Here is a 283,841-nt window from a genome sequence, read left to right as displayed (position 1 = left end):
ACATCAAATTCAAGATAAACATAAAAAAAAAACAGAATCATTGATTTTTTAAATGTTTCTAATTTGCATCATATATAATAAATATCATAATGAAAATTGAAACAAAACTCTTCAATTTGAAACCACAAGCAATTCAATTCCATTTCTTCTTTACTGAGTTGTCACAATTATCAGCACTATAAACCAGTGTGCACAAATGAAAAAATATAAAGAAATGTATTTACTCGTTCAGTTTGTGCATGATGTCTTCCATGTGCGTGCTTTTAAATTGCTTGAATCCTATTTTCTATGATTTCTCTGCAACATGTATTAAACATTGGCTATGATTGTTTTTCAGTACAGGGTTTCCACTTATTAAAAGCACTGTCACTCATATTTGTTTAAATCTTTATTGCTAAACCTTTTTATCCCAAAGCCATCTTTAAAGTTCAAAATGTATATATATTTTATCAACACAATGGGATTTAATTTTAAATATAATTGTTTTTTAACAGATTAAGCTAATTCAAATGATTGCTTTCTTCTGGTGACTATACTAGGTTACCAAAGACCAAGTTACAAACGGCCCCGAGAAAGAAGGATGAAGTTTCAGGATTGATCTACCAAGTTTTGTGTCATGAATGTGATTTAATATACAGTACATTGGACAAACTAAACGTAATCTTAAATCAACGAGCACCAAAGAGCTATGTCTATAACTTTAGATCATAAAATTATTTATACCAACGCTACTAAGTTCTTCAAATTGAAAAGGATTATACCGAAAGATTGTTTTCAGAAAGTTGGTACATTAACCAAAAGGCACGTGTTCTCAATCAGAAGGATGGCCAAAGCTTTCCCACTTGTTTTCAAAAAGTAACATTGAGTCATAAAGAGATAGATGAGTTTACGCTGTCGCATAGTAGCCTACTGTTTTGGGCATCACTGCGTGTCTATTGAATTGAGTGGAAATCTTGTTGCGTTTTTTAACTCTGGTTCTTGCTACTTTATGCTTTTGTGTTGTGCAATTTGCTGCTGAACAGATAGCTTAGTGTTTATCTGTTTCAACCCCCTTGATAAAGTCAGTCGTCCTGAATGACGAAACGTCGGAAATAAAAGCTGGACATCAATATTAACATCAGATGGCAACCCAGTATGGTCACCCGAAGAACGCAAGTCATTTTATTTATCAAATGCCTGGTGAACAGTCTCTCTGTATTTTAAGATTAAGCTAAATGTACAACTGCGCATGTTCAATCTGAGTAGTGGCATACACACCCAAAAAGTGCAGATTGAGGAGCGAAACCTCACCATGCTGCAATAAGTCATCCTAAAGTTGTATCATGATAAACTTACAAACAAGTGATGAAAAAAACGCAGATCAGCCAAAAATGTAAAGCAATGCAAATAATAATCGATGGTGATCTAACTGACAACTTAATGTTTCACTTTGCTATGATCCCTTTTGTGCAGAAATACAAGTAGCTAGACATTTAAAAGTTTTTATTTTTTTGTAACAATCAACAAAAGCAGCATCACTTACCTCAAATGTAATTTCCGTAAAAAGTAGATGAAATTTTGAAGTCTTTCGGTAAATAGATGTGGTTGCAAGAAAATCAACGTCTTTTGAAACTTACAATTAGCTTACTTCTAAATATCCTGTAAAGGCTAAATTCTTTAAATCGAATTGATTCGCTTGTGAACATCATATAACCTAGCAATGCAAAATATTTTGGACTACTGGTGTTGCATTGTTGGATATCTAAAATTTTAATGTTAATTATAAACAGAAACATGCTAAGTGAAAAATCCCATTTTAGATAGTTCTTTGAGTTTTCGTAGGCATGCTGCTTTTTTGTCTTCCACATATGTTCCTAATTGATACAATGCGAATCAATAAGCCCGTACAAGGTGTGGTTTGCCTTTTTCAAGTTGCGGCTCTCCGCTCATTGGAGCATTTAGTTCTGGCCGTTTGCGCAATAAAACTTGATCTTCGTTCAGCTTCTTGCTGACATAACCAGGATTAGATCAATTGCTTTAAAAAAAGGGATCAAAAATTACTCACTTACAAAAAGTAAGCCATGATTCCGGTAAACTCATGATGGTTGCTTAATTGGTGTAGGTCGGAAAGATCTATTTGTCTTTTTCACACATTTTAATGGCATTTTGTATTCGCCTATATTGAACTGGTTTGAATGAAAATTTAAATTTTCGTTTACTAGAGGTCTTGGAATATTACCTAGTCTACTGTTGTATCTTAAAACCAGGGCTAAAGTTGGATTTGATAAAAAATCCATACAACCCATTCCCTAATAAGATTTCTGTTCAATAAATCTACACAACATTACTGTGTTGGTAATTTAAACTGTGTTGACACTTCAGGTCCCAGTTATTAATTGACAAATTAGCAGTTGATCCTTTTAATGTTGCCGGAAAAGCGGAGCTGCGCAAGTGCGCATCTCGTAATGCAATGTCCCTATTAGCTTACTCAATACCAGAAAAAAGGTCAATGATAATAAAATATGTCTATAATTCTGTGAATATCTCACACTTTTGTTGATGCCTTGACCATGGATGTCACATCATGTAGGATAACAAAGATAATTTTTATATTATTATAGCGCTAATTTGAGGAAACATTGACACATCGACTTGAAAGCATACAACTTCAAACAACTGAAAACTAAACTAAGTTGGACCGTGTTGTTCTACAAGTTTGTGATATTTTCTTAAAAAAAAGTTAATTTATTTTGATGAAATGTGATCAAATCTAAATAAAATAAAGATACTTTACCCAAATCAGTGGAAGACATTTTTTTTACCACTGTAACAAACTTGACATAAAAGGAATTGGCCAGATATATGAGTGGCGAGAGCCTTAGTTTGATGTTCGATAAGGGGGCCTATTCGACACCACTCAAGATCATGTGGCTGTGTCTTTGGCAAGACACTTAAATCCATGCCATCGATTGCGGAATGGCAACTCTTCGAATATATCCCTTGATTTCTGTCATGATTATGAACAGTAGTACACTGCTCTAGAAAGACAAATGGGATGTCTACAGCCTTCTTAGGGCTATGATCTGCTGAACTGAACTGAACACAAAAAAAAGTTTTGAAATACATTGAATGACGTATAAACACTTTTAAGAGAAATTTGATAAAAGTTGACCAAGCAGTTTGTAAGCAAGGCCGCACATTTTGTACTTCAAGACATTTTTTGCATTCTAATATTCTCATGCATTTTACTTCTATTTGGAACCCATAAAAAAAATTTTTACAATTTCGAAATGAAAGAGGATCAGAGAATTAAATGTTGAATTGAAGCAAAATATTGTTTTGAAAGCTACGGCATTCAATATAGCCCACAACTAACTCAAAAATGAAATTTCATAAGCCACTGACTGGAGGGAACATAATAACTTTCAGTTAACTGCAGCTACCTACCAAAGTACCAATTATCTGCAAACAACTTATCATAGCAAAAAATATTCAAAAAATATTCACACAAAATGTTTCCTTTGCAATTAGAGCTGCTCGAAACAACAAAATGTTGTAATGAAGTTTTGTTAAGCCCAAGTCGTTTAGAACAATGCTGGTGCGAATTCGCGACAGCCTTTTTCTGTCACAAGTTTTCTTGGCAGCGCTTATAAGTTTGATAACTGGAAGTCAATATTATTTTACAATGCTTCAAGTTGCTGCAATGCGAGAATAGCGCGGCACCAAACAAAGTAACCAAGTTGATCACGCGCAAACCAAGCCAACATAAACCATGACACCACAAACATATTTCAAATCTATTCAACCGTTAATAGACTTGAACAAACCATGTTTGGTTGCAAACGCTCAGCAACAACATTTTTACATACTTCAAATCCATTCAACCATTAATAAACTTGAACAAACCCTGTTTGGTTGCTATCGCTTAGTAACAACATTGTACAACTCAAATGTAACTTTACCATGGATGCAAACTACTTTTATTAACTGAAATCATTTGGCAACTTCATGTCACCGTGATAGAATAAAACTAAAACGACTCAGTGAAGCGTTGGCAACGTCATTTTATATTCGTCCTGATTATCAGCTTTTGTTAAGATAAATGAAAACTTTCGTTCAAGAAAAATGCAAATCATCTATGCAACGAACAACGATTCGAAGGCTGGTGCAAGACAGAACGAAGTATGCTTAGTCGTGAACTCGTACACCATAAATCAACCTGTTTAATGAGGTTGCCAATTTAACCATCCTCATGAGAGTGCAAGCTGCCACTTGCCCCAATACTGCCAACATGTGAATCAAATTGCTTTGGTTGTGATCAGAGTAAAAGTCGTTTTCGAAAGTCCTTGTTTTGTTGCACTACAGTTCACCACAATTAAAGTTTGTGATTTATCAACAAAGAGCACTTTGCTTTTATTGCTGATTGTATCATTAAATACATATCTTTTTTGTCTTTTTTTATAATATTTATCTTTTTGTAGTAAGTTTTTTGGATGCGTGGTGTTAGATTTGAAAAAAAAACAGGAATTTTTAGTAATCGAAATTCTGAAAATACGTTTTGCAAATCTGGCGGTTACTGGTGTTGAAGTTACTGTGAAGTGAAAGCTGCAACTGACAACATTTACACTGCATTTTTCATGAACTGGGAAACAGTGGGGAACATTTAAAAGGCCACTCAAACATTGTGGTGCCACGTTCAAAAATATGATGACACATTTTCATTCACTTTCCAAAGTAACATGTCACAAAAGATAAAGAAAATTTGCATCCTCGATCGAAACCAAACGAAATATTTTACAATTTCAAAATATGTTTGTTTTAATTGATTCTACTTCCTATTCAGTTGTCATTTTTACATCATTATAGCATCTCGTAACATTAAAACGACGTAAATATGACAGCTGTTGCTTGTTGTGATGTTGCAATGTACGCACGGAAATTTTTAGTTGACAAACAAACCTATAGTGTAGTGATACTGTAGACCAGGGGTGGGCAAACTTTTTGTACTGAGGGCCACATTTTAAAAAATGTTGCAGCCGGGGGACCGCACACTCTCATTACAAAGTAGGAAAATTTACCCTGGTAAATAAACGCATATTCATAAACACAATTTTTGTATTTCATACTCAGTTACGTTTAAAGCTATGCAATCATCATCACAAAAGTTAATGAGACTTGTGCAAGTGTTCACAGTTTTTTACAATCTTCTGGTTTGGTTGTGTCTTTTTAAATTGTAGGCTACTCCTTGAAAACAGCCACGGACTCACGGCACAACAAGCAAACTGCTTTATTCTCAATTTCGATAAAATAGTTTTTAACAGTCCATTCCTTATTGAAAACACGACTTTCGTCTTCAATCTTTCGCTTCTCACCACTCATTATTTCAACAGAGTAAAAATATAAATCTTTTATTTTTTAACAAAAATCCTGTCGAAGTAGAAAACATTAAACTGTGCGTCTAAAATAACAATGAAAAGTTATTTGGAGGAAAGTAGAAGTACTGGTAGGCCTACGGTAGCTGCTACCGTATTTGTATTGTATGATCAAACAATTGAATCAAACAATGCGTTAGAGCATGTTGCAATACATGCGCGACTGACGTGTGTGCGTTTACGCACTGAAAGTGGAGAAAAACACACTCGTAAAGGGAATAATATTTTGTCATGTAATCTGTTTAATTAAAACAATAAGTGATGATTAGTAGTTTCTGCAAGTGCCGGCAAGCCGAATAAAATGGTCTTGCGGGCCGCATGCGGCCCGCGGGCCGTAGTTCGCCCACCCCTGCTGTAGACCTACCTTGCAATGCAATACAATGAGGTAAACGTAACATTGATACTTATCAATGATATGTCATTCGCAAATTATCACTGCAATGGTCTGGTCGAAAAGTGTGGTGCTCTAGGCCAGTGATTATCAAATTGGATCACATTGCCCTCTTGGGCTTTGCAGTAAAAACATACAATAGAGGGGAGAAAACCCAGAAAGGTCGACACGCGAAGGACAGCGCATTCTCAAAAAGTTAGAATGATCACGAAACTTGTTAAATACCATGTCGCCCATATGTAACGAGGTAAGGTCATTGAATCTTTCATTTCCGATGTCTTATTTGGACAAGAGTGTTTTCAGGTTTGACGTTATTGCTATCATCCACCAGCCAACAGTGCAAGTTACGATTATGCTTGACCAAAATGTTTCCCAGTATTGAAAAGCTCATTGAAAATTACCAAACTCATCCATCTCGTTCAAGAAAGACCACTTGCTGAGACTCGTGTTCTTCCCAAACAACCACTTTATCCGGTGCAGATCGGGTGCGGTTCTATTCATTTAAGTGACTGTTTGGGTTGTTTAATATATTTGTAATAAATTTGCAACGTTTTTATGAGTTTCTGTGGGCCGATGATAATGTAGACTTCTGTAAGGGGGGAACAGTAGGCCTACACAAAGATTGAAAACCACTGCTCCAGAGTCTAAGCTTCATTCGGGTAATATACGAAGACTTAAAAGTTACACCCAGGATCTCGTAAAACTTTCATTGAGTAGATGAAAATAACCTAACTTGCAGGTAACTATAGTTCAACAAGCTTAAACTTCAAGTAACAAATACTATACCAATTTTTCGATGAAAAAAATATTTTGAAACGAAGAAAAAAACAAGGAATTTTGAGTCAAAACAAAATTTTCAAAATCTGTTTGTTTTGAACAGCTCGAGCTGTAGCATAGTTTTCCAGTATTATTTATAATAGCCTACTTCAAAAACCCCATCAAAACAAAATAAATCCAAAGCAACAGATCGGCCACGTTCAGGCCCGTAACTAGCTTGGAGCACCAGGAGAGGCAAAAAGTATTCTAGAGGGGGCCCAACTTTTACCTTCCGTGTCATGTACGAAAACGACGTTTGTACACAATGTGGTATTACGCAAAAACATTAATCGCATTACAGCGTTTATATTAGCATAGATTATCGTAGAAACAGCAGCGGGAACTGGCATTATAGAGTCAATAATTACATGCTTTGGCTTAAACAGTATAATGACGACAGCATAGAAATTGAGAAGCAAAAGCATTTTTAAAACATCCGACCATCAACTAGTGATAAAATGGTTAAATAATTGGCATAGAAACCGCAGTAAAATTTATGATTTTGTAGTTGATTCTTTTGTTAGTTAATCCATTGCTTTTCATGGACTTCGAGTTTGTTTTGGTTTATTCTAATGCGTTGCATAAATCACATAAAATATACCGACGATACTATAGCCTACAAATAGAAAATAGGCGTTTAACTATGATCAAAGAGGGGTGCAGTCGCTGCATCTATCACTGATCGTTTTGTAAACAATTGTAGGCTACACTCTACAGTGTGTACATCGCACCTTATTTTCTCTAGTGCAGAATCAACAATCATCTCTTCAAGATCAATCCTTTAATGATAATAGTGAGAATGTATTTCACATCACCAGTGAAATGTAGCCTATCCTCGCCATAGATAGGTTAGGTCCTATCCTATCTTAACAGAAGGCGTGTATGGACTTCACTGAATCTATTAACAAAAATGTCCAGGTCTATTTTCTCGATCATTTCCTTTTCAAACACCAACAAAACCAAGTTCGACTGTCTCATCTGGAACATAGACCTGCCAGTAAGCTTGTCTCTGGGACTTAGTAAAGTCCCGAGCTTGTCTATCCGAGATAAGACCGAGAAGCCACTCTCACAAACGTATTACTGGACAGAATGATTCCACAGTATAGCGGCAAGCTTATATGCATTCGGGAATGCCAGTCATTGATTGTACAGTTCTTTCAGTAGCCTACTATATTGGAATCCCGGTGTTCTGCAACTTCCACATGGTCATGTAGGAACTGTTTTGAGACTTGCAATTCCGCTTCTGATGGAATATGTATCTTCAGTTGCATATATAGAGATAGTGATATGAGCGATTCACGATCCAAGAAATTTTTATTTCTTCTAGAAAGGGCACGAACAGATGTGTAAAACCATGAATTGTATGCAAAGCTGAGCATCTCCAAACCTATTTTGTCTATCACAGCATAAGTAACTTTCTCAGATCCCTTTCCTCCTCCATTCCTGCAGCAACTAGTAACTCTTCTATCACCAAGAAACCAGTAAGGCGTGTACTTAGATTGCGCTTACGTCGTAGCAGTGCTTCACCAGTTTCATGATAATGTTCTTCTTAGTTATCTAATCATGTAATTTGTTGCATTCCTGTAGAAGCGCATCATATCCATCATCACTATTCGTAGTAACTGAATTATGTTGGTTAAAGTGTCTATCAACTTTAACGATTCATTTATGTCTGTTTCGCGCATCTGGTGGCAGGTATCGGCTGGCTTCAAAATTCCGAGTATTTTTTTCATCGACAGAGCGCAGAACTCGCTTTTAGGAGTTTTTAAAGATTTCTTTGACAATTTGTGATAACTTGGAATCTTTTTTCATGGTGTAATTAAACAAGTTTATGAGCAGGCCTCGCTCTTCAAGCACAATTTTATCATAAGTACCTCGAAAACTCAGTTTATTTACTGCCAGAAACTGCACTATTTCTCTATCTACTGCACTGTAGGCCTACTCTGGATCTAATAACCAATAAATCTCGAGTCTGTCTGTTTAACACAACATTCGACCACACATTTATTCTTATTAAACACACAATGTTTACAATAAAACAACCCATTCGGTATAGAACTGAAAAGTCAGCAAAAAGAGGTAATTAATATAATTCTTCCCAGGGGGGCTAACATTTTTGTAGGGGGGGCTTCGCCCCCCCTGTGCCCCCCTAGTTACGGGCCTGGCCACGTTCACAAGTATTTTATCAAAACGACTACCAAGCAATTTTTTGAAACCTTGTTTTTTTAAGAATTGTGCTGGGCAGTTGACGGTTTTGTCCGAAGCTCTCCAAACCAGTGACGCAAATTTGATTATGCGGCAAAGTGCAATTTGTCGGGTCAAATGATCGCATATCACTCAATACAATTGCTCAAGAACAAGGTAGGCTAGTAAATACAGTACATTTGCAATAAGTTTACGTGGATTTTCGCAAAATATTTTTATCACACCACGTTATGATCAAAACTTCCACTTGTATTTACGCTGTTGGTCGTAAACATCAATGGACCAAGTCTTCAGAGGCTACCATTGCAATCTCTAGAAATGGTTGCTGAGTAATTGAAAGACACTGGATACCCAGGTTATGCTTTTAAAGTTGACCGCATTGAGTGAACTCATCCTTGTGCAGAAATTCTTCACCGGTCAAACCTCAAGAGCACTATTGGTTACCCGAAATATAAACTAGTTGAATAGTTGATATAAAATAGTTGATATCCAAGAATCATGCAAATATTCGTCTTCCAGGCCGGATAGCGACTGTCAAAACAGCGACTGTCATAATGGCGACTTCATAATAGCGACGTAATGAAGTGAGCGACATTCCAAACAGCGATTGTATAAATGCCGACTGCATTAAAACAGCGACTGTTATGATAGCGACTTAACACTTTAAGTGCCAAGTGCGGCTAAATCTTAATTGTTTTAAAGTCCCTTTTGGTTTCAATCTTTTTCTAGACCCTGAATTTTATTGCGAGGCTTGACGACTTTCTGTTGTTTGGCTTGACTAGCCTATTTCTTTTTAAATCATGTGACTTCTATGGATAGTCCAAATAAAATGTTGTTTTAAAGTCCCTTTTGGTTTCAATCTTTCACTACGCAGTGTTTGCCTATTTGTGCGTGCATACGTGTGTAGAGAGGTGTGGGGAATGGAAGGTATGTGTGGAGGGGGTGAAAGAGTGCGTGTGCGCGTAAGCCTTGGATTTAATAAAAGAAGTGAGGTCGCTGTTGTGGCAGTCGCTGTTTTTGATGAATCGCTGTCGTGTAGTCGCTCTATTGACAGTCGCTGTTTTAAATGAATCGCTGTCGTGTGGTCGCTCTATTGACAGTCGCTGTTCTGACAGTCGCTATTTGGAACCCGAGCCAAATATTCTGGTAACCTTAATTGGCTCTTATATTCAATGCAAACGTGTTCTATTGCAAGGTTTACATAAAACACTCATCTTAAAGTTAATCACCAAACAAAAAGCAAATAAACCAAATTAAAAGTGTAATAGTGACTTGATTGTTATTTTTGAAACTTTGATTATTCTGATGAGGACATGATGGAGTTATATCATTGAACGAAAGAAGAGCAGAAATATCAGTTACAAATTTCGATTATTACGTACACTTCTATAAGGGAATCAAGGAAAGAAAAATTCAATTTGATTTGCAGCAAGCACTACGGATTTAAGCAGGCGAACATTATTCTGCAGCATATATATTGCTGGTATAAGGTGACAACTCTACTACCACAGTTAGAGCCAACCATATTATCTTAGCAAAGCTTTATGAGATGGATCTTATCATGCAGTGTTTCCTTGTCTTAACGGTGGGTAAGCAACCTGTCAGCAACTATCAATAGATATTTAGATTTTGAGTAAAAGTTTAGCGCTATTTATTATAGAGCTATGAACGACAAACACTAGAGTTCAAATCGAACTGTTTTGCGGCAATCTCTCCATGATTTCAAGTATTTTGAGAAACATAACACAACAAAATGCAGCACAGCAAAAAAATTACGTAATTTATGAGTTCGTTTTCATGGGCACTCTAGCTAAGCTTAGTAAAATGATGGAAATGGGATAAAAATACTAAGAAATGACAATTCAATCAACAGTTTGGTCACATCACTTGCACAGGCCAATCAAATAATATGTCACTTTTTGTCTCGGGAGACTTTGAGCTAATACGAGTTGGTTGAGCATGTTAGAACTATGGTTAGAACAGAAAATCGCTCGCATGTTCTCTCATCGCCAGGGCTGATCAGAGGTTAACAACAAAACAATGCGTGATGAGATCAACGAAAATGACGACTACTTCTGGCTTACTCTACATTGATATAAAACAACGTTGAAAACACAAAAAAACATCGTTCTTTATTCACAGCTTTGAAAACTGAAAAAAAGGATTTTCTGAAAAATTAGTTTAATTTCCACATATTAGCCTACGCTCTTTTATCGTTTTGAAACGATGATTCAACAACAAAATACAATACAAAATAAGTTGTTTGCTGTTTTAAACACAAGAAAATGCGACAAACATAAAGCGAGACAAACAAATCTGCTTTTATAAAAAGGAAGGTAAAAGATTTTGAATTTTAAAATGCAACAAAACATTGAAAAGTCATCGATGTGATGACGCGACCAGTTAATGACAATTATATCGCCACAATGAATTTTGTATCTTCAATTTCTTCAACATTTCCAACTACTTCCCACGTATTCTTCGCTGCATCGTAAGTTTCTATTGCGTCGGTTTCTCTGTAAATTATGATCGAATAAAAAATTACAACACGAAGCAATAATATTAAAAGACAAAACAGTGTTCAAAACTGATTGAATTAATTCAGTCAAATCAACGCTGTCGTTTGCAAAAGTTGAATATCGCAAATTTAAAATATTAAAAACAACATGGACTAAAACTTGAAATTTTACATCAGCGATGGACAGATTCAACCAAACTATGTTTCAATAAATTGTAATGATCTCATATTAAGTTATTAGAATCTCGTGTGTTTCTATTCACAGGTTGGTAGACTCCATTAATTCAACTTATTCATGCTTTCTATGCATTGATGACGTCGACAAACAACCACTCACCCTCCAGCGACATGCACCATCCCGTCTATGACACATGAACCGTGGTTATATCTTGCAACGTTCATATCAGCAACATCGGACCATGCTTGCTTCCGTGGATCGAATCGTTCAACTGAAGACAGATCGGACCAATTGTCGTCACATCCTCCTGTTGGAACAAGGCTTCGAAGTTAATATTCATATTCACGAATTGTATGAATATTCTGGTAACCTCAGCTGCCTCGTTAAAGCAGTGCAGACTTGTTATACTGCAAGGTTTACACCAAATAATCAATTCAAGTGAGACTAAATGGACGCAAAGTGTACCAGCCAAGATGATGAACAAACTGTCATAGCATCTACATTGGCTTATTGAGTGAACGATTTCGAATGAGTTGCAAAAATAGCAAAATTTTGCTTCAACTTACAAGGACGAATATTCATAGCAATTTGTAGCAAAATAAGCAAAAATATTATTTTAAAAACACATTATTAGATTTTATGCAAAGGCTCAATAAGTGACGTCATGCAATGGAAACATTTAGAAATCATAAGTGGTGAGACATCGCAATCATCTTGAATCTGCGTTATAATGACACCCAGGGTTGAGATTTGTTCAGCTGGGGATGCCGCGAGTTTTACCTGAATTTTGTGTTTATGTAGATTGCGCTAAATATCAATCCACTTTTTTGCTTCAGCACCTTCGATATCATGCACCGTGATTGCATTTATTGCCTTATTTTGGTTATTTATTATTGTGTTATAACGATTATTTGGCATCGCATTTTCAAAATTTTCCGTTTTATTTTAACATAAATATAACATTTAAGTTATTTTGGCAGCCGATTGTAGCATCGAATAGACAGCGATAGACACGTGTTTCGCCCATGAGGCTGGGCTCATCAGTATCGCACCGTATTCTTGCCACTTGAGTAATCGACCGCCGCTTTACCAGTCAGTTTAACTCTTATCTTTGTGGAAAGAAAGAGCCAACAAAACCAGCAGGTGCCAGGGGTAGGTCAATGTGAAGAAAGACATTTATTTCTGTCATCAGTCATCTCAGTTTTACATCCAAAGAATGCCAGGCTATTAAAAACTAGTTTTCTACATTGTTTTGTAGTGGTTCCACGAACAAAAATGCTTATGTTACGAATGAACAACTTGGAGCTGAAACAGAGGATAAAATAAGTGACTCTTCATCATTTTGTAATGCAAGATGACAGTGACAACAAGTGGTTTTCTAAAAATCAACATATTATATATTAGCAATGTCGATGATATTTGCAATTCAAAGACTGATACCAAAGTCATGAAAAAACTAAATGATGATGCTAAGGAATGCTATGCCATTAAGTTTCGTCGGATTCCACAAACATATTTTGCAGTCAGATTTTTACAGTTTGACTCGGTCAAAAAAATGAAATAAAAATTCCACAGAAAATAATTTCAAATCACGTGTTGAGAAAGAACAGCTGCAGTGAATGGTCACATTTGATAGCTTGTCACGCGTAGCAGAATATAAAATAAAAGATGCTGATCTAAACTTCGATTTTGAAATACTAAATTACATGAGTCTCTCTGATTCCGTTCATCACTTCTTTCTGAAATCTTTAAGGTTTTCCACAAAGACACTGTTTTGACAGAAATATAAACGTTTTTGCTGCATACATTTGTGTGCCACTGTGCAGCGATAACGTACAACAGAGAGTGCTGGTGATTTCTGGTTCTTGTTTTATTGATTTGTTACAATCTGCACAATTCTGCTGATTTTTTCGAATGTTGATAAATAAACAACTTCTGTCAAACAGTCTCCAAGATGAAAACTTGAAGCAACTTCAATTTGCCAACATTCCGTTTCCCGAAGTGAAGCTTACAAACCAGTTGAATATTCAAAACGTGGCAAGATCGATTATGCCGGAAACGTTTCCTGTAATAGCGACCTTCTAGTAAATCATGTATTGGTGGTGAAAGTCGATGTTTTATTTTTGGACCGAAACATTTAAGTATTTATCCAGTTAGAAATGAAAAAATCAGATTCACTCGTAAATGTAGAAAGTGATCTTAGAAGCTTCGAGCTGTTCATAATGGTGGACGCTCAACAATTTCCTGTGTACTTGGCAACGACAAAGCCAATATTTCCGTTTGCATTAAGTTGAAAATTTAAGTTAGCTACTGGAATTTAATGTCAGTTTTTATTTTTAAAGAATTACTGCATGTTCTTATTAAAGTTACCACCAATTATTTATAAATTCAAGGATTTTTTTTCAAATAATGATTTGACAATATCTCCTCTGTCATTAGGTGCCGCAATGTAAATCACTAAACTGGAAGTTTGAAGCTAAAAACTTATATTTAGCTGTTCACGATTTTTTGTGTCAAGCAGGTTTATAAGAAAATACTTAACAGTTGCAGCCTAATCAAAAACTAACGAAACATGGAAGGCCAACCCGTGTAGCCTTGTGACGTCACAATGACAATCGTCATACTGGCAATGGTTTGTTTCGAAACTTTTCAAAGCAGAGGAAAAGTTAATGCAATGCAACAGGTTTACTCACGATAAATAGAACTTCTTAAACTATTGCAAAACTAAACAGCAAAACTTGCAAAGTTTCGAATTTTTGGGACTTTGTGAGATTTTTGTCAAATTGATCAATGTTAAATAAAGTAAACAATATCACACCAAATCAGAAGAATCGGTTTATTCTAGGGCTACCATATGTCCTCTTTTAAGAGGATTTGTCCTCTTTTTTGAAGAAAAATAAATTGTTCTCCGAGGACACCCAAAAATGCTCAAATGTCCTCTTTTTTTACATTTTCAGTTTTCTTGCTCATATTTTCAACAGGATTTCATTGTTATGTGACTTTTTCGCAATTTCCAATCATTTCTGTACCAATGCAACATTCTGATTTATAGATTTTCAAAAAAACATCGACATACTATTTGATCTGCTGTTCTAAACAATCTTAGACGTTCATTGAAACATACTACACTGCTTTGCGATTGTCTTAAAAGCCAAATAATGGTCAGCGATGAGTGAGAGTGGAACTGCAAATCCACTTGTGAAGAAATTTCCTCATTTGAGGAGATCTGATCAACCAATTTTTGAAAATGATAAATTGGACAAATTGAAAAAAATAAGAAAATTAAAAAAATGGAGTAAATCACAAAGAAATGAAACATTGAAAAACGCAAAAACTTGCAAAAGAGTTTAACATATTTATATTTTAAGATTCTCACACTTTTACAATAAACTATTTTTTTACTCTGATCTATTTTGTATTGATTCAGCGCTTGTAAACGTTGTTGATTACCAACTTAATGGTTTGGCTAATTTGTCAAATGAAGCAAATCGAAAAATGATTCAAAGTGCACTATGCATGACATACAGCCTTTAATCTATGATGCAGCCACAATGGTACAAGGAAAGAAACAGCCTTTTAGTTGAGTCTGTCCTTAGTATCTCATTAACAGCTGTAGCCTATTTCAATTATATTTCGTGCGAGTAATTTTTTGATTTTGTTAAAGGTGCACTGCAACGAAAATACATGGCTTTTGTATTTGTAGATCTTTCTGAAATAAAACGTTTTTCAACAATTTTTTTGTTTTTTGTGTTACCATTAATTAAAAAACCTAAAAAAAACTTTTTTGAATTGAATGATTCTGATTGGTCAAAATTTTTGATGACGTCATTGGCTGGCAAAGCCGCATCCAAGGTCTACTGTTTTGCGTGCAAACACAAGGAACAAATCGCGTAGGCTACCGAAACAGCGAACAATTTTGTGCTAAGGGAGTTTTTACGCCCTTAAAATGGTGGCTTTTTGTGTGGCTCCCGGTTGTACTAACCGGGGAATCGTCAAAGGGGTATCCTTTCATCGTTTACCTCTGAATAATGACGACAAGCTGAAGAAATGGATCTCAGTGATGAAACTCAAAAACCCACATGTAAACAAGCACTGCCGTGTGTGCAGCAATCATTTTCTGGCCAGCGATTACCAACGTGATCTACAGGCAGAGCTACAAGGCACCAAGTCCAGACACCTGCTCATTAGGGTGGATCGTTTTTCAACTTTTTTTCTTGATCGCTTATTAAAAGTGCGGAAAAGTTGTGCACTCACATTATAAGCACTACACAAAAAAAAAAATTTCAAAAATTTTAATATCTTGGGTTGCCCCAAAGAAGTTGAAATATTAGAAAAAGTGGAATATTTCCAAAAATTTTACTTTTTGTTTTAGCTTTTAATCGCTTGTTAAGAGCGTGGAAAAGTTGTGCACTGACATTGTAAGCACAACACAAAAAAAAATTTCAAAAATTTTAATATCTTGGGTTGCCCCAAAGAAGTTGAAATATTAGAAAAAGTAGAAAATTTCCAAAAGTTTTATTTTTTGTTTTAGTTTTTAAACGCTTCAGAAAATTTCCGAAAATCAATATTTACTTCGCATTGCTGATCTCATGGTTGTCTGTATCCTGTTTAATAACGTGAACATTCACCAACGTTTGCTGCCTTTCCCTTAGTGCGGGCCTTAGTAGACGATCATGGGGTGTCTTCCCCTTAGAAGACGATCATAGGGTGTCTCACAGAAGATCTGTTGTTGAAGAGCATGTGTGTATTATCGCCGAACCTGGATCTCAGTATTTTGGCCAGGTAAGTCCAACCGCGGGAACAGCCAGAAGCATTGCTGACTCCATAATATCAGCAGTTCATGATAGAGGAACAGACACTAGCTAACAGCTGTGGGGTGTGATGGTACTGTGATAAATACGGGTCATGCAGGCAGTGTTATCCGACTGTTGGAATTAGAGTTTTGAAAACCGCTGCAATGGTTGGTATGTCAACTCCACGCAAATGAATTACCCCCGCGGCGTCTTTTTGAGTTTTTGGATGGCAGTACAACTGGTCCTCGTGGGTATTCCGAACAGATTGGAAAGGCTTTACTTAGGCTATATGTGATAAAATGCCTATCCGACGATTTGAATCAATACCAAGTAATTTTCCTCATATGGGTGTGACCGAGGCACGGACCAAATATTCCTCCGGGACATTTGTCATTGCGTTTGTACAGGAAAAATTCCAAGTTTACTCGCCACAAGAAGCCCAGGTAAGCTTAATCACTCATGCTGGCTAACTGCGGTGAATCGCATTCTGCGGTTGTATATAGGGACCACAGAACCCTCTGATAATTTAAAAACGCTGGCTACCTTTGTCATGAAGGTACATGCTCCTATGTGGTTCGAAATAAAGTGCAATCCACTCTGTATCAGCGGTGCTGTTCATCTATGGCAAACCATCAGCAAATCTCGCTACCTGTCGGATAAATTAAAGGCCATTGTCGACCCTGTTATTCAAAGAAATGGATTTTTTGGCCACAGCGAAAACATACTTTTATCAATGCTGTTTGACAAAGAATCGCATGTGCGTGAGCTGGGAATAAGGCGTATACTGCTTGCACGAGAAACTCCCGTTTGCATTGAAATCCCGCGTTCAAACTGCCAAAATTAAATTTTAATGCTGTCAGTTATATTGATATGATATGCTGGCAAACCGATAACGACAAAACCGAATCTCCAATAACCATGAAAATGACAACAGAAGAACTTTGGTCGTTCAAAAACATCAACACAAGCCAACATTCTCTCAATTTTCCCTGCCACACGCAAGCAGTCGAGCGAGGTGTCAAGGTTGTCACGGAGGCCTCTGTTGCAGTATGTGGTGCCGCTAACCGCGTTGGATTCATCAGAAGTCGGTTACAATCCAGGAAAGACATGCGCGTCTCAATACAAAACAAGATTTTAGATTATGTTCTTAAAAGGTTTGCGTATCCTACATGTACTTGTAATTCTACTTGTAAATATTGATTTTCTGTGTAATTTACAATGATTCGCGGGATGTAGTGCAGTTACAAATGTGTAAAAATTTGCGATTCTTTTTCGAATTTTAAACTTTGTTGGGGCACCCCAAGATATTAATTTTTTTGGAAATTTATTTTTTCATTGTGCTTACAATGCCAGTGCACAACATTTCCGCGCTCATAATAAGCGATTAAGAATTAAAACAAGACATAAAATTTTTGGAAATTTTCCATTTTTCTAATATTTCAACTTCATAGGGGCAACCCAACCTTCAGTAGGGCAACCCAAGATATTAAAATTTTTGAATTTTTTTTTTTGTGCTTACAATGTCAGTGCACAATTTTTCCACGCTCTTAACAAGCGATTAAAAACTAAAACAAAAAATAAAATTTTTGGAAATTTTCCACTTTTTCCAATATTTCAACTTCATTGGGGCAATCCAAGATATTAAAATTTTTGAAATTTTTTTTTTGTGTTGTGCTTACAATGTGAGTGCACAACTTTACCGCACTATTAATAAGCGATCAAGAAAAAAAGTTGAAAAACGATCCACCCTACTGCTCATCCCTGAAGCTGTTTCTTCTGTCTTTGATTTTTCAACATATGTGAAAGCCACTGTCAATACAGTACCCACAAAACTCGATCGACCTAGGTGCAGGTCTGTGAGTACGATCGGGCGTTTGGATCGAATAGCAAAGCGAGAAAACAACAAGACTTTGAAACAGGTCAGTAGGACAGTAAAACATTGGCAGGGTAGGCATATCAGGCAACTCTGAAAACATAAGGCTACTTTTAGTTGATATAAACCACTTGGTTAAAGCAAATTATTTTCCTGCATTTTTTTCAATGCAAATTTTCCATCCGACTGCTGTCCGAACTGGTGTTGTCAGAGCACGAATCAGAATGATGTTCTTCACTGTCAAGTCGCCGTCTTTTTGGTTCAAAGAAAAATCCTTGTCTTGTTTCAGACATCTTGTTTATGCTGATCTTCTATTACTCAATATACAATGACCTATGCGACGTTTCTAAGGCAAATGCATGAAGCTGTTTACTTGGTTGCCCGCCGATGACGTCACAAGACACATAGCGCCATCAGGTGGCCGATTTTCATTTGGTTATATCTCCCAAACAAAAAGGCATATCAAAAAATTTTTTCGAAAAATATAATACTTAAACACTAAAGAATCACCAAAAAATTTTTAATTTTTCATTTCAGGTCCCCTTTAAAGTTGATCCTTTTTTTCTGAAAAAAAGTTAAGTCATGCCTACCTGCAGATATTGCCTGATTTGTCACATTTTTATGACATTATCACATCACATTTTCATTTTGTCACACAAATCAAACAAATCGGCTTTCGAGAAACAAACAAACTTGTCTTTTTTTGGCTGTAACTTTTGCTGCATACATACGTCTATAATAATTATCCAAAAGGATGTAAAAAATTCTTCATACGAAACATTCTACTTGTGTTTTACTCGCTGGCGAAACTTGTCCTCTTTTTAGGCGATGAAAATATGGTAGGCCTAGTTTATTCAAATACAGAGCTTTCACCACACAAGTGTGGCTTCATCAGTATAAACTTATTCAAATAGAATCAAGGATCAATGTTAGTTTGACCATTGACATTCAAGAACCATCCACATATAGGTCGCAACCCAGTGGTTGAGTAGCACTGAGTCAAGTTACAGTTGTTCCCATGCCTGGTTAGGCGTAGGGTGGAGGCAATCTATGCTTTGTCATCCTTTGTTCACATAGCTTTTCAAAGCGCTGCACAGTGCACACGTCACACACAAAGCGCTGGACTGGCCTTGTGACGTAATCGTGTGTCAACTTACTCCAAACTGAGCTGTTCTGAACGCCACGAAGAAGGATTGTGAGTACCGGATTTGATTTGTTTTAATACTGTTGATAATTATTTTGCTTGTCATGGAACCCAAGCCTGTATAAACAAACGATCCAGATACCACGCCAACGAAATGGTTAATAAAGTCAAATCTCAAAAATTGAGAAAAAAAGCTCGTTAAATATTTTCTAATTTTACATTAACTTTTTTATTTATCAACTTTGAAAGATTTTCTCATGCTCACCTGGTACTTAATAGTTGAGTATGTTCTATTAATTATATTGAGCTTCTCAGCAAAACTTCATATTTTAGATGCCCTAGTTGTTACAAACATATCAATATAAACATGGCAACAAACGTTGATATCATAATAATACAACCGATCCTACCTATTGCATAGACTTGATCGTTCAAAACAACTGCAGGGAAGCCCCATCTTTTAACTTTCATCGACGGAATTCCTCTCCACCGACCTTCTCGTGGATCCATGCATTCCCCTATGTTCAACACCCCTCTGTTAAGACCACCGACAGCGTATATCAACCCTGTTGGAGGTTGATGGTTTGTTAATAATAATATTCCAATTTCATCCCCATATTTCTTTATAAATCAATGTTTTAAATAAAAAAATGCAACACAAAGTGATTGTTGCAACTGTATCAAAAATAATAATGATGGAAGGTGCGACGACTACAGGAGTACTGCACACCAGCAACTACATCCCGTTCATTTCGCAAACTCAGAAATTGAACATTAAATATTTACTTTTCAAAAGTTCTTACATTTGAAATAATATTTTCTCTTCTCAAAATAAAGTGCATCAAACTATTTAGTTTTGCTGAAAGTTATGTAAAACATTGTTACGCTGTTACGGTAGTATTTCAACTTCAACATCTTTTGATAAGCAACAAGTGTGATTGTACATTCACAAATAAGTAATAAAGAATTTGTAACACATCCTTATAGGCTATTGTTTTAAAAGCAGTATGGCGCCATATTTCATGACGACGCAAATGTGGCAATCTAGCGAAAATGTCAAACTCGGCAACTATCAGTGACAGCATCTGCATGCGTATGTCACCGTTCCCAGGATGAAACCTGGCGAACATCATTTCATGCATTAAAGAGCAAAAATAGCTCAATGAGTCAATCTAGGATTGAGTTATTTTTGCATAAAAATCGATTTGATGAAAATCAAACTGTGAAGTCGAACGAAAATTAACGAATTCTCAATTTCTAACTGTGCAGCTAAGTCCAATATAACGAACAAAACTGGCACTTTTTTTAATTCAAAGCTAAGTTTTTTGAGTGATCGGTTTAATGATGTTTTTGGTATTTCGTCACTTAACTACCAGAAATAATTATTTAATTTTATACAAAAGATACATAAAACTTGTAAGAGAGTGGCTACATATATTTAAGCATAAAAGTGTCACACACGAAAACATTTCAAAAATTCTTCACTTACTTTGATTTGACGCAAAAGATTTGTCTTGATTTCGTTTCAAATTAAATTGCCACAAGTTCAGTTTTCATTGTAAAAAAAGCGTCATTTCGAGCAAACATAAGCTACTGTATTGACCACTAAGGCAAAAGAACAATCATTGAGATAAAGAACTGAACTTAAAACAGAAAACTGAAACAATCGGTGACACAAAAATAACACAACCAACAAACGCGCTATTGTTCCTCGTTTTATATCAAGCCAGAGTCGGAATCGTGCTTTTTCCACCGATTCCAACTCCAGATACATCACAAACCTTCCGACTCCACACAACCCTGATAAGCTCAAATAATTCGATAAAATTTAGAAATAACAATATTGCTGCATGCGATATTATTATAAGACATGGATTTTACAAAATATTCACGATTTGCTTGGGACGCTTAGCTCACAAATTATTTTAATTTTATTGAAAAATGAAATTAAATAAGAACAGACCCAGTATTTGTTGCCAATATTTTGCATCTATTTTTTTCTCGGGTTTTGCTCTAACGATTTTTTTCACTACAAACAGTGTGTTGCAATGGAAGACTATCATTTTGCTAAGGTGCGGTAGTTTCTATGATATCGTTAATGAGACATGAGATAGAAGTTCTAACTCATGTCTCATTACGTGTAGTGAGTTGGATACACAGAATGTAAGATGCATTGTATAAACTGAACAGTTTTGTGTTGGTTTCAACGTTTTGTGTGTTTCTTCATGTTGTTCATTAGGCTATTCTTCATATGCATGCACTGGGACTGCTTGAAACAAACTTTGTCGGGTCAAAACGAATCGAATTCCTTCACAAAAAGGTTTAATTCAAAACAGAGTTAAGATACATACTTTTGATTCCCAATTGGTTGCACTGAAGAACTCATGAGAACATTGCAAATGCATAGAAACAGTAGCAAAACCAAGGGACTGGGGCGGTCGCAGCGTCTTACTTAAAGGGGTATTAAAGGAAAAACCTGACTTGGCGATTTTCCACGTTCTTTGTGTTTAACATGCTACCATAAAACGATTTTCAATAAAATTTTGCCCCATTGCGGTCTGACCACCATTGTGCGCGTGCTTTTGTCAGAGCTTTCAAAACGAGATTGGCCTGAGCAACGAAGCGTGCGACTGTAAAGAACGTCATAAAGTCTAGCAATCAACCGATCACGCAATAATTGTTACTGCGGGCGATTTGACTGTAGGCTATGTATGTATTTACATCAAAACAGCACATTTTAACATCAAAACAGCAGACAGTTTGCTCAAAACATCAGATTGGTAACGTGGCTTTTGTTATTGCTGGACTTTATGACGTATTCTTGAGCTGTGTTTGCACGTTTTGGTCATTTTAAAAAAGATGAAAATAAATGAAACACTGGACTTTGGGCCTTGCCAGCGCCATTGAAAACAAATTTTTTTGGGTAATTGTTTTTGAAATGTATTCTTGAATGTTCAGTTTACTCATTTTAATGCTTAATTCCGGTTTGAAATTTTCCTTTAGTATGCCTTTAAGGCATGTATGACGTGAAAACAATTGGTTTCAACCATAAAAGTGACAGATTAAGAGTAAATTGAGCAAATGCATGCAAAATACGCATGCATTTTATTTCTCACAACCCATACATTTAATGAACACTTTCACAGTTTGCTTCAATAACAAAGAATAATGAAACTCACTTTGGAACAATATTGATTAAAATTACCATTGAAGCTAAAATATATTTAAAAAAAATGCAAACTGAGTGACGACTTCAAAAATCGTAAGGTATAAAGGTTTAGTTTTCAGGAAATGATTTTCATAAGCAATTCAATATCTCAAAAACATAAGCCAATATTTGATTGGCCGTTCAGAAGGCATTAAAATCGTTCAAGTATTATGATGTCATGTACAAATTATGTTCGAAAATATGATATGAGTTCTTAATTGTTATTATCGTTGTCCCGAATAAAGATCTTATACCGATAGAATAATGTGTAATCTAACCTCTTCTTCCTGCTTATAGAAGGCTACAACCCACAACACTTCACACAATGAGATTTTTCTTTTGAAGTCTACAAAAACTTTTGAGACTCAGGACAATATCAAAATCAATATTTGATTCAATGGACATTAGTTTGTACATATCCATTGGGTTTCCAAAAATGTTGCAGTTCCTTCTGAACATTTCCAGCTGGTGCTGTTTTCGACTATTTGTTTCTTTATATTTTCTTCAAATCCAAGTGAGCAGTTTTGTCATATCCAGACGTATGCTCTGTCATTGAATATTTAGATTAAGTGGACGTAAAGACAAGGAAGCCAACCTTTGTGTCCACCTTCAAGCATGTCATTATGTGTGCCAAGGCACAATGGATAAGTGTCGAACAGACGTCACCAGCATCGTGCAAGCGCTCTCACCTCTCAGGCACGTAGTTGATAACCAATAAGATGATTATAATGAACAAAGAAAGGAGCACAGGGTAGTTATCAATTATTTCATTTTCTTCGTCGTATGAGCTGTTCTTCCGGACTATATGTTTGGACATGATGTCATCAGCCACTCGACAGTCTCGTCATCCAGGGCCTTCAGTCCAAGCGTTCCATGTGGTGGTTGATGGATTGGGCAGTCATGGACGACATGATCTACTGTTTGGTCTGTGGCGCCACACTCGCATCCCCCCGAGGGAGCCAGACCCCATCTGCACATGTCTGAACGAAAGCGACCGACGCCGGTTCGTAGGCGGTTAAGCCGGACCCACGCAAGTCTTGCGAGGGACATTCCCGGAGGGTGGGGATCGACGTCGGGTAGGAAATCACGGAGTCGGGAGGTGTTGTTTTGCCACTCCATGTTCCATGTGTAGTTCGTCCAGTGTGCCGCACTTATTCCAAGATCTTCAACGTTGTTCAGAAGCTGTCGTGCGGCGGGCACAAATGGGCGTCTTGATTTCAGTCGCTGCTGTCCTCCAGGTAGGCGCTGGAGTGTACTGTGGAGGAGGTGGTCGGGGTCCCGTGCGCGACGAGCAAGGGAAATCATGGCTCCTTTACGGCGAAGCTCAGCAGGTTGGATGCCTGCAAGGATGGGAAGGCAGTCCGTTGGAGTGGGACGCAGGCATCCAGTCACAGTGCGTAGTGCGTCATTGATGGCGGTGTCAATGTGGCGGGTGTGAGAGCTGCGGCACCACACTGGTGCGCAGTACTCAGCGGTAGAATGGACGAGGGCCAAGGTAGCTGTGCGAAGGGTTTTCGCATCAGCTCCCCAGCCGGAACCCGCCAGCCGCCTCAAAAGTGCAACGCGCGCAGATAGTTTTTTGCGCAGTGACTCCAGGTGTCGTCGGTACGTGAGTGACCTGTCTAGGGTTACGCCGAGGTAGGTAGGTTCGGCGCAGTAGGGGAGGTGTTCGTCATCGGTGGTAACGTTGATCTCACGTTTTGCTTCCTTGTTGTTTAAATGGAAGGCCGCCGACACTGTCTTTGCCTTGCTGAGCTGTAGCTTCCATTTCTGGAGATATGTTGATATAGTTGACATGTCCTGGCTTAGGTTCCTCTCCATTGACTGCCAATCTCCGGCTGGATGCAGGAGAGCCAGATCGTCTGCATAAGCATACTTCCTGGAGATGGTGTCAGGCAGGTCGTAGATGTAAGTGTTAAAGAGGAGGGGAGCCAGGACAGAGCCCTGTGGGACGCCGTTCCTGAGTCGACGAAGTCTACTTCGTCGGCCGCTACCGGTGGAAAGGGTAAAACTGCGGTTTTGCACAAGTTCCATAATCATATGGACCATGTGCCTGTCAGGAAGGAGACGGAGTAGTTTGCAGGTAATTATTTTATGGTAATTTGTGGTAATTATTTAATGTTTAATGAAATGGCGATAAATCATTCAAAGCATGTTAATTTTTGGAGCGTTTAGCGTTCAGAGATTCTTGTGCGTATGGTTTCAAACGCATAGAAAACATCGGACATAATTTTTTAATATCAAGATTTTAAAATTATCTCTTAAACCTAATTTCTGCAAAGTCCATTTAAACTTGTTAAGCAGTATAATTTGCTTCTAAGAACGAAATAAAAAGGATTATTTGGCGAAAATTGATGACGACAATAATTACGTTTTCTTGTTTTTTTTTAACTATAACTGATCTATCTTCTTGAACGTAATTATGTCGATGCAAAAGGTGAAACGACGAAAGGACTTGAGCACTGTGCACTGTGCAGTATTGGTGGAGCGACACAACAGCCAAGTAACTGTGCAATAGTTACAATCGGAAAACATTCGATTTGATGAGATTGATCAATCCCACCGTGAATCGAATGAGATTGTGATCATGTTGTTGTTCTCAGTAGAATAAAAAAATTGTTTATTAAATCAATGAAATTATAATGTAATGAATTACTGTAAGATCGTAATATTTACTTATAAATTTAATGAATGAGTTTTACTGTATAACAGTATCACAACACATTGATTACACTTGTTTAATTTTTCAACAAAGTTCAAACCTCCAGTGGAAGCCAAAGCATGTGCACAACGACCTTCATTCATATCAACGCTGTTGCACCATTTGTCTTCAACAATGTTGTAACTTTCACATGAAGTCAAACCAGTGTCATAATCTTCTGTGCCACCAACAGTGAAGATGGAATCTGTTCATGTATAAACAATGATTCTCTTCAATGGTAATTTTGTTCAAAATAATTAGATTAAATAAATAACAGAAACTTAAATAAATAGATTTAATCATTTTCTTAAGTATTGCCAAAAGGAATACAAATTTTATATTAAACAATGCGAACAAATTTTGTTATGTATAAACGCTGGAATCAAATCATGATTAAAATCCTCTTATTTTGTATTACTTAACAATCAGAAACAAACCTGTAATTTATGTTGCTCTCTTATTGATTCAAAAAATTAAAATTAAAAGAATCTTGATGATTTTCTGGAAGAAGGCAGGAACGAAAAACTCACTGAGTTAAGTGGACACCTCGTTACCAGAAAGTTTCATTATTCATTCATTTATCCAACACTACGTGTGAGTATATGTAGATTATGCTGCTACTTCTCTATAAAAGACTTCCTGATAGAGGAAAATGAGGGATGGCACAAGGTTTTTCAAAAATAAAAATAGACGACGAGAAAAAAACTAGATATTAATAACTTGATATTAATTAATAATTATTAATCTAAATTATAGATTATGCTTATTACTTCTCTAACAAAAGATATTTAGCGGAGAAAAATCAGGGATGGAAATAAATTTTTTGTAAAAAAAAATAAACAAAAACTTAAATTTAAATAAACTACGTCGCCCTCTATGACAGGGGCAAGCAACATTTTCAACACGTGGGCTACTTATATTGGATCTAAATTTTTTTGCAGCAGACTAAAAGTTAACCTCTACAACAAGTATTCAAACCACCCTTTTGCTATGAACATTAGATGGAATTTCAATGCAAGTCCCATGAAAATATTGTTTTCGTGCTCCACAGTGAAGACCAACCAAACACCGCGTGCGATATTTGTTGAAAGCAGATTGCATCCATTGAATACATTGCGCTTCCCGCTAAACCAATATATTTACAAATTTTAAACCAAAAACCGTAATGTTGGCGAAGCTGGCTCGACATCTTGGAGCCTTGATGATCAGTACAATTACAGAACTACCTTTCGTGACATATCACAGACCTACTTTTGTTTCTGCTGGGTAAAAATAGGTTAGCATACTTTCACTTAGACTCAGGAAAAACTTTCTCCGTGCTCCACTAAACATATAAAATATCTTTTTAACGATACAGACATGTGAATGCTCAAATAAAAGTTAGTGAGAAGTGCACAGAATGTTATTGTGTTTAAACAGATAATTGAGCTAACAAACGTTCCTAAATAATGAACCATATTTGGGGAAAATGACTGGAAAAAGAAGAAATATTCCACAAAAACTTAAAAAACATCTTGTTCATCCGCGAGGTGCAAGTTGCCTATTCCAGCTCTACACAATGTGACTTCTGCTCACGTTAATTTTACCACAGAATGATGGGCTTTCAATGTTACATCTGACATTTACATCCATTCTAATACGTCGCCATTAAAGGAAGACAAAACCTATAATAGGAGGCAAGATAGAGACGACCACGATGATGATACTCGCTACAATCGTTCAGATAATTTTTACGTCACTAAGCTGGATATCGAGTTTATTGATTTGCAGAGTGTTTTACAATCTATTTTCTTTTTTTGGGCTTATTATCACTTATTAACATGAAGTGACATAGACATATGAAGAGCTTGTTTCCAAAACCGCTTACATCCACTTTCGGTGATTTTGAGAAAACCACGAAAAACGTTTATGACAGTTTCGCTTGGTAAATGTAATGCGCTTTTGATTTCTAACGATGTATAACTACCTACTGAATTGAGCCATGACGTTTGTCCAGATCTAAGGAATATTAGAAGGCTTAGAATCGCCTTTTTATAAAATTAGAAATGTGGATATAAGCGGATTTGGAAATAAACTGGAGAATAAAACCCATTTTTGAAACCATTTTTCCAAGCTGAGAACCATTAATTCATCACCACAATCCAAATCCACCTTAAACAAAGCAAAAAAACACAGTTATAAAGCTCAAGTAGGCTACTAAGCAGTCTAAGCACCGTTGGTAGCTGCAACAATAGGCTGCAAGCCTATAACAGTGCTTATCAGTGTTGCCAGATAGTAGATGCTTCAAACTACCAAACACATTTCAAATTTTGCCAAACTGACCAGAGACTGACTGTCAACTCACCAAAAATGTTTGCCAAAATTCTGCCAACTCAAAATTTTACTGCCAAACAACGTAAAATTCTGCCAAATCTCGAATTTGGTAGTGAAATATGCCAAATGGTAACACTGCTGCTTATCACGAAATGATGACGAAAACGGTTTAACAATCAGCGATATGTCACGTGATACAATGGCTTAATATGATTGGTTAATTGTGGATACAAGTGGTTTTGGAAACAAAGTGTGATGGCGCGTAAGCGGTTTTGGAAGAAAACGCAATTTTTAGTGTCGAATTTGAAGCAGAAAGAGAAGGTTTTGGAAAAAAAGGAATTGATAGTAGGTACTTATAGTAATACTCTACCTAATGACACTCTAAACTCAATTTTGGTAAAAGTGGCGCCTAAGCGGTTTTGGAAACAAGCTCTTCATATAAAACTCTGTACTTTATTGTGGATACATTAATATGCGTATTGGATCCAATGCGTTGTGTTCAGCGCTTTGTGATCGCAGCCGTACGGGCGGGTGCATTGTTACACCGAATCCATTTCTTCAATGTTTAGTGCTAAGCAAGAACACAATTTAGTGCTAATTTTACTGTATAACGTCTCAGACACGACCCGACAAGGTATAGAACTCACGTCTACCGATCAAGAGGTGGGCGTTCTATTCACTACGTCACCAAGCCAGCGTTGCTAGCACATATAACATTGTTCTGAAGGCTAAATAACCTACAATGTCAATTTATGTTATTACAGAGTTTACCAGGTCGTGACGTCATAATTTGATTAGCATATCTGCAAAAAATAAAATAGGTTGGTGAAAACCATTGAGAAAGTCAGCGCCCTTCATTACTTTAGTTTTTCATGATACCACTCAGCCCTGTTTTCTGTTATTAGGTGAAGACATTCGCAATCACTACTTCAAATAGATTTTGATGAATCTTTTGTGACATTAATATATAATAAAAGTGATGATTTTGATGTAGAGAAACTTTAAGCACAAAGGGGGAGGGAAGCGACGTAGTAAGTTGCGTAAGAATAAACTTAACCACGCTCAGAGAACTTCCAATCACATCATCTTCATATGTAACTAATAATTTTCAATATCAGCCTGTTGAGCCCAATGAGCATAATTAAACTGACTCGTGCAAGTGTAAACCATTTTATATCGCAACATGTTGCTAGGTTGTTTTTCATCGAACGCTATTGTAGATATAATTTCTGTCAGAAGAAAATTCTTTCCCGCATTTTTACTGTGTGCTGAAACGTATTTTAGACATCAATTTAATTAAATACAAGAGCATTGCAATGCTTATTTTCAGCATTATTCAATGCAAAGTTCAACAAATTTTTAAAACCATTTTAAAACTTTGTTTGAAAGCATGTTATTCAAAAAGTGCGCAAAAATAATAACTTTTAAAGTTGTGCTAATTTCGTAAAATCAAATTTAGGCCTAACTTGTTTAAAAAATAAGATCGAACGAGGTATGAAAAAGTGGCTATCGCGCTAATGTCGTTATCAATGAAAAAAATCATCAAACATCAAACTTGAAAAATTAAATCAACGATAGTGAAATTGTTGAGTGAGTAAAATTAAACGCAAACATTGGCGAGCATGTGGCATTCCGGACCAAACTTCCAAACAAACCAAAGTAATCTCATCAAACATCAACTTATAAAACATAAACGCTCGATAGTAAAATTTGCGTAAAAAATTGTTGATCGAGTGAAATGAAGGTGAAACATTAGCGAGGATGTGGCACTCCAGAACAAACTTGTGTGGTGCGCGTCACATGCGCACTCGGCGCTCATCGTTGTTAATATTCATCACTTTGGTCACAAACATGAGTTTGTCTGCATGTTGTGCAACAAACTTAATTTGAGTTTAAACTCAAGTGGATTCTTACCATTGCAAACCACAGAAGCAGCGTCAATTCTCACAGCATTTGTCGAAGCAAGTTGAGTCCAACCAGATTTTTCACCATTTAAATTGAATCTTTCAACCACTTTAGTATCCTCTCCACTGATAACAAAAACCTCACTTTTATGACAAACAGCTGACCCACACCCATGTTCAAAGTTTGTGTTCTGAAGAAACATAAATTGTTAAGAATGTGTAAGATCAACAACGTCACGATTTCACAAGACTTGCTTGAATGTTCGACATAATTTCACATCAATTGTGAAACGTCGAGTGCAATCATTGCAACTGCATGTGATGCATTTGCTGAAGAGCAAGATATCACAAACACAAGAACATTTAAATATTAACAACTTGGGGCCTGGCTCCCTCACCGGGATGCGAGTGTGGTGCCACAGACCAGACAGTAGACCATGTCGTCCATGACTGCCCAATCCACCAACCACAACATGGAACGCTTGGACTGAAGGCCCTGGATGATGAGACTGTCGAGTGGCTGATGACCTCATGCCCAAACATATAGTCCGGAAGAAGACAGCTCAAACAACGAAGCAGAACTTGGAGCTCACAACTCATAGTACAAGAATAGTTTTTGTTTAGAGCGCACACCATCAAATAACAAATGCACTCATCCTAGTAACAATAAACCGAAAAGCTTTAATGTTTTACCAGAAAGTCAGTTGCTTCTTTCTTTCTTACGTCATACTTCCACACATTCTTTTCATGAAACGCAAGAAATTGATTCCTCGATTCTGAAACAAAAAAAAAAATACGTTTAAAATATTTAACAATATAAAATTTAATAACAATCAGCGTGAGTATATGATTTTTACAGCAGGTGCACTGCAAGAACCTGCAAGTTTGAACGGAGATGGAAAATTAAAGAATTTCATTCACACATTATCAACTGGTGGTATACGAATTCTCATTACATGCGAGATTGCAAGTCCGTTCTTGCATACCGAATTCTAACGAATTTTTATCATTGCACATTTTCTAAGAAAACAGTTACATAATAGGCTACCATGTGGCATGAAAACTACAAAATTGCAAGCTCAAGCAAAAGCGGCTTTTCCGTTTACCTCGCTCTTGGTTTTGCTTGTTATGTATCACAGCTTCATTTAGGCCAGGAGTGTGCAACGTGCGGCCCGCGGGCCAAATGCGGCCCGCGAAGAAAATCTGTGCGGCCCACGAAGATGTGCCAATTTTGAATTGTGCGCGGCCCGCGAAACGTGTTTATAATTTAGTTTAGTCTGATAGGCCGACGTGTTAACAATTCATTATGAAGTGGATTATTGTATTGCAAATTTAGCACCTTCTGTTAGCCCAGCCATTTTAAAAATTTTCCACCGGTGACCGCAAATTCATTGTATTTAATCATTTGGTACGTAAAAATGTATGGTCACATAAAAGGCTTTATGAACAAATTACGACTTTGAAAAGCTCACATACAGACTGAAAAATTTTCCACTTTCCAACTTTGAAAGACTATGGAATGCATCCTGGTAAGAAAACTGAATTTGCAGACCAACTTGATAAATTTTTGTATGAATTTTTGGCTCGTTTCAAGGACTTCAAATCTCATGAACATTTGTTTGATATATTCTTTTCGCCATTCAAGACAGACATTCACAAAGCACCAGCTGATATCCAACTTGAACTGATTGATCTTCAAGATAAAACGGATTTGAAAGCAAAGTATTCATATCTTGGCGATTTTTACCGAAAACGTCTTAAACAGGGTGACTTTCCACTTTTGAAAAAACTCATGGCTTCAAAAATGGCTCTTTTTGGCTCAACGTATTTGTGCTAACAATTTTTTTCTAAAATGGTTGTCATAAAATTTCTCTATCGATCGGTTCTGACAGACGAACATTTGGAAAATGGACTTCGAATTGCGAGCACTTCATTAAAGTTAATTGAGAAAAAGCAGTCGGAAAAAAAACCAGCTGCCAATTTCTCACTGAACTGAAAATAAAGTCGGTGTGACAATAAATTTAAATAGCAGTTTTCTTTCGAAAATTATGCGTCTTGACTTATTATATCTGCAAAGAGATAACCCCTAATAGTGCCATGAGAATAACATAAACAACAAAAAAATACATTTTTGTTCCTGCAACTACTAGAAACCATATGTTAAATAAACGTGCGGCCCGCGGTTTCACCCAGTTATTTATATATGGCCCTCCTGTAATAAAGGTTGCACACGCCTGATTTAGGCTACTGTGCAAAATCCAAGCTTTTTTGGGGAAAATTGAAGAGAAGCCAATAATAACCAATCAAGTTGCATTTTGATAAGTAAAAGTTGAACAGATGAAAAATATTAAAAAATACTTAAATTTTTTTTAAATCAGTCAAAGCGCTTCATTGGTTTAATTAAAACCGCTTTTGATGTGATGTCACAATAAGAACAACTTTGAAAAACATAAAAGAGGTTTGTGGCAAGACAACTATAGGTTAGTTATCAATAGACCGATGTCATGTCAATGTACATTGTATATTATGTTATGCAGGAATGAGGAAATTAACTTTCTCAAAATTAGCGTTGAATTGTTTTTGTTTCCTCTGAAAGCGCACTTTTGTCATTGTTATAATAGTAATAATTAAAAATGTTTGCAAACCACTCTTGCTTCCCTGCTTTTGGCGTCTTTTACTTTGCGATTTTTATCGTCAATCGACCTCAAAATAGCAGATCTTGTGTTGTATTCAGAGATCGATGGTATATTCATGTTGATGTACGAGCAGTCGCTGATAGTTTGACGTACTAGCGGTTGCCTGCAAGTGGTCTCATGTCTTACTGTGAATATTCATGTTCACTGCAAGTGGCGTACGCTGAAGGCGCCATTGGGCTGAAGTACCACCTTTCTTCAAAAATGTTGATTGATCACCTACCACCTACTAATCTTACACAATATGACTTAGTGGCTGTTATTAGCAAGTGGACGTTTTTTAATTCGTTTTCATTCAAAAAAAAATTGAATGGCCCTCCACTTTCAGAAAATCCTGTGTACGCCACTGTCACTGCTTAAATGACCTGATAAACGCCCAGACTGACATTATTACGTCATAGATTAGACAACTTCAAACGAACTTTATTTTACACTGATTGGTTTTTTGAAAACAATGAAACTGCCAACATAATAAAAATCTGCTTTGTGGTTTGTATGCGTTGCTTATTATTTGTCCAAAACACGATTATTTTGTCACTGCGCATTTTTCAGTATATCGCTGCACAATTCTGGTTTATCACTGCGCCTTAGAAACGCCGCTGAGACAACTTGATCAGTCACTCTGATAATAGCATAGTAACATTGTGTTATGTGATGTGTCAATTACATACAAAAAGCAATATGCAGGTTGCAGGTTTAAGTATTTTATAAAAGTTACATATCACCGGATGTGGTGAGTTAAAATGTCAGTTATCTGCTTTTCCGTTATAAATTGAAACGTGGACGTCGCTACAATAGCATAGCGTCGTCCACGATTGAAATGTCCAGAGTTTTTGTAAAACACAGCGATGTTAATGTGAAAGACGAAACTGACGTCTTGATTTCAAAACCCAGATCAAATTTGGTTCAAGGCTATTGGTAAACAAGCATGGTTCTCTTGGCAAACGTTCGCATTTCTGGAAATTTGTTATTATTCAGCAGCTTTCCTCAATTTGCACTGGATCAATGTTCGAAGTTGTTAATAAAAAGTAGAAAAAATTACTCCTCGTATATTTTCCTAACAAAACCTTTGATTAGTGACGTCAATAAACAAACGATCTGAATCGTTTGACTCCGCTATGAATAACTTTCATCAATAATGCGACACAAACTTTGGTCATAAACGCTGTGGGACATTGTGACTCAATGAACAACTCTTACATGCAGTACAAAAATTTTAAACTAAAATATTGTCCAAACCTTCCTTTGTTGAAGGAGCGGGAAGAACTTCAGTTGCAGCAGCACGTGGAATTGCAGATTGAAGTAAAATATTTGTACATTCCAATGAAGTCGTAATCAATTCCTGATGAATTGAAAGGAACTTTAGCAAATTTAAACGCAAGTTTACTGTCAATATTTCATTATTTATCAGATAGTTGTTGTTTGTTGTAACATCGGTTTCATAAATTCAAATCAAACTATTTTTGAATTGAATTTCGGCACAAAAGTTAACAAAAGATTGATAAGATAGATGTTTATTGGCGGCTGAAAAAAAAAGATTTACGATATATCAAAACACATTGTATATAAATTAAAACTGTTGGAAAGATCACAATTAAAAAAAGAAAAGAATAATAGCATCAAAGCAACGGAATGCTGCGAAGTTTCCATTCAATGTCTTCAAGTCAAGCTTCAAGTCTCACCCACCCTTAAACTCATCAATGATAAGTATAATTGGCTAATTGAAACAAATAAATAAATAATGGTGAAGCTGTCCAAGATGATAAGAAATTAAAACTTTAGGTAGTCCAACATAAACTATCTTACAATTGCAAGTCTGATTAGTAATTAGGCGTTTTCCTAATAATGTACGTGTTAAAAGTTGCGAAGGAGGGTTTGCGAATTTCAACTGGTATATTATTCCGAATTTCTGGGCCAGAGTATTTTATAGACCGTTACAATTTAGTGGTTATGTATCAATAATGAATAGTAATCTAGGTTGGTGGAGTTTCCAGTAGTAAGATTCTAAATTTCGTTGCATTTTTAAGGCAGTTTTGAAAAGTGCCGGGCAATGAATTAAAACTAAACTGAGCCATAAATTTAGCAATTTCAAAGTTGTACAGATGTTTTAACTTTAGGATATTGATTGCAGATCAAAATACTCGAGTCCTTCTCCACAACAGAAGCCGTATGCTGGAGTGGAACTACTTTTGCTTAGTTTATATTGATTACATCACTACGTTAGTTTATTGTTTTGTGACGTTGTATTCAAACTTCTTGTTATTGTTATAACTCGTGTTATGTTTCCCATCGCTATGGTGAGCTGAATGTAATACTTCTCGTAATTCTTCTCACTTATTGTTGAAGAATCTTATTTAGACGTAATGTTTGCACAGGTATTATATAGTACATTATGCTATCTCCTACATACTTTCAAAATAATCACATATGTGACAATAGTGAATGGGCATTGGGCAGCACTGTTTTGATGATATTCATTTCATCGTTTTTCCTAGCACAACCATGCCAGTTAGTGATTCCTAAATTGTATAATATTTGTCAGATTTACCTCTTTCAATGCAACATTTTGCAAGAAATTCCAGGATAATTTTCCAAGTTTAACAAAACTGAAAAGTTTAACCATGAGCTTCTTACGTGTGGTGACGTCATGTTTGACCCAACTTATGAGCGCATGAAAAACATTTTCTTCCGAAGATACCTGAATGACGACATCAATTTATTATTATTGCACTTCATCAGAAGTGAGTATTACGTCACAGAACAAGATATCAAATGTCGACTCCAAATTCTCCCGCTCAGTTCATGGAATAGGAAGCAAATAATGGCCAAACAAATAATTTACCAGAATGTTAGGTCCAGTACTTGTTAACATTTTTTACACTGTTGAATATGAATGGCAGTCACAAATTTTCACTTTCCTGTAAGTGTCAGCATTACTAGCTTAAAAGTTGCTGTGCTGCGCAGGTTTAAATCGACTTATCATTAACTAGAATTCACTTATTGGCGCTTTTATTAATTTTGTGTACGTTAACATTCAATCTCTTGCATTAAGTATCAGGAATCAGGATACCGCCAAATTAGCCATTGTTTAATGTGTTCAATATGAAGGATAGGCATCTGATGTCATGGACTGGTTTGAGTAATGAACATGCCATGTTTATGTGACCTGCAGAAGACCATTATGACTTACAATCTTGCAACTTAAATGCCTCGACGAGTAGTCTGGTTCGTTTTTGTTGTGGAATTTGTGATTATCAAAATCTGTTTGGAGTTATGATTAAAATTCAAACCTTTTTATCTTCCACTTGCATCACTTCAAACATCACATCTGGTGTTAGCTCTTTGAACTCTTTTCCATCAATGACTGATTCAAAGTTCTCAGCAATGACAATGTTTGCTTTTGCCACAACTTGGTCCAAATTATACATTTTCGAATATGCTTGAATTGTTAAGCAATTCGTCACATCAATTTCATCAAGAAGAAATTCGATGCAATATTGCTTGAGATCTAAACAACAACCGACACCATTGAATAATCTTTTGTATCACGAAAATTGCTTCAAAACTATCCATCAACAAGTTAAAAATCATAACTTCTGTTGTTGTACTGATATCTTCGTCTAAAAACAAAAAAAGTGTTCAAAAAACTGGTTGTTTTCAAATTTAAATGATTAAAGTTATCATAAGCTGTTGTGAAAAATGTTTCCTCACATTTGTAGAACACAAAAAAAGATGAATTTATTCTTTTAAAGTAAACAATCGTCAACAGCACCTACTTGGAATTTGCAAATAATTTGCAGCTTCAAGCAAATTGTATACGTTTTCACTTGTGACCACCACTTCACAAGTATACATGAAGTTTAAAACAGCTTCCATGGTATCCTCTTTCACTCCGTGGATATTCGCTTTACTTTCATACTTTTCCTTCATCTAACAATTCACAAAATGAACAAAGCTGAGTCATAACATTACGCATTTACCAAGATTATGATGTTGATGATGTGACTAATAAATGAGCTTGTAGGCTACAAATAAACAATCGAGTGCTGAACAAAGATGAAAATACCTTTCAATTTAACTAATAATATCATCTCTGTTCAAATTTCAAGTGAAAACAATTTTAATTTACGTTATTACGTTTAATCTGGTGAATTCTGTTTTTCTAAAAATGCTCTCAAATCTACATCTACGTTTATTGCAATGAGGAGACTTAAAAGTCGAAACAGTGGCGTGTCTGTCTGCAGTCAATGTATATACTTGTTATATAAAGTAGCTTACACAACAAAATGTCCAGAAGCGTTTTATTTTTTCTATGCCAGGCCTAGCCCTAGACCCTAATATACAATTGCTATATATTTTGTGATTGAATAGTTTTGAAAAAGTAATAACCGCAATGTTCAATTCTCTATAATTCAGTAAATCTTCATAAAACCTTTTTTCTTTCTAAATCATTTCATGAATTGTTTTTTTTGATAGCAGTCCTATGTGTTCAGAGTTAAAGTATGCTACTATTTAGCTACAATATGAAAAACTACTTTTTTAGCCTATTATATATGAAAACATCAATACTTTGTGTTGCGAAAACAAACGATGACAGATTAAAATTCTAAATTATCTACAAAATATTAAAGGGTTGATTACCGAATTCGGTTCAAATGATAACCAAAAAATGCTTTTGCACTTTTTCGCAAAACTTTAACATTTTAAGTAAAGAACCGAACAAACTTTCTGTTGTAGTTAGAGGTTTATGTGTAACCAGTTTCCCTCCTCACCATCAACAAAGAAACAAATAAGGTCTTAACAAAATTCACCTCTGAAGAGAAAAGCTTTCGATAAAAAGAGGAAAATACTCCAAGGATACATTTGTGGCTGGAAAATTCATCATCTCCCACAGTCAAAGTGACGTCACAATAACCATTTCCAGATTTCCTTTCTCTATTTTCAACAAATTCAAATATTAATCTTTTTTTTCAAGGTTTGTAGGCTAGATTCAAGTCAAGAAATATCCATCAAAACAACTTTATTACAATTTAGACAACTGCTGTGAAAATTCATAGAAACCAAAGTATTTTGGAAATTGATGAGTTGAAAAATTTTAAATACGTCAATATAAGATTTTATTTCAATGCAACATTTATTTGTCTCCATTTTAATCTCCAACTGCCTTAAATCTTTTAGAGTTTTATTTGGCCCAAACAGAAAGTTGTTTTAAACACTTTTAGAAACAAGTACGAATATTTAAGTAAAAACAAACTCCCGATGCATATAGGATTACGTTCAAAGCACACAACTTATTTGAAATATAAGTAGTCAAATCCAGCATCAGCAAGGTTAAGTGTGTCGAATATGAAAACACTGAAACCAGAGCAAACAGCTTTTGCTATTTGATTTACCATTATATATGATAAAGCTTTGGTAGAGAGTTTGCTTTGTTGAACCATAGAGAAATAAAACATAGTAACTTTAGCGGGTTTAGCATACTTTATTTCACACAAAATATAACATAATTAAATAAAATAAACTCAAACGTTTTCGACACGTACGTGTGTCCTCATCAGGAATTAAATCTGCAATACATAAAATGAAAAATCGTAAGATAAATTTGACTATGCACTGTAACTGTAACGACACTCTGGACTGAAAGCACAAACTGAACAAATGATACGAGAATGATTGCGAGTAAATTATGCGGTGGGAAACAGATCACGTGAGGTGTAGACTACAAGCATTGGACAAAACAATTAGAACACACACAAAAGGAACGATGAGCCACAGGCGAATAACTGCCGGTTGAGAGATGGATTGTTACGTTTGATTCTTAAGGCTTCCATGATCTTATGATTTTAAATGATGATTTTAAATTGGTTTAAAATCGATTTAAAATCATCTCTCGAGGCAGATTTGATTTTCAGACAAAGATCATGGAAGCCTTAAGAATCAAACGTAACAATCCATCTCTCAACCGGCAGTTATTCGCCTGTGGCTCATCGTTCCTTTTGTGTGTGTTCTAATTGTTTTGTCCAATGCTTGTAGTCTACACCTCACGTGATCTGTTTCCCACCGCATAATTTACTCGCGATCATTCTCGTATCATTTGTTCAGTTTGTGCTTTCAGTCCAGAGTGTCGTTACAGTTACAGTGCATAGTCAAATTTATCATACGATTTTTCATTTTATGTATTGCAGATTTAATTCCTGATGAGGACACACGTACGTGTCGAAAACGTTTGAGTTTATTTTATTTAATTATGTTATATTTTGTATTGCGAAATAAAGTATGCTAAACCCGCTAAAGTTACTATGTTTTATTTCTCCATTATATATGAGATTGGTGAAGTGTAAGTTTTATGCCTACAATTTCTTGTACAGTGTCAACGTTATGATATACATCAAATTCAAGATAAACATAAAAAAAAAACAGAATCATTGATTTTTTAAATGTTTCTAATTTGCATCATATATAATAAATATCATAATGAAAATTGAAACAAAACTCTTCAATTTGAAACCACAAGCAATTCAATTCCATTTCTTCTTTACTGAGTTGTCACAATTATCAGCACTATAAACCAGTGTGCACAAATGCAAAAATATAAAGAAATGTATTTACTCGTTCAGTTTGTGCATGATGTCTTCCATGTGCGTGCTTTTAAATTGCTTGAATCCCATTTTCTATGATTTCTCTGCAACATGTATTAAACATTGGCTATGATTGTTTTTCAGTACAGGGTTTCCACTTATTAAAAGCACTGTCACTCATATTTGTTTAAATCTTTATTGCTAAACCTTTTTATCCCAAAGCCATCTTTAAAGTTCAAAATGTATATATATTTTATCAACACAATGGGATTTAATTTTAAATATAATTGTTTTTTAACAGATTAAGCTAATTCAAATGATTGCTTTCTTCTGGTGACTATACTAGGTTACCAAAGACCAAGTTACAAACGGCCCCGAGAAAGAAGGATGAAGTTTCAGGATTGATCTACCAAGTTTTGTGTCATGAATGTGATTTAATATACAGTACATTGGACAAACTAAACGTAATCTTAAATCAACGAGCACCAAAGAGCTATGTCTATAACTTTAGATCATAAAATTATTTATACCAACGCTACTAAGTTCTTCAAATTGAAAAGGATTATACCGAAAGATTGTTTTCAGAAAGTTGGTACATTAACCAAAAGGCACGTGTTCTCAATCAGAAGGATGGCCAAAGCTTTCCCACTTGTTTTCAAAAAGTAACATTGAGTCATAAAGAGATAGATGAGTTTACGCTGTCGCATAGTAGCCTACTGTTTTGGGCATCACTGCGTGTCTATTGAATTGAGTGGAAATCTTGTTGCGTTTTTTAACTCTGGTTCTTGCTACTTTATGCTTTTGTGTTGTGCAATTTGCTGCTGAACAGATAGCTTAGTGTTTATCTGTTTCAACCCCCTTGATAAAGTCAGTCGTCCTGAATGACGAAACGTCGGAAATAAAAGCTGGACATCAATATTAACATCAGATGGCAACCCAGTATGGTCACCCGAAGAACGCAAGTCATTTTATTTATCAAATGCCTGGTGAACAGTCTCTCTGTATTTTAAGATTAAGCTAAATGTACAACTGCGCATGTTCAATCTGAGTAGTGGCATACACACCCAAAAAGTGCAGATTGAGGAGCGAAACCTCACCATGCTGCAATAAGTCATCCTAAAGTTGTATCATGATAAACTTACAAACAAGTGATGAAAAAAACGCAGATCAGCCAAAAATGTAAAGCAATGCAAATAATAATCGATGGTGATCTAACTGACAACTTAATGTTTCACTTTGCTATGATCCCTTTTGTGCAGAAATACAAGTAGCTAGACATTTAAAAGTTTTTATTTTTTTGTAACAATCAACAAAAGCAGCATCACTTACCTCAAATGTAATTTCCGTAAAAAGTAGATGAAATTTTGAAGTCTTTCGGTAAATAGATGTGGTTGCAAGAAAATCAACGTCTTTTGAAACTTACAATTAGCTTACTTCTAAATATCCTGTAAAGGCTAAATTCTTTAAATCGAATTGATTCGCTTGTGAACATCATATAACCTAGCAATGCAAAATATTTTGGACTACTGGTGTTGCATTGTTGGATATCTAAAATTTTAATGTTAATTATAAACAGAAACATGCTAAGTGAAAAATCCCATTTTAGATAGTTCTTTGAGTTTTCGTAGGCATGCTGCTTTTTTGTCTTCCACATATGTTCCTAATTGATACAATGCGAATCAATAAGCCCGTACAAGGTGTGGTTTGCCTTTTTCAAGTTGCGGCTCTCCGCTCATTGGAGCATTTAGTTCTGGCCGTTTGCGCAATAAAACTTGATCTTCGTTCAGCTTCTTGCTGACATAACCAGGATTAGATCAATTGCTTTAAAAAAAGGGATCAAAAATTACTCACTTACAAAAAGTAAGCCATGATTCCGGTAAACTCATGATGGTTGCTTAATTGGTGTAGGTCGGAAAGATCTATTTGTCTTTTTCACACATTTTAATGGCATTTTGTATTCGCCTATATTGAACTGGTTTGAATGAAAATTTAAATTTTCGTTTACTAGAGGTCTTGGAATATTACCTAGTCTACTGTTGTATCTTAAAACCAGGGCTAAAGTTGGATTTGATAAAAAATCCATACAACCCATTCCCTAATAAGATTTCTGTTCAATAAATCTACACAACATTACTGTGTTGGTAATTTAAACTGTGTTGACACTTCAGGTCCCAGTTATTAATTGACAAATTAGCAGTTGATCCTTTTAATGTTGCCGGAAAAGCGGAGCTGCGCAAGTGCGCATCTCGTAATGCAATGTCCCTATTAGCTTACTCAATACCAGAAAAAAGGTCAATGATAATAAAATATGTCTATAATTCTGTGAATATCTCACACTTTTGTTGATGCCTTGACCATGGATGTCACATCATGTAGGATAACAAAGATAATTTTTATATTATTATAGCGCTAATTTGAGGAAACATTGACACATCGACTTGAAAGCATACAACTTCAAACAACTGAAAACTAAACTAAGTTGGACCGTGTTGTTCTACAAGTTTGTGATATTTTCTTAAAAAAAAGTTAATTTATTTTGATGAAATGTGATCAAATCTAAATAAAATAAAGATACTTTACCCAAATCAGTGGAAGACATTTTTTTTACCACTGTAACAAACTTGACATAAAAGGAATTGGCCAGATATATGAGTGGCGAGAGCCTTAGTTTGATGTTCGATAAGGGGGCCTATTCGACACCACTCAAGATCATGTGGCTGTGTCTTTGGCAAGACACTTAAATCCATGCCATCGATTGCGGAATGGCAACTCTTCGAATATATCCCTTGATTTCTGTCATGATTATGAACAGTAGTACACTGCTCTAGAAAGACAAATGGGATGTCTACAGCCTTCTTAGGGCTATGATCTGCTGAACTGAACTGAACACAAAAAAAAGTTTTGAAATACATTGAATGACGTATAAACACTTTTAAGAGAAATTTGATAAAAGTTGACCAAGCAGTTTGTAAGCAAGGCCGCACATTTTGTACTTCAAGACATTTTTTGCATTCTAATATTCTCATGCATTTTACTTCTATTTGGAACCCATAAAAAAAATTTTTACAATTTCGAAATGAAAGAGGATCAGAGAATTAAATGTTGAATTGAAGCAAAATATTGTTTTGAAAGCTACGGCATTCAATATAGCCCACAACTAACTCAAAAATGAAATTTCATAAGCCACTGACTGGAGGGAACATAATAACTTTCAGTTAACTGCAGCTACCTACCAAAGTACCAATTATCTGCAAACAACTTATCATAGCAAAAAATATTCACACAAAATGTTTCCTTTGCAATTAGAGCTGCTCGAAACAACAAAATGTTGTAATGAAGTTTTGTTAAGCCCAAGTCGTTTAGAACAATGCTGGTGCGAATTCGCGACAGCCTTTTTCTGTCACAAGTTGTCTTGGCAGCGCTTATAAGTTTGATAACTGGAAGTCAATATTATTTTACAATGCTTCAAGTTGCTGCAATGCGAGAATAGCGCGGCACCAAACAAAGTAACCAAGTTGATCACGCGCAAACCAAGCCAACATAAACCATGACACCACAAACATATTTCAAATCTATTCAACCGTTAATAGACTTGAACAAACCATGTTTGGTTGCAAACGCTCAGCAACAACATTTTTACATACTTCAAATCCATTCAACCATTACTAAACTTGAACAAACCCTGTTTGGTTGCTATCGCTTAGTAACAACATTGTACAACTCAAATGTAACTTTACCATGGATGCAAACTACTTTTATTAACTGAAATCATTTGGCAACTTCATGTCACCGTGATAGAATAAAACTAAAACGACTCAGTGAAGCGTTGGCAACGTCATTTTATATTCGTCCTGATTATCAGCTTTTGTTAAGATAAATCAAAACTTTCGTTCAAGAAAAATGCAAATCATCTATGCAACGAACAACGATTCGAAGGCTGGTGCAAGACAGAACGAAGTATGCTTAGTCGTCAACTCGTACACCATAAATCAACCTGTTTAATGAGGTTGCCAATTTAACCATCCTCATGAGAGTGCAAGCTGCCACTTGCCCCAATACTGCCAACATGTGAATCAAATTGCTTTGGTTGTGATCAGAGTAAAAGTCGCTTTCGAAAGTTCTTGTTTTGTTGCACTACAGTTTACAACAATTAAAGTCCGTGATTTATCTACAAAGAGCACTGTGCTTTTATTGCTGATTGTATCATTAAATACATATCTTTTTTGTCTTTTTTTATAATATTTATCTTTTTGTAGTAAGTTTTTTGGATGCGTGGTGTTAGATTTGAAAAAAAAACAGGAATTTTTAGTAATCGAAATTCTGAAAATACGTTTTGCAAATCTGGCGGTTACTGGTGTTGAAGTTACTGTGAAGTGAAAGCTGCAACTGACAACATTTACACTGCATTTTTCATGTACTGGGAAACAGTGGGGAACATTTAAAAGGCCACTCAAACATTGTGGTGCCACGTTCAAAAATATGATGACACATTTTCATTCACTTTCCAAAGTAACATGTCACAAAAGATAAAGAAAATTTGCATCCTCGATCGAAACCAAACGAAATATTTTACAATTTCAAAATATGTTTGTTTTAATTGATTCTACTTCCTATTCAGTTGTCATTTTTACATCATTATAGCATCTCGTAACATTAAAACGACGTAAATATGACAGCTGTTGCTTGTTGTGATGTTGCAATGTACGCACGGAAATTTTTAGTTGACAAACAAACCTATAGTGTAGTGATACTGTAGACCAGGGGTGGGCAAACTTTTTGTACTGAGGGCCACATTTTAAAAAATGTTGCAGCCGGGGGACCGCACACTCTCATTACAAAGTAGGAAAATTTACCCTGGTAAATAAACGCATATTCATAAACACAATTTTTGTATTTCATACTCAGTTACGTTTAAAGCTATGCAATCATCATCACAAAAGTTAATGAGACTTGTGCAAGTGTTCACAGTTTTTTACAATCTTCTGGTTTGGTTGTGTCTTTTTAAATTGTAGGCTACTCCTTGAAAACAGCCACGGACTCACGGCACAACAAGCAAACTGCTTTATTCTCAATTTCGATAAAATAGTTTTTAACAGTCCATTCCTTATTGAAAACACGACTTTCGTCTTCAATCTTTCGCTTCTCACCACTCATTATTTCAACAGAGTAAAAATATAAATCTTTTATTTTTTAACAAAAATCCTGTCGAAGTAGAAAACATTAAACTGTGCGTCTAAAATAACAATGAAAAGTTATTTGGAGGAAAGTAGAAGTACTGGTAGGCCTACGGTAGCTGCTACCGTATTTGTATTGTATGATCAAACAATTGAATCAAACAATGCGTTAGAGCATGTTGCAATACATGCGCGACTGACGTGTGTGCGTTTACGCACTGAAAGTGGAGAAAAACACACTCGTAAAGGGAATAATATTTTGTCATGTAATCTGTTTAATTAAAACAATAAGTGATGATTAGTAGTTTCTGCAAGTGCCGGCAAGCCGAATAAAATGGTCTTGCGGGCCGCATGCGGCCCGCGGGCCGTAGTTCGCCCACCCCTGCTGTAGACCTACCTTGCAATGCAATACAATGAGGTAAACGTAACATTGATACTTATCAATGATATGTCATTCGCAAATTATCACTGCAATGGTCTGGTCGAAAAGTGTGGTGCTCTAGGCCAGTGATTATCAAATTGGATCACATTGCCCTCTTGGGCTTTGCAGTAAAAACATACAATAGAGGGGAGAAAACCCAGAAAGGTCGACACGCGAAGGACAGCGCATTCTCAAAAAGTTAGAATGATCACGAAACTTGTTAAATACCATGTCGCCCATATGTAACGAGGTAAGGTCATTGAATCTTTCATTTCCGATGTCTTATTTGGACAAGAGTGTTTTCAGGTTTGACGTTATTGCTATCATCCACCAGCCAACAGTGCAAGTTACGATTATGCTTGACCAAAATGTTTCCCAGTATTGAAAAGCTCATTGAAAATTACCAAACTCATCCATCTCGTTCAAGAAAGACCATTTGCTGAGACTCGTGTTCTTCCCAAACAACCACTTTATCCGGTGCAGATCGGGTGCGGTTCTATTCATTTAAGTGACTGTTTGGGTTGTTTAATATATTTGTAATAAATTTGCAACGTTTTTATGAGTTTCTGTGGGCCGATGATAATGTAGACTTCTGTAAGGGGGGAACAGTAGGCCTACACAAAGATTGAAAACCACTGCTCCAGAGTCTAAGCTTCATTCGGGTAATATACGAAGACTTAAAAGTTACACCCAGGATCTCGTAAAACTTTCATTGAGTAGATGAAAATAACCTAACTTGCAGGTAACTATAGTTCAACAAGCTTAAACTTCAAGTAACAAATACTATACCAATTTTTCGATGAAAAAAATATTTTGAAACGAAGAAAAAAACAAGGAATTTTGAGTCAAAACAAAATTTTCAAAATCTGTTTGTTTTGAACAGCTCGAGCTGTAGCATAGTTTTCCAGTATTATTTATAATAGCCTACTTCAAAAACCCCATCAAAACAAAATAAATCCAAAGCAACAGATCGGCCACGTTCAGGCCCGTAACTAGCTTGGAGCACCAGGAGGGGCAAAAAGTATTCTAGAGGGGGCCCAACTTTTACCTTCCGTGTCATGTACGAAAACGACGTTTGTACACAATGTGGTATTACGCAAAAACATTAATCGCATTACAGCGTTTATATTAGCATAGATTATCGTAGAAACAGCAGCGGGAACTGGCATTATAGAGTCAATAATTACATGCTTTGGCTTAAACAGTATAATGACGACAGCATAGAAATTGAGAAGCAAAAGCATTTTTAAAACATCCGACCATCAACTAGTGATAAAATGGTTAAGTAATTGGCATAGAAACCGCAGTAAAATTTATGATTTTGTAGTTGATTCTTTTGTTAGTTAATCCATTGCTTTTCATGGACTTCGAGTTTGTTTTGGTTTATTCTAATGCGTTGCATAAATCACATAAAATATACCGACGATACTATAGCCTACAAATAGAAAATAGGCGTTTAACTATGATCAAAGAGGGGTGCAGTCGCTGCATCTATCACTGATCGTTTTGTAAACAATTGTAGGCTACACTCTACAGTGTGTACATCGCACCTTATTTTCTCTAGTGCAGAATCAACAATCATCTCTTCAAGATCAATCCTTTAATGATAATAGTGAGAATGTATTTCACATCACCAGTGAAATGTAGCCTATCCTCGCCATAGATAGGTTAGGTCCTATCCTATCTTAACAGAAGGCGTGTATGGACTTCACTGAATCTATTAACAAAAATGTCCAGGTCTATTTTCTCGATCATTTCCTTTTCAAACACCAACAAAACCAAGTTCGACTGTCTCATCTGGAACATAGACCTGCCAGTAAGCTTGTCTCCGGGACTTAGTAAAGTCCCGAGCTTGTCTATCCGAGATAAGACCGAGAAGCCACTCTCACAAACGTATTACTGGACAGAATGATTCCACAGTATAGCGGCAAGCTTATATGCATTCGGGAATGCCAGTCATTGATTGTACAGTTCTTTCAGTAGCCTACTATATTGGAATCCCGGTGTTCTGCAACTTCCACATGGTCATGTAGGAACTGTTTTGAGACTTGCAATTCCGCTTCTGATGGAATATGTATCTTCAGTTGCATATATAGAGATAGTGATATGAGCGATTCACGATCCAAGAAATTTTTATTTCTTCTAGAAAGGGCACGAACAGATGTGTAAAACCATGAATTGTATGCAAAGCTGAGCATCTCCAAACCTATTTTGTCTATCACAGCATAAGTAACTTTCTCAGATCCCTTTCCTCCTCCATTCCTGCAGCAACTAGTAACTCTTCTATCACCAAGAAACCAGTAAGGCGTGTACTTAGATTGCGCTTACGTCGTAGCAGTGCTTCACCAGTTTCATGATAATGTTCTTCTTAGTTATCTAATCATGTAATTTGTTGCATTCCTGTAGAAGCGCATCATATCCATCATCACTATTCGTAGTAACTGAATTATGTTGGTTAAAGTGTCTATCAACTTTAACGATTCATTTATGTCTGTTTCGCGCATCTGGTGGCAGGTATCGGCTGGCTTCAAAATTCCGAGTATTTTTTTCATCGACAGAGCGCAGAACTCGCTTTTAGGAGTTTTTAAAGATTTCTTTGACAATTTGTGATAACTTGGAATCTTTTTTCATGGTGTAATTAAACAAGTTTATGAGCAGGCCTCGCTCTTCAAGCACAATTTTATCATAAGTACCTCGAAAACTCAGTTTATTTACTGCCAGAAACTGCACTATTTCTCTATCTACTGCACTGTAGGCCTACTCTGGATCTAATAACCAATAAATCTCGAGTCTGTCTGTTTAACACAACATTCGACCACACATTTATTCTTATTAAACACACAATGTTTACAATAAAACAACCCATTCGGTATAGAACTGAAAAGTCAGCAAAAAGAGGTAATTAATATAATTCTTCCCAGGGGGGCTAACATTTTTGTAGGGGGGGCTTCGCCCCCCCTGTGCCCCCCTAGTTACGGGCCTGGCCACGTTCACAAGTATTTTATCAAAACGACTACCAAGCAATTTTTTGAAACCTTGTTTTTTTAAGAATTGTGCTGGGCAGTTGACGGTTTTGTCCGAAGCTCTCCAAACCAGTGACGCAAATTTGATTATGCGGCAAAGTGCAATTTGTCGGGTCAAATGATCGCATATCACTCAATACAATTGCTCAAGAACAAGGTAGGCTAGTAAATACAGTACATTTGCAATAAGTTTACGTGGATTTTCGCAAAATATTTTTATCACACCACGTTATGATCAAAACTTCCACTTGTATTTACGCTGTTGGTCGTAAACATCAATGGACCAAGTCTTCAGAGGCTACCATTGCAATCTCTAGAAATGGTTGCTGAGTAATTGAAAGACACTGGATACCCAGGTTATGCTTTTAAAGTTGACCGCATTGAGTGAACTCATCCTTGTGCAGAAATTCTTCACCGGTCAAACCTCAAGAGCACTATTGGTTACCCGAAATATAAACTAGTTGAATAGTTGATATAAAATAGTTGATATCCAAGAATCATGCAAATATTCGTCTTCCAGGCCGGATAGCGACTGTCAAAACAGCGACTGTCATAATGGCGACTTCATAATAGCGACGTAATGAAGTGAGCGACATTCCAAACAGCGATTGTATAAATGCCGACTGCATTAAAACAGCGACTGTTATGATAGCGACTTAACACTTTAAGTGCCAAGTGCGGCTAAATCTTAATTGTTTTAAAGTCCCTTTTGGTTTCAATCTTTTTCTAGACCCTGAATTTTATTGCGAGGCTTGACGACTTTCTGTTGTTTGGCTTGACTAGCCTATTTCTTTTTAAATCATGTGACTTCTATGGATAGTCCAAATAAAATGTTGTTTTAAAGTCCCTTTTGGTTTCAATCTTTCACTACGCAGTGTTTGCCTATTTGTGCGTGCATACGTGTGTAGAGAGGTGTGGGGAATGGAAGGTATGTGTGGAGGGGGTGAAAGAGTGCGTGTGCGCGTAAGCCTTGGATTTAATAAAAGAAGTGAGGTCGCTGTTGTGGCAGTCGCTGTTTTTGATGAATCGCTGTCGTGTAGTCGCTCTATTGACAGTCGCTGTTTTAAATGAATCGCTGTCGTGTGGTCGCTCTATTGACAGTCGCTGTTCTGACAGTCGCTATTTGGAACCCGAGCCAAATATTCTGGTAACCTTAATTGGCTCTTATATTCAATGCAAACGTGTTCTATTGCAAGGTTTACATAAAACACTCATCTTAAAGTTAATCACCAAACAAAAAGCAAATAAACCAAATTAAAAGTGTAATAGTGACTTGATTGTTATTTTTGAAACTTTGATTATTCTGATGAGGACATGATGGAGTTATATCATTGAACGAAAGAAGAGCAGAAATATCAGTTACAAATTTCGATTATTACGTACACTTCTATAAGGGAATCAAGGAAAGAAAAATTCAATTTGATTTGCAGCAAGCACTACGGATTTAAGCAGGCGAACATTATTCTGCAGCATATATATTGCTGGTATAAGGTGACAACTCTACTACCACAGTTAGAGCCAACCATATTATCTTAGCAAAGCTTTATGAGATGGATCTTATCATGCAGTGTTTCCTTGTCTTAACGGTGGGTAAGCAACCTGTCAGCAACTATCAATAGATATTTAGATTTTGAGTAAAAGTTTAGCGCTATTTATTATAGAGCTATGAACGACAAGCACTAGAGTTCAAATCGAACTGTTTTGCGGCAATCTCTCCATGATTTCAAGTATTTTGAGAAACATAACACAACAAAATGCAGCACAGCAAAAAAATTACGTAATTTATGAGTTCGTTTTCATGGGCACTCTAGCTAAGCTTAGTAAAATGATGGAAATGGGATAAAAATACTAAGAAATGACAATTCAATCAACAGTTTGGTCACATCACTTGCACAGGCCAATCAAATAATATGTCACTTATTGTCTCGGGAGACTTTGAGCTAATAAGAGTTGGTTGAGCATGTTAGAACTATGGTTAGCACAGAAAATCGCTCGCATGTTCTCTCTTCGCCAGGGCTGGTCAGAGGTTAACAACAAAACAATGCCTGATGAGATCAACGAAAATGACGACTACTTCTGGCTTACTCTGCATTGATATAAAACAACGTTGAAAACACAAAAAAACATCGTTCTTTGTTCACAGCTCTGAAAACTGAAAAAAAGAATTTTCTGAAAAATTAGTTTAATTTCAACATATTAGCCTACGCTCTTTTATCGTTTTGAAACGATGATTCAACAACAAAATACAATACAAAATAAGTTGTTTGCTGTTTTAACACAAGAAAATGCGACAAACATAAAGCGAGACAAACAAATCTGCTTTTATAAAATGGAAAGTAAAAGATTTTGAATTTTAAAATGCAACAAAACAAAACATTGAAAAGTCATCGATGTGATGACGCGACCAGTTAATGACAATTATATCGCCACAATGAATTTTGTATCTTCAATTTCTTCAACATTTCCAACTACTTCCCACGTATTCTTCGCTGCATCATAAGTTTCTATTGCGTCGGTTTCTCTGTAAATTATGATCGAATAAAAAATTAGAACACGAAGCAATAATATTAAAAGACAAAACAGTGTTCAAAACTGATTGAATTAATTCAGTCAAATCAACTCTGTCGTTTGCAAAAGTTGAATAGCGCAAATTTAAAATATTAAAAACAACATGGACTAAAACTTGAAATTTTACATCAGCGATGGACAGATTCAGTCAAACTATGTTTCAATAAATTGTAATGATCTCATATTAAGGTATTAGCATCTCGTATGTTTCTATTCACATGTTGGTAGACTCCATTAATTCAACTTATTCATGCTTTCTATGCATTGATGACGTCGACAAACAACCACTCACCCTCCAGCGACATGCACCATCCCGTCTATGACGCATGAACCGTGGTTATATCTTGCAACGTTCATATCAGCAACATCGGACCATGCTTGCTTCCGTGGATCGAATCGTTCAACTGAAGACAGGACGGACAAATTGTCATCACATCCTCCTGTTGGAACAAGGCTTCGAAGTTAATATTCATATTCACGAATTGTATGAATATTCTGGTAACCTCAGCTGCCTCGTTAAAGCAGTGCAGACTTGTTATACTGCAAGGTTTACACCAAAGAATCAATTCAAGTGAGACTAAATGGACGCAAAGTGTACCAGCCAAGGTGATGAACAAACTGTCATAGCATCTACATTGGCTTATTGAGTGAACGATTTCGAATGAGTTGCAAAAATAGCAAAATTTTGCTTCAACTTACAAGGACGAATATTCATAGCAATTCGTAGCAAAATAAGCAAAAATATTATTTTAAAAACACATTATTAGATTTTATGCAAAGGCTCAATAAGTGACGTCATGCAATGGAAACATTTAGAAATCATAAGTGGTGAGACATCGCAATCATCTTGAATCTGCGTTATAATGACACCTAGGGTTGAGATTTGTTCAGCTAGGGATGCCGCGAGCGTGTTTCACCTGAATTTTGTGTTTATGTAGATTGCGCTAAATATCAATCCACTATTTTGCTTCAGCACCTTCGATATCATGCACCGTGATTGCATTTATTGCCTTATTTTGGTTATTTATTATAGTGTTATAACGATTATTTGGCACCGCATTTTCAAATTTTTCCGTTTTATTTTAACATAAATATAACATTTCTTTCTGTCGTCAGTCATCTCAGTTTTACATCCAAAGAATGCCAGGCTATTAAAAACTAGTTTTCTACATTGTTTTGTAGTGGTTCCACGAACAAAAATGCTTATGTTACGAATGAACAACTTGGAGCTGAAACAGAGGATAAAATAAGTGACTCTTCATCATTTTGTAATGCAAGATGACAGTGACAACAAGTGGTTTTCTAAAAATCAACATATTATATATTAGCAATGTCGATGATATTTGCAATTCAAAGACTGATACCAAAGTCATGAAAAAACTAAATGATGATGCTAAGGAATGCTATGCTATTAAGTTTCGTCAGATTCCACAAACATGTTTTGCAGTCAGATTTTTACAGTTTGACTCGGTCAAAAAAATGGAATAAAAATTCCACAGAAAATAGTTTCAAATCACGTGTTGAGAAAGAACAGCTGCAGTGAATGGTCACATTTGATAGCTTGTCACGCGTAGCAGAATATAAAATAAAAGATGCTGATCTAAACTTCGATTTTGAAATACTAAATTACATGAGTCTCTCTGATTCGGTTCATCACTTCATTCTGAAATCTTTAAGGTTTTCCACAAAGACACTGTTTTGACAGAAATATAAACGTTTTTGCTGCATACATTTGTGTGCCACTGTGCAGCGATAACGTACAACAGAGAGTGCTGCTGATTTCTGGTTCACTTGTTTTATTGATTTGTTACAATCGGCAGAATTCTGCTGATTTTTCCGAATGTTGATAAATAAACAACTTCTGTCAAACAGTCTCTAAAATGAAAACTTGAAGCAACTTCAATTTGCCAACATTCCGTTTCCCGAAGTGAAGCTTACAAACCAGTTGAATATTCAAAACGTGGCAAGATCGATTATGATGGGAACGTTTCCTGTAATAGCGACCTTCTAGTAAATCATGTATTGGTGGTGAAAGTCGATGTTTTATTTTTGGACCGAAACATTCAAGTATTTATCCAGTTGGAAATAAAAAAATCAGATTCACTCGTAAATGTAGAAAGTGATCTTAGAAGCTTCGAGCTGTTCATAATAGTGGACGCTCAACAATTTCCTGTGTACTTGGCAACGACAAAGTCAATATTTCCGTTTGCATTAAGTTAAAAATTTAAATTAGCTACTGGAATTTAATGTCAGTTTTTATTTTTAAAGAATTACTGCATGTTCTTATTAAAGTTACCACCAATTCTTTATAAATTCAAGGATTTTTTTTCAAATAATGATTTGACAATATCTCCTCTGTCATTAGGTGCCGCAATGTAAATCACTAAACTGGAAGTTTGAAGCAAAAAAAATTATATTTAGCTGTTCACGACTTTTTGTGTCAAGCAGGTTTATAAGAAAATACTTAACAGTTGCAGCCTAATCAAAAACTAACGAAACATGGAAGGCCACGTACCCGTGTAGCCTTGTAACGTCACAATGACAATCGTCATACTGGCAATGGTTTGTTTCGAAACTTTTCAAAGCAGAGGAAAAGTTAGTGCAATGCAACAGGTTTACTCACGATAAATAGAACTTGTTAAACTATTGCAAAACTAAACAGAAAAACTTGCAAAGTTTCGAATTTTTGGGACTTTGTGAGATTTTTGTCAAATTGATCAATGTTAAATAAAGTAAACAATATCACACCAAATCAGAAGAATCGGTTTATTCTAGGGCTACCATATGTCCTCTTTTAAGAGGATTTGTCCTCTTTTTTGAAGAAAAATAAATTGTCCTCCGAGGACACCCAAAAATGCTCAAATGTCCTCTTTTTTTACATTTTCAGTTTTCTTGCTCATATTTTCAACAGGATTTCATTGTTATGTGACTTTTTCGCAATTTCCAATCATTTCTGTACCAATGCAACATTCTGATTTATAGATTTTCAAAAAAACATCGACATACTATTTGATCTGCTGTTCCAAACAATCTTAGACGTTCATTGAAACATACTACACTGCTTTGCGATTGTCTTAAAAGCCAAATAATGGTCAGCGATGAGTGAGAGTGGAACTGCAAATCCACTTGTGAAGAAATTTCCTCATTTGAGGAGATCTGATCAACCAATTTTTGAAAATGATAAATTGGACAAATTGAAAAAAATAAGAAAATTAAAAAAATGGAGTAAATCACAATAAATTGAAACATTGAAAAACGCAAAAACTTGCAAAAGAGTTTAACATATTTATATTTTAAGATTCTCACACTTTTACAATAAACTACTTTTTTACTCTGATCTATTTTGTATTGATTCAGCGCTTGTAAACGTTGTTGATTACCAACTTAATGGTTTGGCTAATTTGTCAAATGAAGCAAATCGAAAAATGATTCAAAGTGCACTATGCATGACAATGACATACAGCCTATTTTAAAATAAATCGTGGCATGGATAGCCTACTTACAACTTATGTGAGTGCAAATGTAGAATGACTTTAATCTATGATGCAGCCACAATGGTACAAGGAAAGAAACAGCCTTTAATTGAGTCTGTCCTTAGTATCTCATTAACAGCTGTAGTCTATTTCAATTATATTTCGTGCGAGTAATTTTATAATTTCGTTAAAGGTGCACTGCAACGAAAATACATGGCTTTTGTATTTGTAGATCTTTCTGAAATAAAACGTTTTTGAACAATTTTTTTGTTTTTTGTGTTACCAATAATTAAAAAACCTAAAAAAACTTTTTTGAATTGAATGATTCTGATTGGTCAAAATTTTTGATGACGTCATTGGCTGGCAAAGCCGCATCCAAGGTCTACTGTTTTGCGTGCAAACACAAGGAACAAATCGCGTAGGCTACCGAAACAGCGAACAATTTTGTGCTAAGGGAGTTTTTACGCCCTTAAAATGGTGGCTTCTTGTGTGGCTCCCGGTTGTACTAACCGGGGAATCGTCAAAGGGGTAAATAATGACGACAAGCTGAAGAAATGGATCTCAGTGATGAAACTCAAAAACCCACATGTAAACAAGCACTGCCGTGTGTGCAGCAATCATTTTCTGGCCAGCGATTACCAACGTGATCTACAGGCAGAGCTACAAGGCACCAAGTCCAGACACCTGCTCATCCCTGAAGCTGTTTCTTCTGTCTTTGATTTTTCAACATATGTGAAAGCCACTGTCAATACAGTACCCACAAAACTCGATCGACCTAGGTGCAGGTCTGTGAGTACGATCGGGCGTTTGGATCGAATAGCAAAGCGAGAAAACAACAAGACTTTGAAACAGGTCAGTAGGACAGTAAAACATTGGCAGGGTAGGCATATCAGGCAACTCTGAAAACATAAGGCTACTTTTAGTTGATATAAACCACTTGGTTAAAGCAAATTATTTTCCTGCATTTTTTTCAATGCAAATTTTCCATCCGACTGCTGTCCGAACTGGTGTTGTCAGAGCACGAATCAGAATGATGTTCTTCACTGTCAAGTCGCCGTCTTTTTGGTTCAAAGAAAAATCCTTGTCTTGTTTCAGACATCTTGTTTATGCTGATCTTCTATTACTCAATATACAATGACCTATGCGACGTTTCTAAGGCAAATGCATGAAGCTGTTTACTTGGTTGCCCGCCGATGACGTCACAAGACACATAGCGCCATCAGGTGGCCGATTTTCATTTGGTTATATCTCCCAAACAAAAAGGCATATCAAAAAATTTTTTCGAAAAATATAATACTTAAACACTAAAGAATCACCAAAAAATTTTTAATTTTTCATTTCAGGTCCCCTTTAAAGTTGATCCTTTTTTTCTGAAAAAAAGTTAAGTCATGCCTACCTGCAGATATTGCCTGATTTGTCACATTTTTATGACATTATCACATCACATTTTCATTTTGTCACACAAATCAAACAAATCGGCTTTCGAGAAACAAACAAACTTGTCTGTTTTTTGCTGTAACTTTTGCTGCATACATACGTCTATAATAATTATCCAAAAGGATGTAAAAAATTCTTCATACGTAACATTCTACTTGTATTTTACTCGCTGGCGAAACTTGTCCTCTTTTTAGGCGATGAAAATATGGTAGGCCTAGTTTATTCAAATACAGAGCTTTCACCACACAAGTGTGGCTTCATCAGTATAAACTTATTCAAATAGAATCAAGGATCACTGTTAGTTTGACCATTGACATTCAAGGACCATCCACATATAGGTCGCAACCCAGTGGTTGAGTAGCACTGAGTCAAGTTACAGTTGTTCTCGTGTCTGGTTAGGCGTAGGGTGGAGGCAATCTATGCTTTGTCATCCTTTGTTCACATAGCTTTTCAAAGCGCTGCACAGTGCACACGTCACACACAAAGCGCTGGACTGGCCTTGTGACGTAATCGTGTGTCAACTTACTCCAAACTGCGCTGTTCTGAACGCCACGAAGAAGGATTGTGAGTACTGGATTTGATTTGTTTTAATACTGTTGATAATTATTTCGCTTGTCATGGAACCCAAGCCTGTATAAACAAACGATCCAGATACCACGCCAACGAAATGGTTAATAAAGTCAAATTTCAAAAATTGAGAAAAAAAGCTCGTTAAATATTTTCTAATTTAACATTAACTTTTTTATTTATCAACTTTGAAAGATTTTCTCATGCTCGCCTGGTACTTAGTTGAGTATGTTCTAATAATTATATTGAGCTTCTCAGCAAAACTTCATATTTTAGATGCCCTAGTTGTTACAAACATATCAATATAAACATGGCAACAAACGTTGATATCATAATAATACAACCGATCCTACCTATTGCATAGACTTGATCGTTCAAAACAACTGCAGGGAAGCCCCATCTTTTAACTTTCATCGACGGAATTCCTCTCCACCGACCTTCTCGTGGATCCATGCATTCCCCTATGTTCAACACCCCTCTGTTAAGACCACCGACAGCGTATATCAACCCTGTTGGAGGTTGATGGTTTGTTAATAATAATATTCCAATTTCATCCACATTTCTTTATAAATCAATGTTTTAAATAAAAAAATACAACACAAAGTGATTGTTGCGATTGTATCAAAAATAATAATGATGGAAGGTGCGACGACTACAGGAGTACTGCACACCAGCAACTACATCCTGTTCATTTCGCAAACTCAGAAATTGGACATTAAATATTTACTTTTCAAAAGTTCTTACATTTGAAATAATATTTTCTCTTCTTTAACATAAATATAAATCAAAATAAAGTGCATCAAACTATTTAGTTTTGCTGAAAGTTATGTAAAACATTGTTACGCTGTTACGGTAGTATTGCAACTTCAACATCTTTTGATAAGCAACAAGTGTGATTGTACATTCACAAATAACAATAAGTAATAAAGAATTTGTAACGCATCCTTATAGGCTACTGTTTTAAAAGCAGTTAAGCGCCATATTTCATGACGACACAAATATGGCAATCTAGCGAAAATGTCAAACTCGACAATTATCAGTGACAGTATCTGCATGCGTATGTCACCATTCCCAGGATGAAACCTGGCGAACATCATTTCATGCATTAAAGAGCAAAAATAGCTCAATGAGTCAATCTAGGATTGAGTTATTTTTGCATAAAAATCGATTTGATGAAAATCAAACTGTGAAGTCGAACGAAAATTAACGAATTCTCAATTTCTAACTGTGCGGCTAAGTCCAATATAACGAACAAAACTGGCACTTTTTTAAATTCAAAGCTAAGTTTTTTGAGTGATCAGTTTAATGATGTTTTTGGTATTTCGTCACTTAACTACCAGAAATAATTATTTAATTTTATACAAAAGATACATAAAACTTGTAAGAGAGTGGCTACATATATTTAAGCATAAAAGTGTCACACACGAAAACATTTCAAAAATTCTTCACTTACTTTGATTTGACGCAAAAGATTTGTCTTGATTTCGTTTCAAATTAAATTGCCACAAATTTAGTTTTCATTGTAAAAAAAAGCGTCATTTCGAGCAAACATAAGCTACTGTACTGACCACTAAGGCAAAAGAACAATCATTGAGATAAAGAACTGAACTTAAACAGAAAACTGAAACAATCAGTGACACAAAAATAACACAACCAACAAACGCGCTATTGTTCCTTGTTTTATATCAAGCCAGAGTCGGAATCGTGCTTTTTCCACCGATTCCAACTCCAGATACATCACAAACCTTCCGACTCCACACAACCCTGATAAGCTCAAATAATTCGACAAAATTTAGAAATAACAATATTGCTGCATGCGATATTATTATAAGACATGGATTTTACAAAATATTCGCGATTTGCTTGGAACAATTAGCTCACAAATTATTTTAATTTTATTGAAAAAGGAAATTAAATAAGAACAGACCCAGTATTTGTTGCCAATATTTTGCATCTATTTTTTTCTCGGGTTTTGCTCTAACGATTTTTTTCACTACAAACAGTGTGTTGCAATGGAAGACTATCATTTTGCTAAGGTACGGTAGTTTCTATGATATCGTTAATGAGACATGAGATAGAAGTTCTAACTCATGTCTCATTACGTGTAGTGAGTTGGATACTAGGGTGGGCCGTTTTTGACTTTTTTTCGAAATTCAAAAACGGCTAGTCATAAAAAGTGGCACATACATGAAAAAATTACGTGTGCAAAATTTCATCAGTTTGGGGGTACATCTTCTGCCCCCGCAGGGGGGTCAAACTTTCAATTTTTTGAAAAAAAAAGGAAAATTTCACTTTCCGTTTTAACATAATTTTTTTTATAATTTTTCTACTGGCTAGTTATAAGTTGTAAGTGGGATGTTATCAGAACTTTCCTATGTAAAGACATGTTCGAAGCTTAAGGTTTACTGCCCCCGCATCGACGACCAAAATGCTGAATTTTCACCAATTTGAGATGCTATTTTGTCATTGCTCAATAAACAAACTTGTCGCAAAAGGACGAGATGGTGTTAACACTGTACGCTCATTTATGTTCGGTCCATTAACTTTGCAGGATGACACGAATGAGGTACGAACATCAGTACATATTTATGATAAAGAGTTACAAAAAAAATGAATAACCTTTTGAAGTCAATTTCTAGAGGTGGGCCTGAATTTTCTGCAAAATTTGGACCAAATGAAAGAATCTGAAAAGTAAAAATATTTGAAATCGGTTGTTGTAGCCAAAGTGTTCCAATTTTCTGCAATGTACTTGTCCGCAGGAAAATCGTGTCCCTGTTACAGAACAACAGTTCCTTCTTGATCAAAGAACAACTCGCATAATGGTGATTGATAAACATGATAAATCGGCCACAAAATCTAATTTTAAATGTTTTCCGAGGAGAGTCGCAAGATCAGAACAATTCCGTTCTTTACGTGAAGACCCAGGAGCAGGCACAAGTAGCGCTTTGGTTAAAACACCTTTAACTTCTTATTCAAGCTCAGAAACTTTTTCATCCAATGAAGAACGCTGCGAAGATATTGATTATCAACCCAGTTTTGCCTCGGAAAACCACAGAAAAAGCAAGGTTACTTCCAGTTTAGTAGTATTTGCTGAATCATGCGATCGTACTGGTATTTCAGATAGGTCTGCAGCACTTATTGCTTCATCATTTCTACAAGATGTGGGAGTTGTAACGGATAGCGAATCTCAATCAGTCATAGCTAAAAGCAAAGTGAGAAGAGCGAGAAAAGAAATGAGGTTTACAACTCAAATGGAAAGTAGGCCTATCATGTGCACAAATTTGCAAAGCATATATTTTGATGGCCGAAAAGATTAAACCATCAAACAAAATGAAATTGCTGGGCGACTTCGAAAACATTTCGCAGTTGAAGAACACATTACTTTACTTGAGAAGACAAGTTATCATTTCGTTGGTCATTTTACTGCAGCCAACTGATCTAATGTGTCAATAGCTACCGCGATTCTTGAATATCTTGGATCCAATAAAATTAGCTACGATAATGTAATGGCAATTGGATGCGATGGAACCGCAATAAACACAGGTCAAAAAGGCGTCGTGATAAAGCTCCTGGAAGATCATTTCCAAAGCCACTTCAATGGTTAATATGCCTACTCCATAGTAATGAGTTGCCTCTTAGGCATCTTATAAAAGATATGGCAAGACCTGATAGCTTCACTGGGCTCATTATAAAGCAGCTAGCCACTGTCACACAACTAGATGTTGTAAAATATAAAGCAGTTCCTGCACCAGAGATTGAAATTGATGAAAATGACCTCAGCACTGACCAAAAATATCTTCTACACATGCACAGAGCAGTGAAAATTGTAGATATATCAATTCATTTCGCATATAGGAGTCCAGGTATGATGAACCACTCAAGATGGTTGAACACAGCCAATAGAATTCTACGTTTATATGTTGCATCTAACGCGTCAGCTGTATTGGTGGAATGTGTGGACTATAGGCTATTATGAATGTTTATATTCCAGTATGGTTTGCCATTATAAAGGAAAGCAATTTCACTAATGGCCAAAAACATTTCTTTAAAAGTCTACACTCTGCTCAGAAGCTATCGAATAAACCCCCAATATCCTCAACAAAGTAATATAGAGGAATGCGTTTTATGCCCATCCTGAAAACATTTGTAAATGTTTGTAAATGACAAATTTGTGTAAACAAAATCATGATAACAATTCACGTGGAACTGTACAGTGCATTCCATTTACGGAACCTGCAGATCATATTGCTTTTATTCTGAAGTAAATTATAGGTTGCGTTTTATAGTTGCAACTGATCAAACGTAGGCTACTATTGCTTTTAGTTTAAGCAAGACTACGTCTTATAGTTTGTCAGTTCGTATCATCCTGCAAAGTTAATGGACAGAACATAAATGAGCGTACAGCGTTAACACCATCTCGCCCTTTTGCGACAAGTTTGTTAATTGAGCAATGACAAAATAGCATCTCAAATTGGTGAAAATTCAGCATTTTGGTCGTCGATGCGGGGGCAGTAAACCTTAAGCTTCGAACATGTCTTTACATAGGAAAGTTCTGATAACATCCCACTTACAACTTATAACTAGCCAGTAGAAAAATTATAAAAAAAATTATGTTAAAACGGAAAGTGAAATTTTCCTTTTTTATTCAAAAAATTGAAAGTTTGACCCCCCTGCGGGGGCAGAAGATGCACCCCCAAACTGATGAAATTTTGCACACGTAATTTTTTCATGCATGTGCCACTTTTTATGACTAGCCGTTTTTGAATTTCGAAAAAAAGTCAAAAACGGCCCACACTATTGGATACACAGAATGTAAGATGCATGGTATAAACTGAAAAGTTTTTTCTCAGTTTCAACTTTTTGTGTGTTTCATGTTGTTCATTAGGCTATTCTTCATATGCATGCACTGGGACTGCGTGAAACAAACTTTGTCGGGTCAAAACGAATCGAATTCCTTCACAAAAAGGTTTAATTCAAAACAAAGTTAAGATACATACTTTTGATTCCCAATTGGTTGCACTGAAGAACTCATGAGAACATTGCAAATGCATAGAAACAGTAGCAAAACCAAGGGACTGGGGCGGTCGCAGCGTCTTACTTAAGGCATGTATGACGTGAAAACAATTGGTTTCAACCATAAAAGTGACAGATTAAGAGTAAATTGAGCAAATGCATGCAAAATACGCATGCATTTTATTTCTCACAACCCATACATTTAATGAACACTTTCACAGTTTGCTTCAATAACAAAGAATAATGAAACTCACTTTGGAACAATATTGATTAAAATTACCATTAAAGCTAAAATATATTTAAAAAAAATGCAAACTGAGTGACGACTTCAAAAATCGTAAGGTATAAAGGTTTAGTTTTCAGGAAATGATTTTCATAAGCAATTCAATATCTCAAAAACATAAGCTAATATTTGATTGGCTGTTCAGAAGGCATTAAAATCGTTCAAGTATTATGATGTCATGTACAAATTATGTTCGAAAATATGATATGAGTTCTTAATTGTTATTATCGTTGTCCCCAATAAAGATCTTATACCGATATAATAATGTGTAATCTAACCTCTTCTTCCTGCTTATAGAAGGCTACAACCCACAACACTTCACACAATGAGATTTTTCTTTTGAAGTCCACAATAACTTTAGAGAATCAGGACAACATCAAAATCAATATTTGATTCAATGGACATTAGTTTGTACATATCCATTGGGTTTCCAAAAATGTTGCAGTTCCTTCTGAACATTTCCAGCTGGTGCTGTTTTCGACTATTTGTTTCTTTATATTTTCTTCAAATCCAAGTGAGCAGTTTTGTCATATCCAGACGTATGCTCTGTCATTGAATATTTAGATTAAGTGGACGTAAAGACAAGGAAGCCAACCTTTGTGTCCACCTTCAAGCATGTCATTATGTGTGCCAAGGCACAATGGATAAGTGTCGAACAGACGTCACCAGCATCGTGCAAGCGCTCTCACCTCTCAGGCACGTAGGGGAAGGGAAGGTAATTTGATACATTTTTAACATTTTTGCCTGTTAACTGAAAATTATCTGACACAAACTATTGATTTTAAGCTGAAATGAAAGTCTGATCCCTTACACACTTTTTAAAAACACTTTCACTTTTTTATTTTTGTTACTTTTTTTTTAATTGAAATTTTAAAAACGTCACTCAAATGTATCAAATTACCTTCCACGGAAGGTAAATTGATACACCCGGAAGGTAATTTGATACAGTAAAACTAATACAGAAATCCCCTTTGACAGCAAAGCAATAAATGAAAATTTAATATGTGGTTGGCGTGCTTGGGTGCAAAGATGACTGTTGAGGCCCATGTGTGCGGCGAAGCTTCTGCAGCGGGATGATCATGGGAAGGATCATTGGCTGGAGTTCTTATTCAAGGGGGGTGCTTTGCGCTGTTCTCATATTTTGACAGCAGATAGCGAGTAGGCCTACGAAAGCCTATATAATAGTTGTTTCCCAAAGTAGCGAGTCTTGTTAATAAAGAATAACTTATTTAAATCAAGTAGAGCAATGTCAACATTTATTACAGTCACAAAAAAGAATGTAATATACTGTAGCCTATCAATTTACCTTCTCCACATGTATCAATTTACCTTTTTCAAAAAAAGTTATAAAATACTGATTTTTGTATGCTTGGATGCACATTGCAGAAAAAACGTGACGTGCCCTTGAAGCCTTATCAATGAACTGTCAAATGAGTTTGGTTTCATCTTTCAGGAACTTTTCTTTAATTTTCCAGACGAAAATAATCATGAGTTAAAATTTTTACGAAAATACTCAAAAAACACACTTTCACAATTTTATGCCATGAAAGCACGAGTTAGCTGCATGGTGCAATTTTTGTAGGCATTATTTTCACAGATCTTCCACCTAATGACAATATTTTTGACCAATATTTTTTGTACATTTCTGTAGGGGGGGTGTATCAAATTACCTTCCGTATCAAATTACCTTCCCTTCCCCTAGTTGATAACCAATAAGATGATTATAATGAACAAAGAAAGGAGCACAGGGTAGTTATCAATTATTTCATTTTCTTCGTCGTATGAGCTGTTCTTCCGGACTATATGTTTGGACATGATGTCATCAGCCACTCGACAGTCTCGTCATCCAGGGCCTTCAGTCCAAGCGTTCCATGTGGTGGTTGATGGATTGGGCAGTCATGGACGACATGATCTACTGTTTGGTCTGTGGCGCCACACTCGCATCCCGGTGAGGGAGCCAGACCCCATCTGCACATGTCTGAACGAAAGCGACCGACGCCGGTTCGTAGGCGGTTAAGCCGGACCCACGCAAGTCTTGCGAGGGACATTCCCGGAGGGTGGGGATCGACGTCGGGTAGGAAATCACGGAGTCGGGAGGTGTTGTTTTGCCACTCCATGTTCCATGTGTAGTTCGTCCAGTGTGCCGCACTTATTCCAAGATCTTCAACGTTGTTCAGAAGCTGTCGTGCGGCGGGCACAAATGGGCGTCTTGATTTCAGTCGCTGCTGTCCTCCAGGTAGGCGCTGGAGTGTACTGTGGAGGAGGTGGTCGGGGTCCCGTGCGCGACGAGCAAGGGAAATCATGGCTCCTTTACGGCGAAGCTCAGCAGGTTGGATGCCTGCAAGGATGGGAAGGCAGTCCGTTGGAGTGGGACGCAGGCATCCAGTCACAGTGCGTAGTGCGTCATTGATGGCGGTGTCAATGTGGCGGGTGTGAGAGCTGCGGCACCACACTGGTGCGCAGTACTCAGCGGTAGAATGGACGAGAGCCAAGGTAGCTGTGCGAAGGGTTTTCGCATCAGCTCCCCAGCCGGAACCCGCCAGCCGCCTCAAAAGTGCAACGCGCGCAGATAGTTTTTTGCGCAGTGACTCCAGGTGTCGTCGGTACGTGAGTGACCTGTCTAGGGTTACGCCGAGGTAGGTAGGTTCGGCGCAGTAGGGGAGGTGTTCGTCATCGGTGGTAACGTTGATCTCACGTTTTGCTTCCTTGTTGTTTAAATGGAAGGCCGCCGACACTGTCTTTGCCTTGCTGAGCTGTAGCTTCCATTTCTGGAGATATGTTGATATAGTTGACATGTCCTGGCTTAGGTTCCTCTCCATTGACTGCCTATCTCCGGCTGGATGCAGGAGAGCCAGATCGTCTGCATAAGCATACTTCCTGGAGATGGTGTCAGGCAGGTCGTAGATGTAAGTGTTAAAGAGGAGGGGAGCCAGGACAGAGCCCTGTGGGACGCCGTTCCTGAGTCGACGAAGTCTACTTCGTCGGCCGCTACCGGTGGAAAGGGTAAAACTGCGGTTTTGCACAAGTTCCATAATCATATGGACCATGTGCCTGTCAGGAAGGAGACGGAGTAGTTTGCAGGTAAATATTTTATGGTAATTTGTGGTAATTATTTAATGTTTAATGAAATGGCGATAAATCATTCAAAGCATGTTAATTTTTGGAGCGTTTAGCGTTCAGAGATTCTTGTGCGTATGGTTTCAAACGCATAGAAAACATCGGACATAATTTTTTAATATCAAGATTTTAAAATTATCTCTTAAACCTAATTTCTGCAAAGTCCATTTAAACTTGTTAAGCAGTATAATTTGCTTCTAAGAACGAAATAAAAAGGATTATTTGGCGAAAATTGATGACGACAATAATTACGTTTTCTTGTTTTTTTTTAACTATAACTGATCTATCTTCTTGAACGTAATTATGTCGATGCAAAAGGTGAAACGACGAAAGGACTTGAGCACTGTGCAGTATTGGTGGAGCGACACAACAGCCAAGTAACTGTGCAATAGTTACAATCGGAAAACATTCGATTTGATGAGATTGATCAATCCCACCATGAATCGAATGGGATTCTGATCATGTTGTTGTTCTCAGTAGAATAAAAAAATTGTTTGTTAAATCAATGAAATTATAATGTAATGAATTACTGTAAGATCGTAATATTTACTTATAAATTTAATGAATGAGTTTTACTGTATAACAGTATCACAACACATTGATTACACTTGTTTAATTTTTCAACAAAGTTCAAACCTCCAGTGGAAGCCAAAGCATGTGCACAACGACCTTCATTCATATCAACGCTGTTGCACCATTTGTCTTCAACAATGTTGTAACTTTCACATGAAGTCAAACCAGTGTCATAATCTTCTGTGCCACCAACAGTGAAGATGGAATCTGTTCATGTATAAACAATGATTCTCTTCAATGGTAATTTTGTTCAAAATAATTAGATTAAATAAATAACAGAAACTTAAATAAATAGATTTAATCATTTTCTTAAGTATTGCCAAAAGGAATACAAATTTTATATTAAACAATGCGAACAAATTTTGTTATGTATAAACGCTGGAATCAAATCATGATTAAAATCCTCTTATTTTGTATTACTTAACAATCAGAAACAAACCTGTAATTTATGTTGCTATTCTTATTGATGCAAAAAATTAAAATAAAAAGAATCTTTATGATTTTCTGGAAGAAGGCAGGAACGAAAAACTCACTGAGTTAAGTGGACACCTCGTTACCAGAAAGTTTCATTATTCATTCATTTATTCAACACTACGTGTGAGTATATGTAGATTATGCTGCTACTTCTCTATAAAAGACTTCCTGATAGAGGAAAATGAGGGATGGCACAAGGTTTTTCAAAAATAAAAATAGACGACGAGAAAAAAACTAGATATTAATAACTTGATATTAATTAATAATTATTAATCTAAATTATAGATTATGCTTATTACTTCTCCAACAAAAGATATTTAGCGGAGGAAAATCAGGGATGGAAATAAATTTTTTGTAAAAAAAGATAAACAAAAACTTAAATTCAAATAAACTACGTCGCCCTCTATGACAGGGGCAAGCAACATTTTCAACACGTGGGCTACTTATATTGGATCTAAATTTTTTTGCAGCAGACTAAAAGTTAACCTCTACAACAAGTATTCAAACCACCCTTTTGCTATGAACATTAGATGGAATTTCAATGCAAGTCCCATGAAAATATTGTTTTCGTGCTCCACAGTGAAGACCAACCAAACACCGCGTGCGATATTTGTTGAAAGCAGATTGCATCCGTGGAATACATTGCGCTTCCCACTAAACCAATATATTTACAAATTTTAAACCAAAAACCGTAATGTTGGCGAAGCTGGCTCGACATCTTGGAGCCTTGATGATCAGTACAATTACAGAACTACCTTTCGTGACCTATCACAGACCTAGTTTTGTTTCTGCTGGGTAAAAATAGGTTAGCATACTTTCACTTAGACTCAGGAAAAACTTTCTCCGTGCTCCACTAAACACATAAAATATCATTTTAACGATACAGACATGTGAATGCTCAAATAAAAGTTAGTGAGAAGTGCATAGAATGTTATTGTGTTTAAACAGATAATTGAGCTAACAAACGTTCCAAAATAATGAACCATATTTGGGGAAAATGACTGGAAAAAGAGGAAATATTCCACAAAAACTTAAAAAACATCTTGTTCATCCGCGAGGTGCAAGTTGCCTATTCTAGCTCTACACAATGTGACTTCTGGTTACGTTAATTTTACCACAGAATGATGGGCTTTCAATGTTACATCTGACATCCACATCCATTCTAATACGTCGCCATTAAAGGAAGACAAAACCTATAATAGAAGGCAAGATAGAGACGACCACGATGATGATACTCGTTACAATCGTTCAGATAATTTTTACGTCACTAACCTGGATATCGAGTTTATTGATTTGCAGAGTGGTTTACAAATCTATTTTCTCTTTTTGGGCTTATTATCACTTATTAACATGAAGTGACATAGACATATAAAACTCTGTACTTTATTGTTGATACATTAATATGCGTATTGGATCCAATGCGTTGTGTTCAGCGCTTTGTGATCGCAGCCGTACGGGCGGGTGCATTGTTACACCGAATCCATTTCTTCAATGTTTAGTGCTAAGCAAGAACAAAGTTTAGTGCTAATTTTATAACGTCTCAGACACGACCCGACAAGGTATAGAACTCACGTCTACCGATCAAGAGGTGGGCGTTCTATTCACTACGTCACCAAGCCAGCGTTGCTAGCACATATAACATTGTTCTGAAGGCTAAATAACCTACAATGTCAATTTATGTTATTACAGAGTTTACCAAGTCGTGACGTCATAATTTGATTAGCATATCTGCAAAAAATAAAATAGGTTGATGAAAACCGGTGAGAAAGTCAGCGCCCTTCATTAGTTTAGTTTGTCATGATACCACTCAGCCCTCTTTTCTGTTATTAGGTGAAGACATTCGCAATCACTACTTCAAATAGATTTTGATGAATCTTTGTTTAAAAAATAAGATCGAACGAGGTATGAAAAAGTGGCTATCGCGCTAATGTCGTTATCAATGAAAAAAATCATCAAACATCAAACTTGAAAAATTAAATCAACGATAGTGAAATTGTTGAGTGAGTAAAATTAAACGGAAACATTGGCGAGCATGTGGCATTCCGGTAGCCACTTTAACAAGTCGAAATTCTGCCACTGAAATTGACTACAATGCAACCGCCAACCAATCAGAACGTGTTATAAGAGGCTACCGTCCAATTGTGACCCTTCTAGCACTCATCCAGAGAGTTAATGCTTGTTTTGAACTTTATTTGGTAATTACAGAAGAAAAAGAGCAATAGCAGTGGTGAGAATCGAACACGCGTCAATGAAATGACTACTTTCTAGCCCTAACCCTAACCCTTAAGCCAACCAGCTGACAAAAAATCCATCACTTAATTTGCTTTCTATGATCTTCTTTTCGCCATTTGTTACGTCACTTTAACCGTAGCTTATGATTGGTTGGCGGTTGCATTCTAGTCAATTTCAGTGGCATAATTTCGACTTGTTAAAGTGGCTACCTGGCATTCCGGACCAAACTTCCAAACCAACCAAAGTAATCTCATCAAACATCAACCTATAAAACATAAACGCTCGATAGTGAAATTTGTGTAAAAAGTTGTTGACCGAGTGAAATGAAGGTGAAACATTAGCGACGATGTGGCACTCCAGACCAAACTTGTGTGATGCGCGTCACATGCGCACTCGGCGCTCATCGTTGTTAATATTCATCACTTTTGTCACAAACATGAGTTTTTCTGCATGTTGTGCAACAAACTTAATTTGAGTTTAAACTCAAGTGGATTCTTACCATTGCAAACCACAGAAGCAGCGTCAATTCTCACAGCATTTGTCGAAGCAAGTTGAGTCCAACCAGATTTTTCATCATTTAAATTGAATCTTTCAACCACTTTAGTATCCTCTCCACTGATAACAAAAACCTCACTTTTATGACAAACAGCTGACCCACACCCATGTTCAAAGTTTGTGTTCTGAAGAAACATAAATTGTTAAGAATGTGTAAGATCAACAACGTCACGATTTCACAAGACTTGCTTGAATGTTCGACATAATTTCACATCAATTGTGAAACGTCGAGTGCAATCATTGCAACTGCATGTGATGCATTTGCTGAAGAGCAAGATATCACAAACACAAGAACATTTAAATATTAACAACTTGGGGCCTGGCTCCCTTACCGGGATGCGAGTGTGGTGCCACAGACCAGACAGTAGACCATGTCGTCTATGACTGCCCAATCCACCAACCACAACATGGAACGCTTGGACTGAAGGCCCTGGATGATGAGACTGTCGAGTGGCTGATTACCTCATGCCCAAACATATAGTCCGGAAGAAGACAGCTCAAACAACGAAGCAGAACTTGGAGCTCACAACTCATAGTACAAGAATAGTTTTTGTTTAGAGCGCACACCATCAAATAACAAATGCACTCATCCTAGTAACAATAAACCGAAAAGCTTTAATGTTTTACCAGAAAGTCAGTTGCTTCTTTCTTTCTTACGTCATACTTCCACACATTCTTTTCATGAAACGCAAGAAATTGATTCCTCGATTCTGAAACAAACAAAAAAAAAATACGTTTAAAATATTTAACAATATAAAATTTAATAACAATCAGCGTGAGTATATGATTTTTACAGCAGGTGCACTGCAAGAACCTGCAAGTTTGAACGGAGATGGAAAATTAAAGAATTTCATTCACACATTATCAACTGGTGGTATACGAATTCTCATTACATGCGAGATTGCAAGTCCGTTCTTGCATACCGAATTCTAACGAATTTTTATCATTGCACATTTTCTAAGAAAACAGTTACATAATAGGCTACCATGTGGCATGAAAACTACAAAATTGCAAGCTCAAGCAAAAGCGGCTTTTCCGTTTACCTCGCTCTTGGTTTTGCTTGTTATGTATCACAGCTTCATTTAGGCCAGGAGTGTGCAACGTGCGGCCCGCGGGCCAAATGCGGCCCGCGAAGAAAATCTGTGCGGCCCACGAAGATGTGCCAATTTTGAATTGTGCGCGGCCCGCGAAACGTGTTTATAATTTAGTTTAGTCTGATAGGCCGACGTGTTAACAATTCATTATGGAGTGGATTATTGTATTGCAAATTTAGCACCTTCTGTTAGCCCAGCCATTTTAAAAATTTTCCACCGGTGACCGCAAATTCATTGTATTTAATCATTTGGTACGTAAAAATGTATGGTCATATAAAAGGCTTTATGAACAAATTACGACTTTGGAAAGCTCACATACAAACTGAAAAATTTTCCACTTTCCAACTTTGAAAGACTATGGAATGCATCCTGGTAAGAAAACTGAATTTGCAGACCAACTTGAAAAATTTTTGTATGAATTTTTGGCTCGTTTCAAGGACTTCAAATCTCATGAACATTTGTTTGATATATTCTTTTCGCCATTCAAGACAGACATTCACAAAGCACCAGCTGATATCCAACTTGAACTGATTGATCTTCAAGATAAAACGGATTTAAAAGCAAAGTATTCATATCTTGGCGATTTTTACCGAAAACGTCTTAAACAGGGTGACTTTCCACTTTTGAAAAAACTCATGGCTTCAAAAATGGCTCTTTTTGGCTCAACGTATTTGTGCTAACAATTTTTTTCTAAAATGGTTGTCATAAAATTTCTCTATCGATCGGTTCTGACAGACGAACATTTGGAAAATGGACTTCGAATTGCGAGCACTTCACTAAAGTTAATTGAGAAAAAGCAGTCGGAAAAAAAAACAGCTGCCAATTTCTCACTGAACTGAAAATAAAGTCGGTGTGACAATAAATTTGAATAGCAGTTTTCTTTCGAAAATTATGCGTCTTGACTTATTATATCTGCAAAGAGATAACCCCTAATAATGCCATGAGAATAACATGAACAACAAAAAAAATACATTTTTGTTCCTGCAACTACTAGAAACCATATGTTAAATAAACGTGCGGCCCGCGGTTTCACCCAGTTATTTATATATGGCCCTCCTGTAATAAAGGTTGCACACCCCTGATTTAGGCTACTGTGCAAAATCCAAGTTTTTTTGGGGAAAATTGAAGAGAAGCCATTAATAACCAATCAAGTTGCATTTTGATAAGTAAAAGTTGAACAGATGAAAAATATTAAAAAATACTTAAATTTTTTTTTAAGTCAGTCAAAGCGCTTCATTGGTTTAATTAAAACCGCTTTTGATGTGATGTCACAATAAGAACAACTTTGAAAAACATAAAAGAGGTTTGTGGCAAGACAACTGTAGGTTAGTTATCAAGAAACCGATGTCATGTCAATGTACATTGTATATTATGTTATGCAGGAATGAGGAAATTAACTTTCTAAAAATTTGCGTTGAATTATTTTTGTTTCCTCTGAAAGCGCACTTTTGTCATTGTTATAATAGTAATAATTAAAAATGTTTGCAAACCACTCTTGCTTCCCTGCTTTTGGCGTTTTTTACTTTGCGATTTTTATCGCCAATCGACCTTAAAATAGCAGATCTTGTGCTGTATTCAGAGATCGATGGCATATTCATGTTGATGTACGAGCAGTCACTGATACTTTGACGTACTAGCGGTTACCTGCAAGTGGGCTCATGTCTTACTGCGAATTCTCATGTTTGCTGCCAGTGGGGTACGCTGAGGGCGGCCATTGGGCAGTACCACCTTTCTTCCAAAATGTTGATTGATTACCTACCACCTACTAATCTCACACAATATGACTTAGTGGCAGTTATTAGCAAGTGGACGTTTTTTAATTCGTTTTCATTCAAAAAAAAATTGAATGGCCCTCCACTTTCAGAAAATCCTGCGTACGCCACTGTCACTGCTTAAATGACCTGATAAACACCCAGACTGACATTATTACGTCATAGATCAGACAACTTCAAACGAACTTTATTTTACACTGATTGGTTTTTTAAAAGAAAAATGAAAGTGCCAACATAATAAAAATCTGCTTTGTGGTTTTAGTGCGTTGCTTATTATTCGTCCAAAACACGATTATTTTATCACTGCGCATTTTTCAGTATATCGCTGCACAATTCTGGTTTATCACTATGCCTTAGAAACGCCGCTGAGACAACTTGATCAGTCACTCTGATAATAGCATAGTAACATTGTGTTATGTGATGTGTCAATTACATACAAAAAGCAATATGCAGGTTGCAGGTTTAAGTATTTTATAAAAGTTACATATCACCGGATGTGGTGAGTTAAAATGTCAGTTATCTGCTTTTCCGTTATAAATTGAAACGTGGACGTCGCTACAATAGCATAGCGTCGTCCACGATTGAAATGTCCAGAGTTTTTGTAAAACACAGCGATGTTAATGTGAAAGACGAAACTGACGTCTTGATTTCAAAACCCAGATCAAATTTGGTTCAAGACTATTGGTAAACAAGCATGGTTCTGTTGGCAAACGTTCGCATTTCTGGAAATTTGTTATTATTCAGCAGCTTTCCTCAATTTGCGCTGGATCAATGTTTGAAGTTGTTAATAAAAAGTAGAAAAAATTACTCCTCGTATATTTTCCTAACAAAACCTTTGATTAGTGACGTCAATAAACAAACGATCTGGATCGTTTGACTCCGCTATGAATAACTTTCATCAATAATGCGACACAAACTTTGGTCATAAACGCTGTGGGACATTGTGACTCAATGAACAACTCTTACATGCAGTACAAAAATTTTAAACTAAAAAATTGTCCAAACCTTCTTTTGTTGAAGGAGCGGGAAGAACTTCAGTTGCAGCAGCACGTGGAATTGCAGATTGAAGTAAAATATTTGTACATTCCAATGAAGTCGTAATCAATTCCTGATGAATTGAAAGGAACTTTAGCAAATTTAAACGCAAGTTTACTGTCAATATTTCATTATTTATCAGATAGTTGTTGTTTGTTGTAACATCGGTTTCATAAATTCAAATCAAACTATTTTTGAATTGAATTTCGGCACAAAAGTTAACAAAAGATTGATAAGATAGATGTTTATTGGCGGCTGAAAAAAAAAGATTTACGATATATCAAAACACATTGTATATAAATTAAAACTGTTGGAAAGATCACAATTAAAAAAAGAAAAGAATAATAACATCAAAGCAACGGAATGCTGCGAAGTTTCCATTCAATGTCTTCAAGTCAAGCTTCAAGTCTCACCCACCCTTAAACTCATCAATGATAAGTATAATTGGCTAATTGAAACAAATAAATAAATAATGGTGAAGCTGTCCAAGATGATAAGAAATTAAAAATTTAGGTAGCCCAACATAGACTATCTTACAATTGCAAGTCTGATTAGTAATTAGGCGTTTGCCTAATACTGTACGTGTTAAAAGTTGCGAAGGAGGATTTGCGAATTTCAACTGGTATATTATTCCGAATTTCTGGGCCAGAGTATTTTATAGACCGTTACAATTTAGTGGTTATGTATCAATAATAAATAATAATCTAGGTTGGTGGAGTTTCCAGTAGTAAGATTCTAAATTTCGTTGCATTTTTAAGGCAGTTTTGAAAAGTGCCGGGCAATGAATTAAAACTAAACTGAGCCATAAATTTAGCAATTTCAAAGTTGTACAGATGTTTTAACTTTAGGATATTGATTGCAGATAAAAATACTCGAGTCCTTCTCCACAACAGAAGCCATATGCTGGAGTGGAACCACTTTTGCTTAGTTTATATTGATTACATCACTACGTTAGTTTATTGTTTTGTGACGTTGTATTCAAACTTCTTGTTATTGCAATAACTCGTGTTATGTTTCTCATCGCTATGGTGAGCTGAATGTAATACTTCTTGTAATTCTTCTCACTTATTGTTGAAGAATCTTATTTAGACGTAATGTTTGCACAGGTATATAGTACATTATGCTATCTCCTACATACTTTCAAAATAATCACATATGTGACAATAGTGAATGGGCTTTGGGCAGCACTGTTTTGATGATATTTACTTTATCGTTTTTACTAGCACAACCATGCCAGTTTAGTGATTCCTAAATTGTATAATATTTGTCAGATTTACCTCTTTCAATGCAACATTTTGCAAGAAATTCCAGGATAATTTTCCAAGTTTAACAAAACTGAAAAGTTTAACCATGAGCTTCTTACGTGTGGCGACGTCATGTTTGACCCAACTTATGAGCGCATGAAAAACATTTTCTTCCGAAGATACCTGAATGACGACATCAATTTATTATTATTGCACTTCATCAGAAGTGAGTATTACGTCACAGAACAAGATATCAAATGTCGACTCCAAATTCGTCTGCTCAGTTCATGGAATAGGAAGCAAATAATGGCCAAGCAAATAATTTACCAGAATGTTAGGTCCAGTACTTGTTAACATTTTTTACACTGTTGAATATGAATGGCAGTCACAAATTTTCACTTTCCTGTAAGTGTCAGCATTACTAGCTTAAAAGTTGCTGTGCTGCGCAGGTTTAAATCGACTTATCATTAACTAGAATTCACTTATTGGCGCTTTTATTAATTTTGTGTACGTTAACATTCAATCTCTTGCATTAAGTATCAGGAATCAGGATACCGCCAAATTAGCCATTGTTTAATGTGTTCAATATGAAGGATAGGCATCTGATGTCATGGACTGGTTTGAGTAATGAACATGCCATGTTTATGTGACCTGCAGAAGACCATTATGACTTACAATCTTGCAACTTAAATGCCTCGACCAGTAGTCTGGTTCATTTTTGTTGTGGAATTTGTGATTATCAAAATCTGTTTGGAGTCATGATTAAAATTCAAACCTTTTTATCTTCCACTTGCATCACTTCAAACATCACATCTGGTGTTAGCTCTTTGAACTCTTTTCCATCAATGACTGATTCAAAGTTCTCAGCAATGACAATGTTTGCTTTTGCCACAACTTGGTCCAAATTATACATTTTCGAATATGCTTGAATTGTTAAGCAATTCGTCACATCAATTTCATCAAGAAGAAATTCGATGCAATATTGCTTGAGATCTAAACAACAACCGACACCATTAAATAATCTTTTAGTATCACGAAAATTGCTTCAAAACTATCCATCAACAAGTTAAAAATCATAACTTCTGTGGTTGTACTGATATCTTCGTCTAAAAACTAAAAAAGGGTTCAAAAAACTGGTTGTTTTAAAATTTAAATGATTAAAGTTATCATAAGCTGTTGTGAAAAATGTTTCCTCACATTCGTAGAACACAAAAAAAGATTAATTTATTGTTTTAAAGTAAACAATCGTCAACAGCACTTACTTGGAATTTGCAAATAATTTGCAGCTTCAAGCAAATTGTATACGTTTTCACTTGTGACCACCACTTCACAAGTATACATGAAGTTTAAAACAGCTTCCATGGTATCCTCTTTCACTCCGTGGATATTCGCTTTACTTTCATATTTTTCCTTCATCTAACAATTCACAAAATAAACAAAGCTGAGTCATAACATTACGCATTTACCAAGATTATGATGTTGATGATGTGCTGACTAATAAATGAGCTTGTAGGCTACAAATAAACAATCGAGTGCTGAACAAAGATGAAAATACCTTTTAGTTTAACTAATAATATCATCTCTGTTCAAATTTCAAGTGAAAACAATTTTAATTTACGTTATTACGTTTAATCTGGTGAATTCTGTTTTTCTAAAAATGCTCTCAAATCTACATCTACGTTTATTGCAATGAGGAGACTTAAAAGTCGAAACAGTGGCGTGTCTGTCTGCAGTCAATGTATATACTTGTTATATAAAGTAGCTTACACAACAAAATGTCCAGAAGCGTTTTATTTTTTCTATGCCAGGCCTAGCCCTAGACCCTAATATACAATTGCTATATATTTTGTGATTGAATAGTTTTGAAAAAGTAATAATTCAATTCTTTATAATTCAGTAAATCTTCATAAAACCTTTTTTCTTTCTAAATCATTTCATGAATTGTTTTTTTTTGATAGCAGTCCTATGTGTTCAGAGTTAAAGTATGCTACTATTTAGCTACAATATGAAAAACTACTTTTTTAGCCTATTATATATGAAACCATCAATACTTTGTGTTGCGAAAACAAACGATGACAGATTAAAATTCTAAATTATCTACAAAATATTAAAGGGTTGATTACCAAATTCGGTTCAAATGATAACCAAAAAATGCTTTTGCACTTTTTCGCAAAACTTTAACATTTTAAGTAAAGAACCGAACAAACTTTGTGTTGTAGTTAGAGATTTATGTGTAACCAGTTTCCCTTCTCCATCAACAAAGAAACAAATAAGGTCTTAACAAAATTCACCTCTGAAGAGAAAAGCTTTCGATAAAAAGAAGAAAATGCTCCAAGGATACATTTGTGGCTGGAAAATTCATCATCTCCCACAGTCAAAGTGACGTCACAATAACCATTTCCAGATTTCCTTTCTCTATTTTCAACAAATTCAAATATTAATCTTTTTTTTCAAGGTTTGTAGGCTAGATTCAAGTCAAGAAATATCCATCAAAACAACTTTATTACAATTTAGACAACTGCTGTGAAAATTCATAGAAACCAAAGTATTTTGGAAATTGATGAGTTGAAAAATTTTAAATAAGTCAATATAAGATTTTATTTCAATGCAACATTTATTTGTCTCCATTTTAATCTCCAACTGCCTTAAATCTTTTAGAGTTTTATTTGGCCCAAACAAAAAGTTGTTTTAAACACTTTTAGAAACAAGTACGAATATTTAAGTAAAAACAAACTCCCGATGCATATAGGATTATGTTCAAAGCACACAACTTATTTGAAATATAAGTAGTCAAATCCAGCATCAGCAAGGTTAAGTGTGACGAATATGAAAACACTGAAACCAGAGCAAACAGCTTTTGCTATTTGATTTACCATTATATATGATAAAGCTTTGGTAGAGAGTTTGCTTTGTTGAACCATAGAGAAATAAAACATAGTAACTTTAGCGGGTTTAGCATACTTTATTTCACACAAAATATAACATAATTAAATAAAATAAACTCAAACGTTTTCGACACGTACGTGTGTCCTCATCAGGAATTAAATCTGCAATACATAAAATGAAAAATCGTAAGATAAATTTGACTATGCACTGTAACTGTAACGACACTCTGGACTGAAAGCACAAACTGAACAAATGATACGAGAATGATCGCGAGTAAATTATGCAGTGGGAAACAGATCACGTGAGGTGTAGACTACAAGCATTGGACAAAACAATTAGAACACACACAAAAGGAACGATGAGCCACAGGCGAATAACTGCCGGTTGAGAGATGGATTGTTACGTTTGATTCTTAAACCACAGACATATACAACCAAGCAACCACACGGCATTTAACATAATCGATTAAAATTGAACAAAACTATAAGCTACAAACGTTTGCTTCAGGTGCTTCTTATTTACTCAACGTCTTTTCTTGATACGTCATATGATGCGTCTTTGCCTGGTGTAATTTAAACGCCATGTGATGTGCCTTTCTCCTATGTTCTGCCGTTTCATTTTGCATTTCGTTTTTCAATTCAGTGTTTAGATCAGTTATTCATTTTCATTGTAGATATGATAAGCAGTTATTTTTTGTTACTTGATAAGGGCTAACGTGTGTATGGCCGAAAACGTTTGTAGCTTATAGTTTTGTTCAATTTTAATCGATTATGTTAAATGCCGTGTGGTTGCTTGGTTGTATATGTCTGTGGTTGAAGAAAGTGACCTCTTTACCAAAATTGTATTTGATTCTTAAGGCTTCCATGATCTTATGATTTTAAATGATGATTTTAAATTGGTTTAAAATCGATTTAAAATCATCTCTCGAGGCAGATTTGATTTTCAGACTAAGATCATGGAAGCTTTAAGAATCAAACGTAACAATCCATCTCTCAACCGGCAGTTATTCGCCTGTGGCTCATCGTTCCTTTTGTGTGTGTTCTAATTGTTTTGTCCAATGCTTGTAGTCTACACCTCACGTGATCTGTTTCCCACCGCATAATTTACTCGCGATCATTCTCGTATCATTTGTTCAGTTTGTGCTTTCAGTCCAGAGTGTCATTACAGTTACAGTGCATAGTCAAATTTATCTTACGATTTTTCATTTTATGTATTGCAGATTTAATTCCTGATGAGGACACACGTACGTGTCGAAAACGTTTGAGTTTATTTTATTTAATTATGTTATAGTTTGTATTGCAAAATAAAGTATGCTAAACCCGCTAAAGTTCCTATGTTTTATTTCTCCATTATATATGAGATTGGTGAAGTGTAAGTTTTATGCCTACAATTTCTTGTACAGTTTCAACGTTATGATATACATCAAATTCAAGATAAACATAAAAAAAAACAGAATCATTGATTTTTTAAATGTTTCTAATTTGCATCATATATAATAAATATCATAATGAAAATTGAAACAAAACTCTTCAATTTGAAACCACAAGCAATTCAATTCCATTTCTTCTTTACTGAGTTGTCACAATTATCAGCACTATAAACCAGTGTGCACAAATGCAAAAATATAAAGAAATGTATTTACTCGTTCAGTTTGTGCATGATGTCTTCCATGTGCGTGCTTTTAAATTGCTTGAATCCCATTTTCTATGATTTCTCTGCAACATGTAATAAACATTGGCTATGATTGTTTTTCAGTACAGGGTTTCCACTTATTAAAAGCACTGTCACTCATATTTGTTTAAATCTTCATTGCTAAACCTTTTTATCCCAAAGCCATCTTTAAAGTTCAAAATGTATATATATTTTATCAACACAATGGGATTTAAGTTTAAATATAATTGTTTTTTAACAGATTAAGCTAATTCAAATGATTGCTTTCTTCTGGTGACTATACTAATAGGTTACCAAAGACCAAGTTACAAACGGCCCCGAGAAAGAAGGATGAAGTTTCAGGATTGATCTACCAAGTTTTGTGTCATGAATGTGATTTAATATACAGTACATTGGACAAACTAAACGTAATCTTAAATCAACGAGCGCTAAAGAGCTATGTCTATAACTTTAGATCATAAAATTATTTAGACCAACGCTACTAAGTTCTTCAAATTGAAAAGGATTATACCAAAAGATTGTTTTCAGAAAGTTGGTACATTAACCAAAAGGCACGTGTTCTCAATCAGAAGGATGGCCAAAGCTTTCCCACTTGTTTTCAAAAAGTAACATTGAGTCATAAAGAGATAGATGAGTTTACGCTGTCGCACAGTAGCCTACTGTTTTCGGCATCACTGCGTGTCTATTGAATTGAGTGGAAATCTTGTTGCGTTTTTTAACTCTAGTTCTTGCTACTTTATGTTTTTGTGTTGTGCAATTTGCTGCTAAAGAGGTAGCTTAGTGTTTATCTGTTTCAACCCCCTTGATAAAGTCAGTCGTCCTGAATGACGAAACGTCGGAAATAAAAGCTGGACATCAATATTAACATCAGATGGCAACCCAGTATGGTCACCCGAAGAACGCAAGTCATTTTATTTATCAAATGCCTGGTGAACAGTCTCTCTGTATTTTAAGATTAAGCTAAGTGTACAACTGCGCATGTTCAATCTGAGTAGTGGCATACACACCCAAAAAGTGCAGATTGAGGAGCGAAACCTCACCATGCTGCAATAAGTCATCCTAAAGTTGTATCATGATAAACTTACAAACAAGTGACGAAAAAAACGCAGATCAGCCAAAAATGTAAAGCAATGCAAATAATAATCGATGGTGATCTAACTGACAACTCAATGTTTCACTTTGCTATGATCCCTTTTGTGCAGAAATACAAGTCGCTAGACATTTAAAAGTTTTTATTTTTTTGTAACAATCAACAAAAGCAGCATCACTTACCTCAAATGTAATTTCCGTAAAAAGTAGATGAAATTTTGAAGTCTTTCGGTAAATAGATGTGGTTGCAAGAAAATCAACGTCTTTTGAAACTTACAATTAGCTTACTTCTAAATATCCTGTAAAGGCTAAATTCTTTAAATCGAATTGATTCGCTTGTGAACATCATATAACCTAGCAATGCAAAATATTTTGGACTACTGGTGTTGCATTGTTGGATATCTAAAATTTTAATGTTAATTATAAACAGAAACATGCTAAGTGAAAAATCCCATTTTAGATAGTTCTTTGAGTTTTCGTAGGCATGCTGCTTTTTTCTCTTCCACATATGTTCCTAATTGATACAATGCGAATCAATAAGCCCGTACAAGGTGTGGTTTGCCTTTTTCAAGTTGCGGCTCTCCGCTCACTGGAGCATTTAGTTCTGGCCGTTTGCGCAATAAAACTTGATCTTCGTTCAGCTTCTTGCTGACATAACCAGGATTAGATCAATTGCTTTAAAAAAAGGGATCAAAAATTACTCACTTACAAAAAGTAAGCCATGATTCCTGTAAACTCATGATGGTTGCTTAATTGGTGGAGGTCGGAAAGATCTATTTGTCTTTTTCACACATTTTAATGGCATTTTGTATTCGCCTATATTGAACTGGTTTGAATGAAAATTTAAATTTTCGTTTACTAGAGGTCTTGGAATATTACCTAGTCTACTGTTGTATCTTAAAACCAGGGCTAAAGTTGGATTTGATAAAAAAGCCATACAACCCATTCCCTAATAAGATTTCTGTTCAATAAATCTACACAACATTACTGTGTTGGTAATTTAACCTGTGTTGACACTTCAGGTCCCAGTTATGAATTGACAAATAATCCTTTTAATGTTGCCGGAAAAGTGGAGCTGTCCATCGCGCAATGCAATGTCCCGATTAGCTTTCTCAAAACCAAAAAAATGATCAATGATAATAAAATATGTCTATAATTCTGTTAATATCTCACACTTTTGTTGATGCCTTGACAATGGATGTCACATCATACAGGATAACAAAGAATTTATTATATTAATACAGCGCTAATTTGAGGAACCATCGACACATCGACTTGAAAGCATGCAACTTAAAACTACTGAAAACTAAACTAAGTCGGTCCGTGTTGTTCTACAAGTTTGTGATATTTTCCTAAAAGAAAGTTAAATTATGTTGATAAAATGTGATCTAATCTAAATAAAATAGAGATACTTTAAACAAATCAGTGGAAGACATTTTTTTAACACTGTAACAAACTTAACCTAAAAGGAATTGGCCAGATATCTGAGTGGCGAGAGCCTTAGTTTGATGTTCGATAGAGCGCCGGTTCGACACCACTCGAGCAGGTGGCTGTGTCTTTGGCAAGACACTTAAATCCATGCCATCGATTGCAGAATGGCAACTCTTCGAATATATTCCTTGATTTCTTTCATGATTGTGAACAGTACACTGTTATAGAACAAAATGTCTACAGCCCTTCTTAGGGCTATGATCTGTTGAACTGAACACAAAAAAGGTTTTGTAATACATTGGATGACGTGCAAAACACTTTTTAGAGAAATTTAATAAAAGTTGACCAAGCAGTTTATAAGCAAGGCCGCACATTGTGTACTTCAAGACATTTTTTGCATTCTAATATTCTCATGCATTTTACTTCTATTTGAAACCCATAAAAAAAAAGAAATGTTACAATTTCGAAATGAAAGAGGATCAAGAAATTAAATGTTGAATTGAAGCAAAATATTGTTTTGAAAGCTATTCAATATATAACTAACTCAAACAATGAAATTTCATAAGCCACTGACTAAAGGAAACATAATAACTTTCCGTTAACTGCAACTATACTTACCAAAATACCAATACCTGCAAATAACTTATCATAGCAAAAAATATTCACACAAAATGTTTCGTTTGCAATAATTAGAGTTGCTCGAAACAACAAAATGTTGAAATGAAATTTTGTTTTGCCCAAGTCGTTTAGAACAATGCTGGTGCGAATTCGCGCCTTTACTGTCAGAAATTTTCTTGACAGCGCGTGAGTTTGACTTGAAGTCAATATTATTTTACAACTCTTCAAGTTGCTGCAATACGAGAATAGCGCGGCACCAAACAAAGAAACCAAGTTGATCACACGCAAACCAAGCCAACATAAACCATGACATCACAAACATATTTCAAATCTATTCAACCGTTAGCCTTGAACAAACCATGTTTAGTTGCAAACGCTCAGCAACAACATTTTTACATACTTCAAATCCATTCAACCATTAATAGACTTGAACAAACCCTGTTTGGTTGCTATCGCTTAGTAACAACTCAAATGTAACTTTACGATGAATGCAAACTCCTTTTATTAACTAAAATCATTTGACAACTTCATGTCACAATGATAGAATAAAACTAAAACGACTCAGTGAACGTTGGCAACGTCATTTTATATTCGTCCTGATTACCAGCTTTTGTTTTCTCAAAAGATAAATGACAACTTTTATTCAAGAAACATGCAAATCATCTATGCAACGAACAACGATTCGAAGGCTGGTGCAAAACAGAACGAAGTATGCTTAGTCGTCAACTCGTACACCATAAATCAACCTGTTTAATGGGATTGCCAATTTAACCATCCTCATGAGAGTGCAAGCTGCCACTTGCCCCAATACTGTCAACATGTGAATCAAATTGCTTTGGTTGTGATCAGAGTAAAAGTCGCTTTCGAAAGTCCTTGTTTTGTTGCACTACAGTTCACCACAATTAAAGTTTGTGATTTATCAACAAAGAGCACTTTGCTTATTGCTGATTGTATCATTAAATACATATCTTTTTTGTCTTTTTTTATAATATTTATCCTTTTGTCGTAATTTTTTTGGATGCCTGGTCTTAGATTTGGAAAAAAAGAAAACAGGAATTTTTAGTAATCGAAATTCTGAAAATACGTTTTGCAAATCTGGCGGTTACTGGTGTTGAAGTTACTGTGAAGTGAAAGCTGCAACTGACAACATTTACACTGCATTTCTCATGTACTGGGAAACAGTGGGGAACATTTAAAAGGCCACTCAAACATTGTGGTGCCACGTTCAAAAATATGATGACACATTTTCATTCGCTTCCAAAAGTAACACGTCACATAAGATAAAGAAAATTTGCATCGAAACCAAACGAAATATTTTACAATTTCATAATATGTTTGTTTTAACCCTTTAAGGGACAATGGTACATATGTGTACCATAAAAGTTTTGGGCTTCCGCAACTAAAATAAACATTTTTTTGTTAATTTTACATTTTTATAGTATTCTGCTACATTGATTGTTCAATATAAAATTAGAATTTCGAAACTCTGGATCATTTTTCACACATTTCAAAGGTTGGTTTTTGAGCAGTTAACGCAGTACCACGGTGACGTCTGTTCACGGTATGTTTGTGGAAACAGCAAGCAGCAGTTTGTTCTATTTCATTCAGAAACATAAAGGATAGTTGTTGTATTGTAATATATAAACGTTTTTACCTTTGTTGAAAGTATTTTAGTATTGAAAAAAATCATATAAATTTTATGGTACATATGTGTACCATTGTCCCTTAGGGGAAATATCAGATAACTTTTCAAATCTTATTGAGGTGCCTGCTGTAGGCAGTGTGTTTTCGTGTTGTTGCATATTCGTAGCTCTTTAATATCATCAAATGTTAATAGCCTATGTACATATATGCAAACATTGCACCAGAAAAACACTCCAAAACAGAACAAGCAATATATGTATTGAGTGTAATGTCCACTTGTGCTATGTAAATGGTAGAAATTGCTTCTCATTGTACCATGAGTGTGGCTAACTTTACTGAACTGTCACTATTATACTTGGAAGATGTTTCTGTATGAATGTGGAAATTTCTGACTTCCATCATCAAGTTATTTTGCATGAAAACAACACTTTCATAATAAAAGTGGTGAATATGGGGCTGAGTTGACCCCCTATATGTGTTGAGTGCAATGTCCACTTGTGCTTTGTAAATGGTAGAAGTCGCTCCTCATTGTACCATGAATGTGGCTAACTTTACTGAACTGTCACCATTACACTTGGAAGTTGTTTCTGTATGATTGTGGTAATTTCTGATTTCCATCATCAAATTATATTGCGTGGAAACAACATTTTCATAATAAAAGGGGTGAATATGGGGCTGGGTTGACCCCCTAAATACCTAACATTGAATAGTCGTGTAGGTAAAATTTTTAAAATCACAAGACTGTAAAGCGAAAGTGCTTATGAAAAACAATAGGGCTCCTCATATGAAGCAACTATAATCAAAAGAGTTGTCAATAAAATTTCCCCTAAGGGACAATGGTACACATATGTACCATACCGTTTTATAATAAACAAACAAACAAATTTAAAAAAAAATTCTTAAATTCAATTTAAGTTGCCATTTTAAACTACAAAACATATTTATTTTGAAAAAAACTTTCTTAGAAATATTATATCCCTTAAAGGGTTAATTGATTCTATTCCTATTCAGTTGTCATTTTTACATCATAACATCTCGTAACATTAAAACGACGTAAATATGACAGCTGTTGCTTGTTGTGATGTTGCAATGTACGCACGGAACTTTTTAGTTGACAAACAAACCTATGGTGTAGTGATACTGTAGACCTACCTTGCAATGCTATACAATGAGGTAAACGTAACATTGATACTTATCAATGATACGTCATTCGCAAGTTATCACTGCAATGGTCTGGTCGAAAAGTGTGGTGCTCTAGGCCAGTGATTATCAAATTGGATCACATTGCCCTCTTGGGCTTTGCAGTAAAAACATACAATAGAGGGGAGAAAACCCAGAAAGGTCGACAAGCGAGGGCAGCGTATTCTCAAAAAGTTAGAATGATCACGAAACTTTTTAAATACCATGCAGCTCATATGAAACGAGGTAAGGTCATTGAATCTTTCATTTCCGACTTAATATTTGGACAAAAGTGTTTTCAGGTTTGACGTTATTGCTATCATCCACCAGCAAACAGTGCGATTTACGATTATGCTTGACCAAAATGTTTCCCAATATTGAAAAGCTCGATGAAAATTACCAAACTCATCCATCTCGTTCAAGAAATACCATTTGCTGGGACTCGTGTTCTTCCCAAACAACCACTTTATCTGGTCCAGATCGGGTGCGGGTTAAGTGACTGTTTGGGTTGTTTAATATATTTGTAATAAATTTGCAACGTGTTTATGTGTTTCTGGGGGCCGATGATAATGTAGACTTCTGTAAGGGGGGAATAGTAGGCCTACACAAAGATTGAAAACCACTGCTCCAGAGTCTAAGCTTCATTCGGGTAATATACGAAGACTGCAAAGTTACATTCTGGATCTCGTAGTAAAACTTTCATTGAGTAGATGAAATAACCTAACTTGCAGGTAACTATAGTTTAACAAGCTTAAACTTCAAGTAACATACTATACAAATTTTTCGATGAAAAAAATATTTTGAAACGAAGACAAAACAAGGAATTTTGAGTCACAACAAAATTTTCAAAATGTGTGTTGTTTTGAACAGCTCGAGCTGTAGCATAGTTTCCCAGTATTATTCATAATAGCCTACTTCAAAAACCTACCAAAACAAAATAAATCCAAAGCAGCAGACCGGCCACGTTCACAAGTATTTTATCAAAACGACTACCAAGCAATTATTCGAAACCTTGTTTTTTTTTTAAGAATTGTGCTTGGCAGTTGACGGTTTTGTCCGAAGCTCTCCAAACCAGCGACGTAACTTTGATTATGCGCCAAAGTGCAATTTGTCGGGTCAAATGATCGCATATCAGTCAATACAATTGCTCAAGAACAAGGTAGGCTAATAAATACATTTGTAATAAATTTACGTGGATTTAGAAAAATATTTGATCACACCACGCTATGATCAAAGCTACCACTTGTATTTACGCTGTTGGCCGTAAACATCAATGGACCAAGTCTCCAGAGGCTACCATTGCAATCTCTAGAAATGGTTGCTGAGTAATTGAAAGACACTGGATACCCATTACCCAGGTTATGCTTTTAAAGTTGACCACATTGAGTGAACTTATCCTTGTGCAGAAATTCTTCACCGGCAAACCTCAAGAGCACTATACTATAGGTTACCCGACATATTATAAACTAGTTGAATAGTTGATATAAAATAGTTAATATCCAAGAATCATACAAATATTCTGGTAACCTTAGTTGGCTCTTAGTCTATATTCAATACAGACTTGTTCTATTGCAAGGTTTACATAAAACACTCATCTTAAAGTTAATCACCAAACAAAAAGCAAATAAACCAAATTAAAAGTGTAATAGTGATTTGATTGTTATTTTTGAAACTTTGATTATTCTGATGAGGACATAATGGAGTTATATCATTGAACGAAAGAAGAGCAGAAATATCAGTTACAAATTTTGATTATTACGTACACTTCTATAAGGGAATCAAGGAAAGAACAACTCAATTTGATTGGCAGCGAGCACTACGGATTTAAGCAGGCGAACATTCTCCTGCAGCATATTGCTGATATAGCGCTGAGATAGCTATGCGCCAAGGTGACCACTCTAATGCCCCAGTTAGAGCCAACCAAGTTATCTTAGCAAAGCTTTATGAGATGGATTGTATCATGCAGTGGTCTTCATCTTAACGGTGGGTAAGCAACCTATCCGCAACTATCAATAGATATTTAGATTTTGAGTAGAAGTTTAGCGCTATACATTATAGAGCTATGAACGACAAACATTAGAGTTCAAATCGAACTGTTTTGCGACAATCTCTCCCTGGATTCAAGTGTTTTTAGAAACATAACACAACAAAATGCAGCACAGCAAAGAAATTACGTAATTTATGAGTTAGTTTTCAGGGGCACTCTAGCTAAGCTAAGTAAAATGATGGAAATGGGATTAAAATACTAAGAAATGACAATTCGATCAAAGTTTTGGTTACAACACTTGCACAGGCCAATCAAATAATATGTCACTTATTGTCTCAGGAGACTTTGAGCTAATACGAGTTGGTTGAGCATGTTAGAACAGAAAATCGCTCGCATGTTATCTCTTCGCCAGGGCTAGTCAGAGGTTAACAACAAAACAATGCCTGATGAGATCAATGAAATTGACGACTACTTCTGGCTTACTCTGCATTGATATAAAACAACGTTGAAAACACAAAAAACATCGTTCTTTGTTCACAGCTCTGAAAACTGAAAAAAAGATATTCTGAAAAATAAGTTTAATTTCCACATATTAGCCTACGCTCTTTTATCGTTTTGAAACGATGATTCAACAACAAAATAAAATACAAATAATTTGTTTAATATTCTCAAAACAAGAAAATGTGCCAAACGCAAAGCGATACAAACAAATCTGCTTCTATAAAAAGGAAAGTAAAAGATTTTGAATTTCGAAAATGCAACGAATCAAGACATATCAAGATGATTCATGTTCAACATCGTAAGAATCGTCATTGATGTAATGACGCGGCCAGTTAATGACAACTATATCCCTACAATAAACATTTCTTCATTGAAAGCTTTAACATTTCCAACTACTTCCCACGTATTCTTCGCTGCATCATAAGTTTCTATTGCGTCGGTTCTTCTGTAAATTATGATCGAATAAAAAATTACAACACGAAGCAAAAATATTAAAAGACAAAACATTGTTCAAAGCTGATTGAATTAATTCAATCAAATCAACTCTGTCGTTTGCAAAAGTTGAATATCGCAAATTTGAAATATTAAAAACAAAATGGACCAAAACTTGAAATTTTACATCAGCGATGGACAGATTCAACCAAACTATGTCTCAATAAATTGTAATCCTCTCATATTAAGTTATTAGAATCTCGTATGTTTCTATTCACAGGTTGGTAGACTCCATTAATTCAACTTATTCATGCTTTCTATGCATTGATGACGTTCACAAACAACCACTCACCCTCCAGCGACATACACCATCACGTCTATGACGCATGAACCGTGGAAACATCTTGCAACGTTCATATCAGCAACATCGGACCATGCTTGCTTCCGTGGATCGAATCGTTCAACTGAAGACAGATCGGAAGACCGTCGGGACCAATTGTCATCAAATCCTCCTGTCGGAACAAGGTTTCCAAGTTAATATTCACCAATTGTATAAATATTCTGGTAACCTTAGCTGCCTCGTTGAAGCAGTGCAGACTTGTTATATTGCAAGGTTTACACCAAATAATCAACTCAAGTGAGACTAAATGGACGCAAAGTGTACCAGCCAAGATGATGAACAAACTGTCATAGCATCTGCATTGGCTTATTGAGTGAACGATTTCGAATGAGTTGCAAAATAGTTAAAATTTTGTTTCATCTTACAAGGACGAACATTCATAGCAATTTGTAGCAAAATAAGCAAATAAATATCATTTAAAAAAACACATTATTACATTTTATGCAAAGGCTCAATAAGTGACGTCATGCAATGGAAACATTTAGAAATCATAAGTGGTGAGATATCGCAATCATCTTGAATCTGCGTTATAATGACACCCAGGGTTGAGATTTGTTCTGTTCATCACTTCTTTCTGAAATCTTTAAGGTTTTCCACACAGACACTGTTTTGACAGAAATATAAACGTTTTTGCTGCATACATTTGTGTGCAGCGAAAACGTACAACAGAGTATGCTGCTGAATTCTGGTTCACTTGTTTTATTGATTTGTTACAATCGGCAGAATTCTGCTGAGGTTATTCCACTGTTGATGAATAAACAACTTCTTTCAAACAGCCTCCAAGATGAAAACTTGAAGCAACTTCAATTTGTCAACATTCCGTTTCCCGAAGTGAAGCTTACAAACCAGTTGAATATTCAAATCGTGGCAAGATCGATTATGCCGGAAACGTTTTCTGTAATAGCAACCTTCTAGCAAATCATGTATTGGTGGTGAAAGTCGATGTTTTATTTTTGGACCGAAACATTCTTTAAGTATTTATCCAGTTGGAAATGAAAAAATCAGATACACTCGCAAATGTAGAAAGTGATCTTAGAAGCTTCGAGCTGTTCATAATGGTGGACGCACAACAATTTCCTGTGTAGGCCTACTTGGCAACGACAAAGCGAATATTTCCGTTCGCAATAAGTTGAAAATTTAAGTTAGCTACTGGAATTTAATGTCAGATTTTATTTTTAAAGAATTACTGTATGTTCTTATTGAAGTTACCACCAATTCTTTATAAATTCAAGGATTTTTTTTTTCAAATAATGATTTGACAATATCTCCTCTGTCATTAGGTGCCGCAATGTAAATCACTAAACTGGAAGTTTGAAGCAAAAAACTTATATTTAGCTGTTCACGACTTTTTGTATCAAGCAGGTTTATAAGAAAATACTTAACAGTTGCAGCCTAATCATAAACTAACGAAATATGAAAGGCCACGTACCCGTGTAGTGACGTCACAATGACAGTCGTCATACTGGCAATGGTTTGTTTCAAAACTTTTCAAAGCAGAGGAAAAGTTAATGCAATGCAGCAGATGTACACATGATCAATAGAACTTGTTGAAACTATTGCAAAACTAAACAGCGAAACTTGTAAAGTTTTGATTTATTGGGATTATTTTTAGGACTTTGTGAGATTCCTGTCAAATTGATCCATGTTAGTTTGACCATTGACATCCAAGGACCATCCACATATAAACTAATAAAACTTTTCTGTTTTTTGAGAACCACCCAGCAAACTGTCCACTAGAAGCGGTTGACTGTCTCTTATTGTTAGTCTCGTCCTGTTGCTCAACACAACAAACAGTGTACCAGCCTCATTTTCGTGATCAAATATCGATTTCGCTTTTAAAGCATCTTCAGTTTGATATCGTCAAGAGCCAAACTGTCCACTAGGTTATGAAATTTAAATCGTCAAGAGCCAAACTGTCCAAGAGCAAACTGTCCACTAGGCTCATGACGATATCAAACTGAAGATGCTTTAAAAGCGAAATCGATATTTGATTACAAAAATGAGGCTGGTACACTGTTTGTTATGTTGAGCAGCAGGACGAGACATCCACATATAGGTCGCAATCCAGTGGTTGAGTAGCACTGAGTCAAGTTACAGTTGTTCTTGTGCCTGGTTAGACGTAGGGTGTCGCTAATCTATGTTTTGTCATCCTTTGTTCAAATAGCTTCTCAAAGCGCTGCACAAGCCACACTCAAAGCGCTGCACAGGCCTTGTGACGTAATCGTGTGTCAACTTACTCCAAACTGAGCTGTTCTGAATGCCACGAAGAAGGATTGTGAGTACCGGATTTGGTTTGTTTTAATACTTTTGATAATTATTTCGCTTGTCATGGAACGCAAGCCTGTATAAGCAAAAGATCCAGATACCACGCCAACGAAATGGTTAATAAAGTCAAATCTCAAACATTGAGAAAAAAGATTCTAGATGTCCTAGTTGTTACAAACAGATCAATATAAACATGGTAACAAACGTTGATATCATAATAATACAACCGATCCTACCTATTGCATAGACTTGATCGTTCAAAACAACTGCAGGGAAGCCAAATCTTTTAACTTTCATCGACGGAATTCCTCTCCACCGACCTTCTCGTGGATCCATGCGTTCCACTGTGTTCAACATCCCTCTGTTACAACCACCGACAGCGTATATCAACCCTGTTGGAGATTGATGGTTTGTTAATAATAATATTCCAATTTCATCCCCACATTTCTTTATAAATCAATGCTTAAATGAAAAAATGCAACAAAAGTGATTGTTGCGGCTGTGTCAATAATAATAATGATGAAAGGTGCGACGACTACAGGAGTGCTGCACACCAGCAACTACATCCCGTTCATTTCGCGAGCTCAAATATTTGACATTAAATATTTAATTTCCGAAAGTTTTTAAATTTGAAAAAATTATTTTCTCTTCTTTAACATAAATATAAATCAAAATAAAGTGCAACAAAGAATTTAGTTTTGCTGGAAGTTATGTAAAACATTGTCACGCTACTATGGTAGTATTGTAACTTCAACATCTTTTGATGAGCAACAAGTGTGATTGTACATACACAAATAAGTAATAAAGAATTGTAACACATCCTTATAGGCTACTGTTTCAAAAGCAGTATGGCGCCATATTTCATGACGACACAAATATGGCAATCTAGCGAAAATGTCAAACTCGGCAAGTATCAGTGACAGCATCTGCATGCGTATGTCGCCGTTCTCATGATGAAACCTGGCGAACATCATTACATACATTAAGCAGCAAAAAGAACTCAATGAGTCAATCTAGGATTGAGTTATTTTTGCATAAAAATCGATTTGATGAAAATCAAACTGTGAAGTCGAACGAAAATGTACAAATTCTCAATTTCTAACTGTGCGGCTAACTCCAATATAACGTACAAAACTGGCACTTTTTCAAATCCAAAGCTAAACTTTTAGAGTGATTAGTTTAATGATGTTTTTGGTATTTCGTCGCTTAACTACCAGAAATCGTTATTTAATTTTATACAAAAGAAACATAAAACTTGTAAGAGAGTGGCTACATATGTTTAAGCATAAAAGTGTCACATACGAAAACATCTCAAAAATAATTCACTTACTTTAATTTGACGCAAAAGATTTTGTCTTGATTTTGTTTCAAATTAAATTGCCACACATTTCGTTTTCATTGTAAATAAACGTCATTTCGAGCAAACCTAAGCTATTGTACTTCCCACTAAGTCAAAAGAACAATCATTGAGACAAAGAAATTAACTTAAACACAAAAATAACACAACCAACAAACGTGCTATTGTTCTTCGTGTTATATCAAGTAAGTCGGAATCGTGCTTTTTCCAACGATTCCGACTCCAGATACCTCACAAACCTTCCGACTCCACACAGCCCTGATAAGCTCAAATAATTCGATACAAAATTTAGACATAACAATTACTGCATGCGATATTATTTTAAGACATGGATTTTACAGAATATTCACGATTTGCTTGGAACGCTTAGCTCACAAATTATTTTAATTTTATTGAAAAAGGAAATCAAATAAGAACAGACCCAGTATTTGTTGCAAAGTGGATGATGTTAACAAAAGCATTGAAAAGTTAACTTCCGGATGAACAAACGTGCAAACATTTTGTATCTATTTCTTTTCTCGTGCTTTACTCTAACGATTTTTTTTTCACTACAAACAGTGTGTTGCACTGGAAGACTATCATTTTGCTAAGGTAGCTTCTATCTCATGTCTCCTTACGTGTAGTGAGTTGGATACACAGAATGTAAGATGCATGGTATAAATTGAACTGTTTTGTGTTGGTTTCAACTTTTGTGTGTTTCATGTTGTTCATTAAGCTATTCTTCATGTATGCAGTAGGACTGCTTGAAACAAACTTTGTCGGTCAAAACGAATCGAATTCCTTCACAAAAAGTTTTAATCCAAAACAAAGTTAAGATACATACTTTTGATTCCCAATTGGTTGCACTGAAAAACTCATGAGAACAATGCAAATGCATAGAAACAGTAGCAAAACCAAGGGACTGGGACGGTCGCAACGTCTTACTTAAGGCATGTATGACGTGAAAACAATTGGTTTCAACGTATAAAAGTGACAGATTAAGAGTAAATTGAGCAAATGCATGCAAATTGCGCATGCATTCTATTTCTCACAACACATACATTAATATACACTTTCACAGTTTGCTTCAACAACAAAGAATAATGAAACTCACTTTGGAACAATATTGATTAAAAGTATCATTGAAGCTAAAATATATTTAAAAAAATGCAAACTGAGTGACGACTTCAAAAAATCGTAAGGTATAAAGGTTTAGTTTTCAGGAAATGATTTTCATAAGCAATTCAATATCTCAAAAACATAAGCTAATATTTGATTGGCCGTTCAGAAGGCATTAAAATCGTTCAAGTATTATGGTGTCATGTACAAATTACGTTTGAAAATATGAGTTCTTATTTGTTATTATCGTTGTCCCCAATAAAGGCTTCATACCGATATAATAATGTGTAATCTAACCTCTTCTTTCTGCTTATAGAAGGCTACAACCCACAACACTTCACACAATGAGATTTTTCTTTTGAAGTCTACAAAAACTTTTGAGACTCAGGACAATATGAAAATCAATATTTGATTCAATGGACATTAGTTTGTATGTATCCATTGGGTTTCCAAAACTGTTGCAGTTCATTCTGAACATTTCCAGCTGGTGCTTTTTCAGACTATTTGTTTCTTTATATATTCTTGAAACCCAAGTGAGCAGTTTTGTCATATCCACACTTATGCTCTGTCATTGAAGACTTAGATTAAGTGAACGTGAAGACAAGGAAGCCAATCTCCGTGTCCACCTTCAAACATGTCATTGTGTGTGCCAAGGCACAATGGATACTGGATAGGTGTCGAACCGACGTCACCAGCATCGTGCAAGCGCTTTCACCTCTCAGGCACGTAGTCGATAACCAATAAGATGATTATAATGAAGAAATAAAGGAGCACAGGGTAGTTATCAATTATTTCATTTTGTGTTAATATTATTTAATGTTTAATGAAATGGCGATAAATCATTTAAAGCATGTTAATTTTTGGAGCGTTGAGCGTTCAGAGATTGTTGTGCGTATAAACATCGGACATAATTTTTTAATATCAAAATGCTAAAACTATCTCTTAAACCTAACTTCTGCAAAGTCCATTTAAACATGTTAAGCGGTATAATTTGCTTCTAAGAACGAAATTAAAAGGATTATTCGGCGAAAATTGATGACGACGATAATTACGTTTTCTTGTTTTTTAAACTATAACTGATCTATATTCTTGAACGTAATTATGTCGAGGCAAAAGGTTAAACGACGAAAGGACTTGAGCATTGTGCAGTAATGGTTGGGGCGAAACAACAGCCAAGTAACTGTGCAATAATTACAATTTATTGGAAACATTCGATTAAATGAGATTGATCAATCCCACCATGAATCGAATGGGATTGTGATCATGTTGTTGTTCTCAATAGAATAAAGAATGGTTCGTAAAACCAATGAAATTATAATGTAATGAATTACTGTAAGATCATAATATTTAATTATAAATTTGATGAATGAGTTTTACTGCATAACAGTTGTTACCGCCGCTGCTCGCCTACTTAATTTTAGTGGATAGTCTGGTAGATCAGTCGTCAACCTGTACCTAATTATTCCTGACTTGACACCCACACTGTCTAAAATACCACACTCAGTTAAACCACCAAGGGAGATGGGTAACACAGTATAATTGTGGCTCAAGCCTATGATGTAAACACTTAAAGGAATAACAGTGACCAACTTAATTCGAGTGATGAGGTTGATGAATAGATTACCAATTATTGAAACAACCACTGTCTAGTAATTAGGAGACAGCAAAATACGTCCTGACTCTAGCGATGTCAGTATCTAAAAGACAGTTCCAAAGCGACCGTGAGATGACGTCACGAGATTAATTGATCGACAATCGATAAAAAAATTAACAGTCGCAAGAACGCTCAGATTTGAAGGGGATCCGTAACAACAGTGTTGGCACCAACTATGAATGACTTCATCACAACACATTGATTACACTTATTTAATTTTTCAACAAAGTTCAAACCTCCAATGGAAGCCAAAGCATGAGCACAACGACCTTCATTCATATCAACGCTGTTGTACCATTTGTCTTCAACAAAGTTGTAACTTTCACATGAAGTCAAACCAGTGTCATCACCTTCCAAGCCACCAACAGTGAAGATCGAATCTGTTCATGTATAAACAATGATTCTCTTCAATTGTAATTTTGTTTAGAATAATTAGATTAAATAAATAACAGAAACTTAAATAAATAGATTTAATCATTTTCATAATTATTGCCAAAAGGAATACAAATTTTATATTGAACAATGCGAACAAATTTTGTTATGTATAAACGCTGGAATTAAAGCATATTGAAAATTGATTCAAAAAATTAAAATAAAAAGAATCTTGATGATTTTCTGGAAGTAGGCAGGAACGAAAAACTCACTGAGTTAAGTGGACACCTCATTACCAGAAAGTTTCATTATTCATTCAACACTAGGTGTGAGTATATGTAGATTATGCTCGCTACTTCTCTAGAAAAGATTTCCTGAAAGAGGAAAATGAGGGATGGCACAAGGTTTTTCAAAAATAAAAATAGACGACGAGAAAAAAACTAGATATTATTAATCTATATTATAGGTTATGCTTATTACATCTCTAACAAAAGATATTTAGGGGAGGAAAATCAGGGATGGAAAGAAGTTTTTCGTAAAAAAAGATAAACAAAAATTTAAATTTAAATATACTACGTCGCCCTCTATGACAGGGGCAAGCAACATTTTCAACAAGTGGGCTACTTATATTGGGCCTAAATTTATCTCCAGCAGACTAAAAGTTAACCTCTACAACAAGTATTCAAACTACCCTTTTGCTATGAACATTAGATGGAATTTCATAGCAAGTCCCATGAAAATATTGTTTTCCTACTCCACAGTGAAGACCAACCAAACACCGAGTGCGATATTTGTTGAAAGCAGATTGCATCCGTGGAGTACATTGCGCTTCCCACTAAACCAATATATTTACAAATTTTAAACCAAAAATTGTAATGTTGGTGAAGTTGACGACATCTTGGAGCCTTGATGATCAGTACAATTACAGAACTGCCTTTCGTGACCTATCACAGACCTACTTTTGTTTCTGCTAGGTAAAAGTAGGTTAGCATATATTCACAGCCTCAGGAAAAACTTTTTTTTTCAAACTGATTCCTATGACAACTTTCTCCGTACTCCATTAAACATATAAAATATCATTTTAATTATACAGACATGTGAATGCTCAAATAAAAGTTAGTGAGAAGTGCATAGAATGTTATTGTGTTTAAACAAATAATTGAGCAAACAAACGTTCCTAAATAATGAATCATATTTGGGGGAAAATGGCTGGAAAAAGAAGAAAGATTCCACAAAAACTTAAAAAACAACTTGTTCATCCGCGAGGTGCAAGTTGCCTATTCCAGCTCTACACAATGTGACTTCTGCTCACGTTAATTTTACCACAGAATGATGGGCTTTCAATGTTACATCTGACATCCACATCCATTCAAATACGTCGCCATTAAAGGAAGACAAAACCTATAATAGGAGGCAAGATAGAGGCGACCACGATGATGATACTCGTTACAATCGTTCAGATAATTTTTACGTCACTAACCTAGATATCGAGTTTATTGATTTGCAGAGTGTTTTACAAATCTATTTTATCTTTTTGGGCTTAATATCACTTATTAACATGACGTGACATAGACATATAAAACTCTATACTTTATTGTTGATACATTAATATGCGTATTGAATCCTATGCGTTGTGCTCAGCGCTTTGTGATCGCAGCCGCACGGGCGGGTGCATTGTTACACCGAATCCATTTCTTCAATGTTTAGTGCTAAGCAAGAACAAAGTTTAGTGCTAATTTTATAACGTCTCAGACACGATCCGACAAGGTATAGAACTCACGTCTACCGATCAAGAGGTGGGCATTCTATTCACTGCGCCACCAAGCCAGCGTTGCTAGCACATATAACATTGTTCTGAAAGCTAAATGGCCATCAATGTCAATTTATGTTATTGCAGAGTTTACCAGGTCGTGACGTCATAATTTGATTAGCATCTCTGCAAAAATAAAACAGGTTGGTGAAAACCGTTGGGAAAGTCAGCGCCCTTCATTACTTTAGTTTGTCATGATACCACTCAGCACTCTTTTCTGTTATTAGGTGAAAAGATTCGCAATCACTACTTCAAATAGATTTTGATGAACTTTATGTGACATTCGTTAAAATGAAATTGGTGATTTTGATGTGCAATAACTTTCAGCAGAAAGAGGAAAGGAAGCGACGTAGTAAGTTCCCTAAGAACAAACGTAACCACGCTCAGAGGACTTCCAATCATATCATCTTCATATGTAACTAATAATTTTCAATGTCCGTTTGTTGAGCTCAGTGAACATAATTGAACTGACTCGTGCAAGTGTAAGTGATTTTATATCGCAAGATGTCGCCAAGTCGTTTTTATCAAACATCAAACTTGAAAAATTAAATCAACGATAGTGAAATTGTTGAGTGAGCGAAAATAAACGCAAACATTGGCGAGCATGTGGCATTCCGGACCAAACTTCCAAACAAACCAAAGTAATTTCATCAAACATCAACCTATAAAACATAAACGCTCGATAGTGAAATTTGCGTAAAAAATTGTTGATCGAGTGAAATGAAGGTGAAACATTAGCGAGGATGTGGCACTCCAGAACAAGCTTGTGTGATGCGCGTCACATGCGCACTCGGCACTCATCGTTGTTAATATTCATCACTTTTGTCACAAACATGAGTTTATCTGCATGTTGTGCAACAAACTTAATTTGAATCTAAACTCAAGTGGATTCTTACCATTGCAAACGACAGAAGCAGCTTCATCTCTGACAAAATTTGTCGAAGCAAGTTGAGTCCAACCAGATTCTTCATCATTTAACTTGAATCTTTCAACCACTTTAGTTTTCTCTCCACCGATAACAAAAACCTCACTTTTATGACAAACAGCTGATCCGTCCAAGCGTTCAAAGTTTGTGTTCTGAAGAAACATAAATTGTTAAAAATGCATAAGATCAACAACGTCACAATTTCATCAGACTTGCTTGAATGTCCGACATAATTTCACATCAATTGTGAAACGTCGAGTGCAATCATTGCAACTGCATGTGATGTGTTTGCTGAAGAGCAAGATATCACAAACACAAAAACATTTAAATATCAACAACTTGGAGCTCACCACTCATAGTACAAGAATAGTTTTTGTTTAGAGCGCACACCATCAAATAATAAATGCACTCATCCTAGTAACAATAAACCGAAAAGCTTTAATGTTTTACCAAGAAGTCAGTTGCTTCTTTCTTTCTTACGTCATACTTCCACACATTCTCTATATAAAACGCAAGAAATTGATTCCTCGATTCTGAAACAAACAAAAAAGAAACACGTTTAAAATATTTAACAATATAAAATATTTAATAACAATCAGCGTGTCTATATGATTTTTGCAGCAAGTACAGTGCAAGAACTCCCAAGCTTGAACGGAGATGGAAAATTAAAGACTTTCATTCACACATTATCAACTTGTGGTATACGACTTCTCATTACATGCGAGATTGCAAGTCCGCTCTTGCATACCGAATTCTAACGAATTTTTATCATTGCACATTTTCTAAGAAAACAGTTACATAATACCATGTGGCATGAAAACTACAAAATTGCAAGCTCAAGCAAAAGCGGCTTTTCCGGTTACCTCGCTCTTGGTTTTTTCTTGTTATGTATCACAGCTTCATTTAGGCTACTGTGCAAAATCCAAGTTTTTTGGGAAAACTGAAGAGAGGCCAATAACAACCAATCAAGTTGCATTTTGATAAGTAAAAGTTGAATAGATGAAAAATATTAAAAAATACTTAAAAATTTTTTTTGAAGTCAGTCAAAGCGCTTGATTGGTTTAATTAAAACCGCTTTTGATGTGATGTCACATTAAGAACAACTTTGAAAAACATAAAAGAGGTTTGTGGCAAGACAACTGTAGGTTAGTTATCAATAGACCGATGTCATGTCAATGTACATTGTTATTATGTTATGCAGGAATGAGGAAATTAACTTTCTCAAAATTAGCGTTGAATTGGTTTTGTTTCCTCTGAAAGCGCACTTTTGTCATTGTTATAATAGTAATAATTAAAAATGTTTGCAAACCACTCTTGCTTCCCTGCTTTTGGCGTTTTTTACTTTGCGATCTTTATCGTCAATCGACCTCAAAATAGCAGATCTTGTGTTGTATTCAGAGATCGATGGCATATTCATGTTGATGTACGAGCAGTCGCTGATAGTTTGACGTACTAGCGTACTAGCGGTTGCCTGCAAGTGGTCTCATGTCTTACTGCGAATTCTCATGTTCACTGCAAGTGGCGTACGCTGAGGGCGACCATTGGGCAGTACACGTTTCTTCAAAAATCTTGCTTGTTCACCTACCACCTACTAATCTTGCACAATATGACTTAGTGGCTGTTATTAGCAAGTGGACGTTTTTTAGATCGTTTTCATTCGAAAATGATTTTGAATGGCCCTCCAGCACTTTCAGAAAATCCTGCGTACGCCACTGTCATTGTTTAAATGACCTGATAAACGCCCAGACTGACATTATTACGTCATAGATCAGACAACTTCAAACGAACTTTATTTTACACTGATTGTTTTTTAAAAAAAAAAATGAAACTGCCAACATAATAAAAATCTGCTTTGTGGTTTGTATGCGTTGCTTATTATTCGTCCAAAACACGATTATTTTATAGGCTATCACTGCGCATTTTGCAGTTTATCGCTGCACAACTCCTTGTTTATCACTGCGCCATAGACATGCCGCTGAGACAACTTGATTAGTCACTCTGATAATAGCATAGTAACATTGTGTTGTGTGATGTGTCATTTTCATACAAAAAGCAATATGTAGGTTGCAGGTTTAAGTATTTTATAAAAGTCACATATCACCGGATGTGATGAGTTAGAATGTCAGTTATCTGCTTTTCCATTATTAATTGAGCGTCGCTACAATAGCATAGCGTCGTCCACGATTGAAATGTCCAGAATTTTTGTAAAACACAACTATGTTAATGTGAAAGACGAAACTGACGTCTTGATTTCAAAACCCAGATCAAATTTGGTTCAAGGCTATTGGTAAACAAGCATGGTCATTTCGGCAAACGTTCGCACTTCTGAAAATTTGTTATTATTCAGCAGCTTCCTCAATTTGCGCTGGATCAATGTTTGAATGTGTTAATAAAAAGTAGAAAAAATTACTCCTCGTATATTTTCCTAACAAAACCTTTGACTAGTGACGTCAATAAACAAACGATTTGAATCATTCGACTCTGCTTTGAATAACTTCATCAATAATAATGCGACACAAACATTGTGGGTCATAAAAGTTGTTGGACATTGTGACTCAATGAACAACTCTTACATGCAGTACTGAAATTTTAAACTAAAAAGTTGTTCAAACCTTCCTTTGCTGGAGGAGCGGGAAGGACTTCAGTTGCAGCAGCACGTGGAATTGCAGATAGAAGTAAAATATTTGTACATTCCAATGAAGTCATAATCAAGTCCTGAAGAATTGAAAGGAACTTTAGCAAATTTACATGCAAGTTTAGTGTTAATATTTCATTATTTATCAGATAGTTGTTGTTTGTTGTAACATCGGTTTCATGAATTCACATCAAACTATTTTTGAATTGAATTTCGGCACAAAAATTAACGAACGATTGATAAGATAGATGTTTATTGGCGGCTGAGAAAAAAAGATGTACGATAAATCAAAACACATTGTATATAAATTAACACTGTTGACAAGATCACAATCAAAAAAAGAGAAGAATAATAGCATCACAGCAACGGGATGCTGCGAAGTTTCCATTCAAGGTCTTCAAGCTTTAAGTCTAACCCACCCTTAAACTCATCAATGATAAGTATAATTGACTAATTGAAACAAACAAATAAATAACAGTGAAGCTGTCCAAGATGATAAGAAATTAAAAATTTAGGTAGCCCAACGTAGTCTATCTTAAAAATTTGCAAGTCTGATTAGTAATTACTCATTAGGCGTTAGCCTAATACGTGTCAATATTTATTTTTTTGTACATTCTTTTAAAAGTTGCGAAGAGGATTTGCAAATTTCAACTAGTATATTATTCCAAATTTCTGCACAAGAGTATTTTATAGACCGTTGCAGTTTAGTGGTTGTGTATCAATAATAAATAGTAATCTAGGTTGGTCGAGTTTCCAGTAGTAAGGTTCTAAATTTCGTTTTATTTTTTACAGCAGTTTTGAAAAGTGCCGGGCAATGAATTAAAACTAAACTGGGCCATAAATTTAGCAATTTCAAAGTTGTGCAGATGTTTTCACTTTAGGATATTGATTGCAGATAAAAATACTCAAGTCCTTCTCCACAACAGAAGCCGTATGCTGGAGTGGAGCCATTTTTACTTAGTTTATATTGATTACATCAGTAGCCTACGTTAGTTTATCGTTTTGTAACGTTGTATTCAAACTTCTTGTTATTGTAATAACTTGTGTTATGTTTCCCATCTCTATCGTGAGCTGAATGTAACACTTCTCATAATTCTTCTCACTTATTGTTGAAGAATCTTATTTAGACGTAATGTTTGTACAGGTATATAGCACATTATACTACCTCCTACATACTTTCAAAATAATCACATATGTGACAATAGTGAATGGGCATTGGGCAGCACTGTTTTGATGATATTCATTTCATCGTTTTTCCTAGCACAACCATGCCAGTTAGTGATTCCTAAATTGTATAATATTTGTCAGATTTACCTCTTTCAATGCAACATTTTGCAAGAAATTCCACGATAGTTTTCCAAGTTTAACAAAACTGAAAAGTTTAACCATGTGCTTCTTACGTGTGGTGACGTCATGTTTGACCCAACTTATGAGCGCATGAAAAACATTTTCTTCCGAAGATACCTGAATGACGACATCAATTAATTATTACTGCACTTCATCTGAAATGAGTATTTCGTAGGAGAACAACAAGATATGAAATGTCGACTCCAAATTCTTCTATTCAGTTCATAGAATGAGAAGCAGATAATGGCCAAGCAAACAATTTACCAGAATGTTAAGTCCAGTACTTGCTAACATTTTTTACACTTTTGAATATGAACGGCAGTCACAAATTTAAACTTTTGTGTAAGTGTCAGCAATACTAGTCTAAAAAGTTACTGTTCTGCACTGGTTAAAATCGACTTACATTGAAGTACAATTCACTTATTGAAGCTTTCATAAATCATGTAAACATCGATATTTTGTCGCATATTAACTATTTAGGCACGCCCCAATTATAGACCGAGAGCCTACGACAGAAGATTTCACCCCATAAGGTACAAAAGGTTTGACCCCTTGAAGTTACTGGGGTCAACCATGTCACTCACAAAAAGTATGGAAGATTGACCGCACCGGGTGGGTCTGGACCCTAGAGCCCCCTAAAAAGCCCAAAAAGGGGGTTAATTTCACCCCATAAGGTACATGGACCAAACTTGGTGAAAACGAAGTTCTATGTCAGGACATCACAAAAATATCAAATCTAACAATATTTTCGAGTGGAAAGGTGATGTAAGACTCCCCCGGAAGTGATCCCCCAAGGGGTTAATTTCACCCCATAAGATACATGGACCAAAGTTGGTCAAAACGAAGTCTTATGTCAGGACATCACAAAAATATCAAATCGAACAATATTTTCGGGTGGAAAGGTGATGTAAGATGACTTCAAAGTGACTTCCCTTAATGTGACCCCCTCGGAAAGTGTATTTCACCCCATAAAGTACATAGACCAAACTTGGTCAAAACGAAGTCTTATGTTAGGACATCACAAATATATCAAATCTAACAATAGTTTTGGGAGGAAAGATGATGTAAGACTTCCCCAAAGTGACCCCCCAGGGGATTAATTGCACCCGATAAGGTAGGCTACATGGACTAAAGTAGGTTAAATCGAAGTTGCTTACTATGTGTTTACCATGGAGAACAAGCATTTGATATCACGGATGGTTTGCATAATAAACGAGCAATGATTGCTTGTATGAGACTTGCCCCTACATTTCTTCGCACCGACAAGTAGCACTTGCCTTGATTACGTGACTGGCCCAAGAACATGTACAATGCTCAGAAATTAAATAACTGGTGAAGAGTCTGGTTTCATTTTGTTTGTGGACTTTGTGATTGCCAAATCTGTTTGGAGTCATGCTTAAAATACAAACCTTTTTCTCTTTCACTTGCATCACTTCAAACATCACGTCTGGTGTTAGCTCTTTGAACTCTTTTCCATCGATGACTGATTCAAAGTTTTCGGCAATGACAATGTTTGCTTTTGCCACAACTTGGTCCAGATCATACATTTTCGAATATGCTTGAATTGTTAAGCAATTCGTCACATCAATTTCATCAAGAAGAAATTCGATGCAATATTGCTTGAGATCTAAACAACAACCAACATCAGTGAAAAACTTATTGTGCAATGAAATCTGTTGAAAAAATTAATAAATAAAACTGCCAACTCCTGCCATGGTATCTTTGCTATGAAATATAAAAATGCAAAACAATGATTGGTTGTTAATGTTTCGAGTTAACCTAGCCGACTGTGTCCAAAAATGAGCTCAGGAAAGGAGCCAATATTAACAAGTATATAAGTACAATAAAAATTGCTGCAAAATTATTCATCAACAACTTAAAAATTATAACTTTTGCCGTTGTATTGATATCTTCGCCACAATCTAAAATCAAAAAATATTTAAAAAAACTGATTGTTTTAAAATAATGATTAGATTATCATAAGCTGTTGTGAAAAACGTTTCCTCACATTTGTAAAACACTTAAAAGATTAATTTATTCTTAAGCAGTCGTTGTAACATCCATTTATTAAGTTTTAAAAAACTAAGAAATGAAGTACATCTGTAAAACACAAACCATAAATATAAAGCGAACAAAGTAGATCTGTTTCACACAATCAGAACTTAAAGTAACCAAAAGTCCCTATAACTGAACCAGGTGGCCATAATAATAATGTTATGGTTTTATTTATTGTCGCTCTACAACAGCTAAGGTCTTTTAGCGACAGGGCTCATTTTTAATTTGTATCAGGTTTACGATGTTATCACATTATTACCCGACTCATTCTCACTGCGTTATGCAGGATAGAACACAATCGGTACCGTTTTTAAAGTCTTCGGTTTGACCAGACCTGGAATCGATCTCAGATCTACCAGCACCAGAGCCGAAGGCGAAACCACTCGGTCACTGAGCTGGTTACCAGGTGGCCATGATCGAACATTGTAACAAAAGCTCTTACGACAACTAGACTGAGTGAGCTGAGAACGCGAACTGAGAAAACAATCAACGTAAAGCGCTTCAAGCAAAGAAACCAGAACGTAGGAACATATGTAGATTAAACGTAATTTTACAACATTCTTCCCTCCTAAAACGTAACGGAATCGCCATATCGAAGTGGTGGGACGCCTTTGTTAGTTCGATTACCAGCTCAGTGGCCGAGTGGTTTCGCCTTCGGCTCTGGTGCTGGTAGATCTGAGATCGATTCCAGGTCGGGTCAAACCGAAGACTTTAAAAACGGTACCGATTGTGTTCTATCCTGCATAGCGCAGTGAGAATGAGTCGGGTAATAATGTGATAACATCGTAAACCTGATATAAATTAAAAATGAGCCCTGTCGCTAAAAGACCTTAGCTGTTGTAGACCGACAATAAATAAAACCATAACATTATTATTATTGTTAGTTCGATTGAAATGTCTGATGTTTGGGTTTACGTCGTCACAGTCTAAATCGAAGCTTCTTGCGCTATCATCAGAAGTATCGAGTCCAATGTTATTCGGGTCATTGCCAACATCCAAAACTGATTTAGAAAACTCATCAGCTTCCAGTCGGGAATTCTCCGTGACGAATGGTTCAGGGCAATGAGATTGATTGGGAGAGTCGTCCGGGCACGATGCTAGGTCTCTTAGCGATACATTTGATTCTCTTCCATCTGAAGATCTTACAGTTGCATACATAGGATTGGCATCGGTTAGTTCGACCCGCCGAACCAGATCACCGTTCTTCGTACCCACAAAATTGCGCAGTCACACGGGCCCGGGTTTCAGTAGCCAAGACGGAAGTGATAACCCAGTTGGAGATCGCCGGTCGAAACGAAAGAATAACTCATGCGGTGTAGCATTAGTTGCAGTACACAACAACGTCTGAACAAAATGAAGTACAACGGGTAGCACCGTTTCCCAACGACTAGGAGGTACATTACGAGATTTCAATGCCAAATGTATCGCTTTCCAAATAATGCCATTGTAGCGCTCGACTTGCGAGTTCTCGATGGGATGATAAATGGAAGAGCGACTGGTGGCAATGCCTCTGCTAGTTAAGTAACTTTTGAATTCTCTAGACACGAAGCTTCCCCCGTTATCAGTGTGTACACAACTACGGAAACCACACAAAGAAAAAAAATTGTCAAGACACTTAATCACCGTTTCGGTGCACATGTTTGAACACGGATAACAGAACGGAAAAAGAGAAAATTCATCCACTATTACGAGGGAATACACATTGCGACTACTGGATGGTAATGGTCCTTTAAAGTCAATCGATATGCGTTCGAAGGGGCGAGTAGCTTTAACAGGAGTGCCTTGTTGCTGTGTAAAAAATCTTGGTTTTTTAATTCTGCGCATATTCTACAGCTACTACACACTCTCTTCATGTCGTCCATTGAGAATGGCAAGTTTTTGGACCGTACGAAGTGGGAAAAGTCTCCTCACACCAGGGTGGCAAAGGTTCTGATGAATTTCGTTTAAATTGTAGCTGGCGATAGACGCGCAATACGCTCTAGTTAATGTATCAGGTCCGGCATTGTCCTTTCCGGGTCTATATCGCACTGTATACGAAAATGATACGAGTTCGAGACGCCAACACTGTATTTTATTATTTTTAACTTTCGATTGTGTATTTTGATTGTGTGAAACAGATCTACATTGTTCGCTGTATATTTATGGTTTGTGTTTTACAGATGTACTTCGTTTCTTAGTTTTTTAAAACTCAATAAATGCATGTAACAATTTAAAAAACTAAGAAACGAAGTACATCTGTAAAACACACACCATAAATATAAAGCGAACAAAGTAGATCTGTTTCACACAATCAGAACTTAAAGTAACAAAAAGTCCCTATAACCGAACATTGCAAGTAAAGCTCTTATGGCAACTAGACTGAATGAGCTGGGAACGCGAACTGAGAAAACAATCAACGCAAAGCGCTCCAAGCAAAGAAACCAGAACATAGGAACATATGTAGACTAAACGTAATCTTACAACATAATTTTACAACAGTCGTTAGTACTTACTTGGAATTTGCAAATAATTTGCAGCTTCAAGCAAATTGCATACGTTTTCACTTGTGACCACCACTTCACAAGTATACATGAAGTTTAAAACAGTTTCCATGGTATCCTCTTTCACTCCGTGGATATTCGCTTTACTTTCATACTTTTCCTTTATCTAACAATTCACAAAATCAACAAAAGCTGGGTCAGTGGATCATTAGCATTACGCGTTTACCAAGATTATGATGTTGATGACTAATAAATGAGTTTGTACAAATAAACAATTGGGAGCTGAACAGAGATGAAAATACCTTTCGGCTTAACTAATAATATCATCTCTGGTCAAATTTAAAATAAAAACAATTTTAATTTACGTTATTACATTTAATCTGGTTAATTTTGTTTTTCTAACAATGTTGTCAGATTTACATCTACGTTTACTGCAATGAGAAGAGTTTCAGGTCTAAACAGTGGCGTCTCTGTCTGCAGTCAATGTACTTGTTATATAAAGTAGCTTACAAAACAAAATGTCAAGAAGCATGTCAATAAAATATCTTTTTTATGCCAGACCTAGACCCTAATATACAATTGCTATGTATTTTGTGATTGAATAGTTTAGAAAAAATAATAACCGCATTGTTCAGGGTGGCTCATTTTTGAACTTTTTTTTTAATTCTCTCGGGATAGTGGGGAAATGGTGCCAATGAGTGAGAAAACGCTCATGACAAAATTTGAGATTCGTAAAAAATTGTCTTCAGCCTCCTCATGGGGCCCAGAAATCGAAAAATGGGGTCAAAAACGCATTTTTTTTCAAAAATATTTTTAGTTTGGGTAGATACAATATTGTTTAGATATATCTAATTAGCCTAAGAAAAAAAATTGGAGTCATTTGAACTATTCTTTTAGCTTCCTCACAGCTTCTGAAAATTTCCATTTTGCTGAAAATTTCGCATTTTTGTGGGTGGTTACATGATACATAATTGCGTTAGAAATTTTGCCAGCTATAAAACGTCATTGTATTTCTCTTTATAGACCTGCCCTGAGCTGTTGCGTCATTTTTTAATGAAATTGAGTTAATTTGGTGGGAAAAAGTGACGTCTTTTATTTGAATTTACGTCACTGACGAAGTTTGTAGTTCTGTAACCACAAACAAAAATGCAAAATTTTCAGCAAAATGAAAATTTTGAAAAGCTGTGAGAAAGCTGAAAGAATACTTCAAATGACTTCAATTTTTTTTTTAGGTTATTTAAATATATCTAAACAATATTGTATCTACCCAAACTAAAAATATTTTTGAAAAAAAATTGCGTTTTGACCCCATTTTTCGATTTTTGGGCCCCATGAGGAGGCTGAAGACATTATGCTACGAATCTCAAATTTTGTCATGAGCGTTTTCTCACTCATTGGCACCATTTCTCCACTACCCCGTGAGAATTAAAAAAAAAAGTTCAAAAACGAGCCACCCTATTGTTCAATTCTCTATAATTCATTAAATCTTCATAAAACCTTTTCTTTCTGCATTGTTTAATTCTTTATGACTAAGTAAATTTTCATTCAACCTTTTTTTTCTATATCATTTCATGAAATGTTTTTTTTCTTGTTTAGAGTTAGAGTTGCATTGTCAGTACTAGGACTGGCGCTGTCGAGTAAGAAAATCTTCTGTACAAATACTCTAAAATTATAATTTTACACTTTAAATAAATTAACAAAGTATGTAGTAGCCCTGTGTGTTTAAAGTTAAGAAATTCCAATATTTAGCCACAATATGGAAAAACAACTTCTTCAGGCTACATAAAAATTCCATACATTTTATTAGGAAAAGAACTGATGACAGATTAAATTTCTGAATTATCTACGAAATATAAAAGCGTTGCTTCTCAAATTTGGTTGAAGTGATAACCAAAAATGAATTACCACTTTTCTGTAAAACTTTTACATTTTAAGTAAAATGCAAACAAATTTTAAGCTGTAATTAAAAATTCATGCGTAACCAGTTTCCTTCCTCACCATCAACAAAGAAACATATAATACACAAAATTCACCTCTGTAGAGAAAAGCTTTCGATAGAAGGTCGAAAATGCTCCAAGGATACATTTGTGACTGGAAAATTCATGGTCTCCAGCAGTCAAAGTGACGTCACAATAACCATTTCCAGATTTTCTTTCTCTATTTTTAACAAATTCAAATATAATTCAAATACTTTGTTTAAAATGTCAGTAGATTCACTCCAAGAAACATCCATTATAGCAACTAATTATAATTTAAACAACTGCTGTAAAAATTCATAGAAACCAAAGTATTTTTGAATTTGAAAAACTAAAAAAAAATTAAATAAGATATTGTTTCAATGAAACAATTTTCTGAGGCCATTTTATTTGCAACTACTTTGAATCCATTGAAGCTTTGTTTTGCTGAAGCAAAATGCTGATTTGAAACACTTCAGTAAAAACTATGAAGAATAAAAAGAAAACTCCAGAACCATATAGGCTTATGCTCAATACAGACAACTTATTTGGAACACAAGTAGCCAATTCCAGCATCAGGAAAAAGTGTTGGAAATAAGAAAAAAGGCCTAAACACCAGAGAAAATAGCTTTGTGATATATATAATTTACCATTACAAGATCAGTGCATTATGCATAGCCTACAGTTTCCTGTACTCTATCAACGTTGTGTATAAAATTCAAGATATACTGTACAGTGTACATAAAAAGCAGAAGCATTGAATTTACAAATGTTTTCAGCTTTCCAAAAAATAATATTATAGTGAAAATGAAAAAAAGCTTCCATCTGGAACCAGAAGCAATTTTAAGTCCATATCTGCTTTACTGAGTTGTCACAATTATCACCACACACAACCAGTGTGCATAAACGCAATGGTAAAATATATAAAGATGCATTTACTCGTTCAGCTTGTGCATGATGTCTTCCATGTGCGTGCTTTTAAATTGCTTGAATCCCATTTTCTATGATTTTTCTGCAACATAAAATAAACATTGGCTTTGATTATTTTTCAGTACATGGTTTCCACTTAACAAAAGCACTTTCATTCACATTTGTTTTAATTTTCATCGCCAAACCATTTTATCCCAAAGTCATGTTTAAGTTTCAAAATGTATGTTATCAATACAATGTGGATTAGTTTTACAATAAAATTTAGTTTAAAATGCAACCGGTCTATTTCAAATGAATTAAGCTGCGTCTGCAATTACGCATGCTCAATCAGAATAGGGGCGTGTACAGAAAAAAAATTAAAAGGTATGATCGAAAATTCAACATGCTGCAATAAATCATCGTAGAATTGTGTCATGATAAACTTACAAATAAGGGATGAACAAATGCGTATTAACAAAATATGTAGCAATGCAATGTATCGATAGTTATTCAAATGCCAACTCTATGTTTCGTTATAATCCCTTCTGTGCAGAATTACTCACCTTAGATGTAATTGCAGTAAAAAGTAGAGGAGATTTTGCAGTATTTGATAAACAGGTGTGGTTGAAAAGAATCAAAGTCTTTTGAAATTTACACTTAGATTACTTTCAAGAATATCCTGTAAAAGCTGAATTCATTAAATCAAAGAAATTCGCTTGCAAACATTATATAACCACAACTATTGTATTTAAATTGAATGCGATTCTCAATGTTTTTTTGTCCCCGGTCTTCGAACAACTATCATTTCTCAACCTGCGTAAACTTCCTCCAGGGTTACATCCAGCAAGTAGGTTTATGGAGAGCAGTTTCAACAAAAACACAATGATGTGCAGATCTACAATACCGTACATTAATCCAACCTTGCAAATACATCATGAATGATGCTTTTTGTGTATACTGCAATCACCTCTCCCACCCGTTCCGTCTCCTGAAACCGCCACTGACTTTCCCATCCTCACACCAAAATGTTTCGTTTGCACTTTTTTGACAGCACTTATGAGTTTGACTTCAAGTCAAGTTTACTTGACAACTTTTCAAGTTAGTGCGATACGAGAATACTTCAGCACCAAACAAACAAACCAAGTTGATCACGCGCAAAGCAAAGTCAACATACACCCTGACCAGGGATGGAGGAACCATTTTAAATGTACTGTATTTTAATTTTTAAAGTCAACATAATAATACGCCCTGGCACGACAAACATATTTCCAATCCATTCAATCATTAATTTCAATCATTCAATCATTAATTTTATTTGCAACTACTTTGAATCCATTGAAGCTTTGTTTTGCTGAAGCAAAATGCTGATTTGAAACACTTCAGTAAAAACTATGAAGAATAAAAAGAAATATCAAATTTCTTTTTATTACAAAAATATCAAATCGAACAATATTTTCGGGTGGAAAGGTGATGTAAGATGACTTCAAAGTGACTTCCCTTAATGTGACCCCCTCGGAAAGTGTATTTCACCCCATAAAGTACATAGACCAAACTTGGTCAAAACGAAGTCTTATGTTAGGACATCACAAATATATCAAATCTAACAATAGTTTTGGGAGGAAAGATGATGTAAGACTTCCCCAAAGTGACCCCCCAGGGGATTAATTGCACCCGATAAGGTAGGCTACATGGACTAAAGTAGGTTAAATCGAAGTTGCTTACTATGTGTTTACCATGGAGAACAAGCATTTGATATCACGGATGGTTTGCATAATAAACGAGCAATGATTGCTTGTATGAGACTTGCCCCTACATTTCTTCGCACCGACAAGTAGCACTTGCCTTGATTACGTGACTGGCCCAAGAACATGTACAATGCTCAGAAATTAAATAACTGGTGAAGAGTCTGGTTTCATTTTGTTTGTGGACTTTGTGATTGCCAAATCTGTTTGGAGTCATGCTTAAAATACAAACCTTTTTCTCTTTCACTTGCATCACTTCAAACATCACGTCTGGTGTTAGCTCTTTGAACTCTTTTCCATCGATGACTGATTCAAAGTTTTCGGCAATGACAATGTTTGCTTTTGCCACAACTTGGTCCAGATCATACATTTTCGAATATGCTTGAATTGTTAAGCAATTCGTCACATCAATTTCATCAAGAAGAAATTCGATGCAATATTGCTTGAGATCTAAACAACAACCAACATCAGTGAAAAACTTATTGTGCAATGAAATCTGTTGAAAAAATTAATAAATAAAACTGCCAACTCCTGCCATGGTATCTTTGCTATGAAATATAAAAATGCAAAACAATGATTGGTTGTTAATGTTTCGAGTTAACCTAGCCGACTGTGTCCAAAAATGAGCTCAGGAAAGGAGCCAATATTAACAAGTATATAAGTACAATAAAAATTGCTGCAAAATTATTCATCAACAACTTAAAAATTATAACTTTTGCCGTTGTATTGATATCTTCGCCACAATCTAAAATCAAAAAATATTTAAAAAAACTGATTGTTTTAAAATAATGATTAGATTATCATAAGCTGTTGTGAAAAACGTTTCCTCACATTTGTAAAACACTTAAAAGATTAATTTATTCTTAAGCAGTCGTTGTAACATCCATTTATTAAGTTTTAAAAAACTAAGAAATGAAGTACATCTGTAAAACACAAACCATAAATATAAAGCGAACAAAGTAGATCTGTTTCACACAATCAGAACTTAAAGTAACCAAAAGTCCCTATAACTGAACCAGGTGGCCATAATAATAATGTTATGGTTTTATTTATTGTCGCTCTACAACAGCTAAGGTCTTTTAGCGACAGGGCTCATTTTTAATTTGTATCTGGTTTACGATGTTATCACATTATTACCCGACTCATTCTCACTGCGTTATGCAGGATAGAACACAATCGGTACCGTTTTTAAAGTCTTCGGTTTGACCAGACCTGGAATCGATCTCAGATCTACCAGCACCAGAGCCGAAGGCGAAACCACTCGGTCACTGAGCTGGTTACCAGGTGGCCATGATCGAACATTGTAACAAAAGCTCTTACGACAACTAGACTGAGTGAGCTGAGAACGCGAACTGAGAAAACAATCAACGTAAAGCGCTTCAAGCAAAGAAACCAGAACGTAGGAACATATGTAGATTAAACGTAATTTTACAACATTCTTCCCTCCTAAAACGTAACGGAATCGCCATATCGAAGTGGTGGGACGCCTTTGTTAGTTCGATTACCAGCTCAGTGGCCGAGTGGTTTCGCCTTCGGCTCTGGTGCTGGTAGATCTGAGATCGATTCCAGGTCGGGTCAAACCGAAGACTTTAAAAACGGTACCGATTGTGTTCTATCCTGCATAGCGCAGTGAGAATGAGTCGGGTAATAATGTGATAACATCGTAAACCTGATATAAATTAAAAATGAGCCCTGTCGCTAAAAGACCTTAGCTGTTGTAGACCGACAATAAATAAAACCATAACATTATTATTATTGTTAGTTCGATTGAAATGTCTGATGTTTGGGTTTACGTCGTCACAGTCTAAATCGAAGCTTCTTGCGCTATCATCAGAAGTATCGAGTCCAATGTTATTCGGGTCATTGCCAACATCCAAAACTGATTTAGAAAACTCATCAGCTTCCAGTCGGGAATTCTCCGTGACGAATGGTTCAGGGCAATGAGATTGATTGGGAGAGTCGTCCGGGCACGATGCTAGGTCTCTTAGCGATACATTTGATTCTCTTCCATCTGAAGATCTTACAGTTGCATACATAGGATTGGCATCGGTTAGTTCGACCCGCCGAACCAGATCACCGTTCTTCGTACCCACAAAATTGCGCAGTCACACGGGCCCGGGTTTCAGTAGCCAAGACGGAAGTGATAACCCAGTTGGAGATCGCCGGTCGAAACGAAAGAATAACTCATGCGGTGTAGCATTAGTTGCAGTACACAACAACGTCTGAACAAAATGAAGTACAACGGGTAGCACCGTTTCCCAACGACTAGGAGGTACATTACGAGATTTCAATGCCAAATGTATCGCTTTCCAAATAATGCCATTGTAGCGCTCGACTTGCGAGTTCTCGATGGGATGATAAATGGAAGAGCGACTGGTGGCAATGCCTCTGCTAGTTAAGTAACTTTTGAATTCTCTAGACACGAAGCTTCCCCCGTTATCAGTGTGTACACAACTACGGAAACCACACAAAGAAAAAAAATTGTCAAGACACTTAATCACCGTTTCGGTGCACATGTTTGAACACGGATAACAGAACGGAAAAAGAGAAAATTCATCCACTATTACGAGGGAATACACATTGCGACTACTGGATGGTAATGGTCCTTTAAAGTCAATCGATATGCGTTCGAAGGGGCGAGTAGCTTTAACAGGAGTGCCTTGTTGCTGTGTAAAAAATCTTGGTTTTTTAATTCTGCGCATATTCTACAGCTACTACACACTCTCTTCATGTCGTCCATTGAGAATGGCAAGTTTTTGGACCGTACGAAGTGGGAAAAGTCTCCTCACACCAGGGTGGCAAAGGTTCTGATGAATTTCGTTTAAATTGTAGCTGGCGATAGACGCGCAATACGCTCTAGTTAATGTATCAGGTCCGGCATTGTCCTTTCCGGGTCTATATCGCACTGTATACGAAAATGATACGAGTTCGAGACGCCAACACTGTATTTTATTATTTTTAACTTTCGATTGTGTATTTTGATTGTGTGAAACAGATCTACATTGTTCGCTGTATATTTATGGTTTGTGTTTTACAGATGTACTTCGTTTCTTAGTTTTTTAAAACTCAATAAATGCATGTAACAATCTAAAAAACTAAGAAACGAAGTACATCTGTAAAACACACACCATAAATATAAAGCGAACAAAGTAGATCTGTTTCACACAATCAGAACTTAAAGTAACAAAAAGTCCCTATAACCGAACATTGCAAGTAAAGCTCTTATGGCAACTAGACTGAATGAGCTGGGAACGCGAACTGAGAAAACAATCAACGCAAAGCGCTCCAAGCAAAGAAACCAGAACATAGGAACATATGTAGACTAAACGTAATCTTACAACATAATTTTACAACAGTCGTTAGTACTTACTTGGAATTTGCAAATAATTTGCAGCTTCAAGCAAATTGCATACGTTTTCACTTGTGACCACCACTTCACAAGTATACATGAAGTTTAAAACAGTTTCCATGGTATCCTCTTTCACTCCGTGGATATTCGCTTTACTTTCATACTTTTCCTTTATCTAACAATTCACAAAATCAACAAAAGCTGGGTCAGTGGATCATTAGCATTACGCGTTTACCAAGATTATGATGTTGATGACTAATAAATGAGTTTGTACAAATAAACAATTGGGAGCTGAACAGAGATGAAAATACCTTTCGGCTTAACTAATAATATCATCTCTGGTCAAATTTAAAATAAAAACAATTTTAATTTACGTTATTACATTTAATCTGGTTAATTTTGTTTTTCTAACAATGTTGTCAGATTTACATCTACGTTTACTGCAATGAGAAGAGTTTCAGGTCTAAACAGTGGCGTCTCTGTCTGCAGTCAATGTACTTGTTATATAAAGTAGCTTACAAAACAAAATGTCAAGAAGCATGTCAATAAAATATCTTTTTTATGCCAGACCTAGACCCTAATATACAATTGCTATGTATTTTGTGATTGAATAGTTTAGAAAAAATAATAACCGCATTGTTCAGGGTGGCTCATTTTTGAACTTTTTTTTTAATTCTCTCGGGATAGTGGGGAAATGGTGCCAATGAGTGAGAAAACGCTCATGACAAAATTTGAGATTCGTAAAAAATTGTCTTCAGCCTCCTCATGGGGCCCAGAAATCGAAAAATGGGGTCAAAAACGCATTTTTTTTCAAAAATATTTTTAGTTTGGGTAGATACAATATTGTTTAGATATATCTAATTAGCCTAAGAAAAAAAATTGGAGTCATTTGAACTATTCTTTTAGCTTCCTCACAGCTTCTGAAAATTTCCATTTTGCTGAAAATTTCGCATTTTTGTGGGTGGTTACATGATACATAATTGCGTTAGAAATTTTGCCAGCTATAAAACGTCATTGTATTTCTCTTTATAGACCTGCCCTGAGCTGTTGCGTCATTTTTTAATGAAATTGAGTTAATTTGGTGGGAAAAAGTGACGTCTTTTATTTGAATTTACGTCACTGACGAAGTTTGTAGTTCTGTAACCACAAACAAAAATGCAAAATTTTCAGCAAAATGAAAATTTTGAAAAGCTGTGAGAAAGCTGAAAGAATACTTCAAATGACTTCAATTTTTTTTTTAGGTTATTTAAATATATCTAAACAATATTGTATCTACCCAAACTAAAAATATTTTTGAAAAAAAATTGCGTTTTGACCCCATTTTTCGATTTTTGGGCCCCATGAGGAGGCTGAAGACATTATGCTACGAATCTCAAATTTTGTCATGATTGTTTTCTCACTCATTGGCACCATTTCTCCACTACCCCGTGAGAATTAAAAAAAAAAGTTCAAAAACGAGCCACCCTATTGTTCAATTCTCTATAATTCATTAAATCTTCATAAAACCTTTTCTTTCTGCATTGTTTAATTCTTTATGACTAAGTAAATTTTCATTCAACCTTTTTTTTCTATATCATTTCATGAAATGTTTTTTTTCTTGTTTAGAGTTAGAGTTGCATTGTCAGTACTAGGACTGGCGCTGTCGAGTAAGAAAATCTTCTGTACAAATACTCTAAAATTATAATTTTACACTTTAAATAAATTAACAAAGTATGTAGTAGCCCTGTGTGTTTAAAGTTAAGAAATTCCAATATTTAGCCACAATATGGAAAAACAACTTCTTCAGGCTACATAAAAATTCCATACATTTTATTAGGAAAAGAACTGATGACAGATTAAATTTCTGAATTATCTACGAAATATAAAAGCGTTGCTTCTCAAATTTGGTTGAAGTGATAACCAAAAATGAATTACCACTTTTCTGTAAAACTTTTACATTTTAAGTAAAATGCAAACAAATTTTAAGCTGTAATTAAAAATTCATGCGTAACCAGTTTCCTTCCTCACCATCAACAAAGAAACATATAATACACAAAATTCACCTCTGTAGAGAAAAGCTTTCGATAGAAGGTCGAAAATGCTCCAAGGATACATTTGTGACTGGAAAATTCATGGTCTCCAGCAGTCAAAGTGACGTCACAATAACCATTTCCAGATTTTCTTTCTCTATTTTTAACAAATTCAAATATAATTCAAATACTTTGTTTAAAATGTCAGTAGATTCACTCCAAGAAACATCCATTATAGCAACTAATTATAATTTAAACAACTGCTGTAAAAATTCATAGAAACCAAAGTATTTTTGAATTTGAAAAACTAAAAAAAAATTAAATAAGATATTGTTTCAATGAAACAATTTTCTGAGGCCATTTTATTTGCAACTACTTTGAATCCATTGAAGCTTTGTTTTGCTGAAGCAAAATGCTGATTTGAAACACTTCAGTAAAAACTATGAAGAATAAAAAGAAAACTCCAGAACCATATAGGCTTATGCTCAATACAGACAACTTATTTGGAACACAAGTAGCCAATTCCAGCATCAGGAAAAAGTGTTGGAAATAAGAAAAAAGGCCTAAACACCAGAGAAAATAGCTTTGTGATATATATAATTTACCATTACAAGATCAGTGCATTATGCATAGCCTACAGTTTCCTGTACTCTATCAACGTTGTGTATAAAATTCAAGATATACTGTACAGTGTACATAAAAAGCAGAAGCATTGAATTTACAAATGTTTTCAGCTTTCCAAAAAATAATATTATAGTGAAAATGAAAAAAAGCTTCCATCTGGAACCAGAAGCAATTTTAAGTCCATATCTGCTTTACTGAGTTGTCACAATTATCACCACACACAACCAGTGTGCATAAACGCAATGGTAAAATATATAAAGATGCATTTACTCGTTCAGCTTGTGCATGATGTCTTCCATGTGCGTGCTTTTAAATTGCTTGAATCCCATTTTCTATGATTTTTCTGCAACATAAAATAAACATTGGCTTTGATTATTTTTCAGTACATGGTTTCCACTTAACAAAAGCACTTTCATTCACATTTGTTTTAATTTTCATCGCCAAACCATTTTATCCCAAAGTCATGTTTAAGTTTCAAAATGTATGTTATCAATACAATGTGGATTAGTTTTACAATAAAATTTAGTTTAAAATGCAACCGGTCTATTTCAAATGAATTAAGCTGCGTCTGCAATTACGCATGCTCAATCAGAATAGGGGCGTGTACAGAAAAAAAATTAAAAGGTATGATCGAAAATTCAACATGCTGCAATAAATCATCGTAGAATTGTGTCATGATAAACTTACAAATAAGGGATGAACAAATGCGTATTAACAAAATATGTAGCAATGCAATGTATCGATAGTTATTCAAATGCCAACTCTATGTTTCGTTATAATCCCTTCTGTGCAGAATTACTCACCTTAGATGTAATTGCAGTAAAAAGTAGAGGAGATTTTGCAGTATTTGATAAACAGGTGTGGTTGAAAAGAATCAAAGTCTTTTGAAATTTACACTTAGATTACTTTCAAGAATATCCTGTAAAAGCTGAATTCATTAAATCAAAGAAATTCGCTTGCAAACATTATATAACCACAACTATTGTATTTAAATTGAATGCGATTCTCAATGTTTTTTTGTCCCCGGTCTTCGAACAACTATCATTTCTCAACCTGCGTAAACTTCCTCCAGGGTTACATCCAGCAAGTAGGTTTATGGAGAGCAGTTTCAACAAAAACACAATGATGTGCAGATCTACAATACCGTACATTAATCCAACCTTGCAAATACATCATGAATGATGCTTTTTGTGTATACTGCAATCACCTCTCCCACCCGTTCCGTCTCCTGAAACCGCCACTGACTTTCCCATCCTCACACCAAAATGTTTCGTTTGCACTTTTTTGACAGCACTTATGAGTTTGACTTCAAGTCAAGTTTACTTGACAACTTTTCAAGTTAGTGCGATACGAGAATACTTCAGCACCAAACAAACAAACCAAGTTGATCACGCGCAAAGCAAAGTCAACATACACCCTGACCAGGGATGGAGGAACCATTTTAAATGTACTGTATTTTAATTTTTAAAGTCAACATAATAATACGCCCTGGCACGACAAACATATTTCCAATCCATTCAATCATTAATTGAGGTGAACAAACCCTCTTTGGTTGCAGTTGCTCAGCAACAACTCTTTTACAAATAAGATTGAATTTTAGGATGGACGCAAACTATTTTAATTGACGAAATCATTTGGCAATTTTATGGCACAGTGATATAAAAATGACGTAATGAACCTTGGCAACATCATTTTATATTTGTTCTGATTACCAGTTTTTGTTTTTTCAGACAGCTCTTAAGCGGGATTCACAGCATTGACAAGCATACTAGATGACTTGACGAAAAGTTGGCTCCAAGTCCTTCCATTCGGCTGACCACAAACTTTCTGCTTCATACGAACGACGACGACGACAAGCATAAAGGTTGTTCCAGACGGTTGTTCGCCTGGTCAAACGTCATGTAGAAACCGTTCGGGTCTACTGAATATTACGTCATGGAAATTCCTAAAACATGAGCCAAAATTGCACCATCGTCCGTAAGACTCGTGTCAAACCTGTTTAAACCGGTTTAAACCTGTTTCAGTTTGAAACCTGTTTGGACATGTTGTTGCGTCGCGCTACTGCTGGCGTGCCTTTGAGTTATCACAAATTTTTCTGATTCATTCTTGAAGTTGTTTGTTGGAAGTCGGTCGCACATTTAACTGGTTTATTTGGTGCTTGCTAGCTGGACAAACTCTCCGTCTTTTATCCAAGTAATCTGTATCGTAGTGACAGTTTTTAGAGGTGCAAGGCGTTGCATTTCGATTTCGATAGCCGCGGGCTAATTTTACAGGAATACACTTTTGAAAAGACGTTCCGAAAGAGTGTTTATTTTTCGGTCACCTACATGCAGACGAACGGATTTGGGAATCTTATGTTACAATTTTCCCACGAAGAGATTATGGTTTACCGCTGTGACCATAAAAAATAAAAGACGAGTTCTTGTCAGTTGGTAGGTCAAGAAGAAATTAAAGCAAGAAAAATAACAAACGAATTTGTTAGCTGGTAGGCCAAGAAGCACTTGAAGGCATAAAAATAAACGACGTGTTTGTTGTCAGTTAGTGCAGAAGAACTACTTAGAAGTACAAGAAATAATAAAAGAAGATTTGTTGGTTGGTAGTCTACACTTTTACAGAAGCAAAGAAAAGTAAAGACAATTCTTCTCAGTTTGGTACAGAAGAAAAATAACTTTGACATTCATTGGCAAGAAAGAAGATTAAAAGACAATCCATCTGTGCTTGTAGATTTAAGTGGAAGAATCCAAGCAAGTTTTGTGGACTTTAGGACTTCATACCCGTACAGCTACGGTATCGTGCATTTAAATTCTTTTTTGTATTTTTACGGTCTTGGCAGTTAAGTTTTTTATAACTACTGTAGCCTAATAATTTTGTGTGTTTGTGTAACTTAATTCTTTTAATTGTTAAATTTAGCCCCAACATTTAATATGTCTACACTCGGTGGCGACAAGGACTCGACCGCCGTAGACTCGACTGAGTTTAAGCCTGATGATGTTCTTTGCGGTCGGGCAGGCCATTCTGGGGAGGGACCCAATAACGATGAGGCTAAGTCAGTTCGAGAGGCCCGGCATCTTAGACGGGATATTTTGACTCAAATTGGGGAACTTTCTGTAGCCCTAGGTTCTTTGAGTGATAAGCAGGAACTGTTAATTTTTCGATCTAACTTATCTACTTTAGAAGAGGAATTACGGCATTTCCATGCTCTTTTGACTAAAATCTTTAACTCTGCAATCTTGGCAGAACTTCGTGATAGGGTAGATCCCGAATTTAACTCGTTAAAAAATAACTTTGAACAAAAAGAAAGTGAGTACTCCGAAATGTTGGATGCTGACATACATCCTGAGGATAGCGCCTCAAATGTAAGCACTAGGATGTCTAAGAGTTCGTCTCGGATAGTTGCACAAATTAACCTACAGCTAAGACGAGAGGAGCTCCAGATCCAAGCTGAGGCCGAAGCAAGAGCTGCTGAGGCCATCGCGAGAGCTGAGGCCATACGAGCTGAGGCTGCCGTGAGAGCTGCTGAGGCTGCCGCGAGAGCTGAGGCCGAAGCGAGAGCTGCTGAGGCCATTCGAGCTGAGGCTGCCGCGAGAGCTGAGGCCGAAGCGAGAGCAGCTGAGGCCGCCGCGAGAGCCGAAGCTAGAGCTGCTGAGTTCGCACTCAAAGACGCTCAGTTGAGGGCTGAACAACGTAAAGAAGTAGTTTTAGCTGAATATCGATCAGAGGCGGGCTCCCGGCGTAGCTCTAGGAAGAGCTCTTCTAGGCAGTCCAGAAATGAACATCAATCGCAGTTTAATTTACATAACCTTTTCCAAACGCCCGTTCAACTTGTGAGTGGACCAGGGCAATCCACACGTTTTCCAGCTGTTTCAGGAGGTCTCGGGGCCGCGGCTAAGGGTCTTCCGAATGCTGTAGAGCCAAGGTCTGCGAATTACAACCGAACTCCTCCCCCAGAGCGTACAGGTCACGGGGCCGCCATTAGCAGTAATGCTTTGCCCCCTTCAAAGTTTTCTGCGCCGCTAGTTGTGGATCGCCCAGCTACACGTAATTTGGGTGGTTGTGAGAGGCGTATCGCGTCTCCTGATTTTAACGTGTGTGAGGATCGTGATCGGGCTGTGCATGTGACTGAGCCCCCTCAGCCCCTTAAGAGATATAGCTTGTCTTCTCCCGCTAAATCGAGTTCTCAACAGCAGGATTGCTTTTTTGAATACCAAAATAGTAGGACGTTTTTCGATAAGGCGGCCTTGATTGGTTACGATGGTAATAATATGCCATTTATCTTCTTTAAAAATCGTGTTACGGCCTTAATGGCAGCTTCGCCCTTTAAGGGGACTCGTTTGACTTTGTTACAAGCAGCTTGTATTAGGACAGCTGCGCAAACGATTGCTAATTTGATTTCTGACACCCCTGGCTTGTCAGAGGAAGACAGGATAGAAATGTCGTTAGCTCGCTTGTCCCAGCGTTTTGGGGTTCGTGGAGGTCTTTTCGCAGAACCAGAAATTAGAAAGTATCGCTATGGTAGCAAATTGACTTCGACCTCTTCCAGTGATCTGAAAGAGTTTAAAGATGAATTATCGCAGTGTTTGCTTTACGCGCAAGCTTATGGTCAGCGTGACAAATTGGAAGGACGTTTTGTTTTGGATTTGGCTAAGCGACTCCCGTTTGACGCTAAGCAGCGTTATCTTGACTTTTTAGGTGATCAGTATGGTGGCACTGATAAGCCTACTTTTCAGAGTTTGTTTGAATTTGTAGTACGGGAGGAAGCGCGTAAGTCGACTGATTTTAGCATTATGCTAATGGGCGATTCTGGTGAGTCGCAGCAATTTAAAAAGTTTGGCAAAGGAAAATTGCCTTCATGTCCGGTTAGGCAGACGTCCGTAAAACCCCATGATGATGTGATGTCAGGGAGTTCGCAGTACTCGACTGTTGTTGGCGCACCGCGCGATGGTGAGGCTAGACGTAAAGACCTGCCGGCATGCATTTGCTGTTCGTCACGTGGTCAAGTTGAACATCATTTTTTGTCTAATTGTAAAGAATTTTTGCGCTTGACACCTAAAGATCGGAGAGATGTCATTGTGAAAGCTGGCAAATGCTTGAATTGTTTGCGCCAGCATATGGTTAGGGATTGCGTTCATGCAAATAACTGTCGTAAGTGTGTGCCTAACAACGATAGGAAACACTATTTTCTTCTGCATGATTTTTATGTGACGTCACGTGATTCTCTGGATTCGGTTGGGAAAGATGATGCTCGTGCCAGAGTTCCTGTGCGTAATGTTAAGATTGGAAATGTTAAAGCAGCCTTTAACCGCGTTACTGCTGCTCGTGTTTTGAATCCAATGACTGGCAAATCGAAGTTGGTGTATTGTCAGCATGATCCTGGTTCGCAGTTGACGTTTGTTTCGAGTGATTTGGTGTGTGAACTTGATCTTAAACCGTACGATAAAGCGTCGTTTAAAATGGATACCCTGGCTGGTCAGAAAGCTACTTGTGCTGACCTTGTCAAACTCAACATCCAGTCGTTAGAGACAGATGAACTGTTTTGTGATATAACTTCGGTGGTTAACCCAGCTTGGGCTGACGAGGTTAAAACTTTACCGCATAAACAAGATTTAAATGGTTTCCGTCATTTTCATGACGTGAATATGTTTCATTTGAATGATTGTAGTACTGTAGATGTACTGATTGGCAACGACAACGCTTATTTGATGTGTGCAAAAAAGAGCGTGTTGGAGAAAATCGTAGTGAACCACATGCTTTGCTCACTCCTCTCGGCTGGTTGGCTTGTGGTGGTAAGTCACCCTTAGATGAAAGCGTTGCTAAAGTGTGCAGAGTGCAGACGTCTTCAGAGTCGGATGTCATCTCTGGCTTTCAGCGTAAAATTGAGTCTCGTGATATGGAAATAGCAGACCTGAATAAAGTCATTCAGGATTTGACGTTGCAAAATGAAACCTGTGAATTGTCTCGCAATGATAATTTGGCTAGAGAACTTGTCGAACCGAATATTGAGTTGAAAGATGGTCGATTTGAGATACCTGTTCCGTTGAAGGAAGATATTGATCTACCTAACAATTTTGTGTTGGCGTCAGATAGAGTTGCTGCTTTAAGGAAGAAGGCTTTAAAACAACCTGAACTTCGTGATTTCCTTACTGACACCATGAAAGATCTTAAATCAAATGGCTATATTGAGCGTACTGGTGAAGCAGGAAATGTCAAGGGATTTGAATGGTATTTACCATACTTTGTTACGTCACAATTAAAAAAGCGCATTGTTTACGATGGCAAGTCTGAATTTCGAGGAACTTGTGTTAATGATGTAATGTTTTCGGGTCCTGACTTGTTAAACCCTCTGGTAGATGTCTTGGCTAGATTTCGGCTTGGTAGATTTGGTCTCATGGCTGATGTGACTAAATGCTTCTTTCAAATAAAGTTACCTGAGTCGCAAAGGGATTTGTTTCGTATATTGTGGTTTGAAGATGATGACCTTGAAAATGGTAGGATGGTACCATTTCGTTTTTGTGTACACCCTTGGGAAATAAAGAGTAGCCCGTATATCGCTTGCTTGGCTATAAAGAAAATGATCGAGCAGAATCCCAGCAGTGCTGGTGAATTGACTCTCTGCAATATTGCAAATAATATGTACATGGATGATTTTATATTTTCGGCTGATAGCTTAGAGGAAGCTCAGCAAATCACTCATGAATCAATTGCTTTGTTTGATAGCCGTGGGTTTAAACTTAGTAAGTGGAGTGCTAACAAGGAGGCTATGATTGTCTTGTCAAATTTGGATAATGAGATGCTTTCACCTTTGATTCGTGACATTGACTTTCAGACTGAAAATATGACTTTGCCATCAGCGAAGACATTGGGTTGTGTGTGGCACACCGAGTCTGACGAGATGCGTATCGCATGTTCCTTAACCCATTCATGGCCGGTGTCCTTTTAAAAGGACATCGTCTTGAATGCATCAGTATTGCATCATCTTATTTTGATTGAATCATTTTGGACTTGCTAGTAGTTGTTTAGGGTCTGTTTTGGAAGGTGTTGATAAATATTTGCAAACAACGTACTTTTTCTGAATTTTGTGAAAGTTTGAAAATTGTTGAAAAATGAGAAGAGCCCGATAAAGTGAAGTGAGGAGGAACATGTATGTTTTATTGCCTATTGGTAATAGATATGAATTATGTTTCTTCATAGTTTGACACTCTGTAATATTGTGCTTCCTACTACACTCTAATTTGTGTAAGGTTTTGCTTCTTTTATTTGTTTATTTTGCTTTATATTTATTGTTGCCTTTTAAAAGGACACCGGCCACATGGCCACATTTTTTTGGTTGTTTATAACACTGTCAAAGAATATTGAACATCGTGTAAAAGCAGCACATTATGCCTATGGAAGACTTAACCATCGTGTTTTCAACAACCATGCTATATTTATCCGCACAAAAATTATGGTCCTCCGGGCAGTCGTTCTATCCACTCTTCTCTATGCTTGTGAAACCTGGACATTATACCGCCGTTACATCAAAAGTCTTGAAAATTTTCAGCAGAGGAAACTGGGTCAAATGCTAGGCACTCGTTGGGAAGATTGTCTCACCAAAGATGCAATCCTTGATCGCGCTAGGTTACCCAGTTCAGAAGTCACCATATTGCAACACTGCCTTCGCTGGACAGGACATGTCATGAGAAGGAACAACGAGGAGGGACAACTAGAGACAGGAAACCCCCCTCCAGAAGACCAAAAATGAGATACAAAGATTAGCTGAAAGTCTCCCTCAACCATGCAAACATTGATCTGGATTCATGGGAAAACCTTGCTAGTGACAGATTACTCTGCAGAAAAAGATCTAAGGAAGGCACGGAAATTTTCGAAAAAAAGGATACAAAAAGCCCAAGAAAAACGAACACTAGAAAAGTTAAAACTACCACGTCCCTCCCTCCATACAATCCTTACCCCTCATACAATGTGACTTTTGCCCACGTCTTTTCCATCATACACTGGCCTCCAAAGCCATATATGACATCACCATCCAAAGCCAAATTCGATTTGATGACGAAACCAATGCTCAGACACGAGCTGGAGCCGACGACTGTCAGTGGCGTATCGCTATGGTTTGTGCCGCCCGCGGTGGACCATGATTTTACACCCCTGAACGCGTGAAGTAGGAACCAGCAATTAGAATACGAGCCAAATCCATTTCAAAAAAGATTTTGACTATGCTTTTTCGTTTACGTTTAAAAATATTCTACTGCCACAAGCTTACGACCGAGGGGGAGACTGCCCACTGGGGGGGACACCCCCCCACTAGCTACGCCGATGGTTACCGTGAATATAATATGTTCATACAATAACTTTGAAACGTCCTTCAAGTAAGATCTGACAAATTTCTACCGAAACAAACACCTTCTTATGTTAAGGTATCGCGAGATTTACATTTGACTATGTGGCCGGTGTCCTTTTAAAAGGCAAACAAAAAAATGCATCAAAAAAGTAAAAATCATCAAATTTTTTTAAACTAATTCAAAAGTTATGACAATACAACTTTGTGGCTGAAATATTTCCTAAAAAGAGCAACGGGAACTCGTGGCGGCTTTTAATGGGTTAAAGCCCTTAGCTAAACACACGCGCCGAAGTATGCTCAGTCAACTTGGACAAAATTTTGATCCGCTAGGCTTTGGAGCGCCATTTTTTCTAAAAGCACGCCTTATACTTCAGCAATTGGCGATAGACAAGTTTGATTGGGACACCGAGGTCCCTGATAGCTTTGTTAAAGAGTGGGAGTCGTGGCTTCGCTCTTTGGACCTGCTTAAGGATTTTTCGTTACCGAGATGGTATTTTGCAAACTCTGGTGTGTGCAGTCCGGATGATATTGTTTCATATCAATTGCATGGGTTTAGTGATGCTTCGAATCAAGCTTTCTCTTCTGTTGTTTACTTACGTAGACTGGTTAACGGAGTTCCGAGTGTGTCTTTCGTTCTGGGTAAATCTACCATTGTTGTAAAAAATCAGTTTTCTTGGCCGATAGCTAGGAAAGAGCTTGTTGCCGCTTTGAATACAGCAAGACTCGTGAAGCAGGCCTACGAGGCATTGAAGATGCCCGACTGCCTTAAGTATTTTTGGTGTGATTCTCATACTGTGTTGCAGTGGGTTAAAAACCCTGATTTACGTTTGAATAAGTTTATTACGCGTCGAGTTGAGCATATTTTATTGTTGTCTGGAGCCCAGGATTGGCGTTTTTGCCCTACCGATATGAACCCAGCTGATGTTGGCACAAGGCCAAATCTTATTACAAAGAAAGAATTTCGAGAGTTGTGGTTAAATGGTTCTAGTCTTCTCTACCAGTGTGAGGAAATTCCATCTGTAGAAAATGCCACTCCAGTACCTGTCCATAGCCTATATCTTCGTGACGAAGAGGAGTCGCTTGACGTTGGACAGGGTGGTCTTCACAGATTGATCGAGGCCGCACCTTCTTTGTATGTTATGAAAAAGAGAATCGCTTATTTGGTTGCTTTTGTTGAATTTTTGTGCTGTAAAACGAGAAAGCGTAGCTTTGTGAAGCCAAAACTGGATGCATCTTATCTTAACAGTGCTTCAGAGTTGGCTGTGAAGTTTGTTCAGAAGAGCGTGTATGGCGATGTGGTACATTTAATGACCAAACGATCGCCGGATGCCCTTGAGGAAGTGATAAAGCGAGGTAGTGTTGGCGCTTCGCAACGTGAGAAGGAACGGTTGAAAGAATTACGTTCACTTAAAAAGTACAGACCTTGTGTAGATGACGCTGGTGTAATCCGCATTGAAGGGCGCTTAAGTAATTCTCCCGAGATCTCTCTTGAAGCAAAGCATCCGATTGTTTTGCCTTCGAAGCACCCCTTCACTAGGCTTGTTGTACTGTCGCATCATAATGAAAATGCGCACTGTGGAGTACAGCACACTTTGTTGTCTACGCGACAGAAGTTTTGGATCGCTAATGGTAATGCCTCCGTGAAGAGGTATCTTAATGACTGTGGTGTATGCGCGATTGAGAAAGCTCGACCTATAAGGCAGCTCATGTCTGATTTACCTTTGTCTCGCACAACTGCGCATAGGAAACCCTTTTTTGATTGCGGCTTAGACTATCTTGGACCTTTAACTTTCGTTGAAGGTAGAAGTCACAAAAAAGCTTGGGGACTCTTGTTCACATGTATGGCATCTCGCGCTATTCATGTTGAGCTGGTTACGTCATTGTCGCTGAGTGATTTTTTACTTGCCTTTACAAGGTTTACAGATTTACGTGGGCAGGTTAATGCTATCTATTCCGACAATGGAAGTACCTTTCAGGCAGCATCTAAGAAGTTACCCGAGTTGATAGGATCAGCTGAATTTCACAACGCCCTGAGACAGAGAGAGATAAACTGGGAATTTATACCTCTGTATGCTCCGGCGCAAGGTGGCGCCTGGGAGGCAATGGTTAAACAATTTAAAATTGCATTTTTTCACATTTTGGACTCTTCAATTCGTAAGCCCAATTTTATTGAACTGCTTACGTACACAGGCAGTGCCGTTCGGATCGTGAACGAACGCCCTTTGGTACCTTTGAGTGACGACCCTAGGGATTTTACTGTCATCACCCCTGCCTCACTTTTGACCCCATACTTAGACCCATACTGTGCTGTTGGGCAACCACATGATCGTGACCAATTAAGAAGGGATTATCGGTTCAATTTGTCATTTTCTCAGCAGTTTTGGAGTAAATGGATCGATTTTTACTTGCCAGGTCTTCAGGGCCGGAAAAAATGCCTAAAAATGGCCGACAATTTGGAGCCTGGTCAACTTGTAGTGGTAGGTTCTCTCCAGGACATTGGTAAACGTGGGAAGTATCAACTTGGGAGGGTGCATGAGGTAGTTCCACAAATTAGGAAAGGGAAGCCTGTGGTTCGTAGAGCTAAAGTTGCCGTCTGCAACTATGATGAGAGTACGGGGAAAGTGAAAGTAGACTATGTGTTGAGGGATATTTCGTACCTCGCCCCCGTAAAGAACACCTAAGTGTTAGGGTTTGAGCCTGGTTTTGTCTGCGGTGGCCGACACTTGTCTGAGCCCAGAACAGTTGGTTATTATCGCAACCATTGTATACAGCGTCTTTTTTTGCGTGTACCTAATACCTATGGTACCAATTTCATGTATCGTCGTGTTTATTCTTATTGCTGTTCATTCTTTGCATGCCCTTTGTATTTGCATATTAACTTAAACGTGAGTGATTCAAACAATTTGTGTATCATGTGTCTTTATTCATTGGCTCACAATTGTCGTCAATTCTTTTTTAGTTATGCCATGTCAGACTGTCATAACTAGGGGCCGCTATGTTCCAGACGGTTGTTCGCCTGGTCAAACGTCATGTAGAAACCGTTCGGGTCTACTGAATATTACGTCATGGAAATTCCTAAAACATGAGCCAAAATTGCACCATCGTCCGTAAGACTCGTGTCAAACCTGTTTAAACCGGTTTAAACCTGTTTCAGTTTGAAACCTGTTTGGACATGTTGTTGCGTCGCGCTACTGCTGGCGTGCCTTTGAGTTATCACAAATTTTTCTGATTCATTCTTGAAGTTGTTTGTTGGAAGTCGGTCGCACATTTAACTGGTTTATTTGGTGCTTGCTAGCTGGACAAACTCTCCGTCTTTTATCCAAGTAATCTGTATCGTAGTGACAGTTTTTAGAGGTGCAAGGCGTTGCATTTCGATTTCGATAGCCGCGGGCTAATTTTACAGGAATACACTTTTGAAAAGACGTTCCGAAAGAGTGTTTATTTTTCGGTCACCTACATGCAGACGAACGGATTTGGGACTCTTATGTTACAATTTTCCCACGAAGAGATTATGGTTTACCGCTGTGACCATAAAAAATAAAAGACGAGTTCTTGTCAGTTGGTAGGTCAAGAAGAAATTAAAGCAAGAAAAATAAAAAACGAATTTGTTAGCTGGTAGGCCAAGAAGCACTTGAAGGCATAAAAATAAACGACGTGTTTGTTGTCAGCTAGTGCAGAAGAACTACTTAGAAGTACAAGAAATAATAAAAGAAGATTTGTTGGTTGGTAGTCTACACTTTTACAGAAGCAAAGAAAAGTAAAGACAATTCTTCTCAGTTTGGTACAGAAGAAAAATAACTTTGACATTCATTGGCAAGAAAGAAGATTAAAAGACAATCCATCTGTGCTTGTAGATTTAAGTGGAAGAATCCAAGCAAGTTTTGTGGACTTTAGGACTTCATACCCGTACAGCTACGGTATCGTGCATTTAAATTCTTTTTTGTATTTTTACGGTCTTGGCAGTTAAGTTTTTTATAACTACTGTAGCCTAATAATTTTGTGTGTTTGTGTAACTTAATTTTTTTAATTGTTAAATTTAGCCCCAACATTTAATATGTCTACACTCGGTGGCGACAAGGACTCGACCGCCGTAGACTCGACTGAGTTTAAGCCTGATGATGTTCTTTGCGGTCGGGCAGGCCATTCTGGGGAGGGACCCATTAACGATGAGGCTAAGTCAGTTCGAGAGGCCCGGCATCTTAGACGGGATATTTTGACTCAAATTGGGGAACTTTCTGTAGCCCTAGGTTCTTTGAGTGATAAGCAGGAACTGTTAATTTTTCGATCTAACTTATCTACTTTAGAAGAGGAATTACGGCATTTCCATGCTCTTTTGACTAAAATCTTTAACTCTGCAATCTTGGCAGAACTTCGTGATAGGGTAGATCCCGAATTTAACTCGTTAAAAAATAACTTTGAACAAAAAGAAAGTGAGTACTCCGAAATGTTGGATGCTGACATACATCCTGAGGATAGCGCCTCAAATGTAAGCACTAGGATGTCTAAGAGTTCGTCTCGGATAGTTGCACAAATTAACCTACAGCTAAGACGAGAGGAGCTCCAGATCCAAGCTGAGGCCGAAGCAAGAGCTGCTGAGGCCATCGCGAGAGCTGAGGCCATACGAGCTGAGGCTGCCGTGAGAGCTGCTGAGGCTGCCGCGAGAGCTGAGGCCGAAGCGAGAGCTGCTGAGGCCATTCGAGCTGAGGCTGCCGCGAGAGCTGAGGCCGAAGCGAGAGCAGCTGAGGCCGCCGCGAGAGCCGAAGCTAGAGCTGCTGAGTTCGCACTCAAAGACAGTCCACAGCTTGGCGTAGACCAGCGGTTCTCAATCGGGTCCGCAAAGCCATTTCAAGGAGTCTGTGAAAGTTTCCGAGTTTACATCATGGATGATAAATTAAGACATTTAAAATTTGGTTGTGCTTTATTTGTGTTGTCTTGCCTGCCAGTTACGCATTGGACTTTTTAGTCGTAGAAAGGCTTGCAAATTACGCTACACAATTTTTAAACTACTATCTTCGTACAGAAGTAAAGTACTAGGCTACCATATATATACAGTGATTTTCAAACTGTGCGTCCTTTCAAATTTCAAATAATATTGCACGAGGGTTCGGTTTCCTAACTAAAAAATGCCATCTAAAATTAGTGGGTCTCTAGAAAGCGATGGTCTCCTTGGCCTGGAAGTATAGAGGCCAGTTATCATGGCCGTGTAGACATTGGCATAGCACTGCGATGGCTACGCTCAAAGCGGCTATTCCAGCAACCCAGTCAGAGCTAAAGTCAATAGTCATGTTAGCACAGGTTTTTGTAAGAAGGATCGTTTCAATCAGTGTTTCTTTATGGCAAGGGAAGGTAAGCAGCCTATCCAGAACTACCTCTAGATATTTAAGTTCGGGATAGAAGCTTAAAGGCTTTAATTATAAAACTAACCTAAGTAGACGATAAACAATGGATTTCGAATGGAACTTCTTTATAGTTTGTTTGTTTGTTTGTTTGTTTATCTTTATCCTGCATTGCGGGAAAGCGGACTTGAGCGCTATGCATCGGTGTACGCCTTCCGACATACACCTGACCCACGCTGCAGCCGACGGCAATGTCTGTTTCCGGTTGTCTACTTTACTTATGACTTAAATTTGGTACTACCCATTACTCGAAATCGATCATTAGGTAGAGGCAATTATCGTTAAGTTTCTTGCCCAGAGAAACAACAGCAAGTGCGGGTGGATGGAGTCGAACATGCAGGCTCTCGACTGCGAGCCCAACGCGCTAACCACTCGGCCACGGCTGCCGATCTCTTGCTGGATTCATCTGTTTTGAAAAACACTTCACAAAATAATGCAGCAGAGCGACTGAATAACATGAGTTATTCCTTTGGACTTGAATCAGCAAAGTACTTCGCTAAATAAAACCTTGAAAATTCGACTGAAACACAAAGCAATGACAATTCAATCAATGTATTGGTTACAACACTTACAAAAGACAGTCGAACGATATGTCACTTATTGATAGGGTAGTTAGAAGATATGTTTGTTGAGACTTTGAACTTTCACGAGTTGGTTGATCATTGTTATAACAGAGAATCGATTGCACGCTATCTCTCCACCAAAGTTGGTCAAAGGTTAACAACAAAATAATGCGTGATGAGATCGACGAATACGTGGACTGCTTCTGGCTTACTCTGCATTAATATGAAAAAACGTTGAAAAAAAAACACCACTCTTTGTTCACAGCGCTGAAAAATTAAGCAAACGATTTTCTATAGAATGTTTAATTTCATTCTCACATGTTACGATCTTTCATCATTTTGAAACGATGATTTAACAATAAAATGAAATTTGAAAGTAATTTGTTGTTTCAAACAAAAGAAAATACAACAACCATAAAGCGAAACAAACAAATCTGCTCCGATAACATGGAAAATAAATATTTTGAATTTCCAAAATGCAACGAAACAAGAAGATTCAAGGCTCAACATTGCACGATGCCAATCATGCCATTGACATCGTAACAATCGTCATTGATGTAATGACTCGATTGGCTTGTCGCAATTAAGTCGCTACAATGAATTCTGGGCCTTTAATTTCTTCTGCATTTCCAACTACTTCCCTTGTATTCTTTGCTGCATCAAAAGTTTTTATTGCGTCGTTTTTTCTGTAAATTGTGATGCAATAAAGATTAGAATACAAAGCGATAATATTGAATGACAAAACAATGCTGTAAGCTGATGATATTGTAAGTTTAAAATATTAAAAACCAAACCGATTAAACCTTGAAATTCGACATCAGCGATGGACAGATTCAATCAAAGTTTGTTTCAATAAACTATAATGATCTCAGATTAATGCATCTCGGCAATCGATTGCAGCAAAAATTGATAGCGATAGACACAGTGCTTCGCCCATGAGGCTTGGCTCGCTGTACGAGTGAGTACTCAGCCTTGTGCTGATAGTCAGGAAGAACGCTCCTTCTTCACTATCTGAGATTAAGTTATTAGAATCTCGTATGTTTCTATTCACAGGTTGGTAGACTCCATTAATTCAACTTATTCATACTTTCTATGCATTGATGACGTCGACAAACAACCACTCACCCTCCAGCGACATGCACCATCCCGTCTATGACGCATGGCCGTATGAAGATCTTGCGACGTTCATATCAGCAACATCGGACCATGCTTGCTTCCGTTGATCGAATCGTTTAACTGAAGACAGATCTTCGTCATGGTCAGAGAGAGACAGAAAGAAAAAATAGGGAAACCTTTTATTTCGTCTGTTGCGAGAATAGTACGGTACAATAATACACAATACAAATAATAGTTATTCTGACTTAATGTTCGAACAATGTTTCCAAGTTAATATTCTAGTCACTTTAACTGCCTCTTTTGTTCATTACAGGCTTGTTCTGATGTAATGTTAACACTCAACAATAAACTCAAAGAAAACAACATGCACGTAAAGTGTAAAGTAAAAGTTTATCATCAGCTATAATGAGTGAACGATTTTGATCTGGTTTCATAAACAAAAAAACCAGGAATATCTAGAGAAGGGGGTGCGAAGGCTCACAGCGATTGCCTTATTCTTATGACACTACCAGGGCGGTATTTTGTAGCGCGTTAAACAAGCAGTTCTTCTCAAAATTTCAGAAAGTTTTATAGTGTAGCTGGTTCAGTCAGCTACAGAAGACAGTTAGTAAATATTACATAGAGCATGTTCAAAGAATACTTCTTTGAAAAGCCAGTTCAAAAGTTACCAGTAGGCTAAGCTGTTTTTCTTAACAAAGTCTTTGCAGTAGGCTAGATGCAAAGCAAGTATACGGGTAGTGGAAATAACAAGTAACCATGAGCATGCAATTAGTATCAATGACTGATGCTAATAGCGCGATGCAGGTTATCATAAATAAGATTTATTAAACTACTATCGGTGCCTATTGTCATTTTACGGTAAACAGAGATTATTTACGATAAACAGAAGCCCTTCTATTGTCAGACTATTAAAAGCCTTTATATCCCCTTCTTTAGATATCCCTGAACAAAACCTTGCTTCTTCTCACGAATAAGAAAATTGATGACAATTTGTAACAAAATAAGCGAATAAATGTAATTCAAAAAATAAACATGTTGTTCACTTTATGCAAAGACCATCTTTATAATTACAATGACTGAATATTTCACTTTTTTAATTGATAAATTGCCTCTCTTGAGGCCCAATATCTCTGGCTACAGCAATCACAGAATCTCCCTTCTCTAACAAAGTCAAGGCACTAGATTTTTCTTGTATTTGCTTCTTCTTTCGACCCATTTTAGTTTTTGAAAATCTTTTTGCAAGACCTCGAAATTTTGAGAAAATGAAAAATATTGTGCGATTTCACCTACCCTACTATTCATGAAGCTGCAAAGCAACACTATGCACGCAGAGCAATGACTTTGCGGTGAAGTGTAGCCAGAGAGTAGCTAATGATGCGACTATATGCGTTTTTGTGACGCTATTAGCGGGAACAGTAAGCTAAGAACTTGTGCAGATTTTACATGTAAAGTTTTTTTTTACCGACTGAATGTAAAATTTTTTTTTTTTGCCGGCACTGTAGTTTTATGAAACCGTTAAATTATGCACGACCATAACTCAATTAAAATAACGGTTTCAAGCTTTTCCGTTGACAAGATAAACCCCTTGGCTGTTTCTTCAGTCTGTGATTGTTCGTCATTGTCATTAGACATTGTTTTCAAAACTTGAAAAACTGCTTGATGCACGCTAGGTTTCGCGCCCCTTGGAAATTAGCTGACGCCCCTCTGGGGAGGCGTGCCGTCTGGTTAAGAACCACTGGTTTACATAGTTAGCATTCGTTCTATAATTTTTGGCCTTTATTCTTTCGATCCTGATAATAAGCATGTCATTTGCTCTTAGTAAGTTGTTATCGGTGGGCCTATTTTTTTAGTGGGCCTTGGGCTGCAGCCCCGTCCTTGATCCGGCCATGGTGCAGTGGACCTCGTTAAAAGATTTATATATGCTACACCATCACAGCACGCTTGGAACATTGATACCTTTCCGAGTAAACGTTTTCAAGGCTTGTTTTTGAAATACGACCAATACACACCAATACCATCCAGCGCTGCTGTAGAACGCATGTTTTCACTTGGAAAGGACATTATGAGTCTCAAACGCAGCAGATTGTCAGACAAACGTTTTTAAATGCTTGTGTTTCTACAAGAAAATAACTAATAGGCTAAGCAGCCAATTACAATAGGCTATAGTCTAAAAACATAATACCTGCTCTTTATGTATAGCTATTGTTATCCTAAACTTAGCTGAAATACTTCTGTTTTGTGAGACCCAGGCTAAAATAGCGCTAGAAATTAGCACTGACGCTGACAATTTCTTTAAGAACTGACGCAGTATTTTACGCCGTGAAGTTTTTAGGTTATTCGCGATGACGGTGACGCCGTCAATTCATTTCATTGACGCGTACAACACTGCTAAATAGGTTCTCAACATCACACCGTAAATGTTTACACCATGAATGTAAACTGTAAAACATGTTTTACATTCTTCCAATCTGCGCTTTGTCAGGTATGTTTAGTTTCCACTCTATCGTTGACGATTTAGTCAATTGCTCGCACACGTCAAAACACATTTTCGCACATGGAAAAGTTTCGACACATTTGATCTCTTGTTTTGACAAACCCATATAAGACAAACCATGTACTTCTATACTACCTGTACTGGACACTGGTGACGTATTCATCACGTGACCATACCACAGTGGACCCAAAGGAATTGCGCTTTTTCAAATCAGTTTTCAAAAACCAGACAGAACGAAGACAGAGAATTCAGTTCGTATAAGATTTCTTATGAAAAAAATATATAGTTTAGTTTTAAACTTTGAAGGAAATTGTGTGCTTTGCAGAAAGGTAGCAGTGCCGGTCTTAGGGTATTTCGGGCCCTGTGCGGAATATGCTTTGCGGGCCCCAATGACAATAATCCAATTCAGTAGCGTAGCTAGGTACTTTAAAAGGGGAAGGGTGGTAGCGGCGGCGTGATCGCCGAAGGCAACAACCAGCGGATGAGGGTCTGGGGGGCCTCCCCCAGAAAATTTTGAAAAATTACTTTAAATTTGGGGCATTCTGAGAGCATGTTCAACAAAAATTTAGGTATGAATATTACTGTAAAATGGTGCTGTCCGGTGGCATAGCAAAAGGATAAGATCATGCTTTCTTTGGCATTTTTCGGAAATAAAGCTATGTCTCTATGTTGAGTCTGGATGCAACCTATTTCGTCCCCTGAAAAATTTGTACCCTGAAATCGTGTAACAAAATTAAATTTCGACCTATTTCGTCTCCTGAAAAGATCGAGAAATTTTGAAATGTTTGCGGCAACTCTGAGTAGCGACTTCGGCTATGTCGTTTTTTTTTCTCGATCTTTTCAGGGTACGAAATGTTCAGGTGACAAAATAGGTTGAATTCGTTGAGTCTCTATGTTTTCTTGTTGCTAATTCCTTTGTTGAATTCACTTGTTGAATTTTTCCATTGAAAATGACAAAATTACTGCATTTTCTGAGTAAATTGCGGGCCCCCTAATTTGCAGGCCCTGTGCGATCGCATGGTTTGCACATCCCAAAGACCGGCACTGAAGGTAGGCTACCTTTTTTTAATGTTTGGTGTGCCTGAATGTGATGTTAGCACACCAGTAGATATGGGAAAGCTTACAGTGAGAATGGAATCTATGGTTGGCTACTGCTCAGTACAAAAGTAGCCTAAGTACAACTTTACAAAGCATAAAACATTATCAAGAAATACCACGTTTTTGATTGTTGACAGTGAATATAAGAAGGCTTGCATTGAGTGACATTGATAGCCTAACAGCACAGCAGTAAGGTATGCAAGAAGTCAAGTTTTGGAAATAGCCTAGGCTAGGCTACATAGTATAATACATAATAGTAGTAGGCTACTGTAAGCAGTTAGCTATGGTATTTTGTAATTTCCGCAAAACTAAAGCATACAGAGTTGAAATCAGTTAGAAAGTGTTGTTTCCAATTCATCTCTCTTATCACAGCAGTTACATGTTAGACTAATTTAGTCATTCAATTTACAAATAAAGACACCTGATGAATTGTTGCAGGTTGCGTAGCTTGGTAAAAATTTCGAATTATGGGACGTTGCTCTGCTTATGGCTGTAAAAGTGGCTATGATAGGCATAAAACACCAAAAGGTGTGTCAATGCACAGTTTTCCTTTTCAAAATGATGAACTGTTAGAAAAATGGATCTGCAAACTTTCTCGAAAAGATTTTGTTCCAAGCAAAAGTTCTAAGGTGTGTTCTTTGCATTTTACTGATGATTGCTTTGTGAGTTTATCGGAAGATTCTAATGCAAGTCGAATTAAGAAGAAAGGAACTTCAGATCTCAAAAGAAAGTGAGCCTCAGATTGTATATACAGAAAAAAGCTAATGGTCTTTTTGTACTTTAAGATGTCCGTATTGAACATGGACGGCTTAAAGTACACAAGACCCAAAGCTTAGTTCAGTTCTGTTTATTGGTTTTGTTGATGAGAGAGAGGAAAAAAAACAAAACATAATTATTCAAAACACAAATAAATTCGAACAAATAAATAAATTCTAGTTAATTGTCTTTTAAGATTTATGTTGCTGTGCTACCTCATATCTTATTTTCTCCATATAGGCCTAGTAGGCTGTTAAAAGTAGTGTTAATCATGTTGGGCCTACCAATTATATGCAGCCCTAGGCTTATTGATTATGAAATTGAGACTTTCCATTGAATGTTTTGACTCATAGAGTATACCGGTATGTGTTGTTTATCATGAAACTCTAATCTTAAAAGAGATGCATAGCTTTTGTATTGTCACTTTTACAGAAAACTAAGGAGTGAATCATTGCCAACATTATTTCCCAACTGCCCAACTTCATGTCCAGTGAGCCACCACCCAAACGATCCAAAAATATTTCTGCTAGTGCCAGACACAAACAAGATACTGAAAATGTAGAGAAAATGAGCAAACTATTTTTAGAAAAAGACCAGGTGAGATCAATTGAAGACATATATATATGAGCGAATACAGACAGAACAAGCCATGCCATCTGAAATTACTGCGTTGTTGAAAGATGACATTTTATTTCTTCGTTTTGTTGACATGACTGCTGAAATTCCATCTTTAAGCATGGGGTTGCGGATTTTTGTTGATTTGTCATACGAGTCCTTTTTGAGTAGTAAAAAAAGAAAGAACAATGTTAATATTGCAAATGGCATGTCAATAAGTCGTTTCAGTGAAGTTACAAACCCGCTTGCTGACCTAAAATGTCAATTACCGTCTTGTCACACAACTAGCTTTGATGATGTTCTTGATGATACGAATGAAATTAATCGAGGTGGATTTATTCCACCTAATGATATATCGTTTTCCTTGTGTCAACATTGCTACTGTATCTTCAATTCAATTCGCTCTGAACCTATCCTGGAGCAAAAATTCTTAGCAATTGAAGAAAAAAAAACATTTTTTTGTGGGACTTGTCACAGTTTCATTGACTGATCTTTGGCAAAATTATAAAGATATTTCAAAGTGCACCATGGGCCATGATATCATCAACAATATGATCTACAAGTTTTTTAATTGTTTTATGTCCAATTATGTTCGTGATCTATCACAAAGCGGTAGATCAACGTCGTGCCGTAAAATTACGAAGTTGCGTGGTGGATACTAACAACAACCGGAGATGTGACTTTATATTTTCGCTTAACTGCTTACAAATGTGCTATTGAATTGGTTCGATATTGGTAGTCTATGTCTATTATCCTTTTATCCTTCACGTGCTCCTCTGCTATATCTATGTAAATCTGAAATTGTGTTCGCAGACTCTGTAAAATACCTGGGTGTATTTATTGAGAGTTCTCTCTCAGATGAAAATGATATTTCAAGGCAAGTACGCTCTCAGGACTGTGCTGCAAACAATGCAAAATTTCATTTTGCTAAATGCTCACCCACCTAAAAAACAATTTATTTCGCACTTATTGTATGTCGTTTTACGCATCCCAGTTGTGGAACAAGTTTAGATCTTCTAGAATAAAACGATTACGTGTTGCTTACAATGATTCTTTCAAAATATTGCTCAATTTGCCTCGTTATGTCAGTGCCCGTGAATATCAAGTAATGTAAAATATAACAACGTTTGATGCTTTATTGAGGAAAAGCATGTTTTCGTTTATCAACTGTTGTCTACACTCCTCAAATCGCTTTATATCAGACCTGATGTCATCTGATTGTTTTTATCGTTCTGAATACTTTCAATTCTTCCAACGCTCATTGTAGCCTATGTAAATTTGTAATAGTAGATATTTAGTGAACTCTTAAACCGACGGCATCCAAAGTGGCTCTCTGTGACCTTTGCAGTTTGTGTATTATCTCGTTATTTTGGATATGGACAGCTTTGTCTGACGCAAATAAATAGTAATAATTAATGGACAACCGATATTTTGGCGTCGTCGTCAGTGGAATCGTACCTCAAACATTGAGAAATTAATTAAAGCTATACCAGCACAAAGTTTCAGCCAAGAATGCGATGAAAATAATTCAGTGGTAACTTTCTTGATAAAAAAAAAAAAAAAAAAAAAACTTTCTTGGACATTGTCCCGCGTAGCATACCTTGTTGTTTGTGTTGCATTAATGTCACACCTCTCCTTAAATTCACGTTGCATTACAACCTTCTGTGCTGCTTAATGTACTAGAATTAATAAATAAACATTTGCAGCTAACTCTTTGCTATATTCCACATAACTCACACCTAAAACAGTACTGCGGTGTTGTTTGTTCGGTAATTACGGTTTTCGTCGCATGGGGCCACTAGCGTATTCAATAAAAACCTGTGTCCAGTACAGGTAGTCTAGAAGTACATGGACAAACGTTGCGTTTTCGCAACAGACAAGTAGCCTAGGTCGCGCTTTTTTCTATTTCTAGGTCGAACTGCTTGAGATTTTGCGGTCAGTCCAGTTTCATTAGTTAGTTTAGTGCTATAAGAGTCAGAAACAAGTTGGCTTATCTGTTTATTAGCCATACTGAAGTTTTAACATACCTCTGAATTTCAACAATTTTTTGGAGTACGATGGCTGCAAGGAATATTAGGTATGTTGCATTTTTATATGACGAATTTACAATTTTTTTTTAGTCTGTATCTTGATTTAATGTATTAGGTATTGCTTGGTTCACTTATATAAAATCTAGCTGTATTCTAAGTAGAAGTGTTTTCGTGTTCAAAATGCATGGCAATTTTTTGTTGCGTTTTTGCAACGCCTGTCATCACAATGCGCTGAACGATGCGTTTTCGCAACGTTTGTCATACTGTGAGCTTTCGATGTGCGACCGCTTTGCATTTTATTATTGATTGATTGCTGTTGATAATGAAATATGATAATCTGTAAATAAAGTTTTCTTTACAAACTATAATCTGACCCAACTCAATCCATCTGCTATCTGTCTTTGAATGTTTTATAACATATTACATTAGTTTTGTACATAATTACAGTATAACGAAAACCTCATGCAAAAATATTTAACCGCTATCCAAGTTATGCGGGGTTCACACTGACAAGCATAAGCGCAAATCATAAAGCGTGTCAAAAAAACGAGTGTTCACACTGAAAAAAAAGTGTTCACACTGAGAGCGTGAAGCGTGACCGAATCGCGCCATCGGCTTGGAGATCTCGATTTCAAGCGTGAAAACAGAAGTTGAATTATTTCAACTTTTCCCTTTCGCGCTTGATATGAGAGCTCGATCGGTTCGAGTCGAGGTTCTGAAGAGGTCGGCTGATTGTACTCGCTTAGGCTATAGTTTGTCAGCAGTTTTGGCTCTGTAGATATTTTGATTTTGTAACACATTATGAGCAGTCAGTTCAAATTCTAGCCAGCAGCAAGATGTACTTGATTTAACATACTGGTAGTGAAAGATCAAAGCCTAGGAAAAAAATACTAGGCCTATTGCTGAAACATAAGCCAGGGTCAGATCATCAGATGTCACTAGAATACTTAAGTGAGTTCAGTTCAGTTCTTTTTTCAGTTCAGTTCATTTATTTGTCACAAACATGAAAAGAATACAAAGTATACAATAATAATCGGCTGTGTGTCATATGACGAGGAGACTGCGAAAAGACCAAACGGTCATCTAGTCAGCAGCCACCTCAAGCTTGGTGATGTAGGCCTAAATAACATATATATATACAGTAAATACACAAACACACATACAAAAAAAGAAAATCAAGCATTTGGTGATACAGATACACATGTTTTCATTATGCAAAAGAGAAAAAAAAAAGCAAACAAACTAAACAGGTTTACCGTGCTACTGAATGAATTAATTGTGAGTGGAGTTTAAGAGATATCAATCGACAATTTTAATCAGTAAAAAAGATAAAAAAAGCAACGTATACCAAAGAGATGAGCAAATAGAATAATGTAATTATATAGACAAAACAGTTATTATTAATATTAAGTTATTATTAAGAGGCCTAAATAGTTGACAAATAATTCCAAATTTACAGAAAAACCAAATGTTTTTTGTTAATCAAAGATAAGTTAACCTTTTATTTTCAAACAACCTTATTGCAAAAAGATCAACAAGGCTAAGCTAATACAGTTTACAACTTTATATATAATTGGCAAATAAATGAAAGCGTACGTAGTTCAGGTTTAGATGTATTATACTGAATTGGAATATGTAGACTACAGTATCGTAGGCTATGCTGTTTTATTAGCCCTGGATCTATTGAGGCTGAGTGGGTACATTTTACTTGGCCTGCTACAATACAGGGCAGTACCGGTATAACACAATGTTCCGGTATTTGGTATCTATAGGCTAGATCTGTGATTTAAAAGTAAAATTTAGCACGGTACTTTATAAAGCAAACAGACAAACAAACCGAAGTCATGACATAGAGTAGACTATATCAATCAAGTGGTATTAATTTTTTTATATTGCAGTTAACATTGCTTCAATTAGAAAATAAAATATCCATTATATAAAAAACTAGTAAGTTATAACTTAAAATGTTCCTGCTCTGTACGATGAAAAGCATAATGGGTACAAAGACAGGAAGTTAAAGAAAAAGTTACGAAAAGAAATGAAAAAAGATTTAAGCCATCCAGGTAATTATGAATTTATATTCTGACTTAAAAAATATTAAATAGGTTAATGATTGATAACAAAACAACTTAGTCGGAAAACGTTGCTGAAACGGTAAAAAAAACATTACTGCTGTTGCTGATGTCAGTGAGCTGAAAAGAAATCTAGTTCGAGTGTGACAACATTTGTTGTTCATATTTTTGTAAACTCTACTGTTTTGGTTTTTCATTGCGTGTTTTACTGCTTTTGTGTCACCATACTAATCTTAAGTGTATGACTGTACATAATGCTTATTTGCAAGGTAGCAACTGAGCTATCTAAACAAACTTTATTTACGTATTTGATGAACAGGGATGTTGATGATGAATAAACACATGGATTAAATTAGCAATTTGAAGTAAAGGCGTGGCTATATTTACAGCACTAGTGTTACCAGATAAGAAAATTTTCCATAATTTGAGTAAAGTTTAAAATAGTTAAAGACAAAACCTTGTGATTTAGGAGATTTTGAAATCCTGGGCAAAACTCTTAGTTTAACCCTATCCTTGGCAACACTTGTTACATAACAATGCTTTTTGATTGCATCCATGGTTAATATAACCACTTCGAATAAGTACTGTTACTGTAAGCTGACAAATACTACTACTACTATGTTGTGAGTGAGGATTTTAGTTTCTAAAATGATGATATGGGAGAAAATAATTAATACCACACCTAAAATTACAGATATCGAAAAGTTGTTTGTGTAAGTCCTGTGCAGATAGGTCTTTTAAATGGATATTTTCCACAAAACTTGCATAAGAAAAATAACGTAACAGCTTTGTTGGAAATGCTTTCAATTTCTTGCTTTTAGTGGTAGAATCTTTACAAAGTATAAAGAAGAGACAGAGAGTATGGTTATACTTAGTGAGTGACTTTTTATGGTATTGTCTCAACAATGTCACTGTGAATCTGAATAAATGTATTGCAATGACAATTACTCTTAAGCGTATTATACATGTTACCAAATATATTAATTATTGTGGAGATTCATCTGCTAAAATTATGAAATTTCATGCTTAAAATTAGTAAAAGTTAATTGCAAATGCTTATTTTATGTGCAGCTGTAGAACTGAAAGACCCGGATTACAACAGTGAGAGAATTTGTAATGACTTTCTGTTTCAAAGCATAAATTCCTTTGAAGACTTCACTGACTGGATAATTACTACCTAGAATCACAAAATGCAAGGTGATGATGTGACAGTCCTGTTGGGAGTATTTTAGAAAGACTAAAAAGTTTACACGAAAATAAAATACAATTATGAAAAAGAAAACTTTTGTCTTGTCTGATGATATGCGGATAGTGCAAGTAACATCAGGACATGAAAAAGCATTGCATTGTATGAACTATAGCAGACGTCGAGCTAATTGTGTCCCTTGTCCTTGATATTAAAAATATTAACTATCTCCAAATTAGGTATGTAAGATGTATGCTTGCTTTTCATTATATATTGTAGGCCTACAAACTTTTACATCCACCTCTTACATCCAAGGTCGACCAAGCATGTTATTTAAATATTGTTACTTAAGCGTTGAAGGTTTTTGTTTTTGACATAAATCAAGGAACTTTAGTACGTTTTGTAGTTCTTTTTTATACGGCCTGCATCATAACTTAATTATTTTTTCAGGAATGTTTGCTCTCCATGTTAAAAGAAAACTCGTCAGCAATACAGACAGCACTGTCTACTGCTACATACAGTACAGATGAAGAAGCATTGTTTAGTCAATTGATTAACCGCGCCAAACTTTGAAGCATAGACAAACACACCTCTGATATGTGCATGCCACACAGTGTTTAGTATGTATGCACCATTCAACAGAAAAGCACATAAACTTGTGTGATTTAACTTATCTGATTTTTTAATATTTGTGTTAATCACATAAAGTTTGCAGATGATATTTGTTACTTTTCCCCCAGTTTACATGGTCTCAAACAAATATCTTCTAATCTAAACTGCTGTAACGGTTAATCGGTTATGCCTCCAAATATGACATTGTTTGGAATTGTATAAAAATCTTTTGGTTTGTTATTTTCTCCTCAACATTTTAAACTTTCTTGAATTCCACTTGCTTGAGCCTGAGAAATTTCCCTTTGTTGGGTCGGTTAAGTGTTATACATGTAACTGTTTGTCTAATGAACTGGATATTTTGCGGCAAATGCGCTCACTTTGCTACACTGCCAACAACTGAAAATCGCTATTTTATAAATGTTCAACGACTGAACCCTTTATCCTGTGACGTATTTTGGCCAGTTGACTTGCGGACGGGGGGGTCGGTTCGACACTATCACTTTGAGCTCGTGTAACTCAAAAACTACGCAAGATAGATCAATCAAATTTTCACATGGTGTAGATAATTTATCTGACAACATAACATCGAAACTCTTTTGCAATTTGTTCAACAGCGCAACTTGAAAAATCAAATAATTTGATGGTTGGTCATATTTTTTTATTTGACTTGAGAAATTGTTTCTTAATTAACTTATAATTGAGTGTGACGGGTTAATTCCATTGTGTAGATTTTAATCTCTTACGCGGAGACGTCGTCCACGCTTCAATGAAATCGTAATTGGCGTCCGACTCGCGTTTGCTTGTTGTTTTGCCGGAGGCATTGTAAACAAAAATTTGCTTTGTTTCAACATTTGCAGAGAATGAGACAAAATCACCGCAAAAAAACTATTTCAAGTTCTTTTTGAGCCACATGTTTATAGTCTACACTTTTTCAAACGTACTGTCATTACTTGATATTGGAACTAAATCAAGCAAATTTTTTTTCACATTCACACTGTCGAATTTGGTTATGTATGATCAAGAAACACTTTGCATTTCACAGCACATCTCAGGAAGTTATTTATTCGTTTTTAACATTATTTCAACGTCTAAAGACGTTGAATCGATGTAAAAAGTGTCTGATTTGCTGTCTGGGTAGCGATTGAATACAGAAAAGTAAGGTAGCCTAATGGTGTCACGTGGTATTTGAACAACAACCTATCCAAAGGTAGTGACTTCCTTCGATAGGAGCTTGTTCCATTTTAGGCCATCATGCACTCCAAAAACAAAGAGCGTCTAAAACTCCTGACTGATAAACTATGTCACGATGCATTCCAAAGTGATATGTTTCAATACTTACCAACAATGATCACTTTGAATGAAACAATTTTGCAAACAGTTGTGACAAAATGTAGTGATAATAATCGTTTAGTCAAATCGTGTTGGTAGGTTATAGAAGAGGTCGTTTGCTAAATGGAACTCCGTTCTGCGTAACAAACTCAAAGTCGTGACATAACGATACAAAAAATAGAAAAAAAAAATCTTTTTCAGGCCAAGTGCTATTGTCGTAAAAAAACAAAAAATCACTAAAGTGTTGACTTTTTCCTTGGGCAAAATTGAAGGTTGTTGATATTTTAAAAATGCACGTTTGTGTCAAAATGATTGAAGTGTTTTTTTTTTTCATGTTGTTAACTAGATTTGCAAAATAACGTTTTCTACATTTTTTGTCTATTTTGTTGGACATGCATTTTGTGTCAAGTTATTTATTACGCATGAGAAGATTTCTTTCTGTTGAAATTTTGAAATAGCATTTTAGATGCAGTTTGCAGTTGATGGCGTTACTGCAAAAACCATCTTTTGTAATTGACACACATCCAAAAACAAAAGACGCATAAACTACTGCTGGCTGATAGACCACGTCACAATACATCATAATGATGTTTTTCCGAACCGAAGACCCAGAAAACCAATTTTGTCGTATATTAGTTTAGACGTCTGCAGACGTTGAACCAATGACAAAAAGTAATTTGCTGATTTGAAACAAAGTGATTGCTGTTTCCAATGTGCAAACATTTTGATAAAAAGTAATCAAGTTTTGGCCACCGCTTTCTGGTCCATTTAGGCTACTCTGGTCAATCGACTCACGTTGCAAATAACTTGTTTTGTGTAAGGTCTTGCTTGTGAAAAAATCGAAGTAAAAACACAAAAATGAAGTAAGCTATATTTACAAAGTGTTATATTCTTGAATGAACCATAGTTTTAAAAAAAAATAGTTTGAGCAGGTTTCATCTGATAGAAACTATAGTTGATATCATCGCGAAGGATCAAATAGCTGCGAAAATCACTTCAAGCAATTCTTTGGGGTGATTTTCATTATGCAAACCAAGGTGAACCTCAATACACATATTTTTATGCCAAACGATAAAAATCGTTCTTTCTTTTTTTCAAGGATAAGGAAAACGATCCGTATAAAATATAATTCAATTCAACATATTTTCCTTATTTTGTCAGATATGCATTTTGTGTAACAATGCTTCAGAAAAATTGCTGAGTATGGTATAGCGTTTGAGATGCAGTCAGAGAATACAACTCTATGGTTGGTGGCGTTATTACAAAAGCCAATCTTTTGTCAGGGAAATGTATTCGAAAACAAAAAGGCACAAAAGCGTTGACTGATAGATTACGTTACGATACGTTACAAAAACGAGGCATTGATTTCAGATTCTTTCAACCCAACAAACAACTTTGCTCCAAATGACACAAACGTCCAAATTTATGGAGAAAAAGATATAGGCCTACACCGTTTTGTGAAAATAAGTTTTTGTAGACCAACATTTGAATGAAAAGTTTGAAATTATTGAGTTGGTCCTAATAGTGTTTCTGCTGAGATATATCAAAACTTTTCAATCCTCGTATAAAAAAATAACTTTGTAATCTCTCAAGCAACTGCAAAATTACCATTTAGGTAAAGATTCAGTGATGATACAATATGCACAATGCTTGTCAAAGCACAATAATTTAGCTGCGTGTGTTTTTCCACAAAAGCCAGGCAGTTTAGATAGTCTGTGTCAAGTTCTTTTCAGTATCCTTCAATCTCTCGTTTTCATAAAACATTTTCACAACATCCATAAATATTCATGTGAATATAAGTGTACAGGTACATGCAAAAGTTTATTGGCGGGTCAAGAACGCACTCCTTGCTTTCCGACAAGAAATCAAGAAACTTACCACATCAGTATGTTTGTTTTATGAGATAAACAGAGTTTTCTCAAGAACTTTCCTACTGCTTTTTGTTATAAGTTAGAAACAAAATGTATTCGCCATAGAAAACAACGTAAAATTACATTTTTTTCAACATAGCTTATCGGATGCTCTCTGATAATTTCAAAGCAACTCAGATGTAATTAAAAGATTAATCAAAGCAACTCAAAACTCGAGTTTGCAAACAAAAGGCGGAATCATTACGGTTGAATGCTTTACAACAAAACCAAATCATGAGATATCTGCGTCGCAGTTCCACGCACGGCGGCGCTCAGTAATCCTATTAATCCGTATAATTTGAAAACAAAAGGGCTAGCTAGTAGCTAGCTAAAATATCAGAGTATGTTATAAAAATCATGCCATATCTCTAAAACTATAGACAATAGCAACGTCATTTAAAGCGGAATAAATACTTGAATATTTTTTAGGAAAAGTCAAGAAATTTCAAAGCTGTGGATCGCGTAGTTCTTTAATGATATTGCTTTGAAAAGTACCAAGTCCCAACCGACCCCCCCCCCCACAGGAAATAGGGTTAAGAATACTCTGTTTCGCTCATACTGCACATCTTTTTATGCTTTGTAACTGTTGCATAAAATCGTCTTTTTTGTTTTAATCGTTTACTAGTTTAGAATGCTACATAATCTGCCGCGATATGTGAGCGCACGTGAACATCAAATTAGTTGAGTTTTTCTTGATCACCTGCTTGCCATCAGTTTGTTGCAAATTGCAATGTGACTGGTTTGAAAAGTGATAAAGGATTGGAGGGGAGTTTGGCACTAAAATTATATGTATTGTAGTGATTTGAAGTTTGCCTCAGACAATGTGGTTTGCACTGGCGTTATTCCATTCATTTGAGTTTATTTGAACACCGTAAATATGCAACCCAGACAGCCACTCTATCTGGTCAAAACCGTACCCGATCTGGTAAAGATTTGGACCAGATAAAGTGGCTGTCTGAGAGGGCTGTGGTTTGTGAAGTCGGGCGAAAAATATGCGACTCCTCGTTTTACAACTAGCCGACTCCGGCTTCAGGATTTCCGTTTTCTTTAATGATTTTTATCGTTTTCCATTTTTGTAAAATTCAATTTCATCGAAGTTATGATCGAAATTGATACAGCGACTTTTACAAAATTAACAAAAACAAGCACTTCTATTTTCAGGTGAAGTTTTAGACCCAAATACGGCGAACAAGAAATTATATTCTTTTGAAAAGAGTCTAAACAAAAATTTTGTTTTTTATTATTTTGTATCAATCCGGAGTAAGCCTTTTAAATGACTCCATTCCGGACACGCCAAAATTCCTCCGACTCCACAGCCTTGGTTACAGTATACAGTATATGTTGTTCTGTATAATGTTGGCAATTATTTGAATTTGTAACTTATATCTAGTTTACTTTAATATGTGTGGCTGATAAAAGTGCTTATTGTCTGCTAATATGTGGGCTGTGCAATGTGCATTCACAATGATCTGTGGACTTATATACGTATATGCACTGTACCGTCATTTTCACGCTGATGCCAGATTAGCTTGTTACTGGCTATAGTAATCATTCGTTGTGTTACTTGGTTCAATCAGTGTTTAGAGCGTTTACTGCCACTGGTATGATTGATAATCACTTATCATATGAATCTTTCTGGTCGTTAGAGCAGACTGAGTTTAAGTGATGATTGGTGTAGGTTTTTTTCAAAGGATTCAATATTGCAGTGTATGTTCAGGTCTTGGTTTCATCATGTGCCTATAAGCTTTATGCTAGGCCTATTTGCCCAGTGTAGATACGAATGTAGCTACGCTATCTGCGGCTTGACTCATACTACATATTTTTCGTTTGTTACGTTGTAGTTATCGTCAATTTTTGTTTTCCTTAACTTCGAAGCCTTACAATATACTGGTACCCCGTAGTTGCTTGCTTCGGTACATCCGTGCTTGGTTTGGTAGTTTTTAGAGCAAAGAAGTACCCGACGCGTGTAGCTGTAGCCTATATTGCCAGTCTTATATGATGACTGTTGATGTTTGCACTTTGCAGAGCATCTGATGTCAGCCACAGCCAATACTATTTGGACAGTTGTGATGCGGAGATATGTTAAGGCAAGACCGTCTTGGTTAAGGGCAAACCATAAAACTTGTAAGAGAAGCGGGGAAGTTAACACAAGATTCCAAATGAAATTTCACAAATGGGCCACTTAAATTCATGACCAATTGTATTTCCCAACATCGCTGAAACAAAAGTAACCTGAAACAAAAATAAAAGTAACCTGCGCTTGCAGTTTGTTTATATTCTGACCATCACAACGAAAAATAATATATGGCAAACATAGCAGAGGTTTAAAAAAGGGTAGAAGCGACAAAGCGGATCTGTCACGTTTTGTCAAGAAAACAGATCATCTACAGTAAGGTAGACCTACTAGCCTACTACTCATTCTAAACTAACGATGGAAGCATTCCTCAATTACGGTATGTCACAAGATTTTGTTCTCCCAGGTCATCTCTTCTTTGAAATCTGGTCCGCACCAACCATATAAATGTTTTGTAAAAAATTATTAAAAATACCGTAGGCTACCGTCTTCAGTTTGTTTTGTTGGTTAATCAGCCACGAAGTGGAGTAGGCTTAGACTAGGCCTACTTGTAAAGAACAATAAACAAACTTTTTTTAAAGTAGCCTAGGTCTATGCCAGAAGAAAAACTTCATTGTTATTTGCAAGTAATCTTCTTGCATAGGCTACTTTTAAAAAAAATACTAAGTTTTCTTGTTGACGAAGCATCAGAGTGGATATAAATGCAATGTCGGGTTTTGTTATAACTTTGAAAGTTTGTCAACGGATATATGAACAAGCTTACTCAGTCAATGGCTTCCACACGCTTAACGTCTTGTTTCTATGGAAACCAGTGTGAACATGTCAGCGCAAATCATAAAGCCGAAACACGCCAGACATGAAAACACGCACACCCGCTATATGCTAAATGCTAGGCAAGCTCAGTGTGAACCCCGCATTAGAATTCGTTTGTAAATTAAGAATTATATATTAATTATTAAAATTCTACAATGTGCTTCAAAGATCTGTTGAAGGTTTTCAAGTAATACCCCACAAGCCCGACTTATCTTCCATATCATAACAATTTTTCAGTGTTACAGGAAATCTTTTGTGCATACTGTTGGCCTAATTTAGTGATTGTTGTCGAAAGCCAATTAGGCTACATTGTTGTTCCACTTTTCTAACTCTAGTTTTCCCACACGTGTGGTTAATTATTTTTGTCTCCATTGTTAGGAAAAAGAGATTGGATGAAGTGTTGGAAGAACTTGAAAGATTCTCTGACAAAGAAAGTTCTGAAGAAGAAAATGATGATAACATCACTGTCGTTCAAACGTCTGAAGAAATTAGAGTGTTTATCACTCCACAGGATAATGGAAATATCACTGATGAAGATTCAGGTGACGAAGAAAATGTGCAGCTGGGCCATTTATCTCGTAATCAGCTTACGGCTGAAGCTATAGTGGCAAGGCCCGCCCCTTCAGTCTCACAATAGGCTACAGGATAAATATTCGAGGCAAGAAATAGTACTTTTCAATCCTCCCCTACATGTTGAATGTATGTGTGAACAACGCTTGGCTGTTAGCGAGTGAAGGTGGTTGCAGCCAAGACATGCTGACCTTTACCAGATCACTGGTAAAAACCTGGCTTAAAAAATATGGAGTCCCTCTGCAAAAAACAGGAAGACAACGATCGCTAACAAATGCGATCAATGCAGAGATGCAGTTTGATCAAATTGCTCATGATATCGTTCCAAGTGAATCCAAAAGCTGTCGAAGATGCAGACAATGCCAGAGCCAAACAGTATACGTCTGCAAGAAATGCGATGTTCCTTTACATTTGAAATGCTCTCAACATTACCACAAAGAGTGAATACGTTTTTACGTGTGAGTACATGATAATGTAACCGTTTTTCCAGCAATAAATCTTGCAAACTGCCAAGCTGACTTAGTGTACTAAATATTACAATATTTTAGAAACAAAACACTGCAGACATATCACAAACTGATATGCATACAACTAAACAGATGAAGATAATAGCTAGGAAGATCAAGAGATTAGACAGACATAGCCTACACATAAGTTTTAAGTCTGTACGAATCAATTGCGACTACAGCAATAGCATGCGTGGTGACAAACGTTGCGTTTTCGCAACATTCGATTTTTGCAAATATTTCAATAAATCAAAAAAACTTAAAAAAAAAATTTGGCAATTATCATCCCTTTACACACTATTAAAAATGATATGTGACTTTCACAAATTTTTAAGCATCTTTATTTTTCATGTCTTGTATGGGTTAAATTGGTCATACTTTAACAACAAACTTTGTATTTTCAAAATTGCTGGCATTTTGCATTAATTCACTTATACTAAGGAAACTGTAGTGCGTTGTTTGGGATCAATTATTATCTTCTAACGACTTGTAGCACAGACAATTAGTCTCTCTTGTCATAAAGCTACAAGCGGATATTTAAATCCGCTTTCGAAAGTCCTTGTTTTGTTGGACTAGAATGCATTAACGCTCAGTTTAAAACGCCACTTTATTTTTATTGCTGATTGTACAATTACATAAATAAATATCTTTTTTTGTCATAAGTTTTATGGTTTTAAAAATTTAAATGATACCTGGTGCTAGATTTGAAAACAAAACAACAATTTTTAGTTGGCCTAATGGAAATACTGAAAATAGGTTTTGCAAATCTGGCTGTTGCTGGTGTTGAAGTTACTGTGATGTGACAGCTGCAACTGACAACATTTACACTGCATATTTATGCATTAGGAAACAGTGGAGGACTTTTATAAAGCCTCACAAACATTGTGATGCCACGTTCAAAAGTATGACACATTTTCATTCACTTCCCAAAGTAACAAGTCACAAGATGAAGAATTTTAGATCATGACTAAACAAAGCATTTTACAATTTCAAAATATGTTTATTTCAATTGACTTTACTTCCTATTCAGTTGTCATTTTTACATCATCATACCATCCCGTAACATTAAAACGATGTAAAAATGACAGTTGTTGCTTGTTGTGATGTTGCAATTATACGCACGGAATCTTTAAGTTGACAAACAAACCTGCAGTGTAGTGATATTGTAGACCTACCTTGCAATGCTATACAATGAGGTAAACGTAACATTGATACTTATCAATGATGTGTCATTCGCAAGTTATCACTGCAATGATCTGGTCGAAAAGTGAAATGCTCGGTACAAGACTTGGCCGAGTTCAAAAATAGAGCAAGAGCTTATGTGGTGCTCTAGGCCAGTGATTATCAAATTGGATCACATTGCCCTATTGGGCTTTGCAGTAAAAACATACAATAAAGGGGAGAAAACCCAGAAAGGGCGATAAGCGAGGGACAGCGCATTCTCAATAAGTTACAATGATCACGAAACTTTTTAAATAACATGCAACTCATATGTAACGAGGTAAGGTCATTGAATCTTTCATATCCGATGTCTTATTTGGACAAAAGTGTTTTCAGGTTTGACATTATTGCTATCATCAACCAGCAAACAGTGCGATTTACGATTATACTTGACCAAAACGTTTCCCAATATTGAAAAGCTCGATGAAAATTACCAAACTCATCCAACTCGTTCAAGAAATACCATTTGCTGGGACTCGTGTTTTCCCAAACAACCACTTTATCTGGTCCAGATCGGGTGCAGGTCTATTCAGTTAAGTGACTGTTTGGGTTGTTTAATATATTTGTAATAAATTTGCAAAGTTTTTATGAGTTTCTGGGGGCCGATGATAATGTAGACTTCTGTAAGGGGGGAACAGTAGGCCTACATAAAGATTGAAAGGCCACTGCTCCAGAGTCTAAGCTTCATTCGTAATATACGAAGACTGCAAAGTTACACCCTGGATCTCGTTGTAAAACTTTGATTGAGTAGATGAAATAACCTAACTTGCAGGTAACTATAGTTCAACAAGCTTAAACTTCAAGTAACAAATACTATACAAATTTTTCGCTGAGAAAAATATCTTAAAACGAAGACAAAACAAGGAATTTTGAGTCAAAACAAAATTTTCAAAATGTGTGTTGTTTTGAACAGCTCGAGCTGCAGCATCATCTTCCAGCATTATTCATAATAGCCTACTTCAAAAACCCTACCAAAACAAAATAAATCCAAAGCAACAGATCGGCCACGTTCAAAAGTATTTTATCAAAATCACTACCACGCAATTTTTGAAACCTTGTTTTTTTTAAGAATTGTGCTTGGCAGTTGACGGTTTTGTCCTAAGCTCTCCAAACCAGTGACGTAAATTTGATTATGCGGCAAAGTGCAATTTGTCGGGTCAAATGATCGCATATCAGTCAATACAATTGCTCAAGAACAAGGTAGGCTAGTAAATACATTTGAAATAAGTTAACGTGGATTTTCGCAAAATATTTTGATCACACCACGCTATGATCAAAGCTACCACTTGTATTTACGCTGTTGGCCGTAAACATCAATATCAATAGACCAAGTCTTCAGAGGCTACCATTGCAATATCTAGAAATGGTTGCTGAGTAATTGAAAGACACTGGATACCCAGGTTATGCTTTTAAAGTTGACCACATTGAGTGAACTCAGCCTTGTGCAGAAATTCTTCACCGGTCAAACCTCAAGAGCACTATAGGTTACCCGAAATATAAACTAGTTGAATAGTGATATAAAATAGTTGATATTCAAGAATCATACAAATATTCTGGTAACCTTAGTTGGCTCTTAGTCTATATTCAATACAGACTTGTTCTATTGCAAGGTTTACATAAAACACTCATCGTAAAGTTAATCACCAAACAAAAAGCAAATAAACCAAATTAAAAGTGTAATAGTGACTTGATTGTTATTTTGAAACTTTGATTATTCTGATGAGGACATGATGGAGTTATATCATTAAAGGAAAGAAGAGCAGAAATATCAGTTACAAATTTCGATTATTACGTACACTTCTATAAGGGAATCAAGGCAAGAACAATTCAATTTAATTTGCAGCGAGCACTACGGATTTAAGCAGGCGAACATTATCCTGCAGCATATTGCTGATATAGCGCTGAGATAGCTATGCAAGGTGACCACTTTAATGCCCTAGTTAGAGCCAACCAAATTATCTTAGCAAAGCTTTATGAGATGGATCTTATCATGCAGTGTTCCCTTATCTTAACGGTGGGTAAGCAACCTATCCGCAACTATCAATAGATATTTAGATTTTGAGTAGAAGTTTAGCGCTATTTATTATAGAGCTATGAACGACAAACATTAGAGTTCAATCGAACTGTTTTGCGGCAATCTCTCCCTGGACTCAGTGTTTTGAGAAACATAACACAACAAAATGTAGCACAGCAAAGAAATTACGTAATTTATGAGTTAGTTTTCAGGGGCACTCTAGCTAAGCTTAGTATAATAATGGAAATTGGATTAAAATACTAAGCAATAAAAATTCGATAAAAGTTTTGATTACATCACTTGCACAGGCCAATCAAATAATATGTCACTTATTGTCTCGGGAGACTTTGAGCTAATACGAGTTGGTTGAGCATGTTAGAACAGAAAATCGCTCGCATTTTATCTCTTCGCCAGGGCTGGTCAGAGGTTAACAACAAAACAATGCGTGATGAGATCAACGAAAATGACGACTACTTCTGGCTTACTCTACATTGATATAAAACAACGTTGAAGACACAAAAAAACATCGTTCTTTGTTCACAGCTCTGAAAACTGAAAAAAAAGGATTTTCTGAAAAATTAGTTTAATTTCCACACATTAGCCTACGCTCTTTTATCGTTTTGAAACGATGATTCAACAACAAAATAAAGTACAAAATAAGTTGTTTGCTGTTTTAAACACAAGAAAATGCGACAAACACAAAGCGAGACAAACAAATCTGACTTTATAAAAAGGAAAGTAAAAGATTTTGAATTTTAAAATGCAACAAAACAAAACATTGAAAAGTCATCGATGTGATGACGCGACCAGTTAATGACAATTATATCGCCACAATGAATTTTGTATCTTCAATTTCTTCAACATTTCCAACTACTTTCCACGTATTCTTCGCTGCATCATAAGTTTCTATTGCGTCGGTTTCTCTGTAAATTATGATCGAATAAAAAATTAGAACACGAAGCAATAATATTAAAAGACAAAACAGTGTTCAAAACTGATTGAATTAATTCAGTCAAATCAACTCTGTCGTTTGCAAAAGTTGAATAGCGCAAATTTGAAATATTAAAAACAAAATGGACTAAAACTTGAAATTTTACATCAGCGATGGACAGATTCAGTCAAACTATGTTTCAATAAATTGTAATGATCTCATATTAAGTTATTAGCATCTCGTGTGTTTCTATTCACATGTTGGTAGACTCCATTAATTCAACTTATTCATGCTTTCTATGCATTGATGACGTCGACAAACAACCACTCACCCTCCAGCGACATGCACCATCCCGTCTATGACGCATGAACCGTGGTTATATCTTGCAACGTTCATATCAGCAACATCGGACCATGCTTGCTTCCGTGGATCGAATCGTTCAACTGAAGACAGGACGGACAAATTGTCATCACATCCTCCTGTTGGAACAAGGCTTCGAAGTTAATATTCACGAATTGTATGAATGTTCTGGTAACCTCAGCTGCCTCGTTAAAGCAGTGCAGACTTGTTATACTGCAAGGTTTACACCAAATAATCAATTCAAGTGAGACTAAATGGATGCAAAGTGTACCAGTCAAGGTGATGAACAAACTGTCATAGCATCTACATTGGCTTATTGAGTGAACGATTTCGAATGAGTTGCAAAAATAGCAAAATTTTGCTTCAACTTACAAGGACGAACATTCATAGCAATTTGTAGCAAAATAAGCAAAAATATTATTTTAAAAACACATTATTAGATTTTATGCAAAGGCTCAATAAGTGACGTCATGCAATGGAAACATTTTGAAACCATAAGTGGTGAGACATCGCAATCATCTTGAATCTGCGTTATAATGACACCTAGGGTTGAGATTTGTTCAGCTGGGGATGCCGCGAGTTTTACCTGAATTTTGTGTTTATGTAGATTGCGCTAAATATCAATCCACTTTTTTGCTTCAGCACCTTCGATATCATGCACCGTGATTGCATTTATTGCCTTATTTGGTTATTTATTATTGTGTTATAACGATTATTTGGTACCGCATTTTCAAATTTTTCCGTTTTATTTTAACATAAATATAACATTTCTTTCTGTCGTCAGTCATCTCAGTTTTACATCCAAAGAATGCCAGGCTATTAAAAACTAGTTTTCTACATTGTTTTGTAGTGGTTCCACGAACAAAAATGCTTATGTTACGAATGAACAACTTGGAGCTGAAACAGAGGATAAAATAAGTGACTCTTCATCATTTTGTAACGCAAGATGACAGTGACAACAAGTGGTTTTCTAAAAATCAACATATTATATATTAGCAATGTCGATGATATTTGCAATTCAAAGACTGATACCAAAGTCATGAAAAAACTAAATGATGATGCTAAGGAATGCTATGCCATTAAGTTTCGTCGGATTCCACAAACATGTTTTGCAGTCAGATTTTTACAGTTTGACTCGGTCAAAAAAATGGAATAAAAATTCCACAGAAAATAGTTTCAAATCACGTGTTGAGAAAGAACAGCTGCAGTGAATGGTCACATTTGATAGCTTGTCACGCGTAGCAGAATATAAAATAAAAGATGCTGATCTAAACTTCGATTTTGAAATACTAAATTACATGAGTCTCTCTGATTCCGTTCATCACTTCTTTCTGAAATCTTTAAGGTATTCCACAAAGACACTGTTTTGACAGAAATATAAACGTTTTTGCTGCATACATTTGTGTGCAGCGAAAACGTACAACAGAGTATGCTGCTGAATTCTGATTCACTTGTTTTATTGATTTGTTACAATCTGCAGAATTCTGTTGAGGTTATTCCACTGTTGACAAATAAACAACTTTGCTAAACGTTTTTGCTGCATACAATTGTGTGCCACTGTGCAGCGATAACGTACAACAGAGAGTGCTGGTGATTTCTGGTTCACTTATTTTATTGATTTGTTACAATCTGCAGAATTCTGCTGATTTTTCCGAATGTTGATAAATAAACAACTTTTGTCAAACAGTCTCTAAAATGAAAACTTGAAGCAACTTCAATTTGCCAACATTCCGTTTCCCGAAGTGAAGCTTACAAACCAGTTGAATATTCAAAACGTGGCAAGATCGATTATGCTGGAAACGTTTCCTGTAATAGCGACCTTCTAGTAAATCATGTATTGGTGGTGAAAGTCGATGTTTTATTTTTGGACCGAAACATTCAAGTATTTATCCAGTTGGAAATGAAAAAATCAGATTCACTCGTAAATGTAGAAAGTGATCTTAGAAGCTTCGAGCTGTTCATAATGGTGGACGCTCAACAATTTCCTGTGTACTTGGCAACGACAAAGCCAATATTTCCGTTTGCATTAAGTTGAAAATTTAAGTTAGCTACTGGAATTTAATGTCAGTTTTTATTTTTAAAGAATTACTGCATGTTCTTATTAAAGTTACCACCAATTCTTTATAAATTCAAGGATTTTTTTTCAAATAATGATTTGACAATATCTCCTCTGTCATTAGGTGCCGCAATGTAAATCACTAAACTGGAAGTTTGAAGCAAAAACCTTTAGCTGTTCACGATTTTTTGTGTCAAGCAGGTTTATAAGAAAATACTTAACAGTTGCAGCCTAATCAAAAACTAACGAAACATGGAAGGCCAACCCGTGTAGCCTTGTAACGTCACAATGACAATCGTCATACTGGCAATGGTTTGTTTCGAAACTTTTCAAAGCAGAGGAAAAGTTAATGCAATGCAACAGGTTTACTCACGATAAATAGAACTTGTTAAACTATTGCAAAACTAAACAGAAAAACTTGCAAAGTTTCGAATTTTTGGGACTTTGTGAGATTTTTGTCAAATTGATCAATGTTAAATAAAGTAAACAATATCACACCAAATCAGAAGAATCGGTTTATTCTAGGGCTACCATATGTCCTCTTTTAAGAGGATTTGTCCTCTTTTTTGAAGAAAAATAAATTGTCCTCCGAGGACACCCAAAAATGCTCAAATGTCCTCTTTTTTTACATTTTCAGTTTTCTTGCTCATATTTTCAACAGGATTTCATTGTTATGTGACTTTTTCGCAATTTCCAATCATTTCTGTACCAATGCAACATTCTGATTTATAGATTTTCAAAAAAACATCGACATACTATTTGATCTGCTGTTCCAAACAATCTTAGACGTTCATTGAAACATACTACACTGCTTTGCGATTGTCTTAAAAGCCAAATAATGGTCAGCGATGAGTGAGAGTGGAACTGCAAATCCACTTGTGAAGAAATTTCCTCATTTGAGGAGATCTGATCAACCAATTTTTGAAAATGATAAATTGGACAAATTAAAAAAAATAAGAAAATTAAAAAAATGGAGTAAATCACAATAAATTGAAACATTGAAAAACGCAAAAACTTGCAAAAGAGTTTAACATATTTATATTTAGAGCTTCGGTAGAGAGTTTGTCTTGTTGAACCATAGGCATACGAAGCCGAGCAACGTGATCAAGTTTAGCATCTTCAAGTTTATTACATTTACATAAACATAAAACTACGCAACAAATTAAGTATCGAACGTTTTCGACATCACAAGATGTCCTCTTCAGGAATAACATACATACAAATTAACTACATCTGAAAAAAATACAATGGTTAACTAAATCTATAAACAGAAAAAGACAAAAAACTGCACAGTACTTCTGACTAGCTCAAACTCAACGATATAGGCTCCACGAGAATCAAAGGTAACTGCATCAAAAGGTGTTAAACAGGTCACATGATATGGTAAAAAGGCAAGGTGCGAAAAAACTAATTTTAAAATACAGAGAGCAAGAAAGACGAGCCGCAAGCATACAATTGTCTGTTTAAAAGTGGATTGTGACGTTTTATGTACAGGGCTTCCAAGATCTTAGTTTGATACTCAGACCTGCCTCTAGACATGATCTCAAACTGCTTGATAGAAACGTTATTTTGGCATTCTGTACATGAAAAAATGTGATCTTTAATTGCGCTTTTCTGTATAGAATTCAAATTCAGGTGTTCCCCAGCTCTAGTCGATAAATGTCTTGTTGACATACCGATGTATGTCAGGCTTGCATCACGCAAACAACTGAATTTATAAACGACATTAGAACATAAAGCAAAGGGCGTAGGCGACTTCAACTGAAAATATCTGCCTACTTTGAACGTTCTATAAACAGGGTAAATGTCACAATCAAATTTCTTTTTGACAATTTTAGCTAGATTTTTTGAAAATCTTACCGAATCTTTTCCCAAGAATGGTATATCAAAAAAGTTGCTAAAATCGTCTTCTTCGGGTTTATCTTTCGGTTTCTTATCCAAAAAGTTTTTAATATTTTATCAAAAAAGTATGACGGGTATCCATTTAAATGTAGCATATTTTTCAACTTTTTAGTTTCATTGTGGAACAACAAGTCCGTCGAGCAAACCAAACGGGCACGAGATAAAAGACACAAGATTAATCCAGATTTCCACTTATTTGGGCAAAAAGCATTGTAATTTAAAAGTAGGCCAGTGTTGGTGGGTTTTCTCCAGATTTGTGTGTCAAACGAGTCATGATTTATTTTTACTAGTAAAAAGTTGAAAAATATGCTACATTTAAATGGATACCCGTCATACTTTTTTGATAAAATATTAAAAACTTTTTTGGATAAGAAACCGAAAGATAAACCCGAAGAAGAGGATTTTAGCAACTTTTTTGATATACCATTCTTGGGAAAAGATTCGGTAAGATTTTCAAAAAATCTAGCTAAAATTGTCAAAAAGAAATTTGATTGTGACATTTACCCTGTTTATAGAACGTTCAAAGTAGGCAGATATTTTCAGTTGAAGTCGCCTACGCCCTTTGCTTTATGTTCTAATGTCGTTTATAAATTCAGTTGTTTGCGTGATGCAAGCCTGACATACATCGGTATGTCAACAAGACATTTATCGACTAGAGCTGGGGAACACCTGAATTTGAATTCTATACAGAAAAGCGCAATTAAAGATCACATTTTTTCATGTACAGAATGCCAAAATAACGTTTCTATCAAGCAGTTTGAGATCATGTCTAGAGGCAGGTCTGAGTATCAAACTAAGATCTTGGAAGCCCTGTACATAAAACGTCACAATCCACTTTTAAACAGACAATTGTATGCTTGCGGCTCGTCTTTCTTGCTCTCTGTATTTTAAAATTAGTTTTTTCGCACCTTGCCTTTTTACCATATCATGTGACCTGTTTAACACCTTTTGATGCAGTTACCTTTGATTCTCGTGGAGCCTATATCGTTGAGTTTGAGCTAGTCAGAAGTACTGTGCAGTTTTTTGTCTTTTTCTGTTTATAGATTTAGTTAATCATTGTATTTTTTTCAGATGTAGTTAATTTGTATGTATGTTATTCCTGAAGAGGACATCTTGTGATGTCGAAAACGTTCGATACTTAATTTGTTGCGTAGTTTTATGTTTATGTAAATGTAATAAACTTGAAGATGCTAAACTTGATCACGTTGCTCGGCTTCGTATGCCTATGGTTCAATATTTATATTTTAAGATTCTCACACTTTTACAATAAACTAATTTTTTACTCTGATCTATTTTGTATTGATTCAGCGCTTGTAAACGTTGTTGATTACCAACTTAATGGTTTGGCTAATTTGTCAAATGAAGCAAATCGAAAAATGATTCAAAGTGCACTATGCATGACAATGACATACAGCCTATTTTAAAATAAATTGTGGCATGGATAGCCTACTTACAACTTATGTGAGTGCAAATGTAGAATGACTTTAATCTATGATGCAGCCACAATGGTACAAGGAAAGAAACAGCCTTTAATTGAGTCTGTCCTTAGTATCTCATTAACAGCTGTAGCCTATTTCAATTATATTTCTTGCGAGTAATTTTATGATTTCGTTAAAGGTGCACTGCAACGAAAATACATGGCTTTTGTATTTGTAGATCTTTCTGAAATAAAACGTTTTTCAACAATTTTTTTGTTTTTTGTGTTACCATTAATTAAAAAACCTAAAAAAACTTTTTTGAATTGAATGATTCTGATTGGTCAAAATTTTTGATGACGTCATTGGCTGGCAAAGCCGCATCCAAGGTCTACTGTTTTGCGTGCAAACACAAGGAACAAATCGCGTAGGCTACCGAAACAGCGAACAATTTTGTGCTAAGGGAGTTTTTACGCCCTTAAAATGGTGGCTTCTTGTGTGGCTCCCGGTTGTACTAACCGGGGAATCGTCAAAGGGGTATCCTTTCATCGTTTACCTCTGAATAATGACGACAAGCTGAAGAAATGGATCTCAGTGATGAAACTCAAAAACCCACATGTAAACAAGCACTGCCGTGTGTGCAGCAATCATTTTCTGGCCAGCGATTACCAACGTGATCTACAGGCAGAGCTACAAGGCACCAAGTCCAGACACCTGCTCATCCCTGAAGCTGTTTCTTCTGTCTTTGATTTTTCAACATATGTGAAAGCCACTGTCAATACAGTACCCACAAAACTCGATCGACCTAGGTGCAGGTCTGTGAGTACGATCGGGCGTTTGGATCGAATAGCAAAGCGAGAAAACAACAAGACTTTGAAACAGGTCAGTAGGACAGTAAAACATTGGCAGGGTAGGCATATCAGGCAACTCTGAAAACATAAGGCTACTTTTAGTTGATATAAACCACTTGGTTAAAGCAAATTATTTTCCTGCATTTTTTTCAATGCAAATTTTCCATCCGACTGCTGTCCGAACTGGTGTTGTCAGAGCACGCATCAGAATGATGTTCTTCACTGTCAAGTCGCCGTCTTTTTGGTTCAAAGAAAAATCCTTGTCTTGTTTCAGACATCTTGTTTATGCTGATCTTCTATTACTCAATATACAATGACCTATGCGACGTTTCTAAGGCAAATGCATGAAGCTGTTTACTTGGTTGCCCGCCGATGACGTCACAAGACACATAGCGCCATCAGGTGGCCGATTTTCATTTGGTTATATCTCCCAAACAAAAACGCATATCAAAAAATTTTTTCGAAAAATATAATACTTAAACACTAAAGAATCACCAAAAAATTTTTAATTTTTCATTTCAGGTCCCCTTTAAAGTTGATCCTTTTTTTTCTGAAAAAAAGTTAAGTCATGCCTACCTGCAGATATTGCCTGATTTGTCACATTTTTATGACATTATCACATCACATTTTCATTTTGTCACACAAATCAAATAAATCGGCTTTCGAGAAACAAACAAACTTGTCTGTTTTTTGCTGTAACTTTTGCTGCATACATACGTCTATAATAATTATCCAAAAGGATGTAAAAAATTCTTCATACGTAGCCTAACATTCTACTTGTATTTTACTCGCTGGCGAAACTTGTCCTCTTTTTAGGCGATGAAAATATGGTAGGCCTAGTTTATTCAAATACAGAGCTTTCACCACACAAGTGTGGCTTCATCAGTATAAACTTATTCAAATAGAATCAAGGATCAATGTTAGTTTGACCATTGACATTCAAGGACCATCCACATATAGGTCGCAACCCAGTGGTTGAGTAGCACTGAGTCAAGTTACAGTTGTTCCCATGCCTGGTTAGGCGTAGGGTGGAGGCAATCTATGCTTTGTCATCCTTTGTTCACATAGCTTTTCAAAGCGCTGCACAGTGCACACGTCACACACAAAGCGCTGGACTGGCCTTGTGACGTAATCGTGTGTCAACTTACTCCAAACTGCGCTGTTCTGAACGCCACGAAGAAGGATTGTGAGTACTGGATTTGATTTGTTTTAATACTGTTGATAATTATTTCGCTTGTTATGGAACCCAAGCCTGTATAAACAAACGATCCAGATACCACGCCAACGAAATGGTTAATAAAGTCAAATCTCAAAAATTGAGAAAAAAAGCTCGTTAAATATTTTCTAATTTAACATTAACTTTTTTATTTATCAACTTTGAAAGATTTTCTCATGCTCGCCTGGTAGGGCAAGGGCAGGTTAGTTGATACAGAAGGTTAGTTGATACAACACTAAAAACGGATTTCAGAAAACGGATTTTGTACAAATACCGCCACCAACTGGTGAAGAATAATGATTGAGTGGTGACATGATGATTTCGCTGTTATCCAATTTCAAGTTTGTAAAATAATGCGAAATGTTCAAAAATTGATTTTTTTTGTAAATTTTTTCAAATTTACAATTCAGTTAATTCTTGAGTGTTTGAAAAACGGTAAAAGATTAACTTATTGGCGACAGGCAGTATATAGGTGTATAGTATCATTGCATAAATCAAATCATTTTTAACCGACGTCGTTTGATTGATGGCAGACACATTTTTGATAAAAGTAAGGAAAGGTTAGTTGATACATTTTAGCCCAGGCTAGTTGATACACTGTATCAACTAACCTGCATTTATACATTTAGTAACCTGCAATATTTCAACCATATTTTCAGGTAAAATAAGCCTACATGTGAAACTCTGTAAATTGGTTTGGAATTAGTTGTTGAAGTTTTGAGCTGTGTGTAAATGAAGCTGCAGAACCTGTGAACTTGACAACATCACAGAATTAATAAGGTCTTTTTGACAACATGCCCCAGTTTTATAAAAGAAAAACTGATCGATGCAGTGGCGTAGCCAGAAATTTTGAAAAGAGGGGTTTTTGACGGCTGGCGGGCGAAGCCCGAAGGCATCTTCGCCAAAGGCGACACCCAGCGGCGGGGGTCTGGGGGCCTCCCCCAGAAAATTTGAAAAAATTACTTTGAATTTTGTTGCATTTTGAGAGCATTTTCAACAAAGATGTGGGTAAAAATATTCCTGTAAAATGGTGCTGTCCGGTGGCGTAGCGAAAAGATAAGATCATGTTTTCTTGGGCATTTTTTGGTAATAAAAGCTGTCTCTATGTTTTCTTGTTAATTCCTGACTGAGATATTTGAATGTTTGGTATTGGCAAAACTCACTCTTTTGATGCAGTTTCGTTTAAATTTAGGCAAACTTTGTTTTAGAGACATGGAGACTGAAAGCATCATTCTCAATATCGTGACGTCACACGAGTGCCAAAGTGGGTTGTAACCCCCCAAACCTCCCCCCCCCTTGGCTACGCCACTGGATGCTACAGATCAACTTAAAACTCTCTTACTGTACGTTGTAGGCCTACGTAAACCCTGGCTGTCATAAGAATTGACAATTATGTCAATTTCCAAATCTGTAGAACAGGTTGGCGTTAGGAAAAACATCCGGATGTAAAATATCTTTATCACATTTTACACTAGATAACACTATAAGACTGCAGCACTGTCATTGCACTGACCTGGCAATATGGTTCTACTATCTACATTACAGTAGTTTGAGTATAAATTTCAAAAGTAGCCTATAAAGTATATTATATTCTCAGTATAATTGAGGCGTATTTTGATCGTATCAACTAGAAGTTCCATGTATCAACTAACCTCATAGGTGTATCAACTAACCTTCATGGAAGGTTAGTTGATACAAACCGGAGGTGTATGTTTGAATGAGTCTGAACTGATAACCAGTGACATCAAACAGACTAAACTTGGGGGAAAGTCAGCCCAACAAACGAACTTTCTTTAGCACCATAAATGGTGTTTCTGTTTCCAACAGTTTTAGTAAAATCTCACTAAATGTGAAAATTGTATCAACTAACCTGCCTTTGCCCTACTTAGTTGAGTATGTTCTATTAATTATATTGAGCTTCTCAGCAAAACTTCATATTTTAGATGCCCTAGTTGTTACAAACATATCAATATAAACATGGCAACAAACGTTGATATCATAATAATACAACCGATCCTACCTATTGCATAGACTTGATCGTTCAAAACAACTGCAGGGAAGCCCCATCTTTTAACTTTCATCGACGGAATTCCTCTCCACCGACCTTCTCGTGGATCCATGCATTCCCCTATGTTCAACACCCCTCTGTTAAGACCACCGACAGCGTATATCAACCCTGTTGGAGGTTGATGGTTTGTTAATAATAATATTCCAATTTCATCCCCATAATTCTTTATAAATCAATGTTTTAAATAAAAAAATACAACACAAAGTGATTGTTGCGATTGTATCAAAAATAATAATGATGGAAGGTGCGACGACTACAGGAGTGCTGCACACCAGCAACTACATCCCGTTCATTTCGCAAACTCAGAAATTGGACATTAAATATTTACTTTTCAAAAGTTCTTACATTTGAAATAATATTTTCTCTTCTTTAACATAAATATAAATCAAAATAAAGTGCATCAAACTATTTAGTTTTGCTGAAAGTTGTGTAAAACATTGTTACGCTGTTACGGTAGTATTGCAACTTCAACATCTTTTGATAAGCAACAAGTGTGATTGTACATTCACAAATAAGTAATAAAGAATTTGTAACGCATCCTTATAGGCTACTGTTTTAAAAGCAGTTAAGCGCCATATTTCATGACGACACAAATATGGCAATCTAGCGAAAATGTCAAACTCGGCATCTATCAGTGACAGCATCTGCATGCGTATGTCACCATTCCCAGGATGAAACCTGGCAAACATCATTTCATGCATTAAAGAGCAAAAATATCTCAATGAGTCAATCTAGGATTGAGTTATTTTTGCATAAAAATCGATTTGATGAAAATCAAACTGTGAAGTCGAACGAAAATTAACGAATTCTCAATTTCTAACTGTGCGACTAAGTCCAATATAACGAACAAAACTGGCACTTTTTTAAATTCAAAGCTAAGTTTTTTGAGTGATCGGTTTAATGATGTTTTTGGTATTTCGTCACTTAACTACCAGAAATAATTATTTAATTTTATACAAAAGATACATAAAACTTGTAAGAGAGTGGCTACATATATTTAAGCATAAAAGTGTCACACACGAAAACATTTCAAAAATTCTTCACTTACTTTGATTTGACGCAAAAGATTTGTCTTGATTTCGTTTCAAATTAAATTGCCACAAATTTAGTTTTCATTGTAAAAAAAAGCGTCATTTCGAGCAAACATAAGCTACTGTACTGACCACTAAGGCAAAAGAACAATCATTGAGATAAAAAACTGAACTTAAAACAGAAAACTGAAACAATCGGTGACACAAAAATAACACAACCAACAAACGCGCTATTGTTCCTCGTTTTATATCAAGCCAGAGTCGGAATCGTGCTTTTTCCACCGATTCCGACTCCAGATACATCACAAACCTTCCGACTCCACACAACCCTGATAAGCTCAAATAATTCGACAAAATTTAGAAATAACAATATTGCTGCATGCGATATTATTATAAGACATGGATTTTACAAAATATTCACGATTTGCTTGGAACGCTTAGCTCACAAATTATTTTAATTTTATTGAAAAATGAAATTAAATAAGAACAGACCCAGTATTTGTTGCCAATATTTTGCATCTATTTTTTTCTCGGGTTTTGCTCTAACGATTTTTTTCACTACAAACAGTGTGTTGCAATGGAAGACTATCATTTTGCTAAGGTACGGTAGTTTCTATGATATCGTTAATGAGACATGAGATAGAAGTTCTAACTCATGTCTCATTACGTGTAGTGAGTTGGATACACAGAATGTAAGATGCATTGTATAAACTGAACAGTTTTGTGTTGGTTTCAACGTTTTGACTGTTTCTTCATGTTGTTCATTAGGCTATTCTTCATATGCATGCACTGGGACTGCTTGAAACAAACTTTGTCGGGTCAAAACGAATCGAATTCCTTCACAAAAAGGTTTAATTCAAAACAGAGTTAAGATACATACTTTTGATTCCCAATTGGTTGCACTGAAGAACTCATGAGAACATTGCAAATGCATAGAAACAGTAGCAAAACCAAGGGACTGGGGCGGTCGCAGCGTCTTACTTAAAGGGGTATTAAAGGAAAAACCTGACTTGGCGATTTTCCACGTTCTTTGTGTTTAACATGCTACCATAAAACGATTTTCAATAAAATTTTGCCCCATTGCGGTCTGACCACCATTGTGCGCGTGCTTTTTTCAGAGCTTTCAAAACGAGATTGGCCCGAGCAACGAAGCGTGCGACTGTAAAGAACGTCATAAAGTCTAGCAATCAACCGATCACGCAATAATTGTTACTGCGGGCGATTTGACTGTAGGCTATGTATGTATTTACATCAAAACAGCACATTTTAACATCAAAACAGCAGACAGTTTGCTCAAAACATCAGATTGGTAACGTGGCTTTTGTTATTGCTGGACTTTATGACGTATTCTTGAGCTGTGTTTGCACGTTTTGGTCATTTTGAAAAAAATGAAAATAAATGAAACACTGGACTTTGGGCCTTGCCAGCGCCATTGAAAACAAATTTTTTTGGGTAATTGTTTTTGAAATGTATTCTTGAATGTTCAGTTTACTCATTTTAATGCTTAATTCCGGTTTGAAATTTTCCTTTAGTATGCCTTTAAGGCATGTATGACGTGAAAACAATTGGTTTCAACCATAAAAGTGACAGATTAAGAGTAAATTGAGCAAATGCATGCAAAATACGCATGCATTTTATTTCTCACAACCCATACATTTAATGAACACTTTCACAGTTTGCTTCAACAACAAAGAATAATGAAACTCACTTTGGAACAATATTGATTAAAATTACCATTGAAGCTAAAATATATTTTAAAAAAATGCAAACTGAGTGACGACTTCAAAAATCGTAAGGTATAAAGGTTTATTTTTCAGGAAATGATTTTCATAAGCAATTCAATATCTCAAAAACATAAGCCAATATTTGATTGGCCGTTCAGAAGGCATTAAAATCGTTCAAGTATTATGATGTCATGTACAAATTATGTTCGAAAATATGATATGAGTTGTTAATTGTTATTATCGTTGTCCCCAATAAAGATCTTATACCGATAGAATAATGTGTAATCTAACCTCTTCTTCCTGCTTATAGAAGGCTACAACCCACAACACTTCACACAATGAGATTTTTCTTTTGAAGTCCACAAAAACTTTTGAGACTCAGGACAATATCAAAATCAATATTTGATTCAATGGACATTAGTTTGTACATATCCATTGGGTTTCCAAAAATGTTGCAGTTCCTTCTGAACATTTCCAGCTGGTGCTGTTTTCGACTATTTGTTTCTTTATATTTTCTTCAAATCCAAGTGAGCAGTTTTGTCATATCCAGACGTATGCTCTGTCATTGAATATTTAGATTAAGTGGACGTAAAGACAAGGAAGCCAACCTTTGTGTCCACCTTCAAGCATGTCATTATGTGTGCCAAGGCACAATGGATAAGTGTTGAACAGACGTCACCAGCATCGTGCAAGCGCTCTCACCTCTCAGGCACGTAGTTGATAACCAATAAGATGATTATAATGAACAAAGAAAGGAGCACAGGGTAGTTATCAATTATTTCATTTTCTTCGTCGTATGAGCTGTTCTTCCGGACTATATGTTTGGACATGATGTCATCAGCCACTCGACAGTCTCGTCATCCAGGGCCTTCAGTCCAAGCGTTCCATGTGGTGGTTGATGGATTGGGCAGTCATGGAAGACATGATCTACTGTTTGGTCTGTGTCGCCACACTCGCATCCCGGTGAGGGAGCCAGACCCCATCTGCACATGTCTGAACGAAAGCGACCGACGCCGGTTCGTAGGCGGTTAAGCCGGACCCACGCAAGTCTTGCGAGGGACATTCCCGGAGGGTGGGGATCGACGTCGGGTAGGAAATCACGGAGTCGGGAGGTGTTGTTTTGCCACTCCATGTTCCATGTGTAGTTCGTCCAGTGTGCTGCACTTATTCCAAGATCTTCAACGTTGTTCAGAAGCTGTCGTGCGGCGGGCACAAATGGGCGTCTTGATTTCAGTCGCTGCTGTCCTCCAGGTAGGCGCTGGAGTGTACTGTGGAGGAGGTGGTCGGGGTCCCGTGCGCGACGAGCAAGGGAAATCATGGCTCCTTTACGGCGAAGCTCAGCAGGTTGGATGCCTGCAAGGATGGGAAGGCAGTCCGTTGGAGTGGGACGCAGGCATCCAGTCACAGTGCGTAGTGCGTCATTGATGGCGGTGTCAATGTGGCGGGTGTGAGAGCTGCGGCACCACACTGGTGCGCAGTACTCAGCGGTAGAATGGACGAGGGCCAAGGTAGCTGTGCGAAGGGTTTTCGCATCAGCTCCCCAGCCGGAACCCGCCAGCCGCCTCAAAAGTGCAACGCGCGCAGATAGTTTTTTGCGCAGTGACTCCAGGTGTCGTCGGTACGTGAGTGACCTGTCCAGGGTTACGCCGAGGTAGGTGGGTTCGGCGCAGTAGGGGAGGTGTTCGTCATCGGTGGTAACGTTGATCTCACGTTTTGCTTCCTTGTTGTTTAAATGGAAGGCCGCCGACACTGTCTTTGCCTTGCTGAGCTGTAGCTTCCATTTCTGGAGATATGTTGATATAGTTGACATGTCCTGGCTTAGGTTCCTCTCCATTGACTGCCAATCTCCGGCTGGATGCAGGAGAGCCAGATCGTCTGCATAAGCATACTTCCTGGAGATGGTGTCAGGCAGGTCGTAGATGTAAGTGTTAAAGAGGAGGGGAGCCAGGACAGAGCCCTGTGGGACGCCGTTCCTGAGTCGACGAAGTCTACTTCGTCGGCCGCTACCGGTGGAAAGGGTAAAACTGCGGTTTTGCACAAGTTCCATAATCATATGGACCATGTGCCTGTCAGGAAGGAGACGGAGTAGTTTGCAGGTAATTATTTTATGGTAATTTGTGGTAATTATTTAATGTTTAATGAAATGGCGATAAATCATTCAAAGCATGTTAATTTTTGGAGCGTTTAGCGTTCAGAGATTCTTGTGCGTATGGTTTCAAACGCATAGAAAACATCGGACATAATTTTTTAATATCAAGATTTTAAAATTATCTCTTAAACCTAATTTCTGCAAAGTCCATTTAAACTTGTTAAGCAGTATAATTTGCTTCTAAGAACGAAATAAAAAGGATTATTTGGCGAAAATTGATGACGACGATAATCACGTTTTCTTGTTTTTTGTACTACAACTGATCTATCTTCTTGAACGTAATTATGTCGAGGCAAAAGGTTAAACGACGAAAGGACTTGAGCATTGTGCAATAATCGTTGGGGCGAAACAACAGTCAATTAACTGTGCAATAATTACAATTGGAAAACATTCGATTTGATGAGATTGATCAATCTCACCATGAATCGAATGGGATTGTGGTCATGTTGTTGTTCTCAATAGAATAAAAAATTGTTAGTAAAGCCAATGAAATTATAATGTAATGAATTACTGTAAGATAGTAATATTTACTTATAAATTTGATGAATTAGTTTTACTGTATAACAGTGTTGACACCATCTTTGAATTACTTCATCACAACACATTGATTACACTTATTTAATTTTTCAACAAAGTTCAAACCTCCAGTGGAAGCCAAAGCATGACCACAACGACCTTCATTCATATGAACGCTGTTGTACCATTTGTCTTCAACAATGTTATAACTTTCACATGAAGTCAAACCACGTCCACCACCTTCCCTGCCACCAACAGTGAAGATGGAATCTGTTCATGTATAAACAATGGTTCTCTTCAATTGTAATTTTGTTCAAAATAATTAGATTAAATGAATAACAGAAACTTAAATAAATAGATTTAATCATTTTCTTAAGTATTGCCAAAAAGAATACAAATTGTATACTGAACAATGCGAACAAATTTTGTTATGTATCAACGCTGGAATTAAACCATGATTAAAATCCTCTTATTTTGTATTACATAACATTCTGAAACAAACCTATATATAATTATGTTGCTATTCTTATTGATTCAAAGATTTAAAAAAAAGAATCTTGATGATTTTCTGGAAGTAGGCAGGAACGAAAAACTCACTGAGTTAAGTGGACACCTCGTTACCAGAAAATTTCATTATTCATTCATTTATTAAACACTACGTCTGAGTATATGTAGATTATGCTTGCTACTTCTCTAGAAAAGATTTCCTGATAGAGGAAAATGAGGGATGGCACAAGGTTTTTCAAAAATAAAAATAGATGACGAGAAAAAACTAGATATTATTAATCTATATTATAGATTATGCTTATTACTTCTCTAACAGAAGATATTTGGAGGAGGAAAATCAGGAATAGAAAAGAGTTTTTCGTAAAAAAGATAAACAAAAATTTAAATTTAAATATACTACATCGCCCTCTATGATAGGGGCAAGCAACATTTTCAACAAGTGGGCTAGTTATATTGGACCTAAATTTTTCTCTAGCAGACTAAAAGTTAACCTCTACAACAAGTATTCAAACCACCCTGTTGTTATGAACATTAGATGGAATTTCATTGCAAGTCCCATGAAAATATTGTTCTCGTACTCCACAGTAAAGACCAACCAAACACCGCGTGCGATTTTGTTGAAAGCAGATTGCATCCGTGGAATACATTGCGCTTCCCACTAAACCAATATATTTACAAATTTTAAATCAAAAATCGTAATGTTGGTGAGGATGACTCGACATCTTGGAGCCTTGATGATCAGTACAATTACATAACTACCTTTTGTGACCTATCACAGACTTACTGTTGTTTCTGCTGGGTAAAAGTAGGTTAGCATACTTTCACTTAGCCTCAGGAAAAATTTTTTTTTTCAAACTGATTCCTATGACAACTTTCTCCCTACTCCACTAAAAATATAAAATATCATTTTAAATATACAGACATGTGAATGCTCAAATAAAAGTTAGTGAGAAGTGCATAGAATATTATTGTGTTTAAACAGATAATTGAGCAAATAAACGTTCCTTAATAATGAAACATCTTTGGGGAAAAATGGCTGGAAAAAGAAGAAAGATTCCACAAAAACTTAAAAAACAACTTGTTCCTCCACGAGTTGCAAGTTGCCTATTCCAGCTCTACACAATGTGACTTCTGCTCACGTTAATTTTACCACAGAATGATGGGCTTTCAATGTTACATCTGACATCCACATCCATTCTAACACGTCGCAATTAAAAGAAGACAAAACCTATAATAGGAGGCAAGATAGAGACGACCACGATGATGATACTCGTTACAATCGTTCAGATAATTTTTACGTCACTAACCTGGATATCGAGCTTATTGATTTGCAGAGTGTTTTACAAATCTATTTTATCTTTTTGGGTTTATTAACATGACGTGACATAGACAAATTAAACTCTGCACTTTATTGTTGATACATTAATATGCGTATTGGATCCTATGCGTTGTGCTAAGCGCTTTGTGATCGCAGCCGTACGGGCGCTTGCATTGTTACACCGAATTCATTTCTTCAATGTTTAGTCCTAAGCAAGAACAAAATTTAGTGCTTATTTTATAAAGTCTCAGACACCCGACAAGGTATAGAACTCATGTCTACCGATCAAGAGGAGGGCGGGTTCTATTCACTGCACCACCAAACCAGCGTTGCTAACACATATAAGATTGTTCTGAAGGCTAAATAGCCTGCAATGTCAATTTATGTTATTACAGAGTTTACCATGTCGTGACGTCGTAATTTGATTAGCATCTCTGCAAAAATTAAAATAGGTTTGTGAAAACCGTTGAGAAATTCAGCATCCTACAATAGTTAGTTTATCATGATACCACTCAGCCCTTTTTTCTGTTATTGGGTGAAATGATTGGGTGAAATGATTCGCAATCATTACTTCAAATAGATTTTGATGAACTGTTTGTGACATTAATATATAATAAAAGTGATGATTTTGATGTAGAGAAACTTTAAGCAGAAAGGTGGATCGAAGCGACCTAGTAAGTTCCTTAAGAACAAACGTAACCACGCTCAGAGGACTTCCAATCATATCATCTTCATATGTAACTCATAATTTTCAATGTCAGCTTGTTGAGCTCAATGAACATAATTGAACTGACTCGTCCAAGTGTAAGTCATTTTATATCGCAATATGTTGTCAGGTTGTTTTTCATCGTGAGCTATTGTAGATATGATTTCTGTCAGAAGAAAATTCTTTCCCGCATTTTTACTGCGTGCTGAAACGTATTTTATAGATGAATTTAATTAAATACAAGAGTATTACAATTGCAATGCTTATTTTCAGTATTATTCAGTATTATTCTGGGAATACTACAGATTCCTCACAAACGAAGCTACGCAGTACCTCCCATCCCCACACACCATCAAAGTGGATGAAGCCTACCAGGACTTCTGTGATGCAATCATATCTGCGGCAAAAGACTCCATCCCGCGAGGTCGACGGAAAAACTACATACCTTGCTGGGATGTGGAGTGCGACAGGCTTTACCGCGACTTCCTCCGTTCCCCCCAGGGTACCGCCACCACCAACTCAGCAACAGCCCTGCTGGCAAGATTGGATTCAAAGAGGAAGAAGCGCTGGACAGAAGCCATAGACTCAATCGACTTCACGCACTCCAGCCGCACAGCTTGGAGTACACTCAACAACCTCACTGGCAGATCACGTGCCTCTCGTCGCCAATGCCCCATTTCAGCAAATGCCATCGCCTCACAACTTGTGAAAAATGGAGTGCACAGAACGAGAGACCGTGAATCAGACAAGTCCGTCCTCAAGGAAATGACGGACCTCTGGAAGGTCCCAACACCTGTCGAGGGCAACATCTCTGGTGAGTTTACCCCAGAAGAATTTGCCTCCGCCCTCCAGCACCTAAAGCCAGGCAAATCCCCGGGCCTTGACCACCTATGCCCGGAACTAATACTCCAAGCTGCCCCCTCTATGAGGTCCTGGTTAAAAGAATTCCTTTCCTGCTGCTTGCGTCACCTGCGCATCCCAAGAATCTGGAGAAGAGCCCTAGTGGTTGCAGTCCCAAAGCCGAAGAAGCCCCCAGGGGATCCGAAGAGCTACCGCCCCATCTCTCTGCTCTGTATCCCCTTCAAGATACTCGAAAGACTTATCTACGCCCGTGTCGAACCGATAATAGACTCTCAGCTCCCTCGGGAACAAGCCGGCTTTCGCCACGGAAGATCAACTGTAGACCAGGTCACCCTGATGACCCAAGACATCGAGGACAGCTTCTCGGCAAAAAAGAAGGCTGGCGCCGTGTTTGTCGATCTCACGGCTGCCTACGACACTGTATGGCACAGCGGCCTTACCTGCAAACTACTCCGTCTCCTTCCTGACAGGCACATGGTCCATATGATTATGGAACTTGTGCAAAACCGCAGCTTTACCCTTTCCACCGGTAGCGGCCGACGAAGTAGACTACGTCGACTCAGGAACGGCGTCCCACAGGGCTCTGTCCTGGCTCCCCTCCTCTTTAACACTTACATCTATGACCTGCCTGACACCATCTCCAGGAAGTATGCTTATGCAGACGATCTGGCTCTCCTGCATCCAGCCGGAGATTGGCAGTCAATGGAGAGGAACCTAAGCCAGGACATGTCAACTATATCAACATATCTCCAGAAATGGAAGCTACAGCTCAGCAAGGCAAAGACAGTGTCGGCGGCCTTCCACCTAAACAACAAGGAAGCAAAACGTGAGATCAACATTACCACCGATGACGAACACCTCCCCTACTGCGCCGAACCCACCTACCTCGGCGTAACCCTGGACAGGTCACTCACGTACCGACGACACCTGGAGTCACTGCGCAAAAAACTATCTGCGCGCGTTGCACTTTTGAGGCGGCTGGCGGGTTCCGGCTGGGGAGCTGATGCGAAAACCCTTCGCACAGCTACCTTGGCCCTTGTCCATTCTACCGCTGAGTACTGCGCACCAGTGTGGTGCCGCAGCTCTCACACCCGCCACATTGACACCGCCATCAATGACGCACTACGCACTGTGACTGGATGCCTGCGTCCCACTCCAACGGACTGCCTTCCCATCCTTGCAGGCATCCAACCTGCTGAGCTTCGCCGTAAAGGAGCCATGATTTCCCTTGCTCGTCGCGCACTGGACCCCGACCACCTCCTCCACAGTACATTCCAGCGCCTACCTGGAGGACAGCAGCGACTGAAATCAAGACGCCCATTTGTGCCCGCCGCACGACAGCTTCTGAACAACGTTGAAGATCTTGGAATAAGTGCGGCACACTGGACGAACTACACATGGAACATGGAGTGGCAAAACAACACCTCCCGACTCCGTGATTTCCTACCCGACGTCGATCCCCACCCTCCGGGAATGTCCCTTGCAAGACTTGCGTGGGTCCGGCTTAACCGCCTACGAACCGGCGTCGGTCGCTTTCGTTCAGACATGTGCAAATGGGGCCTGGCTCCCTCACCGGGATGCGAGTGTGGCGCCACAGACCAGACAGTAGATCATGTCGTCCATGACTGCCCAATCCATCAACCACCACATGGAGCGCTTGGACTGAAGGCCCTGGATGACGAAACTGTCGAGTGGCTGATGACATCATGCCCAAACATATAGTCCAGAAGAACAGCTCATACGACGAAGAAGAAGTATTATTCAATGTGAAAGACAACAAATTTTTAAAACCACTTTAAAACTTTATTTGAAAGCATGTTATTCAAAAAGTGCTCAAAAATAATAATATTTAAAATTGTGCAAATTTCGTAAAGTCAAATTTAGGCCTAACTTGTTCAAAAAATAAGATCGAACGAGATATGAAAAAGTGGCTATCACGCTAATGTCGTTATCAGTGAAAAAAAATAATCAAATATCAAACTTGAAAAATTAAATCAACGATAGTGAAATTGTTGAGTGAGTAAAAATAAACGCAAACATTGGCGAGCATGTGGCATTCCGGACCAAACTTCCAAACAAATCAAAATATTCTCATCAAATATCAACCTATAAAACATAAACGCTTGATAATAAAATTTGCGTAAAAAATTGTTCATCGAGTGAAATGAAGATGAAATATTAGCGAGGATGTGTCACTCCAAACCAAACTTGTGCGGTGCGCGTCACATGCGCACTCGGCGCTCATCGTTGTTAATATTCATCACTTTTGTCACAAACATGAGTTCATCTGCTTGTTGTGGAACCAACTTAATTTGAATCTAAACCCAAGAAGATTCTTACCATTGCAAACCACAGAAGCAGCTCCCAATCTAAAACCATTTGTCGAAGCAAGTTGAGTCCAACCAGATTCTTCATCATTTAACTTGAATCTTTCAACCACTTTAGTTTTGCTTCCACCGATAACAAAAACCTCACTTTTATGACAAACAGCTGATCCCCACTCGTGTTCAAAGTTTGTGTTCTGAAGAAACATAAATTGTTAAGAATGTGCAAGATCAACAACGTCACGATTTCACAAGACTTGCTTGAATGTTCGACATAATTTCACATCAATTGTGAAACGTCGAGTGCAATCATTGCAGCTGCATGTGATGCATATGCTGAAGAGCAAGATATCACAAACACAAAAACATTTAAATATTAACAACTTGGAGCTCACCACTCATAGTACAAGAATAGTTTTTGTTTAGAGCGCACACCATCAAATAATAAATGCACTCATCCTAGTAACAGTAAACCGAAAAGCTTTAATGTTTTACCAAGAAGTCAGTTGCTTCTTTCTTTCTTACGTCATACTTCCACATATTCTTTCCATGAAACGCAAGAAAATGATTCCTCGATTCTGAAAAAAAAAAAAAAAAATACGTTTAAAATATTTAACAATATAAAATATTTGATATCAGCGTGTCTATATGATTTTTACAGCAAGTACACTGCAAGAACCCGCAAGCTTGAACGGAGATGGAACGTTAAAGACTTTCATTCACACATTATCAACTAGTGGTATACGACTTCTCATTACATGCAAGATTGCAAGTCCGCGCTTGCATACCGAATTCTAACAAATTTTTATCACTGCACATTTTGTAAGAAAACAGTTACATAATACCATGTGGCATGAAAAGTACAAAATTGCAAGCTCAAGCAAAAGCGGCTTTTACGGTTATCTCGCTCTTGGCTTTGCTTGTTATGCATCACAGCTTCATTTAGGATACTGTGCAAAATCAAAGTTTTTTGGGGAAAACTGAAGAGAGGCAATAATAACCAATCAAGTTGCATTTTGATAAGTAAAAGTTGAACAGATGAAAAATATTAAAAGATATTTAAAAAAAAATTTTAATCAGTCAAAGCGCTTGATTGGTTTAATTAAAACCGCTTTTGATGTGATGTCACAATAAGAACAACTTTGAAAAACATAAAAGAGGTTTGTGGCAAGACAACTGTAGGTTAATTATCAATAGACCGATGTCATGTCAATGTACATTGTATAATGTATATTATGTTATGCATGAATGAGGTGTTGCGACCGTGCCAAATTTCTTTCAAAAATAACTTACTTCGGTCACAAGCACGTTTTAACGTTCGCGTTTTGTCGCTTCTACTTTTTTCTCGACCTTTGCTATGTTGAAGAGTATAGTTTTTGATATGATGGTCAGAAATAAAAACAACTGAACTGAGGAAATTAACTTTCTCAAAATTTGCGTTGAATTGTTTTTGTTTCCTCTGAAAGCGCACTTTTGTCATTGTTATAATAGTAATAATTAAAAATGTTTGCAAACCACTCTTGCTTCCATGCTTTTGGCGTTTTTTACTTTGCAATCTTTATCGTCAATCGACCTCAAAATAGCCGATCTTGTGTTGTATTCAGAGATCGATGGCATATTTACGTTGATGTACGAGCAGTCGCTGATAGTTTGACGTACTAGCGGTTGCCTGCAAGTGGTCTTATGTCTTACTGCGAATACTCATGTTCACTGCAAGTGGCGTACGCTGAGGGCGGCCATTGGGCAGTACCCCTTACTTCAAAAATGTTGATTGATGACCTACCACCTACTAATCTTACACAATATGACTTAGTGGCTGTTATTAGCAAGTGGACGTTTTCATTGGAAAAAAATTTGAATGGCCCTCCACTTTCAGAAAATCCTGCGTACGCCACTGTTCACTGCTTAAATGACCTGATAAACGCCCAGACTGACATTATTACATCATAGATCAGACATCTTCAAACGAACTTTATTTTACACTGATTGGTTTTTTGAAAAATAAAATAAAAAGGAACTGCCAACATAATAAAAATCTACTTTGTGGTGTGTATGCGTTGCTTAAAACACGCTTATTTTATATCACTGCGCATTTTGCAGTTTATCGCTGCACAATTCAGGTTTATCACTGCGCCTTAGAAATGCCACTGAGGCAACTTGATTAGTCACTCTGATAATAGCATAGTAACATTGTGTTATGTGATGTGTCATTTACATACAAAAAAGCAATATGCAGGTTGCAGGGTATTTTATAAAAGTTACATATCACCGGATGTGATGAGTTAAGAATGTCAGTTATCTGCTTTTCCATTATAAATTGAGCGTCGCTACAACAGCATAGCGTCGTCCAGGATTGAAATGTCCAGAATTTTTGTAAAACACAGCGATGTTAATGTGAAAGACGAAACTGACGCCTTGATTTCAAAACCCAGATCAAATTTGGTTCAAGACTATTGGTAAACAAGCATGCTTCTCTTGGCAAACGTTCGCATTTCTGGAAATTTGTTATTATTCAGCAGCTTCCCTCAATTTACGCTGGATCAGTGTTTGAAGTTGTTAATAAAAAGCAGAAAAAATTACTCCTCGTATATTTTCCTAACAAAACCTTTGATTATAGTGACGTCAATAAACAAACGATCTGAATCATTCGACTTCGCTTTGAACAACTTTCATCAATAATGCGACACAAACTTTGTGGGTCATAACAGCTGTTGGACATTGTGACTCAATGAACAACTCTTACATGCTGTACTAAAATTTTAAACTAACAAAGTTGTCCAAACCTTCCTTTGCTGAAGGAGCGGGAAGAACTTCAGTGGCAGCAGCACGTGGAATTGTAGATAGAAGTAAAATATTTGTACATTCCACTGAAGTCATAATCAATTCCTGAAGAATTAAAATGAACTTTAGCAAATTTAAACGCAAGATTACAGTCAATATTTCATTATTTTTCAGATAGTTGTTATTTGTTGTAACATCGATTTCATAAATTCACATCAAGCTATTTGTGAATTGAATTTCGGCACAAAAATTAACCAATGATTGATAAGATAGATGTTTATTGGCGGCTGAGAATAAAAGATGTACGATGAATCAAAACACATTGTATATAAATTAAAACTGTTGAAAATATCACAATTAAAAAAATAATAATAGCATCAAAGCAACGGAATGCTGCGAAGTTTCCATTCAAGGTCTTCAAGTCAAGCTTCAAGTCTCACCCACCCTTAAACTCATCAATGATAATTGTAATTGGCTAATTGAAACAAATAAATAAATAACAGTGAAGCTGTCCAAGATGATAGAAATTAAAAATTTAGGTAGTCCAACGTAGACTATCTTACAATTGCAAGTCTGATTAGTAATTTGGCGTTTGCCTAATACGTGTCAATAATTATCTTTTTGTACATTCTTTTAAAAGTTGGGAAGGAGGATTTGCGAATTTCAACTGGTATATTATTCCGAATTTCTGCGCTAAAGTATTTTATAGACCGTTACATTTTAGTGATTGTGTATCAATAATAAATAGTAATCTAGGTTGGTCGAGTTTCCAGTAGTAAGATTCTTAATTTTGTTGCATTTTTAAGACAGTTTTGAAAAGTGCCAAGCAATGAATTAAAACTAAACTGGTCCATAAATTTAGCAATTTCAAAGTTGTACAGATATTTGTTCTTTAGGATATTGATTGCAGATAAAAATACTCGAGTCCTTCTTCACGACAGAAGCCTTATGCTGGAGTGGAGCGATTTTTGCTTAGTTTATATTGATTACATCACTACATCATTACGTTAGCTTATCGTTTTGTAACGTTGTATTCAAACTTCTTGTTATTGTAATAACTTGTGTTATGTTTCCCATCTCTATGGTAAGTTGAATGTAATACTTCTCGTAATTCTTCTTACTTATTGTTGAAGAAACTTATTTAGACGTAATGTTTGTACAGGTATATAGTACATTATGCTATCTCCTGCATACTTTCAAAATAATCACATATGTGACAATAGTGAATGGACATTGGGCAGCACTGTTTTGATGATATTCATTTCATCGTTTATCCTAGCACAACCATGCCGGTTAGTGATTCCTAAATTGTATAATATATGTCAGATTTACCTCTTTCAATGCAACATTTTGCAAGAAATTCCAGGATAGTTTTCCAAGTTTAACAAAACTGAAAAGTTTAACCATGTGCTTCTTACGTGTGGCGACGTCATGTTTGACCCAACCTATGAGCGCATGAAAAACATTTTCTTCCGAAGATACCTGAATGACGACATCAATTAATTATTATTACACTTCATCAGAAGTGAGTATTACGTCACAGAACAAGATATGAAATGTCGACTCCAAATTTTCCTGCTCAGTTCATGGAATAGGAAGCAGATAATGGCCAAGCAAATATTTTCCAGAATGTTAGGTCCAGTACTTTCTAACATTTTTTACATTTTTGAATATGAACGGCAGTCACAAATTTTAACTGTTGTGTAAGTGTCAGCATTGCTGGTCTAAAAAGTTGCTGTTCTGCACTGGTTCAAATCGACTTACATTGAAGTACAATTCACTTATTGAAGCTTTTATAAATCATGTAAACAGCGATATTTTGTTGCGTATTAACTATTTAGGCACTCCCCAATTAGTTATTGCTTACTGTGTGTTTACCATGGAGAACAAGCATTTGATATCACGGATGGTTTGCATAATAAACGAGCAATGATTGCTTGTATGTGACTTGCCGCCTACATTTCTTCACACCCACAGGTCGCACTTGCCTTGATTATGTGACCGGTGCAAGAACATGTACAATGCTCAGAAATTAAATAACTGGTGAAGAGTCTGGTTTCATCTTGTTTGTGGACTTTATGATTGCCACATCTGTTTGGACTCATGATTAAAATACAAACCTTTTTATCTTTCACTTGCATCACTTCAAACATCACGTCTGGTGTTAGCTCTTTGAACTCTTTTCCATCGATGACTGATTCAAAGTTTTCAGTAATGACAATGTTTGCTTTTGCTACAACTTCGTCCAGATCATACATTTTCGAATATGCTTGAATTGTTAAGCAATTCGTCACATCAATTTCATCAAGAAGAAATTCGATGCAATATTGCTTGAGATCTAAACAACAACCAACATCAGTGAAAAACCTTATTGTGCAATGAAACCTGTTAAAAAAAATTAATTAATAAATAAATAAAACTACCAACTCCTGCCATGGTATCTTTGCTATGAAATATAAAAATGCAAAACAATGATTGTTTTGTAATGTTTTGAGTTAACCTAGCCGACTGTGTCCAAAAATGAGCTCAGGAAAGGAGCCAACACTAACAAGTATATAAGTATAATACAATAAAAATTGCTGCAAAATTATTCATCAACAAGTTAAAAATTATAACTTTTGCCGTTTTATTGATATTTTCGCCACAATCTAAAAACAAAAATGTTTAAAAAAACTGATTGTATTAAAATAATGATTAGGTTATCATAAGTTGCTGTGAAAAACGTTTCCTCACATTCGTAAAACACTAAAAAGGTTAATTTATTCCTAAACAGTCGTTGCAACATCCATTTATTGAGTATTAAAAAACTAAGAAGCGAAGTAGCCTACATCTGTAAAACACAAGCCATGAATATAAAGCGAACAAAGTAGATCTGTTTCACACAATCAGAACTTAAAGTAACAAAAAGTCCATTGCAAGAAGCTCTTATGACAACTAGACTGAGTGAGCTGGGAACGCGAACTGAGAAAACAATCAACGTAAAGCGCTCCAAGCAAAGAAACCAGAACGTAGGAACATATGTAGACTAAACGTAGTTTTACAACATTCTTCCCTCTTAAAACGTAACGGAATCGCCATATCGTAGTGGTGGGACGCCTTTGTTAGTTCGATTGAAATGTCTGATGTTTGGGTTTACGTCGTCACAGTCTAAATCGAAGCTTCTTGCGCTATCATCAGAAGTATCGAGTCCAATGTTATTCGGGTCATTGCCAACATCCAAAACTGATTTAGAAAACTCATCAGCTTCCAGTCGGGAATTCTCCGTGACGAATGGTTCAGGGCAATGAGATTGATTGGGAGAGTCGTCCGGGCACCTCGCTAGGTCTCTTAACGATACATTTGATTCTCTTCCATCTGAAGTTCTTACAGTTGCATACATAGGATTGGCATCGGTTAGTTCGACGCGCCGAACCAGATCACCGTTCTTCAAACCCACAAAATTGCGCAGTAACATGGGCCCGGGTTTCAGTAGCCAAGACGGCAGTGATAGCCCAGTTGGAGATCGCCGGTCGAAACGAAAGAATAACTCGTGCGGTGTAGCATTAGTTGCAGTACACAACAACGTCCGAACAGAATGCAGTACAACGGGTAGCACCGTTTCCCAACGACTAGGAGGTAGACTACGAGATTTCAATGCCAAACGTATCGCTTTCCAAATAATACCATTGTAGCGCTCGACTTGCAAGTTCCCGATGGGATGATAAATGGAAGAGCGACTGGTGGCAATGCCTCTGCTAGTTATCCTAAGTAACTTTTGAATTCTCTAGATACGAAGCTTCCCCCGTTATCAGCGTGTACACAACTAGGGAAACCACACAAAGAAAATAGATTATCAAGACACTTAATCACCGTTTCGGTGCACATGTTTGAACACGGATAACAGAACGGAAAACGAGAAAATTCATCCACTATTACGAGCGAATACACAGTGCGACTACTGGATGGTAATGGTCCTTTAAAGTCAATCGATATGCGTTCGAAGGGGCGAGCAGCTTTAACAAGAGTGCCTTGTTGCTGCGTAAAAAAATCTTGGTTTTTTAATTCTGCGCATATTCTGCAGTTACTACACACTCTCTTTATGTCGTCCATTGAGAATGGCAAGTTTTTGGACCGTACGAAGTGGGAAAGTCTCCTCACTACAGGGTGGCAAAGGTACTGATCAATTTCGTTTAGATTGTAACTGGCGGTAGACGCGCAATACGCTCTAGTTAATGTATCATGTCCGGCATTGTCCTTTCCGGGTCTACAGTATATTGCACTGTATACGAAAATGATGCGAGTTTGAGACGCCAACACTCTATTTTATTACTTTTAACTTTCGATTGTGTGTTCTGATTGTGTGAAACAGATCTACTTTGTTCGCTTTATGTATATGGTTAGTGTTTTACAGATGTACTTCGTTTTTTAGTTTTTTAAAACTCAATCAATGGATGTTGCAATTTAAAAAACTAAGAGTGAGCTGGAAACACGAACTGAGAAAACAATCAACGTAAAGCGCTCCAAGCAAAGAAACCAGAACGTAGGAACATATTTTGTAGACTAAACGTAATTTTACAACATAACTTTACAACAGTCGTTAGTACTTACTGGGAATTTGCAAATAATTTGCAGCTTCAAGCAAATTGTAGACGTTTTCACTTGTGACTACCACTTCACAAGTATACATGAAGTTTAAAACAGCTTCCATGGTATCCTCTTTCACTCCGTGGATATTCGCTTTACTTTCATATTTTTCCTTCATCTAACAATTCACAAAATTAACAAAGCTGGGTCAGTGGATCATAGCATTACGCGTTTACCAAGATTATGATGTTGATGGCTAATAAATGAGTTTGTACAAAAAAACAATCGAGAGCTGAACAGAGACGAAAATACCTTTCGGCTTAACTAATAATATCATCTCTGGTCAAATTTAAAGAAAAAAAAATTTTAATTTACGTTGTTACATTTAATCTGGTTAATTTTGTTTTTCTAACAATGTTGTCAGATCTACATCTACGTTTACTGCAATAAGAAGACTTTCAGGTCGAAACAGTGGCGTCTCTGTCTGCAGTCAATGTACTTGTTATATAAAGTAGCTTACAAAACAAAATGTCAAGAAGCATGTCAATAAAATATCTTTTTTATGCCAGACCTAGACCCCAATATACAATTGCTATGTATTTTGTGATTGAATAGTTTTGAAAAAAGTAATAACCGCATTGTTTAATTCTTTATGACTAAGTAAATTTTCATAAAACCTTTTTTTTCTATATCATTTCATGAAATGTTTTTTTCTTGTTTAGAGTTAGAGTTGCATTCATTGTCAATACTAGGACTGGCGCTGTTGAGTAAGAAAATCTTCTGTACAAATGCTCTAAAATTATAATTTTACACTTTAAATAAATTACAAAGTATGCAGTAGCCCTGTGTGTTTAAAGTTAAGAAATTCCAATATTTAGCCACAGTATGGAAAAACAACTTCTTCAGGCTACCTAAAAATTCCATACATTGTATTAGGAAAATAACTGATGACAGATTAAATTTCTGAATTATCTACGAAATATAAAAGCGTTGATTCTCAAATTTGGTTCAAGTGATAACCAAAAATGGGTAACCACTTTTCCGTAAAACTTTCACATTGTAAGTAAAAAAGCAAACAAATTTTAAGCTGTAGTTAAAAATTTATGCGTAACCAGTTTCCCTCTTCACCATCAACAAAGAAACATATAATTCACAAAATTCACCTCTGCAGAGAAAAGCTTTTGATAAAACGTCGAAAATGCTCCAAGAATACATTTGTGACTGGAAAATTCATCGTCTCCAGCAGTGAAAGTGACGTCACAATAACCATTTCCAGATTTCCTTTCTCTATTTTGAACAAATTCAAATATAAATCAAATACTTTTTAAAAAATGTCAGTAGATTCACTCCAAGAAACATCCATCAAAGCAACTAAATTACAATTTAAACAACTGCTGTAAAAATTCATAGAAACCAAGGTATTTTTGAATTTGAAAAACTAAAAAAAACTTAAATAAGATATCGTTTCAATGAAACAATTTTCTGAGGCCATTTTATTTGCAACTACTTTGAGTAAAAACTGTATTTGCAACTACTTTGAGTAGTGTTTACACTTCAGTAAAAACTATAAAGAATAAAAAAAACTCCAGATCCATATAGGTTTATGTTCAATACAGACAACTTATTTGGAACAAAAGTAGCCAATTCCAGCATCAGGAAAAAGTGTTGGAAATAAGAAAAAAGACCTGACACCAGAGAAAACAGCGTTGTGATATATATAATTTACCATTACAAGATTAATGCATTATGCATAGCCTACAGTTTCCTGTACTGTATCAACGTTATATATAAAATTCAAGATATATATACTGTACAGTGTACATAAAAAGCAGAAGCATTGAATTTACAAATGTTTTTAGCTTTCCAAAAAATAATATTAGGCTATAGTGAAAATGAAAAAAAGCTTCCATCTGAAACCACAAGCAATTTTAATTCCATATCTGCTTTACTGAGTTGTCACAATTATCACCACAAACAACCAGTGTGCATAAATGCAATGGTAAAATATATAAAGATGCATTTACTCGTTCAGCTTGTGCATGATGTCTTCCATGTGCGTGCTTTTAAATTGCTTGAATCCCATTTTCTATGATTTCTCTGCAACATATAATAAACATTGGCTTTGATTGTTTTTGAGTACACGGCTTCCACTTAACAAAAGCACTTTCACTCACATTTGTTTTAATTTTCATTGCCAAACCTTTTTATCCCAAAGCCATGTTTAAGTTTCAAAATGTATGTTATCAATACAATGTGGATTAGTTTTACAATAAAATTTAGTTTAAAATGCAACCGGTCTGTTTCAAATGAATTAAGCTACGTCTGCAATTACGCATGCTCAATCAGAATAGAGCCGAGTATAGACAAAATTTGAAAGGTATGGACGAAAATTCAACATGCTGCAATAAATCATCACAGAATTGTGTCATGATAAACTTACAAATAAGGGATGAAAAAACGTATATTAACAAAATATGTAGCAATGCAATGTATCGATAGTGATTCAAATGCCAACTCTATGTTTCGTTTTAATCCCTTCTGTGCAGAATTACTCACCTTAGATGTAATTGCAGTAAAAAGTAGATGAGATTTTGCAGTATTTGGTAAACAGGTATGGTTGAAAAGACTCAAAGTCTTTTGAAATTTACGCTTAAGTTACTTTCAAGAATATCCTGTAAAAGCTGAATTCATTAACTCAAAGAAATTTGCTTGTGAACATTATATAACCACAACTATTGTATTTAAATTGAATGCGATTCTCAAAGTTTGATCTTAAAACTTTATAAAACAAAAATTACGTTTTTTTGTTCCCGGTCTTCGAACAACTATCACTTCTCAACCTGAGTAAACTTCCTCCAGGGTTAGATCCAGCCAGTAGTTTTATGGAGAGCAGTTTTAACGAAACACAATGATGTGCAGATCTACGATACCGTACATTAATCCGACCTTGCATGTAGATAATGAAGATGCTTTTTTGTGTTTTAAGGAGGCTCGATTACCTCAATCACCTCCCCTACCCGTCCTGTCTCCTAAATCTGCCACTAACTTCTTATCCTCACTCAAAAATGTTTCGTTTGCATTTTTGACAGCGCTTATGAGTTTGACTTCAAGTCAGTATTACTTTACAACTCTTCAAGTTAGTACAATATATAAGGGAATACTGCGGCACCAAACAAACAAACTAAGTTGATCACACACAAAGCAAAGTCAACATATACGCCCTGACACGACAAACATGTTTCCAATCCATTCAATCATTAATTGAGGTGAACAAACCCTCTTTGGTTGCAGTTGCTCAGCAACAACTCTTTTACAAATAAGATTAAATTTAAGGATGGACGCGAACTATTTTAATTGACGAAATCATTTGGCAATTTTATGGCACAGTGATATAATAAAAGTTGAAGTGACGTAGTGAACCTTGGCAATATCACTAACATTTGTTCTGATTACCAGCTTTTGTTTTTTCAGACAACTCTTAAGCGAGGTTCACATTGACAAGCATAAACGTAAATCATAAAGCATGTCAAAAAACGAGTGTTCACACTGAAACAAATGTAGGCACTTAAACATAATTTTTTCTAAAGCCAATGAAACATTGAACTAATCAGAAGTTACTGGAACAGCGTTTCAACCAATCAAAATTTGCAGAGAAGACAGAGAAAAAACCCCAAAATTTCTGATAAAAGGAAATTAAGTCAACGTCTTGTTGTCCACAGCTTGGCGTAGACCAGCGGTTCTCAATCGGGGTCTGCGGCCCCAAGGGGTCAGCAAAGCGATTTCATGGAGTCTGTGAAAGTTTCCGAGTTTACATCATGGTTGATAAATTACTGATTTAAAATTCTGTCGTGCTTTATTTGTGTGGCCTCGCCTGCCAGTCACGCATTGGACTTTTTAGTCGTAGAAAGGCTTGCAAATTAGGCTACGTAATTTTTAAACTACTATCTTCGTTCAGAAGTAAAGTAGGCCTACTAGGCTACCATATATATACAGTGATTTTCAAACTGTGCGTACTTTAAAATTTCAAATAATATCGCACGAGGGTTCGGTTTCCTAACTAAAAAATGCCATCTAAAATAAGTGGGTCTCTAGAAAGCGATGGTCTCCTTGGCCTGGAAGTATAGAGGCCAGTTAACATGGTCATGTAAACATTAGCATAGCACTGTGATAGCTATGCTCAGAGCGGCTATTCCAGCAACCCAGTCAGAGCTAACTAGTCAATAGTCATGTTAGCACAGGTTTGTAAGAAGAATCGTTTCAATCAGTGTTTCTTTATGGCAAGGGACGGTAAGCACTAAACAGCCTATCTAGAACTGCCTCTAGATATTTAAGTTCGGGATAGAAGCTTAAAGGCTTTAATTATAAAACTAACCTAAGTAGACGATAAACAATGGATTTCGCATGGAACTTGTTTGTAGTTTAAAATCTCTTGCTGGATTCATCTGTTTTGAAAAACACTTCACAAAATAATGCAGCACGGCAATCAAATTACATGAGTTATTCCTTTGGACTTGAATCAGCAAGGAAAGTAATTCGCTAAATAAAACCTTGAAAATTGGACTAAAACACAAAGCAATGACAATTCAATCAATGTATTGGTTACAACACTTGCAAAAGACAATCGAACGATATGTCCCTGATTGATAAAGTACAAGATATGTTTGTGGAGACTTTGAACTTTCATGAGTTGGTTGATCATCGTTAGAACAGAGAATCGTTTGCACGTTATCTCTCCATCAAAATTGGTCAAAGGTTAACAACAAAATAATGTGTGATGAGATCAACGAATACGTGGACTACTTCTGGCTTACTCTGCATTAATATGAAAAAACGTTGAAAAAAAACACCACTCTTTGTTCACAGTGCTGAAAAATTAAGCAAACGATTTTCTAAAACGTTTAATTTCATTCTCACATGTTACGATCTTTCATCATTTTGAAACAATGATTCAACAATAAAATGAAATTTGAAAGTAAGTTGTTGTTTTAAACAAAAGAAAATACAACAACCATAAAGCGAAACAAACAAATCTGCTCCGATAACATGGAAAGTAAAATATTTTGAATTTGTAAAATGCAACGAAACAAGAAGATTCATGGCTCAACATTGCACGATGCCATTGACATCGTAAAAATCGTCATCGATATAATGACCCGATTGGCTTGTCGCAATTAAATCGCTACAATGAATTCTGGGCCTTTGATTTCTTCTGCATTTCCAACTACTTCCCTTGTATTCTTTGCTGCATCAAAAGTTTCTATTGCGTCGTTTTTTCTGTAGATTGTGATGCAATAAAGATTTGAATACAAAGCAATAATATTGAATGACAAAACAATGTTGTAAGCTGATGATATTGTAAGTTTAAAATATTAAAACCAAACGGATTAAACCTTGAAATTCGACATCAGCGATTGACAGATTCAATCAAACTATGTTTCAATAAATTATAATGATTTCAGATTAATGCATCTCGGCAGTCGATTGCAGCAAAAATGGATAGCGATAGACACAGTGCTTCGCCCATGAGGCTTGGCTCGCTGTACGATTGAGTACTCAGCCTTGTGCTGATAGTCAGGAAGAACGCTCCTTCTTCACTATCTGAGATTAAGTTATTAGAATCTTGTATGTTTCTATTCACAGGTTGGTAGACTTCATTAATTCAACTTATTCATGCTTTGTATTCATTGATGACGTCCACAAACAACCACTCACCCTCCAGCGACATGCACCATCCCGTCTATGACGCATGACTGTATGAAGATCTTGCAACGTTCATATCAACAACATCGGACCATGCTTGCTTCCGTGGACCGTGGATCGAATCGTAACTGAAGACAGATCTTCGTCATGGTCAGAGAGAGACAGAAAGAAAAAAAAACGGAAAACTTTTATTTCGTCTGTTGCGAGAATAGTACGGTACAATTATACACAATATGAATAATAGTTATTCTGACTTAATGTGCAAACAATGTTTCTAAGTTAATATTCTGGTCACTTTAACTGCCTCTTTTGTGCATTAGAAAGTTGTTCTGATGCAATGTTTAAACCAAACAATAAACTCAAAGAAAACCACATGCACGTAAAGTGTAAAGTATAAGTTTATCATCAGCCATGATGAGTGAACGATTTTGATCTGGTTTCATAAACAACAAAACCTTGCTTCTTCTCACGAACAAGAAAATCGATGACAATTTGGAACAAAATAAGCAAATAAATCTAATTCAAAAAATAAATATGTTGTTCACTTTATGCAAAGACCATCTTTACAATTACAATGACTAAATATTTCACTTTTTTGATTGATGAATTGCCTCTCTTGAGGCCCAATATCTCTGGCTACAGCAATCACAGAATCTTCCTTTTCTAACAAAGTCAAGGCACTAGATTTTTCTTCTATTTGTTTCTTCTTTCGACTCATTTTAGTTTTTGAAAAATGTTTTGCAAGACCTCGAAATGTTAAGGAAATGAAAAATATTGTGCGATTTCACCTACCCCACTATTCATGAAGCTGCAAAGCAACACTATGCAGGCGGAGCAATGACTTTGCGGTGAAGTGTAGCCAGAGAGTAGCTAATGATGTGACTATAAGCGTTTTTGTGACGTAATGCTATTAGCGGGAACAGTAAGCTAAGAACTTGTGCAGATTTTTCATGTAAAGTTTTTTTTTGCCGACTGAATGTAAAAATTTTTTTGCCGGCACTGTAGTTTTATGAAACCGTTAAATCATGCACGACCATAACTCAACTAAAATAACGGTTTCAAGCTTTTCCATTGACAAGATAAACCCCTTGGCTGTTTCTTTAGTCTGTGATTGTTCGTCATTGTCACTAGACATTGTTTTCAAAACTTGAAGAACTGCTTGATGCACGCTACGTTTCGCGCCCCCTTGGAAATGAGCTGACGCCCCTCCGGGGAGGCGTGCCGTCTGGTTAAAAACCAGTGGTTTACATAGTTAGTATTCGTTCTATATTTTTTGTCCTTTATTCTTTCGATCCTGATAATAAGCATGTCATTTGTTCTTAGTAAGTAGTTATCGGTGGGCCTACTTTTTTAGTGGGTCTGGGGCTGCAGCCCCGTCAGCCCCCGCCTTAATCCGGCCTTGGTGCAGTGGACCTCTTTAAAAGATTTATATAACACCATCACAGCACGCTTGGAACATTGATACCTTTCCGAGTAAACGTTTTCAAGGCTTGTTTTTGAAATACAACACACCAATACCATCCAGCGCTGCTGTAGAACGCATGTTTTCACTTGGAAAAGACATTATGCGTCCCAAACGCAGCAGATTGTCAGACAAACGTTTTTAAATGCTTGTGTTTCTATAAGAAAATTACTAGCGTAGTAAAAGGGGGTGAATTGGCCAGGGGGTGATTTGGCCAAATTCGTTTCACCTGTTGCTTTGCCATTATAATAAACATTTGTGATAAAAGTAATAACTTTATTTTTTCTTCTAAAGGAGTAGGCTAAGGTTTTATATGTGATTTTCTTGTAACAGATTGGGTTTGTTAAATCAAATAGTGTATGTTGCTTTTTAGTGTGCTAATTCAAAAACAAAATTGAAAAAGCTTAATATTTGCCAAGTCTTTATTAATTTTCGATATATACACCATCTCCAGAAACATAGAAGATTTTCCTTTGATCATTAGTGGACAAACAGATAAGAAGTAGTGCTAATCGTTAATTTGAGCGTGTTTGTTTTAAATAACTGAATAAGGAGGCAGAACGACTAGAGGGTGAATTGGCCAACAACTTGTAAAATTTTGAAACTGCTCAAATCTCGGCACAAAACAGTCAGACAAGTTGATCAGTCTAGCATCAGCTGCAATTCACTGTTTTTAACACCACTTCATTTCAAAGTCGACAATTAACCTTCTATTCATATACTGGCCAATTCACCCTCTTTACCGCAAAATTAGCGTTGACAGTTTATACTGATTGTGGAAGTAGTTAGTCATCAAATAACTTGGTGATCTTGTGATTTGTATAACACATAAATAGCATTTTTTTGTAATTTTAGACATGCCGCGCACCTACAAATCGAAAAAATATGGTAACTACGATTCAAGTGCTCTTGAAGCTGCTATTTTGGCCATTCAATGTGGAGATCAAACTCCAAGTTCTGCATCATATGGAATTCCAAGAAAAACGCTATCTAATCATTTCCAAAATCCTGGAACATCACGACCTCCTGGTGGAGCAACTATTTTCTCAGCTATGCAAGAAGACGAGATGGCACTACGGTTGCAGTACATGGAAAATAGAGGCTTCCCTTTAAGTATTGAAAGGTTTCTGCAGCTGTCTTATAACTATGCTTGCAAACTGAATCGACGCGGATTACTACAGGGAAAAGTACCGAACAACTGGCAAACTAACAAAATGTTCTCTAGAGATTGGTGATTTTCATTCAAAAAAATGCACACATTTGTTTCAATTCGCAGACCAGAAGGTTTAAGCATTTCACGTGCACATGCTTTCAACAAAAAGAGAGTGACAGAATTTTACAGTGACCTGGATGACATTTACACCAGCAACAGCATTAAAGAATACCCTCAGGTAATTTATAACATTGATGAAACAGGTTTATCTTCTGTACCAAACAATTCTAATCGAGTCATTGCTACGAAAGGATCACGAGCTGTGCATTCCATCCAAGTAGAGCGAGGGAGTTTAACAACAGTCATTCCAGCAGTTAGTGCCTCGGGAGAATGCTTGCCTCCTTTCTTAATTTTTAAGGGAGAGGCACCATCAGAAGAAGTCCGAGATCTTTTGAAAGATCAAGGCATTTCTTGTACTTCAACGAAATCAGGTTACATAGACTCCGATGTGTTCCTGAATTTCTTAGTCCATTTCCAAAGTAAACGAATTAAGATTCCAGGAAAAAATGCATTTTTCTATGGATGGGCACAGCTCTCATTTCTCAATGGAGGCTATCGAATACTGTATTGATAATGGTATAGACATGGTTTGCTTGCCTCCACATACTTCCCATCGATTGCAACTGCTGGATACTTACTTCAACAAAACGTTGAAGAATCTTTGGGCAAAAGCGGTGGCAGAATTTCTGAGGACCAGCAACAGCTCAGCTCTTGCAAGGACCGATTTTGTCCAGTTGTTCTTTTTTGTGTGGAAAGACATGGTAATTAAAAGAGGACTTATTGTCGACTCTTTTGCCTACTCTGGATTGTATCCACTGAATAAAGATGCTGTCGCAGATGAGGAATATTTCAAATCTCACGTGTTTTTTTCAGCACAAGATACATCACCTGAAGCTGCTGGATCAAAAAGAGTTAATTCATCATCACCAGCTGGATCAAGCAAAGATAATTCGTCATCACCATCATGCAGTACAACACCATCCTCTATTCGTAGTGTGCTCAAAAGTCATAGAAAATCTATTAATTTGACGCACATTAAGCCTCACCAAGCAACTGCAGTCAAACTTCTTCATGCTAAAAAGCAAAAGCTAAAAGTGCAATTGAGTTTTACATCTCCTAGAGACCTAGACCATCCACACAATCAATGCCATCAACATCTAGAGATGCAAAGAAAACAAAGCTAGCAGCATCTCTAGCAACTCCAAAATGATCTAAAAAAGGTTCTGACATTTGTGACAAACCAAAGCAGTGGGCTTGCTGCACGTGTGGGACCGACTATTACACATCGGATAAAGGTGAAGATTGGTTACAGTGTCCGGATTGCAGTTCCTGGTCATGTGAAAGCTGTTTTGGAGTCGATCATTGTTATAACTGTGAATAATTGGATTAGACTTTGATGAAAATTGTGACTTGCTTAGAAAGACCTTCCCAGGCCTTGTTTTAGCATTTATTTGCTTCGTTTGAATTGAACATACGTTGCTTTGTTAGTACACAAAATTATGCGTTTTTTTGTACAGTTGCAAGTTTTTTTAGTCACAAAACAGGAAGATGGCCAATTCACCCCCAATAGAATTTGCTTTAAAACGACGACTATCAAACTTTATAAGGGAAAGATTTCATCAAAAAATGTGCGAAATCATAAACCAACGTTTTTAAGATAAGGCCTCTTGTGCATAGGCTACTACTGAAAAACTCTGCATGAAGTCAAATACTTCTGTTTTGTGAGACCCTGGCTAAAATAGCGCTAGAAATTAGCACTGGCGCTTGTTGTAAAATTACGTTTAGTCTACATTATGTTCCTACGTTCTGGTTTCCTTGCCTAGAGCGCTTCACGTTGATTGTTTTCTCAGTTTGCGTTCAGTTCTCAGTTCAGCGCTCAGTTTTCTCATTGTGTGACTTTGTTCGCTTTATATTTATGGTTTGTGTTTTGTAGGTACACTTCGTTTCTTAGTTTTTTAAAACTCAATAAATGGATGTTACAATTTAAAAAACTAAGATGAGCAAGTTAATGAAGCCGGAACGCCTTGCTTTAAATTCAAACGCAAGCACAGCGGCAAAAGAATGGAAGCACTGGAGGAAGACGTTTGAAAATTACTTGGCTTCTCTCCCAGTCCAAGACGAAGGAGAAAACCGGCGGGATGACCTGAGAATACTCACGAATTGTGTGAATTTTGAAGTCTACGAATTCATCGAAGACTGTCAAGATTACAACGGTGCATTGAACGTTCTTCAAAACTTATATGTGAAGCCTACGAACATTTTATTTGCGAGGCATCGTCTAGCCACAACCAAGCAACACCCAAGACAATCCTTAGACGAATTTCTTCAAAATTTAAAGCTTCTCAGCAAAGAATGTGGCTTTCAAGCGGTCGACTCGGCTCAATATCAGCAGGAAATGGTACGCAACGCATTCATCAACAGCATTTCTTCCGATACAATTCGACAACGCCTGTTGGAAAACCAAGAGCTCAGTCTATCTGACGCATACACTCAAGCAAGCACTCTTGATCGAGCGGCAAGAGACACTCGGCTATTTCATGCTTCAAGAGACCAACTACAGGTATCGGCCGTCTCATCGAACTCAAATATCCATAGCGACGAAGTTGTTGAAGGTAAGAGCAAAAACAATTCTACTATCAGTGCTGTAAGCAACGTCGCAAGATATTGCTTCTTTTGTGGGGATCCCTATCATGAGAGGAAGAGATGTCCTGCCGAAATGCAACTTGTTATCCTTTTAATAAAGTTGGACATTTCGCTAAAGTTTGCAAAAATAAGTTTTCTCGAGGAAAAGTTACCGCTTGCGTTAATTCCGACTATATGTGCGCAATTCACCCCGCACCGCGCTGTTTGTCTCATGCTACTATGAAATCCTTCGTGAAAAACCAACCAACATCACGTCGCTGCACATTCTGTGTGGAATTGCTCCCCCCAACATCAGAAGAAGCGTGACCAGCAGAAAGGAAAGATCTTGTCAGGACATAGATTTGAGACACCCACTGTATTGCCAAACTCCAGCACACAGGCGTCTGAAGTCAAGAAAAAGTTTCCTTGCTTCGGTTGTCCCATTAGGTCAAGACGATGTCGCCGCCAATATGCGGGTTCAACTATGGCAGGAGAGACTGGCAGCCGGACCGACATTGGCCAATATGGAGCTCACACCCATGGAGAGCCTTCCTCCCGAAAACGTAAACCGTGGAAGTATTGGCGATACCTCAACTGCTTAAGAACTGGTATTGGCAGGTGTAAAACCTTGATGAGACACTGGGGGTATTCCATGGGGAGCACAAGTTGCAAATGCGGACAAGAGCAAACGATGCAACATCTACTCGAATGCCCTGACCTATAAGCAAGGTGCTCTGCACAGGATTTGGCCGAGTTCAACGATAGAGCAAGAGCCTGCGTGATGCTCTGGGCTACGGCCGTGTGACACACGATGAAGAAGAGAAGAATGGCATCGAGCTGTCATCACTCATCGACTCTGGTAGTTCTGTTAGTTTCATCAACCAAGACACTGCTTACAAGTTAAAACTTAAAATTGAACGCTGCGATTCCAAAGTCTCTATGGCTACGCACAACTCAAAAGAAAAAGTCGTAGGTAACTGTTTCATCGATATCACTGTCGGCGGAAAATTCTACAGCAATGTAAAAGTTGGCGTTTTACAAAACTTGTGCTGCGACATCTTATTGGGAGCAGACTTCCAAAGAAATCATCGTCGAGTAATTTTTGAATACCAAGGAGGTGAACCCGATTTTGTAGTTAATCAACAGAAAGACCATTGCTCGGTGATCGCTGCAATACCTGATAAAGCGTCTCTTTTCACAAATTTGACGAAAGACTGTAAGCCGATAGCTGTTAAGTCAAGACGGTACAACGAGTCGGACAGAAAGTTTATAGACGCAGAAATTGAAAAACTTTCTTCCAACGGTATCATCCGCCCCAGCAATTCGCCTTGGCGGGCCCAAGTTCTGGTCGTTAACAACAAAGAAACAAATGTGTCGATTATTCACAAACAATAAATTTGTTCACAAATTTGGACGCGTATCCGCTGCCACGCATAGACGATCTAGTTCATCGGTTGTCTGTTCATAAGTTTTTCTCAACATTCGATCTCAAAAGCGCCTATCACCAAATCCCTATCGTTAAAAAGGACAAAATTTATACCGGGTTTGAGGCTTCTGGAAGACTTTGGGAATTCAACAGAATCTCTTTCGGAGTAACAAATGGCGTTCCCCAGTTTCAAAGGAAAATGGATGAAATGGTGAAAATTAATAAATTGAAAAATACTTACCCTTACCTAGATAACGTTACGGTATGTGGGCGTGACAAAAGTGAACACGGTGAAAATGTCTCGCACTTTCTTCATTCAATTCAGAAAAGAAATTTTACGTTAAATGAAGACAAAACAATCTCGTCGGTCAAAGAAATCTGCATTCTCGGGTATTGCGTCGGCAATGGCAAAATAAAACCGGATCCGGAACGACTACGGCCACTGCTTGAATTACCTGCGCCCCAAAGTACCAAATCTCTCAAAAGAGCTCTAGGATTAAATGCCTGTTATGCACGATGGGTCGTGAACTTTTCTGACAAAGTTCAGTGTCTGAAAAACACTACGTCGTTTCCATTGAATCCAGAAGCGTTGAAAGACTTTGTTTCTATTAAACAAGAAATCTCCGAATCCGCATTGGCGGCCATCGACGAGACGTTACCATTTGTTGTCGAATGCGACGCGTCGGAGGTTGCAGTTTCTGCTACTCTTAACCAAGCAGGAAGACCAGTTGCTTTTATGTCAAGGACTTTTCAAGGGAGCGAACGGCATTATCCTGCCGTAGAAAATAAAGCTACTGCAATCATAGAGGCCGTTCGCAAATGGGAGCATTTTATGGCGAGACAACATTTCACCTTGGTCACAGACCAAAAGTCGGTAGCATTTATGTTCGACAACAGGAGACGCACGAAAGTTGAAAACAATAAAATACAGTGTTGGCGTCTCGAACTCGCATCTTTTTCGTATACAGTGCAATATAGACCCGGAAAGGACAATGCCGGACATGATACATTAACTAGAGCGTATTGCGCGTCTACCGCCAGTTACAATCTAAACGAAATTCATCAAAACCTTTGCCACCCTGGTGTGAGGAGACTTTCCCATTTCGTACGGTCCAAAAACTTGCCATTCTCAATGGATGACATAAAGAAAGTGTGTAGTAACTGCAGAATATGCGCAGAATTAAAACCAAGATTTTTTACGCAGCAACAAGGCACTCTTGTTAAAGCTACTCGCCCCTTCGAATGCATATCGATTGACTTTAAAGGACCATTACCATCCAGGCATCCAGTAGTCGCAATGTGTATTTGCTCGTAATAGTGGATGAATTTTCTCGTTTTTCGTTCTGTTATCCGTGTTCAAACATGTGCACCGAAACGGTGATTAAGTGTCTTGATAATCTTTTTTCTTTGTGTGGTTTCTCTAGTTGTGTACACACTGATAATGGGGGAAGCTTCGTGTCTAAAGAATTCAAAAGTTACTTAACTAGCAGAGGCATTGCCACCAGTCGCTCTTTCATTTATCATCCCATCGGGAACTCGCAAGTCGAGCGCTACAATGGCATTATTTGGAAAGCGATGCGATTGGCATTGAAATCTCGTAATCTACCTCCTAGTCGTTGGGAAACGGTGCTACCTGTTGTGCTGCATTCTGTTCGGACGTTGTTGTGTACTGCAACTAATGCTACACCGCACGAGTTATTCTTTCGTTTCGACCGGCGATCTCCAACTGGGTTATCACTGCCGTCTTGGCTACTGAAACCCGGGCCCGTGTTACTGCGCAATTTTGTGGGTTCGAAGAACGATGATCTGGTTCGGCGGGTCGAACTAGCCGATGCCAATCCTATGTATGCAACTGTAAAATCTCCAGATGGAAGAGAATCAAATGTATCGCTAAGAGACCTAGCGCCGTGCCCGGACGACTCTCCTGATCAATCTCATCGCCCTGAACCATTCGCCACGGATAATTCCCGATTGGAAGCTGATGAGTTCTCTAAATCAGTTTTGGATGTTGGCAATGACCCGAATAACATTGGACTCGATACTTCTGATGATAGCACAAGAAGTTTCGATTTAGATTGTGACGACGTAAACCCAAACATCAGACGTTCCAAGCGAACTAACAAAGGCGTCCCACCACTACGATATGGCGATTCCGTTACGTTTTAGGAGGGAAGAATGTTGTGACATTACGTTTAGTCTACATTATGTTCCTACGTTCTGGTTTCCTTGCCTAGAGCGCTTCACGTTGATTGTTTTCTCAGTTCGCGTTTAGTTCTCATTTCAGCGCTCAGTTCTCAGTTTTCTCATTGTGTGAAACAGATCTACTTTGTTCGCTTTATATTTATGGTTTGTTTTTTGTAGGTACACTTTGTTTCTTAGTTTTTTAAAACTCAATAAATAGATGTTACAATTTAAAAAACTAAGGTGAGCAAGTTAATGAAGCCGGAACGCCTTGCTTTAAATCCAATCGCAAGCACAGCGGCAAAAGAATGGAAGCACTGGAGGAAGACGTTTGAAAATTACTTGGCTTCTCTCCCAGTCCAAGACGAAGGAGAAAACCGGCGGGATGACCAGCGAATACTCACAAATTGTGTGAATTTTGAAGTCTACGAATTCATCGAAGACTGTCAAGATTACAACGGTGCATTGAACGTTCTTCAAAACTTATATGTAAAGTCTACGAATATTTTATTTGCGAGGCATTGTCTAGCCACTACCTTATTTGTTTTGTAACATTTTTTATTTTTATTTTCCCTTTATACCTTAAATTTTTCTGAAGGTGTTGCGACCGTGCCAAATTTTTTTCAACTCAATAACTTACTTCGATCACAAGCACGTTTTAACGTTCGCGTTTTGTCGCTTCTACCTTTTTCTTGACCTTTGCTATGTTGACGTGTATTGTTTTGATATGATGGTCAAAAATAAAAAAACAACTGAACTGAAGCAACACCCAGGACAATCTTTAGACGAATTTCTTCAAAATTTAAAGCTTCTAAGCAAAGAATGTGGCTTTCAAGCGGTCGACTCGGCTCAATATCAGCAGAAAATGGTACGCGACGCATTCATCAACGGCATTTCTTCCGATACAATTCGACAACGCCCATTAGAAAACCAAGAGCTCAGTCTATCTGACGCATACACTCAAGCAAGCACTTTTGATCGAGCGGCAAGAGACACTCGGCTATTTCATGCTTCAAGAGACCAACTACAGGTATCGGCCGTCTCATCGAACTCAAATATCCATAGCGACGAAGTTGTTGAAGGTAAGAGCAAAAACAATTCTACTATCAGTGCTGTAAGCAACGTCGCAAGATATTGCTTCTTTTGTGGGGATCCCTATCATGAGAGGAAGAGATGTCCTGCCCGAAATGTTGGACATTTCGCTGTTGGACGCCGTCAGTTTCTTTAAGAACTGACACAGTATTTTACGCTGTGAAGTTTTTAGGTTATTCGCGATGACGCCGTCAATTTATTTCATTGACGCGTACAACACTGCTAAATATGTTCTCAACATCACACCGTAAATGTTTACACCATGAATGTAAAACATGTTTTGCATTCTTCCAACCTGCGCTTTGTTAGGTATGTTTAGTTTCCACTCTATCGTTGACGATTTAGTCAATTGCTCGCACACGTCAAAACACATTTTCGCACATGGAAAAGTTTCGACACATTTGATCTCTTGTTTTGACATTAAATTGGTCATACTTTAACAGCAAACTTTGTATTTTCAAAATTGCTGGCATTTTGAATTAATTCACTTATACTAACGAAACTGTAGTACGTTGTTTGGGATCAATTATTATCTTCCTACGACTTGTAGCGCAGACAATTAGTCTCTTGTCATATAAAGCTACAAGCGGATATTTAAATCCGCTTTCGAAAGTCCTTGTTTTGTTGCACTAGAATGCATTAACGCTCAGTTTAAAACGCCACTTTATGTTTATTGCTGATTGTACAATTACATCAATAAATATCTTTTTTTGTCACAAGTTTTAAGGTTTTAAAAATTTAAATGATGCCTGGTGCTAGATTTGAAAACAAAACAACAATTTTTAGTTGGCCTAATGGAAATAATGTGCGGTGGGATGGCGCGTTCGGATGGCGCAACGGATAAGGCGTTGGCTTTCCAATTATGCAAACCTGGTTCGACTCCAGGCTTCAGCTGGTTGTTGAAAACACCGCTCACCTCTACCCAGGGTGTAATAAATTGGGTGGGCGTAGTTGCTGAAGTAAAGGCGGCCGAGAGAAAGGAACTGGCCACCCTACTCTCCTTAGTGCCGAAGGCTTAGTACACTGAGAACCTTATCTTCTCATACCCGACACTTGAATCAAGTATGGGACCCCCCCCCCCAATGGAAATACTGAAAATACGTTTTGCAAATCTGGCTGTTGCTAGTGTTGAAGTTACTGTGATGTGACAGCTGCTACTGACAACATTTACACTGCATATTTTATGTATTAGAAAACAGTGGAGAACTTTTATAAGGCCACACAAACATTGTTATGCCACGTTCAAAAGTATGACACATTTTCATTCACTTTCCAAAGTAACACGTCACGAGATGAAGAATTTTAAATCATGACCAAACAAAGCATTTTACAATTTCAAAATATGCTTATTTCAATTGATTTTACTTCCTATTCAGTTGTCATTTACCATCCCGTATCATTAAAACGATGTAAAAATGACAGCTGTTGCTTGTTGTGATGTTGCAATTATACTCACGGAATCTTTAAGTTGACAAACAAACCTACAGTGTAGTGATACTGTAGACCAGTGGTTCTCAACGGGGGCGGTACCGCCCCCCGGGGGGCGTTTTGATTTTGCAGGGGGGCGGTATGATTACCTCGGTTTGAGGGGGCGTTTTGATTATTAGAAGGCATTCTGGTTTAACCCATTTTACCGACTAGCGTAACGATTTCGTTACATCATTGTCTGGATAATCTAGGCTACTCTACATGCTCGCACAATAGCAAAACAATTTCTCTTACACCATCGTCGTATTTGATTGACCAATCGTTTTGTTTACAAACGCTATCTATTTAAAATTTAAATTCAGTAATTTTTCAGTATATCACAAAATCTGGTGAGTTTCATTATGACATAACCACTACTACCAAGATACTGTTTTCATGCTCGCAAATATATATTTGCTTTTCGTAATTAATCGTTTTTGTTAGGGGGCGGTAAAATTTCGCCAGTTTATAAAGGGGGCGTTGGGCCAAAAAAGGTTGAGAAACACTGCTGTAGACCTACCTTGCAATGCTATACAATGAGGTAAACGTAACATTGATAGGCCTACTTATCAATGATATGTCATTCGCAAGTTATCACTGCAATGGTCTGGTCGAAAAGTGAAATGCTCGGTACAAGACTTGGCCGAGTTCAAAAATAGAGTAAGAGCTTATGTGGTGCTCTAGGCCAGTGATTATCAAATTGGATCACATTGCCCTCTTGGGCTTTGCAGTAAAAACATGCAATATAGGGGAGAAAACCCAGAAAGGGCGACAAGCGAGGGCAGCGTATTCTCAAAAAGTTAGAATGATCACGAAACTTTTTAAATACCATGCAGCTCATATGAAACGAGGTAAGGTCATTGAATCTTTCATTTCCGACTTAATATTTGGACAAAAGTGTTTTCAGGTTTGACGTTATTGCTATCATCCACCAGCAAACAGTGCGATTTACGATTATGCTTGACCAAAATGTTTCCCAATATTGAAAAGCTCGATGAAAATTACCAAACTCATCCATCTCGTTCAAGAAATACCATTTGCTGGGACTCGTGTTCTTCCCAAACAACCACTTTATCTGGTCCAGATCGGGTGCGGGTTAAGTGACTGTTTGGGTTGTTTAATATATTTGTAATAAATTTGCAACGTGTTTATGTGTTTCTGGGGGCCGATGATAATGTAGACTTCTGTAAGGGGGGAATAGTAGGCCTACACAAAGATTGAAAACCACTGCTCCAGAGTCTAAGCTTCATTCGGGTAATATACGAAGACTGCAAAGTTACATTCTGGATCTCGTAGTAAAACTTTCATTGAGTAGATGAAATAACCTAACTTGCAGGTAACTATAGTTTAACAAGCTTAAACTTCAAGTACATACTATACAAATTTTTCGATGAAAAAAATATTTTGAAACGAAGACAAAACAAGGAATTTTGAGTCACAACAAAATTTTCAAAATGTGTGTTGTTTTGAACAGCTCGAGCTGTAGCATAGTTTCCCAGTATTATTCATAATAGCCTACTTCAAAAACCTACCAAAACAAAATAAATCCAAAGCAGCAGACCGGCCACGTTCACAAGTATTTTATCAAAACGACTACCAAGCAATTATTCGAAACCTTGTTTTTTTTTTAAGAATTGTGCTTGGCAGTTGACGGTTTTGTCCGAAGCTCTCCAAACCAGCGACGTAACTTTGATTATGCGCCAAAGTGCAATTTGTCGGGTCAAATGATCGCATATCAGTCAATACAATTGCTCAAGAACAAGGTAGGCTAATAAATACATTTGTAATAAATTTACGTGGATTTAGAAAAATATTTGATCACACCACGCTATGATCAAAGCTACCACTTGTATTTACGCTGTTGGCCGTAAACATCAATGGACCAAGTCTCCAGAGGCTACCATTGCAATCTCTAGAAATGGTTGCTGAGTAATTGAAAGACACTGGATACCCAGGTTATGCTTTTAAAGTTGACCCCATTGAGTGAACTCATCCTTGTGCAGAAATTCTTCACCGGCAAACCTCAAAAGCACTATACTATAGGTTACCCGACATATAAACTAGTTGAATAGTTGATATAAAATAGTTGATATCCAAGAATCATACAAATATTCTGGTATCCTTAGTTGGCTCTTAGTCTATATTCAATACAGACTTGTTCTATTGCAAGGTTTACATAAAACACTCATCTTAAAGTTAATCACCAAACAAAAAGCAAATAAACCAAATTAAAAGTGTAATAGTGACTTGATTGTTATTTTTGAAACTTTGATTATTCTGATGAGGACATAATGGAGTTATATCATTGAACGAAAGAAGAGCAGAAATATCAGTTACAAATTTTGATTATTACGTACACTTCTATAAGGGAATCAAGGAAAGAACAACTCAATTTGATTGGCAGCGAGCACTACGGATTTAAGCAGGCGAACATTCTCCTGCAGCATATTGCTGATATAGCGCTGAGATAGCTATGCGCCAAGGTGACCACTCTAATGCCCCAGTTAGAGCCAACCAAGTTATCTTAGCAAAGCCTTATGAGATGGATTGTATCATGCAGTGGTCTTCATCTTAACGGTGGGTAAGCAACCTATCCGCAACTATCAATAGATATTTAGATTTTGAGTAGAAGTTTAGAGCTATACATTATAGAGCTATGAACGACAAACATTAGAGTTCAAATCGAACTGTTTTGCGACAATCTCTCCCTGGATTCAAGTGTTTTTAGAAACATAACACAACAAAATGCAGCACAGCAAAGAAATTACGTAATTTATGAGTTAGTTTTCAGGGGCACTCTAGCTAAGCTAAGTAAAATGATGGAAATGGGATTAAAATACTAAGAAATGACAATTCGATCAAAGTTTTGGTTACAACACTTGCACAGGCCAATCAAATAATATGTCACTTATTGTCTCAGGAGACTTTGAGCTAATACGAGTTGGTTGAGCATGTTAGAACAGAAAATCGCTCGCATGTTATCTCTTCGCCAGGGCTAGTCAGAGGTTAACAACAAAACAATGCCTGATGAGATCAATGAAATTGACGACTACTTCTGGCTTACTCTGCATTGATATAAAACAACGTTGAAAACACAAAAAACATCGTTCTTTGTTCACAGCTCTGAAAACTGAAAAAAAGATATTCTGAAAAATAAGTTTAATTTCCACATATTAGCCTACGCTCTTTTATCGTTTTGAAACGATGATTCAACAACAAAATAAAATACAAATAATTTGTTTAATATTCTCAAAACAAGAAAATGTGCCAAACGCAAAGCGATACAAACAAATCTGCTTCTATAAAAAGGAAAGTAAAAGATTTTGAATTTCGAAAATGCAACGAATCAAGACATATCAAGATGATTCATGTTCAACATCGTAAGAATCGTCATTGATGTAATGACGCGGCCAGTTAATGACAACTATATCCCTACAATAAACATTTCTTCATTGAAAGCTTTAACATTTCCAACTACTTCCCACGTATTCTTCGCTGCATCATAAGTTTCTATTGCGTCGGTTCTTCTGTAAATTATGATCGAATAAAAAATTACAACACGAAGCAAAAATATTAAAAGACAAAACATTGTTCAAAGCTGATTGAATTAATTCAATCAAATCAACTCTGTCGTTTGCAAAAGTTGAATATCGCAAATTTGAAATATTAAAAACAAAATGGACCAAAACTTGAAATTTTACATCAGCGATGGACAGATTCAACCAAACTATGTCTCAATAAATTGTAATCCTCTCATATTAAGTTATTAGAATCTCGTATGTTTCTATTCACAGGTTGGTAGACTCCATTAATTCAACTTATTCATGCTTTCTATGCATTGATGACGTTCACAAACAACCACTCACCCTCCAGCGACATACACCATCCCGTCTATGACGCATGAACCGTGGAAACATCTTGCAACGTTCATATCAGCAACATCGGACCATGCTTGCTTCCGTGGATCGAATCGTTCAACTGAAGACAGATCGGAAGACCGTCGGGACCAATTGTCATCAAATCCTCCTGTCGGAACAAGGTTTCCAAGTTAATATTCACCAATTGTATAAATATTCTGGTAACCTTAGCTGCCTCGTTGAAGCAGTGCAGACTTGTTATATTGCAAGGTTTACACCAAATAATCAACTCAAGTGAGACTAAATGGACGCAAAGTGTACCAGCCAAGATGATGAACAAACTGTCATAGCATCTGCATTGGCTTATTGAGTGAACGATTTCGAATGAGTTGCAAAATAGTTAAAATTTTGTTTCATCTTACAAGGACGAACATTCATAGCAATTTGTAGCAAAATAAGCAAATAAATATCATTTAAAAAAACACATTATTACATTTTATGCAAAGGCTCAATAAGTGACGTCATGCAATGGAAACATTTAGAAATCATAAGTGGTGAGATATCGCAATCATCTTGAATCTGCGTTATAATGACACCCAGGGTTGAGATTTGTTCTGTTCATCACTTCTTTTTGAAATCTTTAAGGTTTTCCACAAAGACACTGTTTTGACAGAAATATAAACGTTTTTGCTGCATACATTTGTGTGCAGCGAAAACGTACAACAGAGTATGCTGCTGAATTCTGGTTCACTAGTTTTATTGATTTGTTACAATCGGCAGAATTCTGCTGAGGTTATTCCACTGTTGATGAATAAACAACTTCTTTCAAACAGCCTCCAAGATGAAAACTTGAAGCAACTTCAATTTGTCAACATTCCGTTTCCCGAAGTGAAGCTTACAAACCAGTTGAATATTCAAATCGTGGCAAGATCGATTATGCCGGAAACGTTTTCTGTAATAGCAACCTTCTAGCAAATCATGTATTGGTGGTGAAAGTCGATGTTTTATTTTTGGACCGAAACATTCTTTAAGTATTTATCCAGTTGGAAATGAAAAAATCAGATACACTCGCAAATGTAGAAAGTGATCTTAGAAGCTTCGAGCTGTTCATAATGGTGGACGCACAACAATTTCCTGTGTAGGCCTACTTGGCAACGACAAAGCGAATATTTCCGTTCGCAATAAGTTGAAAATTTAAGTTAGCTACTGGAATTTAATGTCAGATTTCATTTTTAAAGAATTACTGTATGTTCTTATTGAAGTTACCACCAATTCTTTATAAATTCAAGGATTTTTTTTTTCAAATAATGATTTGACAATATCTCCTCTGTCATTAGGTGCCGCAATGTAAATCACTAAACTGGAAGTTTGAAGCAAAAAACTTATATTTAGCTGTTCACGACTTTTTGTATCAAGCAGGTTTATAAGAAAATACTTAACAGTTGCAGCCTAATCATAAACTAACGAAACATGAAAGGCCACGTACCCGTGTAGTGACGTCACAATGACAGTCGTCATACTGGCAATGGTTTGTTTCAAAACTTTTCAAAGCAGAGGAAAAGTTAATGCAATGCAGCAGATGTACACATGATCAATAGAACTTGTTGAAACTATTGCAAAACTAAACAGCGAAACTTGTAAAGTTTTGATTTATTGGGATTATTTTTAGGACTTTGTGAGATTCCTGTCAAATTGATCCATGTTAGTTTGACCATTGACATCCAAGGACCATCCACATATAGACTAATAAAACTTTTCTGTTTTTTGAGAACCACCCAGCAAACTGTCCACTAGAAGCGGTTGACTGTCTCTTATTGTTAGTCTCGTCCTGTTGCTCAACACAACAAACAGTGTACCAGCCTCATTTTCGTGATCAAATATCGATTTCGCTTTTAAAGCATCTTCAGTTTGATATCGTCAAGAGCCAAACTGTCCACTAGGTTATGAAATTTAAATCGTCAAGAGCCAAACTGTCCAAGAGCAAACTGTCCACTAGGCTCTCGACGATATCAAACTGAAGATGCTTTAAAAGCGAAATCGATATTTGATTACAAAAATGAGGCTGGTACACTGTTTGTTATGTTGAGCAGCAGGACGAGACATCCACATATAGGTCGCAATCCAGTGGTTGAGTAGCACTGAGTCAAGTTACAGTTGTTCTTGTGCCTGGTTAGACGTAGGGTGTCGCCAATCTATGTTTTGTCATCCTTTGTTCACATAGCTTCTCAAAGCGCTGCACAAGCCACACTCAAAGCTCTGGACTGGCCTTGTGGCGTAACCATGTGTTAACTTACTCCAAACTGAGCTGTTCTGAATGCCACGAAGAAGGATTGTGAGTACCGGATTTGGTTTGTTTTAATACTTTTGATAATTATTTCGCTTGTCATGGAACCCAAGCCTGTATAAACAAACGATCCAGATACCACGCCAACGAAATGCTTAATAAAACCAAATCTCAAAGATTGAGAAAAAAAGCTTGTTAAATATTTTTTAATTTCACATTTACTTTTTTATTTATCAAATTTGAAAGATTTTCTCATTCTCGCCTGGAACTTAGTTGAGTATGTTCTATTAATTATATTGAGCTGATCAGAAAAACTTCAGATTCTAGATGTCCTAGTTGTTACAAACAGATCAATATAAACATGGTAACAAACATTGATATCATAATAATACAACCGATCCTACCTATTGCATAGACTTGATCGTTCAAAACAACTGCAGGGAAGCCACATCTTTTAACTTTCATCGACGGAATTCCTCTCCACCAACCTTCTCGTGGATCCATGCATTCCACTGTGTTCAACCACACTCTGTTATAACCACCGACAGCGTATATCAACCCTGTTGGAGATTGATGGTTTGTTAGTAATAGTATTTCAATTTCATCCACAGATTTCTACATAAATCAATGTTTTAAATATAAAAATGCAACAAGAAGTGATTGTTGCGGCTGTATCAATAATAATAATGATGGAAGGTGCGACGACTACAGGAGTGCTGCATACCAGCAACTACATCCAGTTCATTTCGTGAGTTCAAAAATTTGATATTAAATATTTACTTTCCAAAAGTTCTTAAATTTGAAAAAATATTTTCTCTTCTTTAACATAAATATTAATCAAAATAAAGCGCAACAAACAATTTAATTTAGTTTTGCTGGAAGTTATGTAAAACATTGTTACGCTATTACGGTAGTAGGCTATTGTAATTTCAACATCTTTTGATAAGCAACAAGTGTGACTGTACATACACAATTAAGTAATAAAGAATTTGTAACACATCCTTATAGGCTACTGTTTTAAAAGCAGTATAGCGCCGTATTTCATGACGACACAAATATGGCAATCTCGCCAAATTGTCAAACTCGGCAATTATCAGTGACAGCATCTGGATGCGCATGTCGCCGTACACAGGATGAAACCTGGCGAACATCATTACATACGTTAAATAGCAAAAATAGCTCAATGAGTCAATCTAGGATTGAGCTATTTTTGAACAAAAATCCATTTGATGAAAATCAAACTGTGAAGTCGAACGAAAATATACAAATTCTCAATTTCTAACTGTGCAGCTAAGTCCAATATAACATACAAAACTGGCACTTTTTCAAATTCAAAGCTAAATTTTTAGAGTGATTGGTTTAATGATGTTTTTGGTATTTCGTCACTTAACTACCAAAAATCGTTATTTAATTTTATACAAAAGATACATAAAACTTGAAATAAGTTATACGAGTTATGAGACTGTTTGTTTGTTGAAAGAGACGCTATTGCAATGAGTTTACCCTAATTGCTGCATATTGTGACATTTAATGACAAAATAGGTAAAAAAAACAAAAAAAAAAAACGAATAAAAAACAAAAAAAGACGATAAAAAACAAAAAAAACGAGCTCGTTTTTTTTAAAAACAAAAAAAACAAACGTTTTTTTATATTTCTAGCTACAACCCACAACACTTCACACAATGAGATTTTTCTTTTTAAGTCCACAAAAACTTTTGAGACTCATGACAACATCAAAATTTGATTCAATGGACATTAGTTTCTATGTATCCATTGGGTTTCCAAAACTGTTGCATTTCATTCTGAACATTTCCAGCTGGTGCTTTTTCAGACTATTTGTTTCTTTATATTTTCTTGAAACCGAAGTGATCAGTTTTGTCATATCCAGACTTATGCTCTGTCATTGAAGATTTAGATGAAGTGGACGTGAATACAAGGAAGCCAACCTTCGCGTCCACCTTCAAGCATGTCATTGTGTGTGCCAAGGCACAATGGATAGGTGTCGAACCGACGTCACCAGCATCGTGCAAGCGCTCTCACCTCTCAGACACGTAGTCGATAACCAATAAGATGATTATAATGAACAAAGAAAGGAGCACAGGGTAGTTATCAATTATTTCATTTTGTGTTAATTATTTAATGTTTAAAGAAATGGCGATAAATCATTCAAAGCATGTTATTTTTGGAGCGTTGAGCGTTCAGAGATTCTTGTGCGTATGGTTTCAAACGCATAGAAAACATCGGACATAATTTATTAATATCAAGATTCTAAAATTATCTTTTAAACCTAATTTCTGCAAAGTCCATTTAAACTTGTTAAGCAGTATAATTTGCTTCTAAGAACGAAATAAAAAGGATTATTTGGTGAAAATTGATGACGACGATAATTATGTTTTCTCGTTTTTTGAACTACAGTATAACTGATCTATCTTCTTGAATGTAATTATGTCGAGGCAAAAGGTGAAACGACGAAAGGACTTGAGCATTGTGCAGTAATGGTTGGGGCGAAACAACAGCCAACTAACTGTGCAATAATTACACTTGGAAAACATTCGATTAAATGAGATTATTAATCCCACCATGAATCGAATGGGATTGTGATCATGCTGTTGTTCTCAATAGAATAAAGAATGGTTTGTAAAACCAATGAAATTATAAGATACTGGATTATTATGTGCTCATAATATTTACTTATAAATTTGATGAATGAATTTTAATGTATAACAGTGTTGACACCATCTTTGAATTACTTCATCACAACACAATGATTACACTTAGTTAATTTTTCAACAAAGTTCAAACCTCCAGTGGAAGCCAAAGCAAGACCATTACGACCTTCATTCATATCAACGCTGTTGTGCCATTTGTCTTCAACAATGTTGTAACTTTCACATAAAGTCAAACCACCTCCACCACCTTTCCTGCCACCAGCAGTGAAGATCGTATCTGTTCATGTATAAACAATGGTTCTCTTCAATTGTAATTCTGTTCAAAATAATTAGATTAAATGAATAACAGAAACTTGAATAAATAGATTTAATCATTTTCATAAGTATTGCCAAAAAGAATACAAATTTTATATTAAACAATGCGAACACACTTTGTTAAGTATAAACGCTGGAATTAAATCATAATTAAAATCCTCTTATTTTGTATTACTTAAGAATCAGAAACAAATCTATAATTTATGTTGCTATTCTTATTGATTCAAAGATTTAAAAAGAAAGAATCTTGATGATTTTCTGGAAGTAGGCAGGAACGAAACACTCAATGAGTTAAGTGGACACCTCATTACCAGAAAGTTTCATTATTCATTCATTTATTCAACACTACGTGTGAGTATATGTAGATTATGCTTGCTACTTCTCTAGAAAAGATTTCCTGATAGAGGAAAATGAGGGATGGCACAAGGTTTTTCAAAAATAAAAATGGACGACGAGAAAAAAACTAGATATTATTAATCTATATTATGGATTATGCTTATTACTTCTCTAACAGAAGATATTTAGCGGAGGAAAATCAGGGAGGGAAAGAAGTTTTACGTAAAAAAAAGATAAACAAAAATTTAAATTTAAATATACTGTACTACGTTGCCCTCTATGACAGGGGCAAGCAACATTTTCAACAAGTGGGCTAGTTATATTGGGCCTAAAGTTTTCTCCAGCAGACTAAATGCTAACCTCTACAACAAGTATTCAAACTATCCTTTTGCTATGAACATTAGATGGAATTTCATTGTAAGTCCCATGAAAATATTGTTTTCGTACTCCACAGTGAAGACCAACCAAACACCGCGTGCGATATTTATTGAAAGCAGATTGCATCCGTGGAATACATTGCGCTTCACAATAAACCAATATATTTACAAATTTTAAACCAAAAATCGTGATGTTGGTGAAGATGACTCGACATCTTGGAGCCTTGATGATCAGTACAATTACAGAACTACTTTTCGTGACCTATCACAGACCTACTTTTATTTCTGCAGTGTAAAAGTAGGTTAGTATACTTTCACTTAGCCTCAGGAATTTTTTTTTTCAAACTGATTCCTATGACAACTTTCTTCGTACATCATTAAACATATCAAATATCAGTTTAACTGTACAGACATGTGAATGTTCAAATAAAAGTTAGTGAGAAGTGCGTAGAATGTTAATGCGTTTAAACAAATAATTGAGCAAACAAACGTTACAAAATAATGAACCATATTTCGGAGAAATTGGCTGGAAAAAGAAGAAAGATTTCACAAAAACTTAAAAAACATCTTGTTCATCCGCGAGGTGCAAGTTGCCTATTTCAGCTCTACACAATGTGACTTCTGCTCACGTTAATTTTACCACAGAATGATGGGCTTTCAATGTAACATCTGACATCCACATCCATTCTAATACGTCGCCATTAAAGAAGACAAAACCTATAATAGGAGGCAAGATAGATACGACCACGATGATGACACTCGTTACAATCGTTCAGATAATTTTTACGTCATTAACCTGGATATCGAGTTTATTGATTTGCAGATTGTTTTACAAATCTATTTTATCTTTTTGGGTTTCTTTTCACTTATTAACATGAAGTGACATAGACACATAAAACTTTGCACTTTATTGTTGATGTATTAATGTGCGTATTGAATCCTATGCGTTGTGCTCAGCGCTTTGTGATCGCAGCCGTACGGACGGGTACATTATTACACCGAATCCATTTCTTCATCGCTTAGTGCCAAGCAAGAACAAAGTTTAGTGCTAATTTTATAACGTCTCAGACACGATCCGACAAGGTATAGAACTCACGTCTACCGATCAAGAGGTGGGCATTCTATTCACTGCACCACCAAGCCAGCGTTGCTAGCACATATAACATTGTTCTGAAGGCTAAATGGCCTGCAATGTCAATTTATGCTATTACAGAGTTTACCAGGTGGTGACGTCATAATTTGATTAGTATCTCTGCAAAAAATAAAATAGGTTGATGAAAACCGTTGAGAAAGTTAGCGCCCTTCATTAGTTTAGTTTGTCATGATACCACTCAGCCCTCTTTTCTGTTATTAGGTGAAAAGATTCGCAATAACTACTTCAAATAGATTTTGATGAACTATTTGTGACATTAGTTAAAATAAAATTGGTCGCTTTAATGTAGAATAACTTTTCAGCAGAAAAGGGTTAGGGAAGTGAGATAGTAAGTTCCCTTAAAAACAAACGTAACCATGCTCAGAGGACTTCCAATCATATCATCTTCATATGTAACTCATAATTTTCAGAGTCAGCTTGTTGAGCTCAGTGAACATAATTGAACTGACTCGTGCAAGTGTAAGTCATTTTATATCGCAACACGTTGCCTGGTCGTTTTTCATCGAGCGCTATTGTAGATATGATTTCTGTCAGAAGAAAATTCTTTCCCTCATTTTTACTGTGTGCTGAAACGTATTTTAGAGATCAATTTAATTGAATACGAGAGCATTGCAATTGCAATGCTTATTTTCAGCATTTATCAATGCGAAAGACAACAAATTTTTAAAACCATTTCAAAACTTTGTTTGAAAGCATGTCATTCAAAAAGTGCGCAAAAATAATAACTTTTAAAATTGTGCACATTTTGTAAAGTCAAATTTAGGCCTAACTTGTTTAAAAAATAAGATCGAACGAGATATGAAAAAGTGGCTAGCACGCTAATGTCGTTATCAATGAAAAAAAACTCATCAGGGATCAAACTTGAAAAATTAAATCAACGATAGTGAAATTGTTGAGTGAGTAAAAATAAACGCAAACATTAGCGAGGATGTGGCACTCCAGACCAAACTTGTGTGGTGCGCGTCACGTGCGCACTCGGCGCTCATCGTTGTTAATATTCATCACTTTTGTCACAAACATGAGTTCATCTGCTTGTTGTGGAACCAACTTAATTTGAATTCAAACCCAGGTGGATTCTCACCATTGCAAACTACAGAAGCAGCTCCCAATCTAAGAACATTTGTCGAAGCAAGTTGAGTCCAACCAGACTCCTTATCATTTAACTTGAGTCTTTCAACCACTTTACTTTCATCTCCACCAATAACAAAAACCTCACTTTTATGACAAACAGCTGATCCCAACAAGTGTTCAAAGTTTGTGTTCTGAAGAAACATAAATTGTTAAGAATGTGTAAGATCAACAACGTCACGATTTCACAAGACTTGCTTGAATGTTCGACATAATTTCACATCAATTGTGAAACGTCGAGTGCAATCATTGCAACTGCATGTGATGCATTTGCTAAAGAGCAAGATATCATAAACACAAAACATTTAAATATTAACAACTTGGAGCTCACCACTCATAGTACAAGAATAGTTTTTGTTTAGAGCGCACACCATCAAATAATAAATGCACTCATCCTAGTAACAATAAACCGAAAAACTTTAATTATTTACCAGAAAGTCAGATGCTTCTTTCTTTCTTACGTCATACTTCCACACATTCTTTCCATGAAACGCAAGAAATTGATTCCTCAATGCTGAAACAAACAAAAAAGGAATAAGTTTAAAATATTTAACAATATAAAATATTTAATAATAATAATCAGCGTGTCTATATAATTTTTACAGCAAGTACAGTGCAAGAACCCGCAAGCTTGAACCGAGATGTAAAATTAAAGACTTTCATTCACACATTATCAACTGGTGGTATACGACTTCTCATTACATGCGAGATGGCAAGTCCGCTCTTGCATACCGAACTCTAAGGAATTTTTATCATTGCAGATTTTCTAAGAAAACAATTACATAATACCATGTGGCATGAAAACTACAAAATTGCAAGCTCAAGCAAAAGCGGTTTTTCCGGTTACCTCGCTCTTGGTTTTGCTTGTTATGTATCACAGCTTCATTTAGGCTACTGTGCAAAATCAAAGTTTTTTGGGGAAAAGTGAAGAGAGGCCAATAATGACCAATCAAGTTTCATTTTGATAAGTAAAAGTTGAACAGATGAAAAACATTAAAAAATACTTAAACAATTTTTTTGAAGCCAGTCAAAGCGCTTGATTGGTTTAATTAAAAACCGCTTTTGGTGTGATGTCACATTAAGAACAACTTTGAAAAACATAAAATATGTTTGTAGCAAGACAACTGTAGGTTAGTTATCAATAGACCGATGTCATGTCAATGTACATTGTATGTTATGTTATGCAGGAATGAGGATATTAACTTTCTCAAAATTTGCGTTGAATTGTCTTTGTTTTCTCTGAAAGCGCACTTTTGTCATTGTTATAATAGTAATAATTAAAAATGTTTGCAAACCACTCTTGCTTCCATGCTTTTGGCGTTTTTTACTTTGCGATCTTTATCGTCAATCGACCTCAAAATAGCAGATCTTGTGTTGTATTCAGAGATCGATGGCGTATTCATGTTGATGTACGAGCAGTCGCTGATAGTTTGACGTACTAGCGGTTGCCTGCAAGTGGTCTCATGTCTTACTGCGAATTCTCATGTTCGCTGCCAGTGGGGTACGCTGAGGGCGGCCATTGGATAGTACCACCTTTCTTCAAAAATGTTGATAGATCACCTACCACCTACCAATCTTACACAATATGACTTAGTGGCTGTTATTAGCAAGTGAGCGTTGTTTAATTCGTTTTCATTCGAAAATTTTTTTGAATGGCCCTCCACTTTCAGAAAATCCTGCTAACGCCACTGTCACTGCTTAAATGACCTGATAAACGCCCAGACTGACATTATTACATCATAGATCAGACAACTTCAAACGAACTTTATTTTACACTGATTGGTTTTTTGAAAAAAAAAATGAAACTGCCAACATAATAAAAATCTGTTTTGTGGTTTGTATGAGTTGCTTATTATTCGCCCAAAACACGATTATTTTATCACTGCCCATTTTGCAGTTAATTACTGCACAATTCTGGTTTATCACTGCGCCTCAGAAATGCCGCTGAGATAACTTGATCAGTCACTCTGATAATAGCATAGTAACATTGTGTTATGTGATGTGTCATTTTCATACAAAAAAGCAATATGCAGGTTGCAGGTTTAAGTATTTTGTAAAAGTAACATATCACCGGATGTGATGAGTTAGAATGTCAGTTATCTGCTTTTCCATTATAAATTGACACGTGGACGTCTCTACAATAGCATAGCGTCGTCCACGATTGAAATGTCCAGAATTTTTGTAAAACACAGCTATGTTAATATGAAAGACGAAACTGACGTCTTGATTTCAAAACCCAGATCAAATTTGGTTCAAGGCTATTGGTAAACAAGCATGGTTCTCTAGGCAAACGTTCGCATTTCTGGAAATTTGTTATTATTCAGCAGCTTCCCTCAATTTGCGCTTGATCAATGTTTGAAGTTGTTAATAAAAAGTAGAAAAAATTACTCCTCGTATATTTTCCTAACAAAACCTTTGATTAGTGACGTCAATAAACAAACGATCTGAATCATTTGACTCTGCTTTGAATAACTTTCATCAATAATGCGACACAAACTTTGTGGGTCATAAAAGCTGTGGGACATTGTGACTACAAAAACTTTAAACTAAAAAGTTGTCCAAACCTTCCTTTGCTGAAGGAGCGGGAAGGACTTCAGTTGCAGCAGCACGTGGAATTGCAGATAAAAGTAAAATATTTGTACATTCCACTGAAGTCATAATCAAATCCTGATGAATTGAAAGGAATTTTAGCAAATTTAAACGCAAGTTTACTGTCAATATTTCATTATTTATCAGATAGTTGTTGTTTGTTGTAACATCGGCTTCATAAATTCACATCAAACTATTTGTGAATTGAATTTAGGTACAAAAATTAACGAATGATTGATAAGATAGATGTTTATTGGCGGCTGAGAAAAAAAGATGGACGATAAATCAAAACACATTGTATATAAATTAAAACTGTTGAAAATATCACAATTAAAAAAAGAATAACAGCATCACAGCAACGAAATGCTGCGAAGTTTCCATTCAAGGTGTTCAAGTCAAGCTTCAAGTCTCACCCACCCTTAAACTCATCATTGATAAGTATAATTGGCTAATTGAAACAAACAAATAAATAACAGTTAAGCTGTCCAAGATGATAAGAAATTAAAAATTTAGGTAGCCCACCGTAGTCTACCTTACAATTGCAAGTCTGAATAGTCTTTTTGTACATTCTTTTAAAAGTTGCGAAGGAGGATTTGCGAATTTCAACTGGTATATTTTTCCAAATTTCTGCGCCAAAGTATTTTATAGACCGTTACAGTTTAGTGGTTGTGTATCAATAATAAATAGTAATCTAGGTTGGTCGAGTTTCCAGTAGTAAGGTTCTAAATTTTGTTGCATTTTTGAAAGCAGTTTTAAAAAGTGCAGGGCAATGAATTAAAACTAAACTGGGCCATAAATTTAGCAATTTCAAAGTTGTACAGATGTTTTAACTTTAGCATATTGATTGCAGATAAAAATACTCGAGTCCTTCTCCACAACAGAAGCCGTATGTTGGAGTGGAACCACTTTTGCTTAGTTGATATTGATTACATCAGTACGTTAGTTTATTGTTTTGTGACGTTGTATTCAAACTTCTTGTTATTGTAATAACTCGTGTTATGTTTCCCATTGCTATGGTGAGCTGAATGTAATACTTTTCATAATTCTTGTCACTTATTGTTGAAGAATCTTATTTAGACGTAATGTTTGCACAGGTATATAGTACATTATGCTATCTCCTACATACTTTCAAAATAATCACATATGCGACAATAGTGACTGGGCATTGGGCAGCACTGTTTTGATGATATTCATTTTATCATTTTTCCTAGCACAACCATGCCAGTTAGAGATTCCTAAATTGTATAATATTTGTCAGATTTACCTCTTTCAATGCAACATCTTGCAAGAAATTCCAGGATAGTTTTCCAAGTTTAACAAAACCGAAAAGTTTAACCATGTGCTTCTTACGCGTGGCGACGTCATGTTTGGCCCAACCTATAAGCGCATGAAAAACATTTTCTTCAGAGGATACCTGAATGACGACATCAATTATTACCGGTAGCACTTCATCACAAATCAGTACTACGTCACAGAACAACAAGATATGAAAAGTCAACTCCAAATTCTTCTGCTCAGTTCATGGAATGGGAAGCAAATAATGGCCAATCAAACAATTTACCAGAATGTTAAGTCCAGTACTTTCTAACATTTTTTACACTTTTGAATATGAATGGCAGTCACAAATTTTAACTTTACTGTAAGTGTCAGCATTACTAGCTTAAAATTTGCTGTGCTGCGCAGGTTTAAATCGACTTATCATTAACTAGAATTCACCTATTGGCGCTTGTATTAATTCTGTGTACGTTAACATTCAATCTCTTGCATTAAGTATCAGGAATCAGGATTCCGCCAAATTAGCCATTGTTTAATGTGTTCAATATGAACTCATGATTAAAATACAAACCTTTTTATCTTCCACTTGCATCACTTCAAACATCACATCTGGTGTTAGCTCTTTGAACTCTTTTCCATCGATGACTGATTCAAAGTTCTCAGCAATGACAATGTTTGCTTTTGTCACAACTTGGTCCAGATCATACATTTTCGAATATGCTTGAATTGTTAAGCAATTCGTCACATCAATTTCATCAAGAAGAAATTCGATGCAATATTGCTTGAGATCTAAACAACAACCGACACCATTGAATAATCTTTTAGTATCACGAAAATTGCTTCAAAACTATCCATCAACAAGTTAAAAATTATAACTTCTGTTGTTGTACTGATATCTTCGTCTAAAAACAAAAAAAGTGTTCAAAATACTGGTTGTTTTAAAATTTAAATGATTAAAGTTATCATAAGCTGTTGTGAAAAATGTTTCCTCACATTCGTAGAACACAAAAAAAGATTAATTTATTCGTTTAAAGTAAACAATCGTCAACAGCACCTACTTGGAATTTGCAAATAATTTGCAGCTTCAAGCAAACTGTATACGTTTTCACTTGTGACCACCACTTCACAAGTATACATGAAGTTTAAAACAGCTTCCATGGTATCCTCTTTCACTCCGTGGATATTCGCTTTACTTTCATACTTTTCCTTCATCTAACAATTCACAAAATGAACAAAGCTGAGTCATAACATTACGCGTTTACCAAGATTATGATGTTGATGATGTGACTAATAAATGAGCTTGTAGGCTACAAATAAACAATCGAGTGCTGAACAAAGATGAAAATACCTTTCAGTTTAACTAATAATATCATCTCTGTTCAAATTTCAAGTGAAAACAATTTTAATTTACGTTATTACGTTTAATCTGGTGAATTCTGTTTTTCTAAAAATGCTCTCCAATCTACATCTACGTTTATTGCAATGAGGAGACTTTAAGGTCGAAACAGTGGCGTGTCTGTCTGCAGTCAATGTATATACTTGTTATATAAAGTAGCTTACACAACAAAATGTCCAGAAGCGTGTTATTTTTTCTATGCCAGGCCTAGCCCTAGACCCTAATATACAATTGCTATGTATTTTGTGATTGAATAGTTTTGAAAAAGTAATAACCGCATTGTTCAATTCTCTATAATTCAGTAAATCTTCATAAAATCTTTTTTCTTTCTAAATCATTTCATGAATTGTTTTTTTTTTAAAGCAGTCACATGTGTTCAGAGTTAAAGTATGCTAATATTTAGCTACAATATGAAAAACAACTTTTTTAGGCTATTATATATGAAAACATTAATACTTTGTATTGCGAAAACAAACGATGACTGATTAAAATTCTAAATTATCTACAAAATATTAAAGGGTTGATTGCCAAATTCGGTTCAAATGATAACCAAAAAATGCTTTTGCACTTTTTCGCAAAACTTTAACATTTTAAATAAAGAACCGAACAAACTTTGTGTTGTAGTTAGAGGTTTATGTGTAACCAGTTTCCCTTCTCATCATCAACAAAGAAACAAATAAGGTCTTAACAAAATTCACCTCTGAAGAGAAAAGCTTTCGATAAAAAGAGGAAAATGCTCCAAGGATACATTTGTGGCTAGAAAATTCATCATCTCCCGCAGTCAAAGTGACGTCACAATAACCATTTCCAGATTTCCTTTCTCTATTTTCAACAAATTCAAATATTAATCTTTTTTTTCAAGGTCAGTAGGCTAGATTCAAGTCAAGAAATATCCATCAAAACAACTTTATTACAATTTAGACAACTGCTGTGAAAATTCATAGAAACCAAAGTATTGTGGAAATTTATGAGTTGAAAAATTTTAAATAAGTCAATATTAGATTTTATTTCAATGCAATATTTGTTTGTCTCCATTTTAATGTCCAACTGCCTTAAATCTTTTAAAGTTTTATTGGCCCAAACAGAAAGTTGTTTTAAACAGTTTTAGTATCAAGTACGAATATTTAAGTATAAACAAACTTCCGATGCAGATAGGATTATGTTCCAAGCATACAACTTATTTGAAATATAAGTAGTCAAATCCAGCATCACCAAGGTAAAGTGTGACGAATATGAAAAAACTGAAACCAGAGCAAACAGTTTTTGCTATTTGATTTATCATTAGACATATAAGATTGGTGAAGTGTCGGTCAGTTCAATGCCTACAATTTCTTGTACCGTGTCAACGTTATACATCAAATTCAAGATGAACCATGGATGAACATAAAAAAAAAAAACAGAATCATTGATTTTTTAAATGTTTCCAATTTACATCATATATAATAAATATCATAATGAAAATTGAAACAGCTTCAATTTGAAACTACAAGCAATTCAATTCCATTTCTTCTTTACTGAGTTGTCACAAATATCAGCACTATAAACCAGTGTGCACAAATGAAAAAATATAAAGAAATGTATTTACTCGTTCAGTTTGTGCATGATGTCTTCCATATGCGTGCTTTTAAATTGCTTGAATCCCATTTTCTATGATTTCTCTGCAACATATAATATACAATGGCTTTGATTGTTTTTCAGTACATGGTTGCCGCTTATTAAAATCACTTTCACTCACATTTGTTTTAATTTTCATCGCCAAACCTTTTTATCGCAAAACCATGTTTAAAGTTCAAAATGTATATTTTATCAACACAATAGGATTTAATTTTAAATGCAATAGTTCTTTAACAAATTACGCTAAATCAAATGATTGCTTTCTTCTGGTGACTATACTAGGTTACCAAAGACCAAGTTACAAACGGCCCCGAGAAAGAAGGATGAAGTTTCAGGGTTGATCTACCAAGTTTTGTGTCATGAATGTGATTTAATATACAGTACATTGGACAAACTAACGTAATCTTAAATCAACGAGCACCAAAGCGCAATGTCTATAACTTTAGATCATAAAATTATTTAGACCAACATTAACCAAAAGGCACGTGTTCTCAATCAGAATGATGGCCAAAGCTTTCCCTTTTGTTTTCAAAAAGTATCATTGAGTCATAAAGAAATAGATGAGTTTACGCTGCCACATAGTAGCCTACTGTTTTAGGCATCACTGCGTGTCAATTGAATTGAGTGGAAATCTTGGGGAGTTTTTTAACTCTGGTTCTTGCTACTTTATTCATTTTGTCAGTATGTTTTTGTGTTGTGCGATTTGCTGCTAAACAGGTAGCTTAGTGTTTATCTGTTTCAACCACTTGATAAAGTCAGTCGTGCTGAGTGACGAAATGTTGGAAATAAAACCTGGACATCAATATTAACATCTGATGGTAACCCAGTGTGATCACCAGAAGAACGCAAGTCATTTTATTTATCAAATGCCTGGTGAACAGTTTCTATGTATTTAAGATTAAGCTAAGGTTGCGCATGTTCAATCTGCGCATGTTCAATCTGAGTAGTGGCGTACACACCCAAAAAGTGCAGAGGGGCGAAACCTAACCATGCTGCAATAAGTCATCCTAAAATTGATCATGGTAGACTTACAAACAAGGGAAAAAAAAACGCAGATCAGCAAAATATGAAGCAATGTATGAAGCAATAATCGATGGTGATCTAAATGACAACTCAATGTTTGACTTTGCTATGATCCCTTCTGTGCAGAAATACAAGTAGCTAGACATTTAAAAGTTTTTATTTTTTTGTAAGAATCAACAACAGCAGCATCACTTACTTCAGATGTAATTTCAATAAAACGTAGGTGAAATTTTGAAATCTTTCGGTAAATAGATGTGGTTGCAAGAAAACAACGTCTTTTGAAACTTACAATTAGCTTACTTCTAAATATCCTGTAAAGGCTGAATTCTTTAAATCGAATAGATTCGCTTGTGAACATCATACAACATAACAATGCAAAATATTTTGGACTACTGGTGTTGTATTGTTGGATATCTAAAATTTTAATGTTAATTATAAACAGAAACATGCTAAGGGAAAAATCCCATTTTAGATAGTTCTTTGAGTTTTCGTAGGCATGCTGCTTTTTTCTCTTCCACATATGTTCCTAATTGATACAATGCGAATCAATAAGCCCGTACAAGGTGTGGTTTGCCTTTTTCCAGTTGCGGCTCTCCGCTCACTGGAAGATTTAGTTTTGGCCGTTTGCGCAATAAAACATGATCTTCGTTCACCTTCTTGCTCACATAACCAGAATTAGATCAATTGCTTTAAAAAAAGGGATCAAAAATTACTCACTTACAAAAAGTAAGCCATGATTCCTGCAAACTCATGACGGTTGTTTAATTGGTGGAGGTTGGAAAGATTTATTTGTCTTTTTCACACATTTTAATGTCATTTTGTAATTTTCAGTCGCCTATATTGAACTGGTTTGAATGAAAATTTTAATTTTCGTTTACTAGAGGTCTTGGAATATTACCAAGTCTACTGTTGTATCTTAAAACCAGGGCTAAAGTTGGATTTGATAAAAAAGCCATACAACCCATTCCCTAATAAGATTTCTGTTCAATAAATCTACACAACATTACTGTGTTGGTAATTTAAACTGTGTTGACACTTTAGGTCCCAATTATGAATTGACAAATTAGCAATAGATCCTTTTAATGTTGCGCAAGTGCGCATCTCGTAATGCAATGTCCCTATTAGTTTACTCAATACCAGAAAAAAGGTCAATGATAATAAAATATGTCTATAAATTCTGTTAATATCTCACACATTTGTTGATGCCTTGACCATGGATGTCACATCATGCAGGATAACAAAGATAATTTTTATATTATTATAGCACTAATTTGAGGAAACATCGACTCAAAAGCATGCAACTTCAAACGACTGAAAACTAAACTAAGTTGGTCCGTGTTGTTCTACAAGTTTGTGATATTTTCCTAAAAAAAGTTAAGTTATTTTGATGAAATGTGATCAAATCTAAATAAAATAGAGATACTTTAAACAAATCAGTGGAAGACATATTTTTAACACTGTAACAAACTGAACCTATAAGGAATTGGCCAGATATCTGAGTGGCGAGAGCCTTAGTTTGATGTTCGATAGAGCGCCGGTTCGACACCACTCAAGAGCATGTGGCTGTGTCTTTGGCAAGACACTTAATCCATGCCATCGATTGCGGAATGGCACCTCTTCGAATAGATCCCTTGATTTCTTTCATGATTATGAACAGTACACTGCTATAGAAAGAAATGTCTATGGCCCTTCGTAGGCCTATGGTCTGCTGAACTGAACACAAAAGAAATGCATTGAATGACGTGCAAAACATTTTTTAGAGAAATTTAATAAAAGTTGACCAAGCAGTTTATAAGCAAGGCCGCACATTTTGTACTTCAAGACATTTTTTGCATTCTAATATTCTCATGCATTTTACTTCTATTTGGAACCCATAAAAAACACAATTGTTACAATTTCGAAATGAAAAAGTATCAGAGAATTAAATGTTGAATTGAAGCAAAATATTGTTTTGAAAGCTGCGGTATTCAATATAGCCTACAACTACCTCAAAAAATGAAATTTCATAAGCCACTGACTGGAGGAAACATAATAACTTTCCTTTAACTGCAGCTACCTGCCAAAGTACCAATTACCTGCAAACAACTTATCATAGCAAAAAATATTCAAAAAGTATTCACACAAAATGTTTCGTTTGCAATTAGAGTTGCTCGAAACAACAAAATGTTGTAATGAAATTTTGTTTTGCCCAAGTCCTTTCGAACAATGCTGGTGCGAATTCGCGCCTTTACTGTCAGAAATTTTCTTGACAGCGCTTATGAGTTTGACTTGAAGTCAATGTTATTTTACAACTCTTCAAATTGCTGCAATACGAGAATAGCGCGGCACCAAACAAAGAAACCAAGTTGATCACACGCAAACCAAGCCAACATAAACCCTGACACCACAAAGATATTTCAAATCTATTCAACCGTTAATAGACTTGAACAAACCATGTTTGGTTGCAAATGCTTAGCAACAACATTTTTACATACTTCAAATCCATTCAACCAAAGACTTGAACAAACCCTGTTTGGTTGCTATCGCTTAGTAACAACATTGTACAAGTCAAATGTAACTTACGATGGATGCAAACTACTTTTATTAACTGAAATCATTTGGCAACTTCATGTCATCGTGATAGAATAAAACTAAAACGACTCATATGAACGTTGGCAACGTCATTTTATATTCGTCCTGATTACAAGCTTTTGTTTTCTCAAAAGATAAATAACAACTTTTATTCAAGAAACATGCAAATCATCTATGCAACGAACAACGATTCGAAGGCTGGTGCAAAACAGAACGAAGTATGCTTAGTCGTCAACTCGTACACCATAAATCAACCTAGCCTAATTAATGGGATTGCCAATTTAACCATCCTCATGAAAGTGCAAGCTGCCACTTGCCCCAATACTGCCAACATGTGAATCAAATTGCTTTGGTTGTGATCAGAGTAAAAGTCGCTTTCGAAAGTTCTTGTTTTGTTGCACTACAGTTTACAACAATTAAAGTCCGTAATTTATCTACAAAGAGCACTTTGCTTTTATTGCTGATTGTATCATTAAATACACATCTTTTTTGTCTTTTTTTATAATATTTATCTTTTTGTCGTAAGTTTTTTGGATGTCTGGTGTTAGATTTGAAAAAAAAACAGGAATTTTTAGTAATCGAAATTCTGAAAATACGTTTTGCAAATCTGGCGGTTACTGGTGTTGAAGTTACTGTGAAGTGAAAGCTGCAACTGACAACATTTACACTGCATTTTTCATGTACTGGGAAACAGTGGGGAACATTTAAAAGGCCACTCAAACATTGTGGTGCCACGTTCAAAAATATGATGACACATTTTCATTCACTTTCCAAAGTAACATGTCACAAAAGATAAAGAAAATTTGCATCCTCGATCGAAACCAAACGAAATATTTTACAATTTCAAAATATGTTTGTTTTAATTGATTCTACTTCCTATTCAGTTGTCATTTTTACATCATTATAGCATCTCGTAACATTAAAACGACGTAAATATGACAGCTGTTGCTTGTTGTGATGTTGCAATGTACGCACGGAAATTTTTAGTTGACAAACAAACCTATAGTGTAGTGATACTGTAGACCAGGGGTGGGCAAACTTTTTGTACTGAGGGCCACATTTAAAAAAATGTTGCAGCCGGGGGGCCGCACACTCTCATTACAAAGTAGGAAAATTTACCCTGGTAAATAAACGCATATTCAATTCATATTCATATTCAATATACAATTTTTGTATTTCACACTCAGTTACGTTTAAAGCTATGCAATCATCATCACAAAAGTTAATGAGACTTGTGCAAGTGTTCACAGTTTTTTTACAATCTTCTGGTTTGGTTGTGTCTTTTTAAATTGTAGGCTACTCCTTGAAAACAGCCACGGACTCACGGCACAACAAGCAAACTGCTTTATTCCCAATTTCGATAAAATAGTTTTTAACAGTCCATTCCTTATTGAAAACACGACTTTCGTCTTCAATCTTTCGCTTCTCACCACTCATTATTTCAACAGAGTAAAAATATAAATCTTTTATTTTTTAACAAAAATCCTGTCGAAGTAGAAAACATTAAACTGTGCGTCTAAAATAACAATGAAAAGTTATTTGGAGGAAAGTAGAAGTACTGGTAGGCCTACGGTAGCTGCTACCGTATTTGTATTGTATGATCAAACAATTGAATCAAACAATGCGTGAGAGCATGTTGCAATACATGCGCGACTGACGTGTGTGCGTTTACGCACTGAAAGTGGAGAAAAACACACTCGTAAAGGGAATAATATTTTGTCATGTAATCTGTTTAATTAAAACAATAAGTGATGATTAGTAGTTTCTGCAAGTGCCGGCGGGCCGAATAAAATGGTCTTGCGGGCCGTAGTTCGCCCACCCCTGCTGTAGACCTACCTTGCAATGCAATACAATGAGGTAAACGTAACATTGATACTTATCAATGATACGTCATTCGCAAGTTATCACTGCAATGGTCTGGTCGAAAAGTGTGGTGCTCTAGGCCAGTGATTATCAAATTGGATCACATTGCCATCTTGGGCTTTGCAGTAAAAACATACAATAGAGGGGAGAAAACCCAGAAAGGTCGACACGCGAGGGACAGCGCATTCTCAAAAAGTTAGAATGATCACGAAACTTGTTAAATACCATGTCGCCCATATGTAACGAGGTAAGGTCATTGAATCTTTCATTTCCGACGTCTTATTTGGACAAAAGTGTTTTCAGGTTTGACGTTATTGCGATCATCCACCAGCAAACAGTGCAAGTTACGATTATGCTTGACCAAAATGTTTCCCAGTATTGAAAAGCTCATTGAAAATTACCAAACTCATCCATCTCGTTCAAGAAAGACCATTTGCTGAGACTCGTGTTCTTCCCAAACAACCACTTTATCTGGTCCAGATCGGGTGCGGTTCTATTCATTTAAGTGACTGTTTGGGTTGTTTAATATATTTGTAATAAATTTGCAACGTTTTTATGAGTTTCTGTGGGCCGATGATAATGTAGACTTCTGTAAGGGGGGAACAGTAGGCCTACACAAAGATTGAAAACCACTGCTCCAGAGTCTAAGCTTCATTCGGGTAATATACGAAGACTGCAAAGTTACACCCAGGATCTCGTTGTAAAACTTTCATTGAGTAGATGAAAATAACCTAACTTGCAGGTAACTATAGTTCAACAAGCTTAAACTTCAAGTAACAAATACTATACCAATTTTTCGATGAAAAAAATATTTTGAAACGAAGAAAAAAACAAGGAATTTTGAGTCAAAACAAAATTTTCAAAATCTGTTTGTTTTGAACAGCTCGAGCTGTAGCATAGTTTTCCAGTATTATTTATAATAGCCTACTTCAAAAACCCCATCAAAACAAAATAAATCCAAAGCAACAGATCGGCCACGTTCAGGCCCGTAACTAGCTTGGAGCACCAGGAGGGGCAAAAAGTATTCTAGAGGGGGCCCAACTTTTACCTTCCGTATCATGTACGAAAACGACGTTTGTACACAATGTGGTATTACGCAAAAACATTAATCGCATTACAGCGTTTATATTAGCATAGATTATTGTAGAAACAGCAGCGGGAACTGGCATTATAGAGTCAATAATTACATGCTTTGGCTTAAACAGTATACTGACGACAGCATAGAAATTGAGAAGCAAAAGCATTTTTAAAACATCCGACCATCAACTAGTGATAAAATGGTTAAATAATTGGCATAGAAACCGCAGTAAAATTTATGATTTTGTAGTTGATTCTTTTGTTTGTTAATCCATTGCTTTTCATGGACTTCGAGTTTGTTTTGGTTTATTCTAATGCGTTGCATAAATCACATAAAATATACCGACGATACTATAGCCTACAAATAGAAAATAGGCGTTTAACTATGATCAAAGAGGGGGCAGTCGCTGCATCTATCACTGATCGTTTTGTAAACAATTGTAGGCTACACTCTACAGTGTGTACATCGCACCTCATTTTCTCTAGTGCAGAATCAACAATCATCTCTTCAAGATCAATCCTTTAATGATAATAGTGAGAATGTATTTCACATCAACAGTGAAATGTAGCCTATCCTCGCCATAGATAGGTTAGGTCCTATCCTATCTTAACAGAAGGCGTGTATGGACTTCACTGAATCTATTAACAAAAATGTCCAGGTCTATTTTCTCGATCATTTCCTTTTCAAACACCAACAAAACCAAGTTCGACTGTCTCATCTGGAACATAGACCTGCCAGTAAGCTTGTCTCCGGGACTTAGTAAAGTCCCGAGCTTGTCTATCCGAGATAAGACCGAGAAGTCACTCTCACAAACGTATTACTGGACAGAATGATTCCACAGTATAGCGGCAAGCTTATATGCATTCGGGAATGCCAGTCATTGATTGTACAGTTCTTTCAGTAGCCTACTATATTGGAATCCCGGTGTTCTGCAACTTCCACATGGTCATGTAGGAACTGTTTTGAGACTTGCAATTCCGCTTCTGATGGAATATGTATCTTCAGTTGCATATATAGAGATAGTGATATGAGCGATTCACGATCCAAGAAATTTTTATTTCTTCTAGAAAGGGCACGAACAGATGTGTAAAACCATGAATTGTATGCAAAGCTGAGCTTCATCTCCAAACCTATTTTGTCTATCACAGCATAAGTAACTTTCTCAGATCCCTTTCCTCCTCCATTCCTGCAGCAACTAGTAACTCTTCCATCACCAAGAAACCAGTAAGGCGTGTACTTAGATTGCGCTTACGTCGTAGCAGTGCTTCACCAGTTTCATGATAATGTTCTTCTTAGTTATCTAATCATGCAATTTGTTGCATTCCTGTAGAAGCGCATCATATCCATCATCACTATTCGTAGTAACTGAATTATGTTGGTTAAAGTGTCTATCAACTTTAACGATTCATTTATGTCTGTTTCGCGCATCTGGTGGCAGGTATCGGCTGGCTTCAAAATTCCGAGTATTTCTTTCATCGACAGAGCGCAGAACTTGCTTTTAGGAGTTTTTAAAGATTTCTTTGACAATTTGTGATAACTTGGAATTTTGAAGCTTCAAAATTCCGAGTATTTTTTTCATCGACAGAGCGCAGAACTCGCTTTTAGGAGTTTTTAAAGATTTCTTTGACAATTTGTGATAACTTGGAATCTTTTTTCATGGTGTAATTAAACAAGTTTATGAGCAGGCCTCGCTCTTCAAGCACAATTTTATCATAAGTACCTCGAAAACTCAGTTTATTTACTGCCAGAAACTGCACTATTTCTCTATCTACTGCACTGTAGGCCTACTCTGGATCTAATAACCAATACATCTCGAGTCTGTCTGTTTAACACAACATTCGACCACACATTTATTCTTATTAAACACACAATGTTTACAATGAAACAACCCATTCAGTATAGAACTGAAAAGTCAGCAAAAAGAGGTAATTAATATAATTCTTCCCAGGGGGGCTAACATTTTTGTAGTGGGGGCTTCGCCCCCCCTGTGCCCCCCTAGTTACGGGCCTGGCCACGTTCACAAGTATTTTATCAAAACGACTACCAAGCAATTTTTTGAAACCTTGTTTTTTTAAGAATTGTGCTTGGCAGTTGACGGTTTTGTCCGAAGCTCTCCAAACCAGTGACGCAAATTTGATTATGCGGCAAAGTGCAATTTGTCGGGTCAAATGATCGCATATCACTCAATACAATTGCTCAAGAACAAGGTAGGCTAGTAAATACAGTACATTTGCAATAAGTTTACGTGGATTTTCGCAAAATATTTTTATCACACCACGCTATGATCAAAGCTTCCACTTGTATTTACGCTGTTGGCCGTAAACATCAATGGACCAAGTCTTCAGAGTCTACCATTGCAATCTCTAGAAATGGTTGCTGAGTAATTGAAAGACACTGGATACCCAGGTTATGCTTTTAAAGTTGACCGCATTGAGTGAACTCATCCTTGTGCAGAAATTCTTCACCGGTCAAACCTCAAGAGCACTATTGGTTACCCGAAATATAAACTAGTTGAATAGTTGATATAAAATAGTTGATATCCAAGAATCATGCAAATATTCTGGTAACCTTAATTGGCTCTTATATTCAATGCAAACGTGTTCTATTGCAAGGTTTACATAAAACACTCATCTTAAAGTTAATCACCAAACAATAAGCAAATAAACCAAATTAAAAGTGTAATAGTGACTTGATTGTTATTTTTGAAACTTTGATTATTGTGATGAGGACATGATGGAGTTATATCATTGAACGAAAGAAGAGCAGAAATATCAGTTACAAATTTCGATTATTACGTACACTTCTATAAGGGAATCAAGGAAAGAACAATTCAATTTGATTTGCAGCAAGCACTACGGATTTAAGCAGGCGAACATTATTCTGCAGCATATATATTGCTGGTATAAGGTGACAACTCTACTACCACAGTTAGAGCCAACCAAATTATCTTAGCAAAGCTTTATGAGATGGATCTTATCATGTAGTGTTTCCTTGTCTTAACGGTGGGTAAGCAACCTGTCAGCAACTATCAATAGAAATTTAGATTTTGAGTAAAAGTTTAGCGCTATTTATTATAGAGCTATGAACGACAAACATTAGAGTTCAAATCGAACTGTTTTGCGGCAATCTCTCCATGATTTCAAGTATTTTGAGAAACATAACACAACAAAATGCAGCACAGCAAAAAAATTACGTAATTTATGAGTTCGTTTTCATGGGCACTCTAGCTAAGCTTAGTAAAATGATGGAAATGGGATAAAAATACTAAGAAATGACAATTCAATCAACAGTTTGGTCACATCACTTGCACAGGCCAATCAAATAATATGTCACTTTTTGTCTCAGGAGACTTTGAGCTAATACGAGTTGGTTGAGCATGTTAGAACTATGGTTAGCACAGAAAATCGCTCGCATGTTCTCTCTTCGCCAGGGCTGGTCAGAGGTTAACAACAAAACAATGCGTGATGAGATCAACGAAAATGACGACTACTTCTGGCTTACTCTGCATTGATATAAAACAACGTTGAAAACACAAAAAAACATCGTTTTTTGTTCACAGCTCTGAAAACTGAAAAAAAGGATATTCTGAAAAATAAGTTTAATTTCCACATATTAGCCTACGCTCTTTTGTCGTTTTGAAACGATGATTCAACAACAAAATAAAATACAAAATAAGTTGTTTGTTGTTTTAAACACAAGAAAATGCACCAAACATAAAGCGAGACAAACAAATCTGCTTTTATAAAAAGGAAAGTAAAAGATTTCGAATTTTAAAATGCAACAAAACAAAACATTGAAAAGTCATCGATGTGATGACGCAACCAGTTAGTGACAACTATATCGCTACAATGAATTGTGCGTCTTTCATTTCTTCAACATTTCCAACTACTTCCCACGTATTCTTCGCTGCATCATAAGTTTCTATTGCGTCGGTTTGTCTGTAAATTATGATCGAATAAAAAATTACAACACGAAGCAGTAACATTAAAAAACAAAACAGCGTTCAAAACTGATTGAGTTATTTCAGTTAAATCAACTTTGTCGTTTGCAAAAGTTGAATATGGCAAATTTGAAATATTAAAAACAAAATGGACTTAAACTTGAAATTTTACATCAGCGATGGACAGATTCAACCAAACTATGTTTCAATAAATTGTAATGATCTCATATTAAGTTATTAGAATCTCGTATGTTTCTATTCACAGGTTGGTAGACTCCATTAATTCAACATATTCATGCTTTCTATGCATTGATGACGTCCACAAACAACCGCTCACCCTCCAGCGACATACACCCTCCCGTCTATGACGCATGAACCGTGGTTAAATCTTGCAACGTTCATATCAGCAACATCGGACCATGCTTGCTTCCGTGGATCGAATCGTTCAACTGAAGACAGTTTTCTATTGCCATAACCTCCTGTTGGAACAAGACTTCGAAGTTAATATTCACGAATTGTATAAATATTCTGGTAACCTAGGCTGCCTCGTTGAAACAGTGCAGACTTGTTATACTGCAAGGTTTATACCAAAAGGTTTATACCAAATAATCAACTCAAGTGAGACTAAATGCACGCAAAGTATATCAGCCAAGATGATGAACAAACTGTCATAGCATCTGCATTGGCTTATTGAGTGAACGACTTTGAATGAGTTGCAAAAATGGAAAAATTTTGTTTCATCTCACAAGGACGAACATTCATAGCAATTTGTAGCAAAGTAAGCAAAAATATCATTTAAAAAACACATCATTACATTTTATGAAAGACACAAGGAGTGACGTCATGCAATGGAAACATTTAGAAATCATAAGTGGTGAGATATCGCAATCATCTTGAATCTGCGTTATAATAACACCCTTGGTTAAGATTTGTTCAGCTGGGGATGCCGCGAGCGTGTTTTATCTGAATTTTGTGTTTATGTAGATTGCGCTAAATATCAATCCACTTTTTTTCTTCAGCACCTTCGATATCATGCACCGTGATTGCATTTATCGCATTATTTTGGTTATTTATTATAGTGTTATAACGATTATTTGGTACCGCATTTTCAAATTTTTTGTTTTATTTTAACATAAATATGACATTTCCTTCTGTCGTCAGTCATCTCAGTTTTACATCCGAAGAATGCCAGGCTATTAAAAACTAGTTTTCTACATTGTTTTGTAGTGGTTCTTCGAGCAAAAATGCTCAATTACTTATGTTACAAATGAACAACTTGGAGCTGAAACAGAGGCTAAAATAAGTGACTCTTCATCATTTTGTAATGCAAGATGACAGTGACAACAAGTGGTTTTCTAAAAGTCAACATATTATATATTAGCAATGTCGATGATATTTGCAATTCAAAGACTGATACCAAAGTTATGAAAAAACTAAATGATGATGCTAAGGAATGCTATGCCATTAAGTTTTGTCGAATTTCACAAACATGTTCTGCAGTCAGACTTTGCAGTTTGACTCAGTCAAAAAAAAAATGGAATAAAAATTGCACAGAAAATAGTTTCAAATCAGGTTGTTGAGAAAGAACAGCTGCAGTGAGTGGTCACATTTGATAAATGGTCACTCGCACCAGAATATAAAATAAAAGATGCTGATCTAAACTTCGTTTTTGAAATATTAAATTACATGAATCTCTCTGATTCCGTTCATCACTTCTTTCTGAAATCTTTTAAGGTTTTCCACAAAGAAACTGTTTTGACAGAAATATAAACGTTTTTGCTGCATACATTTGTGTGCAGCGAAAACGTACAACAGAGTGTGCTGCTGTATTCTGGTTCACTTGTTTTATTAATGTATTACAATTTGCAGAATTCTGCTGAGGTTATTCCACTGTTGATAAATAAACAACTTCTGTCAAACAGCCTCCAAGATGAAAACTTGAATCAACTTCAATTTGCCAACATTCCGTTTCCGGAAGTGAAGCTTCCAAACTAGCTGAATATCTAAAACGTGGCAAGATAGATTATGCTGGGAACGTTTTCTGTAATGGCGACATGCTAGCAAATCATGTATGGGTGGTGAAAGTCGATGTTTTGTTTTTGGACCGAAACATTCAGGTATTTATCCAGTTGGAAACGAAAAAATCAGATACACTCGTAAATGTAGAAAGGGATCTTAGAAGCTTCGAGCTGTTCATAATGGTGGACGCACAATATCTCCTCTGTCATTAGGTGGCGCAATGTAAATCACTAAATTGGAAGTTTGAAGCAAAAAACTTATATTTAGCTGTTCACGACTTTTTGTGTTAAGCAGGTTTATAAGAAAATACTTAACAGTTGCAGCCTAATCAAAAACTAACGAAACATGGAAGGCCACGTACCCGTGTAGGCTTGTGACGTCACAATGACAGTCGCCATACTGGCAATGGTTTGTTTCGAAACTTTTCAAGGCAGAGGAGAAGTTAATGCAATACAGCAGGTTGCTCGTGATCAAAAGAACTTGTTGAAAGTTTTGCAAAACTAAACAGCAAAACTTGCAAAGTTTCGAATTTTCGGGACTTTGTGAGATTTCTGTCAAATTGATCAATGTTAGTTTGACCATTGACATTCAAGGACCATCCACACTGAGGTCGCAACCCAGTGGTTGAGTAGCACTGAGTCAAGTTAAAGTTGTTCTCGTGCCTGGTTAGACGTAGGGTGGCGCTAATCTATGCTTTGTCATCCTTTGTTCATACAGCTTCTCAAAGCGCTGCACACGCCACACTCAAAGCGCTGCACTGGCCTTGTGACGTAATCGTGTGTTAACTTACTCCAAACTGAGCTGTTCTGAACGCCACAAAGGAGGATTGTGAGTACCGGATTTGGTTTGTTTTATTACTTTTAATAATTATTTCGCTTGTCATGGAACCCAAGTCTGTATAAACAAACGATCCAGATACCACGCCAACGAAATGGTCAATAAAGTCAAATCTCAAAAATTGAGAAAAAAGCTCGTTAAATATTTTTTAATTTTACATTAACTTTTATATTTATCAACTTTGAAAGATTTTCTCATGCTCGCCTGGTACTTAGTTGCGTATGTTCTATTAATTATATTGATCTGGTCAGAAAAACTTCAGATTCTAGATGTCCTAGTTGTTACATACAGATCAATATAAACATGGCAACAAACGTTGATATCATAATAATACAACCGATCCTACCTATTGCATAGACTTGATCGTTCAAAACAACTGCAGATAAATAACATCTTTTAACTTTCATCGACGGAATTCCTCTCCACAGACCTTCTCGTGGATCCATGCATTCCACTGTGTTCAACGCCCCACTGTTAAGACCACCGACAGCGTATATCAACCCTGTTGGAGATTGATGGTTTGTTAATACTAATATTCCAATTTCATCTCCACATTTCTTCATAAATCAATGTTTTAAATATAAAAACGCAACAAAAAGTGAATGTTGCTTCTGTATCCATGATAATAATGATGAAAGGTGCGATGACTACAGGAGTGCTGCACACTAGCAACTACAACCCGTTCATTTCGCGAACTCAAAAATTGGACATTAAATATTTAATTTCCAAAAGTTTTTAGATTTGAAAAAATATTTTCTCTTCTTTAACATAAATATAAATCAAATAAAGTGCAACAAACAATTTAGTTTTGTTGAAAGTTATGTAAAACATTGTTACGCTATTACGACAGTATTGTAAATACTAACTTCCACATCTTTTGATGAGTAACAAGTGTGATTGTACTGTTGTACATACACAAATAATAAAGAATTTGTAACACATCCTTATAGGCTACTGTTTCAAAAGCAATATGGCGCCATATTTCATGACGACACAAATATGGCAACCTCGCCAAAATGTCAAACTCGGCAACTATCAGTGACAGCATATGCATGCGTATGTCGCCGTTCCCATGATGAACCCTGGCGTACATCATTACATACATTAAACAGCAAAAATAGCTCAATGAGTCAATCTAGGATTGAGTTATTTTTACATAATTTGATGAAAATCAAACTGTGAAGTCGAACGAAAATATACAAATTCTCAATTTCTAACTGTGCGACCAAGTCTAATATAACGAACAAAACTGGCACTTTTTCAAATTCAAAGCTAAATTTTTAGAGTGATCGGTTTAATGATGTTTTTGGTATTTCGTCACTTAACTACTAGTGCAGGCCCTTAGGGGCAAAAATGAGCATCTTTAGGCTAAACGTGTTACACGTTGTTTTTTTGCATTTTTTTGTAGTTGATGAATCTAACTTCAATTTTAGTGGGTGCCACAACTTTTTGGGTCACGTGATCACCCCCAAATCGGGGATTCCCCCAAGTCAATTTTGAGCTCTTTTCATGGCATTTTTATGCAATTAGATACGTTATTTTTTTACATTTGGACTGACTGCCACTATAAAATACACGAGATAAAAATGACACAAAATTATGTTATTAATGACGTCATTGTGACGTCATGTATTAATTTTTTGCTTGTTTTTTTCTTATTGTAGTCGCTTGTTTGTTGTTGGTGTTACCTTTTTGGTTACAATAAGTTACCAATGGTTTTTCAACTGATTTGATTAGTATTGAGTGTCAGTACTAACATATTCAAAATGTTAAGGAATCCAACTTCCGGAAAGTGGTTATTTTCAAGATAGCTTCCAAGATGGCCGCCAAACCATTGAACAAAACAGTAAATTGACCATAACTCGGTCATCATATGACCAAAACATGTAGTTTTGGTGTCTATATCTAAGTTTTTATACCCTGTGAAGTCAATGAGACCATTCTCAGAATTGTTGAATTATCTGATAGCCTATAAATTCAATATGGCAATCCAAGATGGCCGCCAAACTATTAAAATAACAGTAAATTGACCATAACTCGGTCATCCTATGACCAAAACATGTAATTTTGGTGTCTATATCTAGGTTTTTATACCCTGTAGAGTCAATGAAACCATTTTCAGAATTGTTAAATCATCTGATAGCCTATAAATTCAATATGGCAATCCAAGATGGCCGCTAAACCATTAAAATAACATGGTAAATTGACCATAACTAGGTCATCATATGACTAAAACATGTAGTTTTGATGTCTATATCTAGGCTTTTATACCCTGTGAAGTCAATGAGACTATTCTCAGAATTGTTGAATTATCTGATAGCCTATAAATTCAATATGGCAAACCAAGATGGCCGCCAAACCATTAAAATAACAGTAAATTGACCATAACTAGGTTATCATGTGACCAAAACATGTAGTTTTGGTGTCTATATCTAGGTTTTTATACCTTGTGAAGTCAATGAGACCATTCTCAGAATTGTTAAATCATCTGATAGCCTATAAATTCAATATGGCAATCCAAGATGGCCGCTAAACCATTAAAAATGTACAATAACAATGTATTGTTTATTAAAAAACCCGGTAAATTTCTATCACAGGGATTTCTATATAATTATATTTGGGTTAACTGAGCAGGCATAAAGAGCTCATACGATGTGGTCATGTAGACTCTTGACATAATCAGCGTAAAGAAAGCAAATGGATCAAGTATTACTAATGCTCATCGGTGTCACTCTCGATGTCATCGTCTGTAATTATGTGATTGCTGTATGGACACATGAACCAGTTTGGCATGGTCCACATCCAGCATGGTATGGTAGCACATATCTCCGGCAACTACAGTGAGGTGAACACGATTTGCAATTGCAGTGATCATTTTCAATAGGTTGTCCGGGGCAGCTTTCATGTCCGTCATGATTGGAACCATCTGATTATTGTCTACTTTCCATCCCCAGTCTAGAGCATCTATACCATCGTCAGTAGCCTACCCATCTTGACCATAATCTGGTAGTAAACTCTGAGGCAGTGGAATTTGGTAAAGGATGATGTAGGTGGCAAACGTTCAGGGTGAACAAAGGATTTGGCTGTTTTAATTTTCTTGACCAATGTATTGTATCGCTGTGTTTCTAGGTTACTACTGCCATCATTGCCAAACATAACGGTCATAGCTTTGTTTCCAAGATCCTTAATGATGTGGTCTGTCTGATTTGGGAGAATAAAGCAATTTGCACATTCTTTGATTATTGGTTGACTTTTCACTAGTTTCTTGAAAGCGTCTTCTTTCCGATACCAAATATCCTTGACGTTGAATCACAACCGGTGAATGCATGAATGAAGAGGAGCTGTAAGCATAATTATAACTGGTCCGATGATTGCTTTAAGTTTGTTGATGTGGTGTAGCTTGGTTGCGTAAGCCTTTTCGGAGCAGAAGTAGAGGTCTTTAATGTCTGGGTCAGTGTCAGCATAGCGTAGTATCAATATTAAAAGGTCCGTGTCTTCACCAATTAAAGTCGTAGCCTACTATGTCGATGAGGGCTGTCCATCTGCCGTCTTGACGATGTCAACATCTGCATCACCTGGAGCGTTCATCACATTGCAGCTTCTATTCCTCAGTTGAGCAAAAATTAATCCTTCCTTGTTGGAAGCTCGAGGCAAGAACTGCTCCTTCTTTCCAATGAACTTGGTGTCTACAGTAAAGTAAACAACCGGGTGGACGTTCATGCCGCGTCTTTGATGGGTAGGCTATTGTCTTTGATAGACGGACCACCATATCCATCAAAGACCACCGTTGCTAAGCGATAATGACGAATGGTAAAATCTGCATACGACTGTGCAATAGACCCATAACTGTCTCCAGTTTCAATGGCACTCGATGCAACAAGAACCCTCCATCAAGGACGTAGTGATCGGTTTTCGAGGCAGATTCTTTCACTACTTCATAATCGGCTGACATCACACTGCTGGCATGTTCTGTGATGGCAGTAGCTATTTGAGGGTTATCTTCTGCAAGAAACAGGGTCTGGATGTTACGTGGCTGTCACAAGTAATACTCGTCTTCCTCTCAACTGGTCTGAGTTTTTGGGAAATGACAGCAACAAAACTGCGTTATATCAACTGGTTCAACAAGCTGTGATAACTTCAGTCGATCCAAACTTGTTTACGATTGTTGTAACATCGTTAGATACAGCTCTTAACAATCAAACATTGGACATGCCTAAGGTTTCCCCATGTGATCACGAAGAGGCAGACACCCGTATGTTTCTCCATGTGAAACATGGAAAATCCGATGCCATAGTCAAAACAGTAGATACTAATGTGGTAATTATTGCAATTTCGTGTTTTGACAAGTTAGAAATCTGTAAACTATGGGTTTAATTTGGAGTTGGAGAAAAAGCTCGCTTCATTCCAATCCATGATATTGTTTCATCTTTACCTCAATCTCCGATGATTTGCGCTTCTTTACCTTTGTTTTATGCTATCACAATCTGCGATACTGTTGCGTCTTTGGAAAAAAAGGCTTGGGATTGTTGGATGCTTAATCTTACCGCAATGTGTGGCTTATTTAACTCTCTGAATTTCTCAAACTCACCTAGTTCTATAAATGACATACAAAAGTATGTCATAGCTCTTTATGGCAATGGTCCTACTATCACGGATGTAGACGAATGCCGTTAGCCTATATGATGTTTACCAATGGTTGCACTATTGAAAAGCTGCCACCAACGTCAGCTGCTCTGATGCAACGTACACGCAGAGCGATACATCAAGCTGAAATACGGAAATCAAGCCTCGTAAATGTTCAGCAACTACCTTCTCCTTTAGCTTGGAAACATAATGATGCAAATCAGCTTGTTACGTTTTGTCAGTCTACTTGTGGCTCTCGATGTTCCTGTAAGAAAAAATCCATAAAATGCACAAGTCTTTGTTCATGCGAGTACGAAACATGCAATTCGACCACAAAATATCCAATCCTCTCTGACGTTTCATCTCCAATCCACACTGATCATTCAAGAAATGCTTTTGACTTTCTAAACTCTATCTTGTAACTTGAAAAAACTTGTCGTACACGAATTTTTTCAACATCAAATTACGTATGGTAGGAATTTAACATCGAAAACCGCTAGTTTTTTCATCTTCAATTAACAGTGTTAAGACTCTGACATTGCATCATCTGGGGTCGTGTATTAATTTGATTTGTAGATCATAATTAGGCCTACATATTATTTTAAATTTTAAAGTGGCATGACCAAAAGGGAAATTCACCCCTGGTAGCTGCTCTTCTGGTTATTCCCTTGATGACGTCGTTATTGCGTCATACTGTACTGGAATTATTGCTTGCAATTGTAAAATTTTAAGCATTTGCAAAACTTATGAGAGTATTTGATCGCTTTTTTCGGAATAAACTTACCTTTGGTTCCTGAATTTGAAGTTGTCTAGTTTTAATAATGTAATGATGACGTCATAAAAAATGCAATCATGACGAAACTACTTTTAGGAATTGTGAAATGGTTTTAGTAACCGGTACTCCAACTAAAACCAACAGCAAACGACCAAAATAGGTTAAAAAAGCAAAAAATGCATGTGATGACGTCACAATGACGTCATCAATCAAATTATTTTGTGTTTATTTTGTCTCACTTATTTGTATGTGCTTTTTAAGTTAAAATATACAAAAATCAAATATGTAATTGCACAAAAATGACGTAAAAAGAGCTGAAACGTGATTTCTGTGGAAATCCCCGATTTGGGGGTGATCACGTGACCCAAAAAGTTGCGGCACCCACTAAAATCAAAGTTGGGTTGATCAACTGCAAAAATATGCAAAAAAACAACGTGTAACACGTTTAGCCTAAAGATTCCCCTAAGGGCCTGCACTATACCAGAAAGCGTTATTTAATTTTATACTAAAGATACATAAAACTTGTAAGAGAGTGGCTACATATATTTAAGCATAAAAGTGTAACACACGAAAAATTTCTAAAATACTTCACTTACTTTAATTTGACACAAAAGATTTTGTCTTGATTTTGTTTCAAATTAAATTGCCAAGAATTTCGTTTTCATTGTAAATAAACGTCATTTCGAGCAAACATAAGCTACTGTACTTCACACTAAGTCAAAAGAACAATCATTGAGACAAAGAAATGAACTTAAACAGAAAACTGCAACGATCGGTGACACAAAAATAACACAACCAACAAACGTGCTGTTGTTCCTCGTTTTATATCAAGCGAGTCGGAATCGTGCTTTTTCCACCGATTCCGACTCCAGATACATCACACACCTTCCGACTCCATACAGCCCTGATAAGCTCAAATAATTCGATACAAAATTTAGAAATAACAATTGCTGCATGCGATATTATTTTAAGACATGGATTTTACAAAATATTCACGATTTGCTTGGAACGCTTAGCTCACAAATTATTTTAATTTTATTGAAAAAGAAAATCAAATAAGAACAGACCCAGCATTTGTTGCAAAGTAAGTTGGTGCAAAGTGGATAATGTTAACAAAAGCATTGAAAAGTTAACCTTTTTGCCGAACAAATTTTTTTCCGATTTTGGTCCGTTGAGGTCCAAATTTTTTTCTTCAAAATTTGCCAATATTCAAAAGCACCTCACGGAGATGCTTGGACCTTGTTGATCAGAAATATGTAGACATCATCCCAGGGGTGTACTTGGACCATATTACATAATTTTATTTGTCATTCCAGGGATCTACTTGGACCGTAAAAGGTCTTCCGGATGAACAAACGTGCAAACATTTTGTATCCATTTTTTTTTCTCGGGTTTTACTCTAACGATTTTTTTCACTACAAACAGTGTGTTGCACTGGAAGACCATCATTTTGCTAATGTAGCTTCTATCTCATGTCTCATTACGTTGCAGTGAATTGGATACACAGAATGTAAGATGCATGGTATAAACTGAAAAGATTTTTCTCAGTTTCAACTTTTTGTGTGTTTCATGTTGTTCATTAGGCTATTCTTCATGTGCATGCACTGGGACTGCTTGAAACAAACTTTGTCGGGTCAAAACGAATCGAATTCCTTCACAAAAAGGTTTAATTCAAAACAAAGTTAAGATACATACTTTTGATTCCCAATTGGTTGCACTGAAGAACTCATGAGAACATTGCAAATGCATAGAAACAATAGCAAAACCAAGGGACTGGGACGGTCGCAGCGTCTTACTTTAAGGCATGCATGACGTGAAAACAATTGGTTTCAACGTACAAAAGTGACAGATTAAGAGCAAATTGAGCAAATGCATGCAAATTACGCATGCATTTTATTTCTCACAACACATACATTAATATACATTTTCACAGTTTGCTTCAATAACAAAGAATAATGAAACTCACTTTGGAACAATATTGATTAAAATTATCATTGAAGCTAAAATATATTTAAAAAAATGCAAACTGAGTGACGACTTCAAAAAAGCGTAAGGTATAAAGGTTTGCTTTTCAGGAAATGATTTTCATAAGCAATTCAATATCTGAAAAACATAAGCTAATATTTGATTGGCCGTTCATAAGGCATTAAAATCGTTCAAGTATTATGGTGTCATGTACAAATTACGTTCGAAAATACGATATGAGTTCTTATTTGTTATTATCGTTGTCCCCAATAAAGGCTTTATACCGATATAATAATGTGTAATCTAACCTCTTCTTCCTGCTTATAGAAGGCTACAACCCACAACACTTCACACAATGAGATTTTTCTTTTGAAGTCCACAAAAACTTTTGAGATTCTGGACAATATTAAAATCAATATTTGATTCAATGGACATTAGTTTGTACATATCCATTGGGTTTCCAAAACTGTTGCAGTTCATTCTGAACATTTCCAGCTGGTGCTGTTTTCGACTATTTGTTTCTTTATATTTTCTTGAAACCCAAGTGAGCAGTTTTGTCATATCCAGACTTATGCTCTGTCATTGAAGATTTAGATTAAGTGGACGTGAAGACAAGGAAGCCAACCTTCGTGTCCACCTTCAAGCATGTCATTGTGTGTGCCAAGGCACAATGGATAGGTGTCGAACCGAAGTCACCAGCATCGTGCAAGCGCTCTCACCTCTGAGACACGTAGTCGATAACCAATCAGATGATTATAATGAACAAATAAAGGAGCACAGGGTAGTTATCAATTATTTCATTTTGTGTTAATTATTTAATGTTTAATGAAATGGCGATAAATCATTCAAAGCATGTTAATTTTTGGAGCGTTGAGCGTTCAGAGATTCTTGTGCGTATGGTTTCAAACACACAGAAAACATCGGACATAATTTTTAATATCAAGATTTAAAATTATCTCTTAAACCTAATTTCTGCAAAGTCCATTGAAACTTGTTCAGCAGTATAATTTGCTTCTAAGAACGAAATAAAAAGGATTATTTGGCGAAAATTGATGACGACGATAATTACGTTTTCTTGTTTTTTGAACTATAACTGATCCATCTTCTTGAACGTAATTATGTCGAGGCAAAAGGTGAAACGACGAAAGGACTTGAGCATTGTGCAGTAATGGTGGGGCAAAACAACAGCCAACTAACTGTGCAATAGTTACAATCGGAAAACATTTGATTTGATGAGATTGATCAATCCCACCATGCATCGAATGGGATTGTGATCATGTCGTTGTTCTCAATAGAATAAAAAATTGTTAGTAAAACCAATGAAATTATAATGTAATGAATTACTGTAAGATCGTAATATCTACTTATAAATTTGATGAATGAGTTTTACTGTATAACAGTGTTGACACCATCTTTGAATTACTTCATCACAACACATTGATTACACTTAGTTAATTTTTCAACAAAGTTCAAACCTCCAGTGGAAGCCAAAGCATGACCACAACGACCTTCATTCATATGAACGCTGTTGTACCATTTGTCTTCAACAATGTTGTAATTTTCACATGAAGTCAAACCAGTGTGACTATTTTCTGTGCCACCAACAGTGAAGATGGAATCTGTTCATGTATAAACAATGGTTCTCTTCAATGGTAATTTTGTTTAGAATAATAGATTAAATAAATAATAGAAAATTAAATAAATAGATTTAAACATTTTCATAAATATTGCCAAAAAGAATACAAATTTATATTAAACAATGCGATCAAATTTTGTTGTGTATAAACGCTAAAATTAAAGCATAATTTCATACGCCATCATCATCATCAAAGCATAATTAAAATCCTGTTATTTTGTATTACATAACAATCAGAAACAAACCAATAATTTATGTTGCTATTCTTATTGATTGAAAAATCTTCAAAAAAAGAACCTTGATGATTTTCTGGAAGTAGGTAGGAACGAAAAACTCATTGAGTTAAGTGGACACCTTCGTTACCAGAAACTTATTCAACATTCATTCAACGCCACGTGTGAGTATAATGATTACGCTTGCTACTTCTCTAGAAAAGATTTCCTGGAGGAGGAAGATGAGAGATGGCACAAGGTTTTCAACAATAAAAACGGACGACGTTAAAATAAAAAATAAACTACGCAATTATAGACTATTGAAGCCTCATGAAGTGAAAAATGCTTGGTCTTGCGTATAAAGCGCCTGATCAATGTATATGAACTTGTTTGGCTCAGGGGTGGTTTAAGCAACACACAGAGTACTTCAAAATTGTTTGCGTTTATAAAAAATTCCTTTGCTTTGGTCTCCTTTCGAGTTCAACTTTTCATTTCAAGAAATTCCTTTACCAGATTTGCTTCAAATATTACTAATTTATAATTATTTGATCGCCTTTCAGCAAAAGCAATCAAAGTTTATTTTCAACAACATAGGCCTGTTGAAATATTGCAGATCAGTGGGGTTCAATTTAATTTTGTCCTTGGCTATTTGGAACCTTATTTGCGCTCTAGTGATGATGCTCACTTAAAGTAGCGATTCTGAATCCATAAATAGGTTATTTAAATCTGTTTTAATATGCTAGTCAATTTGACAGGTATGGTCGAGGCGATGTATCAACATGAGTATAAGATAGTCGCACGGTTTATAAAAACTTTCATCTTGAACCTAGTTTTATCTGCAGCAGAGTAAAAGTAAATCACTACAGCAAGCATTTAAAATATCCTTTTGATACAAACATAAGTTAACATCTTATTGTAAGTCTCATGAAAATTGTTTTCGTACTCCACAGAAAATTTTTTGCATGTTCGCTACAATCGTTCAGATAAACTTTACGTCACAAAGCTGGATATCGAGTTTATTGATTTGCAGAGTGTTTTACAATCTATTTTCTCTGTATGAGTTTATTGTCATTTATTAACATGACGTGACATAGACATATAAAACTCTGCACTTTATTGTTGATACATTAATGTGCGTATTGGATCCTATGCGTTGCTCTCAGCGCTTTGCGATCACAGCATTACGGCGGGTGCATTGTTACACCGAATCCATTTCTTCAATGCTTACTGATAAGCAAGAACAAAGTTTAGTGCTAATTTTATAACGTCTCAGACACGACCCGACAAGGTATAGAACTCACGTCTACCGATCAAGAGGTGGGCGTTCTGTTCACTACGTCACCAAGCCAGCGTTGCTAACACATATAACATTGTTCTGAAAGCTAAATAGCCTGCAATGTCAATTTATGCTATTGTAGAGTGTACCAGGCTGTGACGACATAATTTTATCAGTATCTCTGCAAAAATAACATAATTTGGTGAAAATCGCTGACAAACGCAGCGCCTTTCATTAAAAGTGGTGATTTTGATGTAGAATAACTTTCAGCAAAAAGGGGGGAGGGAAGCGACGTAGTGGGTTCCTTAAGAATAAACGTAACCACACTCAGAGGACTTTCAATCATATCATCTCACATGTAACTGATAATTTTCAATATCAGCTTGTTGAGCTCAATGAACATAATTGAACAGACTCGTGCAAGTGTAAGTCATTTTATATCGCAATATGTTGCCAGGTTGTTTTTCATCGAGCGCTATTTTAAATATGATTTCTGTCAGAAGATATTTTTTACCCGTTTTCTTACTGTGTGCTGAAACGTATTTTAGAGATCACCTTAATTAAATACGGGAGCACCAAGATGCTTATTATCAGCATTATTTAATGCGAAAGGCAAAAAAAATTATTAAAACCATTTTAAAATTTTGTTTGAAAGCATGTTCAAAAAGTGCGCAAAAATAATAACTTTTAAAGTTGTACAAACTTCGTAAAGTTACAATTAGGCCTAACTTGTCTAAAAACTAAGATCGGACGAGATATGAAAAAGCGGCTATCACGCTAATGTCGTAATCAATGAAAAAAATCATCAAACATCAACACTGAAAATTAAATCAACGATAGTGAAATTGGTGAGCGAGCGAAATTAAACGCAAACATTGGCGAGCATGTGGCATTCCGGACCAAACTTCCAAACAAACCAAAGTAATCTCATCAAACATCAACCTATAAAACATGAACGCTCGATAGTGAAATTTGCTTAAAAAAAATGTTTAGCGAGTGAAATGAAGATGAAACATTAGCGAAGATGTGGCACTCCAGACCGCACTTGTGTGGTGCGCGACACATGCGCACTCGACGTTCATCGTTGTTAATATTCATCACTTTTGTCAAAAACATGAGTTTATCTGCTTGTTGTGGAACCAACTTAATTTGAATCTAAACTCAAGTGGATTCTTACCATTGCAAACCACAGTAGCAGCTCCAAATCTCACAACATTTGTGGAAGCAAGTTGATTCCAACCAGATCCTTCATCATTTAACTTGAATCTTTCAACCACTTTAGTTTTATTTCCACCGATAACAAAAACCTCACTTTTATGACAAACAGCTGATCCGTACAAGTGTTCAAAGTTTGTGTTCTGAAGAAACATAAATTGTTAAGAATGCGTAAGATCAACAACGTCACGATTTCACAAGACTTGCTTGAATGTTCGACATAATTTCACATCAATTGTGAAACGTCGAGTGCAATCATTGCAACTGCATGTGATGCATTTGCAGAAGAGCAAGATATCACAAACACAAATAACATTTAAATATTAACAGCTTGGAGCTCACAACTCATTGTGAAACAATATTTTGTTTTTGATCGCACACCATCAAACAATAAATGCACTCATCCTAGTAACAGTAAACCCAAAAACTTTTAATGTTTTACCAGAAAGTCAGTTGCTTCTTTCTCTCTTACGTCATACTTCCACACATTCTTTTTATGAAATGCAAGAAATTGATTCCTCGATTCTGAAACAAACAAAAAAGGAATAAGTTTAAAATATTTAATAATAATCAGCGTGTCTATATGATTTTTACAGAAGTACAGTGCTAGTACCCGCAAGCTTGAACAGAGATGGAAAATTAAAGACTTTCATTCACACATTATCAACTGGTGGTATACGACTTCTCATTACATGCGAGATTGCAAGTCCGCGCTTGCATACCGAATTCTGAGGAATTTTTATCACTGCACATTTTCTAAGAAAACAATTATGATACATAATATTATCATGTGGCATGAAAACAACGATAATGCAAACTTAAGCAAAAGCGTTTTTTCCGGTTACATCGCTCTTGGTTTTGCTTGTTATGCATCACAGTTTCATTTAGGCTATTATGAAAAATCCAATTTTTTTTGTGAAAACTGAAGAGAAGCGATAATAACCAATCAAGTTGCATTTTGATAAGTAAAAGTAAAACAGCTGACAAATATTAAAAATATGGTACTTAAAACAATTTTTTTGAAGCCAGTCAAAGCGCTTCATTGGTTGGTTTAATTAAAACCGCTTTTGATGTGATTTGAAATTAAAAACAATTTTGAAAAACACAAAAGAGGTTTCTGGCAAGATATAATTATAGGTTAGTTATCAAGAAAACTATGTCATGTCAATGTACATTGTATATTATATTATGCAGAAAAGAGGAAATTAACTTTCTCAAAATTTGCGTTGAATTGTTTTTGTTTCGTCTGATTTTGTACATTTGTCGTTGTTATAATAATAATAATAATTGTTATTAAAACTTTTGCAAACCACTCTTGCTTCCCTGCTTTTGGCGTTTTTTTACTTTGTGATCTTGTGTTATATTTAGATAGCAGTGGCATATCTATGTTGATGTAGGTCTACAAGCAGTCACTGATAGTTTGACGTACTAGCGATTGTCTTCAAGTGATCTCATATCTCACTGCTAATACTCATGTTCACTGCCAGTGGCGTACGCTGAGGGGGCCATTGGGCCATGCCCCTCCCTCCCTTAACAATGTTGATTTTTTTGTGTTGTTGTGATTGTGTAGTGCAAACATGGTATTGTTCAGAAGTGGTCTTGGATAGCAAGGCCATATTAACCGCCCTTCGTACCCCCGATAGTCGGCTGTTTAGGGGCCCACTCACTTTGGTTTGTTTAATGTTTTTTTTTTGGCTATTTGAAATTAAAAAAAATTGTAACTAATGCTGCAGAAGCTCGATATTCAATAGCTTAAATCACGCAAGGCCCTATATACCGCTTCCAAGGCCTCAGTTATTGGGCCGAAATCTCTGTTTAGGGGCCTGACATACTTTATTTACTTAATAAGATTACCATAAAAGGCTTTATAAAACATGGCTAAGCATAAAAATAAAGTTAGCACCTAAACTTTATACAACCCTCACAACACAACTGAGAAGTGGACAAAGAGAAACGTGAACAAGAGCTTCGCGAATCACGCCAGAAGCCAACAAGTCGGCTGTGCACAGAGCACGCAAGATCAATTAAACACAATCAATCAGAAGAAAGAATCAAGAGTTTTACAACAGGGCAGGGCCCACCCATATTCATATTTAGTTAGTGCAACGTCTTTCGGTAATTTTATATAAACAATGTGACGATACTGTTACAAAAACTGGACATTTTATAGCTTAGTCTGCACCCATCTGTTTTGTATTGTTGATGGTCAATTGGAACAACTATTTGAAATAAGCTAAACCAGTAAATCTGTGTTATTTTGTTGGATTTTACAGAAGAAATAATAACCAACTACACTCTCGCTTTCTTGGAAAATGTCTTTCAAGGGTTGATAGCATAAGACTTGTCCAAAATTAAATGCTCATGAAACGACGAAGATGTTCGATAATAGCATCCTGAAACGTTGACAGGGATTATCCACCACAAAGGCTACTTTTGCATTCGAGATGATTTTTTTAATTCAGAAACTCTTCAGGATGGGGAGGGAGGGATTGCATACTGAAGGAAACTCCACGTCGTCAAATTTTTGTAACTACCTTGTTTAAGTAGGCTGTTCTCTGCATTCAACTAAACGTCTTAGTTTTTTTTCAAAACACACACTGCTTCATTCTTGTCCTTAGTTTTTAGTTTTTGTATTTCAAAAGTAATGCAATTATACGTTTTAGAGACGGCCTTTGTCATTGCCAAATTATCTTCTGAAAATGGCTCTGTAAAGTCTTTTAGTTATTATAGTTAAACTCCATATCTCATTGCATTGTTATGTAGTCGAAGATGGAGTCCCAACAGATTGTGGAGTCAGTCTGATGTTTTTGATCCAAATTCACAATCTATGGTTTGAAAAAGATTTTAGGCATCTATACTAAAAAGTAGACACCCACTAATAAATTTCTGAAGGGGGGCGAGATGGTGCTCACACGCTCCTGTAGAGCAGGCCTTCTTTATCGTTATGTACGTTCAAAATGCGATAAATTTGGTTTAAAGTACCTATCGTAATAAATTGCATTCGATATTTAAACTTTCACAGAGAGGTTCAATTTATTCTTTAATGTAAAAACATTGCCAGATAATCGAACTATCAGTTTTTACTTATCCGTTTAGAAACTTTAGACCTGCCATCATGCTTTTTATATTTACATATCTCATAATTCAATCCAAAAGTGGACCTACAGTGACATACGCAAAGACCGTGAGAGTTTATATTTCACCAACAGATAGCCTCGGCAACCTCAATCCTTAGTTAGACTATAAAATAGCATTTGGCTATTCTTAATACAAAATGTCAAATTACAGTATATCGAACGCCAGTAAGAATATTCTGTGTACGCCACTGTACGTACCATTAACACTAGTGGTTCATTGGGTTGAGCAAGCTAACTAGTACTACGTTGTGTACGTAAACAATTATATGCGAGTATTATATATGAGTGTTATATCACATGTTTTTGTTTTCAATACAAAATCTATCCCAATAAGTAAACCAGTTGCAGCAAACTAAAACATTATCGTCAATGCAAGCTGAGTATGGTAGGCTAATCTTACACAATATGACTAAGTGGCTATTATTAGCAAATGGGCGTCAATTCGTTTCAATTAAAAAAAAATTTCGAACGCCGTTTGTTGAATTCGGTAGCAAGAAAATGAATGAATGCTCGTCTATCACTAATTACTATGCTCTTCAGGACAATAATTGATTTCGCAATTATGATTTTAACTTTTCTCGCCGGCCTTTCTCTTTTCTGTAAGACAATTACTGCATAATTTTTTTAATAATGCAAGTTGAATTGATGCGATTTCTGTATCGCGGGCCGGATTTGGCCGCAGGCCGAACTTCAGACACCCCTGTTTTAGGACCATGCAACAGCTAGTAGTGGATTTTGGTTAGCACTAAAAAGTAAAGGTGAGTCCCATACTTGATCCAAGCCTCGGGGAACGAGAAGATAAGGTTCTCATTAGACTAAGCCTTCGACATTAACGAGAGTAGGGTGGCCAATTCCTTTCTCACGGCCGCCTTTACTTCAGCAACTACGCCCACCCAATTTATTACACCCTGGGTAAAGGTGAGCGGTGTTTATCAACAACCAGCTTAAGCCGGGAGTCGAACCAGGATTGCACGATTGGAAAGCGAGCACCTTATCCGCTGCGCCATCCCACCGCTACTACACCGGTTAGCACTAGATCAATGAAAAAATTGATCGTACAATAATTTATTGATTTATTGAATTTATTAACCTCTAGGAAAATCACGCAGATATTTTTAGACGTTTGGAGTCACTGAACAGACAATTCGAATTATATGACCTTCCTTCAATTTGCGCTGGATCAATGTTTGAAGTTGTTGATGAAAAGTAGAAAAAAATGACTCCTCATATATTTTCCTAACAAAACCTTTCATTGGTGACGTCAATAAACAAACGATTTAAATCATTCGACTCCGCTTTGAATAACTTTCATCAATAATGTGACACAAACTTTGTGGGTCATAAAAGCTGTTGGACATTGTGACTCAATGATCAACTCTAACATACAGTACAAAAATTTTAAACTAAAAAAGTTGTCCAAACCTTCCTTTGTTGAAGGAGCGGGAAGAACTTCAGTTGCAGCACCACGTGGAATTGCAGATTGAAGTAAAATATTTGTACATTCCAATGAAGTCGTAATCAATTCCTGATGAATTGAAAGGAACTTTAGCAAATTTACACATAAGTTTAATGTCATTACTTCAATATTCATCAGATAGTTGTTGTTTGTTGTAACATCGGTTTCACAAATTCACATAAAATCATTTGTAAAAAAATCACATTTAAAAATACTTAAGTCCTTCTCCACAACAGAAGCCGTATGCTTGAGTGGAGCCATTTTTGCTTAGTTTATATTGATTGCATCAGTACGTTAGTTTATTGTTTTGTAACGTTGTTTTCAAACTTCTTGTTATTGTAATAACTTGTGTTATGTTTCCCATCGCTATGGTGAGCTGAATGTAATACTTCTCGTAATTCTTCTCACTAATTGTTGAAGAATCTTATTTAGACTTATGATTGTATCTGTACAAGTATGTAGTACATTATGCTATCTCCTACGAATTTTCAAAGTGATAACATAAGTGACAATATTGAATGGGCATTGGGCAGCACTGTTTTGATGATATTTACTTATATTCCACTTCATTTATTTTTCCTAGCACAACCATGCCCGCTACAAACATATAAGAATTATCATCATCAACAACATATGCTCACTGTTGCTACATGTCAGTTAGTGATTACTAATTGTAATATTTGTCAGATTTACCTCTTTCAATGCAACATCTTGCAAGAAATTCCAGGATAGTTTTCCAAGTTTAACAAAACTGAAAAGTTTAACTATGTGCTTCTTACGTGTGGTGACGTCATGTTTGACCCAATTTATAAGCGCATGAAAAACATTCTCTTCCGAGGATACCTGAATGACGTCATCAATTACTATTACTGTACTTTATCACAAATGAGTATTACGTCACAGAACAAGATGCGAAATGTCGAGTCCAAATTTTTCTGCTCAGTTCATAGAATGAAAAGCAGATCATGGCCAAGCAAACAAATTACCTGAATTTTAAGTCCAGTACTTGCCAACATTATTTTACATATGGATATGAACGGCAATCACAAATTTTTAACTGTTCTGTACGTATTGCCATTACTAACCTAAAAAGTTGTTCTTCTGCGCTGGTTCAAATCGACTGGAATTTAAGTAGAAATCGCTTATTGGAGCTTTTATAAATCATGTAAACATCGATATTTTGTCGCGTATTAACTATTTAGGCACTACCTGATTAGTTATTGCTTACTGTGGGTTTACCATGGAGAATAAGCATTTGATATCTCGGAGTGGTTTGAATAATGAACGGGCAATGATTATTTGTATGTGACTTTCTGTCTACATTTCTTCGCACCCACAGGTATAGCATGTGCCTTGATTATGTGACTGGCCCAAGAACATGTACACTGCTCACAAATTAAATACCTGGCGAAGAGTCTGGTTCAATTTAGTTTGTGGTATTTGTGATTGTCGAATTCTGTTTGAAGTCTTAATTTGAAATAGGCCTACAAACCTTTTTCTCTTCCACTTGCATCACTTCAAACATCACATCTGGTGTTAGCTCTTTGAACTCTTTTCCATCGATAACTGATTCAAAGTTCTCAGCAATGACAATGTTTGCTTTTGTCACAACTTGGTCCAGATCATACATTTTCGAATATGCTTGAATTGTTAAACAATTCGTCACATCAATTTCATCAAGAAGAAATTCGATGCAATATTGCTTGAGATCTAAACAACAACCAACATCAGTGAAAAACCTTATTGTGCAATGAAACCTGTTAAACATTTTTATAAATAAATAAAACTGCCAACTCCTTCCATGGTATCTTTGTTATGAAATATAAAAACTCAAAACATTGTTTGTTTGTTATTATTTCGAATTAACCTAGCCGACTGTGAACAAAAATGAGCTCAGGAAAGGAGCCAACACTAACAAGCAAGTTCAATAAAATTTGATGCAAAATTATTTATCAACAAGTTAAAATTATAACTTCTGCCGTTGTGCTGATATCTTCGTCACAATCTAAAAACAAAAAATATTCAAAAAAACTAATAGCATTAAATGATTAAAGTTATCATAAGCTGTTGTAAAAAACGTTTCCCTGAAATTCGTAGAACACAAAAAAGATTAATTTAATTTTAAACAATCGTTGACACTTACTTGGAATTTGCAAATAATTTGCAGCTTCAAGCAAACTGTATACGTTTTCACTTGTGACCACCACTTCACAAGTATACATGAAGTTTAAAACAGCTTCCATGGTATCCTCTTTCACTCCGTGGATATTTGCTTTACTTTCATACTTTTCCTTCATCTAACAATTCACAAAATTAACAAAGCTGAGTCATAACATTACGCGTTTACCAAGATTATGATGTTGATGACTAATAAATAGGTTTGTACAAATAAACAATCGGGAGCTAAACAGAAATGAAAATACCTTTCAGCTTAACAAATAATATCATCTCTAGTCATATTTCAAGTGAAAACAATTTTAATTTACGTTATTACGTTTAATCTGGTTAATTTTGTTTTTCTAACAATGTTGTCAGATCTACATCTACGTTTACTGCAATGAGCACTGAGGAGACTTTAAGATCGAAACAGAGGCGTCTCTTCCAACAGTCAATGTACGTGTTATATAAAGTAGCTTACACAACAAAATGTCCAGAAGCACGTCAATAAGTTATTATTTTTTATTCCAAGCCTAGACCCTATTATACAATTGCTATGTATTTTGTGATTGAATAGTTTTGAAAAAAGTAATAACCGCATTGTTTAATTCTTTATATATAATTCAGTAAATCTTCACAAAACCTTTTTTTCTATATCATTAATACCAGGCCTGGCGCTGTTAAGCAGGAAAATCTTCTGTACAAATGCTCTAAAATTATAATTTTACACTTCAAATAAATTAACAAAGTATGTAGCAGGCCTGTGTGTTTAATGTCAAGGAATTCCAATATTTAGTTACAATATGGAAAAACAACTTCTTTATTCTTCAGGCTACATAAAAATTCCATACATTGTTTTAGGAAAATAAACAATGACAGATTAAATTTCTGAATTATCTACAAAATATAAAAGCGTTGATTTTCAAATTTGGTTCAAGTGATAACCAAAAAAAGCTTACCACTTTTTTGTAAAATTGTTACGTTTTAAGTAAAAATATAAATAAATTTTGGGCTGTAGTTGGTAACTTATGTGTAACAAGTTTCCCTACTCACCATCAACAAAGAAACAAACAATACATAAAATTCACCTCTGCAGAGAAAAGCTTTTGATAAAAGGTCGAAAATGCTCCAAGGATACATTTGTGGCTGGAAAATTCATCGTCTCCAGCAGTCAAAGTGACATCACAATAACCATTTCCAGATTTCCTTTCTCTATTTTAACAAATTCAATTATAAATCAAATACGTTTTTACAACCTTCAGTAGATTCACTCCAAGAATCATCTATCAAAGCAACTAAATTACAATTTGAACAACTGCTGTAAACATTCATATAAACCAAAGTATTTTTGAATTTCATAACTAAAAAAATTTAAACAAGATATTGTTTCAATGCAACAAGTTCTGTGGCCATTTCATTTGCAACTACTTTGAATCCATTGAAGTTTTGTTTTGCTGAAACAAAAAGCTGATTTATAACACTTCAATAAAAACTAAGAAGAATACAAAAAACTTCAGATCCATGTGAGATTATGCTCAATACAGACAACTTATTTGGAACAAAAGCAGCCAATTCCAGCATCAGGAAAACAGAGTTGGAAATAAGAAAAAAGGCCTGACACCAGAGAAAATAGCATTGCTACATAATTTATCATTGCAAGATTAGTCCATTATGCATAGCCTACAGTTTCCTGTACTGTATCAACGTTATACATAAAATTCAAGATATAGTGTAGGCTACAAAAAAAGCAGAATTATTGAATTTTTTAAATGTTTCCGATTTACATCATATACATATCATAGTGAAAATTGAAACAGCTTCAATTTGAAACCACAAGCATTTCAAATCCATTTCTGCTTTACTGAGTAGTCACAATTATCACGCAATCAACCAGTGCGCACAAATAAAATGGTAAAATATAAAGAAACATATTTACTCATTCAGTTTGTGCATGATGTCTTCCATGTGCGTGCTTTTAAATTGCTTGAAGCCCATTTTTGTAACTTCTCTGCAACATATAATAAACATTGGCTATGATGGTTTTTCAGTATACGGTTGCCACTTAATAAAAACACTTTCACTCACATTTGTTTTAATTTTCATCGCCAACCTTTTCATCCCAAAGCCATCTTTAAAGTTTTAAAATGTATATTTTATCAACACAATGTGGATTGGTTTTACAATGAAGTTTAGTGAAAATGCTACCGGTGCTGTTTTAAATGAATTAAGCTAAGTCTGCAATTACTCATGCTCAATCAGAATAGTAGCGTGCACAGAAAAAAATCTGAAAGGTATGGAAAAAACCTCACTATGCTGCAATAACTCATCCTAAAATTGTGTCATAACAGTTACAAGCAAGGGATGAAAAACGCATAATAACAAAATGTGTAGCAATGCAATGTATCGATAGCAATTTAAACAGTGATGTACGCGCATACAAAAAATATTGACGCCGTCAGCGCAAACGCAAACGTTCGAAAAACTATACGCCGCATGCGTCAACGCAACTTGTAAAAAAAGTTGGCGGCGTCAGCGTTAGCGCATACTCTAGCGCAAACTTATTTTGTTTGCTAGGTGCCAAACATTCACACGGTATAAACCACTTGAAACAACACACTTTTCAAGCCACTTCGCGATTTCTCGTTACAAGAAATTATCTTTTTGGCCGAAAGACACATCTGGCATTGAAAATATAAGTTTTTGCCTTTCAAAGAAGAGAGCTTAAAATACTTTTCCATGATTGTAGGGCCATGGATTTGTATTATCATGCTCCATTTCACTTGGAGATTAGTATTACCGTAAGTTATTCCCTGAATACAATAGTGTAGTGTAAGAAACTGTACCATATGCCTATCAAGAAAATTCTAGTATTATACTAACTGTCGCTCCTAGTAATATACTAACTGTCGCTCCCTAAAAATCCATTATAAAAAACACTATTTTTAAAATGATTCCGTTTGAATAAGACTAATGTTGCTTGTAATGCCATAATTCTCTCAGTAAGCTCTATGCTTTTTTTTGGTAAGATTTTTAAAAAGTGGGTTAATGGAAGACAAAACTGCCAGACAGGGCCGTTGACAGGATTTCTCGGGCCCGGTACCCATTTGTTTTCGGGCCCCCTTCATCGACAATGTTATGAATATACAGTAATAATATCAGGTTGTGTAGAAACGTTTGTTGATGTGCTGTTAAAATGAGGATAACACTTGCCGTTCAAAGTAGAAAATTAAGAGGAATATCATTTATGTATTCTCAAAGATTTGTTGTATCCACGAATTTCCCCAACTGTGCAATTACGCATTAGGGATTTCTCCAGAAACTGCAAAATCCTTGCTCTCAATTACGATCTTCGTCAGTATGTTTAAAATTGTTGGAGTTTTCTGCTAAAATTAATTCTTTGTAAAGTAGAGTAGCCGTAGGAGAGTAAAACATTTGGGGGGGGGCGAACATAATTTGCCCAAATTTTGTCTTTGCGTATATATTTTCAAAAATACTAAATTACTCACAATCTCTGAGAGTCATCAACTTGGCTGTGTACAAAACACAAGCAAAAAAATGTAGGCTATATAAAACAGCAAAACAAGGCTGAACTTACTTTAATCTACTTTCATAGACCTGTCTGTGTCCCATTTAAATAAACCATCAAATTAAAACATTCTTGTGTATCATAAAAAAATATTCAGTAGGCTATATTAAGCCTAACTGGATTCAAAAAAATTTGAACTGAGACTTCACCAATAACTGGATAACAATAACTGCTGAATATTCATGTCACCAGATTATATGAAAATCTCCAGCCCAACTTCAATAAAAGGCTTGACCAAAAGTAGCTCAATCTTTTCAATTCAAAGATAGTCCAAAGATTCAATATTTGTACATTTGCACAGAAAAAAACTAAAATGACAATCCGTTTACTTATCAAACCAGTAACATTACTTAATCCATGCTGCTTCAAATCCTACAGCCTGAAAAGAATTGGACAGTTTACCATGCTATGTGCATCAAACTTCCACCTTTGAACAAAACTAATTTTGATACCAAAAATATTGATATTATATTACAATGAAATAGTCACAGTCAATAGTCAATGTTTTTTTCAGAAGATCATTACAAAGATAATCTTACTTCACAATGAAGCAGCTAGGCCTACTCAAATCACAAGCACTGAAGAAAAACCACTCCCAGATAATAACTTCAAACTCAATCATTGCCTCAAAATACAGACCACATTACCAAAACATGACACAAAAATAGCACTGTTTACATTGCCTGATATATTAACTGCATGAATTGGATGACAAAATAACTTAACATCTTTATATTGTGTCTCTTTATATTTGATTGTTGTTGCTCTAATACTGTGTCATAGGTAGTAAATAACTGAGCATAGCAACCTTGGGACTGGCAAAGACAAACAGCAGTTTATACAAAAAAATTCAATGCTGAAAACAGTTAAACCATAGCTCACAAAAACATGAAATTAAGTACAGGAAAATTCACAAGTTGTTTTCATTTAATATACTTTTTCACTTTGTACATAACTATAGTTAGTGGCCGGGATCCATGCTCACAAAAGTGGTGTATATGTGGCCTCACATTGCTCACAACTGTTGATTATTAAAGTTTATAACAAATGCTTAAGCTTATTTTGTTTGACCATATCTAAAAATGATAAGCTATCTTTGTAGTATTTAAGTCAAGTTTTGCGAGCATAGCATAACTCATGGTAAAATTGACTTATCCAATAATTGGATATTTTTACAAAGTTCAACTACATTAGTGGGATATAGAAAAAAAACAAAAACTTCATAAGCTCACCAGAACCCAGCAAGGTTTCAAAATTCTACCAATGAAGAAATGTAGGCTAGTGTGATGATATTCTAATGAACATCTGTAATAAGCTTATCTCAGCTTGTCGAAGCATTATTTTCTGTAAATACTGAATCGAAATTTAACATTCTGCCCAAATTTTAATACCAAATATAAAAGTTTTCAAAATTGTCGATACTCTGTTTTACATTCAAAACAAAATGTTTTTTATACAAAATGCAACACTATAAAGTTACTAAACTGGTAGAATGTTGAAAACTTAAGGTAAGAATTGATTTGTCCAAATAACTAGACATTTTTGCCCAAATAATTTTTATAATCAACTACATTAGTAGGAGATTGAGAAAAAACAAAAAATCGCATAAAGTTACCAGTAACCAGTAGGCTTTTAAATCTTACCCATGAAGAAATGCACATACATGTTAGTGAATATCAGTAATAACCTTACCTCTGTTTCCCAACTGTGCTTTTTTACAGTTCTATTTTAAAGTTGTCGAATCGAAACTTATCATTCTGCCCAGATTGCAGTACCACATGCAACAGTTTTCAAAGTCAGTGATAATACATTTACATTCATTAGAAAATATAAATGCATCTCATAAATTACAACAATTATCATATGTAAAGTTTCTAAACAGGTGAGGCGTCGAAACATTGTGGTAAGATTGATTTGCCCAAATAACTGGACATTTTTGCAACATTTTTTTTTCAGCGGGGGAGCGACTGCCCCCCCCCATCTCCTACGGCTATGAATTGTAGATGCAAGTAGCTAGAAGTGATTAGCACCAAAAAATATATATATTCAGAATTAAAGAGTGGGTAAGAAAAATATTTTGTGTTTTTGAAAAAAAATCGTGGTTAGGGAAATCACTAGGCTATACCCGGAAGGGGGCCCAGTACTTTACCATCTGACGGCTGAAGTAGCTGTTTTAACCTCTGGTCGCGATTCCTTTAGATCTGATTATAGTAAGGTCTTGATAATGTTTGAAGTCGCGGGGAATCTTTTCAATCCGGGCCCCCTAAATATTCCGGGCCCGGGTCCAAAAGTACCACCTAGACCCCCTGTCAACGCCCCTGCTGCCAGACACAAGCAAGTTTAGATTCTGAACTGCACAACTCTTTGATATTAGCATTCAGGGATAGTTAGCATTACTAGTGTTATTAGCAGTAGGCTACTCAAAAGCCTCTCACAATTGGCCCCTGGATGCATGTTTTGCTAAACTGCTCATCAAGTTACAAAACATATATAATTACATACTTACGCAACAGAATGTATAAATTGTCAAGTAAAAATTACCTTAGCTTGATAGCCTACTGTATGTAGGCCTACACATTACTACGCTACATAGCCTACAACAAGAATGACCGGCAAAGGCAAAGTAATGTACTACATATAACATACAGAGTACAACATCATGCAAGCAATCACGGTCGGAGACCAAATATTTGAGTTTGTTTAGATACATAGGCTGCACTGCTCATTGCCTGAGAAGTTTCTGATTTGCCCCAAAATGCAAGACTTAACTAATATAAATTAAAGTGCTCACAATTGCTTACAAACGCCTTCAACACTGCTTGACTAAAAAAACTTCACACTACGAAGCCAAGTCATTGTTTACATTTTACATGGAGCGACATTACCAACCTACCTACTTGCTTGCTTACATTACATTCCTGTTCTGACTCGTAATTTACTAAGTAATTTCGCAGTAGGCCTAAGTTGTTTTAACTAATTCTTTCTTTTTTTCTGCAAGACTTCAGTCTCTACGTGGGACTCTAGCGTCAAAGGCAGTAGTGCGATATACAAACAAACTCCAGCTGACTGAACAATAGATGACACTGTGACACAACACTAGAACAATGGGCAATTGCAAGACGTCAACATTTCGCAGTTTGACAAAAAAAATAAATTGCAAACAACAACTAAGACATTAAAAAGTATGCGTTGACGCTATGCGCTAAAAAACCGCGAAAACTTTACGGCGCATCCTCAAGCGCAAACTATCCAAAAAAATGTGGCCGCAAGCGTTAGCGCAAACAAAAAGTGTACGCCGCATGTATGCGGCGTAGAATTTGCGGCGCATACGTACATCTCTGAATTTAAATGCCAACTCTATATTTCGTTATAATCCTTTCTATGCAGAAATACAAGTAGGCTATACATGTGTTTTACTTTTTTTCTTTTTGCGAAAACTAACCACAGCATTACTCAGTACTCACCTTAGATGTAATTGAAGTAAAAAGTAGAGGAGAGTTTGAAGTAAGTGATTTGATAAACAGGTGCGGTTGAAAAGAATCAAAGTCTTTTGAAATTTACACTTAGATTACTTTCAAGAATATCCTGTAAAAGCTGAATTCATTAAATCAAAGAAATTCGCTTGTGAACATTATAGCCTATAACTACAGCTATTGTATTCAAATTGAATGCGATTCTGAAAGTTTGATCTTAAAACTTTATAAGACAAAATATACGTTTTTTTGTTCACGGTCTTCGAACAACTATCTTTGCTCAACCTGCATAAACTTCCTCCAGGGCAGATCCAGCAAGTAGGTTTAGGGAAAGCAGTTTCAACAAAACACAATGATGTACGGTATACCGTACATTAATCCGACCTTGCAAATACATCATGAATAAAGATGCTTTTTGTGTTTTAAGGAGGGGCTATTACCTCAACCACCTCCCCACCCGTCCCGTCTCCTGAATCCGCCACTGACTTTCTCATCCTCACACAAAAATGTTCTGTTTGCATTTTTGTGACACCTCTTATGAGTTTGACTTCAAGTCAGTATTACTTTACAACTCTTCTAGTTGCTGCAATACGAGAATAGCGTGGCACCAAACAATCAAACCAAGTTGGTCACGCACAAAGCAAAGTCGGTGCTGGTTTAGGATCGGCCGCCTTGGTTAGTGACGTCACGAAAATATGTGACGTCATGCAAAAAAACGCAACTACTTTTAGGAAGGGTGCAAAAACGCGGAACAGACGTAAAAGCGGAATGCCTATTGATTTTTACTATTTTGTACCAATTCTCAGCAATTCATTTTTACAATAAAAATACTTGCTTTATTAACGTAACAACTTTCACGTTTATATGTTATCTATAAAACGAGAAATCGTTGTTCAAACGTAACCGCTCGACGAAGCTTTTTTCCAATGCATTTTTCAATGCGATTCGATCGTGGTTCAGTATAAGCCACCCACAGTTTGCTGTGATCGATGAATACTGCCTCTACCAAATGTGCTGTAGCTTTCTCATTTCTGCTCGGATTCTAACAATTTTTCTATCGTTGGATGGCATTATGCTTCATCTACTCGAATGGATTAATTGCCAATCTAAAGTAGGCATTACATTTATGTAGCGCTAACTTAAACTTTACTATTTTGTACCAATTCTCAGCAATTCATTTTTTACAATAAAAATACCAAACCAACACAAATTAAAAGAATATGTCTTGGTTTATTCATATGTTAACTTTCACATTTATATCTAATCCACAAAACGAGCAATCGTTGTTCAAACGTAACCGCTCGACGAAGCTTTTTTCCAATGCATTTTTCAATGCGATTCGATCGTGGTTCAGTATAAGCCGCCCACAGTTTGCTGTGATCGATGAATACTGCCTCTACCAAATATGCTGTAGCTTTCTCATTTCTGCTCGGATTTTAACAATATTCCTATCGTTGGAATGCATGATGACTGACCTACCCGAATGGATAAATTGCCAGTCTAAAGTAGGCATTATATTTATGCAGCGCTAACTTAAACTTTACTATTTTGTACCAATTCTCAGCAATTCATTTTTTACAATAAAAATATCAAACTAACACAAATTAAAAAAGTATGTCTTGCTTTATTTATATGTTAACTTTCACATTTATATCTAATCTACAAAACGAACAATCGTTGTTCAAACGTAACCGCTCGACGAAGCTTTTTTCCAATGCATTTTTCAATGCGATTCGATCGTGGTTCAGTATAAGCAGCCCACAGTTTGCTGTGATCGATGAATACTGCCTCCACCAAATATGCTGTAGCTTTCTCATTTCTGCTCGGATTCTAACAATTTTTCTATCGTTGGATGGCACTATGCTTCATCTACTCGAATGGATTAATTGCCAATCTAAAGTAGGCATTACATTTATGTAGCGCTAACTTAAACTTTACTATTTTGTACCAATTCTCAGCAATTCATTTTTTACAATAAAAATACCAAACCAACACAAATTAAAAGAGTATGTCTTGCTTTATTCATATGTTAACTTTCACATTTATATCTAATCCACAAAATGAGCAATCGTTGTTCAAACGTAACCGCTCGACGAAGCTTTTTACCAAAACAATGCAAACACAAAGCGATCAGTTTCGAGTGTTCATTACAAGCCGCCCCCAGTTTGATGCGATCGGTGATAGTGCCTCCACCAAATATGCTGTAGCTTTCTCATTTCTGCTCGGATTCTAACAATTTTTCTATCGTTGGATGGCACTATGCTTCATCTACTCGAATGGATTAATTGCCAATCTAAAGTAGGCATTACATTTATGTAGCGCTAACTTAAACTTTACTATTTTGTACCAATTCTCAGCAATTCATTTTTTACAATAAAAATACCAAACCAACACAAATTAAAAGAATATGTCTTGCTTTTTTCATATGTTAACTTTCACATTTATATCTAATCCACAAAATGAGCAATCGTTGTTCAAACGTAACCGCTCGACGAAGCTTTTTACCAAAACAATGCAAACACAAAGCGATCAGTTTCGAGTGTTCATTACAAGCCGCCCCCAGTTTGATGCGATCGGTGATAGTGCCTCCACCAAATATGCTGTAGCTTTCTCATTTCTGCTCGGATTTTAACAATTTTACTATCGTTGGATGGCATTATGCTTTATCTACCCGAATGGATTAATTGCCAGTCTAAAGTAGGCACTATATTTATGTAGCGCTAACTTAAATTTTACTATTTTGTACCAATTCTCAGCAATTCATTTTTTACAATAAAAATACCAAACCAACACAAATTAAAAGAGTAACCTATGTCTTGCTTTATTCAAATGTTAACTTTCACATTTATATCTAATCCACAAAACGAGAAATCGTTGTTCAAACGTAGCCGCTCGATGAAGCTTTTTTGACAATTTTACTGACGTTGGAAAGCATGATACTGCATCTACCCGAATCAATTGGTTGCATGTCAATTGTTCAACTCCAAGCTATACAGTACATTTACCTAACGCTAATTTAAACTTTACTTTTATAACATCAATTACTCCAAAAGTGATATGACATTTGGACAACACCATGAACTCCAAACAAACTTAAACAATGATATCCATATGCAGACAATAGGCAAAAAGTGTTTACTAATTCCTTTTAATTGAATCTTGCTTGAACATTTTTAATTATTCCAGACATGTTGGATCAATGTGCTTGGCCTACGCAGTTTTTGAAGTCAAGATTCAGTTGGTCAAGCAAAAATAGTAGGCTACACATTTAGCCAAACGCAGCAGCACCAATTTTCAAGATTAAACAATAGAAACCCGTTAATGATGCAGAAATCAGTAGTCTTAACAGCATCAAATTTTGGTACAAAATAGTAAAGTTTAAGTTAGCGCTAGATCAATATAATGCATACTTTAAACTTGCAACCAATGAATTTGGATAGATGCAGTATCGTGCATTCCAACGATGGTAAAATTTCTCAAATCCGAGCAGAAATGAGAAAGCTACAGCATATTTGGTGGAGGCAGTATTCACTGATCACAGCAAACTGTGGGTGGCTTGTAATGAACACTGGAAACTGATCGCTTTGTGTTTGCATTGTTTTGGTAAAAAGCTTCGTCGAGCGGTTACGTTTGAACAACGATTGCTCGTTTTGTGGATTAGATGTAAATGTGAAAGTTAACATTTGAATAAAGCAAGACATACTCTTTTAATTTGTGTTGGTTTGGTATTTTTATTGTAATAAATGAATTGCTGAGAATTGGCACAAAATAGTAAAGTTTAAGTTAGCGCTACATAAATGTAATGCCTACTTTAGATTGGCAATTAATCCATTCGAGTAGATGAAGCATAATGCCATCCAACGATAGTAAAATTGTTAGAATCCGAGCAGAAATGAGAAAGCTACAGCATATTTGGTGGAGGCAGTATTCATCGACCACAGCAAACTGTGGGCGGCTTATACTGAACCACGATCGAATCGCCTTGAAAAATGCATTGGAAAAAAGCTTCGTCGAGCGGTTACGTTTGAACAACGATTTCTCGTTTTGTGGATAATATATAAACGTGAAAGTTGTTAGGTTAATAAAACAAGACAAAATCTTTTAATTTGTGTTGGTTTGGTATTTTTATTGTAAAAATTGAATTGCTGAGAATTGGTACAAAATAGTAAAATTTAAGTTACCGCTACATAAATATAGTGCCTATTTTAGATTGGCAATTAATCCATTCGAGTAGATGAAGCATAATGCCATCCAACGATAGTAAAATTGTTAAAATCCGAGCAGAAATGAGAAAGCTACAGCATATTTGGTGGAGGCACTATCACCGATCGCATCAAACTGGGGGCGGCTTGTAATGAACACTCGAAACTGATCGCTTTGTGTTTGCATTGTTTTGGTAAAAAGCTTCGTCGAGCGGTTACGTTTGAACAACGATTGCTCGTTTTGTGGATTAGATATAAATGTGAAAGTTAATATATGAATAAACCAAGACATACTCTTTTAATTTGTGTTGGTTTGGTATTTTTATTGTAAAAAATGAATTGCTGAGAATTGGTACAAAATAGTAAAGTTTAAACCATCAGTTAATGGCTCCAGTGTTTATTTGTGAATTAGGGTTAACTGATTCGTATAGATGAAGCATAATGCCATCCAACGATAGTAAAATTGTTAGAATCCGAGCAGAAATGAGAAAGCTACAGCATATTTGGTGGAGGCACTATTCACCGATCACATCAAACTGTGGGCGGCTTATACTGGACCACGATCGAATCGCCTTGAAAAATGCATTGGAAAAAAGCTTCGTCGAGCGGTTACGTTTGAACAACGATTGCTCGTTTTGTGGATTAGATATAAATGTGAAAGTTAACATATGAATAAACCAAGACATACTCTTTTAATTTGTGTTAGTTTGGTATTTTTATTGTAAAAAATGAATTGCTGAGAATGCATACTTTAAACTTGCAACCAATGAATTTGGATAGATGCAGTATCGTGCATTCCAACGATGGTAAAATTTCTCAAATCTGAACAGAAATGAGAAAGCTACAGCACATTTGGTGGAGGCAGTATTCACTGATCACAGCAAACTGTGGGCGGCTTGTAATGAACACTGGAAACTGATCGCTTTGTGTTTGCATTGTTTTGGTAAAAAGCTTCGTCGAGCGGTTACGTTTGAACAACGATTGCTCGTTTTGTGGATTAGATATAAATGTGAAAGTTAACATATAAATAAACCAAGACATACTCTTTTAATTTGTGTTAGTTTGGTATTTTTATTGTAATAAATGAATTGCTGAGAATTGGTACAAAATAGTAAAGTTTAAGTTAGCGCTACATAAATGTAATGCCTACTTTAGATTGGCAATTAATCCATTCGAGTAGATGAAGCATAATGCCATCCAACGATAGTAAAATTGTTAGAATCCGAGCAGAAATGAGAAAGCTACAGCATATTTGGTGGAGGCAGTATTCATCGACCACAGCAAACTGTGGGCTGCTTATACTGAACCACGATCGAATCGCCTTGAAAAATCCATTGGAAAAAAGCTTCGTCGAGCGGTTACGTTTGAACAACGATTTCTCGTTTTGTAGATAACATATGAACGTGAAAGTTGTTAGGTTAATAAAACAAGACATACTCTTTTAATTTGTGTTGGTTTGGTATTTTTATTGTAAAAATTGAATTGCTGAGAATTGTTACAAAATAGTAAAGTTTAAGTTAGCGCTACATAAATATAGTGCCTACTTTAGATTAACAATTAATCCATTCGGGTAGATGAAGCATAATGCCATCCAACGATAGTAAAATTGTTAAAATCCGAGCAGAAATGAGAAAGCTACAGCATATTTGGTGGAGGCAGTATTCATCGATCACAGCAAACTGTGGGCGGCTTATACTGAACCACGATTGCTCGTTTTGTAGATAACATTGCTCGTTTTGTAGATAACATATAAACGTGAAAGTTGTTACGTTAATAAAGCAAGTATTTTTATTGTAAAATTGAATTGCTGAGAATTGGTACAAAATAGTAACAGTTTAAGTTAGCGCTAGATCAATAATAATGCCTACAAATATTTAAAAATCAATAGGCATTCCGCTTTTACTTCTATTCCGCGTTTTTGCACCCTTTCTAAAAGTAGTTGCGTTTTTTTGCATGACGTCACAGATTTTTGTGACGTCACTAACCAAGGCGGCCGATCCTAAACCAGCACCGCAAAGTCAACATATTATACACCCTGACATCACAAACATGTTTCCAATCCATTCAATCATTAATAAAAGTGAACAAACCCTGTTTGGCTGCAGTTGCTCAGCAACAACTCCTTTACAAATAAGATTTAACTTTTACAATGGACTCGAACTATTTTAAATGACAAAATCATTTGACAATTTTATGGCACAGTGATATAATAAAAATTGAAATGACGTAGTGAACCTTGGCAACATCATTTTATATTTGTTCTGATTACCAGTTTTCGTTTTTTCAGACAGTAGATTGGTGCAAAACAAAATATAACAAACCAGGCTTGATCGTCAACTCTTAAGCGGGGTTCATACTGACAAGCATAAACGTAAATCATAAAGCATGTCAGAAAAACGAGTGTTCTCACTGAAAAAAAGGTAGGCACTTCAATATAAATTTTTTGTAAAGCCAATGAAACATTGAACTAATCAAAAGTTACAGGAACAGCGTTTCAACCAATCAGAAGTTGGAGGGAAAACAGAGAAAAAACCCAAACATTTCTGATATAAAGTAAATTAAGTCAACGTTTCGTCGTCTACAGCTTGGCGTAGACCAGCGGTTTTCAATCGGGGTCTGCTGACCCCAAAGGGTCCGCAAAGCGTTTTCAAGGAGTCCGTGAAAGTTTCCGAGTTTGCATCAACTTGTGCTTTGTTTGTGTGGCCGAGCCTGCCAGTCACGCATTGGGCTGTTTAGCCATAGAAGGGTTTGCAAATGACGTGATTTTAAAAACTAGTTTTCTACATATTTCTGCATTGTTTTTACGATAAAAAATTCTCATGTTACAAATGAACAACTTGGAGCTGAAACAATGGATAAACTAAGTGACTCTGCATCATTTTGTAATGCAAGATGGCAATGACGAAAAGCGCTTTTATAAACATCAACACCTACTGATAAAGTGGTATAACTAAAAATTGAATGAGGCTGTTCACCAGGCATTTAGTTAAATAACATGATGTTCTACTGGTGCAAATTAAGCTGAACTATCACAAGATGTATAATGTGACTATCTGTTTTTATTCCGACGTTTCGTCAATCAGACACGACTGACTTCTTCAGGGGGCTAGACCAGGTAATGACTACCTGTCTAGCATGGCAAAACACAGGACCATGTTGCTGAAATCAACTAAACATGCAAAACAAAAATTGAACTTTTAGACAAAAAATTATTGCGCGCAAACTTTGAAACTATAAGAAAGGGGATGTTTAAATTACTGATAATGTCGATGATATGATAAAAAACCGCTACTGAAGTTATCAAAGAACTAATTGATGCTGAAAAACCCTATGCGTTAAGTTTCTTCGTATTCTGCAAACATGTTTTGCATTTAGATTTTTACAGTTTGAATCTGTCAAAACATGGGACCAAAATTCTTCAAAAATGCTTCCTAAAACCAGGTTGTTCATAACGAACAGCTACAGCAGTGAATGATCGCATTTGAAAATAGCTTATCATACGTAGCAGAACGCACTAGTAAAAAAATGATGATTAGCTGAACCTCGATTTAGAGAAAATGAATTGCATGAGTTTCTGATTCCGTTCATCACTTCTCTCCATAATCTTGGTGACAACTACGTATATAAAACATCGTTTTGACAAAAATATAGACGTTTTTGCTGCAACTAATATGCTAATGAATTCCCGGGTAAATTCTGGCTCACTTGTTTCAATGGCTTGTTACAACTTGCAGACTTCTACTGATTTTTCCGACTGTTGCGAAATAAACAACTCAAAGCGTTGTAGTCTACAGCAGTGCTTCCCAACTGGTGGGTTGCGACCCATTGGTGGGTCACGAAACTATTTCAGATGGGTTGCGAAGCATTTCTAAATGTTAAAATTTTCTAAAAAATACCGACATTGCTATGGATTTCACAAGCCGCAGTTTGGTCTTGAACAGTACTGCGTCTTCGCCATCGCTACTCTTATCTTCACTTCATTTGTTGACTTTCCATTTTCATGAATAATATTATGCACCCTGTTTTCTATTAGATCGGGAAATTATTGCATTATAATTACGCAACAATTATGCAACAAATATGTAACAATTAGATGTGTTGTGTTCGTAGCCTACTAAAATAGATTTTCTTGGCCTACGAAAATGTATACCGTGTGTATTTTCGTAGGCCACGGTTGTGTTGCATTAACAATTTCAGTACGTACGCCAGTAGTAAAGATGCCACAATAAAGATGTCATATCTCATTGTGGGTCGCACGATAAAACTTGCATCAAAAGTGGGTCGCGAACTGAAAAAGGTTGGGAAGCACTGGTCTACAGTACACGCCAGTGAAGGACTGGTCTTGTGATGCAATCGTCTGTTTACAGTTGTTGCTCCATATTGCTTTAGTCTGAACACCTTGAGGGAGGATTGTGGGTACCAGATTTGGTTTGTTTAGTTAAATTATTTCGCTTATTATCAAATCAAATGCTGTATAAACAAACGATCCAAATACAAGGTCAAAAAATTGGTTGATAACCTTAAATCTCAAAAGTTGTAAAAGTTGTGATATAGTCTACTCAGCCTACTCAGAAAAACTTCAGAATTTAGACGTCCTAGTTGTTGCAGAAATTTGGTAAAATTGCAGTGCTGAAATTTGGTTCATTCGTAGAATGATGGGAATTAACTGGATGGATAAAATCACTAACGATGAAGTGTGGAGACGCTCTGGGCGCACCCCTGGCGTCCTCATCACAACTATCAAAAAAAGGCAAATGACATTTATCAGGCATGTCTACCGCAAACGCGGAATTAAACACTCGGCAATGATGGGGTGATTTCCTGGTCAGAGACACCAGGGGCATCCACGTTTGAAAATCTTCAAAAATCTTTTAACATGGACAAACCAAAATTTTGAAAACCTAATTAGAAGTATGGACAATCGATCGTTGTGGAGACTCACGGTAGCCGACGCCTTATTCAGGCATGGCCGATGATGATGATGATGAGTTGTTGCAGATAAATATAAACATGGTAATAAAAGATGATGAAATAACACAAATCATCCACAAGATCGTCCAAAAGAACTACAGAATAATAACGTCTTTTAACTTTCATCTATGAATTTTACAGAATAATTGAAAACAAAATTGGTAACACAACATCAGCAAAACTGATTTATTCCTCGATTTATATCAAGCCAGAGTCGAAATCGTGCTTTTCCTTGATAAGCATAGCCACAAATATTCAAGAACAAAATTTAAGAATAACAATGCTCCACATGATATGTAAGGACATGAACTTGATGCAAACCTACCAACCGGACGGCAAACAAACCTTAACATAATAACACGAAAATAAAATGAAAAATACAAAAGTTTTCGGTCATACTCTGGTCACAGCGGTAAACCATAATCTCTTCGTGGGAAAATTGTAACATAAGATTCCCGAATCCGTTCGTCTGTACGTAATGACCGAAAAATAAACACACTTTCGAAACGTCTATTCAAAGGTGTATTCCAGTAAAATTAGCCCGCGGCTATCGAAATGACTGGTGCAATGCCTACACCTCTAAAACTGTCACTACGATACAGATTACTTGGATAAAAGACGGAGAATTTGTCCAGCTAGCAAGCACCAAATAAACCAGTTAAATGTGCGACCGACTTCCAACAAACAACTTCGAGAATGAATCAGAAAAATTTGTGATAACTCAAAGGCACGAGAGCAGTTCGTGACGCAATATTTCATGTCCAAACAGGTCTCAAACTGAAACAGGTTTAAACCGGTCTGACACGAGTCTTACGGACGATGGTGCAATTTTGGCTCATGTTTTAGGAATTTCCATGACGTAATATTCAGTAGACCCGAACGGTTTCTACATGACGTTTGACCAGGCGAACAACCGTCTGTAACATCGCGGCCCCTAGTTATGACAGTCTGACATGGCATAACTAAAAAAGAATTGACGACAATTGTGAGCCAATGAATAAAAACACATGATACACAAATTGTTTGAATCACTCACGTTTAAGTTAATACGCAAATACAAAGGGCATGCAAAGAATGAACAGCAATAAGAATAAACACGACGATACATGAAATTGGTACCATAGGTAGTAGGTACACGCAAAAAATGACGCTATATACCATGGTTGCGATAATAACCGACTGTTCTGGGCTCAGACAAGTGTCGGCCACCGCAGACAAAACCAGGCTCAAACCCTAACACTTAGGTGTTCTTTACGGGGGCGAGGCACGAAATATCCCTCAACACACAGTCTACTTTCACTTTCCCCGTACTCTCATCATAGTTGCAGACGGCAACTTTAGCTCTACGAACCACAGGCTTCCCTTTCCTAATTTGTGGAACTACCTCATGCACCCTCCCAAGTTGATACTTCCCACGTTTACCAATGTCCTGGAGAGAACCTACCACTACAAGTTGACCAGGCTCCAAATTCTCGGCCATTTTTAGCCATTTTTTCCAGCCCTGAGGACCTGGCAAGTAAAAATCGATCCATTTACTCCAAAACTGATGAGAAAGTGACAAATTGAACCGATAATCCCTTCTTAGTTGGTCACGATCATGTGGTTGCCCAACAGCACAGTATGGGTCTAAGTATGGGGTCAAAAGTGAGGCAGGGGTGATGACAGTAAAATCCCTAGGGTCGTCACTCAAAGGTACCAAAGGGCGTTCGTTCACGATCCGAACGGCACTGCCTGTGTACGTAAGCAGTTCAATAAATTTGGGCTTACGACTTGAAGAGTCCAAAATGTGAAAAAATGCGATTTTAAATTGTTTAACCATTGCCTCCCAGGCGCCACCTTGCGCCGGAGCATACGGAGGTATAAATTCCCAGTTTATCTCTCTCTGTCTCAGGGCGTTGTGAAATTCAGCTGATTCTATCAACTCGGGTAACTTTATTTGAAAGAAGCATTTAGTCACATCAACCATGAGACCAAATCTACCAAGCCGAAATCTAGCCAAGACATCTACCAGAGGGTTTGACAAGTCAGGACCCGAAAACATTACATCATTAACACAAGTTCCTCGAAATTCAGACTTGCCATCGTAAACAATGCGCTTTTTTAATTGTGACGTAACAAAGTATGGTAAATACCATTCAAATCCCTTGACATTTCCTGCTTCACCAGTACGCTCAATATAGCCATTTGATTTAAGATCTTTCATGGTGTCAGTAAGGAAATCACGAAGTTCAGGTTGTTTTAAAGCTTTCTTTCTTAAAGCAGCAGCTCTATCTGACGCCAACACAAAATTGTTAGGTAGATCAATATCTCCCTTCAACGGAACAGGTATCTCAAATCGACCATCTTTCAACTCAATATTCGGTTCAACAAGTTCTCTAGCCAACTTATCATTGCGAGACAATTCACAGGTTTCATTTTGCAACGTCAAATCCTGAATGACTTTATTCAGGTCTGCTATTTCCATATCACGAGACTCAATTTTACGCTGAAAGCCAGAGATGACATCCGACTCTGAAGACGTCTGCACTCTGCACACTTTAGCAACGCTTTCATCTAAGGGTGACTTACCACCACAAGCCAACCAACCGAGAGGAGTGAGCAAAGCATGTGGTTCACTACGATTTTCACCAACACGCTCTTTTTTTGCACACATCAAATAAGCGTTGTCGTTGCCAATCAGTACATCTACAGTACTACAATCATTCAAATGAAACATATTCACGTCATGAAAATGACGGAAACCATTTAAATCTTGTTTATGCGGTAAAGTTTTAACATCGTCAGCCCAAGCTGGGTTAACTACCGAAGTTATATCACAAAACAGTTCATCTGTCTCTAACGACTGGATGTTGAGTTTGACAAGGTCAGCACAAGTAGCTTTCTGACCAGCCAGGGTATCCATTTTAAACGACGCTTTATCGTACGGTTTAAGATCAAGTTCACACACCAAATCACTCGAAACAAACGTCAACTGCGAACCAGGATCATGCTGACAATACACCAACTTCGATTTGCCAGTCATTGGATTCAAAACACGAGCAGCAGTAACGCGGTTAAAGGCTGCTTTAACATTTCCAATCTTAACATTACGCACAGGAACTCTGGCACGAGCATCATCTTTCCCAACCGAATCCAGAGAATCACGTGACGTCACATAAAAATCATGCAGAAGAAAATAGTGTTTCCTATCGTTGTTAGGCCCACACTTACGACAGTTATTTGCATGAACGCAATCCCTAACCATATGCTGGCGCAAACAATTCAAGCATTTGCCAGCTTTCACAATGACATCTCTCCGATCTTTAGGTGTCAAGCTCAAAAATTCTTTACAATTAGACAAAAAATGATATTCAACTTGACCACGTGACGAACAACAAATGCATGCCGGCAGGTCTTTACGTCTAGCCTCACCACCGCGCGGTGCGCCAACAACAGTCGAGTACTGCGAACTCCCTGACATCACATCATCATGGGGTTTTACGGACGTCTGCCTAACCGGACATGAAGGCAATTTTCCTTTGCCAAACTTTTTAAATTGCTGCGACTCACCAGAATCGCCCATTAGCATAATGCTAAAATCAGTCGACTTACGCGTTTCCTCCCGTACTACAAATTCAAACAAACTCTGAAAAGTAGGCTCATCAGTGCCACCATACTGATCACCTAAAAAGTCAAGATAACGCTGCTTAGCGTCAAACGGGAGTCGCTTAGCCAAATCCCGGGACTACAGAGAAGGGGACTTCCGACTGAACAAATTTTGTTTCTCTGATCGGGCTTTAAGAGGGTCGTTGTGCGCATGCGCGAACTTCTTAATGGCGTTTTCAGTATTGGTTTGTCAGTTGAAGACTGGAGCCTGGAGGTAAACTCGTTAAGTGATGTAGTAGTCTAAGTTTGCTTTGCTTTAAAGTTAAGACAAGTGTGCAGAGTAATGGTGAGAAAGACTTGAACAAAAAGCAATGTTATAAAATGGTGATTTAGGCTAGGCTTTTTGAGTTTTTTTTTAGACAGTTCAGCTGCAATTGCTGTGAGGCTATTGACAGGACATGTTTTTAACAATTTTGGCTGATGTATTCTAGGCTAAAAGTACCTGCAAACATATGCTTTTCAGTGCTTATTGTATATTTGTACATTTTTTGTCACAATTATCAGCAATATGGTTAATACATGTTGTGTGCACCTCAATGCCAGTCAGGTTACAAATCTAACCGGAAAACCAAAAAAGAATGTGTAGTAACTCTAATGATTGATGAAGTGTACAACAAAGAATAGAGTATTCGAATGGTTCATTCATTGGCCTCACTGAAGATGGCATACCTGCAAAGACAGTGTTAGCATTCATGGTTCAGTCTGCCATTATAAGGATGTTGTTTGTCTCGTTCCTGTTAGCAGACTGGATACAGGAATTTTACACAAGTGGTTTAAACAGGTTATGCTGTCTTTACATGACTTGCTTGTAGTTGTGGCGGTATCGGTTGACAACCATGTATGCAACAGGTAGGCTTTCTTACTCATCCACCTAAGAACCATTATAGTGAAATGATTTTATAAATAGGCTGTGGCTATATTTACACTATATAGTGTAATAATAGCCTCAGTAGCATTGCCAGATAAGGAGTTCCTAATTTGAGAAATCCCTAATTTGAGAAAAGTTTAAAGCTGTTGAAAACAAAAACTTGTATTTTGGAATTTTTTTTTAGTCCTGGGCAAAGATCAAAACCCTAACCTTAATCCTAACTCTAACCCTTCCTAACTTTAATCCTAACTCTGGCAACAACTGAGCTGATTATAACCATAGCAACAAGTGTGTAAAAATAGCCACTTTGTTATAAATAAATTTTGCAGTATCCAAAGCAGCTTTTTTAACACAATGTGTGGTTTTGTGCAAACCTCAGATTACAATGTGCAATTGGTGATAGCACAGATTACCATTACTTAAGGGTTTAAGGATAGGTTTCCTTAAGCTGCCAAGTGTGCGTATTTCCAGCTCCATGCATTCTTTACAATAATAATAGCTGCAAAACAAGGTCATAGGTAGGTGTATAATTGATATATAATTGAATAGCCTTGGGCTACAAAGGAGAATGTTTTAACCCGCACAGCAAACAATGTCGGCTGATGGTTGGCCAACGGTCGCGAACGTCGCGGTCGGCTTTTCGCCGCAAAACAACCATTTGCCAACTAACATTATTTCTTTAACTGGACAAAGAATCAGTAAAAAAGGGTACAACATGTTATAATTTGGTGATATAAACCACATAAAACATTTTTTTTACCAAATATATATTGTGTAAAACTTGGTTGTGGACACAATGCTAAGACAATGGTGGGCCAACGTCGCATTTGTCGTCGTGGGCATTCAGTTGAAAACCAACCTCCAGCCACCGATTGTTTATTTTGATATTCCGGGTGAAATAATCTTACATAATGAAAAGTACCCATTACAATTCTGTGAATTGAAGCTTTTATAAATTTTTATTTCAACAAACGTCAATATCATAAATAAGTTGTTAACACAACGTTGAACCAACGAAGAACCAACGTCACGTACGTCACCGTGGGCATTCGGTTGTCAGCCAACCTTTTGAGAATAAATCTCAATTTTGGTGTTTCTGGCAAATGAATTAAGAGATATGGCAAGTATGTATTATAATTCTGTGAAATGAAGAATTTTTAAAGTTCATTTCAACAAAAATTTAATATGACTAATATAGTTGTTGACGCGACGTTGTGCCAATGGTGGACCCCACAGCGCGTTCGTCGCCGTGGGCATTCGGTTGTGAACCAACCTTTCTACAACAAATATCATTTTTCGTATTCACAACAAAATAATTCGAAGTATTGGCCAGTAGGCTATATGCTACAATTTGACAAAATTAAAGTGAACAAAGGTTTATTCTAACAAAAACGCTATGTAAAAAATAGTTTGTTGACGCGACGTTGAGCCAATGGTGGGCCCCACAGCGCGTTCGTCGCCGTGGGCATTCGGTTGTGAATCAACCTTTCTACAACAAATATCATTTTTCGTATTCACAACAAAATAATTCGAAGTATTGGCCAGTATATGCTACAATTTGACGAAATTAAAGTGAACAAAGGTTTATTCTAACAAAAACGCTATGTAAAAAATAGTTTGTTGACGCGACGTTGAGCCAATGGTGGGCCCCACAGCGCGTTCGTCGCCGTGGGCATTCGGTTGTGAATCAACCTTTCTACAACAAATATCATTTTTCGTATTCACAACAAAATAATTCGAAGTATTGGCCAGTATATGCTACAATTTGACAAAATTAAAGTGAACAAAAGTTTATTCTAACAAAAACGCTATGTAAAAAATAGTTTGTTGACGCCACGTTGAGCCAATGGTGGGCCCCACAGCGCGTTCGTCGCCGTGGGCATTCGGTTGTGAATCAACCTTTCTACGACAAATATCATTTTTCGTATTCACAACAAAATAATTCGAAGCATTGGCCAGTATATGCTACAATTTGACGAAATTAAAGTGAACAAAGGTTTATTCTAACAAAAACGCTATGTAAAAAATAGTTTGTTGACGCGACGTTGAGCCAATGGTGGGCCCCACAGCGCGTTCGTCGCCGTGGGCATTCGGTTGTGAGCAAACCTTTTGCCAAAAAATCTTAATTTTATTTTATTTATTTATTTGCAATCAGACTCAAAGTCCATAGAATTCAAAATGCTTAGCCTACGCAATTGAATCAAATAGTTTTCAATTAGAGAAAACACAAGTCTCACGAAACAAAGTGTTACAATCACTCATACAAATAGCCTATATTAAAATGTTGCATGACCAAATGCTGCATAAATTTGATTAAAGAAATTCATCTTTTGATAAACGTTTTTACAGCTTTTCAATAGTTTATAAGTCAGTAAATCGGTTGGATATCGGAAATTTTTGAAAATGAAATATAAGCCGTCGCCAAAAATTCATATAAAAATAATATTTTGTTGAAAATACAACCAAGAAAACTCAAAATGCAAAAATTTTGTCTTGTTTGAGGATAAGGATTTTCGTTAGCCTACATCTGCCGTATTTAACGTTTGACTAGAATTAACTACATCAAAATAAAATAATTTAATTTGGACCAAAAAAATGATTTCATCATGTTTTTACAGTAACCGCAAATATCCCCCATAAAGTAGCCTACAAATGATCATATGAATGTTTGTGGTGGGCAAAACTATTTCTCAACCATTCAGACTTTCGAGTGTTCAATACAAATTACTTCCTTTAGCCACAAAACTTGTTCTCATCTCGTTTGCTTCGAATTTTCGAAGTATTTCGTTTCGACCTAAAAGTTTCTATTGAAAAGCAAAGTCCAATTTTTTCACATTCATCCAATGTTTGAAGATGTTGAATCAATGTAAAATGCCTGATTTTGTTCGCCAGTGATTTAACCCAAATAGAATTGTGGTTTAATTAAATCCAAAGTTTGATTGAATTGAATTAAGTTTAACTACTAGATTCACCCGGACAACAGAGCAGAAATTGATTTTCATTGATTCAACGTTCACAGATGTTGATACAAAAGCATGCTTTGCTGGCTGGCAATAAACAGCTTTTTGTTAATTAGGTCATGCATTGGTGTTAATTAGGTCATCCTCTTCTTTTTTCATTTTTTTCCCATGCTGCCCTGCTTTCAAGTTTATTCACAGTGAGTTGTGACGGCTTGAGGGCTTGTACGAATTACAAAGATAATATTGCGTTGCTTTGGTATGTCAGCAAGGTCCAACCAATGAAATTGCGAAAGATTTTAAGCCTACAAGCTCCAGCCTCGAATACTATCATTAGTCGCCTGGAAAAGCATTGGTGAGTGTATACTAGGTACTGCATATCGCTGTTTTTATTGTTGTTAGCATTTTTGATAAAGCATGAGATGGTTCAATTAGTTCAATGTAGTAGCCTACTATAATTAATTATAATGCAATACCGATACATAGGTTAATTATTCATAAATTTAGATTTTAGGACACACCTGGGTGTGTACTGTGCAGTGCATTGATTTTTGTGTTAGTTTCGATAATACTAAATAGCTTATCTCCTGTTTTTTCGATGAAGTCAACTTTTTGTAGCAAGCTTGCGCGGTGCGTTTTTTGTAAGGATTCTGAAAGTAACGAAAAGGTTCCAGATGCTTGTTTAATAGATCAATGAAAAGTCAATTCAATACCATTACTTATTTTAAGTCAGTTTGTTTTAAATGGACACTGGTAAGCAAAATGTTTCCTCCTACATTGATAAAAAAAGCTCACCCTCAATAATTTGTTTATTTTTATGTCGCCAGTTTTGTGGCTCAGACGACTGTCTTGTATCGCAATTTTGCAATTTTGGTACGATCTAATTGATTAAACGCAATTAGTTTTAACATAAAATCTAAAAAAACACTAAATTATTGGGTCAAGTTTTTGTTAGGTCATTAAGGTCATTTTCACATTTTAAAGTAAATTGTTTTGAATATTCAGGTCGATGAAAACTTGCTCTATTTGTGAGGAATAGGCTGATGATGATGGATGATGGTGATGACGGATGATGATGAGGCTACATCAGATTTCGATAATCCTTTTTCACTACAAGCACAAGCATGGTCAGCTTAAGCATTTACCCCTTTACCTTATGTTTCTTTTTCAACAAACTCTCAGTTTTTAATGAATAATAACTACAGACAAAGCTTCTGTAGTTAATTTAATGCAAGGTTGCATGAAAAAGGTGTTTATTACAGTGACGAAAAATCATAATTTTGTATTTGTAATAGAAGTAATTCGCAAAATCTTTGAAGAAATGATTTCAAAGTTTATTTGTAGCAGGATAATTCTCATTTTTTTTCCAGACTGTTGTAATCAATGTAATTCTGAGTTTATCCATGGGAGATACTTTCAGAACTTTTTCAATGTGATTAGTTCATTGCTTTATGGGAAAAAGTTGCTTGTTAGAGTTAGTTACGTGGCTTCAGCAACCAACCTTTTCCACTAGACATATTGGTTTGGACCAGCTATTGGCAATTTATCCCAATGACATTATTATTTTTAGATGGAGTACGAAGAACCCATAACTTGTCCACAGCAACAAATTCAAATATCCATGCCGCTATTTCAGACTGGCTGAAATACGCAAGAGATGAGGACTGAGAAGTTTGAGAAGAGGAAGACAGGAAATTTGATTTAATTTGCCTCATGCCATTTTCTAGACCGCTGTTATATTTAGCATGTTCTTTGTTTTTGCTGTGATGGTTAGAAATAAAAACAAACTTAACTGCCATCTGTCCTACTCTTTGCTTGTATGAGTGCCTTTTCTAGCAATGTTGTACCGAGTGGAATGCTAGTATGGTAAGTGATAAGGTTTACTGCGAATTGAGGCCTCGATCCCACGTCTTCGTGGTCATCATTTTCAGCACAGATTAACTCGAAAAAAGTGAGTTAACAACACGCCACTATGTGGTCAAAGTTAAGAAACGTTTTCGGTTTGGTGAGGTCGTAATGTCTAACCCTTGTCAGAGCAAAACGTGAGCGTTTGGTCGTAGATTAGCAAATGATGGCCAACGCTAGGCCCACGAGTAACCAAATCGTTTTCGCCAGAGGGGATGATAGTAAATTGCGTCTTCCACGTCGACCCAACGAAAGCGTTTGGTCGTAGGTTGGCCAACAGTGCACTAACGTTGGTTCTACGATTAAACAACTCTTTTTTGCCACAGTGAGGATAATTGTAGGCTAAATTGCGTCGTGGATCCCACGTCGAACCAACGAAAGCGTTTGGTCGTCAGGTTGGCCAACAGTGCACCAAAGTTGGGTCTACGATTAGCCAAGCATTTTTTTTGCCACAGTGAGGATAGTTGTAAATTGCGTCATGGATTCCACGTCGAACCGACGAAAGCGTTTGATCGTAGGTGGCAAATGGTCGGGAAAGGGTTGGCCAACAGTGCATCAACGTTGGGTCTACGATTAGCCAAGCCTTTTTTCGCCACAGTGAGGATAGTTGTAAATTGCGTCGTGGATTCCACGTCGAACCGACGAAAGCGTTTGGTCGCAGGTGGCAAATGGTCGGGAAAGGGTTGGCCAACAGTGCATCAACGTTGGGTCTACGATTAGCCAAGCCTTTTTTCGCCACAGTGAGGACAGTTGTAAATTGCGTCGTGGATCCCACGTCGAACCAACGAAAGCGTTTGGTCGCAGGTTGGTCGCAGGTGGCAAATGGTCGGGAAAGGGTTGGCCAACAGTGTGCCACCGGGGGATCGACGTTTAACCAACCGATTTTTGTGACTGACGATTCGCCCAAGGTGGCCCGCTGGCCAAATTTGTTACGCGCCAACGTCGGAAACCAACGGAGGGCCCACGGGACGTTTCCGATGGTCTAACGTTGGACCAACGACACGTTGTTGTGCGGGAACATATTGTACTTTTTTACAGAAAAATGTTTATTGACTTGTGTGGAGGAAAGCTGCAGCACAGCATTGTTCATCCAACCAGGCCTGGGGAGAGATTGTTTCTGGTATTTGACTTCACACACAATTTTATTAATAGGGATCGCATGTGTATTCCTACGTCTGGATATCAGGATTTACTTGGGGAGTTATGTACTGGAATTTTTTCGCACATTAAACACCTGTACGCTCTTGAAGAGCACAAAACACTGAAAGTGGCATTTTCATTGAAGAAAGGTTCACTCAATCCCAGCAACATAGCAAGAACTTCTCCTCAACATGCACTCATTAAGTATATATTGTTTTTACTTAACAAAGGTTAGTATCTTAATATTAATGGCCATATGTGTAACACTAAATTTACAGTTTTACATGTCAATGAATTGTTCGTGTTATATTTTTTAATATTGCCAAATTATTAGCAACGTTTGCTTTGATTAACTTTTGAAATAACACGTTAATCTCTTCCAATCATTTAGCACGCTTGCATGCGCTGAATTATTTTCTTGAAAGCTTTAGGTTTTGTTTAAATTTATGTTGCAGGTGTCTTCAGTGAGTCAACTGTCCGTGGTTTGGAAGTTTATGGGCAATCAAACCCTGCATTTATTGAAACATCACGATTTGTTAAATTTGTTCTTAATATTTGGAAAATAATGTCTGTAAAGTCACCAAGTAAAGGTTTGTTTCGAAATCATTTCCATGGTAATCGTTTCATAAACCCACTGGCCACTACTGTGTACTTCTTGCTCTGATTGTTGCTAATGCTATGCAACTGCTTTTTTAAATGGATCTGAGAAGCATATAAAAACTTCCAGGCCATGTTATTTTGTTCATTCTCATGCTTAGAAAGAACTTATCATAAATCAAAAAACATTGGTATCACCAGTAGATGCATCTTAGTTTCACATCTCTGTTATGGCGAGTTCTGCAAGCTAGGTAGAATACCGATTGAGTAATTGACATACCGTATATAATTGATGTATTTCAGCAGTTGAAAACTCCAGAATTTAGCAAATGCTACTGTTGACTGCTGAGGTCATAAATACGATGCAGATTAGTATATTTTGTATTATATGTATCACTGCTCGACTGCACTACATTATTTTCTATCTGTTTGTGTAGAGATCCTATCCTAATCAAAGAACTTCAAACATCCTCCGAAACCAGGCAACAATGAGCGACTTGGCAGTCGTGAAACCCCCCTTTCAAGGGTTAATATGCTTGCCCATGGCAGCAGGGGACCTGGAGCTACCGGAAACACATAGGCCTAACAAAGTCGGCGTTGCAGCAGTATTCATCATCTTTGTTTAATTTTCCAAAACAGGAATATATACGGTCTTATAGTATTGGCGATTCCATGTAGCCTTATGATTTTAATTGTTATAAGTGAAATGTTTATACTAAAGTTACGTTTTATCAGTGTTTGCACATTTTTCCTCACTATATACTCAATTGGAAGGAGCTATTTTTCCACACTTAATGCCATGGTTACAATCAGGTGTTGCCAGAGTTAGGATTAAAGTTAGGAAGGGTTAAGGTAAGGGTTAGAGTTAGGAATAAAATGAGCGTTTTCATCTTTGCCCAGAACTAAAAAAATTTACAAAATTCAAGTTTTCGTTTTCAACAGCTTTAAACTTTTCTCAAATTAGGGCAGAATTCCTTATCTGGCAACACTATTGAGGTAATTATTACACTATATGGTGTAAATATAGCCACAGCTTACTCAATTTTGTGCTGAGTACCCGTAAAAGTTGTTACATGAAACAGAAAGACGTTTAGATATTATCTTTTGTCGATTTTCGATTCAGTGGTAGTAACCCTTTTAAGGCCCATGCCGTTTTTCAGTCGGAAGTCCCCTTCTCTGTAGTCCCGGGCCAAATCCAAAACAAAACGTCCTTCTAATTTATCACGCTGACCATAAGCTTGCGCGTAAAGCAAACACTGCGACAATTCATCTTTAAACTCTTTCAGATCACTGGAAGAGGTCGAAGTCAATTTGCTACCATAGCGATACTTTCTAATTTCTGGTTCTGCGAAAAGACCTCCACGAACCCCAAAACGCTGGGACAAGCGAGCTAACGACATTTCTATCCTGTCTTCCTCTGACAAGCCAGGGGTGTCAGAAACCAAATTAGCAATCGTTTGCGCAGCTGTCCTAACACAAGCTGCTTGTAACAAAGTCAAACGAGTCCCCTTAAAGGGCGAAGCTGCCATTAAGGCCGTAACACGATTTTTAAAGAAGATAAATGGCATATTATTACCATCGTAACCAATCAAGGCCGCCTTATCGAAAAACGTCCTACTATTTTGGTATTCAAAAAAGCAATCCTGCTGTTGAGAACTCGATTTAGCGGGAGAAGACAAGCTATATCCCTTAAGGGGCTGAGTGGGCTCAGTCACGTGCACAGCCCGATCACGATCCTCACACACGTTAAAATCAGGAGACGCGATACGCCTCTCACAACCACCCAAATTACGTGTAGCTGGGCGATCAAAACCTAGCGGCGCAGAAAACTGTGAAGGGGGCAAACCATTACTACTAATGGCGGCCCCGTGATCTGTACGCTCTGGGGGAGGAGTTCGGTTGTAATTCGCAGGCCTTGGCTCTACAGCAATCGGAAGACCCTTAGCCGCGGCCCCGAGACCTCCTGAAACAGCTGGAAAACGTGTGGATTGCCCTGGTCCACTCACAGGTTGAACGGGCGTTTGGAAAAGGTTATGTAAATTAAACTGCGATTGATGTTCATTTCTGGAATGCCTAGAAGAGCCCTTCTTAGAGCTACGCCGAGAGCCCACCTCTGATCGATATTCAGCTAAAACTACCTCTTTACGTTGTTCAGCCCTCAACTGAGCGTCTTTGAGTGCGAACTCAGCAGCTCTCGCGGCTGCCTCAGCTCGAATGGCCTCAGCTCGCGCGGCAGCCTCAGTTCGTATGGCCTCAGCTCTCGCGGCAGCCTCAGCAGCTCTCGCTTCGGCCTCAGCTCTCGCGGCAGCCTCAGTTCGTATGGCCTCAGCTTGTATCTGGAGCTCCTCTCGTCTTAGCTGCAGGTTAATTTGTGCCACTATCCGAGACGAAGTCCTAGACATCCCAGTGCTTACATTTGAGGCGCTATCCTCAGGATGTATGTTAGCATCCAACATATCTGAGAACTCACTTTCTTTTTGTTCAAAGTTATTTTTTAACGAGTTAAGTTCGGGATCTACCCTATCACGAAGTTCTGCTAAGATTGCAGAGTTAAAGATTGTAGTCAAAAGAGCATGGAAATGCCGTAATTCCTCTTCTAAAGTAGATAAGTTAGATCGAAAAATTAACAGTTCCTGCTTATCACTCAAAGAACCTAGGGCTACAGAAAGTTCCCCAATTTGAGTCAAAATATCCCGTCTAAGATGCCGGGCCTCTCGAATTGACTTAGCCTCATCGTTATTGGGTCCCTCCCCAGAATGGCCTGCCCGACCGCAAAGAACATCATCAGGCTTAAACTCAGTCGAGTCTACGGCGGTCGAGTCCTTGTCGCCACCGAGTGTAGACATATTAAATGTTGGGGCTAAATTAACAAATAAAAAAATTAAGTTACACAAACACACAAAATTATTAGGCTACAGTAGTTATAAAAAACTTAACTGCCAAGACCGTAAAAATACAAAAAAGAATTTAAATGCACGACACCGTAGCTGTACGGGTATGAAGTCCTAAAGTCCACAAAACTTGCTTGGATTCTTCCACTTGAATCTACAAGCACAGATGGATTGTCTTTTAATCTTCTTTCTTGCCAATGAATGTCAAAGTTATTTTTCTTCTGTACCAAACTGAGAAGAAATGTCTTTACTTTTCTTTGCTTCTGTAAGAGTGTAGACTACCAACCAACAAATCTTCTTTTATTATTTCTTGTACTTCTAAGTAGTTCTTCTGCACTAGCTGACAACAAACACGTCGTTTATTTTTATGCCTTCAAGTGCTTCTTGGCCTACCAGCTAACAAATTCGTTTTTTATTTTTCTTGCTTTAATTTCTTCTTGACCTACCAACTGACAAGAACTCGTCTTTTATTTTTTATGGTCACAGCGGTAAACCATAATCTCTTCGTGGGAAAATTGTAACATAAGATTCCCGAATCCGTTCGTCTGTACGTAATGACCGAAAAATAAACACACTTTCGAAACGTCTATTCAAAGGTGTATTCCAGTAAAATTAGCCCGCGGCTATCGAAATGACTGGTGCAATGCCTACACCTCTAAAACTGTCACTACGATACAGATTACTTGGATAAAAGACGGAGAATTTGTCCAGCTAGCAAGCACCAAATAAACCAGTTAAATGTGCGACCGACTTCCAACAAACAACTTCGAGAATGAATCAGAAAAATTTGTGATAACTCAAAGGCACGAGAGCAGTTCGTGACGCAATATTTCATGTCCAAACAGGTCTCAAACTGAAACAGGTTTAAACCGGTCTGACACGAGTCTTACGGACGATGGTGCAATTTTGGCTCATGTTTTAGGAATTTCCATGACGTAATATTCAGTAGACCCGAACGGTTTCTACATGACGTTTGACCAGGCGAACAACCGTCTGTAACATACTCATGTTAGCCCTTTTAAAGTAACCAACTGACTGATGTTCTTTATAAGTTGAAATTACAAAACCGATTTACATACACAAAAATTGAAACGCATAAGAATGAAACGGCAAGGCAGAGGAAAGGCAAAATCACATGACGCTTAATTGCCTTGTTTTTTTTCAAGGCAATTAAGCGTCATGCGATTTTGCCTCTCCTCTGCCTTGCCGTTTCTTTCTTATGCGTTTCTTTTTTCGATTTTTGTGTATGTAGATCGGTTTTGGTTTTTCAATTTATGAAGAACATCAGTCAGTTGGTTACCGGAATTCACTATACTATACGACATATGTTGTGTACCATATGTTACAGTAGAGTTTGCAGTTTCTTTGTGAGATTTTTTCTAGCAAGCATAGCCGATTTTTTGCTTGCGAGTTGCCCAGAGAAGCAAGTGTTTTGCGTGGTGCAGAACAAGAAGGAAGGTGCAGTTTGAAATACAAATTTGAGCTCTCAATTTTAAATCAACTCAACCAAGCTGGAGACAGACGACCCAGAAAACAAGAAAGAGACGCCGTCTCTAAAAAGAAAACAAATGCATTCCGAAGAGGAGTACCAAACGGAAAACAACCCAGACGAAAATGGCAACAATACTACTACAGTCATATTGAAATCGAACCAGCCGGGAGAGCAAAAAAAAAACATTAAAAATGTATTCGCCGATACTGATCGACCGATGTCTGCAATATCTAATAGGCGAATACAAATCCTGCTCAGCAAGACATGATGGAGGACTTCAGATAAATGCAAACCCAAGCCAGATAGAGGTTATCCTCAAAACGAAGACACTGACGGATGGAAACATCATCAACATTCCGATCACCGCCTACGCCAAAAGACCACCTGGAGCAAGTGGAGTAATATATAATGTTCCTCTCGGCATGGAGGATGGAGATATTCTTGCGGCGCTGGAGGATGCGAACATAAGGTCGGTTAAAAGGTTTAATAAAAGAAATTCTGACTCGTCTGAACTAATTGCATCTACTACTGTATTATTATTCTTCAATAGCAAATCACTACCAGACTCAATAAAAATAGGTTATCAACGATTTAGAGTCTCACAATACATTCCAAAACCCTTAAGATGTTACAACTGCAATCGCTTTGGACACATAGCAAAATTCTGCAAATTTAAAACCAAATGTCTCTGATGCGGTGAACAACACAAGCATGATGAATGCCCAAGTATAGCAGTAAAATGCTCAAATTATGGTGGAAATTCACGTCGTTATTTCTAAAAGCTGCCCCAAGTACTTGAAAGAAAAAGCCATTCAGAAAATGAAAACCACTAAGAACCTAACATATGCCGAAGCCTGCAAGCAGCAAAGAGCTGTAAATACAGAAATGCCAAGTTATGATCTGGACTTCTCTCCTCTTGTAGCAAGCACAACTCAAACAAGCCAATTAAATAAAAATCTATCCTCTAACCAAACTAATGACAGTATAAATATACCTCCAGTCACAATGGAAAAACCCGGACCCTCTAAACCAGTGGTTCTTAACCTTTACTAACCTGCCGAACCCTTACGCTATTCTGTAAGCTTTCGTCGAACCCCAAATTTTTGCTGAATCACAAAAACAAGAATCTACCACATTTAGTAATAAGACTTCTGTTGTTCTTTTTCCGTGACCAATAGTGAGATTCGAGGCTTTGTCTCGAAAACAGCAATTCTCATGACATTTTCGCATGCAGCCGGTTTCCTTTTTTGCTTTAACATCCACCAGAATAGAAAACGCATGCTCGCATAAATAAGTAGTTACGAATGGCATGAGAACTTTAAGAGCAACTTTTGTAATAACAAGATAACTTTCCATTTGTTGGCACCATAACGTTTGAAGATTTGTTGTGTTGAAGTTTCTTTTTTGCATCTCGCTTTCTTGCAGCTCGATAATGTCATCCAAGTATGGACTTTTTATATCTGCTGTAGTTGAAAAAAATTGAAAATAGAACTAAATTTTCTTGAACTTTAAGGAAATTTCCTCAAAAATCAAAAACTTCCTGCTTCTGCCGTTCCATACAAAAAACAAATGTGAGGAAATTCATGTTTGGAGAAAATGACGTTTTTCTTACCGATTGTTTTTACAGTGTTTACGTAAAAAAATTTTTTGTGTGTTACATGCAGATGACATCATGACATCACGCGTCACACACACAGATGTTTATTTACCATCACGTAAGCCGCATTCAAGTTTCGGCTGGACAATATTTTCCAAAAATATTCGCTGATATACCATTCAGTAGGCCGTGTGTTAATGTTTCAGAGGAGGTTAGCGCCGAACCCCTGAAACAGCTTCGTCGAACCCCAGGGGTTCGACCGAACCCTGGTTAAGAACCACTGCTCTAAACCAACCAATGTAGGAGACGAGAGCGGCCACTTTATAAATAACCCAATCCTATTTCTTGCCTTTTTAGCAGAAGTGATTACAAAGACAACGTTTGCTCAAAACCAAAATAAAGAAATCGACATTTTTCAAATTATTGCCGACGCAGCAGGTTCTAGAATGGGATTCCTAACAAACTCGGACATGCTAAAATCACTAATAATTTAATATTCCTCACAGTGTGGCACTGGAACTGTCAGTCAATTTATAGGAAAATCCCGGAATTGAATCAACTAATAGCAAGCTCACAAACCCCACCGGATATCATTTGCTTACAATAAACACACCTAAAATACTCCCCTAATATGGATATCATCTCTACAGAAAAGACAGACCTGCTTACTTGGGAAAAGGAGGTGGTGTCGGAATCTGCATTAAAAAAATATCTCCTTTACAGAGCTACCCATCCCGGATGCAGACCCACGGCTGGAAATTATTGGAATTAAAATCGAACACCTGACGGTATGCAGTATATACAATCCACCAACAAACTCATTTGCAGGTGACCAACTAAACTGTATTTTCTCTAACCATGATAAATTATTAATTTGCGGTGATTTCAATGCCCACCATGTCATGTGGGGGTGCAACAACAATAATAATAAAGGGTATGCTCTACTTGAACTAGTTGAAAATCATGACGCAGTAATCCTCAACACCACTGTTCCCACCCACATGTCTTTAAACAAGCCGGAAAACCGATGGAACACTTTAGACCTCACTATTGCTTCTACTTCCCTTGGTCACAAATGCATCACCGATATCACCAATGAATTTTTGGGTAGTGACCACTGCATAGTCGCTACTACAGTCAATGTTTCTTTCCCAGATAATGCAGAGTTTGTACCATCATGGGCATTCCAAAGAGCTGATTGGGCAAAGTATTCCAAATTATGCCAAGAAAATCTATATTCTTCTGTTGTCTCAAATGATATAAATACATATAACCAAAACCTCTCCGAAACTATCTAACACTGCGCGTCTATAGCAATTCCTAAAACCAAACCATTCAAATTAAATGGCGTTCCATGGTAGAATGACGATTGTAAACGAGCAGTAAA

The 283,841-nt window shown here is 36.4% G+C and overlaps 8 protein-coding genes and 1 long non-coding RNA gene across 10 annotated transcripts in view; 2 read left to right on the top strand and 7 right to left on the bottom strand.

The window, feature by feature from the left end:
• Positions 1-8,617: 8,617 nt before the first annotated feature.
• LOC145774428 (kelch-like protein 6) lies at positions 8,618-38,816 on the bottom strand. Its single transcript, XM_082585677.1, has 12 exons — positions 38,758-38,816; positions 36,960-37,083; positions 35,925-36,078; positions 35,439-35,656; positions 34,697-34,846; positions 33,388-33,490; positions 30,149-30,231; positions 29,466-29,646; positions 25,300-25,443; positions 19,740-19,895; positions 11,679-11,826; positions 8,618-11,339 (listed from the first exon to the last, which is right to left on the bottom strand). Exons 1-12 carry the CDS (start codon positions 38,814-38,816, stop codon positions 11,237-11,239), a joined length of 1,623 nt encoding a protein of 540 aa, XP_082441803.1. The 3' UTR covers positions 8,618-11,236.
• Positions 38,817-47,139: 8,323 nt separating this feature from the next.
• On the bottom strand, positions 47,140-66,010 carry LOC145774427 (kelch-like protein 26). Its single transcript, XM_082585676.1, has 5 exons — positions 65,965-66,010; positions 64,439-64,582; positions 55,743-55,898; positions 50,205-50,352; positions 47,140-49,865 (listed from the first exon to the last, which is right to left on the bottom strand). The coding sequence occupies exons 1-5, from the start codon at positions 66,008-66,010 to the stop codon at positions 49,763-49,765; spliced, it is 597 nt and encodes a 198-aa protein (XP_082441802.1). The 3' UTR covers positions 47,140-49,762.
• Positions 66,011-85,076: 19,066 nt separating this feature from the next.
• On the bottom strand, positions 85,077-115,534 carry LOC145774425 (kelch-like protein 23). Its single transcript, XM_082585675.1, has 16 exons — positions 115,476-115,534; positions 114,615-114,738; positions 112,594-112,747; positions 109,456-109,673; positions 108,295-108,401; positions 106,651-106,774; positions 104,630-104,783; positions 101,492-101,709; positions 100,050-100,199; positions 98,713-98,815; positions 96,551-96,633; positions 96,072-96,252; positions 93,230-93,373; positions 89,121-89,276; positions 86,572-86,731; positions 85,077-86,232 (listed from the first exon to the last, which is right to left on the bottom strand). Exons 1-16 carry the CDS (start codon positions 115,532-115,534, stop codon positions 86,130-86,132), a joined length of 2,238 nt encoding a protein of 745 aa, XP_082441801.1. The 3' UTR covers positions 85,077-86,129.
• A 33,889-nt stretch (positions 115,535-149,423) lies between these two features.
• LOC145774769 (uncharacterized) lies at positions 149,424-231,300 on the bottom strand. 2 transcript variants are annotated; one of them, XM_082586076.1, is made up of 3 exons: positions 231,025-231,300; positions 153,175-153,319; positions 149,424-152,835 (listed from the first exon to the last, which is right to left on the bottom strand). In XM_082586076.1, the coding sequence occupies exons 1-3, from the start codon at positions 231,239-231,241 to the stop codon at positions 152,733-152,735; spliced, it is 465 nt and encodes a 154-aa protein (XP_082442202.1). In that variant the 5' UTR covers positions 231,242-231,300; the 3' UTR covers positions 149,424-152,732. The 2 variants fall into 2 exon arrangements, with proteins under 2 accessions (XP_082442202.1, XP_082442203.1); XM_082586077.1 differs by lacking the exons at positions 149,424-152,835; positions 153,175-153,319 and adding exons at positions 225,728-227,820; positions 228,160-228,301.
• Positions 160,567-183,274, bottom strand: LOC145774424 (kelch-like protein 12). Its single transcript, XM_082585674.1, has 11 exons — positions 183,216-183,274; positions 182,355-182,478; positions 181,216-181,369; positions 178,749-178,966; positions 177,961-178,110; positions 176,631-176,733; positions 174,343-174,425; positions 173,864-174,044; positions 168,258-168,401; positions 162,664-162,819; positions 160,567-160,679 (listed from the first exon to the last, which is right to left on the bottom strand). The coding sequence occupies exons 1-11, from the start codon at positions 183,272-183,274 to the stop codon at positions 160,567-160,569; spliced, it is 1,485 nt and encodes a 494-aa protein (XP_082441800.1).
• On the bottom strand, positions 200,590-214,423 carry LOC145774352 (kelch-like ECH-associated protein 1B). Its single transcript, XM_082585581.1, has 7 exons — positions 214,327-214,423; positions 210,905-210,987; positions 210,427-210,607; positions 207,298-207,441; positions 204,900-205,055; positions 202,221-202,380; positions 200,590-201,881 (listed from the first exon to the last, which is right to left on the bottom strand). The coding sequence occupies exons 4-7, from the start codon at positions 207,338-207,340 to the stop codon at positions 201,779-201,781; spliced, it is 462 nt and encodes a 153-aa protein (XP_082441707.1). The 5' UTR covers positions 207,341-207,441; positions 210,427-210,607; positions 210,905-210,987; positions 214,327-214,423; the 3' UTR covers positions 200,590-201,778.
• An 8,160-nt stretch (positions 231,301-239,460) lies between the features above and the next one.
• Positions 239,461-251,125, bottom strand: LOC145773873 (kelch-like protein 12). The gene is made up of 9 exons (XM_082584995.1): positions 251,067-251,125; positions 250,219-250,342; positions 249,117-249,270; positions 248,466-248,683; positions 247,667-247,816; positions 246,940-247,042; positions 242,823-242,905; positions 242,343-242,523; positions 239,461-239,660 (listed from the first exon to the last, which is right to left on the bottom strand). Exons 1-9 carry the CDS (start codon positions 251,123-251,125, stop codon positions 239,461-239,463), a joined length of 1,272 nt encoding a protein of 423 aa, XP_082441121.1.
• Positions 251,126-272,736: 21,611 nt separating this feature from the next.
• On the top strand, positions 272,737-274,598 carry LOC145774791 (uncharacterized). The gene is made up of 3 exons (XR_014290056.1): positions 272,737-273,187; positions 273,838-273,959; positions 274,403-274,598. It is a non-coding gene; the product is annotated as an uncharacterized LOC145774791 (long non-coding RNA).
• A 6,450-nt stretch (positions 274,599-281,048) lies between these two features.
• Positions 281,049-283,841, top strand: part of LOC145773872 (uncharacterized) — a 4,005-nt gene continuing 1,212 nt past the window's right edge. The window contains exon 1 of the mRNA XM_082584993.1: positions 281,049-281,326. Coding sequence (XP_082441119.1) covers positions 281,049-281,326 — 278 coding nt within the window. The remainder of the gene's footprint in view (positions 281,327-283,841) is intronic.

This window comes from Aplidium turbinatum, chromosome 7, assembly GCF_918807975.1.
Source record: "Aplidium turbinatum chromosome 7, kaAplTurb1.1, whole genome shotgun sequence".
NCBI lineage: Eukaryota > Metazoa > Chordata > Ascidiacea > Aplousobranchia > Polyclinidae > Aplidium > Aplidium turbinatum.
The sequence above is the reverse complement of the archived record's forward strand: the minus strand, read 5'-3'. Positions and strand labels throughout refer to the sequence as shown.

Coding starts and splice junctions, on each gene's coding strand:
- LOC145774428 (XM_082585677.1), bottom strand. CDS start 38,816: ATGGGATTCAAGCAATTTAAAAGCACGCACATGGAAGACATCATGCAC. Junction 35,657..35,924: donor AAATTATTTGCAAATTCCAA/GTAGGTGCTGTT, acceptor GTTGTTGTTTAG/ATCTCAAGCAATATTGCATC. Junction 11,827..19,739: donor CGATCAAGTCTATGCAATAG/GTAGGATCGGTT, acceptor TTGTTCCAACAG/GAGGATGTGACGACAATTGG.
- LOC145774427 (XM_082585676.1), bottom strand. CDS start 66,010: ATGGATGTGGATGTCAGATGTAACATTGAAAGCCCATCATTCTGTG. Junction 50,353..55,742: donor CGATCAAGTCTATGCAATAG/GTAGGATCGGTT, acceptor TTGTTCCAACAG/GAGGATGTGATGACAATTTG. Junction 49,866..50,204: donor ATGGTGCATGTCGCTGGAGG/GTGAGTGGTTGT, acceptor CATAATTTACAG/AGAAACCGACGCAATAGAAA.
- LOC145774425 (XM_082585675.1), bottom strand. CDS start 115,534: ATGGGATTCAAGCAATTTAAAAGCACGCACATGGAAGACATCATGCAC. Junction 109,674..112,593: donor AAATTATTTGCAAATTCCAA/GTAAGTACTAAC, acceptor GTTGTTGTTTAG/ATCTCAAGCAATATTGCATC. Junction 86,732..89,120: donor CGATCAAGTCTATGCAATAG/GTAGGATCGGTT, acceptor TTGTTCCGACAG/GAGGATTTGATGACAATTGG.
- LOC145774424 (XM_082585674.1), bottom strand. CDS start 183,274: ATGGGATTCAAGCAATTTAAAAGCACGCACATGGAAGACATCATGCAC. Junction 182,479..183,215: donor ATCATGCACAAGCTGAACGA/GTAAATGCATCT, acceptor TGTTCAAAATAG/AGAAAGGAAATCTGGAAATG. Junction 160,680..162,663: donor CGATCAAGTCTATGCAATAG/GTAGGATCGGTT, acceptor TTGTTTATACAG/GCTTGGGTTCCATAACAAGC.
- LOC145774352 (XM_082585581.1), bottom strand. CDS start 207,340: ATGAATGAAGGTCGTAATGGTCTTGCTTTGGCTTCCACTGGAG. Junction 205,056..207,297: donor TGCTTTGGCTTCCACTGGAG/GTTTGAACTTTG, acceptor AATCTCCAACAG/GGTTGATATACGCTGTCGGT. Junction 202,381..204,899: donor CGATCAAGTCTATGCAATAG/GTAGGATCGGTT, acceptor TTGTTCCGACAG/GAGGATTTGATGACAATTGG.
- LOC145774769 (XM_082586076.1), bottom strand. CDS start 231,241: ATGAAGAAATGTGGAGATGAAATTGGAATATTAGTATTAACAAACCAT. Junction 153,320..231,024: donor CGATCAAGTCTATGCAATAG/GTAGGATCGGTT, acceptor TTCCAACAGGAG/GATGTGATGACAATTTGTCC. Junction 152,836..153,174: donor ATGGTGCATGTCGCTGGAGG/GTGAGTGGTTGT, acceptor CATAATTTACAG/AGAAACCGACGCAATAGAAA.
- LOC145773873 (XM_082584995.1), bottom strand. CDS start 251,125: ATGGGCTTCAAGCAATTTAAAAGCACGCACATGGAAGACATCATGCAC. Junction 247,043..247,666: donor AAGATGTTGCATTGAAAGAG/GTAAATCTGACA, acceptor TCAATTCATCAG/GAATTGATTACGACTTCATT. Junction 242,906..246,939: donor CGCTCCTTCAACAAAGGAAG/GTTTGGACAACT, acceptor TGTTTGTTTCAG/AATCGAGGAATCAATTTCTT.